This window comes from Equus przewalskii, chromosome X (assembly GCF_037783145.1).
Source record: "Equus przewalskii isolate Varuska chromosome X, EquPr2, whole genome shotgun sequence".
Classification (NCBI taxonomy): domain Eukaryota; kingdom Metazoa; phylum Chordata; class Mammalia; order Perissodactyla; family Equidae; genus Equus; species Equus przewalskii.
The window spans coordinates 41,036,598-41,324,955 of NC_091863.1; the positions used below are offsets into that span (position 1 = coordinate 41,036,598).

A 288,358-nucleotide genomic window follows, 5' to 3' on the forward strand; every position below is an offset into this window, starting at 1 on the left:
AAAGAGGTGGAGCATACTAGATTGTTTTAGCATATTTACAGGACGAAGCAGTGGAATGCGAGGTGGAAGATGTTGGAGAAAGGATAATTAGTGGCGAAAGGTTCTTTATATCTTTACCACCTAGTTGTACATCCCTAAACATTACAGTTAATTTTTATCTGTTTTGAAATTTATAGGATGGGAATAGTATACTCTGTTTTCTTTTGTGTCTGGCTTCTCTTGTGCAAGATTATGTTTCTGAGACTTATCCATGTTGTTTCACGTGCTGTAATATCTTTATTTTCACAGTCATATAATAGTTTATTATATGAATACAGAAAAACTTATCCTTCCAAAGTGAAGGAAATTTAGATTGTGTCTAGTTATAGAGTTCTGCAACTATCACCAAATCCAATTTTAGAACATTTCCCACCAGCCCCCAACCCCAATTCCTTGAATCCATTTGTAGTCGAGTGCTGCTCCCATCCCCAATCCCAGGCAACCTGCTTTCTTCTCTAACAATTTGCCTTTTCCTGAATATTTTATATAAGAAGTAGAAGACTGCCTGTACTTCCTGTATTTGGCTACTTGTGGTGATGGGATTCCCCCCTCTCAGTGCTGCCAAGCCTGTCAGTGTCTCTAGGCAGGCAAAGGGAGTCTCCAACCTAGAGAGTACAAAGAATGTTTTCCAAGCTGGGCCTCTTGTTGTTCTGGGATCACCCCTGCTGGTGCCATTGGGGCCAGCGGGCATCTATAGGTGAGGGAAGGAACTCTCTTGCCCACAGAAATGAAGAGCACATCCTCTGGACACTTATTATTATTGAAGCTCCCACTTGATCACTCTTGCCAGTGCCACTGGGCCCAAAGAGAGTTGTTAGCAGGACTCCCATTCGAACTGGGGAAGGCGTGAAGATGCTCAGCTGCTGTGTTTTCCCTCCAGTACTGCGGTTTCCTGCCAGTCCACTTTCTTCTCTCCACCATTCAGAGTTCTCCTATGGTTGCCTATTGTGTTATATTATAGTTGTACTTAGCAGGGAAAAGCGGGGAGAGATCAGTCTATGCCATCCTGTCTGAATTAAAGTACCTAGACCATTAACATTTAATGTAACTATTGATATGTTAGGGCTTAAGTCCTTCATTTTGTTTATGTGTGTGTGTGTGTGTGTGTGTGTGTGTGTGTGTGTGTGTGTGTTTGTGTGTGTTCTCTTTGTTCCCTCTGCTCTTCATATCTTTTCCTGTCCCTGCTTTCCTGCAGGTTACTTCAAGAATTTTTAGAATTTCATTTGGATTTATCTAGTGTTCTTGAGTGTGTCTCTTCATATAGATAGTTTTAGTGGTTGCTGTAGGTATTACATTATACATACACAACTTATTAGAGTCTACATGATGTGTAGACATTTGATTAGTTCAAGAGAGCTATAGAAACCTTATTTCTCCTTAAATTCCTATACCTTCCTCCATTTATAATATAATTTTATCAAATATTTCCTCTATATACATTGAGAATCACATAAGACAATATTATAACTTTTATTTCAACCATCAAACATAATTTAGAAAACTCAAGAGGAGAAGGAAAGTCTATTGCATTTACCCATAATTTTGTTCTTCCATTGTCCTTTCTTCCTTTCTGACATTCCAAGATTCCTTTTTTATCATACCTTTTATGCTTCAAGAACTTCCTTTAGGCACAGCATAGGTCTACTAGTGAAAAATTCTCTTAGTTTTCCTTTGTCTGAGAATGTCTTGATTCCTACTTCATTCCTGAAGGATATGTTCACTGGATATAGAGATTGGCCTGTGATTTTCCTTTCTTGTCATTTCATTGTTCTCATTTTCCTTTGAAGTAGGACTCAAAGTCCTTCCAGGGTTGCAGTTTAGCATAAGCAGAGGTATAATTTTCACTGTATTCGATGTTGTGTTCTAGGACTGCCAGTTGCATGTGAGAGGGTGCCTCTGGAGTTGTGCAAGGTGCTGTTTCTCATCCTGTTGCTGAAAAGAAGAAGGATTGGAAGGGTTTGATGAGCATGGTAGAAATTTGAATAGGCACTGAAGAAATGGGAGAGGAAACTGACAAGTAAAGAGATAGCTGAGTGTTGAGGGCCCAGCTGAGAAAAGAAGCCATCTGTTTGTGGTGGCTTCAGTCTGCATAGCTGTGTGGTTTTCCTTAGCAGCCTGGAATGGAGGGTAGTTGGAAGGAGCAGTGAGAGGATAAGTTTAAGGAAAGCTTTTCAAGTTTTGCTCTTGTATTTCCTTTAATTGCCACGGTATCTACATTATTTCCCCATCACTATAGAAATCAGTGGAAACATCCAAAACCACAGTTACCAGTCACTGTGGATATATCAGGGCAGCAAAAAAGCCTGCTTGGTTAAGCAAGAGGTTGTTGAAACAGATGGGGACTACCTCGTTGGGCAGTCACTCTTCTATCTCTTTCAGATCCCCAAGGCTGGTGGATTACAACCTGGGGACAACAACTCCTCACAGTGCTGTTTCTTTCAAAGTTACAAGACGAAGTCTTCATCAGAGCAGTTGCCTATCGAGTGGCAGCAAATGGGAATGATCAACAGGTTCTGTGGTACCTGGGGCTTTCTTCTCCCTACTCCTCAAATACATTGTAGCTGACACAGACTAGGAGAGATAAGGTAAAACTATATATGTATATGTATGTACTCACACACACACACACACACACACATTATAATGGAATTTAAGAATACCAAAGACTTCTCAAAGCTTCCAGATAGAAAAATAAAATTGTCTACAAAGGAAAGAATTAAATTGATAACAGACTTCTTGTTAGCAAAATTGAATACAAGAAGACAAATAATATTTTTAAAGGACTGGACCTATAATGTTTAAAAAGACTTTGAACCTATAATTTTATATTCAGCCACTTTTCATTCAAATGTAGTAGAGTAATAAAAATATTCCAGGGCATACAATGTCTCAGAAGTTTTGCCACACAAAGATCTTTATTGAAGACAATTTTGGAGGAGGTCTTCAAATGAGAAGAGAAATAAATAGATGCTGCAAGAGATATGTGAAATAAAGATGATTAAATATCTCGGTATAGTTTATTGTTAATATGAAAATTAAAAAACACTGAGCAGAGAAGAAGAAAAAGCATAGCCATAGTAAGCCAGAAGTAAATTTTTAAACCTTCTCAAAATGATAGGGAAGGTATGACAGGACCCAAAGGACAGGAGAACATTTTCAAATATTTGTATTGTTAAGAGGAAAATACAGATACCGATAAATTAATAGGGTAAAATAAACATGGATGTTATGGGAAACCACAATAAAAACAAAAATATAATGTATAACTTTTAAGCAGAAGACGAAAATTCCATCTTTCCTACAGAAAGCAGGAAAGAAGAAAAAGATAAATGAGTCAAAAAAGATTTCCAATGTGGATTTCCTCTAGGTGTTGAAAACATCCACTGTGTGGTCGTGGGTGACAGTGGCTGAAGTGCGATAGAATTGAGGCATTCAACAGAACTGAGAAGCTAAGGTGCTGGGTGACATATCTGCATGGATCCCATTGCCAGAGATGAGAAAATTTTATTCTCCTTTGAGACTTCTCTTTTTGGGCTTTCCCATCCTCTACCTTCTTTGTCAAACCCTATAATTTATGGAGAATAAAATAATTAACAAATTTCACCAGAGAGGGCTGTATGGAAAGTAGACTCTTCAGGAGAGTACCAGGTCTCAGTTAAGGAAGGATCAATAAAGAGCAACATCAATATTTCTATCTATTTCCATGGGCTAAGCTTGCCTTACTGTGCAACAGGAATCCAGAGAGAACTGTGTAAAGATCTTAAAAGAAGGATACCAATGATGGGGAGAGAATTGCGTAAGAAGTTAATGATTAGAGTATGAGTGTAGGAAGAGGGTAGGTGATGGTGTGAGGAGGTGCTTGCCTTTGGGTGGTGTCTGGGTATTAGAAGAATGAAAAGCATAGACAAAATTAGTTGTCCACAAACTCTCCAACATTGGTGCACATTGATTTGTGCACCAAACAGAATGAGCTGAATTGTTAGATGGAAAACAACCTGATACCAGCACCCCCAGCACCACTTCTTCTCCATCACCCCAGCTTACTTGCTGGTGTTCAAAGCAGAGATAAAGCCCCTTCCAGCCCTATTCTTCATCACATCTCTTTCCTTCCTCTCTCATATCCCACTTCTCTCTCACATCCCGATATCACATCACTATTTACTACCTTTTGGATAGTTAGGTGACTAGACCAGATACACTTACTGTAACCATTGGTCAACTCATAGGACTTTAGACAAACGTTGCCACCTTGTGGTTGGAGACCAAAATAACCAAGATAGGACTTGGGTAAAACAGATGTAAAACTTGAATTTGGGGTCTCATACTTGAGCATGGATCAAAAGCACCTGGAGGGCTAGTTAAAACAGAGTGCTGGGTCCCATCCCCACAGATTCTGATTCAGTAGGTTTGGGTTGAGACTGGAAAACTTGCATTTCCAATGTGTTCCCAAGTGCTGCTGCTGTTGCTGACCACAGTTTGAAAATCACTGCTTCAGACAAACTTTATTCAGGATAGGCAGACCTCCATTTGACAATCCAAGATTGGCAGAATTAGAATTTGAACTTAGGTCTGTTCAACTCTAAAGTACGTTACTTTTTTGTTACACTATTATTAGGAAAGGCAGGTGGTACTGCTTGGGCAGAGGTCTTTTTATATCCTGTGTCTCTCGAAAGGGTAACCGCATAATCGAGGAAGGAACATCCAGTCTTCCTGCATGGATTAGATGTATCACGATATAATTAACAATTTCCCTACTGTTGGACATTTAGGTTGCTTCCAAGTTTTCATAATTAGTAAAAATTTTAAAGCGAATTTTCTTATTCATAAACCCCTCTCTTGCTATTTACTGATCACCTCTGATAGAATAACTCTGAAGCATTTTTATGATGCTAACAGTCTTTCTTCCAATGAGGGGTGAAGATAGATAGGGATGTGGGAGCAAGGAACCGTATTCCACCAAAAGTACTACTATGAGCAAAACTGGACACAGGCTCCCGTTTTTCTGGGGATTACAGTCTAGCAAAAGACTCAAATATTAATCAAATAGTCATACAAATAAATGTAAAGTTGTGGCTGTAAAAATGCTATTAAGGAGAGGTGAACATTATGGTAGGCAGTGTGACAGTGCTTGGAAATTTTATTCCCAGATTATAATGATAAATTTTAAAAAACTGACTACTAACATTTTAATAATAAATTTGTTATGATTAATATTTCGATGTAATTTTAAATTTATTGTTGTATACTAGAATATTAATATATAATGAAGATTTTTGGATTTGGCCTTAGCTTTGGCTGAATATTGATTTTGATACCTGGCCAAGCAGCATTTGGCCAAACTGTAGGTTAGGTCAACCTCTACCTCCTACCTGACACTACCATGACTCTTTTTATTTTTTATTGAATAAATTTGATGTGTAACATTGTATAAATTTAAGGTGTACAACATATTACTTTGATATATTTAGATATTGTAATATGATTGCCGATGTAGCAATATTTATCACATTGTATCATTATAGTACAATACTATTGTCTATATTCATTATACTGTGCGTTAGATCTTTATGGCTTATTTACTACTAGTTACAAGTTTGTATCCTTAAGCACCATCACTCTTATCCCCTTGCATTTCCTGGTAGACACCATTTTACTCTCCACTTTTTCCAGGTTTAACTTTTTTAGATTCTACCTATAAGTGATATACCACCATGCCTCTCTACGGTGGACAGATTTTCATGTGGTCCCTTATGATCCCCATCTCCTGGTTTTCACACCTCTCCCCTCCCCTTGAATGTGGGCAGAACCTGTGACTTTCTTCTAACCAATCGAATACAGCAAAAGTGACGGGATGTCACTCTTGTGAATACATGACATTATATAAGACTCTGTCTTGCTAGCCAACTTATTTGGCACTTTCCTCTTTCCATTGCTGGCTTGCAAGAAGCAACCTGCCCTGATCCCTAAGGCCACAAGGAAAGGAACTCTGCCAACAACTGGAGTGAACTTGGAAGTGGACCTTCCCCAGTCGAGCCTCTAGATTAGAGCCCAGTCCTGACTAAGCTCTTGATTGCAGCCTTTCAGAGAATCCAACTAAACTTTGCCAGGATTTTCTACACTTAGAAACTGAGATTAATAAATGTGTGGTGTTTTAAGTGATTAAGTTGTGGTAGCATAGTAAACTACTATGCTTTCCCCGCAGCACTTCAACCCCTCTGACATTCATTCAGCCTTCTCATTCTTTTATATGCCACTCCATCTACCTGGAATCTTTCTCTACCTTTTTCACTCCACTTTTGCCTGGCTGACTCCTTCAGGTTTTAGGTGAATTGTCACTTCCTTTGGAAAGATTTCCTTGACCTCTGCTTTGGAGATTTTTCTTCCTTGAAAAATTTGAGGTGGCAAAGTTGACATACTGGTTTTAAGCCATCCTGATAAGATGTGAAAAATTACAAAATAAGATTTTTTTCTGGAAAGAATAATGAAATTAATAACTAAAAATTAAACACATACTTAAAGGTTATTTTGTTTACTGTTATGAATGCCAATACCTCAAACAAGTCTGCAGTTTAGAATTGTAATATAAGTGGATCTCCGTGATTTAAAATTTTTAAAGACGTATTGGCTCAAAATTTATATAGTATTCTTCCTAAGATTATCTAGTGAGTGCACTCTCTCAAAATTTATATTAGCTATCAATCTACTTTCCTATTTAAATATTTGAAAGCTCTTAAGTTTTATGGAGGTAAAATGAACAGTTCTCACAATTGGCATTAATTTTTGTTGTACTTTGCTTTTGCAATAATAGATATACATTTATCTTTTAACTGATTAATAGAATTAAAACATATAGAACATATGGCATTTTCTCTTCAAGTTACATCTAGAATACTTATCTATGTTTAAAAGTGAATATTAAGATATTAACACTAAGTCCAAATGACTTCCCTTGTTAATACTACTGTCATTATTATGCTAATGAATATGATAGCAGCCAAGGTGATTGCATGATCATTGATCACACATAGGCTTAAGAATGCCAGAAATTAAGGTTTTGGTAGATTGTTTTATATGTTCAAAATTATTCATTCTTTCTCCACCTTGGAGGCAGAATATACCTTACTGTCCCATTGTCCTTGGGATTGGCCAGCCATGTGATTTACTTCTAAAAATCAATAGAATGTAAGTAGATGTGGCATACAGACTCTAGAATGGCCTCCATGGTCCTCACATCTGGGTATTCATGCCCTTGTGTAATCTCTTCCCCTTGAGTGTGGATGGGACTTGTGACATGCTTCTAACTGATAGAATATGGCAAAGGTGATGAAATGTCACTTCCAAGATTATATTACATTATATAAGATTTAGTCTTACTAGCAGATTCACTTTAGAGACTCTTCTTTCTAGCTTCATGAAGTAATCAGCCCTGTTTCCACATTGCAAGGAACTGCAGGGAGGCCTCCAGGAACTACAAGTAGCATTAGAACTGTAGGCAGCCTCTAGGAGCTGACGGCAAACTTTAGGAGACAAGGGCAGCCTTCAGCTGACAGCCAGCAAGTAACTGGTGAAATCCTAAGCAGAGGACCAAGGTAAGCCACGCCCAGACTCCTGACCCACAGAAAATATGAGATAATAAAATATGTATTGATGGAAGCTGCTAAGTTTCTAGTAATTTGTTACATAGCAATAGATAACTAATATAGTGGACATGATACACCCCACATCAGAGCAGAAGTTTTAAATACCCTTTCATTGTTTGACTCTGTCTCCCTTGAGCTTTAACTTCCAAGAGAAGAGTGTACCCAAGAGAGTGACAACTCCTTTAGCTCAGGTCCCTGAATGAGAAGATTTGTGAAGCTACTTGAACCCAGCCAAATCCAGCAAAGCTGTAGCTCACCATTAGCCTTCATGTAAGATGAACGGGAAATGTCTATTGTTGTAAGCCACTGAAATTTGAGAGTGTTTTGTTGCTACAACAAAGCTAAGTAATTCAAAGTTGAAGAAGGCATTTGGCTATTCAGCTTTCAAATATCAAACCCAAAGCTGAGAAGTGATGTCACCAAGATGGCAAAGTAAGAGACCCCACCTCTGTTCTCCCACAGAGATCAACAATTAGACAACTATTCATGAACAAAAACAGCTCTGGGAGACCACAGGAGTCCACTTAAGAAACTTCAGCAATGCAGTGGAACAAAAAACCTGCGAATAACCACACAAAAAGGGAAGGAAGAGCAGCTTAATTTTGCCTCCACCATCCCATCCCCAAAGCTAGCATTGATAAGTGCCAAGAGGGAACTCCCCAGCTACAAAAAATCACATCACAAGGAAAAGGAGAATGGGCTGAGTGACCAGCTTCCCCAGCCATTTTGGGCACCACACAAAGGACCCATTTCAGTTTTACCCTACCCAGAGACCTGAAAAGCTGAGACATATAGAGATGGCAAGGAACAAGACAAAAATCAGGGACTATCAGTATTAGCTATGCAGCGTGAGAGACCATGGTTCCCAGTGGCCTGCTCTGTAGAAGACCCCAGCAGCTTTTGCCACTGAAGACCAATGGCCATCACAGCCTCTGTGGATCCCCAGCAGATTTCACCTGGTTTATGCCCCACAGGTATTCACATTCACAGATGTCAGCTACCTGAGTCCCTCTCTGCTCCCGCCACCCCCTGCTCCTGTTGCAGCCTAGGATGCACACCAGCAGCCAGTCCAGGTCTCTGCTGCTGTGTGAGTGCAAGACAGCAGCCTAGATCCTTGTGGCTGACCCTGAATGCTATGCAAGTGCTTGGGGCTAGCCCCTCCAGCTGTGCACTTGCATGCTGCCAGCCTGCCTTTCATTACTGAACTTTACTGCTTTGTGCATGCCTGTGGCATGATCCTGCAGCCAAGGCCCCTATAATTGTTTATGAGCTGGGTTTGGGCCTATATCCAGTCACTGGCCAGCACCAGTGGGCTCAGCTACACCTAGCCCCTCCAGCTTTGCACCTGCATGACCCAACCTGATTCCCTTCCCCAGTCTCTGCTGCTGTGTGTGCACCCATGGAGAGACCCTGCAGCCACAGGAGTGCATACCAATAGCCAGGGCCCCCACAGCTGCCAGTACATCTGCAGTTGGCTCAGATCTTTACTGCTGGCCCTTCCCCCCTCCACTATTTGTGTGTCTGAGACCAGCCCTTGTCACTATACAGGCACCTGCAGTTGGCCCCCACAGCCAAGTGTGTGCACATCACTGGCTCCAGCTGCCACCACTGGCTGCCCTGGTCCTTAGCTACTGGTGGAGGTGCAGTTGAGAACCCCAACAACCCTTGTAGCCACTGCAACACCCCTGCTGTGCTCACCAAGTACCACAGAGTTGTTGACGATGTGGGCCCCGGCAGCCTGAGCTGACAAGACATCACTTCCCCCCTGCCCTGGATCTGGAGACACCACATGCCTCTGCATTTGTGCCCTGCACCACTCGACCCAGGGTCACCTCATGCTCCAGCATGCCTCTTTTGCATGTGAATGTCTTTACTTATCAAAGTCAGTCCATAAAGTATGGAAGAGGTCACTGCTTTTTCAAATGTGCAGACACCTATGCAATACTACAGGGATCATGAAGAATCAGGGAATCGTGACACCACCAAAGGAACACAGTAAACTTCCAGTAACTGACTCCAAGAAATAGAGATATGTGAATTGCCTAACAAAGAATTCAAAATAATTTTTCTAAAGATGCTCAGAAAGCTACAAGAGAGCACAATAAGCAATTTAATGAAATCAGGAAACAACACAAGAAGAAAATTGTCAAGTCCAACAAAGAGATAGAAAACATAAAGAAGAACCAACAGAAACTTTGTAGCTGAGAATACGATCATTGAACCAAAGAATTCAACATAGAGCTTCATCATCAGACTGGATCAAGCAGAAGAAAGAATCAATAAGCTCAAAGATAGATCACTTGAAATTATCCAGTTATGGGAGTAAAAAGAAAAAATAAAATAAAATAAATGAAAAAGCCTGTAGGACTTATGGAACACCATTAAAAGAAACAATCTATGTATCATTAGATCCCAGAAGAAGAAGGAAAAAGTTTATTTAAAGAAATAATGCTGAGAACTCCCCAAACCTGGGGAAAAATTTGCACATTCAAGTTCCTGAAGCTAATAGGTCATCCTGTAATTTCAATCCAAAACAATCTTCTCTAAGACACATAATAATACACTGTCTAAAATCAAATACAGAAGAGATTTAAAAAGTAGCTAGAGAGAAAACATTTTCTCATACAAGGGAAGCCCCATAAGGCTATCAGTGGATTTCTCAGCAGAAAATTTGCAGGCCAGGAGAGAGTGAGATGATATATTCAAAGTTCTGAAAGAAAAAATTGCCAACCAAGATGAGTTTACCCAGCAACATTGTCCTTTAGAAATGAAGGCAAGATAAAGACTTTCCCAAAAAACAAATGCTGAGGGAGTTCATCACCACTAGACCTGCCTTAAGGAAATGCTAAAAGGAGTTCTTCAATGTGAAATGAAAAGATGCTAATTAGTAACATGAAGACATAAGAAAATATATAACTATATTATATAATACTAACTATATAGTAACAGCAACTATATAGTCAGATTTAGAATAATACTGTAATATGGTGGGTTTTTGATCACTTAGCTCTAGTATAAAGATTAAAGGACAAAAGTATTAAAAAATCTGTAGCTACAATAATTTGTTAATGGCTACACAATATAAAAATATGTAAATTGTGACATCAAGAACACAAAATGGGGGAGGGGAGTTAAAGGGTAGAGTTTTTGTATGCAAACAATGTTAAGTTGTTATCAGCTTAAATAGACTATTACATCAATAAAATGTTTCCAGTAAGCCTCAGGTAACCACAAAACAAAATCCTATAATAGATGAACACAAGATAAAGAGAAGGGAATCAAAGAATACTACTATGGAAAAACATCAATTCACAAAGGAAGACAGTAAGAGAGGAAGAAAGGAACTTCAAAATAGCCAGAAGACAGTTAATACGATGTCAATAGTAAGTCCTTACCTATCAATCATTACTTTAAATGTAAATGGATTAAATTCTCCAACCAAAAGGCATACAATTACTGAATGGATTAAAAAAAAAAAAAAACAAACAAGACCCAACTATATGTTGCCTACAAGAGACACTTCAACTCCAAGGACACAGAAAGGCTCAAAGTAAAGGGATGGGAAAAAATATTCCACACAAATGGAAACCAAAGAGAGCAGGAGTAGCTATACTTATATCAGACAAAACAGACTTTAAATAAAAAATTGTAACAAGAGACAACAAAAGAAGTTCATGATAAATAATAAAGATAGATAATGATAAAGGGGTCAACTCGTCAAGAGGACATAACAATTGTAAATTATATGCACCCACCACTGGAGCCCCTAAATATATTAAGCAAATAATAACAGATGTGAAGTGAGTAATAGGCAACAATACAATAATAGTAGGGACTTCAATAACCCAATTTCACCAATAAATATATCACCCAGACAGAAAATCAATCAGGAAACATTGGGCTTGAACTATTTTAGACCAAATGAACATATACAGAACATTCCATCCAACAGCAGCAGAACACACATTCTTCTCAAGCACACATGGAACATTCTCTAGGATAGATCATATGTCAGGTCACAAAACAAGTCTTAGCAAATTTAAAAAGATTGAAGTCATACCAAGTATGTTTTCTGACCATAATTATATGAAACAAGAAATCAATGAAAGGAAGAAAACTGGAAAACTCACAAATATATGGAAATTAAACAACACACTCCTGAACAACCAATGAGTCAAAGATGAAATCAAAACAGAAATAAAAAAAATCTTGAAACAAACAAAAATGCAACTACAACATACCAAAACTTATGGAATGCAGCAAAAGTAGTGCTAATAGGGAAGTTTGTAGTGACAAATGCCTACATTAAGAGAAAAGAAAGATATCAAATAAACAACCTCAAGGAACTAGAAAAACAAAAACAAACTAAGCCCAAATTTAGCAGAAGTAAGGATATAACTAAGATGAGAGCAGAAATAAATGAAATAGAGGATAGAAAAACAATAGAAAAGATCAACAAAAACTAAGAGTTGTTTTTTGAAAAGATAAACAAACTGACAAAACTTTAGTAAGACTTGCCAAGAAAAAAGGAGAGAGGACTCAAATAAATAAAATTATGAATGGAAGAGGAGACATTACAAAGGATCATAAGAGACTACTATGAACAATTATACGCCAACAAATTGGACAACCTAGAAGAAATGGATGAATTCCTAGAAACATACAACCTACCAAGTCTGAATCATAAATAAATAGAGAATCTGAAGAGACCAAAAACAACTCAGGAGATTGAATCAGTAATAAAAAAAACACCTCCCAACAAAAAAGGCCCAAGACTAAATGGCTTCATGGGTGAAATCTACTAAACATTTAAAGAAGAATTAATGCCAATTCTTCTCAAATTCTTCCAAACACTCCTTTTATGAGGCCAGCATTACCCTGACACCAAAGTCAGATAAGGACACTACAAGAATAGAAAATTACAGACCAATATCCCTGATGAATATAGATGCGAAAATTCTCAACAAAATACTAGTAAACTGAATTCAATAGCACATTAAAAGGATCATACACCATGATCAAGTGATATTTATCCTGGGATGAAAGAATGGTTCAACAAACATAAATTAAAAATTTGGTACACCACACTAATAGACTGAAAGACAAAAATCATATGACCATCTCAACAGATGTAGAAAAAGCATTTGACGAAATTCAACATCCTTTCATGAAAAAACTCTCAACAAATTGAGTATAGAAGCAACATACCTTAACATAATAAAAGGATAAATGACAAACCCACAGCTCACATCATACACAAGGGTGAAAAGTTGAAAGCTTTCTCCTCCAAAATCAGGAACAAGACAAGGGTGCCCACTCTCATCACTCTTATTCAGCATAGTACCAGAAGTCTAAGTCAGAGCAATTAGGCAAGAAAAAGAAACAAAAGACGTTCAATTTAGAAAGGAAGAAGTAAAATTGTCTCTGTTTGCAGATGACATGATTTTGTATATAGAAAATCCTAAAGACTCCACTACAAAACTGTTAGAAACAATGAAACAAATTCAGTAAAGTTTCAGAATACAAAAATCAACATGAAAAAATCAGTTGTGCTTCTATACACTAACAATGAACTATCTGAAAAAGAAATTTTTAAAAATGTCATTTAAAATAGCCTAAAAAACAGTAAAATACTCAGGAATAACTTTAACCAAAGAAGTGAAATATCTATACACCAAAAAATATAAGACATTGATGAAAGAAATTGAAGATGCAGCAAATAAGGGCAATAATAACCCATGTTCATGAATCAGAAGAGTTAATACTGTTAAAATGTTCATACTACTCAAAGCCATCTACAGATTCAATCAATCCCTATCAAAATTCCAATAGTATTTTCACAGAAATAGAAAAAACGGTCCTACAATTCATATGGAACCACAAAAGACCCAGAGAGGCAAAGCAGTCTTGAGAAAGAACAAAGCTGGAGGCATCACACTTCCTGATTTCAAACTATATTGCAAAGCTATAATAATTAAAACAGTATGATATTGGCATAAAAACAGACACTTACACCAATGAAACAGAATCAAGAGCCCAGAAATAAACCTATGCATATATAGTCAACTAATATTTGACAAGGGAGCCAAGAATAATCATTGGGAAAAGTATAGTCTCTTCAATAAGTGGTGCTGGGAAAATTGGATATTCACATGCAAAATGAAATTGGACCACTATCTTACACCACCCACAAAAATGAACTTGAAATGGATTAAGGACTTGAACACAAGAATTGAAACCATAAAACACCCAGAAGAAGATGTAGGCAGTGAGCTCCTTGACCTTGGTCTTGGAGAAGATTTTTTGGATTTGACACCAAAAGCGAAGGCCACCAAAGCAAAAATAAACAAGTGGGACTACGTAAAACTAAAAAGCTTCTGCACAGCAAAGGAAACAATCAGCACAATGAAAAGGCAACCTATGGAATGGGAGAAAATGTTTGCAAACCATATATCTGAGAATGGATTAATATCCAAAATATATAAGGAACTCATACAATTTCATAGCTAAAAAGCAAGCATTCCAATTAAAAAATGGGCAGAGGACTTGAATAGACATTTCTCCAAAGAAGACATACAAATGGCCAGCAAGTACATTTAAAGGTATGCAATGTTACTAATCATGAAGGAAATGCAAATCAAACCCACAAGGAGATATCACCTCACACCTGTTAGAATGGCTATTACCAAAAAGACATGAGATAATGTGGAGGTGAGGATGTGGAGAAAAGGGAACTCTTGCGCACTGTTGATGGGAATGTAAATTGGTGCAGCCCCTATGGAAAACGGTATGGAGAGTTGGGGAAATGAGGAGATGTTGGTCAAAGGGTACAAATTTTCCGTTAGATGAATAAGTTCCAGGGATCTAAGGCACAGTGAGGTGACTACAGTTAATAATATTGCATTGTACACTTGACAGCTGCTATAAGAGTAGAGCTTTCATGTTTTTACTGTAACAACAGCAACAAAATGGTAATTATGAGAAGTGAAGGATGTGTTAACTAACAGTCTTGTGGTAAATATTTCACAATATATACATGTATCAAATCATTACATTGTATTAAACATACACAATGTTATATGTCAGTTACGTGTAAATATCCTGGGGGGGAAAGCCAAAGCTATAGCCGATCCTATAAAGCAGATTTGGCTAGATAATGAGGCTGAAGCTGAAGTGATGCATCCTTAGACATAGGCACTTGCAGACCCTCACAGGCAATGGAAAGGGCTTTGGAATTTATTAAAATGCCTTAAGCAGGAGAAGGGGTGACATAGCCAAATTTAGATTTTTGGTAAGATTGCCCTGGCTACAGCATGAAGAATAGACTATAGAGGGCAAGAGATGATATAGGGAGAATAACTAGCAGGCTAATGCTATAGTTTAGAAGTTGTGGAAATAAAAGTGAATACATTTGAGACATATATTGACAGGACTTGGTGATGAATTCTATACGGAAGGAGTGAGAAAGAGGAGGATGTCCAGGATCACTCTAAGATGTTTGGCTTTCCTAGTTGGTTGGATAGGGGTATCATTCACTGAAACATAAGAACACTGGAGGGAACCAGTTTTGGGAGGGAAAGGTCACATGTTCAGTTTCAAATTCATGGGATTTAAAATGTCATTGAGCCATCCAAATAGATATAAAGCTTTGGAACTAAGAGAAGATCTGAACTGGAGATATAACTTTGGAAGTCAACTTAATACGGGAGGTAAACTGTAACCATGGTAATTTCTGAGAAGAGAGAGAGAGAGAAACTGTGAGAAGAGAAGTGGGGCTAGGGCCAGGCTTGAAGACACTCCAACATTTAATAATTGTGTTGTGGAGGACAAGCCGGCATAAAGTATCTCCAGAATAGGAAGCCCACAGCAAAGGCGTCATGAATGCATTCCTCTCATAAAATGTCACTACCCTGTATTTCTGAAGTGTTTACTGTAAGCTAGGGCCACTGTGCTGGTAGTGGTATAAATTAGTTTCTGCCCTCAAGAAGCCCACAGCCTAAAGGGAGAGACAGAATGCATGAACAATTATCTTATCCAAATATCATACACTGTTATTAGCATAATAAAGGGATATTTCTTAATGAGATGAAGTCTGAGTTGACATCAAAGGGCCAGCAGGAATTGGCTAAATGGGGGAATTCAGGGGAGGGATTTTCAGGCAGAGGAACCTGCTTCTCTGAGAGCACAGAGGGATGAGACTGAGTGATATGTTTGGAGAATTGGCTAGAGCTAAGAATGAGTGTGAGGAGATGTCAGGAGCATAGCTGGAGAAGCACACAGGAGATAGATCACTAAGGGCCTTGAATGAAAGGAGTCAGAACTTAATCCTGTGGGTAGTCGGGCCAATTAGAGAGAGCTGGCCTTGTATGCCATTTTGGGGGCCAGGTCTGGAGAGTGGTGTCATGTGCACCTTATACTCAGAGCCTGGAGCCAGGAAAGGTGTTACTTCTTCACTTTAATAAGCACAAAATTGTCCCGTTCACAGAACTGATGAAGGAACACTAGGTTTCAGGGTGAGAGCAGAGATGGCTGTAGATACAGGGTTTTGAATGCCATTCCATCAAGGTCCAGAAGACACAGGATTTTTCTCATTTTCAGATTGTTTGTGTAACAGATAAGGTTTAGGCTATGTTTTGTCAAAACTGGATTTGTTTATAAAAGGTTTTCGTAACTGTCTGATTCTTAGAACAGGCTTACTTAATAGCTGCCAGGCTGTGGGAAAGTGACCAAAATTATGTTCTAAATGCATAGTATTATCTAATTTATCCACAGTCTCATCACTTTTCTCTATCTGCCTCTCCTCACTCTTACCACTGCCTACTTTTCTAAAATAAAAATAAAGATATTTATAGTCATTTATGAGACTTCTAAACAGTAGCTGTTTAAGCTTAGCCAAAATGAGAGATTTCTCTCAATTAGAAGTTATTTGTTGCATCTACTAATGGGTTTGGTTTGATATTTCACCTTTATTAAACTAAAAAATGTGGACAAATCAGGGTATAAATTGTTAGTTTTTTTCAGCACTTTGACTTATCCTCATTTAACCTAATGCATTTTCAAGTTGGAAAGATTTTTTCACTCATGGCCTTTTCTCAAATTATTTCCTCTGCAAAAAATAAGACCAACTCAGCACCTGAGGAAGTGAGTTTCATTAATTATCCTTTTTGGATAGAAAATCAGTAGCTGGGAGGAAAATGGGAATTCAAAACCATGTTGTTTTATTCAGTTAACAGCAGTGAGTAAATTTGGGATGAAGGGCCATATGTAAGGAACTGAAACAGTTTACAAAACAGAGCATGGGCTCTTGAGGTTCACATTGCCCAGTAGGAGAGAGGCTTTCGCCAGAACCCTTTAGCATGTGGCCATGTTTGAACCGTGCACAAAATGGGCAAGATTTCCATATAAGTTGGTTGTCTTTATCAATAGCGGAATTCAACCTTTCTATCTAAACTATCTTTAAATCTGACTTCTTCAGTGACAGGGGCGTACCATACTTTTGCCAGACATTTTTAAGAATCCTATTACAAGTTCCATTTAGTGAGAAAATAAGAATATCTCTGCTGAAAGTTAATGTAAAAATATTTTAGTTATTGCAGTAGCAAAGAGATTCATGAATTTAGCCTACTGCTAATAGCTGTGGAACCAAGGAAAAATCTGTTTTGCCTTGCTGGACTAGGGGAAAAAAGGACTATGTGTGTATATCTTTACATATAAACTATTATGTAATTGTGTACGTCTCTTTTATTAGGAGGGAAGCCCCATGAAGATGGACACTTTGCCTATTTTGTTCACTTCTGAATCCCCTGAGCACAAAACCAATACCTGATATATTAGTTGAACGAGTGAATGAATGATATTATACAGTTACACCCCTTTTGTTTAATTTACAAACAGCAAAAATGCTGCTACAATTCTGAATTCCTGTTTAATACATGTTTAAAAATCACAGAGCTGTTGTAGAGATTAAATGAGGATTTTGTTAAAAAATTTATATTTAGATAGAAAAAATAGTGGAATTAAAGATAAATGAAAGTGCCTAAGCTAGGGTAGGGAACCCAATAACATTTAAATTGACTCCAGATCTAAAGAGGGGTTTGAGGAAAGTTAAAGGATTTCCCTAAACCATCCTCAAATTGGAGCCCAAGTCGTCCACACACAAAATAGTTCTTTCGCTACTGTTCTGAATGGGGTGTTTTCTTGGAAATATAGGTGGTCATCTTGCAGGCAGCTAATAGATGACATTGTTCCCATCAGATGGTAATGCTAAGACTGCCAGAAAATTCTACCTACTACAGGGGGAACTTGTTTAGTCTGAAATATTTTCTCTTCAAGTCCAAGGAAATCTTGACCTGGTGCACAGAGCAGGGTAGGTGAGGAAGGGAACCAGCTTTTACTGAGGACCTACTACATGTCCAGCTCTGCCAAGGATCCCACTTGTTTCCTACTTTGGCTTTATAATAATAGTTAACATTCATTGAATACTCACTCTATGCTAGGCACTTTACATGGACTAACTCAATAATTCATCACACCAACCCAAGGAAGTATTTTTGTTACCTCCAACTGACGGAAGAGGACACCCAGGCACAGAGATGTTAATATGCTCAAGGTCACACAACTTGTAAGTGGTGGAGCCAATATTCAAAGCCAGGTGATGTAGCTTCCAGTGCCCAGGCTTAAAGCTGCCTCCCCAGAGAAGGATTATTATCCTCATTATTAGAGAGGATCCTAAGGCTCAAGAAATGAAGTGACTTCCCAAGATCACATTAACACAGCTGATTCCAAAGCTGAGGATGCTTTACTTTTCCTTAGACTTTTTTGCTTCAGTCTCACCTCAATAAAAATAACAAATCCAGCAGCTAACATTTATTGAATACTTACTGTATGGCAGGTATTATTTTAAGTCCGTCATATGAATTATCCCACTTAGTCTTCATAATAACACTGTGAGGTGGTGCTTGTATTAGCCTCCTTTTAGAGATGAGGCTGAGAGGGGTCAAGTAACTTACAAAGGTGACATAGTAAGTTAGTGGAGTTAGGATCTAAAATCTGGTTTATTTGCCTAAAGAGGTGAAATTCTTAACCACTCTACCATACCACCTGCCTAGAAAGATTGCCTCTCCTCCCCAATAGGTCCAATCCCTACTCTTCCTGCTGAAGTCATGAGACAGAGCTGAGACTACTCTTAGTCCCTGTGTTGCTAGGTCTGCAAGAGGATGGATGTAGTCATAAGCTCCCACCTCAAATTCAAATGGTGTGAATATTGTACCCTTTGGACTCAGGCATGAAATACATGCTTACCATCGATTTAAATTTTTGCCAATAGGAATGAGACCGATAGAAATAAGCAAAAGTTTTTTCATAAAACAACTTTATTGAGAAATAATTCATATAGCATACAGCTCACCCATTTAAAGTGGACAATTCAATGTTTTATGGTACATTCACAGAGTTGGACAACCATGATGACAATCTAATTTTAGAATATTTTCATCACTCCAGAAAGAAACCCCATGCCCATTAGCAGTCACTTCTCATTCCCCCCAGCTCTTGGCAACCACTTATCTGCTTTCTGCCTCATTGATTTCCCTATTCTAGGAATTTCATATAAACGGAATCATACAAAATATGGTCTTTTGAGACTGGCACTTTACATAATATTTTCAAGGTTCATCCATGTTGTAGCATGTATTAGTATTTCTTTTTTATTGCTGAATAATATCACACTGTATGGATATACCAAGGTTTGTTTATCCACTCTTCAGTTGATGGACATTTAGGTTGTTTTCACCTTTTGGCTATTAGGAATAATGTGGCTTTGAACATTTGTGTACATGCTTTTATTTGAACACCTGTTTTCAATTCTCTTGGGTATATGCCTAGAAGTGGAATTGTTAAGGCATATGGAAACTATGTTTAACATTTTAAGAAACTGCCAAATTGTTTTCCAAAGTGGTTGCATCGCTTTATATTCCCATCGGCAATGTATGAGTGTTTCAATTTCTTCACATCTTCACCAACACTTGTTATTCTTTGTCTTTTTGATTATAGCCTTCATAGTGGATATGAAGTGGTATCTCATTGTGGTTTTGATTTGTATTAATGCTGAGCATCTTTCCCTATGCTTCTTGGCCATTTGCCTATATATTCTCTGGAGAAATGTCTATTCTGATCCTTTGCCCATTTTAAAATTAGTTATTTTTATTATTGAGCTGTGAGAGTTCTTTATATGTTCTGAATAAAAGTCCAATATTAGATGTGATACACAAATATTTTTCCCAGTGTGTGGATTCTTTTCACTTTCTTGATGGTATTTTTTGCAGCACAAAAGTTTTTAATTTTGATGTACAACAATTTATTTATATTTTTTTTGTCATGTGCTTTTGGAGTTCTATCTAAGTAATCATCACTTAAGCCAACGTCAGGAAGATTTACTTCTATGTTTTCCTCAAAGAGTTTTGTAATTTTAACTCTTACATTTAGGTTTATAATCCATCTCAAGTTAATTTTTGTGTGTGGTGTAAGGAAGGGGTCTAACTGTATTCTTTCCCATGTGGATACCCAGTTGTCCCCAGACCAATTGTTGAAAAACAATTCTTTCTCCATTTTATTGTATTGGCACCCTTATTGAAAACTGACAAAAATGTGAGGGTTTATTTCTGTATTCTCAATACTATTCCATTGATCTATATGTCTATCCTTGTGCATCTACCATACTGTCTTGCTTACTGTAGCTTTGTAGTAAGTTTTGCAATTAAGAAATGTGAGTCCTCCGACTTTGTTCTTTTTAAAGATTGTTTTGACTATTCTGAGTCCCTTGCAATTTCGTATGAATTTTAGGTTTGAATTTTCAATTTATGCAAAGAAGTCAGCTAGGATTCTCATAAGGATTGCACTGAATCTGTAGGTCATTTTTGGGGAGTATTGGCATCTAAACAATATTTCTGATCCATGAATGGGGTGTCTTTACATGTATTTAAATTTTTAAAAATTTCTTTCAACAATGTTTTGTAGTGTTCAGTATAAAATTCTTACACTTCTTTTGTTAAATGTATTCCTAAGTATTTCATTCTTTTTGATGCTACTGTAAATGGGATTGTTTTCCTAATTTTGTTTTCAGATTGTTTATTGCTAGTGTATAGAAATACAAGTGATTTTATTTATCAACCTTGTATCCTGTAACCTTATTGAATTCATTTAGGCAGGTAGTTGTGAGCAGTATGAGAAGAGCAAGAATATGTCTGGGATTAGGAAAGAATAAATTGAGTAAGTCAGGACTAGAATAATAGTCACCATGTATTGGGCATATTTGTGATAGGTCAGTCCTTCTCAACTTTTAATATGAATACGAATCTCCTGGGAATCTAGCTAAAACGCAGACTGTTGTCAGTGGGTTTGAAGCAGAGCCCAGGATTTTGCCTAAGAATTTCTCAGTAGATACCTAGTGGCTTTCATTTGTTATTTTTAAGCCACAACGGCCCTGCAAAATACCTATTATTGTTCCCATTTTACAGATAAGAAAATGAACTCAGAAGTTGAGCAAACAACCCAGGTTCATAGAATAAACGGCTGAGCCAGAATTTGGACCCAATTCATTCTAACGCCAAAGCTGGCTCTTTCCACTCTACTGCACTGGATATCTGGAATAGGAGGAGATCAGTTGGGATATGAACAATGCATGGATTGGGGGAAAAAGTAAGCTTTTCAGCATCAGAGGAGGTGCCTGGAGTGCACTTGGGTCCAAACCTTGAGGTTACCTCGGAGAGCTGATCAGCGAGGACCTTGCTTTCCAGGTTGCTAAGAAGGAAGGTGTGAGACTGGACTATCATGTAGAATAAGATGATACTAGTAGACAGAACACAAGATTGGAGGAGATCTAGAAAGTGGCTCACCTCTGATCAGGATGAACTCCAGAACCATACTGTATACTATTGAGGTTTACACATGAGATTGCACCTATTGTTGACTCTTCCTGAATTCTAAATTATTTTACTGGGGATAATGAATAGTATAGCATCAGTGCTATTCCTGAGGGGCCAGGGTAAGGGTTTAGGGATATGGGTAAGGCTCTGGTCATATGGTTACTTATGAAGGACTATAGATAGGTGACCAAATTCCTTTCCAATCCTTTTCAGCAGAATATTGGGAGATTTCCATCACCTCAGTCAAAACACGTGAGATGTATTTTTTTGTCCTTAGCACCTTTTATTGAAGTATGACCCTTGATGACAATCTGGCAGGCATATCAATGTCAGCCAAGAAGGGAGTGGTGGAGGACACAAATGCAGGAACAATAAGATTCAGAAAAATAATAGCTTCACATGGGATAGATGACCCCCAACAGTTGTACAACAAACACTGCTCCTTTATCTATAGAAATTGCCCCCTGCCCCACCCCCCTCTAAAGAGCTACTAATCTTCAAAGAATACAATATGCTGTTACAGAAATATTATTGGCATAGACAACTCCTTTGGCAAAGACAGAGGGAGTCACCAAGCTCCAGACTGGAGAAGTGGCCCAGCTTCTTCCATCTGGGGCCTGCTACTGGCAGAGCAGCACCTTCAGGGAGGCTGGGGTTAAGGTTATGGCTCTGGTGCCCCTAGGCAGCTTTTTGGCACATGAGGTTAAAGGGAAAACAGAACCTGAACTTGGTCTTGAAAGAGACTTTTCATCTTTTCTCCCTCTCTGTTCCTCTGCTTCCAGTCTCTCCCTTTCTAGGGATTTATTTTCAGTGTCTCTGTCTCTTTCTCTTGGATTCCCCTTGAGCATTTTCTGTTCTCGCTGAGTCTGCAGCTGGTGGGACTCAAGGAGACTCAATTACCCAGAGCCCTGGGAGCCAGTGGGAGATGGGGAAAGTAAGGAGGACATATGATAGTAACTCTTGGACTGATTCCTCTCCATATATCAACCACTGAGTTTACCTATCACCCACTGGGGCCTGTTCATGAGTATTTGAAGGGAGAGGGCAGAAGTCAAGACTAATAACTGTCTTTGGGGAAATCCCTTGGCCTGCCTTCCAAATTGCTACTCCCTGGCAGGCCTTAGTGAAGGGCTAAGCCCAGGAAATGAGAATAGAGGAGAGACACTGAATCTCAAGTAATACTGGCAGCTTTGCAGCACTATCACTCACAATGAGACTGCCACATTAGCAGTGCAGGGCATCCATGCCTCTTTAGAAGCTCACCTCTGTCTTTCGAGCTTCACGGTTCAATATAGTTTTGGGGTTATTTTAAGTGCTTTGAAAATTGTCCTTTCATGGGAAAATGAGCATCCTTATACTCTGATTCCAACTCTAGAATAATTTGATGTGAGATAAGGGACACAAATAACAGAGTCAATAGTACTTGTAGTGTGATAAACTTAAGGTACAACCAATCTAACGTTGATAAGAAAAACCCAGATCATGGTCATGGTGTCCAGGTAAGTCACCACTCTTTTTCCCTGGGCCTATATTCCCAAAAAGCTGTTCTAGCAAAAAAAAAAACACCTTAGAATGGTGAACTATATTGCCTTCATCCCCCCAGTACAGGACATCTCAACTTGCTCATTGTTTTGTCCTGGAGCCTATTAAAAAGAACAGATGGCAACCCCAGCCTCTATTCAAAGCACTCCCCAACTTCCTCAACCTTGGTGTGGGTAAGCCTAGCCCTTTACAAACCATTAATCTTCCTGAACAGAGTAGAATCCTCCACTTGAGGGGAGAATAGCAGGTTGACATTTTACCAGCAGCAGTGTACTAAGAGCATACCCAGGGCTCCCCTCAGGATACCCTGCTGGCCAAGATTCTCTCATTGTTTTCAAATACAATGAAGAGGAAACAGAAACTCGAGACCAGTATTTGTAGCAGCAGCAAAGTTTCTTGGCAAATTCTTTGGTTGAATGAGGCACCCCTGCTGCTACAGTTGACCTCCAAGGACCCTGAGGAACTCAGCAGTAACTAGAAGAGATGCCAGGGTTTGCTGGGCAGGGCTGTGCAATACCAAGCATGAGCCCCAGTTAGCAAGGAATAGGGAATTGAGCTGGATAACAAGGGCAGAGTTTGGTCACGACTCCCTTTCTGCCATTGCCCACCTGAGGGCTTTTCCAAGATAGAAACTGGCTATGGGTGTCAGCAGCAGCATTAGTTGTTTATGTGCCTAAAATCCTGGCTGGATTATAATCTGCCCTGGGGGGCCTGGCCCTGGCTGGAGATTTCAGCTACTATGAGTTTTGGTTCCCTGAGCCAGGTCCCAGGCTGGAAAGCAATTGTTAGATAGAGGAGCCCCTCCTGAGCTTACCTCTACCCATTCCTTAGCTTGGAGATGGTAGAGAAATGGGTGAAGCTTTGTCACGTTCAGATTTTTTTGGTTTCAAGAAAAATTGAGTAAGAAAAAATTGAACCCTGTTGGGGAGTGCTAAGCTCACGGTCATCTAGACTTCAAGGGAAGTATAGGACCAGGCCATAGTAGGGAAGCTCTGAGTTCAAAGTGAGAATTCTTTTCTTCGATACTTGTCAGCTATAGTGGGAAGAACTCAAGGCCTCGGCACTCGCTTATTTAGCCATGGTGAATTCAGGCTGATCTGCAGAAACGCTTTCCTTCTGGGCTAACTTTTCCCTCTCTAACTCCCCTCTTCTCACCTTATTAGTTAAAAAAGAAAAAGACAATCAAAACATAAAAATAAATAAAATCAAAAGGCCATTTAAAATACAATAATAACAACTCCCTCCCCTCAATAATGAAACACGTATCCAGAAGTCAGCTTTAGTAGAGCTATTAATGGCCCATAGTGTGAAGCCCTTTGGGTAGGCCACTGTAACCCCTAGCAACGAAAAGGCAAGCTGAAACAGGAAGCAGTAGGCCAAAAGTCTTAGGATAGGAGGAGGGCCACACTAGTCAGGGATGAAAGTAGGCCTCTTCCTCCTCAACTAGATGCTGGGGAAGGTGGGGGTGGAGCTAATTTGTTTAAGCCTAGCTCCTTCCAGCAGGACACCTGGGGATTCCCAACCTTTGCTCACATTCTATTAAGTGTAATTTCTCCTTCTCTGTTTCCCCCTGCAAAGCTTGGGGTGGGGGTGGGGTCCTGAAAATGGTGGTAAGTGAATGCCCTCAAGACAGCCAGCTCTCTGTGGGAAGTGGCTGGGTCATGAGCCTTGGGGGAGAGTGGAGCTACACAGGCAGCTTCTCTCTGAGTCTTGAGAGGCCGAGTGTGGGTGAGTGGTGAGTGTGTGATGTTTTTGGTGTCCTAGTACAAAGAATAATGAAGGCACTTTGTTGGTTCTGTGTGTGGTGAGTGCTTGCCCATGCAAACCATGGGAAGGAGAATGTGGTTGTATGATCACATCTTGCTGCAGCTCCTACTTCTTGCTTCTACTCCCTAGGGTAGAAGCTTGGGGCCTCCCCAGGGTCTCCTGGCTGGTTGGGAACACTGCTAGGTATGGGGCAGTGAGAGACATCCAGGGTAGAGGATATGGAACAAACTGCTAACTAACTGCTATCTACTCGCTAACAAACTGCTAACGAAGATTGAAAGCATTTCCCATTGTGGCTGGGCAGGGATGGTGTGGGCAATCTGCTGGCAGAATTAGAAATTGCTGGGCCCCAGGAGTAGGCTCTCCCTGAGACATTTGAGCTGCTCTTCCCCGAGCTTGATCTTCTCTTCCAGCTCTCGCTGTTCAATGATGAGGGCAGATTTCATCTTTACAAAGTGCTGGTAATCTTGGAGCTGGTCTTGAGGCAGGTAGCGGGAGACCATACCAAACACCAACTTCTCCCGACGGTCCACGTGCTCCTTCAGCTCCTTGGCATCTGCCAACTGCCCTGTCAACTGCTGCTTTTTCTCTATCAGCACCAACTGGGGAAGCAGAAGACCAATTAAGGGCCATCCCAATTACCAGTAATCTGCCTAACCCAGTGATCTACCTGGGATGCTGCCACAAAGCAACTACCCACTCTGCTAATGGATCAGTCCCTAGAATTCCTGCCCTGAAGTCAACCTTCATGCAAAAGCCTTTCTGTCCTATAGCAGACAGGATAAACACGACAGCGATTCTGGACAGGGAGATGTGAAACCACCTCTTTCCATCTCTAAGCTGTCTTTAATCTGTGGACACCACTGAGGTTGGGTGGGGTAAAGCTCAGACAATGCCATCACGTGCCTCTTCCGTTGGGTGAACAATCATCACCGTGACAATGCTTTCAAAATGGTATGTGTCTCTGTCTGGGTGTATGTGTGTGAGTGTATGTATCCATGTGTGTATGCATATGCATATGTGCCTCTTATTGTGGATTCACATTTGTGTCCAAAACCACTTGCATAGGGAAAGATAAAGCAGTTTTGGTTCAGGAATATATGCAGAGTGACCCAACCTGTGAAGCTGACAGGTCTCCCAATCTCCCCTACTTGGTGAGACCTCCTCCTTCAATTCTGAGAGAGTGAGGCTGAATTGCTGCTGCTACTACTGGCAGCTAGGACAGATTCAGTGTTTACCTTGTTTTGGGTCCTGTTTTAACTAATTAACATGGATTATCTAATTTAATTCTCACAACCTCATGAGGCAGGTAGTGTGTTCAACCCATTTTTTAAGAGACCGAGTCAGAGTGAGGTTAAGTAAGTTGCCCACAGTCACAGCTAATTAGTGGTAGAGCCAGAATTTCAAGGCACTTAAAAGCCAGTGACCACACTCTTAACACTATGCTCTCCTGCCACGCAGACTAACCAAACTTGAAAGAGGAAGCCCTGAGGAAAAACAGATGGCATTTCCCTCCATCTAAACCCCAGATACCCCAACTCTACCTTCTCCTGGTTGGCCTCTGAATCGATGCTGTTGAGAGCATTCTCCACCCGGGCCAGTCGTCCAGACAGTGACAGCAACAGGTTGACCACTTTATCTAGGTCCCCGATAAACAAATGATATTTTTCAAACTCATTGGATTTGCAGACGGCTTTCAGGTTGGCTTCCACCTCCTCCCCAAGGGCAGAATTGGCACTGATGTCCTCCAGCAGTCCTCGCTGGGCCTCCCGCAGGACAGAAAGTTTTCTGCCAATGCTTTCAATAAGCTGTATCTAGGAGAAATAAACAGGAGAAGGCAAAGGATAAGAATGGGGACCGACAGAAACTGATCTGTGCCTGTAACCTCTGTGGTGGGACCCAAGTAACAGATGGTGGGCTCTACCCCAGTCACTGGCAACAAAGGAAACCTGAGCAAGTCATGAGCAATTCCAGTTTTCTGGACAGGCAGCTTCTCTCCCATTCTCTTCAGATCTGGTAGGAATCTGTCACTACCAAACTTCTTGGCATTAGATAAGTGGTACCCATGGGCTAATTCTCATTTGTCAAATGTAACTTAACAAATGCTTGCTGAGACTCTTTAATAAACAGGAACTGGAATGCTTGTGAAAGCATAGATTGGAAAAGCATTGTCATGGAGTATTTGCCTATTGCTTCATTCTCCTTCAATCCATTTAAGTACCTCTGATGTTTATAGCACTGTGCTAGATCTTTGCCCTCCCCAGCTTGGCTTCTGAGGCCTTTTAGATAAGAGTGTGAGTTCTGGAGTCACTAATGACTAGGTTTAACTTCTAGCTCTGTGACTTCCTAGTTCTTCTGCTACTTTAGGTGAATTTCTTTATGGAGCTTTACTTTCTTTATCTGTAGAATGTGGGGGGGGGGGGTGGGTAATTGCATTACCCACGTCATTGAACTGTAATAAGAATTCAACGAGATAATGCATGCAAAAGGTTTGGAAGAGACGAGATGCTTACTAAAAGCTGGCTGCTATTATTATTATTCAGTCTGCCCCCCCCCACCATTCTAATCTCATTCCTCAGAACTTTTCAGGATTAGCTTCTCACTCTCTGCGTTCACAACATTTTTTGTGTGTTCATTTTTTTGTCGTTGCTCATTTTTGTGTTCCTGGTTTGTTTATACAGTTCTGCCTTCTCTTAATCTCTTCCTTCACTTTGGCAATTCCAATTCTTTCTTTGGAGCCCAGCTTTGCCCTCTCCCTCCCTGCAGGAAGTCCCTACCCCCATAACTCTTCTTCTCAATGATACTTTTCTGTTCTGAACTCTCCAGTCTTAAAGAATTAGAACTCTGTAGTATAATTTGAGGTTGTTCACTTTCTGTTTCATGTGTGAGTCTGATCCCTCTCTTACTATTGATGGTAAATTTCTCAAGGGAAGCACTGCCTGTGTCTTCTGATTTGTCTCCCCTATAGGTAAAACCAGTTCTGGGACTGCAATCACACGGAGGCAGTGTGCTAGAGTGGAGTTTTGGAGTCAGAGATGCCTGGATTCCAATTCCACCTTCTCCAAACTGTGTGACCCTGGGCAAAATACCCAATCCCATTGAGACTTCTGTTTCCTCATATGTACGTGTGCAAAGCGGAGAAATGCCTCCCCTCCAAGATTGTTGTGAGGGTTAAATGAGATCATAGAAGTAAAATACTCAGTATTGTGCCAGGCACATTAAGTGTTCAATACATGTTTACTGAGGCTGCTATTATTATTATTATTATTATTATTATTATTATTACTACCACCACAAGCAGGCACTCTGAGCTAATGAACACTTGTCTAGCTGCAAGGTCCTGATAAGAATAGACCCATCTCAGGTTGCCCACAGCCTTTGCAGCTAATATAGCATTGTGGTTAAGAGCATGGTCTCTAGCACCAGACTACCTGCGTTTGAACCCCAGCTCTGCCACAAAGAAGTGGTGTGACCTTTAGTAAATTACTCAATTCCTCTGTGCCTAAATTTCCTCATCTAAAAAAAGGATAACAGTAGTACCTATCTCATCATGTTGTTATGAGAATTAAACGAGTTAATGATGTTACATGCTTAGAATAGTATCTTGTATATAGGAAATATGCTTCAGTGTTTGTTTTACTATTATTCCTGCCTAGCCACTCTGGGACCATAGGTTTGTAGTTTTCTAAAGTGTGTTCCTTTCTAGTAGTTAATTTAGAGATGTCCACGGTGACCAAGACTTAGAGAGACTGCTCTGGGTCTAGGGCCTGTTGTCATATGTCAGAACTGGTCAGAAGTCAGGAGATCACCATGGTCTTAGTGTGAAGTGTAACAGACTTACATTTGGGGAAAATCTAAAACCCACTGGGAATTAGAGATCAATGATACGAATGAGGTAACACAATTAGATACCAAGGGGCTCCCAGTTATATCCCTGCCTTCTGCTTTCCCATACAAAACCCAATGCCAGGGACAAGGCATGGCTGGGCGCCAAATGATCAACTTGGAAAATCACCTACCCACCACAGCTCTTAGGTTCCATAGATCTGGAAGGATGAAAGTAGAGAGAGTCCTTGGTTTATTGGAACTTGGGCTTTTCGACCTAACTTCAACTGGTGGAAAGTGTAGTAGACAGAGCTGTGGAATCACTGGAGACGCAGGTAGAGCTGAGCTGCTTTTCTGGGATATTGCAAATCAGTGACCTTCCTCACCTATCTTCCTCAGAGATGAAAACTGTCCTAGCCCACCTACAGTCACTTCGAATCACTATCTGCTCTTCTGTGCTTTGCCATTTATAAACATTTCTCTCTTTTCCTGGTCAGACTTTTATTAGGTTTGCTCTGAATAAAAAGGTCCTGAGTAAGCCAGGAGCAGCCCTGCCCTGCTCAGGAACATGGACTCCAAGGAAGCAGGCATCAGGATCAACAAATCTTTGATACCACTATGCTTCCAATTCTTTCTCTGACATTTGGCTTCAGATTGGAAAGTGGTGAGGGGGGTCTCTTGCAAATAGCCTTGAGCCTTCCTATAGGTCACATCCTGAATGAGAAATATGAGCAGAAGAGCAATTTACCTTGAGTTAAGATGCCCACACAGTGGTAAATTGGGCCTTTGAGGTTGCCATGGAAACCCTATTTGCTTATGAAATAAAATGGGTAAGTGCAAGGACGGCAAAGTGATTCCAGGAATTTGATTAGAAAACCAGGCTAGTGGCACTTAGAGGAAGAAAGGGGAGGCTTCAGAACAACAGTATCATCATCTCCATTTACCTATTTTAGTATTTTTAAAAAAGAGATTACAGACTATCCTTGAAAGTAAATACTAAAGTTTACCAGTCTATAATTTCTCATTTTCTTTCTTAGTCAGTCTGTTCTCTTTTTCAGAAAGTTACAAAGAGAATACAATCAATGACTGCCATTGGTTGGAGCTCACTGGCAAAAACTCGGATGTGCCCTTGGTGGCAAGTTACTTACAAAGCTAGCTTATTTCAGAGGGACAGCATAATAGAATAGAATGCATAGAGCAGAGCAGACAGTCTTGACTTCAAGTCCTGGATCTACCACTTAGCCTGTAACCCTGGGCAACCTAGTCCTCTCAACTGGTCAAAAGGAGATAGTAATGTCTACCTTGTAGAGCTGTTTTAAGGATTAGAGAGACACTGTTATGATGATTATGATTACTACTACTATTATTACTATTATGGATCCGACAAAAAGGAGACTGTAGTTGCATTTGTGAGAAACCCAGAGAGGCTATTTGATTTCCACACTGGAAATACAGAAATGCACCAAGATGTTCTGGAGAGCATAGAGGGCAGGTCAACCTCCAGACATACTCAAGTTAAATGCTGAAAATCTGTAAGGCATATCAAAAAGTTCACCTTTTTTTGAGCCAGTTCATGGTCAACTTCCTCTTCTCCCAGACCAATCTCTACCATCTCGGGCTGGTCTTTCAACTTGTTCAGCAGCTCTGCCTTGGCCACAGAAATATTGTAATAAGCTGAGTAAGAGGTAGGGATCCCTGGGGCCCCCTGAGGAGGCGAGAAGTGCTGAAACTCTTGTCTGTGGAAACAAAGAATGACCATTTGAGCACCTCTGTTGAGAAGCTGTTAACTTTTCTGCTTCTTAATTTCCCCATTTGTAAAATGGGACCCTCCTTCACCAAAGAGTTGTAAAATAAGGAAATAATGCACTGTTCAAATGTAAACAGGCCACATGAAGACTATCTAGAAGCCAAGTCAAGGCCACCTTTAAGAAATTAGAAGGCTACTCATATGCCCCTGATGTCTGCAGCCAGAATGATTTGGTTTGGTCATTAAGACCCTACTAAAATCCAGAAAAACTGGCAGGCCCCTAATGTTCTGGGCTTCTGATCATCAATGATTCCCCTTGGTTCATGGCCCCAGAATACAGATCCCGAGGGAAGGGCTAGGTTGTAGGGACATATCTGAGACCTTAGCTATTTGTCCTCTAAACTGTTGGCCTCCCTCCTACCCATTCTGGATTCCCATCCACTGTGGCTTTATCTAGTCTGCTTGCTTACAAAGGCACCCTGTAGCTTTCCTGGACACTCTCATCATTTCTTCTTTCCTGGTGGTGCCACTCCTGCTTGAAATGGTCCCTCCACTGCAGATCTCCCACAGCAAAGAGGTCACCCACGACCTCAGCAGTGGTCACATGTTGGAGGCTGGGGTTAGCACCCCTGCCAGGGACTTGTCACAGCCTACCACGTCTCTCATGAGCTTTCCTAAGACTGCCAGCAGTGGGGCGGGCCTTCGGCCTGAGAAGGGATAGGATTTCTCCACTTCTGGCATATCCCCAAAGGCCCCAGCCTCCTCCATGGTTGCAGAATGACATGGGGAAGAAATGGAACCAGTGGCACCCAGAGGCTTGAAAAGTGTAGCAGCAGACCCTGTTGTCTTGGGTTCACCGAAGCCCGCGGGGCTGAGGTGTTGCTTCTCAGAGCCCCAGCCCATAAAAGAGAACTGCTCCTCAGGAAAGAAGTAGCTCTGGCTCCATGCTGGCTTGGGTTTGGACTCTTCTGTCATCAAGGCTTCTGGTCTGGCATGAGTAAGAAAATAAAAAGAAATGCTTCAATGTCAGGTGTCAGTGATGGAGGGGCAAATAATTCTACCCATGGTTTATGCAAGGGGGAGGCCCACCCCCACTATATTCTTGTTTCCTACCAGCTACCCCCACCCTCCACCTGTCTGTGTCGCTGCCCCTTTGCTAACCTCTAGCTGTTTGAAAGGAAAAATAGGAAAAAACTCATTAGTCATTTTTGCAGCTATTTGCAGCTCTTAGATAAAGGTCAAAAATAATGGCTAAAAGGCTCCACAGCTATTTACTGATTCATGCTATGCTGTCTCCTAATTCATCACACAAAAGAAATTTGGGCATGCCAATATTCCTCATCCTAGGTACATTTTACATGTAGGTTTTCAAGTGAATAATATTGATAACAGAACAATACTAGCTAACATTCATGCAGTGCTTACTATACCCCAGAAGCTGTCCTAAGATATACATGTGTATGTGCGTGTGTGTATATGTGTGTAGTCACAGATCTAAAATTTAATGCTCATGACAACCATTTTACAGATAAGGAACATGGGGCATTGAGAAGCAGTGACTTTCCCAAGGTCACCAGACAGTAAATGGCAGAACTGTGATTTAGACCTAGTGACCTAACTCCAGAATCTGTGCTTTGAGCCACTATACTATACTGCAGAAGGGAAACCTGACATCATATAAAACCCTGCATGTAAGGAATTTTCTCACTGGACTATATGTTAGCAGAGAAGAGAGAACATTCTGGAGGAAAGATGAAAGTATAAACTTAGGAAATTCCTGTGTATAAGAAAAATATTTAGGGCACGTGTGAGAGTTCTGAGTCAGAAAGTGCTGAAAGTAAGTATGAAATTAAAAAAAAGAAGAGGATGTGGCTGTATGTAAATTATATCTCGATAAAAATGGAAAAAAATTTAAAAAGGATGTGCTAATTGGAGACTCAGTTCCCCAGCAGACACAGCCCTATACCATATTATGGTGTATCATATTAGGCACTATGTTTCTAGGCTCCTTTCCTTATACCCTCCATTAATAAGGCAGGGGTTACAGGAGATCTATGAGAACATAATCTGAATTTAATAATGAACATTGAAGCAAAAATCAGATTCCTTCTACAGAGCACTGAGAGGAAATGCAAAGAGTCCATAAAGCAAGCTATACTTGAACTTGAATCAGAGTTATTAGACTTAACCAAAACTTGATAATCCCAATAACCTGCTTCTACATGTATCCCAGCATTTTGCAACTGAACAGTACACGGGTTATAGAGATACTCTGGTTTAACTTAGATGAAATTAGGATGTCTTTTTTGCATTTTAGATTCAAAATAGTACACATCTACTTGCCACTAACAATATTCTCCCTTACAAAATCTTAAAGCTGCTTCCTTCTAGTTAGAACCTTGTGCTCTCTGAGGGTCTAGAATAGGATCACTTCGACTAGTCTAGAGATCCTGGGATGATGTAGTGGGCACAGTGAGCCAGACTTCCTGGGTTCTGGCTACCTGTGGTCTTCCACAATTACTTTATCTCCCTGTGCCTCACTTTTCTCATCTAAAAAATGGAGACTAATGGTATCTATTTCATAGGTTTGTTGTGAACAGTAAATCAATTGATACACAAAAGTGCTTAGAACAATGCTTGGCACATAGTAAGCAGGCAGAAAATATTAGCTATGTTGGGACTGATGCTGTTCCTTAAATATCCATCAAAGACGTATCTGTAATTGATTTCTTGCAGCTACTAGCCAGGGCTGTGTGCAAACAAATGTTTCCTCTCACATCCTATGGTCATTAAAAAAAAAATCTCTTGAACAAGTTACAAGATCTCTAGTAATAGCAATTTCCTTCTCTCTGGCCAAGGTGCCAAGGTGAATGGAGGTACATAAAGGAGGGAGGACCAGGAAGCTGAAAGCGGTAAGGCTGTGGCCTGTAACTACTACCTCTGGTACACATTGCCTCACAGGAGACAGAAGGGCCTCACGAAGACCTGGTCTACTGTAAGAACGAGATCTCTCTGAGAGAGGCTACCTAGGATGGCAAAATAAGCATGGGTTTTGGAGTCAGACAGATCTGGCTTTGAATCTTTGCTGTGCAATTCAGAGTTAGTTAGTGCCTTACTTTGCTCAGCTTTAGTTTCCTAATCTGTCAAATGAGGATGATAACGGCCCATATGGCTGTTGGGAGGATTAAATGAAATAATCAATATAAAAATACTAGTAGTGTCTGGCACATAGCAAATACTTAATATGTGTTCATTCATTCATTCATTCTTTCTTTCTTTCTTTCTTCTGAAATATTAAGTGCCTACTATGTGCTAGGTCACTTTCCCTTCTCCCTGCTCTGATAGGTTAACAATCACAGTCACTTCGCACAAAATGTTTTGTAATTACAATAAGAATGCTCCCCAGCTAAATGGACAACTTGAGAAGCTCCCACTAGGGATCTGATAAGAGATTCTCACAGCGTCTGGGAGCCTGGTCCTGTAAGTGCTGTGCTTGTGGCACCTTGGGCTGGAAAATTTCTCAACTAGCTCCAGATAGCCAAGTAATGGATTTGCCTGTCAGTGAAAGACACAATAACAAGGTACTTCTAACAGCAACAAGTCTCAGGCAAGTTCCTTCTATAAAAGGACCTAAAGAAAGCACTTAGAGGATAACACCTGCCCCCCTACCCCCACCCCCAGTGGAGAGGGGGTTGAGCTCTCTGCAGGAGGACTGGCAAAGCTGAATGCCAAAGCTCTTTTGCTTTGGGGCAACAAGAACAACCACACACTGTGGGGAATGCAGAGAAGCATTGGCACAGTGAAGGGAGCAGACACCAGCAGTCCTGCCGCCAGACTACACTCCTGCTTAGGCCTCCCTGTCCAGGCAGCTCATCCTGTCAACTACCACCTACTGCACACTGAAGCAAATGCAAAGAGCCACGGGAAACAAGGATGGGGGGATGGAGAAAGTGTAAGAGGAAAAGAATGCCCTTAGCTGTTGTAAGGAATGATCAGTGCATAAAGCACCCAACCCCAGGAACAGCTTTGCTGGCTGGGGTGGGGAGAAGAGTTTAGAAGCCCAAGTAGGTCCTAGAACAGAGGCAGGTCAGGTTGTGAGCTGGCCTCTTGTTCTAGAGAGCAAGCAGAAGAAAAGGTAGAAAAGGGCCTGAGCCAGGCTTCTGGGAAAATTCACAAGGCAACAAGGGTTTAATGCCTTCTGGCTCAGGGGCAAGAAACTGATGTATACCTTAAAGACAAATTGAGAAATAATACACATAGTATTTTGATAGTGATATTTAGGGATAAGAACACCAACAACTACCATTTACTGAGCACTTACTATGTGCTAAGCATGGGGGTATGCCCTTTTACATAGATCATCTTCATATTCACAACCATGTGAAATAGGTATCATCATGTCCATTTTCCAGGTGAGAAAACTGAGGCTGGGAACAGTTTAATTGACCAGCCCAAAGTCACACAGCTGGTAAACGGTGGCAGCGGAATTCAAACTCATGCTGCCTGCCTCTTTAGGGATCAAATGTCTTTTATAAGCACTTACTTGGGGGAATCAGTGGTCTCCTGCTCTGATGTCCTCCAAAGCCCACCAATGCCATAATAGCAAGGGGGCTGAGCCTTCTCAGGTTGAGATCCCAAGTGGCCCCTTATTGAAGGCAGGAAATCATTGGAATGGTGAACAAAAGACTCTTGCTCTGCTGGAAGGCTTTGTGAGCCCTGCCTTGAGGTCTCCAAATGGCCAAAGGCCATGGGTTGTGCCTGCACCAGGACCTCCTCAGGATTGAGAGTACAGGAACTAGTAGTTTCTGAACTGAAATACTGGGGTGGCAGCTCCTCCTCCTCCCCCTCCTCTTCCTCCTCTTCTACTCCCTCTTCCTCTTCTTCCTCCTCTTCCTCCTCCTCTTCTTCCTCCTCCTCTTGCTGCTGCTGTTGCTGTTGCTGCTGTTGCTGTTGCTGTTGCTGCTGTTGCTGTTGCTGCTGTTGCTGCTGTTGCTGCTGCTGCTGCTGCTGCTGCTGCTGCTGCTGCTGCTGGGCTGCACGGAAAAGCCTGTACTTCTCCCAGTTGGGAGGAGGAGGGCGAGGAGGAGGAAAGGCCTTCTTCCTGGCTCCCAGAGGATCCGGCTGGGTCTCATCAACTTTGGTAAAGATCTCCCTCCTATGCTGCCCCCAGGCCCGGGAGCTCTGGGGCTCCAAGCTGATATGGCTCTCTGAGAAGGCACGGCTGCGTAGTGGCCGGGGCACGGAGGCCATGGAGCTCCCCTCCTCATATACTGAAGTTTCCTCTGTTTTTTTCAAGGAGTGTTTGAAGTCTCCCAGGAGGTCAAGAGAAGAGATTGCTCGGTAGCTTGACAAGTCGAGTGCTGGGTTCTCAGTGCAAGGATGGAAGGGGGTTGCCCATGAAAAGCTAGCCTTGGAATGAGCCATTTCCCTGCAAAACAGCAGATGAGGATTGTGTAAAACAAGCAAGTTGCAGATGGTCCCATATTTTGGATGACATCATTTATGTAAAATGTAAAATGGCCACAAAACAATGTAATATACGTAGTAAATGTAATAATAATAATAATAGTAGTAATAAGAATATATAATATATAATATTGATAGCTAACACTCACTGAGTATGTACTAAATGCCAGGCACTGTTTTAGGTGCTTTCCATGTCTTAATTTATTTAATCCTCACAATAACCCTAGGAAGTGGCTATTATTATTGTCCTGACTTTACAGCTGGGGAAACTGAGGCATGGACAGGTTAAGTAACTTGCTCAGGGTCATAAAGCTAGTAAGTGGTAGAGCTAGGATCTGAACCTGGACAGTCTAGCTCCAAAGTCTAAATACATACATGGCCCCTGTCTATTTGTAGCACTCAGACTGAATGTGCTACATTTGAGGGCTTACAAATCTGGTTATCTTGCTTCATCTGTTGTTTTTGTTTGTTTGGTTTTTAATTATGAAAAATTTCAAATATTTATAAACACACAGAGATTGCTATAATAAATACTGATGGTCCCACCTACTGCTCAGAATTAGCACACTTTAATACTTTGCCATTGATGCCTCACAAATTTTTTTTAAGAAATAAGAAATGACACACTTTGTTTCACTCCCCACTTCCACTCCCCTGCTGCCTCTCTAGATGCAAGCTATATCAGGAATTTGACATGTATTCTTTCTGCCCATGTTCTTCTACTTGTAACAAAAAACATCAAGCAGGCCATTCACAAATACCTACTATTTTGGATTTAAAATAACTCCTTCTAATGCAATTCCAGTTAGAATTCTCAACAGGAAGTTTTAAGTATAGAATTTTCTAATTAACTTGCAAAATAAAGCAGGATATAATATTAAAGAGTATTTTGCTACAGAAGAAATGGGGGGGGTGAGTAAGGGATTAAGCATATTATAAAGCAATTATAATTAAAACAGTGTGTTACTGATTAATGGAACTCTGGAAAGTCCAGAAACACAAACTATCAATAAAAACATCCTATATAATTGACCTTCCCTAACAATGAAATAAAGAAAGATTATTTAATAAATTTTTTTGACATAACTGCAGAGCAGTGTTATTTGGAGCTGTACCATATATTGTATATAAAAATAAATTCCAGATTCAAGCGTTAAGGGTGCATGTGTATATATATAAAAATTTAATATATATGTATATATAATATACTTGGAAAAAAGTATCATAAAATTAAAGACGATCACTTGTGAGGTGAAATAAGATTCTCATCTTATAAGCAACAGAAAAAAATATCCAAGGAAAAGAAGTCCAGGTTTGTTTAAAAATGTATAAAAATTGGTGCCGGCCCGCTGGCGCAGCAGTTAAGTTCACACCTTCCGCTTCTTGGCAGCCCGGGGTTTGCTGGTTCGGATCCCGGGTGCGGACATGGCACCGCTTGGCATGCCATGCTGTGGTAGGCGTCCCACATATAAAGTAGAGGAAGATGGGCATGGATGTCAGCTCAGGGCCAGGCTTCCTCAGCAAAAAAAGAGGAGGACTGGCAGTAGTTAGCTCAGGGCTAATCTTCCTTGAAAAAGAAAAGTATAAAATAGGTATAAAAAGTCAAACTTCTGTATAATAAAGAGTGACTAAAGCCAAAGGACATCTCTTTAGTCTCAGAGTATAAAGAGTTAAGCCCTGTAAGCCAGAAAGATCTGGCTTCCTGCTGTAGCCTGAGCAATCAGCATCATACTAAGTACTGCCTAGTAACAGGAAATTCCAGCAGTTCAATTAAATCATCAGACAGAATATCTATTCAATAATCATGCTTAAGACTGAGAATATTTCTTTAAAAAATAATAATACACATAATGGTAGCCAAGCTCAGAGAGAATGGAAAGCAAAATCCCCTTCACTTCCCTCATCTCCAGTCCCCATCCTGGCTAGTTCATCACTCACATGGATCAGAAAGTCATATCTACACATCCCCCACTCTCTTCTCATTTGGGCTTTAGCCCACCTATAGCTACTTAAGATTATAAGAACCCCTTGTGTGCAAACTGTTCCACCTGGCATTTCCGCCTCATTTCCCCCTCAGGAAACAAACAAACAAGATGGTGAGTGAAGAATAAAAGGATGACAAATGCTCTCAGGCAAAGACGCCTTTCCTGACCACCTTATTTAAAACAGAGATGACTTATCCTTAATTATCCTTTTTCTATTTTGTTATTTCTCAGAGCATACATCCCTACCTAATATTATATTACATACCTACTTTTACTTGTTTATTTTGTGTTCCACTCTCTAAAATGTAAGCTCCATGAGAGCAGGGATCCTGTGTGTTTCATTCATCTGGTATGTAGTGCCTGGCACACAGTGGGCATTCAATAAATATTTGTTTAATAAATGAATTAATGCCAAAAGTGAAAAAAATCCCAAGAGTCATGTCATTCATATCATAAAAAAGTTGAATTAAAGGCAAAAAGCAATAAAAAAGACAAAGAAGGGCACTATAATATTCATGATTAGAATACAAGATTCAGATCTAACTACTCTTAATCTTTATGTACCAAATAACATAGCATCAAAATTCATAAACAAAATCTATAGGAAATGCAAAGGTAGTAAAAAGCAAAAACAAAATATGAGACTGTTTCAGCCGATGACAGATATGACAGTCAAAAATTAAGATAACAGAAAAACCTAAATTTCTTCATACACTAAAAACAGACCTTCTTTTCAAGGGCCCATTGAACATTTTTTAAACTGACTATATACTAAGCCAAGAAGTGTGAGTAGTACAGACTACAGTATCTAATCACAATACAATAACACTAGAAATTAATAACAAAAATGAAAAAAGAAAATTTCTAACATATAAAAAACAAAAGGGAAAAAATATCCACTCTAGTCAAAGAAGAGATCTAATCTGAAATTGTAGAGTACCTAGAAAATGACAACAATGAACATATCGGAGGCTAGAGGATATGGTTGATTAAAGCAGTGGTCAAAGGAAAATTTGTAGCCTTAAGTACTTACATAAATACATAAGAACAAATTAAAATAAATGAACTAAGCATTCAGCAAAAGAAGTTAAGAAAAGAGCCACAAAAATAGATGTAAGCAAAACAGAAAGAAAACTAATGACAGAAATTAATAGACTAAAGAAAAAGATAGAACCAATAATTAAAGCCAAAAGCTAATTCTTCAAAAGAAAATATAAAACAATAAAACAGAAAAAGCGCTTGCAAATCTAATTTAAAAACACCAAACGCACAATATTAGAAATGGAGAAATAACCGCAGTTAGAGAGTAAATGAAAAGAGTAAGAGAATACTTGGCTCTACTCTATGGAAATAAATTTGAAAACTTAGAATGGTTTCCTAGGAAAACAAAAATTACCAAAACTGATTGCAGAAGAATGAGAATACATATCTAAACCAACCAATTACCATAGAAAAAAATAGTGGTGAATTTGACAAAGAAAAAAAAATAGCACACTCACATGGTCTTGTGCTAATTCTACCAACCTTCAAGGAATAGACAACCCCAATGCTATTAATACTTTCTAGACTCTGGAATCTAGAGAATAGAGGGAGAAGATAAGAATCCTGTATAATGTCAATACTAAAACCCAACAACTAGAATACACATAAAGAAAAACTAGAAACCATTCTCATCTAAGAATAACTAATGCAAAATTCTCACCATTTTTTTGCTTTTAAAAATATAAATAGTAAGACGTTTATTATATATAAGGAATCTATTAATAAACTGCCAGCATATATTGCAGGTGCATGCTCAAAAAATTCTTTCTGAGAAGGGCGCATGATACAAAAAGCTGGAAACCATTGGTCTGGGACAGTTGTTCCTAATCAAAGTGGCTCCTAATCGGAATTATCTGGAGAGGTTGTTTAAAATGCAAATTAATGGGTCTCCTCACCAGAAATTGGTATTTAGTACCTCTGTGGTGGGGGCCAGGAATCTGTATTTTTAATAATTGCCCCCCAAAGGATTCTACTACAGGTGGTTCAGGGAGCATACTATGGAAACAAAGGTCCAGGGTGAAAAGGATGGGAGTGCTGTGGTTTGGGGGTGGAGGTCTGCGGGCAGAGGTTTGGGGGGCAGAGTTATTTGTTCCAGTTAGGTTGGTTTCCAATCTATACAGTCTGTCCCCCACCCCTCATCACACACATTCCTACCTTCTGTCCCTGCCTCTCTCCTCCTTCCCCACCTTCATCTCCAATTTAGATCTTAGGAAATGCAAGCAGTAACAGCAACATCTCCAAAGGCCTCAGTTGGGCGAACGGCCTGCAGCTGTGGTGAGAAGAACCCTGCTTAATGATGGAAATGAAATTTACCACTCTTTCCTTTTCCCTAGCGAGAACACAGGAAAGGCAATAGAGGAGAGTGGAAAGAACACAGTGTCAGAAAGACTTGGGTCTGAATTCCAGCAAAATTTCAAAATCTGGCTCCATTACCCAAAAGCTGCATGACCTTGAGCAAAGTATTTAATTTATCTCAGTTTTAGTAAAATATCTATCTTACAAAGCTGCTGTGAGAATTAACTATATAAAAAAGGACCCAGCAATGATGCTGGGTACATGCAAAGGTGATTAATAAATGACAGAACTATGTTTATTGTTAACAGTGAAGTCCCTTACCGAGGGCCACTGCATATGGTTGTGCAAGTTATGCAGTGTACAAGCTTCACTGCTGTATGCTTCAGCCCTGCTCCAGGTTCCATCAAGGGAGTTGACTGTGCTGCCCCCTGGTTAATGTTCAGCCCTGCTCAATAGCCAATAAACCAGAAGACCTTGGGTCCCAGCTCAGCCACATGGCTGCCTAGCCAGGAGGCCCTAGCTAACCAAGGATTTTAACCCTAGTCTCATTCACTCACTCTTTCCATCCACTAAAAATGGAGAGGTAATAAAAGGAAAGTTTAGGCTTAAGAGCAGTGTGAAGATCAAAAGGACAAGATATTCTAAGTTTTCTTGTTTAGATACCAATCATTTATGTCAACCTTACAAAATTTACCTTTCAGAAGAAAAAACATGCCCTTTTATAGGGACATTTGGTACTCCAATTCATGGCACTGTGGCCCCATCTAGAGGCACTGGGCTCTAGCAAGGCAACCCGGAAATTTCTATTCTCTGTATCAATCCTAATTTTAAAAGCACTGCCTTCCCACTTACACAGCCTGTGTAGGACCAGCCTGAGCCTTGCAGAGTCATATTTCAGTGAAGCAGAAGGAGGCAGGACGCTAGAAAGGGGAAGGACTGCCCTCAATTAGATCAGCTGGGCCAAAATGTGTACAAGTCATTCCAAGCTCTCATTGAATGTTACACTGTGCGGGGTGATTGGATCAAAGGGGTGCAAAACTGACATAGTCCCTGCCTTCCTGGCACTAACAGCTGAAGCAAACTGGGAATGGGATGCTTGCACTGAAGTGTGTCAGGTTCAAGCCATGGATTTTGGCCTCTAGAGGTCCTATTTTCAAAGGGCTCAAGCCTCCTATATGCACAGAATCTACAACTCTGCTTTGGGACCAGGTAAGGATCCTTCCCTACAGTGGAGGACAAGGAGCTTCATTAAGGGAAAAGAACTGTGGTCTCTTACCTCTTACTATGTGTTAGGCCCTGTTTTAGGCACTTTCATGTATGCATTTCTATTAATTTTCACACTAGCCCATCGAAGTAGGTACTATTATTGCCAGTTTGCAGATGAGGATCCTGAAGCTTGGAAAGGGTAAATCATTTTCTCATCTAGTAAGAAATAGTAGTGTCCAGACTGGAACTTGCCTTATCTGGCTCCAAGGGACAATTTCATTGAAGCAAGGACTCCTGAGGTGGGGCAAAAGATACTTGCACTACTACATTCATCCCCAGGTGTCCATGAAGACTTCAGCTCCTTGTTGAAGAAAGGGGAGGAAGCCTGAAAGCTAAATATGAGAAAGGGCTTTGTTGACACCAGCAAGGAGACTACATCTCAAAAACAAAAGCAAATTGCCTGCCAAGTCCTGGGCTGTTCTTCTCTTTTCCTCTTGGCACAGGTTGTCTTTTCTTCTGGTGAAAAGATTTTCCTCTTTTGTTAAAATCTTTTTTTTAACCTAATAATAATTGAAAATGAAAACCAATATTTTCAGAGACTGAAAAAATCTCCTCCTGCCTCCTCCCCAGCCCTTGTGAAGTTTTCTTGTTTGGAAATTTTATTTTTAAACTCACCACAATAGCTTGGCATTCCAGGATTTCAGCAGCAACAGTGCACAAGTCCAGCCCCTCTCCCCTTTCCTTTTCCTCGGCAGCCAAAAGATAAGACTGCTCCAAGAGAAACAGCCACTCCCAGGTTATTGCTGAGGGAAATATTTGCAAGATCCAGGAAGTGAGACACAAGGAGGCTGCACAGGGAGGGGAGAAGGGCCCAGAGAGCTTGTTGTTGCCACCTTTCTTTGCCTCTGGGTCTACAGAACTTCAAGTAAGGAACAATTATTCTGGCAATAACAAATGCAAGTGGTAGGACTTGCCCTGAGCTTTCTACAGCCTCCAGGAGGCTGATGCAAAGTGTCCTTTGGAGAGATCAGAGAAGTCCTTGATTTATTGGGGCTGTCCTGGGAGAGGCTTAGCTCCCCCTCTCCAATGACTCCTACTTGGAATTTCCAAGAAGGTCTTCCCATTAGTCCTCTGGACCCTACATAGTGTCATAGACATGGTTCTAAGGGATGGCAATGATCGCTCTTGTTTACTGAGAGTTCATCATGTGTCAGGCACAGAGTTGGACACTTGACAGACCTGATCTCATTTAACCTTTGAGACAATCTTCTGGCACAGGTATTCTCTTCCTCATGTTAGAAATGAGGCTCATAGAGGTTAAACAACTGAGAGAACACAAAGGGTTAGTGGCCAGGAGAAGTTACAACTAAGGTCCATCTGACTCCAAAGCCCATGCTTTTGCCAGCACAACACGCTGCCTCTCCAGTGTTCTCATAACCTTCCCAAGATATTGAATAAAAGACACTTTTGCAATACATAACACGTTGCCAAGGGACCCGGAGGGTTTGATATCCACAAGAACAACTTAGCTGAGGATCAGGCTGGCCAAGGTTATTAAGGTTCTATTCTCTAATATCCAGTGCTTCTGAAACTTGAGCATGCATCAGAATCACCTGGAGGGCTTATTAAAAGACAAGCTGCTGGATTTTACCCCCTAAATTTCTGATTTAGTAGGTCTAGGGCAGGGTGGAGAATTTTCATTTTTAACAATTTCCCAGATGATGATGGTAATGCTGGTCTGGGATCACACTTTGAGATCCACTTCTTTAATCAGTCATTATCTCCAAGGTTCTCAACTCACCAGGGTATTTTAAGAGATATAAATCCATTAAAAAACCTCTGAAAACAAAATGCCTTTTACTTAACTATATACATACCACCCATGTGACAAGTGGGATGAAAATTTATAGAATAAAATAATAGGCACTCTGGAGCTCCAAAAAGCTCTGAGAATCCCAATGCTATTTAAGGACATTTGGTTCCCCACCATGGTTAAGCAATGGGCGGACTGGGGGAGAGAGCAAGTTTTGTCTGTTTGAGTCCTTATGTACACCAGACATTAATGTACTGAATTTCAAAGAGCCAGAACACAATGGAATAAACAATATCAAAGTTACAAAGAACACAATCCTACGTCGGATAGTTTAAAAAGCATTCTGGGTGCTCAATTATGAATGACAATTATTATAGAGTAGCTCTTTGGCACACATGTATTTAACATTTGAGGTTTTAACTCTTTGAGAGTAACCCTAAAGATCCATGAAATGTAATAACTGGTCATTTTGCAAAGGGTATGGATTTGACTTGCAAGGCATCACAATACTGGTTTGTAGGGCAAGTCACCTAGCAAAGGCTGGAGCCTACTTAATGGCTTGGCACTCCCATCTCAATGTGGCTTGATGGGTCTCTATTTGTTGTCAAGGTATACATGTTCTGTTCAGTAGCCATGGTAGAGAGAAAATGTGCTTCTTTGTGAATAATGGCACTAAAATGCAAACTATCTGCAAACTAATGCTGGTGACGGAAGTGAAGAGAAATGGAAAGGTCTTAAGAAAGTGATGGTTCTGAGCCAGATAATAAAATATCTATAGCTGGGTGTGTGTATGTGGGTTCTTTCTTGTAGTAGTGGTGACAAATTTGGGGACCCACAAAGGTCTGGTGATATAAAAGTGTCAAAGTTCTCACAGATTTAGATAAGCAGAAGTGCTGGCTGATGCAGAATTCTAGCAAACCAAATTCTAGCTAACAGTGAGATGAAGCTTGTCTGGTAAGTAACACTGTCTGTAATTGGTATGGGGATTTTTCCAAATCTCTTGATTTTTAACTTCCCAGACCCAAATCAAACCAATGTGGGTTGACGCCTCTTCAGATTTTCTTTTTTATTATAAATTCCAGCAACTTGACATGTACCCAAAGAACACCATGTGCATCCAACTCCAGCTATTTACATTTTACCAGATGTCTTTCTGAATTTTCTTTGTGTATGACCACTATCAAATTCAACATGTGATTTAGGATTTTTCCTTTTCTTGTTAATAGTATTACAAATACCTATTTCTGTGCAAGATCCAGTATTTGTATACCTGTCACTGTTAATGGCTATATTCTGTTCCATCACGATGATATAATTGATTGGTAAATCTTTTCCATGATTGTAAATAGCACTACTACAAACATCTTTAAACAAATTATTTTTCCTTTTCAGGTTATTTCCTTGGGGGTATGCTGGGTCAAAGAGTATGAACAAACAGTTTTGTAACTCTAGTCACATATTTCTAGATTGCCCTTTAGGAAAGCTGAACCAATTTATACCACTCACAGAAACACATACTGTCTCCCCACAGCCTTGCCAAGATAGGGTTGATAGGGTTTTTTAATTTCTGTTTATCATTTCCATTAATTGTTGACAGATTAATATGCTGGTTGCGGTACCTTGAAGTTGTTTTTATTTGCATTTCTTCAATTGCTAGAGAGGTTGTACGTTTCCATGCAGTGATTTTAGTGCCTTTATTTCCTCATGTGTAAATTGCCTGTTCATTTTCCTTGCCCTTTTATGAAGCTGAATCTGAATGCTGACCTTCTATATCTGTATCCATTCTTCATATTTTTTGGACAGTCAACTGATATCAGTGATGCTGACCCCAGACACTTTCCTCATTCTGTTGTTTAGTTTTTTATTACATTCTGTTGTACAAAGGATTTTTTCCCCCATCTTTTATATATTTAAAACCATCTATCTTGTCTCTGATGATATCCTCCATTTAACAGACACAAATTTATCTTCCATCCATAGCTGGAATAAATATGCTATTCTACTGGTCGGCTTTCTGGAATTTACTACAGAGTATTGTATGTGCTGTGGACCTAAGTTAATTATTCTCCATATTGATACCTAAAATTCCTAACATTTTTTAAAGAAAGAGTGATTGCTTTTCACAGTTCAGGGTTGCTTTCAGTGTGCACCATATTCTTAGAATAGCTTGAATCTGTTCTCAGAATTTTTTAATTTCACTGTTTGACTTTTTTTCAACCCACTATCATATGGTTTTGATAATTGTCACTTTATGACAGGCTTTAAAATCTGATAGGGTAGGTCTAAATAAATGTATTCTTTTTAAGTAAATGTATTCCTGCCCACTTATTCTTCCAGATAAATTTCACAAGTTCTATAAAGTATCCCACAGTGACTCTAATCGGTAGTGCATTACATCTATATATTAACTTAGGGAATATTGTAATCATTCTTATATGTAGTCTTCCCAAATTGAAGCAAAGTATAGCTATGTATTTATTCATGTCTTTATTTCTCCCATTAGAGTTTTATAAATTTCCTTGAATAAGTTTTGTGTGCCCAGGTTTAAATTAATACCCAAGTATTTAAATTTACTTTGTCATGCTTTTGAAAAATCCTTCTATGCCTCTGAAGGTTGCATTCTTCTTAGGTGGTAAAGCCTTCCTGAAAAGTGTACTCTTCCTAATGAAATGAGATTCAACTCTGAATTATTCATTTTATTTCACTCAATCAGCAAATAGGAAACATGTACTGGATATTCCACACTCTGCTCATGTGGTAGTATGACAAAGGGAAGGATGAGAGCCCTAGGTTGAGAATTGAAAAACCTGGGTAGTAGTCTAGTTTTGTCATGTTCTTGCTATATAATCCAAGAAGTAATGGGTTATGGAGTCAGAAGCCTAGTTAACCTTGGGCAAATGACTTTAATCTATCTGTGAGTAAGTTTCCTCATCTGTAAAATTGGGTCAATAAAAGGCAACTATCTCATGGGGTCATGATAAATAATAAATAAAACAATTCACGTGAAATGCTTACAGCAGTGCCTGACACATAATAAATGTTAGCTATTATACCTTTTGTTGTTGTTAATACCAGTATAATAACACCTTTCCTGAGTTTCAGCTTCCTTATCAGACAAACAGGAAAAATAAGGCTTAACAGCACAGGTTGTTGCGAGGATTAACTGTGGCCACGTATATAAAAACACACTACACATTCTAAAGGTCTGTGCAAAATGGAGAAATGGAAAGGATCACAGGAGGCAATCACAGGTACAAAAAAGCAAAAGAGATAATCCAGAAAATACTTTCTTTTGGCTTTTACATACATCATTCTTATGCAGCTTTTCCTCCCTGCAGATCTACTCACCGATTTCTTCCCTCCCACTAATATTAAAATGCATTTGCACATCTTGCACACAAACCAAATAACAGTGGAGGGAGACAACCAACAGTGTAACTACCTGGAATTAAAATTCTTTGCAGGCTTCCAGACAAAGAGAGCAGCTCAACAATATACACTTGATTTTCCCACCTACACCCATCATTCCAGTTGTGACAGAAATGACATAAGAAATGGTAAAAATGCATGTTTTGGGGGAGGGGGACGTGAATGGAAACTCCATCAGGATTTCTCCTCTTAAATGTCATCTCTGCCCTAACCTTTCCTAAGGCCTTCTCACCTTTCCTGAGATCATAAACTGTGATCTTCTTCCTCCATCCGCAGCATCAATAGTCTTTCCCTTTCCAACGACCTCTCCTTTCCGCTTTTACATTTAAAACAGTTCCCCAAATCCCACCGAACCTTCACTTAAACCAGTGGTTCTCACATTTAGCCTTCATCAGAACCGCCTGGAGGGCTTATTAAAACAAAAATCACTGGGGGCTGGCCCCGTGGCCGAGTGGTTTGGTTCACGCGCTCCGCTGCAGGCGGCCCAGTGTTTCGTTGGTTCGAATCCTGGGTGCGGACATGGCACTGCTCATCAAACCACGCTGAGGCAGAGTCCCACATACCACAACTAGAAGGACCCACAACGAAGAATATGCAACTATGTACCGGGGAGCTTTGGGGAGAAAAAGGAAAAAATAAAATAAAAATCTTTAAAAAAAAAAAAACAAAGATCACTGGGTCACGTCCCAGTTTCTGATTCAGCAGGTCCGAGTGGAGCCTGAGAACTTGCATTTTTAACAAGTTCTTAGGTGATGCTGAGATTGCTGGTCCTAGACCACATTCTGAGAACCACTAACTTAAACCCTACTGCCCCTTCTGACTACCACTCCATTTCTCTCCTTCATTTCCCTAGCCAAGTTCTTCTTTTAAAACATTTTTTAATGTGTAAATGTCTTTTTAAACATTCTTTTAAAATATTTTCCAAATCACACAGTAACACTATCACATAATCATTATATTAAAATAACTGAAAAGAAACTGAAACTCTCCTATGTTACTGGTGGAAATCTAAAATGGCACAACTGCTTTGGAAAACAGGCAGTTCCTTAAAAAATTAATAGAATTACCACATGGCCCAGAAATTCCACTCCTAAGTATATACCCAAGAGAACTGAAAACAGATGTTCACACAGAAATCTGTACGTGAATTGTCACAGCAGCATTATTCACAATAGCTAAAAAGTGGAAACAATCCAAATGTCCACTAATGGATGAATGGATAAATAAAATGTGGTATATCCATACAGTGGAACATTATTTGGCAAAAAAATAAATGAAATAATGATACATGCTACAATACGATGAACTGCTAACGTATGCTAAGTAAAAGAAGCCAGACATAAACGCCTACATATTGTATGATGCCATTTACATGAAAAGTACAGAAGAGAGACAGAAATCCATAGAGACAGAAAGTACATTAGTGGTTGCTTGAGGTTGAGGGTGGGAATGGGGAGAGACTGCAAATGGGCACAAGGGATCTTTTTAGGGAGATGGACCTGTCTTAAAATTGAACTATGGTGATGATTGCACAGCATTGTAAATTTACCAAAACTCATTGAATTGTACACTTAAAATAGGTGAATTTATGATGTGTAAAGCTGTGTGCATTTCTTCTCTATGCATCCCCCCTACAGACCATCATGCTTTCTACGCCTGCCACTTTCTATAGACCACCTACTTTCTACACCTACCTCTTTATTAAGTTTGCTTTCTCAAAGGTCAGCTGTGATTCCAAACTGTCAAAGTCAGTAGCAGTCCTTTCCTTGTCTTGTGTAATGGTGTGCTGGCATACTTCTACCACTCAGCTGCTCACCTCTTCAATTTCCTTTGCTGGTTCTTCTTCCTCATCCTATCCCCTAGTTGGGTGATCGACAAGCCTCCTTGACAGAATCCACTTGTCTCCCTCACTAACTTCAAATTCAACATATCTCAACTCAAACTTACCACCTCCATCAAATCGGCTCCCCTTCTCACCTGCCCCAGCTATGTCGATAACTTTCTCCAAGTCACTGGGACTCGGAGTTATGTTTTTTTCTTCTTCTTCTCCTCCACAAAGCCCCCTAGTACATAGTTGTGTATTCTAGCCATGAGTGCCTCTTGTGGCATGTGAGATGCCGCCTCAGTGTGGCCTGATGAGCGGTGCCATGTCCGCGCCCAGGATCGGACCAGCGAAACCCTGGGCCGCCGAAGCGGAGCATGAGAACTTAACCACTCGGCCATGGGGCTGGCTGTCAGAATTATTTTTGACTTATCTCCTTTCATTCTCAAATTCCAATCACCAAGTGCTCTTTACTTTTCTTTTTCCCTCAAAAGGGGTCATGTACTTGTGAGCAAATAATCTGAACAGACAATTCACATGCGAAGCAACGCAAATATTAAATAACGACATGAAAAATTCTCAGACTAGAATAATCAAAGTAAGCAAATTAAAATTTACACCTATTGCATTAGAAAAAGAAAATTTTCCATGAAGGCAAGACTTTGGGGAAATTGGTATCCTCATATATTGATAATGGAAGTGTAAAATGCCTCCTGGGAAAGCAGTTTTGTGAAATCTATCAAGAACAATAAGAATGTTCATATTCTTTCAATTAATAATCCCAACTCTGGATAATTTTTTTTATAGATTGGCACCTGAGCTAACATCTGTTGCCAATCTTCTTTTTTTTTTCCTTCCTCTCCCCAGAGCCCCCCAGTACAGAGTTGTATATTCCACTTGCAGGTCATCTGGTTGTAGGATGCTGCCTCAGCATGGCTTGATGAGCAGTGCCATGTCCACGCCCAGGATCGGAATGGGCTAAACCCTGGGCCCACGAAGCAGAGTGCGCGAACTTAACCACTCGGCCACAGGGCCGGCCCCTCTGGATAATTGTTTTTAATGAGATAATTCAAAATGAGACAAAGGTTACAGCTACTCAAAATTTTTCTGCAGCATTACTTTATAATAGCAAGAAATTGGAAACAACCTATTATACAACAATTTGGGAATGATTAAACAAACTAGAGCACATTAAGCCAGTGAAATATTATGCAGCCATTAAAAATTATAATTATTGAGGAACCTTATATAGCAACATTAAAAACTGTTTATCAAGTAATGCTTAGTGGGGAAAATAGAAATAGGACACACAAAATCATATCTACATAGCTATTATAATCATGCCAAAAAAAATCTCTACACCTATAGATAAAAGCTGGCAGAGAAATGAAAACAATCAGGGTGTTAAGGTAGTAGGAATAAGGCTACTTTTTCTTCTGTTTTTAATTTCCTGTAATATTGTTTTCATAATAAATAAACATTTTCGCCCCCAAATGTCACACATATTTATCTATCCCTTCTGCTCCATTCCTATTGTACCCCTACCTTCCCAATCCAGGGCCACACTCCTTCATGCCTGGATCACTGCCCCTATTTGGTCTCCTTTCAACCCATCTAGGCTGCAAATGATGCCAAGATGCCTAAAATGCCACATTTACCATGTCACTTACCGGACTGACAACCTTCAATTGCTTCCATATTTACGATCCTATCTAGTTTTCAAGGCCTATCTGTCCTGGCCCAGTACTTTACTCTTTTTCTCTACTGTTGCTGTTACTGCTGCTGCTGCTCCTCTTCCTCCTCCTCCTTATTATCACAACTAATATTTACTGAGGGTTTATGGTGCTCGGTTTTGTTCTAAATGCTTTACATATAGTAACTCATTTAATCCCCACAAAAATCACATGAGGTAGGTATTCTTACTTACCTCATTTGGCAAATGAGAAAACTAATGGGGTGAGGTGGGAGTGAGAACCACTTGCCAAGCTCACACAGCTAGAGAATAGAAGAATCTGAATTTGAATCCAGGCAGACTGACTCCAAGGCCAGAACTCTTAACCGGAGGGGTTTATTCCTCTAACACATTCTGGCCCTTTCCTCCTGTAGGTCCCAACCTTCAGTTTTCTTATTCTCCAATGAACTTAAATAGGGCCTAATAATACTTATCATGTATTAGCCCCTTACCATGTGTTTGACACTTTTCATCTTACAGCAACTTGTCTGAGTAAGCAAAAGCTGGGTTTAAGTCCTGGCTTGTCCCCTTAATAGCTGTGAGACCTTGAGTAAATTACTTAGCTTCTCTGAACCTCAGATTCTTTATCTGAGTCACTAGTTCTCAAAGTCTCATCCCAGGAGCGGATGCATCATCACCCTGTATCAGCATCACCTGGGGAGCTTGTTAGAAATGCAAATTTTGAGCCTCACTCTACACATACTGAATCATACTCTGGGAAATGGAATCTACATATCTATGGTTTAACAAGCCCTCCAGGTATTTCTTTTTTGTAAAAGATTGGCACCTGAGCTAACATCTGTTGCCGATCTTTTTTTTCCTCCTTCTCCCCGAAGCCCCTCAGTACATAGTTGTATATTCTAGCTGTAGGTCCTTCTAGTTGTGCTATGTGGGATGCCACCTCAGCATAGCCTGATGAGCGGTGCCATGTCCATGCCCAGGATCCGAACTAGCGAAACCCTGGGCCCCCAAAGCAGAGTGCAGGAACTTAACCACTTGGCCACAGGGCCGGCCCCTCCTCCAGGTGTTTCTAATGCACACCCAAGTTTGAGAACCACTGACCTAGTTATAATAATACCTACTCGACAGAGTTTTGGGGAAGATAAAACATAACAAAATATGTGTAACTTAGCTTGTGGCACATAGGTTGTGACACAAATGGTAATTTATTATTACTGCTACTTAACTTTATGTGGGTTAGTCTTCCTTGCTCAAGCTGTGGGTGGGCAGGCATTATGCTTTCTGATGTTCTTTCTCTAATATTTCCCTGCTTGCCTAGAAAAAGGCAGTACATACACTAGGTTTTGAATAAAGTCCCTTTACTTCACTGGCTGATTGGTAAGAGAACCATTTTGGAAAAGCACTGTAGTGTAGTATAGTGTCTCTGAAGTTAGACTGCCTGGGTCTAGTCAACTTACTGGCTGTGGGACTTGAGGCAAATGAATTTATCTGTGCGTGCTTCAGTTTCTTCTCTGAGTCAAATGGAGAGACTAAGGGTACCTACACCTTAAGGTTATTGTGATAAATAAATATTAGTAAAGTGCTTTGAATGGGGCCTAGAATAGAGCACCATGCTCAAGAAATGTTAGTTAGCATTATTACTTTTGTGTCATTTCACTCATTCAATGGTGGCGAAGGCTCTGTTTCTTCACTTGGCAAGCAGATGACAAATACCTCTTGAGCAACTTCTTGGTGTCAGGCATTGTGCTAAACACAGAGAATAAGTCTATGACCAAAGTGTGGTCACCTCTCTCAAAGATCTCAGTCTAGGGGCTGGCCCCGTGGCCGAGTGGTTAAGTTCGCGCGCTCCGCTGCAGGCATCCCAGTGTTTTGTTGGTTTGAATCCTGGGCGTGGACATGGCACTGCTCATCAGACCACGCTGAGGCAGCGTCCCACATGCCACAACTAGAAGAACCCACAACGAAGAATATACAACTATGTACCGGGGGGCTTTGGGGAGAAAAAGGAAATAATAAAATCTTTAAAAAAAAAAAAAAAAAGATCTCAGTCTAATATGGGAAACTCAGCAGACCCACTAGACTGAAACAATTTCTCCAAGGACACAGTACAAGTCAGTCCACAGCAGGGAATCAAGACCAGCCATAGTATCCCCACCCAGGCCTTAGACTCCCGAGACAAGATGCTAAGGATCTGTTTGAAAGGTCTCCTTAGGGATCCTAATTGAAGCAGTTATAATGGAAAAACATGAACTTCGGGGCCAGACAAACCTCGGTCCGAATCCTGGCTCCATCACTTACTTCTGGTGTGACCTTAGCTAAGCTACACAATCTCTCGGGACCTCATCTATAAAATAAGGATCAAAATGAACTATTGTGGAGAATAAATGAGATTATGTGTGTAAATGAGATTTATGGAGTAAAAAGATCCAGCCTAGTGACTGACACTTAGTAGATGATCCACAAATGTTGAGTTCCTCCCTTTTTCTATTGCCAACCAGAGAACCGACAGTTTTCCCAGACTTTGGAGCCAAAATAAAACCAAAATTATTCCTGACTACACCACCAAATCACAGGGGATAATGTAGACCCCCAGAAAGGACCCTGGACTCTTCAGGGGTCAAGAGACTCAGATTCTAGTCCTCTCCCTTGATGCCCCCTCCCTAGTGTCCTCACAGAGGCACAGCTAAAAGCCTTCTTCCCTGTTCCTCCTGCATTCCTAGAATTTGAGTTTAAAAATCAATATAATTTAGGGGTCTACAATTTGGCCTGGAGAAGAACTCGTTGAAAGGGTATATCAAGGGATTTCACAAAAGAGAAGGTCCGGCCAGGCTGATGGAAAGCAACCCGGAGAAGCTAACTGTCTACTCCTTATGGTCACCTACGGCAGGTGGGCTCATCTTTGGGGAACATGAGTGCCAGGAGCCTTGTTCCCTATATTACAGTAGCAGACTCTCCACTCTGGCCATTTTTTTCCTTAAGGGAAGCAACTCTTTTCCCTCTAGCCCAAGCCATATATGCCATTTGTAAAAATGTCCCTGTCTTCTTTCAGGAATTTTTTTTAAGTATGCTTTTTTTGTGTGTGAGGAAGATTGGCCCTGAGCTAACATCTGTTGCCAATATTCCTCTCCTCTTTTTCTCCCCAAAGCCCCAGTACATAATTGTATATCCTAGTTATAAGTCCTTCTAGTTCTTCTATGTGGGATGCTGCCACAACATGGCTTGGTAAGTGGTGCCAGGCCCATGCCCAGGATCCAAACCTGCGAACCCCAGGCTGCCAAAGTGGAGTGCGTGAACTTAACCACCAATGCCACGGCCAGCCCCAAGGAATTTTAACCCGATGTTAGCATGAACTGCCCCCGGGCTTTTAATGAGCAGACCTTAAGTTCTCAACAAGCCCTGTAAAAAGAAAGGTGGTAGAACCCAAGAAACAAGTACCTGTAACAACTCTGAGGCAACAGCACAGTAGTAGCTGGACAGCCTTAGCTCCTCTCTGCCCCCTCCAACTGCCCAGTGGCTGCCAGGAAGGCAGGCATAGTTTATGCCTTCTGATCTGTTTCAGCACCGTCTGGTCCCACATGTCCTTGTGCCTAAGCAGGCCTGCCTCAGGCCTCCTGAGCTGATGAGCAGAATGTCCCACAATACTGCCTGACTACAACATATTCCAAAATGTCCTAACAATCAGTTTGGTCTGTAGCCCAGCTGTCTGGGGGCAGGCTGGATTACATCTATGGCATCAAGCCCTTGGTATGGACACCTGACCAGGTTCTTCAAAGGAAACAGTGGACAGAAGACCTTACCAATTTCTATAGAAGCTTCAGAGGCACCAACTCACCCCAACTCCCTGAGCGGTCACTTACCTCCCTGACTGGCTGGTCTTCCTGTTTCCTGTTATTGGTTTCCATTTGTCCCCAGGAAATTCCTGCAAAGCAAAATTCCGATAAATTAGGGAGCTCTGAGCAGCCAGGTATCTAGATGGCCTCAAAAATGTGAGGAGGTCAGAAACCTGTCCCCGGCCAGGCCTCCCAGCTGGTTCCTTCTACTCTCCCACGCAGGCGAGAGAAATATGTACCTGGAGGGCTGCCTTTCTGTCAAGAGGCCTGCTCAGCAGCTGGGGGCATGCAGAGATTAGGAGAGCACTCAGGACCCAGACGGTGTGGTCTAGAAACTCTGCATTTCCCTCTTTTTCCACTCCTTCCCAAAACACGTTAGAAACCAGTTTAGCACGTTTGCTGTTTGCTCTGGCTCTTGCAAAGGAGGTCTTTTTGTTTGTTTTGCCAGGTGAACCTGCTCATTCCTCTGGTCTCTTCGAACATAGAAAGCATCTTCTTGGAAGCCCTGGCCCTTGGGGGGGCTTTGAGGCCTATAGCTCCTGCTGCTGCAACCCTCTCCCAGGGTGAGGCAGATGGAAAGCATGCATGCCAGCACATCCCTGTGCTCTTCCTCGTCCTCCCAGACCTGCTGCCAGAGGCTGAGGTGGGCGCATCTCTGGGGAGCATGAGTGGTGGGTGCCACATTCCCAACATTACAGGAGTAGACTCTTCACCCTGGGCATCTTTTCCTTAAGGGCTTTGCCCAAGTAACACTTTTCCTTCTAGCTCAAGCCATGTGTGCCATTTGTAAAAATGTCCCTACCTTTCTATTCTAGCTCCAAATCGAATGCAAATTTGACTTTGACATTCTTCCTGATTTTGCATTCAGTATCCTCTACCTAGTGACTCAGAGCTTAGCCCAATGGGAATGCACAGATTTTCCCTAAACCTCACTGATTATCCAAATCCCCTCTTTCTCCAATGCTATTATTGGTCCCATTCAAAGTGTTATTACCTTTGCCTCAGCAGTCCTCCCTTTTGGTGGTAAGACACCTGATGTCTATCATACTGGCTAAGACACTTAGCTGTGTTATTTGAGGGAAGTTATGCCATCTCCCTGAACCTCAGCTTTCTATCTGACAAATAAGGATTATGCTATCCAGCCTTGCTGGTTCCCCAGTAGTAAGGATAAAATGGGATGTGCATAGCGAATGCCTAGCGTAGCGCTCAGCACAGAGGAGGCTCCGAATGTGAGCAGCCATGGAAAAAATGAGGTTTGTTTCTAGGCTTGGGCTTTCATAGGCCCAGAGCAGTCCCTGCCTGTACCTGTCATGTCAGAGCAGCTCTAACCACTTATGCTTCAGACTCTACCTCCATGCCCTTGTGAGATGTCCCTGCCCTCAAAGACACTATTACTCGCTCAGCCTTAGTGGGAACCAGGATTTCCTGCCATGCCCTGTCTAGCCCTGTGGAAGCACTCAGTAAATAGCAGTGGCCAAAGAAAATAAAGTCCTGTCCAAACTCCCAAACTTCATCTCAGCTCCCAAGTATCACCTTACTTTTTTTCCTGAGCCACTTAAGTTGCTATAAATTGCCTGTGCACTTTGAACCAAAGAGGCAGTTATCCCCGCAGCTTGTTGCAGGTGGGGATTGTGGTGGGAACTTGTTGCCCTGATGGAAGTTATACTCCTAAAAGGCATCCTGCTATACTGGAGAGGGCCTGGGCTTTGCAATCAGCTTATGAAGAGGCAATGTAGCACAATTAGGAGCTTGGCCTCTGAAGCTAGGCTACATACATTCAAATCCCACACCTGCCTTCACTAGCTCTGTGACCTCAGGCAACCTACCCAACTTCTCTATCTCATTTCCCCTAGCTATTTAATAATGAGATCGTAATAATAACAGTACCTATTTCTTGATTGCTTTGAGGACTAAATGAGTTGATGCATGTAGGGCACCTAGAACAGGACCTGGTGCACAGTAGATACTCAAATGTTAGTTATTGTCATGTTGTTCAAATCCTAGCTTTGCCACTTGCTAGATGTGTGACCTCTCTGAGCCTCAACTTCCTCAGCTGTAAAAACGGGGATCCTATTATAACTTATACAATTGTTAAACGAAATAATCTGATAATATATGCAAAACTAACTGCCATGAAGTATTGCCAGGGATGTAAGTGTGTGCTGATTTTAGTTCTCTTAACAGGACTAAACAGGAGCCAGTTAGCTCCCCAGCCTCTTTCAGGGGCCATAAGGAACAGGGTCTCAGCCCTGCTCCAGACAGCCACCATCACAACTACCTTAGTCATCAGGTAAGTCATCAGAGCTAACCCATGCTGCAAGTTTTCCCCGTGTCTGGGCAGGTATGTTCAGGTGGCAGGGGTAGAAATGGGCACAAACTGGCTCCCAGCGGCCATCCACATGTCTGAAAGCCTAGTGTCTAAGCAGATCTGCATAGCTAATCTAACAGGCATTAGGAACTCCATGTGTCCTTCCCTCAGAGTACAAAAGGAGAGGCATGGTATGAGCACAGGCACACTTGCACTGTTGCTACCAATTGCTGCAACCTGCAAATTTCACCTCCTTCCCTTATGGAGTTACTGGCCCTGGGCTGACACTTCTGGAGCCATCATCTCTTCCCCTCTTTTCCTCCCCAACTTCAGGCCCATTTCTCTATAGTCGACTTGCAGGTCCTTCTTTCGGCAAAAGTTTCTCAAGCTAAGCCAAAATCTCTTTTTATTTTCAGAGAGAATTTAAAGATGATTACTATCTGGCAGTCACTGTTCTAAGCGCCTTACACATGTTACAACATTTAAGCCTCACAACCACCTTATGAAGTAGGTACTGTTATTACTTCCTTTTTTTTTTTAGAAGGGAAAGCTTAGGAATTTGAACCCAGGTAGTCTGGTTCCAGCATCAGTGCCCTTAAACCATTATTTTATATTTCCTCTCCTCTTTTTTTCAACTTTTTATTATGACTATTTTCAAACATACAGAAGAGTTGAACAAATTCACAATTGACACCCATGTATCCACCACCTAGATTCTACAATTAATATTTTACTATATTTGCCTTAACACATATCTATCTATTCACTCCTCTATCCATCTACCAATCCATCTTTAATTCTTGATGCATTTCAACGTAAGTTACAAACAACTTTCTCTCCATAAATTTGAAAACTTAAATGACATGGATAAATTCCTTGAAGGACAAATTGCCAAAGCTCACTCAGGAAGAAACAGATGACCTAAATGCCCCTGTATCTATTAAAGAAATTTCATTTGTAGTTAAAAATCTTTCCACAAAGAAAACTCCAGGCCCAGACGGCTTCAATGATGAATTCTAGCAAACATTTGAGGAAGGAATAACAGCAATTCCATACAAACTTCTCCTGAAAATAGAAGAGGAGGGCATACCTCCCAACTCATTTGGTAAGGCCACCCACCTTGATATGAAAACCAGACAAGGTCATTACAAGAAAATTATAGACTAAAATCCATGATAAACATAGACACAAAAATCCTTAATAAAATATTAGCAAATCAAATCTAGTAACATATAAAAGGATAATAGATCATGACCAAGTGGGATTTACCCTGGCAATGCTAGGCTGGCTCTTATTTCAAAAATCAATCAATGTAATTCCCCCTATCAACAGACTAAAAGAGAAAAACTATATGACCATCTCAATAGATACAGAAAAAGCATTTGAAAAAAGTCCAACATCTGCTCCTGATAAAAGCTCTCAGAAAACTAAGGATAAAAGGGAACTTCCTCAACCTATTAAAGGGAATCTACATAGAAACCTACAGCTAATATCAAACTTAGTAGGGAAAGATTGGGAACAAAGCAACACTATCTGCCCTCAGCATTTCTACTAAGCGTTGTATTGGATATCCTAGATAGTGCAATAAGACCTCTCTCTCCCCTAGAAAAGCCATACACAGTAGAAATTAAGATACACAATTATTGGGGCCAGCCTGGTGGCGTAGCAGTTAAGTTCGTGCACTCCGCTTTAGCGGTCCAGGGTTTGCTGGTTCAGATCCTTGGTGCGGACCTATGCATCGCTCATCAAGCCACACTGTGGCTGCATCCCATATATAAAATGGAGAAAGAGGGGCACAGATGTTAGCTCAGCGACAATCTTCCTCAGCAAAAAGAGGAGGATTGGCAGTGGATGTTAGCTCAGGGCTAATATTCCTCAAAAAAAAAGATATAAAATTATTTCTATTTGTAGATGACATGATTGTCTATGTAGAAAATCTTGTAAAAGCTACTAGACCTAATAAGTGAGTTGGGCAAGGTTGTAAGATACAAGGCTGATACACAAAATTAAATTGCATTTCTATATAGTAGTAACAAAGAATTTTAACTTGACGTTAAGGAAACAATACTTTTATAATAGCATCAAAAACATGAAATCTTAGGGATAAATATACAAAATATGTGCAACATTTGTATGCTGAAAACTATAAAATAAGTTGCATACATCAATATATTTCAAAAACTTCAGCATATATATTATTAAAGTTTGATATTTGTTTACCATAAATTTTAGGCAAAATTTACTTCCAGTGAAATGCACAATTTTAGGTGTACATTTGTTGAGTTTTGACGAATGTATACACCTGTGTAATGAAACTGTTATCAAGATAAAGAACACTATCGTCACCCAACAAAGTTTCCTCATGCCACTTCTCATAGGCAACCACTGTTTTGAATTTTTTTCCCCATAGAATAGCTGTTTTAGAACTTCATATAAAAGGAACAGTAAAGTATGTACTCTTTTGTGTCAGGCGTCTTTCACTTCTAAGGTTCCTTTTTTCAAAGAACATGTATTGAGCAATTTCATACCCTAAGTCATTCAGAAGTGTCTGCCTATGCAACAACAGTTCAACACAGGAACTAACTTCAGGTTTGAGTGCACCAGCCACAAGGTGGTACCTCGGAAGCCATGGGGAAAGATCAGGCAGTGAGCCGGCGAGGACATACCGGGTCCTCCCAAAAGTACCTTGGGGGATGGTGGTGCCTTGTGTTAGGGCTGTAGGTCATAAGTAGGGTGCAGCAGCAGCAAGTCTAGACGTGGGTCTCCGACAGAGCGAGACTGGAGAAGGGGGGAAGGATTCGTCCTTTAGAAAACCAGACAAGTCAGATCTCTGAAAACAAAGCCTGGGGGACATTTTCTAATATGGCAGCTCCAAATAGTTTTAAAGCAGGAAATAGAAGGGAATGTGCACTGTTTTCGTCTTAGGCACTGGGCCTGGCACTCTCTGTACACGATCTCATTTGATCCTCACAACTAATCGATGAGGCAGACATTATTTTCCTCCACTACAGAGATGAGATAATAAGACTTTATTTAGTACTGGCCATTTTATGAGGTAAAATTCCTTTTTTTTCCCTTTAAAAATCACATAACTGCAAATTTTGGTGGTTGAATGACTTGCTTGCGGTCACTCAGATACCAATTATATGGTCAGGACATAAATCCCAGTTCTGTCCATTTTGTGAAGCAAAAGTTATTTTGTTCTAAATCTAAAGATGAGGTAATTACAATTTTGGTGGCTGAGTGTCTTACCCAAGGTTAATAAGCTCCTATCTGGTGAAGCCAGCACCATTCAGTTTTGAGGAATGATAATTGTTATATTCTCAAATGATTTACCTCCCTTTCTCCTCACAAAGGGAATAATGAATCTCACCCATCCAAGAACAAGGAGAAGAATGAAGCTCACCCATCCAAGAACTAAGTCCTCACCTGCACTGTCGGCTTCCTGGGTTTCCAAGCGTTGCCAGGTGCCAAGCTGCTGTCCTCGAGGGTACTGTGCTGAGGATTATGATGGCAAGCTGAACACCGGATGCACTGGTGGTGATGGCACCGGCAGTTGTAGCAGTTGGGCATCATATTTCTTTTTCGCAGAGCAGGGCAGATTTCCCCAGAACAATAAATGCAAGGGTCATGGACTACAGCTCCCTGGACATTGCAGGAATAAGAGCAGGTCCTGTGGTAATCGAAATCACCACAGTGCAGTGGCTTACAACACATGGATTGTTCTAGACCCTTGCTCACAAAACATTCGGAGTAAGTGGGAGTTTCTGACTGAAGGGGTGACATGGAATGATATGATTGGTCTGTGGCATGATATGGTTGGTCCATGGGATGGCGCCTCAATTCCCTATAGGTGGAGCTCATTGGCTGGAAGTTTCGGTCTATAGGTTTTGGTCTCTGGGTAAAAGTCTTGTTGCCATGTGTGGTTAAACCTGGCAAATGAGATGTAGATACGGATTTGCTACTCTCTTCAAAGAATTTTCTTCTGTCTGCAAAGGGCAAGAGGATGGTTTCCTCTCCAGCTTGGGAAGTAGAAGCCTTCAATTCTTTGTTGTCACCTGGGTTGGAAGGGCCTTCCATGGCTAGTGCCACATGTGGCTGCAGGTTGTGCTCTGGAGACCATCTCCATTGACCTCCACGGACTCCACAGTGAACATCTGTTTTCTCAGAGTCTGAGGAGGATGGGTCAGATGCTTTCCACCAGGTATTCAGGCCCAAAGAGGCCTGGCCGGGCCTCTGGCCAGGGCTTATTTGTCCCTCCAAGCCTGTCCTAGATTCATGGCTCTCAGGGGCTTGGCTGAGGCACTCTGAAGACCTAGCCCTGAGAATCATGCTCTTGTTGAAGAGCTTGTCTCTGGGGCTAGGTGGTTTTTTATATGAAGATAGAAGAGATGAGTTAGAGGGGGGAAGTGAAGGACTTTCTAGGGGCTCCTCGGTCTCTTCCACTGGCTCCTTAGTGTCACACAGCTGTGACAAGGGATTCTTGCTTTTCTGGAGCTGAGCCTTCCTCCTCTGAATTTCATTACGCAGATTGGTAGCAAAACGCTCACTCTTCCGCCGGTTTTGGATTGAGCGGCCCCGGGTCCCTCCATTTCGCCTACCACCCACCCGGCCACACTCCTTGGGCTCCTTGTCCCCTTCTTCAGTTGCCTCTGTGCTGCCAGGTACTTTAGTGGTTGCAGAACAGTCCCTGGTTTGTTGAATAAGCGAGTCAGAAGCAGAGGGCTGCTGGATGGCCAATTCACTGCCTACTCTGTTTGGGTCCTGGAAACCTCTTTCTGGAGGGTGTCCATCAGCCTCTCCATGTGGAGAACTGCTTGGGCTCTGGTGGCCTGAACCTAAAGGCCTATCATCCACTGGCCTAGTCTTTCTCTCTTTGCTGGGCTGGTCCTGGGTTCCTCCTGCAGACGGACATGGACTTTTCTTCTCTGTGTGGCTGCTATGCAAAGGAGACAGAGTCCACTCATGCCCATCCTGCCCAGTTGGGAGCTCTATTCCCTTGCTGCCCCTGGTATCAAGGTGCACACGCTGTAAGTGGGATGCCAGCAGCTGTTCAGGCGCACTATGGCGATGCCCTGTGAGGTGTAGAGTGCTGCCAAAAGAAGAAGCCTTAGCTAGCTCTGCTGAAGCCTTGTTGAGTGGGCTGGAATCTACGCTGGAAGCTTTGTCATATGCTTTTGGGAATCCAACAGCTTTGGCTGAGGCCTCCATCAGTAGATGCTCAGAGCCCTGCTGGCTGGGTTCAGGAGTTTGGCTGAGTTCACAGTTCTGATGGCCCTCATTTGTCACTTGATCTTGCCCACTGAGGCAGCAGAACCTGTTAGGGTTTCTTGGGAATAGAATGGTTTCTAAGCTTGGTTTCTCCTTCTGTTGCAAGGAGTTCACAGGTTCAGAAGCCCTGCGCTGCTCTCCATTGAGGAGCTGGGCTCTGGAGGCCTGAAGACTGTCTCGCCTCACTGGAGGTTGAGGTGGGCCCCTGGTAGTCTTAGCAGGCCCTGAGTGGTGGACCTCCTGTGGGCAGGATGACATCTGGGAGCTGGAAGTCAGGTGGCCCCCATTGGTGCGCTGGCTACCTCCTGAGGTGTCAGCCACATTAGGCCGGCCATTAGGGGCCTTAGTTGGCCCTGGGCCTTGCACGATGCAGTCAGCAGAGGCTGGCTCCTCTGGCCTGAGGGAAAGGGCACAGTCAGAGGCATTTGAGCTGGCCGAGAAGGAGCTGTAGGCTGAGTCACGCTGGTTGGGGTACATGTTCTGGTCAATGGGCAAGAGGTGGCCCTCATAGGTGGCTTGGCTTGGTTGCTCCAGGCTCTCCATGCTGCCAATGGAGCTGCTTTTCTCAGTGCTACAGTGCCGGGAGAGTGGACACCACTGCACACACACGTCACTGAAAGATACAGGGCACACTGGTTAGTTAGCCAAGCTACCAAATCCCTTTCCCACCTTGGCCAGCCCTGCCATGGGAGAAGGCAGGACAACCCAGAGGCACTCCTGCCACAAAGGAGAGGGAGATAAGGCAAAAAAGGAAGGGAGGAAAACAGGGAAAGAGATGGACACTGGGGCACCACAGCAACCTGATAAAATGGGAGACAAGATGACATTCTGAAGAAGGATGGGGCAAGATCCCAAGGACTAGAAGTGGGAAAACTCCATTGATGATTATACTTGTTTCCCTGCTGTCAGTGAGTCTAGAATTGCTTCTGGCCTGTCACTGTCCCCAGGGAGTCCAGCATGTGGCTCTCTGCCAGGAGAGACAATCAAAGAATATCAGCATTAGAGAGGGGCCCTAAAGGGTTGATTCGATTTCAGCCAGCCCATTATGCAAATTAGTGGTTCTCAAATTTGAGTGTGCATCAGAATCACGTGGAGGGCTTATCAAAACACAGGTTACTGGGCCTCATCCCCAGGGTTTTAGGTCTGGGTGGATCCTGAGAACTTTTACTTCCAACAAGTTCCTGGGTGATGCTGGTGCTGTTGGCCTAGGGACTACACTTTTGAGAACCACTGGTGTAAAGCAAGTCACACAAAGGGAAGTGATTTCGAGGAGGTGATTTTTCTCAAGATCACCCAGCTCTAGCTTAAGGCCCAGACAGAGCTGGAATTTAGTTGCTCCCTGTTCTGGATAATAGTAATCCTGGCCATTTACTGAGGACCTATGATATCCTAGGCATTTTACAATACCTAATTTCAAACTGAAGGGGAGAGATTATTATCTCCACTTTACAACTGAGAAAACTGAAGCTTAGAGTGGTAAACTGATGAGCTCACGAAGCTGCTAAAGAAGCAGAGCTGGAATTCAACACCAGGCTTCCGTGAGTCCAATGTCTTAGCTCTCCTGCTATACCATCTATTAAATGAGAATGATAGTAATATCTACACCAGAGGGTTGCTTTGTGGGTAAAATCAGATAATAAAAGTAAAGCTCTTGTCACAGCTCGGACACCCAGCAAACGTTCAATACCTGGTAGTACCTGCCTTCTGGATTGCTGTTTTCATTGCTATTGTTATCAGCATCTTCTCTACTACTAGGATTGATACTATAGTGCATGCCCTCCCCCCGACTCATGCTACCTTTATCCCCCACAGCAAAGCCAAACTCGGGAGGCCAAGGAAGTGACTAGCATCAGACACAATTTTGAATTTTACATACCATTTCCCACACACAAAGCCAAACTGAGCCAAGTTATGCCAGTAACTCCCTACAACTAGAACCCTAGAGACTGCAGGCTGCTCTCAGAACAGCCAAAGTTCAGAAAGCCAGAGCTGTGCGGTGGCGGGAGCCGACCAGACCCTCAGGTCAGCCTCCTCTAATCTTGCTCCCTGCCTTGCCCCTCAGCCACTCTGCTCGCTTGAACTCTGGGCTAGGAATCCATCAATTCCTTGTTGGCAAGGGGACTTGCTACTCACCACACCACCCTTCCTGCTGAAAACCACCACACTCCCACTCAAATAGTATCCAAGCTCAGAATGCGTTTCTACGTATTCTTCAAGAACAAAACTGCCTCTGCCTCTGCCCTGAGTCCCTAGCTTCCAATGCCAAATAAAGTCACTGAGTGGGGGCAAAGTCAACCCTTAGCTTCCCTGAGCCTCCTCAACAGAAATCCCTTCCTACCGGGAAGATCCTGTTATGGAAGGGAAAAGGCAGCTGAGGCCAGCAGCTTTGCTGGCTCTGAGCTTGCCAAAAAAGTTCTCTGCCTCTTCTGGGCAGCTGTTTCAACAACAGACAATACCAAGCTCCCTGAATTGAGAGATCCTCGCTGCAGGCAGACCCTGTTATTCAGGGAGCTCCCCATTCTGAAGGTTTTGGCTCTGTGACAGAGCTCATGAACACTGGACAAGATCACCAGTGAGTTGTGAGTGCGGAAGTTAGAGAAGAGGACCAGACTGAGCCCTGGGGCCCTCCTACATTAAGAGACCAGGGGGATGAGGAAGAACCAGGGAAAGAGACTGCAAAGGAGCAGCCAGTGAAATAGGATGAAAAGCAGGAGAGTATGGTGTCTTGCAATGCAAGACAAGTGAGGTAAGTTTTTCAAGGAAACATTTCCCAGAAGGAAAGAGACTGTCTCAAAGTCACAGGGAGTTAGCAGCAGACAGGGACTAGAACCCAGGTACTCTGGACTCTCAGTCCATTTTCTGTTATAGCACTCCGGGCTCTATTAACATTCAACAGGGACTAGAGCAGAGGAGGAGGAGTGGCCAGGTTGTCTACCCTCCAGCCCATCTTGAGGGGAGGGTTCTATACTCACCTTGTGTTGCAGCCGGAATGCCAGGACAAGCTGAAGGCTTCAGAAGGGAAATGCATGGTGGTGGCCGCTTCAGGGCATCCCTCCAGCAGCTTGGCCACATGCCATGAGTGCGGCCTACTGACAGGGGCGTTTCTCCTACAGCAAGAAAGGGACAGGAAGTCAGCTTAGGGAACCAGAGCTGAAATCACTTCCCAGGCAGCTTCCGCCCCCACCCCCTCTTTCCCTTAAATGAAGTAGAACATCTTGCAAGGAGCTGGTGTGGGAATCTTAAGTGGCCCTCCTCAGCTCCCACAACTCAAATCTCCTTCATCTCAGGGGGATCCTGGAGATATGGAATGTTAGCTTCACAGAGCTGTTTTGCTCATGGGTGTATCCCAAGCACATATGACAGTGTCAGACACATAGTAGATGCTCGGTACATATTTGTGGAATCAATGAGTGCTGCTGCCCAATGAACAGTGAGCCCACCCTAAATTTTCTTTGAGAAAAAAAAAATCAATTTGGCCAATCTTCCCATTTTTCTTGAAGAAAGGCTTAGGCAAGTGATTGAGAAGTTTGAACAAGTCAATACTGGGCTGCAAATTCTCCAATTCTTGCTCATTGATTTGATAAGCATTTGTTGTTATATGTTTTCTGTGTACCATCTGTGTGTAGCTCTGGGAATACAGAGATGAATCAAACACGGTCTTTGCCCTTAAGAGCTTAAGATTAGTGAGAGAGAAAGAGCTAATTCAAATAAAGTACAGTAAAGGCATTGAGAGAGTGAAGGCTAAGATGGGCATAGAGGTGAGACACCTGAGTTTGTAGGCAAAATGGCGGCAAGGAGCCCCAAGTGCTGTCAGGGAAAACAGAACAACATGGTGAATGGCACAGTGCTAGGCTGACAGAGGAGACTGACTGCTTAGCAGGACAGGGGTGAATAAAGGGAAACAGGTCTGAGGCCAAGGCCTTGGATGTGACCACAGGGTCTGTCTGGTGCTGGAGGCTGCAGCCACACCTCGTGCACTGACTGGCTTATACAGCACCCATCCCTGTCCTCTGGTATATTTCATATGAATAGATGCCACTCTTGCAAGTGGAGAAGAATGGTATGGGGAGGATCACACGTGGGGCATGGGTATGCCAGAAGATAAAGATAAGATTGATGAGAGAGGGAGGAAGAGGAGGAGAGGCAGAGTGAGAAAGGGAGGAGGAAAGGGAGGAGGGAGAGAGGGGGAAGGAGAAGAAAGAGAGAGATAAAGAAAAAGAAAGATAGATGTCAGAAGGGCCAGGTAGATGATAGAGATAAGAAGGAGAGATGATATAGAGAAAAACAAATGACAGAAAGGGAGAAAACTGAGAAAGATTACAGAGAAATACATAGTAGAGAGAAATGGATGAGAGAGAGAGAGACATGAATGACAGAGTAAGAGAGACAGATGATGAATAAGTAGATGACAGAGAGAGATAGATAATAGCTTATTTACTAATTTATTTAGTCATTTACTGTGGCAGACTCCATACTAGATGCTGAGGGCGCAGAGGTGACTAAGATAAGGGTCCCTGTTTTCAACAAGCTTGTTACATAGTAGGATAAATCAGCTGTCTACCTCCTAGGAGCAGTAGTGGACAGACTCAGGCTGGATTCCATCCCAGCTAGGAATGCCCCTCACCCCAGCGGAAACACAGAAAATCCCAGCAGTGCAAGGTTCTAGAGGGCTAAGGCCTAAAAAGGTAGTCCTGAAGAGAACGGCGTTGCTGGGAAAAACCTGGGGTAGAATGGTAACAGGCCAGGCACAGACAAGGAGGTGTAAGAGGAAGAACAGGGGAAGCTGCTTGTCAAAGGTCAGGAACCAGAGCCACAGGTCAGCAGCAGTGGCTAAGATTTATGGGAAGGAAAGCCAGGTGAGGCCCCCACTTCTAACCACATTATTCTGTTATGGATTTCAGAGGGCCCAGCAGGGACGCTGAAGGCATGAGAAAGCCTTGGGGGTGTGTAACTGCTCCAGAGTCTCACACACAAAGCCATGATGTTAGAAATATCTCCAGCTGCTGTTACCCGGTAGTCTTCAACAACTATTTATAAAACCTCTCGCAGAAGTACTATGTACTACTACGCACTGTGCCATGTGTATCTACTATATACTATGCTTCTAGGCACTGAAGATACAGTACAGAACAGGGTATGTTTCTTATTTTGGGCCCTTCTTCTACATCCAGGATTCCTGAAGTTCTCCTGAGCCCAGGGTTTAAAATGTGAGCAGTCAGTGTTGATACCACCTTCTCCCCAACTGTCCAATCCTTCACTGAGTTCTGCTGAGTTTTCTTTTATGATATGTCTCTGGCTTTGCCTCTCTCTCTCCATTCTCAGTGAAACTATTTCACATAATTGCAGTTCTCCTCCACAGAATCCATCACCAACACTTCCTATTCTAGTCCAAGCCCTTAACATTCTATGTCCAAAATACTGCATCAGTATGCCAGCCAGTGTCCCCTTGTTCCACCTCCAGTCACTGCTTTTAGACCATATCATGTCAAACACCAATTGAATTGTGGCACTCTCCTATTCAAGAATATTCACTGGCTCCCTATTTCTTACCCTGTCCTGCATCAAATGTAAGCTGGATTAGACCTTCAAAGCCCTCTATAAGCTATCTTTATCCGCCAGCCCAGTCTCTCACATCTCTGCTCCAATCACACACTGCAACCAGCTTTGTGCCTTTGCTATTAGTTTTCCAGTAGAATCTAGCACAGGCTCTGGAGTTGGCCCACTTTGGTGCGAATCCCAGCTTGACCACTCATTAGCCCTGCTGCTTTAGACAGGTGACTTCTCAGAGCTCTAGTTGCCATAGCAGTAAAATGGGGATAATAGTACCTAATTAATGGGGTTGTAAAGATCAAAAGAGATAATGCATATCAATTGCTTAGAACAGGGTCTGGTAAGTCCTCAACCAATTTTACATATTGCTATGACTGTTTCCTCTGCCTGGAATGCCCCCTGCCATTTCGTTAATCTAAATCCCACCTGTTCTTCAAGGTACTGCTCAAGTACCATCTCCTCCAGGGAGCTTGTCTTTAGTAATCCAGTCCTCACAATTTAGCCCATAATAATATGATGTTTTTTATTGCTCACCATCATTTCATGTATGTTAGTCTCATCCTGTGAACTATACCAAGCCAGTAGGCAATGAGACAAAAACGAGTCAGACAGATCTAGGTTCACATCCTAACTCTACCACTTTGGATGTGTGATTCTAGGCAAGCCACTTAACCCATCCGAGCTTTGGTTTTCTTATCTGAAAAAGGGAACAATAATCCTTACTTGGCTAGGTTATTGTGGGGATTAGAGATAATATTCCCAAAGCACCTGGGCCGCAGCTTGATGCACAACAAGTGGTCAATAAATAGTAGGTACAACAATAGGGGTCATCAGCTCAGACTTGTCCTTCTTGATGGTTCAAGAGTACTCCCACTGGGATTTGTCCATCCATTATCAAGGTTCTGCTACACCACCTCCTTGCCACACTTTGAAAGGTAGCTTACAAAGGCCCCTACTCTCTCTAGGGTTTCTCCAGGAGTAAGAAACAATCCCAAAGGAGACAGAAGCAAGGCAGTAGGGGTTTTGGGACCACTGGGAGAAAACCACAAGCTGGGGGGAGGAAATTCCCAGCAGAAGAACTGCAGCCAGAGCTGGAGCCTTCTCGCCCTAGTTTTGGAAAGGAGAGGAAACTATCTACAGAGTCTAATACTTGGTCTATTATTATTCTGAAGAGCCCTAGACTTGGAGTCAGTCACACTTACATTCCAATTCTAGCTGTGTGACCTTGGGAAAGTCACTTCTCCGGGTTGTAGATTCTTTATCTGTAAAGTGGGGAAGATAACCATCCCTCACTCAAGAATTATAGTCTGGATTAAACACAGTCCCATGTGTGAAATCACTTAGCATAGTGCCTGACATACAATAAATGTTTAAAAAATAACAAGGACCATTCATTGAATACTTAAGATATGCCAGGCACTAAACACTTTGCATGCATTAGCTGATTCAATCCTCACTCTAACCTTTGCTATTATTATCCCCACCTTACAGATGAAGAAACAGAGACACAGAAAGCTGAACTGCTTTGCCAAGAGCATACAGCTAGTAACCAGCAGTTGAGAATGAGGCTCACATCCTCCAGCCCTTTCTAGGATACCACATGACCCCTCCTTCCAAAGAAGGATCTGTCTCAAAAAGCTTGTATATCCAAGGCTTCTCCTAGCCATTCCCTCAAGAAGCAGTCAGAAAAGGAAAGTGTCAGTAGTCCTAGAGTTTACACCATCCCCTCTTTAGGCATTATGGAAATGGGATGAGGAGAAATAAGCAGAGAGGTAAGAAAATACCAACCATCAACCATCAGCTCCAGGCCTAACTGTGGAGATAACTCCAGTGCCTGCCCTTTCTCTTAAGGCTGGCTCCAGTACCATCACTAAACACACATCCTATCATTCATTACCCCAAAATTCCTTTCTTAGGAAGCAAAAAGAAAGTAATATTGAGGAAAGAAAGAAGAAGGGGGAAGAGGGGCAGCGGCCACGGCAGTCATGGCTACCAGTAGTACCTACCATGAAAGTTGCCCAGGGTGAGGAGATAGCTTAGGAGGAAGCTGGGTATTCAGCCAGCTCAGATGCCCATCAACAACCCCTCCAGCCAGCCCCCAGGGCTTCCTCTGCAGGCTGGATCCTCCTTTAGCTGAGACCCATCTGCCTTCCTCTTAAGACTTCCTGAGATGAGGGGCCATCAGCCCAAGCTCCTGAGTGTGATCCAAGGGACTCAGGTACAGTCAGCTCCCGGTTCCAAGAACAGAAAGGAGTAGCACTGAAGGCAAGTTATGGCCATCAACCTAGTTGGGCCTAGATGTGTCCACAGCCTTTGGGAATGAAAACCAGTATCAAGAGCTGGGTAGGAGTGAAGACGCTGCTCCAGAAACCAGTCAGCACCCTGGTGGCAAAGGAAAGGATGAAAGGCAATTCCAGCAGAATAAACAGCCCCCCCTGTGCCCTACTGCAGCCTTCTCTGAGCCCTGGCCCGCCCCCTTCCACAGCTCAGAGGCCAATAAGGAAGCTGGGCCCCCAGCCACTGCTAGAACGCAGGAAAGGAGCAAGGAAATGATGTTTGGGAAAGATAAAGTGGGTGTCTAAAAAGAATTTTTAAAAATACACGTAAGTGAGAGAGAAAAATACCCCAGACACATACACTTAAAAGAATTCCTGTGCTTCCTGGACTGAGTTGACCCCACCCAGCCATCTCCGCAGGTCCTCTGGGCCCCAGAAAAGGAAACTCCAGATCAGCCCGGCCTAGCAGCCTCCAGGTCCAGAAAAGCAAGCAGCACTACAGCTGATTTTACATGGTTGGGGGCAAGTGACCCAGAGATTTTCTAAAGTGAAGATCCTGCTGAGATATAAGAGACTCATAAACCATTCTGGGCTATATTTACAGGGTCAGTGCTTCCTATGGGCACCTGAGTAGACCCAAAGAAAACTCCATCTCACACCAGAGACTCCAACTTCAGAACACTGGTGCTTGGAGTCATCATCACCAGCTCTGCCATGAATACACTCTGACCTCTGGCAACTTACTCCCCTTCTCTGAGCTTCTGTTTCCTCTCTGCAAAATTAAAACATGGGATTTCATTGTGACAAACAGCACTTCCAGCTATAGCAATGTTATGTTGCAAAACTCTTAGGCTCCAGGCTAGGGCTTCAAATGATGTCCTGACTGACCTGTGCAATAGCTAGATCCCAGAGCAGCCCCACATGAACTTTCTGCACACCCTAAGCCCAAGCTCAGGCATCAGAATTTACTTTCTCTTGGGGATTTAGAGCTGGGGTTTTCCCTTCATAACACTCCTGATCCTCACTCTAGTTTCTCTTGGCCTCTGGTCCCAAATCCAACAATTTCTGGCCCCTGAGAGGGCTTATGCGAGCTCCTTCAAGACAAAAAGTATGCTAGAGCCTGTCCTCTTTGGGAAAATCATGCTTGGAGGCCCCTTCCTCTCTCTTCCCTCTGTACCTCCCAGGAAAGTCTGGGTCGACTTTTGTCTATTCCACAAAAGGCAGGTGCCATTCAAAGAAGCCCATAGGCCCTCCTTTGGTAGTTGGAATTACTGTATCGGGAAAGTTTGCGGATTTTGTGGGCACACAGATCTGGCTTGGAGTCTCAGCTTGACTACTCACTAGTTGTTTGGCCTTGGGCATGTCACAGAGCCTCAATTTCCTCAACTGCAGGCATTCAATAAATGGTATCTGTTATTAATGTTATCCTCTACCCAGAATAATAATAGGCAAGGTACCGTTAGCAGCAAGAAAAATAACTTCCTCAATCCAAATGAAGATGAAAGAGAAAGGAGTAGTTAACGAAAGGTTCAAAAGCCAAACCTAGTACTCTAGAGCAGAGCTTCTCAAACGTCAGTGGGCATACTAATCACCTGGTGATCTTGTTAAAATGCAGATTTTGATTCAGTAGGTCTAGAGTGGGCTCCAGATTCTGACTTTCTAACAAGCTGTGAGTGATGCCAATGCCGCTGGTGTAATAACCACACTTTGACAATACACTAGGGAATACAATACTATTAGCAGGACACTAGAGAACAACTCCTGGTCCAAAAAAGCATCAGGATAAACAGTCTCTTTTCATGTCATTATCCAGGCCTGGGTGTCCAGTCTTCCCTAATCTTCTCATTGCCAAGTGCCTTCCTCTTTCCATTCAGTAACCCAGCCCATAAAAGTGCTTTCCTGATGAAGTTTGCTGTTCCCCACTTCTTAACAAAATAAGGAGAAATGAGTCTGATAGCAGTCTGTCCCTGTAAGTGGCCAGGTAAGGCTGAGGAAATTATGACCAGAAGTGCAAGCATGTTCATGGGACTGCCTGGGGTAGGGTGGTGGGGTGGGTATGAGTTGATTAGTCACTAGATGAGGTGATATGATAGGCAAGTGGGCACAGACAGCATTTACTCAAGAAACCCTTGGGCAAAGGAAGATAAGAGAGGAACACGAGCAGTTTGGTCAGTTTGGCATTTCGGAAAGAGGCTGGAAGTAAAGGAGACATTCTCTCACTTAGCAGAGCTGAGTTCCAGATAACATGACCAAGTATAACCTCCTATGTTCGGGGGAAGGTAGAGATGACTGCTTCTGTTCCAAGCACTCAGAGGATAAGAACTTGGCATGGGTGCAGAGGACAGTGGGCACATGCAGGCAGAAGTGGTGGATAAGCCAGAAGATGGCTCCCAGAAGAGTCCTTGTAAAGACTGTTGTGAGAAGCAAGGGAAGGGAGGTGGACCAATTCTGGAAGGAGTCAATCTCTAGCTGCCCTAGTGAACTGTCACCCCAATCTTCTGACAGCACTACCCGTCTCTGAGTCTGGCTCCCAGCAGAGCCCTCGAGATACTTGGAGGGGGGCAGGTAGGGAAGAAGTAGAAAGAGAACCATGGCTCTGCCCCAACCCAGGGCAAGAAGGAAAATATGGCCCCTGTTGCTTGGGGTTGTGCTTACTCTGAGGTCTGGGCCATACCCCACTGCAGGCTCTTTCCTCTTTTGAAAGTGTTTAGATAAGGAGAAACACAAAAGAGTGGGCTTGATTAGGTCTGTTTACTTTCTGTGGCTCTTCCAGCCTCCCCCCAAACAGTACTTTCCACCTGCCCCACATGAACGAGTCCAAGCTCATTCAGCAGGAAGGGAAGCCCGCACACAGGCCGGGGGACAGAACAATGCATAGTTTGTTTATCTGACAGAAGAGGGGAAAAGCTGCTTGATCACCATGGAGGGATACAGAGCTATGAAGGCCCACTCACACCCCACTATTAGCTGGGGGACTTTGTAGCCTGGTGATCTGGAGACTTCCTTATTACAGACCCAACCAAGGGGAAATATGTATGTGTACGTGTATATGTGTGTCCTTGTATGTCTGTGCATGTGTATGTGTGTATATATGTGTGTATGTCTATATGTGTGTGCATCTCCGTGTATGTATGTATTTTTTTTAAAGAGAATTTTTAGGACAATGCTTTCTTGTCAGTCTGGGAAAGTTACAATCTGGGTCATCCAAGATATGGGTACTTGAAGGGCTTTTGGTACCTAGTTCTGCCTCGCCACTTCCCCACCTTTTCCATCTCCCCTCATCTCTCCGAATAGCCAGGTCAAGTTCTTTCATATAAATCTCCTGGATCCCCCACTCCACCTTCCATCTCAGGATCCATTCCTGGCTAAAGGGAGCATCAGGATAGTTAATAAGAAAGGAAGGCAACGTTGGGGTGGAAATAAAGACTCCCCCAAATGCTGTGGTGTGTGTCAGGGGATGCCTTTTGGCTTTCCAAGTAGACAGCTGTAACTTCATCTGGTTAGGCCTTTACATTTGACTTTCTGTTTTCATTTTTCCATTTTCACATTGGAATCTTTAAAACATGGGGACACCTCTTTTTCTAAAGAAGGTCGGAAGAAGGCAACCATATGAATGACACAGGAAAGCTCTGCAAATATTAGGGGCTAGAAAAATGCTTAGTAGTTTAGAAACACAGTACTTGGAATCCTCTTTCAGAGTTGGCTGGGGAGCATATTCTAGTTTTTCTATGTATAGTCTGATAAAACATATCCATCATAAGATTGTTTCTTGTCAATGATCTCAAAGGCAAGGAAATGAATGGTGCATGTTCCACAGCTCCCAAAAGCAAGGGGAGCAAGTCAAGAATCTGAATAATGAAACAGGGCTTTTTTCTCTTTCCTGCATATACAAAAGCTAAGGGTGAGATCCCAGAGGGCTGAGGGAGACTTCAGAGGAGCACACAGGGAAAACGACAAGTTCACAGAGCACCATCCATTGAGTTAGCTTCTGCTATGATTCCCAATTTCCTAAACCAACACCCAGAGTGATAAAGAAGGTGGAGGATGTTTGTCCTCCAGCTCTGGTTTCTATCAGTAATATTTGTAGCATCCCTTAGGGAAGGAGGTTACGGGAATAATACAAGATTTCCGCTCTTGTCTCTTTAAGCCAAATATCTCCTTCAGCTCAAACTCAGTATTGGAGATACTACTTTTCAGGGGAATAATGGAATCCCCAAAGTCAAGTCTCAAAGCCCTTAGAATTACTTCTGGCCACTCCCTGAGTCCTCTCTACTACTAAAGACATAAAGCCCTAGGACAACAGCCAACAATAGCAAGGATCCCAATAGAACCAAGAATACCTATTCACTACTCTGCTTTGAGCAAACATGACAATGAGGAAGGGCCAATGCTCAGAAGAGCTGGAGCACAGCGAGAAAGGTGGACAGTAGCAGGGGATGAGGTTGAGGAAGTACCAAGGCCAGGTTATAGAGTTTTCAAAGGCCAACGTAAGAAGTTTGCATTTTATTCTCAGTGCAGTGGGACGCTACTGGAGGCTGTTAAGCAGGGGACTACCATGATCTAAGTTTTATAAAGATCTCACTTGGCTGATGGATTTAGGCAGGTGAAGAGTAGAAGCCAGGAAATCAGTTTAAAAGGCTCTTATAGGTAGGAGATAATGGTGTTTTGTTCTAGGGAGGAAGCAGTGGGCGTGAAGAAGTAGAGCTCACAGTATTTGTTGATGGACTGAATGTGGAGTGAGGGAAAACGAAGAATAAGCCAGGACTTTTGGTCATCTGGCTTCTGTACCTTCTTAGCACAGAATTCACTCCTGAAACTGAGTCATCAGTAGTTCTAAAAAAAAAAAATGATTGGCAGTCTTCACCATTCTTTTATTCAAGCATTTATGGAGCTCCTATCTACATTTATGGTGCTTGGAGTGGTACTACGGAACATGCCAAAACAAAGAAGATATAATGCCGTGCTCAAGGAATTTACAGTGTGATGGAGGGTGAATAAAAATGCCTAAGTAACCACTAAACAGGGCAGGCTGTCGTGTCATAAAGGAAATGCTAACAAAATGAGAGTTAAAAAAAGGAGAAAGCACAGCTAGGTGAATCAAGGAAGACTTCACAGAGCCTCTGAGCTAGTTTTTGAAGATTCAGTATGATTTCAAGTGGAGGAGACTGGAGGGGAGGCCATGCCAGGTTTTGCATTAACAAGAGTGGGAAAAGCAGGAATATGCTGAAGGAAGGACACACAATTTCTACAAGATACACAGAAAGTAAAATTAGAATGATATAAGAACATGGTGGGCCTTACGTGTCAGGGTAAAGCATTTACTTTACATAATCCAAGAAGCAAGAGAGAGGCTTTGGAGGTTCCAGGACAGGAGAGCGACATGGTAAAAACAGTATGTTAGGAAGGTTATTCTCACAGAGGATGAATTACACGGATAAGTACTGAAAGCACAGAGAAGTGAGTAGGCTAGCACAATAGACACAATAAAAGTTAAAACTAGAGCAATGACTGTGGGGATGGAGCAGAAGGGAAGGATGCGAAAAGGGAAATAAGAGACAGAACCAGCAAGGTACAGCTACTAATTAAACATGAAGGAGAGAGAGGAGTTAAGATGACTGTGAAGCACCTGGGAGAATGGTGGTATCACTAATCTAGATAGGGAAGTCAAGAGCGGGAGCTGGCTTCAGGAGACATGAGTTTGATTTTAGATGTGAGTTTATTTGTTATGCTGTCAAATTATGTAGACAGGCACGCCCAGCAAGTAGCTTGACATCTGGGCTAGGGTGCGAGAAAGAGGTTAGGGCAGGTTATAGACATGTGGTCATTATCCACGGAGAGGAGGCAGCCGAGGCTGTTGCAGTGGATATGACTGCCCACGGTAAATGTGTACTACAGGAAAGAGGGTGGATGACAGATCTCTACAGAATAGTTATTGCTCAGATGGGAGAGGAAAAAGAGCTAATCAAAGAGACAAAACAATAAAATGCCATTTTTAATGATATTGGCAATATATTTTTTTAACTAAGTGTCAGCAAGGTTGCAGGGAAATAGGCATTCTTATACATTGCTAGGTGGGAATGGATATAGGTACACAGTTGCTAGAGGGAAATTTGCCATATGTCATCAAGAGACACAAAAATGTTCCTACTGTGCTTACTTCAGCCAACATATACTAAAATTGGAACAATACAGAGAATTAGCATGGCTCACGCACACAGGTGACAGGCAAATTTGTGAAGTGCTCCATATTTTTTCTGGAATTAGACAGTGGTAACAGTCGCACAACCTTGTGAATATACTAAAAACCACTGAATTACACACTTGAAAGTAACGGATTTTACGGTATATGAATTATATCTGTTTGAAAAAATGTTCCTACCCTTTGATCCAGTCTTTCCACTCCTAGGATTTTATCCTAAGAGAGCAATTAGAGATGCACACATTGCTTTATGTACATGAAGTGTCATCCACTGCAGGGTTATTTATAATGGTAAAATTCGGAATATCCTAACTGTCCTACATTTAGGAAGAGTTAGATGAAGTATAGTGTATCTACATGAAAGAATAATAGTCTGCCATTGAAAACTGTGTTTTTGAAGATGACTTAATGATCCTGGAAAAGGCTCACAATATAACGGTAAATGAAAAAAAGCAGTATACAAACCTCACACAGTACCAGCCCAATTCAAAAAATATATATGCATATACACATATATTCATATACAAGCGTAGACATATTAAAAGGCTGGATGCAAATGCACTAATATCTTACCAGCAGGTATTTATCTCTGTGTGGCAGAATTAAGGGTCATTTTTATTTTTTACACTTTTTAAAAATTTGAAAATTTTCTACACTACACACGTATTACTTTTTTTTTTTGAGGAAGATTAGCTCGGAGCTAACTACTGCCAATCCTCCTCTTTTTGCTGAGGAGGATGGGCCCTGAGCTAACATCCGTGCCCATCTTCCTCTGCTTTATACATGGGATGCCCACCACAGCATGGCCTTTGCCAAGCGGTGCCATGTCCGCACCCGGGATGCGAACCGGCAAACCCCGGGCCGCCAGGAAGTGGAACATGTGAACTTAACCGCTGCACCACTGGGCTGGCCCCACATGTATTACTTTTGAATGAGAAAGTTTCCAAAGAAAAAGGACATCATGCTATATGGACATACCATTTACCCTGGCAACTGTCTAATATAACTATCTGACTCATTCCTCTTAGGAATCTGAAATTATACTTGTAATTCCACTTAACTATTTCAAATAACTGGATTTTACCCTCAGGGAAATCAGCCTAGAGTCCATCAACCTAGCAAAATGCTTTCCCCAACAAATGGTTTGCTGCTTGGCAGTGGGTTCCCCTGTTTATTCCACTAATTAAAAAAAAATACTCCATCTGAGAGTTTTCTACTCCAGTGTTAGCACTGGGAGTTGTTCTTTACTGTGAGAGGTGGCCAGGGCTGGAAGAACAAGGAGCAAGTTGAGGGGAGACCAGGAAGAGGAAAAGGGAGGTCAAGTCATGGTCAGCATCAAGGCCATGCTCAATGGGTTGAAAAAAATTGTTAATCAGGGCCATCTTGGCTTTGTTTTCTTCCCAGGTGCCTGATGGACTTAGTGGGACAAAGATGGGTGGAGAGGTGACAAGGCACAGGAAAATCTGGTGTGTGTGTGTGGGGGGGGTGGCAGCAAGTACCATTTGAGACGCCATCTAACTGCTATTATTTGTATACCATATTTACAGTTCACAAAGCACTTTCATAGACACCATTCCATTTACTCCTTACAACAACCTTATAAACTCCTCTTTAGAAAACAAACTCAGGCTCAGAGAGGTGAAGTAAATCACATAAGGATTGAACCCAAGTTCTTTACTTCTATATTCCTGTGTTTTTTTTTCCCCCAAAACAGTGATTCTCATAGTTTGTTCTACAGATAAGCATCAGCATCACCTGGGAACTTGTTAGAAACTAAATTCTGGGGGCCTACTCCAGAACTTCTGAATCAGAAACTCTGGGAGTGGGGCCCAGCAATCTGAATTGTAATAAGCCCTCCAAGTGATTCTTATACATGCTCAAGTTTAGACCCATCACTCTAAAGAATGTTACCATACATTTTAAAATGGATTTTCAAATGGCTTCTTTAAAATACTGGCTGCTGCTGCTTTGACTTATGTGGTATTGTCTTCCAAGGCAGTCTGGGAGTCTCCCTTCAACTGTCAGTGGCTATGTGCATAATAGAGGGCAGCTGCTTGAATCAAATTTGGGTTCCAGCCACAGGAATATACGACTTCCTGGTCAGGAAGGTCCCGGAATCAAGAGGGCAATTCCCAGGTCACAGCTTCACTTGTTGCGGGCAGATACAAGCTGGTGAGCAGCTGCCATATATCTACCTCCCCTTCTGAAGTTTCTCTTCGTAAAGTCTTTCACATGGTTTCACATGTTCTGCATGAGCCCCCGGGAAATCCCCTGACCTCATGTATTTACATTTACAAACCTCTATTTCATCAAGCTTTTCATTTCTTCAGTTTTCAGTTGGGTTTTTTAAAGCATTTTGAAATAACAATTTAGGAAAACAATACAGCAAGTGAAGTGAAATTATTTTCCTTCTGGAGAACACGGACACCCCTACTCTCGCCTCCCAAACCACTCCCTACCCAATTTCCTCACTGCAGATAACTGTTCTCTCTCTCTCTCTCTCACACACACACACACACACACACACACACACACACACACACTCAATCAAACATATTCCTTCTCCTTGGGATGGAGAACAAACAAATCAGTTATTTTTTTGAAAATTGGACTTGACCTAAATTGGATTTTATATTTTGTCAAGGTGATGTTTGTAAAATGGAAATAAAACCCGTACACGGATATAGATTTAATTTGAAAGTGCTAAAGCCAAAAGACAGAATCACGGAATGAAAATTATAAAGTATTCAAAATTCTAGCAGGGAACGCAATTTGCTGTATTTCTCCTTCTACACAGGTACTAGCATTGAATTCATTTATTTATTTATTCATTGATTGATTCAATCATTCATTAGTTATTGAGAGCCAAGCAAGAACTGTTCAAGGTGCTGGGGACAAAGCAATGAACAAAACAGACAAGACCTCAGTCCTCATGGGGCTCAACTCAATAAATATAATCTGTTGGGCGGTGATAAGTGCTATGAAGACAGAGAAAGCAGGGTAAGGGGTAGACTGACTGACAGGGGTGTGTGGGGCCAATGCTATTTTAGAGAGTGTGGTCAGGGAAGGCTTCTGTTAGGAGGTGATATTTGAGCAGTGACCTAAATGAAGTCAGGGAAGGAGCTAGGCAAATATCTGAGAGGAGAATGTTCTAGGCAGAGAAATCAGCAAGGGCAATGGTCCTGAGACACGATCAGCTTGCCACAGTCCAAGAATAGTATGAAAGCCAATGAAGCTGGAGTGGAATGAGCAAGACAAAGAGGGGTAGGAAATGAGGTTGGGGAAGGAGCCAGGGGCTGAGTAGGTCATTGTAAGGACTCTAGATTTAATTCTAAGAGTGATGGGAGTAAACCCTGTGTCTACCATGTGTCTAACAGGTGCCAAGGAGTCTAAAAAGTCTGCACTATGATCTTTGCCCTCAAGAAGCTTTCAATCTGTCCATTTGGTAAAATAAGCCAGAATTACAGGAGACTTGAGAAGGCCTGGGGATTCTTGCTGTCTCATGTCTACTTGTTCCTAATCTTAATGAGCCACCTTTAGTAGAAAAGAGCTCCTAAGAAGGAAAAGGCTTGCCTCCTATGCCAATTTGAGAAGATTCTCCTGCCTTATATTTTAGGTACTTTTATCTCAAAAACATTTACAATGTTTACTATGTGTTATAAATATTAAAACATTTAATACACATAACAACCCTGTGAGGCAGGTGCCACTATTGTCATCCCCATTTTTCAGAGGGGAAAACCAGAGACTTGGAGAGGTTGAGTAACCTGCCCAAGGTCACAGAACTAAAAAGCCACAGAGATGGTATTCAAACCCAGGCAGCCTGGCTCCAGAGCCTATGTTCTTAACCACTATTCTAATCTGCCTTGCCTACAGATAGAGATAGAAGGATGAGGAGAGGGGCATGATGAATTTAAAATTGAAAATAAAAGGGAAAGTCTCCCAGATGTCCTGGGCAACCAAGAAGAGTGCTGGGGGCATATGGGAGACCTGGGGAAAAGACCCTGAGCTAGTCATGGGGGAGAGCAGGCGAAGCATGCTGCGGATACTGCATCCATGTTGGGGGTCCACAAGGAGTGTGAATGCACAGCATTCAGGCAGGACTGCTTTGATACTGGAGACATTTCCTGTGGAAGGCTGAGAGACCATGGAACTTTAGGGTATCCTGACCTGCCCAGTACAGAATACATAATGACTAATAGCCTGCAGCCAGAGAAATCTGCGTAGAGGAGGTCATGCCTGAGGTCTGGTCTTGAAGGAAGGGTAGGAATTGGCCCAGATGAAAGGTACTACTGCTGAAGGAATAGAACGTAAAAATCATGGAAATGTGAGGAAAAAATGGTGCCCTGAGGGTAGGATGTATGAGAAGGGGTGGTGGGAGATAAGGTTAGAGGGGCAGACTGGGCCAGCACACAGAAGATCTAGGTTGCCATGCTAATGAGTTTGGACTTTTCTCACAGGCACTGGGGAGCCAGTGAAGGATTTTAAGCACAAGAGTAGCATGACCAGATCTGTATTTTGGAAAGGTGTATCTATCGGCATTTTGTAGGTAGAAAAGAGGCAGGTGGACCAGGTAGGAAATGAATGTTATAGTCCGAGTGATCTATGATTCAGGGATAGAGGGGATAGAGTGGAGAGGCAGATTTGAGAATTGTCTTGTCTAGGAGGCAGAACCAATAAGTCTTGGTGCCTGACTAGACAGATGTGAGGGGTAAAGAAGAGGAAGGAGTCCAGAGTGTCTGCTAGATTTCTCACTTCAATAAATGATTCAGCCTGTCACCAATACCAGCAGAAGAAGAGTAGGGAGGGGAATTAGTCTAATTTTGGCCAAGTTGATTTTTAAATATTTCTGATATTTTTTAAAACAATACTTGCAGAAGGTAAACCATTCAAATAGTACAAAGGCACATACAATGAGAAATAAGTCCCCCACACTCCAGGGGAAACCACCAGTAACAGTTTCTTGTTTATCCCTGAGCAGCAGTATGGCATAGTGTTAAGAACATAAACTCTTGGAACAGACTGTCTGGATCTCAATTCACCATTGCTAGCTGTGTGGCTTTGGCTTAGTTATTTAACATCTCTATCTCACTCCTATTACCTGTAAAATGGGAATTATAACAATAGAACACAAAAAAGTGTACTAGAATATGGTTCAGAACCTTGCTGTTTGTGCTTATACATCTTGGAGATAATTTTGCATCTGTGTACTTTTTCACAAAATTTTTTTTTTTGAGGAAGACTGGCCCTGAGCGAACATCTGTGCCCATCTTCCTCTACTTTATATGTGGGACGCCTACCACAGCATGGCTTTTGCCAAGCAGTGCCATGTCCGCACCTGGGATCCGAACCGGCGAACCCCGGGCCGCCGAGAAGCGGAATGTGTGCACCTAACCGCTGCACCACCGGGCCAGCCCCTTTCACAAATTTTTAATAACTGCCTAATATTGCACTGTGTGAATTTTTTCATAGTTTATTTAACCTTTACCCAATTAATGAATACTGAGGTTGATTCTAAGTTTTGCTAACACAAATAAGGCTGGAATGAATATCTTTGTATGTCTTCACACACATACATGATTATATCTGTTAGATAAATTTCTACAGGTGGAATTCTGGTTCACAGAGTATGCGAATGTTTAATTGTGATAAAGTCTCCTGGAATCCAAAGAGATTATGCTAATATGCACTTCTACCAACAATGTATTAGAACAAAGCTTTTCAAACTTTCATGTACAAACAAATCACCTGGAGATCTCATTAAAATGCAGATTCTGATTTAGTAGGTCTGGGTTGGGGCTGCATTTCTAACAAGCTCTGGGTTGATGTAGATATTGCTGGTCCAAGGATCACACTTTCAGTAGCAAAGTATATAGTAAGGTATAAGAGTGTTTCTCCAAGTTTGCCAAAAATAAACGTACATTAAACGCTCTGATTTTTGCCACTATGATAGGTGAAAGCTGTATCTTAAGGTGAGAGTTGTTGCTTAAGTTAATCTATATTTCTTTAATTATGGGTGTTGAGCATCGTATCATTTATTTTCATAAGCCAACTTTCTTTTCCTCTGGACTGCCTGTTTAGGTCCTTTTTTCCTCATTTATAATGGTTTGTTAGTATTTTCCTTAGTGATTCTCAATCTCAAGAATTCTTTATATATAAAGCCACATGCCACATCAGATACAAAATGTTCTCAGTTTTTCGTCTTTGCATTTTGTTTATGTACTGTTGTGGTGCTATAAATTTTAACTTTTGTGTAGTCAAATTTAACAGTTTTCTCCTTTATGGCTTCCTCTGTGTCTTGCTTAGAAAGGCCTTTAATATTTGAAGATAAAATCATATATTAAAAATCATATACTAAACTATGTCTTTGGATCAATTTCTAGACTTAAATATGGTCTATTGATCTGTCTATTCATGTGCTAGTACCAAACTGTTTTAATTACCATAGTTTTATAATATGTTACAACAGGACTGGTCCCTTTCTCCCTTATTACTCTCCTTTTTCAGATGTTTCCTGACTAATCGTACGGATTTATATTTCCATGTGCATTTTAGAATCAGCTTGGGTGTGCTGGATTATGATGTGCCTGGGATACAGCTTGGTGGAGAAGTGTAGCATGCAGTTGAAAATGATAATCTGGAATTCAGAAGTGTAGTCTTCTCTGGATATAGTTATCTATAGATAATTATCAGCAGTACCTGAAACCTCTCAAGAAAAGTTCATGGAATGAGAAAGACAGTCTGAGACACAGCACTAGGTTAGTGGTTCTCAAAGCTCAGTCTTCAGACCAGAAGCACCAGCATTACCTGAGAATGTCTTGGGCCCTGACTGGATCAGAAACTCTAGGGGGAGGAGGGCAGCAATATGTTCTTTAACAAATCCTTCAGGGGATTCTAACGCACACTCAAGTTTGAGGACCACTGTTCTAGGGCATAGCAGTAGTTCAGAGAAAAACTAAGGAAACAGAGCTGAAAATAAGCAGTAGAAAGAAAACCAGGAGAGAAAGATGTTTAATAATCAAAGAGAGGAAATTTCCAGAAATAAGTGTTCAACAGGGCTAATACTTATTAAGCAACAACTATTTCCAAAGAGCTTTATACATATCATTTACTCATATAATTCTATAAGGCAGTTAGCATTATCCCAATCTGACAGATGAGGAAATTGTGATTAAGTACATCGCTAAAAGTCAGCCAGTTGACATGTGATTTGACACTAGTGCTATTATATACCAATGACTACGTTTCTTCTACTGTACTACACTGCTGAAAATATGCTATTGAAAAACTTCCCACTGGAAAAGGAGAAGGAACAAAGCTTCTTGATTCTTTTTCGATCTGGAGGACACTAATTCATCTTGGAACTATACAGAGAAGAGTGTCGTGGAAGTGGCAGAAGCCAGACTGCAGTGAAGAAATGGGAGGGAGAAAATGGAGACAATGAGTGTAAGAATACTTTTCAAGAGCCTAAGAAGTTTGGCTGTGAAGGAAAAGAGATTGGCAGTTGGAGGAGGATGGAAGTTAAGGGCAGATGATGTTTTTAGGATGAAGTGACCACCAGAAGATATTTATGTGTCATTAAGACTAGTTTAGATTAAAAATAACGTTCTATGGGTCTAGGACAATTTCTGGTCCTGATCTCTCTCACCTAAGCACCATATCATTTTTACCTACGCTCTACAACTGCCAGTTGAACTTCTACGTATCCCATCAATCACCTCAAACTAAAGACAAGACAAAAGAAAAACCAAACAAACGTCGACACCAAGCCTAGCTCTCCCTAATTTATCTTTTTGTTTTGTCTTGTTTATTTGTTTGTTTTAAATCATTAAACGTCTGACTGCTTCAAACCTTTAACCATTGTTTACTTCTCCTCTTCTTCAGCCTGTATACTGAATCAGTCACCAATTCCTGGCTTTGGATTATCTCCTCCATTAACTCGTTCTGTCTGTTCTTACTGTCACTACTCAACATAAGCAATCACGTCACATGGCCTCGCCACATCCAGTCTAACTCACACCAACTTCCCACAAACACCGATTTCATTCTTACTCACCTACTTGCAATCCTGCAGTGGCTCCCCATTGCCTACGGGGTAAAGTTTGCTTTTCTAGGCCTTCTATTGATTGTTAAAATTGCCTCTCACTGATCCCCTACTTAAATCCTAAGTTAGATGGACTTCCTTAATGTTCCCAAAACCTACATTTCTCTCCATCCTCTCTTTATGCCTTCCCACACACCATTTAGGAATTGGGCCATGCCCCCCCGCTTTTTTGCAAGCTCCTTGTGATGTTCTTCCTGTTTTCATAATCACTTGCTGATGGTATCACTCATTTTGACAATCATCTACTTCCTTGCTCAAGTGTTTTATCTATACATGTCTTATCTCCGTCCACTAGAGTTCGGGGCTAGAGCATACTCCTGCTGTGATCGCACCACATTGTTTAACATATTGCTATGTATATGCCAAGGACTCAAACTAAACAAATATTTATTAAATCAATGAAATTGTATTCTGAGAACTTGCTATTTAGAGACATTTTGTGAATTAATGTTTAGAAAATGCCTACTTTCTTTTCAACTTTCAAACGCCATATTAAAAACAATACACATTCACTGGCTATATACCCAGCATCAGGTACTGTTCTAGGCACTTTCTCAGGAAGTACCTATTTAATCCTTACCAGATCCCTGTCAGGTGGGAATTACTACCCTGAATTACCCATAAAGACAAGACTATGAGATGGTTAAAGATTTGCCCAGTATTTCTACTGAGTACTCAGACTCTGCAATTAAAAACCCCAAGTCCTTGGGGTCCGGACCCATGGCCGAGTGGTTAAGTTTGCACACTCCGCTTCGGTGGCCAGGGTTTCGCTGGTTCGGATCCTGGGTGCAGACACAGCACTGCTCGTCAGGCCGTGTTGAGGCGGCGTCCCACATACCACAACTAGAAGGACCCACAACTAAAATATACAACTATGTACTGGGGGGACTTGGGGAGAAAAAGCAGGGAAAAAAAAAGAAGATTGGCAACAGTTGTTAGCTCAGGTGCCAATCTTAAAAAAACCCCAAAAAACCCCAAGTCCATTACTCTATCCACCAAAACACAGATTCCTTTCTTTCATTTTTATTTTTTAATAAAATAAAGTCCCATGGTTCTTAGTTGAATTATAAACATTATTTTTCTATGGTCTTGATGTAAGAAAAATTCTGATTAACAAAATAGATAAATAATAAATGTATTTATATCTCAAGTTTAGTGTCTAATTACAGTTATTATGGATAATGAGAGAAAGTACCTTTGTGTTTCTGAAGTAAACTTGTGCCACAATGCAAAGGGAGATGAGCTGCAGCAGGGTGCTGTATTAACATTCATAATTATGCATCTTATGTTCCAAAAATGAATTGTTGTTTGACAGAAAGGAGAAATGACCATAGTAAGAATTATGGCAAAAACACATAAGGTTCATCAACACATAATCGACTTACAAATATGCACATTTTAGATTTTTCTTTTATTGGTGTTTATGATTTATTATTTAGAAATACTGTAAACTAACCTACCAGAATATGTTTCCCTATTAAAGATGCCTTAAATGAAAACACACACACATAAAGTGCATTATTTTTTTATGACATGTAGATATGTCACTTAAGGGAGATTTTGCTCCACAAACGCAATAATCTATACTTAATGAGGTATCACCTTCTTCAGTGATCCTTGGTCTAAAACACAGTCACAGACACAGACACGCACACACACACACACACACACTTTGGGGGCAATTTAAATCTATTGGGAGAAGAAGACTAGATTAAAACTCTTTTCAGTATCTCCTAATGCAGGCTTTATTAAACACAGCACTCCTCAAAGAAACAGGAGGAATGCAGAATACAAATGACAACATTTTCCTGCTGACTGAGACTGGCCCAGCTTCAGATCGGAAAAGATGCCTTCAATCAACAAATGGCTATAGGATGTCTTTTTATTTATTTATTTATTCAATTTTTTTTTAAGATTTTTAAATTTTATTTATTTTTTTTGAGGAAGATTAGCCCTAAGCTAACTGCTGCCAATCCTCCTCCTTTTGCCGAGGAAGACTGGCCCTGAGCTACATCCATGCCCATCTTCCTCTACTTTATATGTGGGACACCTACCACAGCATGGCTTGCCAAGCAGTGCCATGTCTGCACCCGGGATCCGGATCCGAACCGGAGAACCCCGGGCCACTGAAGCGGAAGGTGTGCACTTAACTGCTGCGCTACCGGGCTGGCCCTGCTATTGGATGTCTTAATGTAAGAAGCCAACAACCATCAGTTTAGTTGCAAACAGACTCACACCTAGAACCTTAACTCTCACCCTATCCAAGAGCCAATTAACTCAGTTTATTCTTCTGTTGAGACTAGCAAGCATTCCAGGTCAAGGCAAAGCTAAAGCCTGTGTGACTCAGAAAGACTTAGTTATCCTCTCAGACCAATTTACACTTTTTTTTGCTTTGGGCTTTACTGGGGTGCAAGGTTACTACTGAGGATAACACTCACAGGGTGAGGTAAGGGAGAAAGCACGCACAGCCTAAGGATTTTTAAAGTCATAGAGGGATTTCTTGAAGATCTCAATGAAAATATTCAATTTAATGCCTCTGAAAACATTACTGAAACAGAAGCAAAGTAGGTAGTAGGTAGGAACCAACTGAGGTATTACAGAGAGCAAACTATATATGGAGACAGACAGCCCTGGCTATGACACAGTAGACATGCCAGTTACTGAATTTCTTTGTACCTCAATCTCCTCATCTGAGATATGGGGATATATTTATCCCTATACCTCATAAGAGAGCTGTGATGATTAAATGACATGATACACTTGAGAGCTGCTAGCACTGTGTCTGACCCATAGTAAGTGCTAGAATAGAAGGACAGAACTAACATTTACAGAGTATCTATTAAATCTGAAACTAATCATGCTTCTGGCTGAACCTCTTCAAACATAGGTGGAAAGGCACTTTGGAGGAACCCTCCGGCCTGAATCCAAATCCCTAAGGAGAACTCAGTTCATCCCTTACTGGTCTTAACATTTTCAAACCAACTATTGGGTAGAGGGCTGATACAGCACTATCTCAGTGAGCTGTAGAAGTATGATAGTCCCAATGACAGGAATTCCCCCAAACTTGATTGTAGATACAGGGAAAAAAGATGGGTTATGGAGTCACACACAGAGACTAGATTTGAATCCCAGCTCTGACACTTACTAACTATGTGGCTTTAGACAACTAACATGTCCATTCTGAGTCTTGGTTTCCTCACATAATACATACTTTTTAGAACTGTGGTAAGAATTCAATAGATGTAAGGAGTTATCAATATTATATTCTCATGATCACATGAAATCTCAGGCCAAGGAAGCTACACAGATCCTGGGATAAATACACAGTCAACACAGAGCTACTTTTCCTGTCCAGCTGTGGCAAACCAATGGCCACTGCAAGTGTTTACCCTGATGAGCAATAAGGAGGGAAGAAGAAATTCTTTTTACTGTGGCATGAAAAGGGGCTTCTAGCAATTCTTCCTGTTTTTGGAGATTCATCATAATAGTGATCCTGAATCACATATAAGAGATCAGTCTTATTCCCCATCACTTCACGAGTGCCCTCTCCCACTCATCCTTAAACTTTTCTTTATTAAATCTTAAGCTTCTCCCAAGAAGTATAGAGTAGGAAACAATCACACATGCACACACACACACACACACACACAGAAAAATTTTCTCATCTCACACAAAATTCATGAACCAAAACTAGTTTTTAAGTTTTGTTCAAAATGTCCATTCTGTTGGAAAGGCGACTGGTACTTTAAGAAATCTATTCCTGAAGTGCACAGGGGGACAACCTCAGGTAAGCAACTTCCATTGTGTGTAAATTTCTATCAAACAAATTTTATGAATGAGAGAAAGAAAAGAGTAGGTAATATTCTGCTATTTCCCTTAGAGAGAAAACCTACCCTGTGTAACTTCTCAAAGACTATCCAAAGGCATATATTAACTTTATACTTAACAAAATTGAGGGATATTCTGCACCCTCATCATAGGGAAAGAAAGGAAGAATATATCTTTGCATTAGGAGCCAGAGACACAATCATTTTTAGCTGAACAAGGATGCCAGAACGGCCAACCAATGCTTTCCCTTTGATTAGCTGGAAAGCAATCAATACATTCTTGATAAATTGGAGCTTTCACTCAAAATAGAAACTGACCCGAAGTCCAGAAAGCTGTCAGTTCAGAGATAAATCCCAAGAAGGGAACGTGACACTTGCACTAAGATCCAGGCTGGCATACTCATCAAGACCCAAGTTAAAGACTGGGACTTGAAGAAATTGTTAAGTAATAAGGACTGGTGAGGCATACCGACCATCTTCAGGATTCACATGGTTCTTTCATCAGCTAAAAGAAGCACCTTTGGTGCTTAAGGGTTGTTTAATTTAGCTGTTTTAATAAAGACATTGGGTTTTTAAAAAGACTTTTCTTAGTGCAGTTTTAGATTCACAGCAAAATCGAGAGGAAGGTACAGAGATTTCCCGTATACCCCCTGCCCCCACAGACTCATAGCCTCCACCATTATCTGCACCCCCCACCAAGTGCTACATTTGATGAACCTACATTGACACATCAGAATCACCCACAGTCTATAGTTTACACTAGGGTTCACTCTCGGTGTTGTACATTCTTTGGGTTTGGACAAATGTATAATGACATGTATTCACCATTAGAGTACTATACAGAATAGTTTTACTGCCCTAAAAATCCTCTGTGCTTCACTTTTTCATCCCTCTCTCTCTCCCTCCCTCCTTCCTAATTCTTGGCAACCACTGATCCTTTTACTGTCTCCATACTTTTGCCTTTTCCAGAATGTCATAAAGTTGGAATCATATAGCGTGTAGCCTTTTCAGATCAGCTTCTTTCACTTGCTAATATGCATTTAAGGTTCCTCCATGTCTTTTCATGACTTGATAGCTCATTTCTATTTAATGCTGAATAATACTCCATTGTCTGGATGTATCGGTTTATTTATCCATTCACCTACCAAAGGACATCTTGATTGCTTCCAAGTTGTGGCAATTATGAATAAAGCTGCTATAAACATCTGTGTGCATGTTTTTGTGTGGACATAAGTTTTTAACTCCTTTGGGTAAATACCAAGGAGTGCAATTGCTGGATCATAAGGTAAGAGTATATTTAGTTTTGTATGAAATCGCCAAACTGTCTTCCAAAGTGGCTGTACCATTTTGCATTCCCACCAGCAATGAATGAGAGTTCCTGTTGTTCCACATCCTCTCCAGTATTTGGTATTGTTAGTGTTCCAGATTTTGGCCATTCTAATAGGTGTGTAGTTATTTCTCAATGTTTTAATTTGCATTTCCCTGATGATATACAATATGGAGCATCTTTTTACATGCTTATTTGCTACATGTATATCTTTTTTGGTGAGTTGTCTGTTCAGGTCTTTGGCCCACTTTTTAATGGGGTTGTTTGTTTTTATTGCTGCATTTTCAGAGTTCTTTGCATATTTTGGATAACAGTCCTTTATCATATGTATCTTTTGAAAATATTTTCTCCCAGTCAGTGGTTTATCTTCTCATTGTCTTGACAATGTCTTTTGCAGAGCAGAAGTTTTGCTTTTAATGAAGTCCAGCTTATCAAACACTTCTTTCATGGATAGTGCCTTTGGTGTTGTATCTAAAAAGTCATTGCCATACCCAAGGTCATCTAGGTTTTCTCCTATGTAATCTTCCAGGAGTTTTATAGTTTTACATTTTATATTTAGGTATATGATTCATTTTGAGTAACTTTGTGAAGGGTGGAAGGTTTGTATCTACATTCATTTTTTGCAAGATACTTGATTTTTAGTAAAGATATCTATTTGATTTAGATATTTGTTTAATTTTGAATTTATTAAAGATATGGGGAGGTAAGGCTTATAAATCTCAGGATGAGGGATTAAAACATTATTGAGACTTCTGCTTCTGTGAAAATGGAGTAGATGAACTTTTCCCTATTTCTCCCACTAAGTACAACTAAAAACCTTGGACATTATATCTAAAGTAAACATAAGAAGACTCTCATCCAGTTTCCTCTGATACCACTCATTAGAAGAAAATATTAGCAAAATACATATCTGTCAAAAGAATAGTATCTAGAGTATATAAAGAAATTAAAACTCAAGAGTGAAAAACAGACAATGCAATTAGAAGAATCTTAATGTAATGAAGAAGACTTTTGTTACATTAAGAAGGCAAGCTGGCTAAGGACCTTGGGTTCCAAGGAAAAACACAGTGGTAAGTTCTTTGGGTTTTCTGTTTGCTTATATAGTCCAGATATAGTCCAGGTTTGGAGCTGAGAAGCAACAACCTGGAAATGCTAATGGGCACAGACAAAATAAGTCCTCCAAAAAGCCTGCTCTCCCTATCCAGAGAACCAGGAGACGGTGACCTAGAAAGACAGAAAATTTTTAGACAATAACTGCTTTACTCTAGCCAAATACCACAGAAAAACTGTGACCCCATCCCCACTCAAGCCAACAAAGGCTGAGTGGGGAGCCTACACTTCCACCCTGACCAGGCTGCAATAAGGTCTTTTCTGACATCACCATGGCCAAGGTGGTGACAGAAAAGGCTGAATATGGAGACAGGACTTCCATCCATACTGGATGGAAACATGCCCTCCCCTCCCAACACTGTCAATGGAGATCATGTTGAGAGCATGGGCATGAACTCCTACCTGGCAATAATAAGCAACCCCTCGCCCTCCCTCCTGAGGTGGTGTCAGAGGAGGCCTAATGGAGAGTCAGAACTTCCACCACTGCCCAGCAGTAAGGTCACTCTCCTCTCTGTGGTGTCAGAGGAGGCCACTTGGGGAGCAGAAAGCAGGCACCCTACCCCTCCCAGCAAGGGAGGTATCGGTGGAGGCTTAGCAGGAAAAAAGAGCCTCCCTCTTGAACTATTAATAAATGCCAAGTAGGGAACCTGGACTTCTACCGCCATTTGGCAGTAATGAGGCAGCAACCCCTTTCATCTGCCAGAGTCGTATCAGAGGACGCCAACTAAAACAGAAAGTTTAAAAATGATCCAAAGTTTCATAACATAATACTAAAAATGTCAAAATGTCAAGTGAAAATCACTCATTATACTAAGAACCAGGAAGATCTCAAACTGAATGAAAAAAGATAATCAATAGACACCAACATCAAGATGACAGAAGTGTTAGAATTATATGACAAAGCAGCCATCATAAAAATGCTTCAATCAGCAATTACAGACATGAATGAAACAAATAAAAAATAGAAATTCTCAGCAAAGAAATATCAAGTTTTGGCAAAGAAATAGAGGATATAAAGAAGAACTAAATGAAAAGTTTTGAACTTAAAAATATTCAAAATAAAAAAACTACATGAATAGTCTCAACAACATAATGGAGGTGAGAAAAGAATCAGTGAACTTATAGATAGAACAATAAAAATTATCCAATGTGAACAACAGAAAGAAAATAGACTGAAAAAATAAAGAGAGCCTCAGAGACATGTGGGACCATAATGAAAGGTCTAACATTAATGGTTTTGGAGTCCCAAAAGGAGAGAAGACAGAGAGTAGGGCTAAAAAAGGTACATGAACAAACAATGCCTGAAAACTCCCCCAATTTGGCAAAAGATACAAACCTGAAAACTCAAGAAGCTAAGCAACCTCCAACAGGATAAACCCAAAGAAATTCATACCAAGACACAGACAAAGAAAACATTTTGAATGCAGAGAGAGAAATAATACCTATCTCTATAGGAAAAATAACTTGAAAGACATCTGATTTCTCATCATAAGTCAATGCAGCCAGAAGGAAGTGGCAAAATATTTTTCAACTGCTGGAAGAAAAGAACTGTCAACCTAGAATCCTATATCCAGAGAAAATATCCTTCAGGAATGAAGGGGAAATCAAGACATCCTCAGATGAAGGAAAACTAAGAGAATTCATCACTAGCAGATCTATTCTAAAAGAATGGCTAAAGGAAGTTCTCTAAACAGAAAGGAAATGACAAAAGAAGGAATCCTGGAATATCAGGAAGGAAGAAACAACATGGAAAAAATATGGGTAAAAACAATAGACTTCCTTCTCCTCTGGAGTTTTCTAAACTATGTTTGATGGTAGAAACAAAAATTATAACAATGTCTGACGTGGTTCTAAATGTATGTAGAGTAAACACTGAAGGCAGTTTTATTATAAATGAGGGAGGATAAAGAGATGTAAAGGGAGAAAAATCTTCTATACTTCACTCAAACTGGTAAAATGGCAACACCAATACACTAAGATAAATTATGTATATATAATTTAATGCCTGTAGCAAGCACTAAAAAATCTATATGAAGGGATATACCCAAAAACTAGAGATAAATAAAAAATGGAATTCTAGTAAGTACTTAAGTAATCCACAGTAAGGCAGGAAAAAAGCCCAATAAATGAAAAACAAAGAGAAAACAAAATAAAATGTTAGACATAAGCTCTAACCTATCAATAATCACATTAAGTGTAAATGGGCTAAATACACCAACTAAAAAATAGAGATTGGCAGAGTGCACAAAAACACATGATCTAACTACATACTGTCAAAAAAACCCTCACTTCAATTAAAACAATACCAGCAGGTTGAAAGTAAAGGATGGGAAAATATACCATGTAAATATTAATGAAAACACAGAAGAAATGGCTATATTAATAGCAGATAAAGCCAGTTTCAAACCAAAGAAAATCACTGGAGAAAGAGAGAAACATTGCAAAATAATGAGGGTCAACCCAGCAAGATGACATAACAATCCTAAAGGTGTACGCATCAAACAACAGAACCGCAAAATATGTGAACAAAAACTGATAGAACTGGAAGGAGAAATAGACAAATCCACAATTATACTTGGAGACTTCAACACTCCTCTTTCAACAATTAATAGAACAACTAGACAGAAAATAAGCAGGGATACAGAAGAATTCAACACTACCAACAAGATTCAATCCACATTTATAGACTACCTCACCCAACAACAGTAGGATGCACATTATTTTCAAGTACTCATGGAACACGTCACCAAGATAGACTATATACTGGGCTATAAAACAAATCTGAACACGAATTAAAGTCCTGCACAGTATATTCTCTGACCACAATAAAATTAAACTAGAGATGAATAATAGAAAACAAATGGAAACTAAAAAACATACTCCTAAGTAATCCACAGATCAAAGAGGACCTCTCCAGAGAAACCACAAATTACATTAACTAAATGAAAATGAAAATACAACATATCAAAATTTGTGAGACACAGCTGAAGCAGTGTTAAGAAGAAAATTTATAGCACTAAATGCTTATCTTTGAAAAGAAGAAAAGGCTCAAATCAGTAATCTAAGCTCCAACGTCAATAAGATAGTAAAAGAAGAGCGAAAGAAACTCAAAGCAAGCAGAAGGCAGAAAATTGTAAAGATAAGAGCAAAAATCAAAGAAATTAAAATAAAAATTAGAGAAAATCAATGAGCAAAAAACTTGATTCTTTGAAAAGGCTAATAAAATTGACAAACTTTTAGCAAGACTGACAAAGAAAAAAGGGAGAAGATATAAATTAACAATATCAGGAATGAAACAAGGGCTATCACTATAGACTCTGCAGATATCAAAAAGACAAAAAGGGAATACTATGACCAACTTTATACACATAAATACGACAATTTAGATGAAATGGACCGATTCCAGGAAAACTAAAAACTACCACAACTTATCCAATATGAAATAGATCATTTGAATAGTCCTATAATTATTAAGGAAATTTAATTCATAAATTAAAAATTTTCATAAAAGAAATCCCCAGGCCCAGATGATTTCACTGGAGAATTCTTCCAAATGCTTAAAGAGGAATTAGCATCAATTCTACACAATATCTTCCAGAAAGCCAAAGAGGAGGGAACACTTCCCACTTCATTTTAGGAAGCTAGTATTACACTGATGTAAAAACCAAAGACAGTATAAAAATATAAAATTACAGACCTCATAAATAACAACACGTAATAAAAAGTCCTTAACAAAATATCAGAAAATGGAATTGGCAACATATAAAAAGAATGATATAATGTAGCCAAGTGGGCTTTATTCCCGTGATGTAAAGCTGGTTCAACTTTCAAAAATTAGTCAATGTGATGTACTACATCAACAGGCTAAAGAGGAAAACTCATACAATCATACATTGATGCAGAGAAAGCATTTGACAAAATCCAACATTCATTCATGATAACAACTCTCAGCAAATATGGAATAAGGGGAAACCCCATCAACTTGATAAAGAACATATATAAAAATCCTACTTATTAATGAAAGACTGAATGCTTTCCCCCTAAGATCAGAAATAAGGGAAGGATATCCATTCTCCCCACTCTTATTCAACATAGCACTGGAAATTATAGCCAGCACAATTAGTAAAAGCAATAAAAAGTATTCAGATTAGAAAGGAAAAAATAAAACTGTCCCTATTTGCAGATGACATACATAGAAAATCCCAAGGAACTTAAAAACAAAAACAAATAAACTCCTAAAACTCATAAGTTCAGCAAGTTTGAGGCATACAAGATCAACACACAAAAAGCAATCACATTTCTATACACTAACAAACAAGTGGAAACAAACTTTTAAAAATATCATTTACAATTGCCGCAAAGTAAATGAAATACTGAGGTGTAAATCTAACAGAATATGCATAGGACGTGCATGAGGAAAACTACAACAATGCTGATCTAAGAAATCCAAGAAGATCTAAATAAATAGAGAGACCACTGTGTCCATGGATTGGAAGACTCAACGTAATAAAGATGTCAATTCTCCCCAAATTCATATACAGATTTAATATAGTTTCTATCAAAATCTCATCAAGATTTTTTGTAAGTATAGACACAATTATCTAGAAACGCAGAGAACTAGGAACAAGATAGAAAATCCAGAAACAGATCCACACAGATATACCCAACTTATTTCTCACAAAGTTGCAAAAACAATTCAATGAAGGAAAGATAGCCTTTTTAACAAACGGTGCTGTAACAGTTGGACAACCACAGACCTAAAAATGAACCTTGACATAAGTCTTATACTTACACACAAAAACTCAAAATGGATCATGGATTTAAGATAAACATACAACTATAAATGTTTTAGAAAACAAATAGAAGAAAATCTTTGGAATCTAGGATTATGCAAATAGTTCTTAAATTTGACACCGAAAGCATGATCCATTAAGGGAAAAATTGATAAATTGAAATTAGGTTACCTCATTCATTCTTTATTAATTGCTACCACAGACTATTACACGCTGGGTGCTGGTACTTTAAAGATGATTAAGATGCAGTTCTTGCCTTTAAGGAACTCATAGTTTAGTAGGGAAAAGAGATACCTAAACCGATAGTTACGATGAGATGTGGTAAGTGAACAGAGGAGAGACAGATGAGCTCTCCTGTGGGAATGAGGAATGGCTTGTGATAGATAGTGGGGCTCTTTAACAACAAGTAGGTGTTTACCAAATAAAGAAGGGGTGGGAGACTATTCCAAGCAGAGAGAACAGTATTTGTAAAGGCAGAAAGTCATGAGAGGATACTGTGTGTTCAGCGAATGGTTAAGATGTTCAAGGAGGCTAAAAGCACGAGATGTGAAAGAAGACACATTTGAGGTAGAATCAACAGAATTTGGTAACTGATTAGATAAAAGTGAAATGGGTATCTAAGAGAAAGACGGAATCAAGATGCTCCTCCAAGTCCTACTTTAGAGGACTAGGACTATTAAATGAGATCAAGAGCAGGAAAGGAAGGGGGAATTCTTGTTTTTGTATGGGGGGAATATCAAGACATGTTGAGGTTGAGATACCTGTGTTTCTAGACAAGAATGTCCTTTGGACAACTGGAAATAAGAGGCTGGTATTCAGAAAATAGTTCTGAGCTAGAAATGTAAATGTGAGAGGCATCAGTATTCAGGTAGTGGAAGCCATGGTAGTAAATTATGTTGCATATTGAAAAGACAGACTGAGAAGCTGGGTATGTATGTATATGTGAGAGACAAAAAGACATTGACAGAGCAAAGTCCAATGTTCTTTTCTGACTGCTTGCCATTCAGTCTTCATAAAAGTAGTTTAGATTCCCCTCAATGCATTAACATTTAGAGAACTCTGGCTTGAATAAAATAGAGATGAAAAGGCTGTAATTCATCCATTTCTCAGTCATTGTTGCCAACTCCCTTCTCTTCTGTCTCAGCATGGCATCTCTGGGGAGGTAAGGATCTGTTGAGGTCTGTAAAAAAAATTCCATAGCTTTCTTTGGTAAATTATCACTGACTACAGAAAGTGATTTGGAAGTCCTCTAGAAGACCTAGTTAAAATTCCTCCTACTACAAAGGATACCATTTCTTCTTGTGCTGTCCCTACTGGAAAAAGAAAACAGACACCCTGTTGTATGTATCACAGAATGTGTTCTCTGGTATGGAAAACATGGGAAAGTATATTTTTCAAAAAAAAATAAAGCGGCTGATGGGAAGTCTTAGGGTTGACAGGGAAAAAGGGGTGGAGAGAGGAGACCGTGGGACTCAATTCCTGGTATTCTAGAAAAGTTCATTTTTCTTCTAGAGAATACTTTTCAGTATTTAAAAGTATTTATTAAATTATTCCTGTCTTGCAAAACAAATATATAAAGAATCCAACACACAGCTTATTTACTTTGCAAGGCAAAACTCCTCCATGAACATTAAATTGGTTGTGGAATGAGTTCAGTTGGCATTTTTGTTTTTGTCTTTTAAATGATCCATGGCATGCAGTTATTTCTAAAGTTCTGAAAACTTTATCCTTTCTTGGTTGAATAATCTTGATTCTTTTACCAAGCCTTCACATGAATGACTTTTCTATTCATTAATAAATTTACAGCATTTCCTTGATTGCTCACCAAATTCTATGCGCCCATCTTTAGCTGTTATGATAAGATCACTTTAATTCTCTGATCAAAAACTGTGTTTAAATATTGTTCAAAATGTTCTGTTCTGTGAAAAGGATATAAGCACTTTGAAAAAAAACATTTCAGAGAAACAAAAGTGTCAGGCAGTGTTGCTAAAGGAAGTGAGCTGCCCTGGGATATTAATTAAGTCCAGTGATTGTATCCTAATTTAAACTGATGTCTCCTAACTCCAGCCTAAAAAGCAGCAAGCTAGAAGGAAGAGAAGAAATGCAAAAGAGAAAAGCAGAAAATACCTCCTGCTTAAGAAAAGAGAGAAAAAGGATTTTTATACATTTAGTAGCATCACTTCCTTAATGAAGCTATTATTTTCTCTATAAATTCCATCTGGTGTGGAAGGACAGAAAAATGATAGAAGGAAATGTGGAAGCAAGATTGAAAAGAGGGGGTTGAAAGGCAGGAGGTTGAAAAGATAAATTTGGAGTTTCTCACTGGTTAGCTCCAACAGCCAAGGCTAGGGGAACAACTTATCTGTGGCCAACATAGTGTGAATTACAATTAATCACTGAGAGAGGCAGACCTGGGTGTTCTGGACACTGAGCAAGTCCCAAGGATGAGAACATGTTGCTAGAGAACTTTTTTATTTTGTTTGCATTCAGATTTGGGGTGAGTTGATAAAAGCAAAGTGAAGGAGTATCATACCTGGCAGTGCCCTCACTGTTTATTATTTTTAAAAATTGCTCTAAAATAGCCTGTGTGTTAGTTAATGTTAATGTTGTTTTAGCATCAATATCTAAGACTTTTTAAAGAGAAAAGGCATAGTATTCTCTCTTCCCAATGTGGTAACACATAAACAGAAAGTTTGTCTTGTGTGGAGAGATTGAGTCTGGAAAAATAAAGAGGAATGAGAGCTAATACTTCTTAAGACACTAAATCTCACTTATCTTATCTGCATGCTCTCATTTCATCCTCAGAAGAACCCAGTGAAAAGGAGATGAGAAAACTGACTCACAGATATTCAGGAACATGTTCAACCTATCAGTTCACTGCTTGTATTATATTAGTGTTTCTAAATGTTCTTCCCAAGGTGTCATTCATTCATTCATCAGCTATTTATTCATCAAATATTGTATTCCAGGCTTTGGAGCCATGTCCTGAAATCATAAGATGAACAATATAAGGTCCTAACTTTAGGGAGCTTTAGCCATTACTGACCAACTCTTCAAGTTTTGGAGAAGTTTGAGTCTTCTCTTCCAATCTATTGGCCTCCCATTCCACATTCTTTCATCTGCCTCACCAATGGGCATTCTCTTTGTTATATCCATGTGGTCAACTCGAGTATGAGTCACTCAACAGGAGGAAAACAAAATGATCAACCAGTCTTTTCTCTGACACAATCAACCAAATTAGCGTAGGAAAAAGCTATTAGGTCACATCCAGTCCATCCCTCTGGGAGCAGAGCAAAACCACTCCTTGTATTATGCTACATTATTTCTCAACTACATTGCCCTGCCTAATTGTAAATAATTCTAAATGACTCAGTGGCAGGGTTTCCACTATTTCCTCTCAAAGGTTAGTCCACAATCCAGTAATTTTCATTGTCAATATGGTTACTCAGATAGTCAGCCTAAATAGCTCTTGTTTTGATTTCATCTAATTATGCTCTGATCTACCCTGATCCAATTTTATGCCAATTCCTCATCTGTTGTTGTATTTATACCCTTCAAGTACGGCTATATGGATATCACACCCTATTCTCTCCCCTCTCCAAGAGTCAGTTGGCTGACTCTTAAGCTAACTTTAGTAGAGGAAACTGCAACCCCGCCACAAATTCTAGCCACCTTAGTATTTCCCACCCTATACAGAGAATGCCAAATAATTTCTTGTAGTTTTGGAGTCAGACTTTCTAGGTCTCTGCCTATACACTGGGCAGTGGGAGGGGTATCCAGAGACCACAAATTGCATTTGAACTACCTCCTTTGTCTTCTCCACTCCTCTACTCCCCTAGGGTACAGAAGCATCTCTTTAGCTATTTTTTCCAATCATATGTTTTGAAGGTAATAGAACAGGTCCAATTTCTCTAAAGAACATCTTAGAAGATTCTGTTCACTCTATCTGGGTGCAGGATTCATTCACTTGCTCACATACTCAACTTTTATTGGAAACCAGCAGTGCTATACTCTGTACAAGTCACTAGGTATACCATATGAATCTGACATATTCCTCTTTCTCAAGGAATTTACAGTCTAATAAAGGAGATAAATAGGTCTTTCTCTCCAACTTGTCCCCCACCTCCTTTTCTAAAGAATATTGTTTACATATATATTTTCTTACCTCCAATTACCCTTCACTGAAAATTGGGCCTCTGCCCCCAATGTTTTAATAAAACCTTATCAAATAACGTCAACCAATAACCTAACTAGCAAACCCAATAGGCCCTTTCTGATATTCATACAACTTGAATGCAAGAGCATTTAACACTATTGATCAATGCCCTGCTCCTTCTTGAAATCCTCCCCCTGCCCTTAGTTTCCATGGCACCACTCTCCCATATGTCTTCTCCTACATCTCTGATTGCCCTTTCTTTCTCTCTTTTATACCCCCTTTCTCCTCTCACTCTCAGCTGATGGATTCCCCTTATATTTAGTTAAAAAAGAGAAGCATTTGGGCCACCTGTGGTGTAGTGATTAAGTTCACACCCTCCGCTTTGGTGGCCTGGGGTTCACTGGTTCAGATCCCAGGCAGACCTACACACTGCTCATCAAGTCATGCTGTGGTGGCATCTCACATAAAAAATAGAGGAAGTTTGGCACAGATGTTAGCTCAGGGCCAATCTTCCTCACACACAAAAAAGAGAGAGAAGCATTGAAAAGAGAACATCCTCATCTTTTCATCACCAACTTACTTTGCCTTAGCTCTTCTTAATATAGATTATCCTTATTTTTTATCAAAGTTCGATCCCCCACTTCTGCACTGACCTCCTCAAGGATCTTGCTGCTGCAATTATCCCTTCTTTTCTACACCATCAAGTTCTCCCTCACTACTGTATTATCCCATTAGCAGTCAGATATTTAATATTCATGCTTTAAAAGAAAATCTCCCTTTCTTGATCCCAATTGCCTTACATCTAATACTCCACTTTTCTGAACCCCTTGACAGCTAAAAGCCTAGAGAGACATACTATTTTCACTTCTTCACTTTCCGTTCTTTCATTAAACAATCCATTCAGGCTTTTGTCTCCACCATTCCATCATCAAGGTTGCCAATGACCTCCATGTTGCCAAAATCAATAGTCAATTCTCCAAATCAATGGCTCATCAAACATTTAACACAGTTGACTACTCCCTCTTTCTTGAATCAGTTTCTTCACTTGGGTTGTGGGACACTACTCTCTTTTGGTTTTCCTCCTACCACACTGGCCACTTTTCAGCTTATTTTTTTAGTTGTTCCTCATTTGCCCTATCTCTAAATATTGGAATATCCCAGGGCTCAGTCCAAGGACTTCTCCTCTTTGCTGTCTACACTTAACCCATTAGTGATCTCATCATGTCTCAAAGCTTTAAATATCAGAGGGTGACTCCAAAATTTATATATTTAACATTGACTTATTTTCTGAACTTTAGACTGACCTAATTTCTTTCTAAACATTAGCATGTAGCCGCCCAATGGGCATCTCAAACTTAACAGGTACTAAGCCAAGCTATTTATTTCCTACTTCTTCCCACCATTTATCAAACTTACTCCTCTTCCAGTTTTTCCCACCTCAGTAACTGGCATCATCCAGTTATCCAGGCCAGAACCAAGAAACCTTTTATTCCTTGCTGACACACTTCATATCACAACCCTGCCGAACTCATACCTAATCCATTAACAAGTCCTCCAAAACAAATCCCACATCCAATTACTTTTCACTATCTCAACTACTAAAACCCAAGCCCAACCCATAACTACCTCTTGCCTGAATTATTGCAATTAGCCTCTTAACAAACTTCCCTGCTTCGACTCTGCCCCCTACAGTCTGTTCCCCATATAGCAGCCAGTGTGTTTATTTCCAAGTCCAAAACCAATCATACTGCTGTCCTGCTTAGATCAGCTTCCCTCTGCAATTAGAATATATTTGAACTCCTTACCAGACTTACAAGGCCCTTTGTGATTGTGTCCCTGACTACCTCTTTAACTTCATCTTCTTTCATGCTTCTTTTTGCTTACTACACTCCAGTTTCAGTAGCTCTCTTTCCAATCCTTGAATACATCATGTATTTTCCCATTTAAGGGCCTTTATACTTGATATCCTTCCCCTAGAATACTCTTCCCCTTAGATCTTTATATGGCTGCCTCTCTCTCATCATTTAATTCTTAGTTCAAATATCTTCAGAGAGGCCTTCGTTGAACTAGCTAAAGTCTCCCCTGTTCTCATTGTACCCACTCTACCCACCAATAAAATTCGGTCATTTTACAGATTCTTACACTGCTTTGTTTTTCTTTATAACACTTATCACTAACTGATTTTACATAATATGTTTACTTGTTTGTGATTATTGTCTACTTCCTCTATACCCAGTAGAATATCATCTCCATGAGGGAAAGGACTATTTTCTTCACTGCTATATCATCAGTTCCTACAACAGTACCTGGCACAGAGTATGGTCCTAGTAAGTGTTTGTCTGGTGAATGAATAAAAGAAGGAATAGTTCCTCTCCCTGTGCTTATCCCCCAGGATCTTGTCCCAGTGCTCTTCCCTTCCCCTCTATAATACACTTTTAGGAAGATCCCTCCCACCCACCCCCAATGGCTTCAATTACCATCTACCCAAACAAATCTCAATCTAATTTTTGAGTCCTTCTTTCTTTCCTGTACCCAAGAATTACAGTTACAATTGCTTGCTGGACATTTCTGGTGAAAGGTCTTACAGATGCTTCAAACTTTGCATGTCCAAAACTTAACTCATTATTTTCCTTTCTTCTGATATAATGCACATAAAAAACTTAGTCAAATGCACAGTACCTAGTAGACACTCAATAAATGATAGCTCTTGTAACCCCATCTAGTCTATTAAGCAAGAAATTTTGGACTGACCTTTACTCACATCCATTTCCCTTACTGAACCCATCACCTCAATTTTCAAGTATTTGGAAGTCTGACAAGCCAACACCCCTGGGATTCTCAGCTTTTAATTCTCATTCCAGTAACCCTGATTGCCCCTGCCTGGTATACATTCCTTTAATTCAATTCACTACTCAATGAGTATTGGGCTTGTAATCCTGCTAGGCACTATGATGGCTACACTAAAGATACAGGGATGATAACACATGGACACTGACAAAAATTTATAGGGGAAAACAGATGAGTAAACAGACTATTACAATATAGAATAAGCAGTTCTAGATAGAGGAAATCAGAGGGTGTTGTTTGTAGGAGAAAACTTTAATAGAGTCCAGGGAAAAAAGAGCTAAGGAAAGAGTCTTAGAAGTGCTAAAGCTTTGGCTGAGTCTTGAGTGTTGAGTAAGAGTTAGCTAAGCAAAGAAGAGGAAGGAACAGTCATCATGCCAGGAAGAAGCAGCAGAATGTGAAAAGACACAGAGATGTGGGAGATGATGTTATAGTTGGGAAAGTACACACAGTTGAATATGGCCATAGCATAGAGTGCAAGTTTATGTGGAGATAAACAAAAGTTACACTCTAAAGGGCCTTGTTCAACCACATTAAGGAGTTTGGATTTTATCCTGAACACAATAGGGAAGCTTGAAGGTTTTGGTAAGAAAGGGTTTCAGGACCAGATTTACATTTAAAAAGAAGACTCTGGTTGCAGTGTGGAGAATAAATTAAGGAGGTAGGGAGCATGGTAAGACTGGAGGTAGATAAACTAGTTGAGAGACTATTGCAGTGAACAAACAAGAGAGGAGAAATTTTCAGTAGGTAAAAATTGCCAAGACTTGATCAACTAGACACAGAAATGGGTAGCTAAGAAAACTGAGTTCACTGTGAACTATTTGTTTATACAGAGGTACACGAGGAGAAGCAGATTTTATCAGGTGTTGGATGTGAAGGTTAATGAGTTTCATGTATACATGTGGTGTTTTTGAGATGTCTGTGGGGGCATACAAATGGAGATGTCCAGAAAGAAGTGGAGTATGTGGAAGAGTGGTATGGATGGAATGATATATTTAGAAGTCTTGCTTGCTAAGTAAAATCATGAGAATATATTAAAATCACCCAGATTGTCTAGCGTAAGAAGAGTGGAGACACCTGTACAGAACTGTGGAGAACATAATACTTAAGGGTAAAGTGGAGGAAGAGGAATCATAGAAAAGGAATAGACAAGAGAAATCAAAGAAAAACCAGGAGAAAAATAGTGCCACTGGAGCCTAAGGAAGAGGCAATTTTGAGAAGGAAGGAGCGTTCAACAGTGTTAAGTGCTGAGGAAAGGCTGTGCTGGGTTGAACGATGTTCCCTCAAAATTTATGTCCACTCAGAACCTCAGAATGCAACCTTATCTGGAAATAGGGCTTTTGCAAATATAATTAGTTAAGATGAGGTCATACTAGATTGAGGTAGGTCTTAAATCCAATGACTGATGTCCTTATAAGAAGGCCATGCAGACGCAGAGACACAGCAGAAAATGCTATGTGCAGAAGGAGGCAGAGATTGAAATGATGCATCTACAAGCCAAGGAATGCCAAGCGTTGCTGGCAACCACCAGAAGCTAGGAAGAGGCAAGGAAGGATTCTTCCCTAGAGCCTTCAGAGGGAGAAGGCCTTGCTGTACCTTGATTTCAGACTCCTAGCCCCCAGAACTGTGAGAGAATTTCTGTTGTTTTAAGGTACGCAGTTTGTGGTACTTTGTTATGGCAGCCCTAGCACACTAACACAGAGAGGAAGTAAGATAATAACTGTAAAAAGTTCATTGCTTTAAATAATTAGCAGATCGCTGGAAATGTTAGCCAGAGTCACTTGAGGGATATGGTGAGGGACAGAATTCGATTATTATGGGTTGTGCCTGTGAATGGAAGGTGGTTGAGTAGAAACAGTGAGTGCGAACAACTTTTCAAAGTAGTTTAGCTATGAAAGAAAAAAAGGGAAATATCTAAAGACCAACACAGATCTGAGAAAGATTGTTTTCAAGATGAGAGAGGCCTGAGCTCATTGGTAGACACAGAGGATGGAACCAGGGCAAAGAGAAGGATAACAGGCTGACAATACATGAAAAATTGAGAGTGGGAATAAAAGGAGCAAGGTTGCTTCAGGAAGTGGAGGGGAATGTGGTCCAGGCCCCAAGTGAAAGAATTGGGGTATGTCCAAGTGAGAAGATAAACTCTTTTAATACATATCCCGTTGGGTTTCAAGAAGATAAGTATAGAAAAAAAAGTCATTTAGACCCATCTATGCAGGTCTTCAATGGTGGAATGAAGTGTTTGGACTTAATTCTGGAGGCAATTAGGGCTTTTTTTGAGAAAGGGAATGTCATGACCCAGGCTAAGCACAATGGAGATCTCATAACTCGTGAGGTTTACCCGGAGCACAATTACTGCTGATTGAAATAAATACAGAGATGTACTTTAGGGAGATTCATTTGGCAGAATTGCAGAGAATTGGTTGGAGGGCATCCAGACAGAGGTAATGAGTCCCTGGCAGTAGCAGGAAGAAGGAAAAGGAGACAGATGAGATGAAAATTAGAAACACTGCAGAAGGAGCTCAGAAAGGTCTTGGGGACTGTTGAGGATAAAAGAGGGAACTGAAGAGGATGCAGGGAAGGAATTGAAGAGTTGTGAGCTTGACTAACAGGGGTGGGAAATATGCCATGGACAGAAATAGAACTATCAGTGGGGGGAGGTTAGGTGAGGGGTAATATACACTTTGGAATGGAAGTCTGAAGCTTAGGAAGAAGGTAAAGCTGGGCAGAGGGATCTGGCAGTGTCCTGTATCCAGGACAGAGGTGAAACCTTTGGAAGTGGATCAATTCATAAAAGAAGAGTTGGCAGAAGAAAAATATAAGGTAAAGGATAGAATCATGAACGTACTTTGGGTGTGGGAAGAAGACGTTTCCCTCAAGTGCAGGAAGGCTTCCTAGAGGAGGTAGAAATGTGAGGCATCCCAGAAACAGTGGGAAGAATGCTTGACTGGTAAGCAGAAGCTGCTGGTTTGGTCCTACCTCTGTCACCTCCAAACTGTGTGGCCTTAAGAAAGTCCTTTCTTGTCCTGGGCCTCAGTTTTTTCACCTATAAAATGGGGTTGTTGAGTAGAGTGATTACAGAGACCCCTTTTAGCTCTGACATTACATTTTCCTTTGAGTGCAGCTTGACTTTAGTGTACGGCCCGTCTTTGGCAGAGAGGGGTGGAAGAGTTTCTAGGTCAAGGAACAGCACAGAAAAGGCAAAGAGGCACATTTAAGAAATTAGGAGTAAACCAATTTGCAACTAGTTGTTTTTCACAACTTGAGCTATCCAGTCTAATGATGATTCTAATTGACAATTATTAAGGTACTATACAATTGATAAAAACATCTAGTCTATATTGTCCAGAGTGTTAGCCATTAAAAGGAAATTTGTGTGATGACATTTTAACCAGTACTGTAATCCCTGATAAAAATCAGTACTGAAGGATAAGCACCACCTTCCTTTCATTTACTCAGGAAAAGGAAAAGAACAGTTACCAAGTGCCTACTTTATTTCAGGTACTTTTATATGTTTGACTAAAATGCAATTTCTATGAGGGCAAGATTTTCTTTTTAACTCTGTCATATTAACTGCTGTGTCACCAATACCTGGAATGGTGCCTAGCACATAGTCAAAATTCAATAAATATCCTTTGAATGACTTGGAAAAAATAGATAAAATCATTTAAGTCTTACAACAAGCTTACAAAAAAGGCATTAGTATTCTCATTATACAGGTGAGTAAAGAATGGCTAAAAGAGGTTCTATAAACTTGCTCAAAGTCACACAGCTAATAGGGGTAGTGCCAGGGTCAAACACAACAGATTATAAGCTCCATATGGGTAGGGAATGTGTCTGTCTTATTGTCATGGCATTCCCAGCAGCTAACTCAGTATCTAGATTACAGTAGCACTATATAAAAATTTTTTGAATAGAAGGAAGCAAGCAAGGAAACACATACTTGTGTGAACACAAACACCATTCATTTTGCCCTATACCAACCACATCATCACCCAAACTCAAAAGAACAGTAGAATCTCAAGAATTCATCAGTCTGCCTTGTATGTTTGTTGGTTTAAACATTCTGTAATTTTTGATTCATTCTTATTTGTAGACTCTGATGGTTCTCTTTCGGTCCTTTTAACCATTAGGTAGAGTCTGAAGGTCTTTTTGGAGGATGCTTTATACCATGGAGCCAGCAAACTTTTTCTGTAAAGGGCCAGGTTGTAAATATTTTAGGCTTTGAGGGTCATATGGTCCGTGTGGCAACAGCTCAGCTCTGCCACTGTGGTATAAAAGTAGCCATAGACAACATGTAGATGGATGAGCATGCTTGTGTTCCAATAAAACTTTATTTATAAAAACAAGCGGCGGCCACATTTGTCCACAGACCACAGTTTACCTACCTCTGCTTTATAATATCACTTTGATTCTTCCATGTCTTGCCTTTCCAAGACTTCTCTAACACTGTGTCAACTGTGAAGCTCCTCCTATCCCTGATATATTAATATATGATAGGACAACTACAGTTTTAACCCCTTCCATTTAATTTTAGATGGCAGGGGTATAATAACAACAACAGAGAAAGGTCAGCTAGGGAGATTGGCAGGTAGCCCGGACAAAACCCCAAGATATTGCAGCTCCTTTTCATAATCATGTTTGTCCAAGATCTGGACATCAGGTTTGAAACTAGATTTTTTGTTCGATCAGTATACCTAGAGTTGATCAGTTACTTAAAAAGAGGCTCACAAATAACCATACTCATAAGAGACTGAATGTAATCTCATATGCCAATTTAGGTGACCTTCAAAAATATAACTATCAAGCAGACCAGTTACTCATACTCTCTACTTCCCTATATCAAGATGTGTAAAAAAAAATCCTGAGTCTTTCCTATGGGCCATACTGTGTACTAGGTCCTGGGGACACAACAATGAATATGGATCAGCCCCTTCCCTCATGGTTCTTAAAATCCAGGGATGGGCAAATATTTTTTCTGTAAAGGGCCAAATAATGAATATTGTTAGGCTTTTCAGGTCATACAGTTTCTGTCACAACTACTAAATTGTGCCATTGTAGTGTGAAAGCAGCCATAGACGATACATAAATGTATAGGCTTGGTTCTGTTCCAATAAAACTTTATTTATGGACACTGAAATTTGAGTTTCATATAATTTTCATGTGTCATGAAATACTATTCTTCCCCCCCCCCCAACCATTTAAAAATATACCTTAAGAAAGACACTGTTAGCTAGCAGGCCATATAAAAACAGGTGGAGGGCTGGTTTTAGCCCATGGGCTGCAGTTTGCCAACCCCCAGTCTAGTCTAATGGGGAAGATAAATGTAAAAACAGATTATTTCAATACAGTGTGATAAAGGCTAGAGTTCTATGGGAGCCAGAGAAAGACCACCTAACAACCCAAGGCATCAAAGAAACTATCCTAGAAATCACAACTCCAGAGCTGAGTCTTAAAGAATGTTAATATGAAGGCATTAGCTAAAGAAAGAAAGGGAAAAGTATGCTCCAAGTAGAAAGCAAAGAATGAAGAGAGGCACAGAGTTGATAGCATGAAATTCTTGGAGAATGGTATTGCTCCAGCATAAAAGACAAGTTGAGTGCCAGATGAAGTTGCAGGTATGGGTAGGGATGAAGATATAAAATGTCTTATATACCATGCTTTCAGGCAATGAGGGCCATTGACAAGTTTCCAGCAGGGGACTGATATAATTGAATCTGTATTTTAGATTTATCTCTGTGGCAACATTTTGGCAGACAGATCTGAGACAGCTGAGAGGCTACTGAAATAGTCCAGGGGAGAGAAGATGAGGGCCTGAAATAGGTCAATAGCAGTGGACATAGAGAGCAAAAAGAGGAGGATTGGGAGAGGATAAATTCTGGAAATGTCTAAAAAGTAAAATCAACATGATTTAGTGAGGGAGAGCAAGAAGTCAAAAGTGACTCAGGTTTCTCACTTGGATAGCTAGGTGGATGAGAGTACCACCAACTGCTATTGGAAGGGAAGAGAATTTTATAAGCTGGACAATGAATTCAGATGTATACACATTGCATTTCAATTTTCTATTGGGTTTTCCTGTGGATATTTTTACCTGGCTGCTGTGCATATGAACTTTGGAACTAGAGATACAGTCACGAGCACAGAGGTTGTAGTTAAAATCATGAATGAATGTAGTTGCTCAGATTAAATGAGTAGAGTAAGGAGAGTCATGGTCCATGGTGATTAGAAGGAGACGGACAGAATAAGAGAAAATGATATTTGAGGCTTCGATGATATTGAAGAGCAGCTTTAAAGAGAATGGGGTATGAGAAAGCTAGAGGGAGAAGAGGTTTTTATCAGAGAGTTGAATTTAGTCTTTCTCAACCAATTCCTGAGAATTAAGCCCTAATGCCTCAAGGCAGTGGTTCTCAAACTCTAAGCTTTTCACCTGGAAAACTTGTTAAAACACATTGCTGGGCATCATCCCCAGAGTTTTGATTCAGTAAGTCTATGGTAGTGCCCAACAATTTGCAATTCTAACACGTTCCTAAGTGATGCTCACCAGTGAGAGCCACAGCCCTAAAGCATCCACTGTATGTAATGATTTAACTTCTCTCTTATGTATCTAGAATGCTCCTAGTTATGTGCCATCCTTGGGGAAATTGAGATAATAGTCACTCAACTCATCCTCTTTATTATGTGATTCAGATAACGAACACTGTCAAGAAAGACTGGAAGGTGTCAGGGGTCCATGAGAGCAGGGACCATACCCATGTTATTCCTGTTTGAATCATCAGACGCTAGCATAAATTAGACATTCAATAAATATTTGTTGACTAAAAGGTTGGCAAGGTCCATGATACAGTCGGGGTAGTGAGCTGCAGATATAGAAAGGTTTATCACTGAAGTTAAGATCAAGGATCCATGAGATTAAAGTTTGTGATCCTCTACAAGGACAATGAAATCTTTCAGTACGACAGCAGGAACTGAGGTAGAGAAGATGACAGTGGAGCAGGTGCCAAAGTACAGAACAGAAGTGAGAGAATGACTTGGAGGCTGATAGATGACATTGGTAAGGAAATGAAAATGATAAAGGCTATTTGTTTGAATTTAAAAAGTGAAAGGATTTTGCAGGAGGGTGGAGAAATAATGGTTCAGAAGTTGTCTGTGGAGAGTATGCTGAAACCAGGGCATGTGAACATACTGTCCACTGAATTGTATTTGCTTCTTTATCATTTAACACAGTGCCCTGAGAATTTACTCACACAATAAAAAATTACTTGTAAACATTTCCTGTCCAGTTTTGTAATTTCCACTATATGCATCCTCTTTCTTTCATATATATTTCTTCTTAAGGTAATTCCTCAGAACATAACGTGTTTGGCTGCTATTATGAATGAGACATATTTCTCCTTACAGCTCCTAATTGGTTGTTGTAGCCTATTGTTAGTTTTACATCAAATTTGTGCTTCTTTCACTTATCCTTTGAACTGGTTGTAATACCTTACAATTTCCTCCTTAATTAGTTAAATAAAATCTTTAACATAGGTTCATTTTTATATTATTATAAGAGTTAAGATTTTACCTTTTTAAAAAATTATCTTTTAACATTTGCAATGAATTGTTATTGTCCAATATTACTGAAGTAGATTTGATAAAATTTAATTTAAAGGTTTTGCATCTAAGTTCACAAACTGAATAAAATATTCTTTTTGGAGCAGTCAGGTGTTGGTATCAGAGTGATGCTAGCTTCAAAAACAACGTGAATAACGGCAAGATTTTCAATTCTGTAACAATGTTATAGAATTGAACTTGGCTATTCCTAGAAAGTTTAAAGGAATTCACTGATAAAAACACCCATCTAGGGCCGGCCCGGTGGCGCAGCGGTTAAGTTCACACGTTCTGCTTCTTGGTGGCTCGGGGTTCACTGGTTCGGATCCCGGGTGCAGACATGGCACCGCTTGGCAAAAAGCCATGCTGTGGTAGGTGTCCCACATATAAAGTAGAGGAAGATGGGCATGGATGGTAGCTCAGGGCCAGTCTTCCTCAGCAAAAAGAGGAGGATTGGGAGTAGTTAGCTCAGGGCTAATCTTCCTCAAAAAGAAAAAAAATCCATCTGGTTCTAAAGTATTTTTGGAAGTTTCTCTTTGATAGTTGTTTTCGATGTTTCTACAGTTACAGGTCCATTTAGTTTTTGACTTCTCAAAAATGCTTGGCATTTAACAGTTTATTACATATTTTAATTTCTCTGAGATTTTCAATTTTATTAAGGTACAATTTTAGTATCCTATAATTTAAGAAAGCTTTGTATTTGTTGTTATATTCCATGTATCATTTAAATTTTATTTATAATTCATCTTTGTTTTCTTGATTAAATTTGCTAAAGGCTTATCTACTTAATTTATCCCCACATAAGAAAAACCTACCCCTTGGCTTCAGATTATATTGGATTCTTAGTCATGTAATTTCATTCTTCATTTTTAATAATGAAATATTTAAGGTTATGAATTCACTTCTGAACATTGCTCTCAAAGTTTTGATAAGTCGTGATCTCATTTTTGTTATTTTTTATTAGTCTGCTAGTGTTTCTTTGGTCTAATACTTGCATTTAAAAGTGTTCTGAAATATTCAAGCAGTTGAAGACGTTTAAATTTGTAAAAGTTTTGCATTATCATCAGAGAACAGGGCAAGTGTAAGTTCTACTTGTAGAACTTTGCAAGACTTTGCAAAGGTTTTCTTTGTGGCATACCATATGAGCATTTAAAAAAATGTTCTCTGAATATTTCAAAAGAGGGTGTATTTGCTGCCTATAAAATATAATTTTTGATATTTATTAATTAAATCTGATGTATTATGTTTTTCAAATATTCTAAGTACTTATTTTTTTGGTCTACCTTATCTGTCATACCTAAATTATGTGAAAGTCTCCCATACGGAAGTTTCTATAATTTTTCTTCTCGTATTGCAAACAATTTTTTCTTTACATATTTGGATGCCACTTCTTGTTTTGCAAAAAGACAGTTCATGAATACAATATCCTCGATATAGTTTTGTCTTCTAGCAATATAAAATGAATCTCTTAGGACCAATATGATTGTATGATTATTCTTTTTTTTTTTCCAAATAGCTAAGTGACATGGTCAGATGCCTCATTTGGAGAAGGGATTGACTGGAAGGAGGTGAGACCAAAAGATGAGAAACCTGTGAGAAGGCTCTTAACAATAGTCCAGGTAAGAAATCATGGTGATTGGATTAAGACAAAGGCTACAGACAGGTTTCAGCAAGTAGACTCATCAAGACTTGGAATTACTTGGATTGAAGGGGGCTGAGGCAAGTGAAAAGAATTGAGGGCAACACCTAGATTCCTGACTTAGTTGACCATTATCTGAAAGGCAATATAGGAGGAAAAGGTGGGCTGACTTTTCAGAATAGGCCATTTTGTCAAGTTCCTTCTTTTTATACTCATCCCAAAGACCTAAAGCTCAGTGTTGAATCTTTGTCAGTTGATTGTTTACTCAAACCAAAGTCTTTCTATCTTAGTATAAGACACTAGACTAAATATTAAATTTCAGGGAGATCACATTTCTTTTATGTGCTAGGAGCTCTTTCATAAATTTGAGGAATAATTTGGACAAAACAAGAGGGAATAAACGTCCTATACCATCCCCAGGGCAGTCCATAGGTGAAGGTTAAGTTCTCCACAAGAGGGCAGCATCACCTAATAAATCATATCATTGACTGTCTCCTTTAATAGGGGCTGAGAAGAACCTAGACAATTTGGTTCAGGGAACCATAGCAACTGCCACACCATGAAAACCAAACAGCCCTACTATTTCCAAGGCCATAATTATAGCTACTCCTAAATGACTGGTAGTGGCAGATGTTGCTACAGCAGGGAGAAAGAGGACATGTAGCTCACCGAGGAAGGATGAGTGGGTGACACACCTGAACACTCTCATTTTTATGACTGACTCAGAATCCACCCTGAATGATGTCTAAATTCCCTCTAAGTGCTGGTATGTCTGTATAACCAGTATCTCACAGGGACTTTTATTTCCTGTTCAGACCTTTGTCACCCCTAATGGTTTCCCAGAAAATCATGTTCTCTGAAGGTTAGGTTGCAGAGCACACTACAGTTCTGATGCTCTCCTTATTTAATAATGCTTGGTTACTCCAATTTTGCTGCTTTTATACCCTACAGAAAAGAATGGGACTGAAATTCACTGAGAACTCAATATGTGAAAGGCATTTTACAAAAATTGCCTCATTTAATCATCACGACAATGCCATCATGTAGGAACTATTATTTCCCACGGATCTATCTGATTCCAAAACAAAAACTCTTCCAAATTCACCAAGCTACTCCTCCAAGAAGCCTTATTTAAAACCTAAATCATGATGGCTTCAAGATTGAGTCAGTGACAATTTGTCTATTGTATAAGGCATTACTTAACACGTCACCTCCTATGCAGGTACATGGGCAGGCATGGTGTGATCTTGGGTACCAGCAGGTAATATAACAAATCAGTTGGATCCTATATAACCTCACCCTTACTAACTCAAAACCCTTTCTCCCTAAGTATTCTCTCTTCAGGACAAATCATTTGGATCTAGAGACTGAGAAAAATGGAATAATTAAAGATGGCTTCTGTGTTTCTGGCTTAGCTGACCAAGGGCATGGTGGTCCCAGTCACTGAGATAAGGAGCTTGGGAGGGGAAGATGACATGTTAGGTTTTGAGCATGTCGTGTTTGAAATGCTTCTGAGACATCTAAGTGCCTAGTAGGAAGTTGGCTATACGGGTCTGGGGCACAAGAGATATAGTCATCCACATATAGATGATAACTGAAGCTCTGGAACTGGGTGACGTTTTTCACGGTATATTAATGAAGTTAGAAAGGGTGGAATTATGGGAAACACTAACATTTAAGGGATAGTCAGAGGAAAAACAGGTAGTAAAGGAACCTAGTTCAAACAATGAACAGAGAGGTAGGAAAAGAACAAGGAAATGGGATATCTTGAAAGCAAGAAAGAAGAGTTTCACAAAGGAGGGCATAATCTAGAGCAATAATGTCAAATGCCATATATAAGTCACATATAATGAAGACTGAAAATAATCCACTGACCTTGACAATTAGGAGGTAATATATAGCTTTTGACAGAGTAGTTTCAGTGAAGTTCTTGGGGTTAAATTCAGACTACAGTGGGTAGAAAGCTAAATGGTAGGTGAAGTGGAGACAGTGAGTATAGACTTGCCTTTTGAGAGACTAAGTATGAACAAAAGGAGGAAGAGGGAGAACTGTTTGTGGGAAGATGCTTTCAACTGTTTTTCTAATAAAAATAATTAAGACGGAGAAACTTAGGCGTATGTATAGGATAAAGGAAACAAACTAATAGAAAGGGAGAAGCATGAGCTCCCGTAGTACAGAGCAAAGATGCAGCAGCAAAATAAAAAGGCCATACGGAAAGCTCACCAATAGGCAGATGTTTGGCAGCAGCAGAATGACTCAGCCCAGAGATGTCCTTACCTTCATTCTGCTTATGCCACTCCACTTACCTGGAATGCCTTTCTCCTCTTGATCGTCAAATTCTACCCACCCTTTAGCTCAAATTCCACTTCCTCTATGAAGTCTTACCCTATCAGTCTCTTCTGAAGTGCTCTTTCTCTTGAACTCTAATAGCAATTTCTGTCTGAAAAATTCACTTGGCAATCACCCCTCATCCTGTGAAATCTCCTTAAATAGCTTTCTTAAAAATGTATTGTCACATGGTGTCTTTTCTCCCATGTTAGACTGTACACTCCTCAAGGGCAGGGTTTCTATCTTAGAGTTTGCCACAGCCTCTGGAATGCCTACCACAGCTGTTAGGAGGGTCTCTTTAAATCTACGTGGTTTACCAGTGGCAGCCTGTTATGAAGGAGGAGACAGAAAAAAGACTGGGTTAGGTAGGGCCTTGGTGTGTATTGAGTCATTTAATTCTCTCAATAGCAAATAAGGAAATTGAGTCTTGCAGAGGTAAAATAAATTTATCCAAGGTGACACAGGATGTGGCAGTACCAGGATTTGAACCAAAGGCCCTTTCTTCTATGTCATTCTGCTCAGTTGTCTGCAAAATTCTGTTCATGTGAATACCTCTTTCCTTGATGATACTCATAGAGATATGACTCTATTGAGGGTTTATTACCAACCAAGCGGTTTCAGCAGCCCCTGAACCTCACAACAAATCTCCCTGTACCTTACCTCCTGACAATCAGCTTGAGGATCCGGAAGGAGCCTTTGATGAGAATGAGGGCCTCTTGGCGGGAGCCATACAATGGAGTGCCATTGATATTCACCAGCTCATCACCAGTCCTCATCTTCTGGGACAAGGCTGCCTTGCCCCCATCTTCAATCTGCGTTGCAGAGAACAAAAGAGAAAGCAGGTGGTGAGGTGACCCCTTCCCCAAAATTCTACTTCCTGGCTCCTCCCAAGCTCTGAACAACAAGTAGTACTGGGGGATAGCTCTAGAAGGCTCCAGGGAGCAGCTAAGAAGCCGATCATAGGCCATTATTTACTGAAGGCGAAGCTTGGGCAAGCTCTTGAGGAAGGAGGCAACACAGAAATAATGCAGTCTTTGCCCTGGAGGAATCCACAGTCCATGTAGGGAGCCAAGCACTTCTAAATAAGAAAATGATGCTTGGAAGTAACCCCAGAGTGTGGGCTAAAGTAGCAGCATGGCATAGCACAATGTGCGTACAAATTAGAGCCAGAAGAGCCAGGCTCTAGCAAAATGAGCTTTGGCAAGTCTTTTCCTATCTTTGGGCAGACTTTGAAGTCTGACAAACTTGAGTTTGAGTCTTGGCTCTAGTACTTCCTAGCTGTGTGACTCTGAGCAAGTTACCTAACTTTCTGTGTCTAAATTGCCTCATATGTGAAATACAGATAACAAGAGTACCTACCTCACAGAGTTAGTATATGAAGTGTCTGGGAGCAATGAGACCTCAATAAATGTGAGCTCTGATTATTACAGCAAGTGGGGGTTGACTTTGAAGACTCTGAAGGTAGCTTCCAGCTCAATATTCTGTGAGTGGAATTGCAAATTCAAAAAATACAAAGTATGTACAAAGTAACTGATCATTTATCTATGTCTCTTCAATATGTGCCTAGCACAGTGCTTCTAGTTTCTGGCACATAGCGGGCATTCACCAAAAGCTGGGAACATAGGTGTTCACCGTTGTACCATAGGCTACAGAATTTCTATTGACCAGGGCAATCTTGGCAAGAAGGTGATCAGGCTGGGGGGCACTGAAAGCAAAGGCAGAAATAATAGCTGCTTGGGCAGGCAAAAAGAAAAGCAAAGCAGAATGTCCCCCACAAGCGTCCTTGCCTACAACTACTTTTATATGTAACATTCCTTCTACCACAAAGGTGAGTTTTACCTATTGGAACATCAGTTCCACTCATGCTGGTGGGAGTCCTCTCATTCACCCATTCATTCATTCTGCAAGTTTTTTTGTGACTTTCTAGCATGCACAGGACAACATGCTAAGTGCTAGAGATACAGAAAGGAACAAAGCACACCTAGCTCCGAGCCTCAGGAGTCGGTTACCATCTAAAGCTCACACGTCCACGTAGCCGGTCAGGTAAAAAAAGGTCCAACCCACTGATGGAATCAGGAGGAGATGTTGGGTTTTTTCCCTCCCTGGGGCAAGGGAGGTGAGGATGATTAAACCATACAATCCTTAGGGAAAGGTAGATTCTAACTGGGGCAACTAAGGGCTGGTCTTCAGTGCAGGTGTTTTTGCACTTACTTCTACTCTTGTTCCAATCTTTCCCTCAGTCCTTTATAGTATCCCTCCAGTCTATCCCCACACTATGGTAGTCAGAATATTGTTGAGTGCAGGGAAAAATTTTAATTCAGGATTTTAAAAACCCCATCAAAGAAATCGAAATTCTGAGTTAAATCACAGACTGTTATTAAATTTATTGCTGCCAACCTGATAGTTTTTTTTAAAAAATTAACCTTTGACAAATCATAGGTTAGCCAAATGACATCGAATATATGTACCTTTGTTCCAGTACCTAGGCCACCACTCAAGACAACACGAGTCAAATATTGGTAAATGGGAAACAACTTTCAGCAAATTAATTAGGATCACACTCTTTATTTCCATTGTCATTATCATTATTACTTCATAGTCACTGCTGCCTGCTGCCAAAAAAGCAAAGTGTTGTACTTGAATTTCAGAAGTTCTATTTGAATGACTCATTCCTTTGGCATCCATGGAAGGTCCTCAGCATCAGGCAGGACTTCCAACAGGGATCAGCCATTTGAAAGGGCTTCCTTAGGCTAACAAGGAACCACAAACAGGGGTCTAATTAATGAATGCTAATAGATTTTTCCTGTTGATGTACATTAGTCTTAATTCACTCTACCCATTTTTTCATTCATACAACTCAATTATCCATATTACTGCTACCCACAGCAAGTCTTCCTTTCAATATGCATTGATAGTAAGTTACCACCTCGGGTTAATTAAGCACTTTGTTACATCAACAAGATCTGTTTATTCTAGGCCAGAAAATGAAAGGAAGGAACCTTTTAACTAAAACGCTTAATTATTGCTGCAGCAAAAGCTCAGGCGTTTTGCATGCCCTACTGCCATTTCCACTGCCACTGAGTCCTTTCAGGGACTCCTTGGACTACAGCCTCAGGCTGACTGTTCATGCCTCTTTCTCTGTTCCATGCCCTTTCTCAGTCACCAGCAGCATCCTCCTCAGGACAGATACGTTTAGTGTAATAACGACACTTCTGCACCGGTGTGAGGATTCACAGAAAACAAATAAGCAAATTATGGGCACCCAGCACAATCCCAGAGTCCAGACAGATTCAGATCAGTGAATGAAACTCCATTTGGTGGAAGATCCCTCAGACTAACCCCAAATTAGCCCTTTCCCCGACCCAGGACATTTACTGAGCTATGCAACTGATTCCTTCTTACTCCTCCTGACTTTTTGATGCTTTTAAAAATTACTGTTCATTAGTCTTTCTCCTCCCATCCTCCACCTCTAGATTCCTGGGATCCAGAATTTATTGTTTTGCTTCCTGACAGCCAGTTCTCCAGGTCAATGGCTCAACCACACATTTGTTTATATAAAAGATAAAGCATCTGTTCATTTTTCTAGCAAGGACAAGAAATGAAAAGGAAAGAAAGGAAGGAAGAAAGGAAGGGAGGAATGGAGGAAGGGCGGGAGGGAGAGAGGGAGGGAGGAAAGAAGAATATATATATATATATATATATATATATATATATTCTTCTGTAAAAGGTTTTGTCTTTCCCTTCTCACCACTCCACTCATAACTCTGGCTGGGACCCAGGAAAGGTGTGAATCAACAATCTTGTTGAGAATAACATGCCCTGCTTGAGGGGCTGTATAGCATCCTTTGATGCTGTCCGTTCAGTAAGGCTGGTCAACTTTCCAGCTCTTCCTGAATCAGACCTTCAGAAATTTCATCTGAAGTGTTGTGAATTCCAAGGTTGGACCAAGACACATTGGAAGGTCAGTATAAACACACATCACAAAGCCCAGTATAAACGATGGTTAACTTAGGTATCATTTTGGATTAACCAAGTGATGACTGGGCTAGCAGTGAGAAGTCCAAGTAATTGAAAATTTATAGCATAAAGGTCATATAACCAAAAGCCAGCTGATGTCTGGAAAGTTGGTAGAGCTAATTGACCTTGGAGAAGCCCCTTTCCCATCTTTTGACCTCTTCTACCCTTACTGTAAAATGTAGGGGTCTGACTAGATGACCTCTGAGGGCCCTTGGAGCTCTGACATTCAGTGACCTGTGAACAGTTAGAAAAGTCATGCATTTTCCTTCTGCTGACACAGATAATCCTGGCTTTTCGCTTCATTGTACTTTGCCTTCACCTCTGTTTCTCTCTTTCAATACTGACTAGTTAACATCCATCTCTCATTTCCCCGTGGTCTTTATCCATTGTTTCAGAGTGGTCCATCGAGGTTGGAAGACTTTAAAAAGCAAAGTTGGGACAGTGAGAGAAAGAGATTCCTAAAGTCCCTGTGCTAATAAGCTGGTGATTTGGAAATCTTTGATGGATCTTCAATGAAGTATGAAATGCTCTATTAGCTGTCAGTAAAGTGACAAGTCAGCCCCTTGAGAGCAAAGGCAAAGAAAAATGGACTTAACAGCACTTACTGGCTTTTTAGTAGCTTTTATTTAGTCAGATATAGCAGATACTTGCTTGGGTCTCTTGAATAAACTTAGGAGATATGAGAAAGTGAAAGAAAGAAGAGTTGAATCAGTTTTTTCCTGAAAAAAAAATGCAGTCAGCAGGAGTAACATCATCTGTAACAAGAGCCAAAAGGCAGTGAATGCCTATTACAATGGTGTAAGAGCAGCATTAAAAATCAGTGACATGATTGTGAATACCTCTGCTTGCTACAAGAAATTTATTGGAAAAATAGGCAGACTGAAACTTTCTCGGCCAATTCTGGGAGCTTCTGGCCAAATAACCAGCCCATACTCCTACCTTCATCAGCCTGTCTATAGTCTAAGAAGGGAAACAATATCGTTAATTATTTAAAATGATGTATTTTTTTTTGCAAATAGACAGAAAAGGTCCACCCAGAATACAGTAGTTACATTGCTTAAAAATAAGAGAATATCCTCTGAATGTCTTTTTAGCACCCTTTAAAAGATTTTCAAGTTTCTAGTAACACTCCAGACACCAATTCAGCAATTCAGTTTTTTTCTGGGGAATCAATAGAGAGAAAATGTAGAGATGGAGATAAGTTGGACTTGAGAAGTTTAACTATTAGGAAGTAGGATCATCAAATAATAGATAAAGACTGTGCTTTCTCTGAAACTTAGTTTAAAATCTTGAGCAGATCACAGGTTGGGGGCTACCTGTTTCTGATCTGCCCTCTCTCCCCCTCTTCATATCCCTTAGAGTCTGATCATGCTAGGAGAGATTAATCAGAGTGCCCTGGCCAGGGGAGATACAGGCTTTGAAACCTCTGCAATCTCTTTGCCTGAGCTTTCAATAGTCAGTCTGATTACAGATTGCAGACATACCAGCAGCCCTAACTTGTCTCTCTTAGCAACTCTCTCCCTTCAAAATCTCTCTCAAATTTCCAAAGTAGTGTAGATTAGAAAAATAAGAAACCCTGCTGTTCCTAATTTCATCTTCCCTACCTTATCCTAGCTTCCCAAAAGGCAAAACAGAAAACAAAAACCTCTCTCTTAAACAAAGGAGAATTCAAAAACAAGAGTCAATTAAAAAGAGCTAAGTAGGCCTGGTTCTAAGGAGTAATCCCTGTATGGAGATAGATTGAGGAGGAAGACACCAAGGGAGAAAGATATTCTTTCCCTCTACCAGCTAAGAAGCAGATGCCCAAATCCTACAAGGGGCTGCCCCAGAGTAGAAAGTTCTATGGATCAGGCCCATGGGCTCTCCTGACCTTGGACTGATGGAACTATGCTGTGCCCCACAGCATGACCTATCCCTACAGACAGATCCTTCTTCCACAGCTGCTTAATCACCATCTAGTGTACTAATCCTCACAACAAAGGTCCCCTAAGCTCCAAATCACTAAATTTCCCTGGGGATTAGCCCAAGTCAAATTCTAAATATCTTTGCCAAAAACTCAGTCAGTTCAGAGCCAAACTCAGCTCTAGGAATCTGGTGATGAGGAAAGGGGTAGGGAGTCAAAAGTATTGTACACTACATTAGCAACCAAAAGCGAGTTTGTCTTTGCTCCTACCAAGTCAGATTGTTCTGCTATCTCCGTAAGTCAGGTAAGGGGGAACAAACATCACTGCGCAAGAGTAAACTCACAGTTTCTTACATTATTAGCAAATATGCTCATTAGGGTCCTGTTCACACTTCATCAGCTCTAGCCATTTGTTTACACTGAAGTCTTCTGCTCACATTAATATAATCAGTTTGTCAAAAATGTTAGTCCTTGGTGGTTAGAACAATCTCCAGAGTGGGGTGTAGATACCCCGGGCTATGCACAAAATAATCTACTGGAAGGAGAGATATTGGAACTTCTGTCTATATTTAGGTTTATCTAAAAAAAATTAAAAATCAAGCCAATATTTAATATTGGTGGTAGTAAATTATACCATCTATAAATAAAATTATGCATTTTGGGGACACATGCTCAAAACACTTTTACTGATGTAAATTTTTACTAAAAAAATTTAGCCGGACTATAGACTTAAATAAGAGGGCTAAATCCATAAAAGTTTTAGAGGAAAACATAGGAGAATATCTTTGTGACCCTGAGGTGGGCAAAGATTTCTTGGGCGGTATGCAATAAGTAATAACCATAAAAGAAAGAGTGCTATATTGGAGTTCATAAAAATAAAAAAAGTTCATTAAAATGTCACTAAAAAAGTGAAAAGTCAAGCCACACACCAGGAAAAAATATTCATAATACAGATATCTGACAAAGGACTTATAACCAGAATATTTTTTTAAAAATTCCTACAAATCAATAAGAAAAAGACAATCAATTAACAATTGGCAAAAGACTTGAACAGGCACTTCACTGAAGAAGACAGCCAAATGCCCAGTGGGCCTATGAAAAAGTGCTCAATATAATTTTTCACCAGAGGAATGCAATTTAAAATCATAGTAAAATATCACTACACATCCACTAGAATACCTAAATTAAAAAGACTGAAAATACTAAGTACTGGAAAGAATGTACAGCAATTTGAAGTCACATTGTTGATGGGACTGTAAAATTGTACAACCACTTTAGAAATCTGTACACCTTCTCTCTGACCCAGAAGTTCCACACTTAGGTACACCCAAGAGAAAGAAGTGCATGTGTCCACAAAAAGACTTGACTGTTCATAGCAGCTTTATTCATAATAGATAAAAACTAGGAACAACCCAAAAGTCCATCAAAACACACAAATACACAAAATGGCATACTACATAGCAATAAAAAAGAACAAACTACTGATTTGTGCAACAAAATGGATGGATCTCAAAAATACTACATTGCAGGAAACAGACCACACTACAACAATAAATACTATGTGATTCCATTTTCTATGAAGGTCAAGAACAGACAAAGCTATTCTATGGTGATAAAACCCAGAATAGTGGCTGCCTCTGGAGAGGATATACTGACTGTGAAAGCACATGAGCATAATTTTCAGGCTGCTGAAAATGTTTTACAAATTGATTTGATTGGGGTGCTGAGTACATGGAAAAAATATATATATATATATATACCTAAAAATCCATTGAGATTTGTGCATTTTACTGTATAGATAAGTTATTCCTCAATTTAAGAAAAAAATTAAAAAATAAACACCACTAGACTATACAGACTATATTTCTGAGGGAGGGACCAACAATCAGGCACTATTTTCACATTCTCATAGCTTTAATCAAGGCGAAGCACTTCAGTTAAAGGGTAAGCCTTTACAATAGGGCTATAATTTATTAATTTGCCCATTGTTCCTCTCTGCTTTGAGACAGTATTCATCCGCCCCTCCCCTTCGCCCAAGAAGTGAATGATTTCAGTAGGAAGTGAAAATAAAGACAAACACTTCGTTTTCTTTACCAGACAACTGGTAAAAGTGAAAAGTTTTTTTAAAATCACCAACCACTTTCTATCTTGACATATCATAAAAACGGAATCAATCCCTTACCCAATCTTGGAGTCATCTAGTTCTACTCCTCCTGTCTATCCCAGATATGTCTCTTTCTCATAGTCCCCAGAGTTCCAGATACTCACTCTGAGAAGCAGAACTTCAGGTAAGGCCATTGTCACACAGGCAACTATCTCTTCTTCAGGCATCACTACTGCCTCCTATTGGGTTGCGTACACTTCTTGGCTGTCTAGTAAGCTGTGAATTTCAGTGGTACAAATGAACAAAGAACCTTGCAAAGCTGATGTGGTAGAGAGAGCTCAGGGAGGACTGGGGTGAAAGAAACTGGAGGAAAGGAGATGGTAGCGTGCTAAAGATTTTGTTTCTGACTCCTGGCAACTAGAAGCAGTTGCCAGCAACAGAGTTCACTATATACAACCATGATATAAGCTACCTTGTACAAGATTAGAACAGTTTTCTAGACAAACCAGAAAGTCCTGATGCCCCCTAGCATTAAGAGAGCATAGTGTACAAATCTAGCGGGTGAGTCTAGATGGCTATAAAGACCAACAGTCTTTTTTATACCATCTAATATAAAAACATTGGAAATAAGATTTATTAACCTATTGGTGTTTATGAATTGTGCTTGTAAGAAATGCCCAAATTAAAACAAAAATGGATGTTAAATTCTATCAGATTACTAGAGAGAGATGGAGATAATTCTACTTGGATTAATATAATCTTTATTTCTCTAGTATCAACCCATTTTTGACATTAAAACTGTTCTTCAAGTTGATTAAAAGCATCTTTTTAACTTTCCAACTGAATGTGAACGAGTTAGATAAGCCTTTCAGCCCAGAGGATGTGATTAACTATCCGGAATCTGAACCATCCCAAAGCCAGGTTCACTCAATAAGTCATTGCCTGGTTCCCTGAAGTTATTTATTTATAACCCATTATACAAAAAGCCAAAGACAGTTTCTAAAGAGTGCACATACCTAACATTAGTCATTTCTGACTGGAAAAAGACCAAAGGACTAACACCCTTTAGGGAAGGAACAAAAGGCTGCCTCTGGAAACCACTAGGCCTGCTCTACTGTCTGGTTTCTAGCTTACTAGGCATTCGGGTGCCCTCTGCCAGATGTGGACGAAGGGAGAGGGAGCTTCCTTCCTATTTTCCACAGCTGGGCCCCTGCATTCTGTTCTCAGAACATTGTTTGCCTCTGTCCAGGCCCCCTTTCCCCAGAAGTGATTTTAATCTTTGGTCTTCACTTAGCCTGCTGAACACTGTTAGATGAAGAGGGGAAAAAGAGGCAATGAATTTCTTACCCTCCTTCTGCATAACTGCTATCAAAGTGAACAACTTCCACAGAAACAATCTATCAATGTATATATGTATCTTGAAAAGGAATAACAACAATATTCGTTACTGACCCTAGGATAGATCCAATGTTAAATTAAACTGGCACACTACTGCTGCTTTCACATAGTACTGTAAATCTGGGAACAAGTTCTGTTCCAAGCTACTGTCCTATTCATACAGCGACTGAGAAGTGACATCCCATCTCTTTCCCGCTCAACAGGATGTGTCAAATAACATAAAATTGAGTTTTCACAATTGAAAAAAAAAAAGGAGAGAAATGCCCTCAATTGTTTGTGTGTTAGTGTTGAGTAGGGACTCTGACCTCAGAGCACATTTCCTTTTGCATTGCCAGGATTAGTTTTGGAATAAAATGAAGGAGGAAATGATGGGCATTTGAGTTCAAGATCTGGGGAATCAATAAGAGTAAAGCAGTACAGATTTCTCCTGATAGCAGGCTTGCCTTTCAGGTTAAGGCTGGATGAAAAGAAAGAACCAGATTTTTAGCTCCCGTCCCTGCTCACTCCCACTTCTCTATCTTAAACACAAAGGTAGAGCCCTGCCCCCTCTCCTGTAATGGCTGACCCCTTCTGATAGCAGACTCCACAAACCTTGGCACTAGGGATGTTCCTCATAGCCAAGAGCACTCTGGTGCTTTTCCTCCTCCCTCAAAACTTTCTCCAGCCCTCCCTAACAACCTCTCCTGTCTTCACACTCATTCTTCCACTCCCATCTCTCTCCCCCAGGCATTTGAGCTTGTTTTCTGTCTTAGCCTCCCCCCTACCCCTCACCAGTGCTCCTTCCTGGGTTTCTTATGGGCAAATATCAAGCACCCCTATCATTAACACCTGGCACTTATGTTCACTAATTAAATCAGACAGGGAGACCAAGGAATGATTCTTACAGTGTTAATAGCAGCAGATTAGAAGCCCTACACAATGTGCCCATGCCTGCCTTTTGGGCCTCATTTTTTTACACACACTACAGTCATACTGAACGTTCTGTTCTTCAGAGAGGTCAAGCCCATCCGCACCTCAGGACCTTTGCACTTGCTGTTCTCCTTGTTGAGAGCATTTTTTTCCTAGATCCTTGTGTAGCTCCTTTCAGGCATCAGCTCCAATGCTAGCTCCTCAGAGAAGCATTCTCTGACCCAAATATAAAGTAGGTTCCCTCTCTCTTTCCCCAATCCCAATTCCTGTCATTCTCCAACACATCACCTTGTTTTATTTCCTTCACAGAATTTATCATTTTGTATTATCTCATTTATTTTTATATATGTTTACTTTCTGTCAGGATACTTATAGTGGGAGAGACAGGCAATGTGTTTTTATAGCTCTATCACTGGCACTTAGGAAAACAAATGCTGTATTGAGCACATAGTAGTTGCTCAATAAATATTTGTTGAAATCAGAATTAGAAGGGACCTCAAGATATTACCCCACTCATTTTCCTGATTTTGGACAAGTAACATTATTTTCACTTTGCTGATCATATAACTGAGGTTCAGGGATGTGACGTGACTTGCCCAAGATAATCTATTAGGCTTAAGATATTTTCTTCTGGGTTGGCTGGTGGTGCGGTGGTTAAGTTCGCACGTTCTGCTTTGGCGGCCTGGGGTTCGCCGGTTCGGATCCTGCGTGCAGACATGGCATGGCTTGGCATGCCATGCTGTGGCAGGTGTCCCACATATAAAGTAGAGGAAGGGCCGGCCTGGTGGCACAGCAGTTAAGTTCGCACGTTCTGCTTCTCGGCCGCCGGGGATTGGCTGGTTTGGATCCCAGGTGCGGACATGGCACCACTTGGCAAAAGCCATGCTGTGGTAGGCGTCCCACGTATAAAGTAGAGGAAGATGGGCACGGATGTTAGCTCAGGGCCAGGCTTCCTCAGCAAAAAGGGGAGGATTGGCAGCAGATGTTAGCTCAGGGCTAATCTTCCTCCAAAAAAAAAAAAAAGATATTTTCTTCTGCAAGAATGTGACAAAACACTTTTGTTTTCCATGGGGATACTGCTACTCATGATCCTTAATTAGCAATGTAAAGAGTTCTGGGTAAAGAGGCACTGTAAGTCTCCAAGCCCTTTAAAAAGCATTATTCTTATTGACTCAGAATATTCCAAAATAATTATCCTTTGAGCTAAACATCTCCTGTTTCTGGTGAGTGCCCAGAGGTTACCGTTAGACTCTTAATTTGGTGGGAAGAATGAAGCTTTTAAGTAAATTTAGGTGCACGGAAACAATACCTTGTATCCATATATGATTCTCCTTAGTTTTTAACATTCTCAGCCTTAGGAAGTTAATTTAAAACACATACAAGCCCTCACAAACAGACCATGAACACTGGGAGATTTAACTGCTCCCAGCACCTGGGAATTCAAAGTAACATCTACTCCACCTTCCTGTGTACAGACATTACAACAGGCCCTTTCAGTTTACTATCCTTGAAAATTTTAAGAGCAAATCCAGATGATGGGCATAAACCAGATTCTAACTTGATTTAGTGCTCAGTTAACCAATTCCCTCAGACCCCTAAAAAGGTGTGTGTGGGGGGCCCTCACCAATGTCTGAATGAGAGTGTGCCCTGACCCAATTTCACGTGACCATGGTTCCTTCCTTAAAGGCCATTTGTTCAGCATTTAAGTGCAGTTTAGTGTTTATACCTGTGTGAGGCTTTTCATATAAACAAATCCACAAGTCAGAAAAAATCCTTTGTCAAGCCAGGTTTCCTGATTTGGGTTTTGGAAAAATATGCTCACCAGATATGACTTTAAAAAGCTTAAATATCTGTAGTATGCATTCAGCACTAATGGACAATAAGTGATAGGAAAGGTTTGTCAGGTCTGATTCAGATTACCTGTGGCGGCTGTGAATTATATGGAATTACACAGAGTTTAATGGTTCTCTGGCAATTTGCCTTGGCTCAGCGCCAAGGCAGCTAGTGCTTCAATCAAACTGCTTTTCCCACCCCCACCCCAAGACAATTTCTGTTCCTGTCTACGTCTTGAGTCTATCCACGATGAAGCCCTCAATGACACCCTCATACAAATACCAGCTTTTTTTCCCCTTCTTTTCTGTCGCGTTTTCTTCTTTCTTCTTTATGGCTGGGTACATGAACTGCTCCTGTAGCTTTGTCGAGACAAACTGCCCGGCTAGTGTTTATGAAGAGAAGAGCTTTTAAGGTTTGATTAAAAAGGAGGAGCCAACAGTGAGAAGATGAGAACAGACAAATATCAATTGGCCTTATCCCTTTACTCTGCAGTACCATCGACTAGATCTATTTCACCCTTATCAGCATGGGCCCTGGACCCACCCTGTAGCGTGACCTAAGGTAGCAGCCCTCCCACGCCACACAAACAGTTCAGGAATGCATTCCACCAAAGGCAGGTAACCCACCTGACAAAGAGAATCCCATCACATGGCAAGTTACCCTCCTCTCTTTAGGAAACAAACTGGCTCTGAGGCTGGGGTTCTGCCACAGATTGCTGGCATCACTTTCACAGAGTTGGTACAGTGAACAAAGGCCAAGTACACAAACAAAAGCCAGATGAGTCCACTGCAAACTTTGAAAAAGCCAAGTCCAACTCTGAGGCGCAATCGTCCTGTAGATAGCAAACATTCTGGGTCCAATCTTTCTCATGGATCCCTGTTCACCCCCGTGCCCCTACCCTCTCATAAAATGCACCTGGAGCTTCAGCAACAGTACCTCCTGCTCTTTGGCTGTGATTCCTAGGCCCCTTGCCCAACTGATTCCAAAGTCACATTTACTGGCCATACTAAGGAGAAAGCTCATTTTAAGAGACTAGCTGCCATAGAACCAGCAGGAGGGAAGGGCAGAAACCACAGGATTCCTACTCTGCACTGATTGCCACTAACTCATTTCAGCTGCTAAGGGGAGGCCCTGTTGGGGGAGCCAGCAGAGGAAATGGGTTCCATGTACAGTCCACTTTAAATTGTTCGCAAGTGCGTGCTTGAAAATAGTCTCTACTAAACATTTAGCATGCCCATTAGCACAAATCATGAAGCTTTAGGCTTTGCTGCACTGTTGGCCCAAACTGCCTAAGCTGCTTCCCTATGGCAAAGATGATTAAACGGTTGGCAAGTCAGATACATGCAGGAAGGATAAAGGAGCACAAAGGATGGTTAAACCTGGTCCCAGGAAGGATGGTTTAATGTGACTTTTAAGCACATAAAGAACATAGAGGGTGAGGACCAGCTGTTCTCAATTTTGATTGAAAGCAGAGCAAGGGAAAAGAAACTGAAATTGCAGTGAGAAGGACTGATGTTAGCAAGAAGGAAGAACTTCCTGCCAGAGAAAGCAGGTAAATATTAGACTGAGGGGTCATTCAATGAAGGTTGTGGAATTTCGTTCTTTGGAGTGGCTCTTCTTGTCTGGGTTATTTCTGTGTGGTCCTTCTAGAGAGCAGGGGAAGGAGGAAAGAGAGGCAGCCAGAGGTCCAACTCAGTGCCTCTCACCTCTCAGAATCTTGGTATTTGTAGCATTCAAAGATCCGTAACAGGGATCACTGAGAGATGCTTAAAAAAAGAAGCAACAAGCAGCTTGTTGCTGATCTCAAATATTTAGATTTACCCAAAATCTTTAGCCCTTTCTATGAGCCAAGCTTTTGCCGTGGCCCCCACAATCTCAAGAAAGAAAGACTTGCTTTTGGCTCCCCAGGGCTCCTAAGCCATGCATATGGGAACAATATTTTCTGAACCCAAAAGCAGGACATGGTATGACAATTATATTTATGAGACGAGAGGATAGAATATGTGAAATCAGAGCTGTCCCAGGAAATCTGGGACGTATGGTCTCCAGAGCCACATATTATCTCTTTCTAAGGGTCCCGACACAGGAGGGAGTTAATTAAAACTGTGCCATGTGGTTTGGGGCTTGGCTTCTTTCCTTGTCTGCAGCAAGATCAGTTAGGACTATGAAAAAGTCAGGGTCATAATAAGCCCAGTACAAACTGAAATTCCTGCTGTGCGAGTTGGAGAAACAGCTAGTGTGTATGTCCTCCCTACTATCCCCCCCTCTAAAACTCAGCAGGAGCAAGCACATTCTACACGGGGTGTGCCTGTTCTTGCTCAACTGTAAATAAAGTTATAGAGAGGAAGAAATGTGGTCTTGCACAGGGGATCCTATTCATCCATTCATTCAAGCAGTGGTTCTCAAACTGTGGTACCTGAACCAGCAGCACAGAATCTCCTGGGAGCTTGTCAAATGCAAATTTTTGGGACCCACCCTAGGTCTACTGAATCACAAATTCTGGGGGCAGGCCCAAGAAATCTGTGTTTTAATCCCTCAGGGTGATTCTGATAAACTCTAAAGGGTGAAAATCCCTGGATTAGAACTCCTAGGAGTGATGCTCACATTGCCAACCAGCAACAGTATCATTAACCAAAAGGACTAAAGCCACAGGCATGTTTGGTAGGCGCATCAGTATCTCTGCCAATTCGGTCTATGATGCCTCTCATAATCGTGGGATCATTGAATAACCTGACTCTTACTATACCCCAAATTACTCAAAGCCTGGGTTTCAAGGAGGTAACTCAGTTTATCTGCTCCAATAGACCTTTTTCAAATAAGCCAAAGGCCCTTTGAGTTTCTCCTCTAAATCTTATTCAGACACACACGCTCTTTTGAGTGTTCTTTGCCCTGATCTGAGTTTCAATGAACTGACTAGAGCTCACTTTGAGAACCAAGCCAGGAACACTTTATGTTTGCAGCATTATTTTTACTTTTAAACAAACACAGATGAAAGAGTCCCTGCTGAAAAGAGCAGCCATTAATGCTATCCCTTATACATTACTGACATTAAAGTACAATAAAATAAATTATTCATTTCACCTCAGTTTAAACTGATAAAGTTAATTGCTGTAATCAACAGGCAACCTTTTACAAAAGTTTGCTTGAAAAGAGAAGAAATGCTTCCAAGTGAAATTTATCAAAGTGAAGGGACCGGAGGACCAAATCTTGTTACATGCCACCTGGTTCTCCCCTGAGAGCATCAGTCAATGAAGGAAAAGTGATCTCACGCAGCCTCCCAGTTATAATCATTAACTTCTGGCTGCCAACGGAGCTATGGGTTCAGTTAGGGAAGTTGCACAGCACAGTTAAAAACAACATACATGAGGGGCTGGCCCCGTGGCCGAGTGGCTAAGTTCGCGCTCTCCGCTGCAGGCGGCCCAGTGTTTCATTGGTTCGAATCCTGGGCGCGGACATGGCACTGCTCATCAAACCACGCTGAGGCGGCATCCCACATGCCACAACTAGAGGGACCCACAACGAAGAATACAAAACTATGTACCTGGGGGCTTTGGGGAGAAAAAGGAAAAAAATAAAAGCTTAAAAAAAAAAAAACATACATGAAGGAAATTTCTGGGTTGATGATAATATTCTATATCTTGATTGGGGTTTGGGATACACAGGTGCAGGGTGTGTCAAAACTCACCCAAGGATGCACTAAAGATTTGTACATTTCGTTGTATGTAAATTTTACCTCAAAAGAAAAAAAACTATAAACAAACATAAATGATACGTATGCTGAAATGTTCATAGGGACCTGTACTAATGTCCTCAATTTACTTTGAAATGCATCAGAAAATAATAGGGATTGACGTATGGAGGGAATCAATAAACAAATAGATAGATGATAAAGCAAATATAGTAAATGTTAATAGAATCTAAATGATGGGTATATGAGTGTTCAATATAAAATTCTTTCAACTTTTCTGTATGCTTGAAAAATACTGTTTTAAAATGTCAGAAACACACAAAAAAGGCAAAAAAATGCTACTGGATTTAATAATCAGAAAGACCTTTCATTATTTTCTTCATTCCACAAACAACATACATGAGCTGAGACTCTATTATGTGCTAGGCACTAGTTCAAATCCTAGCTCTGCCATTGAGTAGCAGGATGACCTTGGGCAAGTCACTCCACCTCCTTGAAACTTGCTGCCTTTTTGTTAAATGGGGACAATAATGACACCTTCCTCACAGAGTGGTTATTGTTGGAATTACATTTAAATCGCTGAGCACTTAATGAGAACTACATTGAGTAGGGAAGTCTCAATGAAAGTGCTTCTTTTTCCTCTCCGCTGTGGGATCCACGGCTTCTCAACCTTGGAAATCCTTTTATGCCAGGTTCAACTTAATTGCTGAGCACTTTTTGTTTCTTGGAAATTGTTTGCAGCTTGGGCCAAGACCTTAGATTATGGTGTTCGTATAGGACTCAAATGTTTTAACTGACTCCCATGACATTCAACAATGTTTTGGTTTGCAAACTCCCTTTTGCAAACAAAAACAAAAAAGCTAGAAGGCAACTTTTTTTGAAAGGAGTATAAAACAAAATTTTAGAAAAAGAGTGAAGTTGGAACGTGGTCTAAGATAGTTCTGCCCCATCCCTTTGAACCCACAGTCAAAATACTTGATCATCAGCTCACTCACTCACCCTCCCCACAGCTCTGGCATGATTTCCAACAAAAAGGAGCCCTACCATTTGGAGAACATGCCCACTCCTTCTTGGTTTCCTTTTCCATTCATTTTCTGCAAAGATTCTCTCAGCACTCTTCCCCCATAATGCAGACACTATCATTCACTAATTGACATGAGACTGGTGAAGCATTCCATTTTTCTAGGACAGGTCAATGAAAGTGGTTGCTTCTGGTTTTGTGAGTCCCTAGCTGGTTTGGGGTAACAGAGAGGCTGGCTGTGTCCCCTAGGAAAGCTCTGTCAAACTTGAGGCCTGGGGAAATAACTTGAGAACAGGCAGGTGAGTAGGTACCTCAAGAGGTAATAAAGCACAGAGCCTGCCAAAGAGCAGAAATTCAAGCCTGAGAAGCTGTCCAGGAGGGGTGTTTTATGAGCCTGCTAAACAGTAGAGCTCGCCATATCACAGGAAACCATGCACCAAAAGCACAGCAGACTTTCTAGGGGTCAAATCCAATCAGGCTCTAATTAAGGCATTTTAGGAGGCAGAGAGCCTTAGGCAGCAAAGATTTCTACACAAGAGAGTGGTGATAAGCAAGGCTTTGTCACTGGGACTCAACATATAACCATGAGGTTTGATTCAGGGATTACATTCTATAGACTTTACATACGCTATCCTCATAGCACCACCAGCAGGGCTTACACAGTTTAAGGAACTGATAAGGTTGATGAAAACAGCACTTGAAAAATGTAAAATATTGCTTTATATATTTTTTTCTTTTTTTTTTTTTGAGGAAGATTAGCCCTGTGCTAACTACTGCCAATCCTCCTCTTTTTGCTGAGGAAGACTGGCCCTGAGCTAACATCCATGCCCATCTTCCTCTACTTTATACATGGGATGCCTACCATAGCATGGTGTGCCAAGCGGTGCCATGTCCGCACCTGGGATCCGAACTGGTGAACCCTGGGCCGCTGAGAAGTGGAACACGCCAACTTAACCACTGCACCACCAGGCCGGCCCCTATTTTGTTTTTTTTTGTTCTTTAAGACTGTCCCTGAGCTAACATCTGTTGCCAATCTATTTTTTCCTTCTTCTCCCCAAAGCCTTCTAGTACATAGTTGTAGATTCTAGTTGTGAGTCCTTCTGGTTGCGCTATGTAGGACATCGCCTCAGGCTTGATGAAGGGTGCTAGCTCCACGCGCAGGATCAGAACTGGTGAAACTTAACCACTCGGCCACGGGGCCAGCCCTGATTGCTTTATATTTAAAGAATATCTTGTTGTTTTAAAAATGCACATAAACTCTTTATAAATATAGTTTTCATTTAAGGTATGTTAAAATAGCAACATAGGACAGCGGATTGTAATTTTTAATGATAGGATACATGAGACTCTACAGTCAAATAATCTTTTCTGAAAAAGTTGATACACATGCCCAAACCAGTTATTAGGGAGGGGCCCAATCTGCAATTCCCATGAAGCAACTTCGGAGGATAGTGTTCTGCCAGTGAGGGTCAGTGTTCAATGACATTTTGAGACTGTATTATGCATAGAGATGCTCAGATTTCAGACTGTAGATGTGGGTTAGAAGATGTGTGGGTCAACCACAACATATGGAGAGGAGGGAAAAAAGAATTCATCACTCCATTGTTTACTCATTATTTTCTACAGGCTCTATCCCATAGTTTGTTCCTAAAGTACGAAGTAAGAAAGCTGTTTGGAGGCTTTGCTACACATGTATCTATGTTATATGGTTCTTTTCTTATCTTCTTACTGCTTTATAAGCTCCTGACACTACTCCTATTCCCTCCCTATGAAGCCGAGATTGGTTAGTAACTCCTGCGTATTCCCAGAGCACTCTGCACATCCCTTGACGGCTCCACACACTGACCAAATCGTGTTGAAGTTGTCTGTTTGTAGGTCTGTCTCCTCTACTGGGAACTCCCTGAGGGCAGGGACTTGGTCTTTCTCATATCTGTGTCTCCAGCACCTCTGGGTGCTTAGTAGATGTTTATTGAACTGTTGGAGGGAACTTGAGGTTATTAACTGGGTTTTATTTTAACCTTGTAATCTAACAGTGCCTTGTACACAGTAGGTGTTCCTTGTACATCTTCTCTGATGATAGTAATTTTAAAAGGCCTCAAAGGTATATGGCACTTCATGCGGCTTACCAAATGCTTTCACATTATGTCACATGATCCCCACTGCAAGCCTGTTAGGAGGCAAGTCAGATATTATAACTATTGCCCTCGGACACATAAGGAAACTGGCTCAGAGCAGTTAATTGACTTGCACAGGGCCACACAGCTAATATGAACTCAGTGGGTACTCTGAATCTACCCTATTGTTCTCCAGTGCCTATGTTTCTCTACTATCTATAAAGATGTAATTGAGAATGTTTGACACCAACGTGGTTTCCTGGACTTACTAGTTATAAGATTCTTCTCTCTCCTGCTGGGCGAAAACAGGGTAACAATTTATCCTAGTACCTGCTGACAGTCAATATGAGTAACTGAATTAATCAATCCTGAAGCCTGCCTCTTCCCCGGACTTCCTGGTATGTGAGATAATTTCCAGTTAGAGTTTCAGTCACTTGCAGCCCAAGTCATACCTGATGTATGAGGCCTGCTTCCCAAGGAAGACTAAGTTCTTTGAAGATAAGGCTGAGCCATTCTCCTAGTCTTGTCTTCTCTACAGTACTCACAACTTGTCTGGCTACAGTGGACTATTCTCATGGAGTGGGAAGGATGGATCTCAGAAAAAGGTCATCAGAGACGTGCCTGGAACAAAAGTTAGCTTGTCGTCCAAGGCACCAGCAGTTATGAAGCCATGTTAATGAATCAGAAGTTGGCAACCAAATCAAGAGAGATGTAATGTATTCTCCACTCCAATCCCACAAGCCTGTGTCTCCCCTGGCAGCGCTGGAGGAGAAGGGGCAAGAACATTTACATCACTTCCAACAGACAGTCTTCAGATAGCCCCTTACAGAGACCGTGAGCCAACTCTCCTCCAGAAGGCAGCAGTCTACAATTACTCACATTAGGCCAGCAGCTTTCACCCCCAAATCCCAAAGGACTCTACAGCACTGTGGGTAAGGAAAAGTTCCAGAGACATGACTTTATGTCTCAGTTCTATTAAGCATTCATTGTGTAGTTGAGACACACTCTTGAAATATTAATAAAATGGAAATAGCGCTTGCTCTTTTCCTCCCTTTCAAGGATCCTGGAAATGTGAATAACATTCGTGAGGTCTATATGAAGACCAGAAAAGTGCCTTGCACCAGCTTCAGGTCTGGACCCTGGAGTAGTTTACAGGATTACAAACAGAATGGTCTCATCTACCAGCATTCTCTATGATAAGAAACAAACATGTATTGAGTGTCTACTATGTGCTGGGTCCTGAGCTGGGTTTTGAGATTATATTGATGAGGGAGCCACTGTCTCTGCCCTCAAGGAGTTCCCAGTATAGTGAGAGAGACAGGTGTAGAAATCCAGACACGGAATATGAAAATTTCAGTATTGTTGACATCTGTGGGGAGAACTTGTGAGAGATGAGGCCAGAAAGATGAGCTGGGATGAGATGAAACGTGAATGTGGAGGTAATCCTCGAAATATTTAAAAACCAGAACAGCAGGAGCACTGACCAAGCAGAATGATGCAAGTCAACACATGGAATAGTGTCCTCTAGGCTCCCTGCTGTGCTGGGCACTATCACTTTAGTTGCTGGATCTTGAGGAGGTAATAAAGGGGTCCAGGAGTGGGGAACGGGGAAGCAGGAGTGGTCATGAGGGAACTCAAAAGAGCAGCTGGAATCAAAGTATTCCACAGTTTTACCAAGAGGTGTGGCCATGTCAGTGCCCTGCTTCAATGTCATGTGAATGAGCATGTATGTTACCTTCTGGGCATCCAACAGCCCAAGAATTCCATGTGAGTTGAAAAGAGCACTTTAGCAGCAGTGCGGCAGAAGGACTGGATTGGGGCAACATGAAGTCAGGGAGACAAGTACAGGCTTTGCCATACACCAAGGAAGATATATAAACGGGACTACTGTAGTGACAACAGGGCATGTACTTCTGTAAGCAGGCCCAAAGCTGCTTGCACAAATCCCCATCTCTACATACCACCTTTGTTCCTAAGAGTTCTCCAGGTTTTTGCTGTCATGACTCCAATATCCTAGCCCGATACAGGCTTAGACACACACACACACACACACACACAGGTGTATACTTGTGCGACAGATCCTGTTTAAGTCTGCACACTCAACTAGTGGCTGGCAGGATATAATTATGGCAGGCAAGAGGCTTGCCAAAAAAATTCATTCAAATACTGAGGTCATCCTATTCCCAGCTGCAGGAGACTGGCTACAGTATAAACACCTGCCTTCATAATACCAACCTATGTTATGGATTGTTCTTTCTACTTTTCCAAGCACAGTCACAGGATTCTCATTTGTTCTCTTAACAATGGTCCTAGTTGGTGGGTAACACTGTATTATTTAGTTCCAATGTATAGATGGGGAAACTGAGGTTCAGAGAGAAGGGACATACCCAACGTCACTCACAATGAGTCAGTGGTGACACCAGAACTAAGATGACTTCTGCTTCTTAGTCTCACATTCCTCTCGACCTTCCATATGGTCCTTCAAACATAATTCCAGATCATTCTTGTTTCCACCTCCTGCAAACTAATATTCATTCAATCCATTCTAATGGACACTTCTAAGAGAATAATGTGGATGACTCAGAGTTTCCAATCCTATCCTCCAAGGTCCTACTCAGGTCTCACCATCCCCTCCAGAAAATTTGCCCTGGGACTCCAGTTCAGTAACCTTAACCCCTTCTTCTTTAATATTTAATTTGTATTATTGAATTAGTTCTTGCTTTATTCTCGCCTGTTGTGTTCTGATTATTCCATCTGTGACTTCTGGTTCCCTGGCTTCTTTTCCTCTCCCTGCCTAGCACAAGGCTTGGCACACAAGGGAAACACTTAATAAAGTGTTGTTAATGGATGGCTTGATCCAATAAAGCCTTACTCTGGCATCAGAATGCCTGAAATTCCCAGTTCACAACAAAGCGCTCTGAATATATATGTTTTTTGTGTGTGTGTGTGTTTGTATCCATGCACCACTCACCAAGTGACCCTGAGGATAACTAAATCAGTGCTGTCAAAGTGCAGCATCAGCACATAGTTATTTCACATTCCAGTAGGAATTGAAGCAAGGAAACTTTTTCCCCTAATTTTTAAAAACTAAATATTGCTCTCGCTCCAAGTGGTATATTTTTGACATCTTGTGTACATTTCTGAAATAGAGTCCAGATGAGAAACCAGCTCATCTCTATGTCCATCCCAATCTGAGAACAGGAGATTCCTACTCATGGACAATTTCATTTCTGGAATCCCAATTGCAGAAAAAAGACTAGGGAGCAGGTTGCAGGAAAGAGCAAGGCCAACATGGAGTGATTGCTAGACAATCTCTTTGAGACTTGGGGGCAAGACTAGGGCATGAGGAAGAGAAGAAAGAGGTGCTAAAATTTCATCCCTCCTCTCTCATGCCTACCCATTCAGATTTCTAAGGGACATTTCTAAGAAGGCAGGATACTTGCAAAACACCCTTTAGACATGAGGGTGGCCAAAGGAAAGAAGACAGCTAGGTAAATCAGGTCCCAGAGAACACCACCCACTAGTTTGCTTGGTGAAAAATGCCTCCTTAGAGTCCCAACTGAAGATGAAGGAATCATTTTTCTAGTTCTTTTGCAACACGAAAAATTGCCCAAGTACCTACCATGTACCAGCTACTGTGTTTGGCACTTATCAACATCAACTACTTTGCTCTGTTGGGATTCATATTCCCATTTTACAGATGAGGAAACTGAAGCTCAGAGAGAAATTAACTCATTTACACATTATCACACAGTCTGGCTGACTCCATAAGTTTGGGTTCTTTCCATTGCACCAATCTGCCTTCCCAACGTATATTCAGTGAGCTCTGGCAATAAGAAGAAAGCTGAAAACCACTCCCCAGTAAGCTTAAAGTTTCAAGAGGCACTTGGTCTTAAATGATGAGGGTGATAGACTCTAATGGAGAGAAAGAGGAAAAGGGTATTCATTCCTGGCTGAAGGAATAGCAGCTGCAAAGGGGGCTGATGCAGGAAAGAAAAAAAGCACGTTCAGGAAAATGGTAAATAGTTTTGTGGGGTTACCTGAGGGTGAGGACAGGTGATGGAACATGAGGCTAGAGCAGTTGAAGCCAGTTTATAAATGGTCTCACATATCACGTTAACGAATGTGGGTTTTCTCCTAGAGGAGATGAGAAAAATTAGAAGAGAGGGAGTAGAGATCGGATCTCTGTTTTGGAAAGAGCACTGAGGCAGCCATGTGGGCAGACAGTTCAGAAGGGGCACTGACTGTCTGCAGGAAAACTGAGTCTGGAAAGCGTGGCAATAGTCAAGGCAAGAGTTAGGGTGGTGAAGCAAATGGAGGCCTAGCTCAGAAAATGCTGCCTACAGAATAGTCACTGCAAGTCAGCCTCAGTCTAACTTCAAAGCTGGGGTTCCAGGCTTTGCAGCTCTACCCCCACAGCCCTTAACCACTGCATGTGTTGCTTTGGCCTCAAAACTAGCAACAAGTCTTCTTTGTCCTCTGGGACTTCCCCGTTTGTCTCCATCTTCTAAGCTGGCGGCTTTGTAGCTCCCCTGGGCCTAGCCTAGCCCAGCTGGCTGGGGAGAGTGGAGAGAAGTCAGGTAGGCTCCAAGCAGAAAGGGCCCTGATTAGCACATGTTTCACATTCCCCACATTGCATGGCAATTCAAAACCAAATCCTATGGGATTGTTTTCTTAAAGATTTGGGATGAGTTTGGGGCTTTTTCTCTTTCTTTCTTTCTCTTCTTTTTATTAAGTGTGTTTCTGGACTGCAGCTATTTCCTCTGTCCTTGAGTTAAGTAATAGCAGAGGGGGAGAGAAAATGAAAGTTTGCAGCAATGCAGAAAAGATGTTTCTGGAAAAGTCCAGAAGAGGGAGGGAGATCCAGTGTGGGGGCCCACAGTAAGTTCAGGGAAGGCCAGGGAATGTGGCTGTTAGGGGAATGGGGTGGGGTTTCAGTTGGGCAATGTATAGAAGTCAGGCAAAAGCATACCTAAGAAAAGTGGCCCCTGACAGGCAGGCCAGCTCCAGCCCTTGGCTCCTCCGCAATCAGCTCTCAGATTGATTTTGCTTTTGTCATCAGCAGCTGCTGTAGTGCCAGCACAACCCCAAGGTGTGGACTCTCCCCACTAACCAAGAAAATTAAACCACTAAAACAAACCAAAAGCACTTCACAGGTAAAGGCAGCCAACAATGCACTCCTGAAAAGTCTACACTCCCAAAGAACAGGAGGGTCTTACAAAAAACCTCCCAGGCTTCCCTCTTTATTTATCCCTACAATTCTGAAATAGAGCCCAGATGAGAAACCTGGTCATGTGTATTGTCTATCTCAGTCTGAGAACAGCAGATTCCTACTCATGGACAATTTTATTCCTGAAATCCCAATTGCAGAAAAAAAGACTAGGGGAGCAGATTTTATTTTATCTTCTATCTTGCTCCTTTTCTATCATTTCCCTTGAGATAGATATATATACACGACAAAGTACAACTGAAGTCTTCTGACAATGTGTAGCATTTAGGGAAACAAGTATCATTTTTTAATTAAGAGCTTTATTGAGGTATAATTTATAAACCATAAAATTATCATACCATAAAATCCATTTTAAGTGCAATTCAGTGGTTTTTAGTACATTTATAGAGTTGTGCAACCATCAACACATCTAATTTTGGAATATGTCCATCGCCCTCAAAAAGGAACTTTCAGCTCATATACAGTTTCTTTGACTTAGCATAATGTTTTCAAGGTTCATCAATGTTGTAGCATGTATCAGTACTTCAATTCTCCTTATTGCTGAATAGTATGCCATTGTATGGATGTATCAAATTTTGTCTATCCATTCGTCAGTTGAGGGACGTTTGGGACATTTCCAGATTTTGGCTATTAGGATCGATGCTGCTATGAACATTTGTGAACAAGTTTTTGCATAGACAAATGTTTTCATTTCTTTTGGGTAGATATCTAAGAGTAGAATTGCTGGATCATATGGTAATTGACCATAGATGTATGGGTTTATTGCTGGACTCTCAATTCTATTCCATTTTTCTGTATATGTCTTTCCTTACACCAAAACCACATTGTCTTGATTACTGTAGCGTTGTACTAAGTTTGAACTTAAAAGGTGTGATTCCTCCAACTTTGTTCTTTTTCAAGATGGTTTTGGCTAAACAGGGTACACGCAATTTAATATGGATATTAGAATTGACATTAAATGAATATGAATGAATGAAATTAATATTCATCTTGTCCACTTCAGCAAAAAAAGGTCATTGGGTTTTGATAGGTATTGCACTGAATCTGTAGATTTCTTTGAGGAGTATTGCCATCTTAACAGTGTTAACTGTTTCAATCCACAATCTTTGGGATATCTTTCAATTTATTTAGGTTTTTCCTTAATTCTTTTCAAAAATGTTGTGTAGTTTTCAGTGTACAACTCTTGTACCTCCTTGGTTAACTTTATTCCTAAGTATTCTTTTGGATAGTGTTGGAAACAGAATTTTCTTAATTTCATTTGTGGATTGTTCATTGTGTATAGAAATACAATTCATTTTTTAAATATTGATCTTGTATCCTGCAAATTTGCTGATTTCGTTTACTATCTCTAATAAATATTTTTGATTGCTTAGGATTTTCTATGTATACGATTGTGTCATCTGTGAATGGATGACCTTTATTTCTTTTCCTTGCCTAACTGTCCTGGCTAGAACTTCTAGAATAATGTCAAATAAAAGTGGTGAGACTGGACATCTTAATATATTTCTTGAATAAGGGAATGCTTTCAGTCTTTCACAATTAGGTCTGATGGTACTTGTGGATTTTTCATAGATGCCCTTTATCAGGCTGAGAATGTTCCCTTTTATGCTTAGTTTATTCAGTGTTTTTATCATGAAAATTTGTTGAATTTTATCAAATTATGTTTCTGCATCAATTGAATTAATTGTATGGTTTTTCCTCCTTCATGCATATTCTGGTCAAAAAAATCAATTCGTCATAAATGTAAGAGTTTAATTCTGGAATCTCAAATCCATTCAACTGATCTAAATGTCTGTTCTTATGTGCATACCACAATGTGTTGATTACAGTAGCTTTGTAGTAAGTTTTCAAATCAGTAAGTCCTCTAACTTTCATCTTCTTTGTCAAGATTGTTTTCAGTACTTTGTGTCCTTTTTATTTTCATACAAATTTTGGCATCAGCTTTTCAATTTCTTTTTTAAATTGAGGTAACATTGGTTTATAACATTATATAAATTTCAGGTGTACACCATTATATTTTGACTTCTGTATAGACTAAACTGTTCACCACCAAAAGTCTACTCGTCATCCATCGTTGTACACATGTGCCCCTTTAGCCCTTTTGCCCTCCTCCCAACCCCCTTTCCCTCTGGCAACCACCAATCTGTTCTCCATATCTAAGTCTTTGTTTATCTTCCACATATGAGTGAAATCATATGGTATTTGTCTTTCTCCATCTGACTTACTTTGCTTAGCATAATACCTCAAGGTCTATCCATGTTGTCGCAAATGGCACAATTTCATCTTTTTTATGGCTGAGTAGTATTCCATTGTGTGTGTGTGTATCACACACACACACACACACACCACATCTTCTTTATCCATTCATCTGTCAATTGACACTTAGGTCGTTTCCAAGTCTTGGCTTGTGAATAATGATGAAATGAACATATGGGTGCATATATCTCTTTTAATTAGTGTTTCTGTGTTCTTTGGATAAATACCCAAAAGTGGAATAGCTGGATCATATGGAATTTCTATTTTTAATTTTTTGTGGAAACTCTATACTGTTTTCCATAGTGGCTGCACCAATTTACATTCCAACCAGCATTGTAAAAGGGTTCCCTTTTCTCACATCTTCTCCAACACTTGTTATTTCTTGTCTTTTTAATGATAGCCATTCCGATGGGTGTGAGGTGATCTTATTGTGGTTTTGATTTGCATTTCCCTAATAATTAGTGATGTTGAACATCTTTTCATATGCCTGTTAGCTATCTATATATCTTCTTTGGAAAAATGTCTATTTAGATCCTCTTCCCATTTTTTAATCAGGTTGTTTGTTTTTTTGTTGTTGAGTTGTATGAGTTCTTTATATATTTTAGATATTAACCCCTTATCAGATATATGATTTGCAAATATCTTCTCTCAGTTGGTAGGTTGTCTTTTTGTTTTGTTGATGATTTCCTTTGCTGAGCAGAAACGTTTTAGTCTGCAAATGTAGTCCCATTTGTTTATTTTTGCTTTTATTTTCCTTGCCTGAGGAGCCATATCCCAAAAGATATTGCTAAGATTAATGTCAAAGAGTGTACTGCCTATATTTTCTTCTAGGAGTTTTATAGTTTCAGGTCTTACATTCAAGTCTGTAATCCATTTTGAGTTAATTTTTGTGCATGGTGTAAGATAGTGGTCTACTTTCATTCTTTTGCATGTGGCTGTCCAGTTTTCCCAACACCATTTACTGAAGAGACTTTCCTTTCTTCATTGTATGTTCTTGGCTCCTCTGTCGAAAATTAGCTGTCCATAAATGTGTGGGTTTTTTTCTGGGCTCTCAATTCTGTTCTATTAATATGTGTCTATTTTTTGGGTTTTTTTTTAAAGATTGGCACCTGAGCTAACAACTGTTGCCAATCTTTTTTTTTCTGCTTTTCTCCCCCAAACCCTCTGGTACATAGCTGTATATTTTAGTTGTGGGATGTGGGACGCCACCTCAGCATGGCCTAACGAGCGGTGTCATGTCCGCACCCAGGATCCGAATCAGTGAAACCCGAGGCCACCAAAGCAGAGCACACGAACTTAACCACTCGGCCATGGGGCTGGTCCTCTGTGTCTGTTTTGATTACTATAGCTTTGTAGTATACTTTGAAATCAGGGAGAGATGCCTCCAGCTTTGTTCTTTCTTCTCAGAATTGCTTTGACCATTCAGCGTCTTTTGTTGTTCTATATAAATTTTAGGATTCTTTGTTCTATTTGCATGAAAAATGTCATCGGGATTTTGAAAGATTAAAATGAATCTTTATATTGCTTTGGGTGATATGGACATTTTCATTTTAACTATGTTAATTTTTCCATTCCATGAGCATGGAATATCTTTCCATTTCTTTGTGTCTTCTTTGATTTCTTTCAACAATGTCTTATAGATTTTAGTGTACAGATCTTTCACCTCTTTGGTTAAATTTATTCCTCGGTATTTTATTCTTTTTGCTGCAATTGTAAATGGGGTTTTATTCTTGATTTCTCTTTCTGCTAGTTCATTGTTAGCATATAGAAATGCAACTGATTTTTGCTTTTTTTTTTTTTTTTGCTGAGCAAGATTAGGCCTGAGCTAACATCTGTTGCCAATCTTCCTCTTTTTTTTCTCCCCAAAGCCCCAGCACATAGTTGTATATCCTAGTTGTGAGTCATTCTAGTTCTTCCATCTGGGATGCCACCACAGCATGGCTTGATGAGTGGTGTGTAGTTCTGCACCCAGGATCTGAACCAGCGTATCATGGGCTGCTGAAGCAGAGTGTGCAAACTTAACCACTCAGCCACAGGGTTGGCCTTGCAACTTATTTTTGTATGTTGATTTTGTACCCTGCAACTTTACTGTATTTGTTTATTATTTCTAACAGTTTTTTTGGTAGATTCCTGAGGGTTTTCTATATATAAAATCATGTCATTCACAAATAGCGAGAGTTTTACTTCTTCCTTTCCAATTGGATACCTTTTATTTCTTTTTCTTACCTAATTCTTCTGGCTAGGACTTCCAATACTATGTTGAATAAGAATGGCAAGAGTGGGCATCTTTATCTTGTTCCTGTTCTTACAGGTACAGCTTTCAGTTTTTCACCACTGAGTACGACGTTAGCTGTGTGTTTGTCATATATGGCCTGTATTATGTTGAGGTATGGTTAAGAGTAGGTTAGTTTTGTAAGAAACTGCCAAACTGTCTTCCAAAGTGGCTGTACTATTTTGCATTCCCAACAGCAATGAATGAGAGTTCCTATTGCTCTACATCCTCACCAGCATTTAGTGTTGTCAGTGTTCTAGATTTTGGCCATTCTAATAGGTGTGCAGTGGTATCTCATTTTTGCTTCAATTTGCATTTCCCTGATGACATATGATATGGAGTATCTTTTCATATGCTTCTGTGCCATCTGTATATCTTTCTTTGTGAGGAGTCTGTTAAAATCTTTGACCTTATTTTTAAATCGAGTTGTTTTCTTACCTTTGAGATTTAAGAGTTCTTCGTATATTTTGGATAACAGTCTTTTATCAGATGTATCTTTGCAAATATTTTCTCCAAGTCTGCTGGCTCATCTTCTCATTCTCTTGACAATGTCTTTCACAGAGCAGAAGTTTTTAATTTACGTTACTTTTTAGGAGTTTTATAGTTTTACATTTTACATTTAGGTTTATGATCTATTTTGAATTAATTTTTGTGAAGGGTGTAAAGTCTATGTCTGAACTTATTTTTTTGCATGTGGATGTCCAGTTGTTCTAACACCATTTGATAAAAAGACTATCTTTGCTCCATTGTATTGCCTTTGCTCTTTTGTCAAAGATCATTTGACTATATTTATGTGAGTTTATTTCTGGGTTTTCCATTCTGTCCCACTGATCTATTTATCTATTCTTTTATATTACCAGACTGTTTTGATTACTATAGCTTTATAGTAAGTCTTGAAATCAGGTAGTGTCAGTCCCTCAATTTTGTTCTCCTTCAGTAGTGTGTTGGCTATTCTGTCTCTTTTGGCTCTCCATGTAAACTTTAGAATTAGTTTGTCAATATCCACAAAATAATTTGCTGGGATTTTGATTGGGATGCATTGATCCATAGATCAAGTTGGGAAGAATTGATCTCTTGACAATATTGAGTCTTTCTATCCATGAACATGGAATATCTATCCATTTATTTAATTCTTTTTTGGTTTTGTTCATCAGAGTTTTTGCAGTTTTCCTCATATAGTTCTTGTACATATTTTGTTTGATTTATACCTAAGTATTTCGTTTTGGGGGTGCTAATGTAAATGGTATTGTATTTTTAATTTCAAGTTCCACTTGTTCATTGTTGGTATACGGGAAAGTGATTGACTTCTCTATATTAAACTGCTATCCTACAACCCTGCTATAATTGCTTATTAGTTCCAGGCTTTTTGTTGATTTGTTCAGATTTTCTACATAGACCATCGTGTTATCTGCAAATGAAGACAATTTTCTTTCTTCCATCCCAAACCATATATCTTTCATTGTTTTATTGCATTATCTAGGACTTCCAGTACAATGTTGAAATGGAGTGGTGAGAGGGAACATTCTTGCCTTGTTCCTGATCTTAGTGGGAAAGCTTCTCACCATTAAGCATGATGTTAGTACTATTACTTTTTCAATAAACATTTTAGAATAACTTTAGAATTACAGACAAATTGCAAAGATAATACAGAAATTTCCCATATATCCCTTACACAATGTCCCCTATTATTAATATATTACATTAATATGGTACATTTGTAATAATTAACCAATATTGATACATATTATTAACTAAAGTCCATACTATTCAGATTTCCTTAGTTTTTAATATCCTTAAGTTTTTAATTTCCTTAGTTCCTAATATCCTTTTTCTGTTTCAGAATGCTATCTAGGATACATTACATTCAATTGGTATGTCTCTTTAGGATCATTTTTTCCTTTGACAGTTTTTCAGACTCTCCTTGTTTTTGATGACCTTAACAGTTTTGAGGAGTACTGGTTAGGTATTTTGTAAAATGCTCCTCCATTGGTATTTGTCTGATGTTTTTCTCATGATTAGACTGGGGTTATAGATTTTTGAGGGGAAGATCACAGAATCAAAATGCCCTTTGCCAAGGGACATATGATCAACATGACTTATCACTGTTGATATTAACGTTTATCACCTGGCTAAGGTATTGTTTGTCAGTTTTCTTCACCATAAATTACTCTTTTGTCCCTTTCCATACTATACTTTTTGAAGAAAGTCACTATGCACAGGCCTCACTCAGAGTAGACAGTTAAACTCCAAGTACCTGAAGGAAGAATATCAACATAAATTTTTTTGAATTCTTCTGCATGAGAGAGTTGTCTATTCTCTCCATTTACATCATTCTTCCATCATTTATTGATACTCATAGAGACTCATGAATATTTATTTTATACCTTGGGATATAGTCTATTACTACTTTATTAATTTTTTGGGGGGCTCAAGTTGTTCTAGCTTTGGCCATTGGCATCTCTTTCAGCTGACTCCAGTGTCCCTCTGACATATCCCCTTCATTGTGGGCTTATGTCTTGTTTTGTTGAGAACTTCCTACAAGATTCTCCAGGCTCATCTTGTATATTTTTTGGCCCAGTCCTAGAATCAGCCATTTATCCAAGGATCCCTGGTTCCTTTTATTGGAGAATGGTATTAGAATCTAAGATCTTGGTGCTAGGTGTGCTCATTGATGTCTTAGAATGCTATTATTTTTTAAATAAACTAAGAGAAGAAGGAGAAGGAATATGTAATTACACCGTCTTTTATAGTTATGACATAATTACTTTACTAGCATTCTTTGTTTTTTCATGTGGATTCAAATTACTGTCACTTGTGGCTTTCTTCAAGCCTGAAGGATTTCTTTCAGTTTTCTTGTAAGGCAGGTCTGCTAGCAGCAAATTCTTCCCATCTTTGTTTATCTGGGAACATCTTTATTTCCCCTAGATTTTTGAAAGTTAGTTTTCCTAGATATATATTATTGGTTGATTTTTATCACTTTGAGTATGCCATTCCCTTGTCCCATAATACCCATTGTTTCTGATAAGAAGTCAATTGTCAAACTCACTGGGGTTCCTTTTTTGTGAGGAGTCATTTATCTATTGCTGCTTTCAAGATTATCTCTTTGGCTTTATATTTCAACATTTTGATTATGATATCTCTAGGTGTGAATCTGTTTAGTTTATCCTACTTGGAGTTTGTTGAGCTTCTTGGATGTTTAGATAAGTGTCTTTCATCATATTTGAGAACTCTTTTTTCTTTTTTAAGATTGGCACCTGAGCTAACGCTGTTGCCAGTCTTTTTCTTCTTCTTCTTCTCCCCAAAGCCCCTCAGTACATAGTTGTATACGCTAGTTATAGGTCCTTCTGGTTCTGCTATAAGAGATACCACCTCAGCATAGCCTGATGAGCAGTACTGGGTCTGTGCCCAGGATCCAAACTGGTGAAACTCTGGGCTGCAAAGGCAGACATGTGAACTTAACCACTTGGCCACAGGGCTGGCATATTTGGGAACTTTTAAGCCTTCATTACTATGAATAATTTTTCTGACCCCTCTTCTCTTCTCCTTCTGGTACTCCCGTTATACATATGTCGGTGTACTTAATTGTGTTCCACATGTGTCTACTCATTTTTCTTCATTTTTTAAAATTTCTCTTCTTCAGAATGTATACTTTCTATTGATTTGCCTTTCACTTTAATTCTCTCTTCTGCCATGTCAAATATATTGTTGAGTCTCTCATAAATTTTTCATTTAGGTTATTATACTTTTCAAATCCAGAATTTCCATGTGGTTCTTTTTTTTTAATATGTTCTGTCTTTTAATTGATATTCTTTATTTGGTTGCTCATTCTTGTCATGCTTTCCTTTAAATCATAAAACAAAGCTTTCTTTAGTTCTTTGAATATATTTATGACAGCTGCTTTGAAGTCCTTATCTGACAAGTAATACCTGGGCTCCCTCAAAAGTAATTTCTAGGGGCCGGCCCAGTGGCACAGAAGTTAAGTGCACACATTCTGCTTAAGTGGCCTGGGGTTCGCTGGTTCGGATCCTGGGTGTGGACCTATGCACCACTTGTCAAGCCATGCTGTGGCAGGCATCCCACATATAAAGGAGAGGAAGGTGGGCACGGATGTTAGCACAGGGCCAGTCTTCCTCTGCAAGAAAGAGGGGGATTGGTGGCAGATGTTAGCTCAGGGCTGATCTTCCTCAAAAAAAAAAGTAATTTTTATCACCTTATTTATTTCCTTTCCATGGTCACACATTTCTGTTTTTTTTTTTTTTTTTTTTTTACTAAACTCATAATTTTTATTGCAAACTAGATATTGTAAATAATATATTGTAGTAACTCTGGATTCTGTTTTCCAGCCCACCTTGGGTCTTGCTGCTATTTCTGTTTTGTTTTGTTTTTCTCTATTTGTTTAGTGACATGCCTGGTTTAATTCTCTCTGAAGTCTATTTTCTCTGCAGTGTACAGCCTCTGACATTATGCTCATTTTCCCCCTTGTTTCATTTTTAAGCCTAGATTTCTAGGTGTCACCTCTGCTCAGTGCAGTTAGTGTTTAGCCTCTGATCAAATGGTCAGAGGTTTTTCTTAAGCACCCAGATCCCATGAAGCTTCTACCTTTTGCCAATGTATCTTTGTATGGCTTGTGGAATCCCTTCACAGTTCAGGGAATTTTTGTTTCTACCTTGCATTCAAACAGGGTTTAGTAGTTCACAAATAACATTTCTAACTGCTCCTGCATGGGTTTAGCCTAGTGCGTGTGTACAGCCTTCCAGGCCACTAGGGATAAATTTGATCTTAGCAGGGCCCTGTTTTTTTTTATTAAGGTTATGAAAGTTAACATCCTTGTGAAATTATAGTTGTACATCATTATTAGTCATGTTGTAGGTACACCACTTCACCCCTAGTGCCCTCCCCCCACCACCCTTTCCCCTGGCAACCACCGATCAGTTCTCTTTGTCCATATGTTAACTACCACCTATGAGTGGAGTCATACAGAGTTCGTCTTTCTCTGTCTGGCTTATTTCACTCAACATAATACTCTCAAGGTCTATCCATGTTGTTGTGAATGGGATGACTTTGTCCTTTTTTATGGCTGAGTAGTATTCCATTGTATATATATACCACATCTTCTTTATCCAATCATCAGTTGCTGGGCACTTAGGTTGGTTCCATGACTTGGCTATTGTGAATAATGCTGCGATGAACATAGGGGTGCATGGAACTTTTGGAGTTGCTGATTTCAGGTTCTTAGGGTAGATACCCAGTAGTGGGATGGCTGGGTCATAAGGTATTTCTATTCTTAACTTTTTGAGGAATCTCCATACTGTTTTCCATAGTGGCTGCACCAGTTTGCATTCCCACCAACAGTGTATGAGGGTTCCCTTTTCTCCACAGCCTCTCCAACATTTGTCACTCTTGGTTTTGGATATTTTTGCCATTCTAACAGGTGTAAGGTGATATCTTAGTGTAGTTTTGATTTGCATTTCCCTGATGATTAGTGATGATGAGCATCTTTTCATGTGTCTATTGGCCATCCGTATATCTTCTTTGGAGAAATGTCTGTTCATGTCCCCTGCCCGTTTTGTCATTGGGTTGTTTGATTTTTTATTGTTGAGTTGTGTGAGTTCTTTGTATATTATGGAGATTAACCCTTTGTCAGATAAATAACTTGTGAATATTTTTTCCCAATTAGTGGGCTGTTTTTTTGTTTCAATCCTGTTTTCCCTTGCCTTGAAGAAGCTCTTTAGTCTGATGAAGTCAGCAGGGCCCTTTTTGATGGTTTCTTTTCTTATGTCTCTCTGCAAAATATCTGGCTGGTCTGCTCTTTTCTGTCTGCTACTAATGTATAATTGCTTTTCTAATTTTCACTACTGTGATTTCTATGGTTTTCAACAATACCTCTAGGCATGAGTTTTTTCCTGCTCTGTTCTAAAGAAAGCCTCTATAGCCTGTGCTACTATGCTGGAGTTAGGCAGAGAGTGGGTGATATGGCAGCCTCCTTCTTCTGGAGTGACACCTCTGCCCTATGATCCCTTGAAGTCCTTGTCAGATAAGTACAACATCTGGGCCCAGGCCTTGGACCTGGAAGGGAGGAAATGGGAATCTCTGGTCTTTTCCAACTGCCACTTACAGTTTGCTGTACCTGTATAGGATACATATTCCATCTTAGGAGTGGGAGATAGGCAGGGGATGAGAGTCCTCAGTCTTCTTCGTCATGCCCACCCAGGATAAATCTTCCACAACACAGAACTAGAGCATGGAATGAGAGTCACTACCAGCCTGCCCATCCTGGGGTGAAACTATAGCCCTACAACCAGAAGCTGGTGAAAAAGAGAGCCCCTGTTTTTTTGGCCACACTCACCTGAAATAAATCTTCTGTAAAAAAAGTTAGGAGGAAGAAGAGCAAGTCTTGGCTCAAATGCCACAGATCCAATTGTTCTTCCCAAGATTCCATAAATTTTCTTAAATAAATGCTGCTCAATTTGTTGCATGCCTTTAAACTAATTTCCAGACACTTTAAACAGTTGTTTTTGATAATTTTTTCCAGTTTAATGGTCATTTCACTGGTGAGAGCGTCTGCTGAGCTCCTCACCTAGCCATTCCAGAAGTTGGTCTGTCACAATTATTTATCTTAATTCAACATATATGTAGCAAGCACCTACTATGTGCCAGGTGTTATGTGCACTAGGTTTGTTTTAAGTAACATCTTTATTAAGGTACAGTTGACATACATTAAACTGCACATATTTAAAGTGTACAATTTGATGACCTTTGACATATGTATGCATCAACACCATAATCAAGATTGTGAACATACACATTACCCCCAAAAGTTTCCTTCTGCCCCTTGTACTGCCACTCACCCTTTTCTACCCGTTCCTCAGGCAATCATTGATGATCTTTCTGTCACCATGGATTAGTTTTTGTACCCATTTTTAATTTATAAAGCTGGTGGTGGTGAAGTTTATCCTTCACTAAGGAACCAACCTCAGCCAGATTGTTCTTTTCTTGTGAGCAAAATATTTTAGGGATTTTCTTTTTGTCTCTAGGTCAAGATTCCTCAACAGGAAACAAAGATTCCAGCAACCTCCCTCTCCTCAAAAGGGAGCCTTGGTGACTAGTTCACCAGATTCATGAATGTATGTTTAAAGACATCCAAAAAAGGCAGCAGCATTTCACTCCTGTTTGGGTTGGTAAGCCCAAGTTCTTGCATTTAAAGAACTGTGGGCCAGAGCATAAGCAGTACCTTTCTCCCCAGGTTCTCTGCACTGTCTTTGCTCACATGCCTCCAAGGACTATTAAGCAACCCAGTTTATTCCCATTGCCCTTCAGGTGAATGATTATAAACTTCTAGCAGTATCTGAGGGACCCAGGGTGGCTCAATTTCTACATGAACCCAGGAATTGAATCCCCAAATCATGTACATGATATTGCTCCTTTCACTCTCCAATAGGGAAATGATACTGCAGCTCTAAGGGGCTTAGCTGCTATTAATTGGAATTGATTCTAAGAGCAATGATTTATTGCTTGCCTACCATGTGCCAAGCACTGTGCTAAGTGGTACAGAATTGTCAACCTCATTTATAATACTCACAGTAAGTCCACAAGGTTGGTATAATTGTTTCCCATTTTACACAAGACAAAGCTAAGGTGAGGTAAAAGAACTTGTCCTAGATCATACCGCTAGTGAATGGAAGAGATGGAATTCAAACCCAGATCTGACACCAAGACTACCCTCTGTTCACTGTACTATAATGTCTGAGTGCTGAGCTTAAGGATTTCCCTTCATACCCCAAAATCCTCTCACAAGAATCCCAACAATATGGTCTTTCATCGGTGTGGCACTAAGTAATCACTTGGGTCCCTGTATTTTTATCGCTTTTATGTAAACCTACACCAGAGGAATTAAAAGCACCAATTCATATAAATGTTCTTCCTCAGAAAGAACAGTCATCACATTATCCAGAAAACCTGTGAATTAATTCAGATTCAGGCTGTGATTTTGCTTGTTTACATGACAGTGAAAAATACAAACTAGATTATATTCCAAGCATCCATGACTAGTGCTGTGGGATCTTGTAATTAAAAAGATAAATTCTCACCAATAGCTATCTATCCATGCAATATAGAACTCTAATTCAGTTGTGCTATGTCAGAAATTGCAAAAGATACCTACTGCAATATTTTTACAAGGACTACTTTACAAAATTGAGGCTAGTTCTCCAGTTTGTGTTGTATCTCACACAAGATTGCCATTCTCTAAAGGGCTAAAAAGAGATTAAATGGAACAGAGCTACTTGGCTCAAACCAGAAATTCAAGTTCAAAGCAGTTACTGACTGTCCTCAGTAGAGGGCAGTGGTGGGCAGGGCAAGGCTGGCAGGAAGCGAAGGCAGAGGGACTTTGACTTCTATTGTGTACCCACTAAGTGCTCGCATACAGTACTTAGTGCTTTAGAGACAGTATCTTATAACTTCTGATAATGACCTTATAAAGGAATGATAATTTGCACTATTTGTCTCAAAGAGGTTAAATGAATTGAACACAGATCTGGTGCCCTCCAATTCAACTACACCATGCTGTTTCACGAGAAGTACTATTCCAAGGTCTTATAACTGGGAACGTATACTGACGAACTAAAAGAGTAGGCTCACCCAGGACATAGTAGGTCCCTCATATGATGGGATCTTAAAGATCTGGACTGGCTGGAACAATGGGAAGCATTTAACAAGGATAACACATAACAAGTTAAAACTTTGGAGCCAGGCACAAGATGGAAATTACCTAGAAGAAGTGGTTCAGAGGACTGGAAACGTAACATAGGGGAAACAGTTGAGGGACCTGGAGAAGATTAGACCAGGGTGCGTGGCACTAGGAAGGTACTCATAAATATTGAAAAAACTGAATGTAGAAAGTATGTCACGAGGAATCCAACATTGTCTATAACCATTCAAAGGGCTCTAAAGGCTAGGCCTTGGACTAGGTGGAGGCAGATTTTAGTTTCTCAAAAGGAATAATATTCTAAAAGACACAGACATCTCTAGAAGAGAGAGCAACTCAAAACTGGCATGAGTTGCTTCGTGAGATTAGGTTATAAAGACGACCGGCAGGAACCCTTTCAAATCCAAGATGCTCAGCTTTTGAGCTGGTCAGGATTCCCAGAATGGCTTCTTTACCCCTGTCAAGTGAAGATCTTAACGTTTCCCAAGAAGGAACTGGTTGGTTCACAACACATAGGAGCCAAAGCATTCAGACCATTAAAACAACTCTACTAAGAGTAACTTGTCCACAGATCTCCTAAGAAATTAATTACAGGAGAAATTCTGAGACTGCCACACAAGAGGGAGCCAGTGGTGTTCCATTGGAATCTGGGCATTGGACCAATTCACTTGAGGGCTACATGTACCTTTTGCTCAAAGAAACAAACAAGAAAGGTCAAAAGGTTTAATGATTTCATTAAACGAGAGGTCTGAAACACACATACACAGGGTATGATACCAAATAAAGCCTAATGAAGATGGAATCCAGGAATACGCAACCCCGGCAACATCTGAATAAACAATTACTCAATCAGTATTTACCTGGTTCAGCCTGCTGTATGCCAGTCTCTGTTCTGGCTAATGGAGATAACAGAGATAAGACGACACAATTCCCACCTTTGAAAGGGTAACAGTTTAACAGAGAGATATCCTCACAGATAATTTACTCCCTAGTATGAGCATTGCTAGAATAGAGATCTATACAAAAGGCTGTGGGGCCACAGAGAGGGTAGGGTCAGAATAAGGGAAAGATTTACAGAGAATTTGAGCTAGACCTTAAAGAATTGTGAGAGTTCAATGTGTAGAAAGAAGATGAGGGCATTTTAGCAAAAAGTACAACATGTGCGAAGACAAAGAAGTGAAAAGATCTTGGCATGTTTGAAGATAGTTTGTCAAATATGGATTGGTTAGGGCACAGGATGTACAAAGAAGTAGTGAATAAACTTCTTGGTATTCTTGCTACGGGGAGATTCTTTCTAAAACTAGACTTTCAGCAAGCTTACCAATAACTGATACCCTGAAAAGGCTTCCACTGCTGACCCAAGACTGGGCTGTGCCCTTGCCACTAGAAATCTGGTTGTTAGAAGACCTCCATCATTTATCTCTTGAGGGTTATCAAAGCCACAGTGAACTGGTACTGGACAACAGAGATACTTCTTAGGGACTTCAAGCTGGTCATAAGCCATCAACAAAAGAAGACAGCCATTTCATTATTTCGGCCTCCTCCAGGCAACGCTTCCAGGAATGGAATGATTATTATGGAGGTCTTTGCTGGAATCTATGCCCAGATCTGCCTGTGATAAGACTCTAATACTGAAAGACCAGAAAGGCGTGCCACATGTGCCAGCCCAGCTGGCCAACATCAGCTACTAAAGGCCTATGCTTTTCCAGGGGGAAGTGTCTAAAAGGCTTCAGTCAGGAATCCTTAATGCTATTATTGCAGACTCTTCTTAAAGAGATAAATTTCTGAATTTGTGGGTAGCCTCTTTGTTAAAATAGTTTAACGAGGTCCTGTTTCTACTGCTATGCCTCTTCGGAAGCAGTCAAATCTCTGAATTATTTCTAACTGCATTGATCTCAGTTGATTTTAAGGACTGTATGGGAAGAGACCTTATCTGTAATGTTCATCATCATCCTACATCACCCTCATAAATGATCAAGTTGGAAAATGGCAGACAGTAGTAGTACAGCGCTGGGCATTTAATAAAAGCTCTCTAACCACAGCTTGACTAAGATTATTCTGAAATGGGTTACAGGAAGAGGCTGGCCATTAAGACTTGTCACGCCATTAAGACATCATTTAATATGTCACTCCATATTCAACAGTAAGAGTATGTCTTGCTCAGTGAAAATGGGATGGAATTTTAAGACTTGCCTTCATTATCCTCACCCAAGGTTTCATACAGACATACATACAGAAGAATGCATTTTTAGAAGCACTGTTAATTGAACCTATCTTTACTCATGTATAACAAGACAGTTGGTTTTGTTAAGACTTATGAGGCAATGATAGAATCCTGTCACTCTAATTGAAATCATGGAGTCTATGCTAAACATAGTTCAGAATACAGATGGACCCATGTGGTACCACCACTTAGATCAATTGTGAAATTTTTGCTCCTAGGGTGATATGACAATAGAACAAAAGAATACTGAAACTTTTATGTTTTAGAACTATCAAGCATTGACTCCTCAGCTATATCTCCTGGGGGTACAATAGAGGACTAGTATTTCTCCACCCACCAGTAGAACTCAGACCTATCCTTGCCAAAATGGTGTCTCTCTATCATTATGGCAAAATAATGTTAGCCAAGGAGCTAATGATATTTTGTGTATCAAGAAGACCTAGAGTTCATTGTTAGATTTTGGTTCAGGTTTGTTTCTGCAGTTGTTCAAGGGTGGGGTGACAATAGTCATTTTCTTCAGCAACATTGGGCTATACTACTGACAGCTCCTTGTCCACTTTTCCTATTACCCAACATGACACTGACCAACACCATCAGGGAAATAGAAAATCTGCCCCGACATTAGAACTGTTCCTGATCATGTCAAATACATGCTGTCTCTACTTTACATTATTAGTGTTTAATTATAATTAACATAGTACTTTCTTTTCTCTGATTGTTTCTTGAGAATAGAAGTCATGTCTCCCTAACTAAACAGTAAGATTTAAGACAGCAGTACAGGGTAGTTGGAAGAATGGGCTTTTGAGGAAAGCATATCCAAGTTTGAATCCCCCCATCACTATCTTTAAGTCACATAAGTCCTATGAGTCTTAGCCCCCTAATCTATAAGTGAAGAAGATGCCATCCACCTCACAAGATGGCCTTAAGAATACATAAAGTGCTTGGCACATTTCTGTAAGTGTAAGTTACCTTCCCCTTTCCTCCCCACTATTCCTACATCTGGTAAGATAACCCAGGATGTTCTGATCAAGTGTTCAGTAAATTTTAAGTAAACATAGAGGATAAACATATTACTCCATGATTTTTGTGCCCAATATTGCAAGAATTCCTTGGCCTGATCTCCCTCCACCTTTAAACTCAGGTTTAGTTGCTCCTGGCTGCACATGGTTCTTCAACAGCAGACTAAGCCCTCTGGGAAATGTGGTCTGTAAGCACTTCCTATTATGATAGAACAGACAGGGTAAGTCTCACCCACACCTTAATCCTAAGGAATGTGCCTTTTTTCTTCTCTTTTGACGCACTGGCTTAGAGCCACATCTTCTCCCTGGGGAAAGTAGACAACAGACAATCTGTGATTGTCTGTTTCAGAGCAGCAAGATGGCTACCTTTTCAGATGATTAACCCCATTAGCCACATTGCCTTTACAAGCAGTCTGAGAGAATACCTGATGTAGCTTATGGGCTTCTGGGAAGGGTCCCTCCTGAAAAATACTACTTTCCCATCCTTTCTGCCTCAAAAGGTTAAAAAAAGAAATCTGCCTTCTCCAAGGGGCCTCTTTAAAAACACATTTCTAAGTCTCCAATTGAAGAAGACTATCTAAAACTAAGACAACTCTGAAAGCACTTTATGTGAGAAAATAGATGAAAAATATTGTCTTCTAAAGGAGAAAAACCCAATTCCAGTTTTGAATACTCCCTTTGCCAGACAGCCTCTGCAGCTACAGGGAGAGTCTGTCACTGGAAATTGCCAGGTGAGCTCAGGGCCTAAATTCAGTCTCCATTAATTTGTGTCTCCTTCTGAGAGGACACAAACTGAGAAGAAACTTTTCGCTTGATTATTCCTAGATATTCTTTGGGGGCTATAAACTCACCCATCCATCACTTACATAGCTGAGCCATGATAGCACACACACCGTCATACACCTTCACACAGCCACACACGATTCCACACCCTCATACATACAGTTACACATCCCCCAGAGCATAGAGGAGAGACAGGGAGCCCCTAAGACATGGAATGTCCTGAGAGAAGAGATTGAGCGATGGGAAAGGGTTTAGGATAGGGAAAAGAGATAGAAAATAACAAGGCTAATAGTTATTTGTTGGTCTTTCCCCTGGATCACTTGAAGGGCTTAAATGGCAGGGGCTGCTTCTTTGATGACCCTGAAGTCCCCACCTTAAATCGCTTCCTGCCTCAGTTCACAACCACTCTGCAGAGGTGTCTGACCTCTTTGCCTTGGGAGAATGTTTGCAGAATCAAAACCATGTCCTGCTTTAAGAGACTTGTTCTCCCAAAAGCAGTGAAGCAGACTCTGAAGGAGCTTAAAGGACTGTTAATATTACATGAGATTTTAACCTCATGATTTGCAGCCCATGTTGGTAGTAATTGAAAGAACAGCTTTCTGCTAAACAAATTATTATCAGGCTCATGCCAGCTGATGTTCCTATCCTCATCACTTCACAGAAATGTATCTAACACATTTCAGTATCCCTGAGAGCAAGGCCTAGCCCTGAACTGTCCAGTACAGTAGCTACCCACTAACCATATGTGACTATTGAGCCCTTAAATGTGACTAGTCCAAATTGAGCTGTTTTTGTATGTTTAATATACATACCAGATTTCAAAGATTTAATATGAAAAAAGAATGTAAAATATCTCATTAATAACTTTTTATATTGATTACATGCTGAAACGTTAACATTTTGGATCTACTGGGTTAAATACAACATACTATTAACATTTATCTCACTTGTTTCTTTTTACTTTAATGTGACTACTTGAACATTTACAATATCATATATGTAGCTCTCACCATATTTCTATTGGGCAGCGCCAGCATAGCACCTTGCCTGTCACATAGTGGACATTCTGTAAATGTTTGTTGAAGGAACAAAAGAACCAACAAAAGGACAAGAACCTTAACAAAGGTATCAAGGAATGGTTGGTTCAGCTCTGGGCTTAACCAAATCCCTTTCCACCTCCTTCTGAGTCTCCAAGCCCAAGAGGGGGAACTTGTGTTGCTGGGACTCCTTCTGTGACCCTTTAAAGCCTATTTTACTGGCTTTAAATGGATTTGGCACTTTTGAAAGAACATTCTAGAAAGTAAAGGCTGTATTCATATAGCCCAGACTCATCTGATATAAGGTAAGTGTTTTCTTGGGAGCATCTCAAGTACTGAAAGCAAAAAGAAAACTTTCAGGACTTGGGTATGATGGAGTTTGCTCAACCATTGCTTGGGATTTCCTTCATCCTCTGGAACTAAATAAGATACTCTCACCCCAGGGAAGTTGCTAAAGCATTTGAGAAGAGGAGGGGTTATTTAATGTCCCCTGGTAGCTCCAAATTACCAGGCATCATAGTTATGGGAAACAGGGGGAAATGGTGTTAGAAAATACAAGCATTTTTTATGACATTTCAGCAGAACAAGATTCCCCTTTCCCTTCAGAAGCTTTAAGTGTCTGGCATACAATAGAGCTTGAGACTTAATAAATATTCCCTGAGTCAATAAATTAATAGTAACATAGAAAATGAGACAATGTAGATTAGCGGGACAAGTACAGGATTACTAGTTGGGGAAAACTTGAGTTTGATTAATGGCTCTTCATTATACTAGCTGTGCCACCTTGGGCAACCTACTTAAACCCTCCAGGCCTCAGTTTCCTCATCTATAAAATGGGCCTAATTAAGTGTCTATATCATAAGGTCGTCATGAAAATTTAATGAGCTAATGCATGTAAAGCACTTATCTCTCTACCTGTCACACAGTAAACAATAATTGGTAGCTATTCTACCCAAAGATAGTGAGGAGTGCTTCCCAAAGCAATGTTACACATCTCATCATCTAAGTGACATCATTTGTCTTTACATAATTGCTACTAATTCCTTAGCTGTGAAAAATGTGAGAAGCCTCAGTGTTGGTCTCTTATGGATCTGAGATCTCTGAGGTTTCAAGCATAGCCAGGTCTAGAAAAGAGCTACAGGCCTGGAGGCAAATCATCCATTCATCTATCCAACATAGTGAGTGTCAAGCACTTTTCTAGACAATAGGGATATAGCAATAAACAAAACAAAGACTTCTGCTGTTAGGAAGTTTTGTGTCTAGTAAAAATTAGGCATAGACTCGTTTTCAGAAACTTGCTCCAATCATTTATATTCCCTGACTTGATTTGGAAACCACTACCACCAGGGACAGCACTGACCTGTCAAATAGACAACTCTAGGCCTCTCCTGAGGCCCAAAAAAAATGTGCTGCTCCAGCATCTCTGCCATTCCCCCAGAATGTCAGAGAATAGTCAGGAACTCCTAGACATTCAATTCAGTCCATCCTTAGGCTAAAATCAGTCAAAGGGCTTAGAAGTTCCCTGCTCCACACCATGCATTGGTCTTCACTGCTTTTCCTGCCTGCTGCCCACAGAGATTACCCTAACATCCTCCAGCAAGTTAAATGCACTACAAATGATAAGGTTATACCCAATCCTAAGAAGATGAACAATATCCAGAGCACTAACACTGGAAAACTACATTCTCTCATTATCTCCACTGCTAGGTTTGCCCTAGGAGGTACGGTGGCACAATAAAAGTAGCATGAGATTTGGCATCAACATGATCACGATTCAAATCCTAGCTCTGCAGTGTACTGTGTGGCTTTGGGCAGATCATTTTAACTCTCTGAGCCTCCATCCATCTACTCACTTATGAAATGGGTATCTCTCTCACAGCATTATGACAAGGAGTACCTAAAGGGCACAGTGCCTAGCACAGAACTGGTACTCCAGAAGAATTAGTTCTCTTACCAAAGTCCTTCAGACCAAGGTGGGCAGTAACTCAGGGACAGTATGAAAGCTATTCTTGGTGAGATTAGGACTAAGCAATTGCCTTTTAGTAGAGGGCTCCAATTGGCTAGCTTCCCCACTCTGCATTCAGTATTATCATATTAGCATATGATAAAAGTGGCTATGGTGTGAGTATATCCACTATGGAAATCACAAATACTACAAATCAGGTTTTATTTATTTAATTTTCCCTGGAAAGCCATTTTACCAGCACATCACTGGCTTAAACCTCAAGACACAAGGACAACTCAGGGACAAAGAGAAGGCAATTATATACTTGTCATTTTGAAATAGAGACCTTTCTATAGGTTGAGCAAAAACTGCCATGAAATATAGCTATTCAGCACTTCTACACAGACTATTTTATGTGACACATTAAAAATTCTTGTTGCTCCTCAAATATAAAGATCAGCAACATAAACCACCACAAGTATCATCACAGGGTCAAGTACACAGCAGGTGCTCAGTAAACATCTGTCAAATGCATAAACCCAAGAAAAATTCTCTGCCACTTTTCATCAAAGAAATAGAACCAGCAGTTTGAGAAAAACACTCAGGATTTGGAAATAAAATAAACCTCAGGAGAAAAAGACTTTAGGAGAGAGGTGAAAGCACAAGCCAGAATGCTAGGGAGAAGAAAGTCCTGGAAGGGTAAATAGGCTCAAGGTAAGTGAATAGGCAAAGGAAAAGGTCCATAGTAGGGTATAGAAGAGGTACATGGGGGAAATTAATAAATGGAACAAGGTCTTGAAAGGTAACAGAAACAGAAATTTGAGAGTTATACTTACCTGGGAATGGATTTTATAACAATTTGTTTTAGTGATCTCATTCTTTATAAAATCATTACAATTATTATTTTCTTAAACCACTGCATTTTAACAGCTTTGTTGATATATAATTTACATATAATAAAACCCACCCATTTAAAATGCACAACTTAATGAACTTTATTATATTTATGAAGTTGTGTAACTATCACCCCAATCTAATTTTAGAACATGGCCATCATCCTAAAAAAATCCTCGCACTACTTATAGTCAGTCCCCATTCCCACGTCCAACTCCAGGAAACCACCAATCACTTTGTCTCTATAGATTTGCTTTTTTTTTTTTTTAACATTTCATGTAAATTGAATTATTCAATATTTGGCCTTATGTGTCTGGCTTCTTTCATTGAGCAAAATGTGTAGGGGTTCATTCATATAGTGGCATGTAACAGTGCTTCATTTCTTTTCATTGCTGAACAATATTTCATTGTATGAATATACCACGTTTTATTTATCCATTCTTCACTTGATGGACTTTTGGGATGTTTCTGCTTTTGGGCTAGTGTGAATAATGATGTTATGAACATTAATGTACAAGTGTTGGTGCGGACATATGTTTTCATTTCTCTTGGGTAAATAGGTAACTAGGAATGGACTGGTAATTTTATGTTTAACATTTTGTGGAATTGCCAAACTATTTTCCAAAGTACTGCATCATTTTGCATTCCAAGGAGCAATGTATGAAAGAGTTCCAATTTCTCCACATACTCACCAACACTTGTTATTGTCTTTTTTTTTTTTTCATTATAGCCATTCTAGTGAGTGAGAAATGTTATCTCATTGTGGTTTTCATTATCATTTCCCTAATGACTAATGATGTTGAGTACCTATGCATGTGCTTATTGGCCATTTGTATATATTCTTTGGAAAAATATTCAAATTCTTATCCTGTTTTTTAACGGGTAACTTATCTTTTTAGTATTGAGTTGTGAGAGATCTTTATATATTCTGAATCTAAATACTTTATAAGATATATGATGTTTTAGGTATATTCTCCCAGACTTTGGGGTGACATTTCATTTTCATGAAGCTATCCTTTAAAGTGAAAAATTTTAAATTTTAATTAAGTCTAGTTTATCTTTTTTTCTTTTATCACTTGTGCTTTTAGTGTCATTTCTAAAAATCTTTGTGTAACCCAAGATCATGAAGATTTACTCCTATGTTTTCTTCAAAGAGTTTTATAGTTTAGGCTCTTATACTTAGGCCTACTATACACTTTGAGTTAATTCTTTATGTATAGTGTGAGGTCAAGGACCAACTTCATTGTTTTGTATGTGGATATCCTATTGGCTAAATACCAATTTTAGTCAATACTATTGGTTAAATCCCATTGCCTAACATTGCTTTTCCTTTGAATTTTCTTGGCAATTTTGTCAAAAATCAATTGACCATAAATGTAAGGGTTTCTGGGATCTCAGCTGATCTCCACTTATCTATGTCTATCGTTATGCCAGTAGCATACTAACTTGACTACTGTAGCTTTGTAGTAAATTTTGAAATGGGAAAGTGTAGGTCCTCCAAGTCTGATCTTTTTCAAGGTTGTTTTGCCTATTCTGAGTCCCTTGTATTTCTGTGTGAATTTTAGGATCAGCTTGTCATTTTCCTCAAGAAAAATCATGTGAGATTTTAATAGGGACTGTATTGAATCTGTAGGCCCACTTGGGAAGTATTGCCATCTTAACAATATTAAGTCTTCTAATTTACGAACATGGGATGTCTTTCTATGTATTTGGGTCTTATTTCACTGCTTTCACTAATGTTTTGTAGTTTTCAGTGTACAAGTCTTGTACATTTTGTCAAATGTATTCTTAATTATTTTATTTTTTGGTGCTACTGTGAAAGGAAATTTTTAAAACTTTCATTTTCAGATTGTACATTGTTACTGTCAAGAAATACAATTGCTTTTTAATGTTGACATTGTATTCTGCAAACATGATGAAGTTGTTTATTAGTTCTAGCATTTAGTTCTAACTTGTTTATTAGTTCTGGTTTTTTAGTGAATTCCTTAGGGTTTCCTACATAAAAGGTTATCTTCAAATAAAGACAGATTTACTTTTTCTTATCTAGTTGCCCTGGATAGAACCTCCAGTACAATGTTTAATAAAACGTGAAAGCAGACATCCTTGTCTTGTTCCCATCTTAAGGGGAAAGTATTGTTATTCTCTATTAAATATGATGTTACCTGTAGGGTTTTCACAGATTCCCTTTATCAGCTTGAGGATTTCCTTTCTCTTCCTAATTTGTTGAAGGTTTTTATCATGAATGGGTGTTGGATTTTGCCAAATTCTTTTTCTGCAGCTATCGATTGGATCATGTTCTTTTTGTACTTTATTTTACTAATGCAATGTTTACAATGATAGATTTTTGGATGTTAATCTAGCCTTGAATTCCTAGGATAAATCTCACTCGGTCATGATGTATAATCCTTTCTATATGTAGTGGGATTTGGTTTGCAAGAATTTTGTTCTGGATTTTTATATTTATATTCATAAGGGATATTGGCCTTTAGTTTTCTTGACTTATGATGTCTTTGGCTTTGGTATTAAGGCAATACTTGTAAAATGCATTGGAATTTGTTCCCTCTGCTATTTTCTGGAAGGGTTTGTGAAGGATTGGTATTAACTCTTCTTTAAATGTTTGATAGAATTCACCAGTGAAGCAGTCTGGGCCTGGGCTTTTATTTGTGGGAAGATTTTAAAATACTAATCCAATCCCTTTGTTATATGTCTATTCATATTTTCTATTTCTTCATGAGCAGTTTTGACAATTTTTATTTTTCCAATAATTTGTCCATTACACCTAAGTTACCTAATTTGTTGGCATACCGTTGTTCGTAGTTTTCCCTTACAATTTTTTACTTACTTTTCTGTAAGTTCAGTAGTAGTGTTCCCTCATCATTCTTGACATCAGTAATTTCAGTCTTCTTTTTCTCAATCAGTACATTTAAAGTTTTGTCCATTGTTATGGGCTGAATTCTATCCATTCAAATTCATATGTTGAAGCCCTAACTTCCAGGACCTCAGAATGTGATTGCATTTGAAGATAAGGTCTTTAAAAAGGCAATTAGAGGGACAGTGTCAAGATGGTGGTACCGGCAGACTCTGAACTCACCTCCTGCCATGGACACAACAAATTCACACCTACCCTTAGAACAATTACCCCTGAGAAAGAACTGAAAACTGGATAAAAAGAACCCCTGCAACAAGGGACAGTACTGACTGAGGTGGAAAAGGCAGAAATTCCTTTCTGGAGAGAAAAAAGCCACCTTCTAGTCGTGGCACTTCACAGCTGGCCAGGAGCAACCTTAAGGTATGAAGCCTTCCCTGGATGACTAGGAGATCTGAATGTGGGAGTGTTACTGCTATAAGCAGCTTTTGGACTCAGCACAACCAATATGAGTGTCATAATATCTGGCTTTGCTGTCAATTAACAACAACAGTGAATAACCCCAGAAAAGTTATCAGACATAAGTGAAAAAAAGCCTGCTCTTAAAGGGCCCATGCACAAAATCACCCATTTCGGAAAGCAACCTAAAATCACCAGATAGAAAGGTGAACAGTCCTTTGGTGAAAAGAGACTCACTTGATAGGTTCTGGGTGCATGTCAATGGGAGGTGAGACCTCCCTAGGGTTGGAACACTTTCCCAGGGACTGAGACATTTGCAGCAGTCATAACTGTAACCTAGTACAGGTGTGCTGACACTAACACTGGCAGATTCCATTGGAGTTTTTCCCCGGGCCTGTTAGCACAGGGGTCAGCCCCACCCACTACAGCATCTATAAAATCCAGCTCAGCCAGTGCAGGAAGCCCACCCTAGGGACTGGCCCCACCCAATAGCAAGCCCTCAGGCAACTTGTGGGCCCTCATAGGTGGGGTACCTGGAATCTCTGCACCCAGGTGAGGGGGTCCACCTCTGTGGGGCAGGGCATGTGTGAGAGGCGGGCCTCCACTGGTGGAGTGTGTGGGGCCTCTGCAGTGGAGCGAGTGGGTTCACCTCAGTGAGTTGGGGTGTGCGCAAAAGGGAGGACTGTGTTGATGGGGTACGTAGCCCTGTGAGCAGTGGGACTTGTCAACTGCAGCAAACTTGTGCTTCTCAAATAGCCTTATAGGGGATTGGTCCCACTTTCAAAACTCTGAAACAACTGGGTGCTCCCACGCCTGGGGCCAGCCCCATTTAGCTACAAACCTGAGAGAGTTGACAACAGCATTGCAGGCTGGAGGGCTATAGCAATTTTAGGCCCCTGAGGCTAGCAACCAGCCACACAGGGGGCCTACTCACTTAACAGAAAAATGGCAACAGGAATGTGCTATTAGACCTTACAGCCAACCATGCTGGGACTCCCCATGCCTCATAAAGTGAGTGAAAGGTCCATAGCAGCCATACACAGCTGAGCATTACAACCAGCCAGACACAGGGACAGCCTAGACTCCCTGGGCACCTGCAGCAAGAGCAACCCACCACATCAGAAGGACACATGTAGCCAACACAGGGGATACTCCTGGAACATTTGGAACTGGTGACAAGAGGGAAGCACACTGCTGGGCCTCATAAGGCATCTCAAAAGGCCACCTCTCGGGCCGGCCCGGTGGCACAGCGGTTAAGTTCGCACGTTCCGCTTCTCGGCGGCCCGGGGTTCGCTGGTTCGGATCCCGGGTGCGGACATGGCACTGCTTGGCAGCCATGCTGTGGTAGGCATCCCACGTATAAACTAGAGGAAGATGGGCACGGATGTTAGCTCAGAGCCAGGCTTCCTCAGCAAAAAGAGGAGGACTGGCAGTAGTTAGCTCAGGGCTAATCTTCCTCAAAAAAAAAAAAAAAAAAAGGCCACCTCTCCAACATGGGGAGATGTAGCTGACCTACCTGATACATAGATATAAGCACAGAGAAAGAGGAAAAATGAGGAGACAAAGGAATATGTTCCAAGTAAGGGAACAGGACAAAACCCCAGCAAAAGAACTAAATGAAACAGATAAACAATCTACCTGACAAAGAGTAAAGTCATAAGGATGCTCACTGATCTTGGGAGAAGAATGGATGAACTCAGTGAGAACTTCAACAAAGAATTAGAAAATATAAATAGGGGTCAGCCCTGTGGCAGAGTGGTTAAGTTCACACGCTCTGCTTCAGCGGGCCAGGGTTTCACTGGTTTGGATCCTGGGTGTGAACATGGCACCATTCATCAGGCCACATTGAGGCAGTGTCCCACATGCCACAACAAGAAGGACCCACAACTAAAATATACAACTATGTTCTGGGGAGATTTGGGTAGAAAAGCAGGAAAAAAAAGAATATTGGCACCTTAGCTAACAACTGGCCAATCTTTAAATAAAAAAAGAAAATAGAAATAGAACCAATCAGAAATGAATAATACAATACTGGAAATGACATATTCACTAGAGGGAATCAAAAGCAGAGTAAACGGTACAGAAGAATAGATCAGTGAGCTGGATGACAAACTAGAAGAAATCACCCAAGATGAACAGATAGAAGAAAAAAAGAATTAAAAAGAACAAGGATGGTCTAAGGGACCTCTGGGACAACATCAAGCATACTAACATCCGTATTATAGATATCCCAGAAGGATAAGAGAGAGGCAAAGGGGCAGAGAATCTATTTGAAGAAATAATAGCTGAAAACTTTCCTAACCTAAAGAAGAAAACAGACTTCTAGGTACAGGAAACACAGAGAGCACCAAACAAGAAAAAGCCAGAGGCCCACACAAAGACACATTGTAATTAAAATGGTAAGAATTAAAGAAAAAGAGAGAATCCTAAAGGCTGCAAGAGAAAGACAACAAGTTAGATACAAAGGAAACTCCATAAGATGACCAGCTGACTTCTCAGCAGAAACATTACAGGATAGAAGGGAGTGGCATGATATATTTAAAGTGCTGAAACGAAAAAGCCCACAGCCAAGAATACTCTACCTGTCAAGGTTATCATTCAGAATGGAAGGAGAGATAGTTTCCCAGACAAGCAAAAATTAAAGGAGTTTATCACCAAGAAACCAGCCTTACAAGAAATGCTAAACGGATTTAAGTGGAAAAGAGAAGACCACAAACAGGTATAAGAAAAATATCCAAAAAACCCCAAATATAATCACCGATAAAGGCAAATATACAGTTAAGGTAGCAGATCAACCACCTACGAAGCTAATATGAAGATCAAGGGAGAAAAGTAATAAAATTATCTATTCCCATGATAAAAGGGTAATGGATACATATGTACAAAAAAAGAGATTAGATATGATATCAAAAACATAAAATGGGGTACGAGGGGAGTAAAAGAGTAGAGCCTTTAAAAAGAGGTCAAACTAAAGAGAACATTGGAGACTTTTGCAGGAGCAAAATGGCGGGGTGAGCTGACCTGGGACTCTCTCCCCTCCAAACTACAACAAAGGATTGGAAAAACTGAATTTCAGCCAATAATCCTAATGCCAGACCGTCAGAGAACTACAGAAACAAAACCACAGTGGATGGAGACGCTGAAGCCAGCCTCAGAGAAGCTGGAATGGGGTAAGAGAGAAATTCGCTCCCTCCCCTAGAGACTGAGATCACTGCCATTGGTGAGGGAAGGAGTGGAGGAGGGGCCACGTGACAAGGGATGGTCCAGGACTCCCGCTGCCAGTGCAGTGGAAACCCGCTGACGGGGGAAAGCTTCCATGTGCAGGGACCCCCATAAACCCAGGGCCCCGGGAGACCAGAGAACGACAGCTGATCAGAATCCAGATCAGTGTGGGAGAGAAACTGCCCCTCCGCCCGGCAAACCGCGCTGGGTGCTGCCATCTTGCCTGAAGGCGGAGAGCTCAGAACCCGTGGCTCTCGACCCCCATCTAGTGGCGACAGGCTGTAACTGCAACTGAATACTACCATCGTGCACAAAAACCGCTCCTCTACCATCCAGCAATTTATAAAAGCTCCAGACCAGAAGGAAAACATAAAAACACAGAATTAAGTCCTTAGGACTTGGAAATAGGTAAACTAAGTGAAAATGAGTTCAGAGTAGCTATCATCAAAAAACTCAATAAGCTAGAGGGAAAGATAGAGAAACAAGTCAATGAGTTCTGGAGTTACTTCACAAAAGAGATTGTAACTATAAAGAAGAATCAAACAGAAATACTAGAGAAGAAAAATACAATGGATCAGATAAAACAGAATATGGATTCCCTGAATGCCCATGTAGACAACATAGAGGAGAAAATTAGCATAATCGAAGATAGACAGGCTGAAAGGCTCCAGCCAGAGGAAGAAAGAGAACTAAGGATTAAAAAGAATGTGGAAAATATCATAGAAATAGCGGATTCAATGAGGAGGACGATTTAAAGACCATAGGAATTCCTGAGAACGTGGAAAAGGAAGAGGAAGCAGAAAGTGTGCTTAAGGAAATTATAGAAGAGAACTTCCCAAACCAAGGATTGAGGGAGAAATGTGTGTAGAGGAAGCTTTCAGATCTCCTAGATTTGTCAACGTAAAAAGACCTACTGCAAGGCACATAGTAGTAAAAATGGCAAAAATGAAAGACAAAGAAAGAATACTCAGGGCAGCAAGACAGAAGAAAATATCCTACAAAGGAACTCCTATCACACATTCAGTGGATTTCTCTACAGAAACCTTACAAGCTAGGAGAGAATGGAGTGACATATTCAAAACTTTACAGGATAAAAATCTTCAGCCAAGAATACTCTATCCAGCAAAAATATCCTTCAGATATGAGGGAGAAATTAAATCTTTTCCAGACAAACAAAAGTTTAGGGAATTTGTAACCAAAAGTCCTCCACTACAAGAAATCCTCAAGAAGGCTCTCATACCTGAAAAAAGAAAAAAAGGGAGAAAGGGGTCACAAACCACAGAGTACGGAGGCAGATAGATAGAACCAGAATATGATAGCAAATATTCAACTATAGCATTAGGATAAAGGTAAGGAAACCACCAAAGTAAAGACGATCTTATCACTCTGACTACAAACTCATAAAACGAGTTGGAATAAGAGATGAAAATAATAACTTAGGAGGGGCAGAGCAAAGGGACTAAATCAGTCTAGGACAATAAGTAAGAGACCACCAGAGAATAGACTATATTATACATGAGACTCTAAATACAAAGTTCAGGGTAGCCACTAAATGAAAAAACAGAACAGAGCCACAAAACATAAATAAGGAAAAATCTAAGAAACTCAGCATAAGAAATTGTAGAAGTCAATGGCTAGGCCAAAACACACAGGACGAGAAACAAAGGTAACACAGGAAAACCAGATAACAAGCGACAGAATGACAGCATTAAGCCCACATGTATCAATAATCACTCTCAATGTAAACTGATTGAACTCTCCAATAAAAAGACACAGAGTGGCAAAATGGATTAAAGAACAAGATCCAACAATTTGTTGCCTCCAGGAAACACACCTCAGCCCCAAGGACAAACACAGGCTCAGAGTAAAGGGGTGGAAGACAATACTTCAAGCTAATAGCAAGCAAAAGAAAGCAGGTGTTGCAGTACTTATATCAGAGAAAACAGATTTCAAAATAAGGCAGGTAAAGAGAGACACAGAGGGACAATACATAATGATCAAAGGGACACTGCATCAAGAGGAAATAATGCTTATAAATATCTATGCACCCAACACAGGAGCACCAAAGTTCATAAAGCAAGTATTAACAGACCTAAAGGAAGATGTTAAAAGCAACACAATAATAGTAGGGGACCTCAACACCCCACGCACATCAATGGACAGATCATCCAGACAGAAAATCAACAAGAAAATAGTGGAGCTAAACGAAAAACTAAAACAATTGGACTTATTAGACATATATAGAACACTTCATCCAAAAGCAGCAGAATACACATTCTTCTCAAGTGTGCATGGAACATTCTCAAGGATAGACCTATGTTGGGAAACAAGGCAAGCCTCTACAAATTAAAAAAAAATTGAAATAATAACAAGCGTCTTCTCCGATCATAATGCTATAAGGCTAGAAATTAATCATAAGAAAAAAGCTGAGAAAGGCACAAGGATGTGGAGACTAAACAATACGCTACTGAACAAGCAAGGGATCATTGAAGAAATTAAACAAGAAATAAAAAAATACCAGGAGACACATGAAAAGGATAACATGCCATACCAACTCATATGGGATACAGCAAAAGCTGTATTAAGAGGAAATTTCATCACAATACAGACACACCTTAACAAACAAGAAAAATCCCAAATAAGCAATCTTAAACTACACCTAACTGAATTAGAGAAAGAACAAACAAAGCCCAAAGTCAGCAGAAGGAGAGAAATAATAAAAATCAGAGCGGAAATAAATGCTATTGAAATGAAAAAGGCGGTAGAAAGGATCAATGAAACAAAGAGCTGGTTCTTTGAGAAGATAAATAAAATTGACAAACCCTTAGCTAGACTTACAAAGAAAAAAAGAGACAAAGCTCAAATAAACAAAATCAGAAATGAAAGAGGAGAAATAACAACAGACTCCACAGAAATACAACAGATTATAAGAGAATACTACAAAAAATTATATGCCAACAAAATGGATAAACTAGAGGAAATGGATAAATTCTTGGACTCCTACAATCTCCCAAAGCTCACTCAAGAAGAAGCAAACAATTTGAACAGACCAATCACAAGGAAAAAGATTGAAACAGCCATCAAAAACATCCCAAAGAATAAAACCCCAGGACACGATGGCTTTCCTGGGGAATTCTACCAAACTTTCAGAGAGGATTTAATACCTGTCCTTTTCAAGCTATTCCAAAAAATTAGGGAAGATGGAACACTTCCTAACACATTCTATGAGGCCAACATCACGCTGATACCAAAGCCTGACAAGGACACCGTGAAAAAAGAGAACTACAGGCCAATATCGCTGATGAACATCGAGGCAAAAATCCTAAACAAAATTCTGGCAACCAGAATTCAGTAATTCATCAAAAGGATCATACATCACGGTCAGGTGGGATTCATAACAGGGACACAGGGATGGTTCAACATCCGCAAATCAATCAACGTGACACACCACATCAACACACTGAGGAATAAAAACCACATGCTCATCTCAATAGATGCAGAGAAAGCATTTGACAAGATTCAACAGCCATTTATGATAAAAACTCTGAACAAAATGCACATAGAAGGGAACTACCTCAACATAGTAAAGGCCATATATGACAAACCCATAGCCAACATCATACTCAATGGGCAAAAACTGAACCCCATCCCCCTGAAAACAGGAACTAGACAAGGATGCCCTCTATCACCACTCTTATTTAACACAGTACTGGAGGTCCTGGCCAGAGCAATCAGGCAAGAAAAAGGAATAAGAGGAATCCAAACAGGGAGGGAAGAAGTGAAACTCTCGCTGTTTGCAGACGATATGATCTTATATATAGAAAACCCCAAAGAATCCATTGGAAAACTCTTAGAAGTAATCAATAGCTACAGCAAAGTTGCAGGGTATAAAATTAATTTACATAAATCAGGAGCATTTCTATATTCTAATAATGAACTAACAGAAAAAGAACTCAACAACACAATACCATTCACAATCACTACAAAAAGAATAAAATACCTCAGGGTGAATTTAACCAAGGAAGTGAAAGACCTATACAATGAAAATTACAATGCCTTTCTGAGAGAATTGGATGATGACATAAGGAGATGGAAAGACATTCCGTGTACATGGAGTGGAAGAATAAACATAGTTAAAATGTCCATTCTACCTAAAGCAATTTACAGATTCAACACTATCCCAATCAGAATCCCAATGACATTCTTTACAGAATTAGAACAAAGGATCCTAAAATTCATATGGGGCAACAAAAGACCCCGAATTGCTACAGCAATCCTGAGAAAAAAAGAACAAAACGGGAGGCATCACAATCCCTGACTTCAAAACATACTACAAAGCTACAGTAATCGAAACAGCATGGTACTGGTACAAAAACATGTGCACAGATCAATGGAACAGAATTGAAATCCCAGAAATAAAACCACACATCTTTGGTCAGCTTATCTTTGACAAAGGAGCTGAGGGAATACAATGGAGAAAAGAAAGTCTTTTCAACAAATGGTGCAGGGAAAACTGGAAAGCCATATGTAAAAGAATGAAAATTGACCATTCTTTCTCACCATTCACCAAAATAAACTCAAAATGGATCAAAGACCTAAAGGTGAGACTGAAACCATAAGGCTTCTATAAGAAAACGTAGGCAGTACATTCTTTGACATCACTATTAAAAGGATCTTTTCGGACACCATATCTTCTCAGACAGGGGAAACAATAGAAAGAATAAACAAATGGGACTTCATCAGATTAAAGAGCTTCTTCAAGGCAAGGGAAAACAGGATTGAAACAAAAAAACAACCCACTAACTGGGAAAAAATATTCACAAGTTATTTATCCGACAAAGGGTTAATCTCCATAATAAACAAAGAACTCACACAACTCAACAATAAAAAAATCAAACAACCCAATGACAAAATGGGCAGGGGACATGAACAGACATTTCTCCAAAGAAGATATAGGGATGGCCAATAGGCACATGAAAAGATGTTCATCATCACTGATCATCAGGGAAATGCAAATCAAAACTACACCAAGATATCACCTTACACCCACTAGAATGACAAAAATATCTAAAACTAATAGTAACAAATGTTGGAGAGGTTGTGGAGAAAAAGGAACCCTCATACACTGCTGGTGGGAATGCAAACTGGTGCAGCCACTATGGAAAACAGTATGGAGATTCCTCAAAAAATTAAAAATAGAAATACCATATGACCCAGCCATCCCACTACTGGGTATCTACCCAAAGAGCTTGAAGTCAGCAATTCCAAAAGTCCTATGCACCCCAATGTTTATTGCAGCATTATTTACAATAGCCAAGACATGGAAGCAACCTAAGTGCCCATCAACAGATGATTGGATAAAGAAGATGTGGTATATATATATAAAATGGAATACTACTCAGCCGTAAAACAGAACAAAATCGTCCCATTTGCAACAACATGGATGGACCTTGAGGGAATTACGTTAAGTGAAATAAGCCAGTTAGAGAAGGACAATCTCTGTATGACTCCACTCATAGGAGGAATTTAAAAATGTAGACAAGAGAACAGATTAGTGGCTACCAGGGGAAAGGGGGCATGGGGGGTGGGCACAAAGGGAGGAGTGGTGCACCTACAACACGAATGACAAACAATAATGTACTACTGAAATCTCACAAGATTGTAACCTATCATTAACTCAATAAAAAAAAAAACTAAAGAGAACATCAACTTAATATAGATTGCTATATATATAGGTTATCATATATGAACCTCATGGTAATCACAAACCAGAAGCCTATAATAAATACACAAAAAATTAAGAGAAGGGACCCCAAACATAATACTACTGAAAGTCATCAAACCACAAGGGAAGAGAGCAAGACAAGAAGAAAAGAACAGTGAAGAACTACTATAAAACCCAGAAAATAAGTAACAAAATGGCAATAAGTACATTCTTATTAATAGCTACTTTAAATGTCAATGGACTAAATGCTCCAATCAAAAGGCACAGGGTGTTGGGGCCACAAGGTGGCGCAGCGGTTAAGTGCACACATTCTGCTTTGGCTGCTCGGGGTTCACCAGTTTGGATCCTGGGTGCGGACATGGCACCCCTTGGCAAGCCACACTGTGGTAGGCATCCCACATATAAAGTAGAGGAAGATGGGCACGGATGTTAGCTCAGGGCCAGTCTTCCTCAGCAAAAAGAGGAGGATTGGCAGCAGTTAGCTCAGGGCTAATCTTCCTCAAAAAAAAAAAAGCACAGGATGACCGATTGGATAAAAAAACAAGATCCATATATGCTGCCTACAAGAGACAATCTTCAGACCTAAAGACACTGAAAATCTGAAAGTGAAGGGATGGAAAAGGATACTCCATGAAGATGACGATGAAAAGAAAGCTGGGCTAGCAATACACATATCAGACAAAATATACTTTAACACAAAAACTGTAGCAAGAGACACGGAAAACACTATATAATGATAAAGGGAACAATCCAACAAGAGGATATAACACTTGTAAATATCTACGCATGCAACATAGGAACATGTAAATATATAAAGCAATTATTAACAGACATAAAAGGAGAAATAGACAGTAACACAGTAATTGTAGGAGACTTTAACTCTCTACTTAGACCAATAGATACATCATCCAAACAGAAGTTCAATAATGACACATTGGCCTTAAATGACACATTAGACCAATGGACTTAATAGATACATATGGAACATTCCATCCAAAAACCTCAGAATACACATTCTTTTCAAATATACATGGAGCATTCTCCAGGATATATGACATATTAGGCCACAAAACAAGTCTCAATAAATTTAAGAAGTTTGAAATAATACCACTCATCTTTTCTGAACACAATGGTACGAAACTAGAAATCATCTATAGGAAGAAAATTGGAAAGGCCACAAATATGTGGAGATTAAATAAAATGCTAGTGAACAACAATTGGGTCAATGAAGAAATCAAAGGAGGAATAAAAAAACACTTGGAAAGAAATGAAATACAACATGCCAAAATTTATGGGATACAGCAAAAGTGATTCTAAGAGGGAAGTTTACAGCAATAGAGGCCTACCTCAACAAAAAAGAAAAATCTCAAATAAAGAATCTAACAGTGAACCTAAATGAACTGGAAAAAGAACAAACAAAGCCCAAAATCAGTAGAAGGAAGGAAATAATAAGAATCGCAGCAGAAATAAACGAAATAGAAACTAAAAAAACAACATAAAAATCAATGAAACTAAGAGCTGGTTCTTTGAAAAGAAATAAAATTGACAAAATTTTAGCTAGACTTACCAAGAAAAAGCGAAGGCTCAAATAAATAAAATCAGAAATGAAAGGGGAGAAATTACAACAGACACCTCAGAAATACAAAAGACAATAAGACAATACTATGAATAGCTATGTGCCAACAAACTGAATAATCTAGAAGAAATGGATAAACTCTTAGAATCATACAACCTTCCAAAACTGAATCAAGAACAGAGAATTTGAATAGCCCAATCACTGGTAAGGAGATTGAAACAGTAATCAAAAACCACGCAAAAAGTCCAGGACCAGATGGCTTCCTGGTGAATTCTACCAAACATTCAAAGACTTAATACCTATCCTTCTCAAAATATTCCAAAAAAATTAAAGAGGAGGGGACTCCTCCTAACTCATCCTATGAAGTCAACATTACTCTGACAACATAACCAGACAAGGACATCATAAAAAAAATAAAAGAAAATTACAGTCCAATATCAATGATGAACATTGATGCAAACATCCTCAACAAAATACTAGCAAATTGAATACAACAATACATTAATAAGATCATACAACATGATCAAGTGGGATTTACTCCAGGGATGTAGGGATGGTTCAACATCTGCAAATCAATCAACATGATACATCACATTAATAAAATGAATAAAAATCACCTGATCATCTCAATAGATGCAGAGAAAGCATTTGATAAGATACAGCATCTATTTATGATAAAAACTCTCAATAAAATGGGTATAGAACCAAAGTACCTGAACATAATAAAGGCCATATATGACAAACCCACAGCTAATATCATTCTCAATGGAGAAAAACTGAAAGCTACCCCTTTAAGAATAAGAACCAGGGGCTGGCCCCATGGCCCAGTGGTTAAGCCACGTGTGCTCTGCTTCAGCAGCCCAGGGCTTCACCAGTTCGGATCCTGGGTGAGGACATGGCACCACTCATCAGGCCATGCTGAGACAGTGTCCCCACATGCCACAACTACAAGGACCCACAACTAAAATATGCAACTACATACTGGGAGGATTTAGGGAGAAACAGCAGGGGAAAAAAAAAAAGAAGATTGGCAACAGTTGCTAGCTCAGGTTCCAGTTTCTAAAAATAAAAGGAACAGGAACCAGACAAGGATGCCCGCTTTCACCACTTCCACTTAACATTGTATTGGAAGTTCTAGCCAGAGCAATCAGGCAAGAAAATGAAATAAAATGGATCCAAATTGGAAAGGAAGTGAAACTGCCAAAATTTGCAGATGACATGATTTTATGTGTAGAACACCCTAACAGATCAACCAAAAAACTTCTAGAAATACTAAATGAAAATGGTGAAGTTGCAGGATATAAAATCAAAATAGAAAAATCAGTTGTGTCTCTTTACACTAACAATGAAGTAGCAGAAAGAGAAATTAAGAATACAATCCCATTTACAATTGCAACAAAAAGAATAAAATACCTAGGAATAACCTTAACCAAAGAGGTGAAAGATCTGTACACCGAAAACTATAAACATTGTTGAAAGAAACTGAAGAAGACAAAAAGAAATGGAAAGATATTCTATGCTCTTGGACTGGAAGAATTAACATAGTTAAAATGTTCATGCTTCCTAAAGGAATCTACAGATTCAATGCAATCCCTATCAGAGTTCCAATGACATTTTTCACAGAAATAGAACAAAGAACACTAAAATTTATATGGAACATAAGGCCCAAATAACCAAAGGAATTCTGAGAAAAAAGAACAAAGCTGGAGGTATCACACTCCCTGATTTCAAAATATACTACAAAGCCATAGTAAACAAAACAGCATGGTACTGGCACAAAAAAAGACACACAGATCAATGGAACAGAATCGAGAGCCCAGAAATAAACCCACACATCTATGGACAGCTAGTTTTCAACAAGGGGGCCAAGAACATACAATGGAGAAAGGAAAGTCTCTTCAATAAATGGTGCTGGGAAAACTGGACAGCCACGTGCAAAACAATGAAAGTAGATCATTATCTTACAGCATATACAAAAATTAACTCAAAATGGATTAAATACTTGAATGTAGGACCTGAAACAATTAAACTTCTAGAAGAAAACATAGGTAGTATGCTCTTGAACATTGGTCTTAGCAGCATATTTTCAAGTACCATGTCTGACTGGGCAAGGGAAACAATAGAAAAAATAAACAAATGGGACTACATAAAATTAAAAAGCTTCAGCACAGCAAAGGAAACCATCAACAAAATGAAAAAAGAACCTAACAATTGGGAGAAGATATTTGTAAGCCATATACGTGATAAGGGGTTAGTATGCAAAATATATAAAGAACTCATACGTCTCAACAACAACAAAGCTAACAACCCAATTAAAAATGGGCAAAAGATCTGAACAGACATTTCTCCAAAGAAGATATACCAATGGCCAACAGGCACATGAAAAGATGTTCAACATCACTAACTATCAGGGAAATGTAAATCAAAACTTTAATGAGATATCACCTCACTCTCATCAGAATGGCTATAATTAACAAGACAGGAAATAACAAGTGTTGGAGATGACGTGGAGCAAAGGGAACTCTCATACACTCTTGGTGGGAGTGCAACTGGTACAGCCACTATGGAAAAAAGTATAGAGAGTCCTCAAAAAAATCAGAATAGAACTATCATATGATTCAGCTATTCTACTGCTGGCTATTTATCCAAAGAACATGAAAACATGAATGCATAAAGACACATGCACCCCTCTGTTCATTGCAGCATTATTCACAATAGCCAAGACTTGGAAGCAACCTAGATGCCCACGAAGGGATGAATGGCTAAGGAAGATGTGGTATACATACACAACGGAATACTGCTCAGGCATAAAAAATGATGAAATCTGGCCATTTGTGACAAAATGGATGGACCTTGTGGGTATTATGCTAAGTGAAATAAGTCAGAGGGAGAAAATCAAATACTGTATGATCTCACTCATAAATAGAAAATAAAAACAACAATAAACAAATACATAGAGACAGAGACTGGACTGATTGTTACCATAGGGGAAGTGGGGAGGGAGGAGGGCAAAAAGGGTGATTAGGCACATGTTTGTGGCAATGGATTGTCTTTGGGTGGTGAACACGATTTAATCTACACAGAAACAGAATATAATGATGTACACCTGAAATTTATATAATGTTATGAACCAATGTTACTGCAATAAAAAAAAGAAAAATAGGGGCTGGCCTGATGGGATAGTGGTTAAATTCACGTGCTCCACTTCAGCAGCCCAGGATTTGCCAGTTCAGATCCTGGGCACAGACCTACACACCACTCATCGAGCCATGCTGTGGCAGCATCCCACATAGAAGAACTAGAGGGACTTACGACTAGGATATACAACTATGTACTGGGGCTTTGGGGAGAAAAAAAGTGTTTAAAAAATAAAATAAAATAAAAAATATAAAAAGGCAACTAAATTAAAATCATACCATTATGGTGGGCTCTAATCTAATCTGACTGGTATCCTTATAAGAATAGGAAATTTGGGGGGGCCAGTGTGGTGGCAAAGTGGTTAAGTTCACGCACTCCTCTTCGGCGGCCTGGGGTTCACAGGTTTGGATCCTTGGCATGGACCTACACATTGCTCATCAAGCCATGGTGTGGCGGCATCCCACATACAAAATAGAGGAAGACTGGCATAGATGTTAGCTCAGCAACAATCTTCCTCAAGCAAAAAGAGGAAGACTGGCAACAGATGTTAGCTCAGGGCCAATCTTCCTCAGCCAAAAAAAAAAAAAGACTAGGAAATTTAGACACAAAAGAGACACTAGACACATGCATGTGCACAGAGAAAGGACCATGTGAAGACACAACCAGGAGGCCATCTAAAAGCCAAAGAAAGAAGTCTCAGGAGAAACCAAACCTGTTGACACCTTGATCTTTGACTTCTAGCTTTCAGAACTGGGAGATAATAAGTTTCTGTTGTTTATGCCATCTAGACTGTGGTATTTTGTCATGGTAGCCCTAGCAAATACATCAATTTTCTTAAATCTTCTCTAAGAACCAACTATCAGTCTTGTTGATTTTCTGTTGTTTTTCTGCGTTCTATTTCATTAATTTCCACTCTAATCTTTATTGTTTCTTTCCTTCTGCTTTCTTTGCATTTACTTTACTCTTAGTTTCCTATTTTCTAATGGTAGACAGTTAGGTTATTGATTTTTAGATTTTTCTTCTTTTTAATATAGGCATATATAGCTCTAAATTTCCTTGTAATTACAGTTCTAGCTGCATCCCATAAGTTTTGATATACTGTGCTTTCATTTTCACTCATCTCAAAGTCTTTTCCAATTTCTCCTATGACTTATTCTTTGACCCATTGGTTATTCAGGAGAGTGTTGTTTAATTTACACATATTTTTGAATTTCCCAAATTTTCATCTGTTGTTGACTTCTAATTTAATTCCATTGTGGTCTGTGAATGTACTTTGTATGATCTCTATTCTTTTAAGTTTGTTGAGCCTTGTTTTATGACTGAGCATATAATCTATTCTGGAGAATGTTCCATACACACTTGAGAAGAATGTATCTTCTCCTGTTGGGTGGAGTGGTCTGCAAATGTCTTTTAGGTCTATTTGGTTTATCTAGTTATTGAAGTCTTCCATTTCCTTGTTGATTTACTGTTTAATTATTTTATCCATCATTGAAAGTGAGATATTGAAGTCCTCAACTATTATTGTTGAATTGTCCACTTCTCCCTTTAATTATGTTAGTTTTTGCATCATTATTTTTGAGCCCTGTTGCTAAGTGCATATATCTCTCTTATAGTTGTTATATCTTCCTGATGAATTGCCCTTTTATCATTATAAAATATTTCTTTCTATCTCTAGTGACTTTTGTTGTCTTAATGTCAATATTGTCTGATATTAGTATAGTTACTCGTGCTCTGTTCTGGTTGAAGTTTGGATGATATATTTTTTCCATTGTTTTACCTTCAACCTATTTATATTTTTGAATTGAATGTGTATCCCTTTTAGACAGCATATAGTTAGATCTCAGTTTTTTTATCCAGTTTGAGAATCTCTGCCTTTTCATTGGATTATTCAGTTCATTCAAATTTAACATTATTACTATAGTTGAATTGACATCTACCATTTTGCTATTTGTTTTCCATATGTCACGTCTTTCTACTTCTCTGCTCTTTCTTTACTGCCTTATTTTGTATTAAATGGATATTTTCTAATGTACCATTTTACTTCCTTGATTTAATTTTTAACTCTATTTTTAAGTTATTTTCTTATTTGTTGCTCTAGGGATTACAATATATGCCATACATTATCATACTCTACTTCAGTTTTATACTAACTCAATTCTAGTAAGATATAACAAATTTGCTCCACTATAGCTCCATTCCCTCCTTCCTCCTTTGTATTATTAATGTCATATATCTTATGTCTATATACATTACAAACCTAACAGTACAGTGTTATAATTGTTGCTTAACATAATCATATGCTGTTTGAATGAACTAGAAAAAGAAAGGAAACAACTATGTAAAGTTTTTTTTATATTGAGCTTATTTATCATTTTTGATACTCTGTTTCTCCCTGTGGACTTGAGGTACTATTTGATGTCACCTCCTTGCTCCACTATTGCTTCTTTCCCTCCCCCTACTTTGTGCTGTCATTGTTGAGTATATCTTCATATGCTACAGGCTCCCAAATTCAATTACATATATACTTTTTATGCTATTGTTTTTTAAATCAATTAAGGGAAGATGAGAAGAAATATGTAATTACACTGTCTTTTATAGTTACTACATAATTGCCTTTACCAGCACTGTTTTTCTCATGTCAATTTTAATTACTGTGTGATGTCACTTCTTTTCTGCCTGAAGAACTTCCTTCAATATTTCTTGTAAGGCAAGTCTGTTATCAATGAATTCTCTCCATCTTTGTTTATCAGGGAATGATCTCTCTTTTACCTACATTTTCGAAAGGTAGTTTTGCTATATATAGGATTCTTGCTTGATTTTTTTTCCCTTTAAGCACTTTGAAAATGTTATCCCTCTGCCTTCTGGTATCCATTTTTTCTGACAAGAAGTCAGCTATTGATCTTACTGGGGTTCACATACATGTGATGAGTCATTTTTTTCTCTTGCTGCTACCATGATTTTCCCTTTGGCTTTCAACATTTTAACTATGATATGATGTCTTGGAGATTTTGCAGGTATAGGTTAACATTTTTTATCACGTTTTAGAAGTTTTCACCCATTAATCTTTATTTTTTTTCTACCTCATTCACTTTCTCCTCTCCTTCTGATAATCCCATCATGTATATGTTGGTGCACTTAATAATGCCCCACAGGTTTTTGGGGCTCTGTTCATTTTCTTCATTTTTTTCTTCTGTTCTTCAAATTGTATAATCTATAATTATTTATCTTCAAGTTCAGTCATTCTTTCTTCTTCCAGCCTAATTCTAGTGCCAAGACCTTCTAGTGAATTTTTCATTTCAGTTATTGTACTTTTCAACTTTGAATTTTCATTTCATTGTTTTTTACATGTAATTTCTTTCCATTTACTGATATTCTTTCTTTGATGATTCATGAGTTATCATATCTTCCTTTCATCATTTTTTTTTGAGGAAGATTAGCCCTGAGCTAACATCTGCTGCCAATCCTCCTCTTTTTGCTGAGGAAGACTGGCCCTGAGCTAACATCTGTGCCCATCTTCCTCCACTTTATATGTGGGACACCTGCCACAGCATGGCTTGACAAGTGGTGTGTAGGTCTCTACCCAGGATCTGAACTGGCAAACCCCGGGCTGCCGAAGCAGAACGTGTGAATTTAACCACTCTGCCATGAAGCCAGTCCCTTCCTTACATCATTTTTTAACTGACTTCTTTAGTTCTCTGAAAATATTTATAATAGCTATTTTGAAGTGTTTGTCTGCTAAGTACATCATGTGGCCCCCCCTCAAAGGGAATCTCCATTGCCTGCTTTTTTCCTGTACAATGGTCACACTGTTCTATTTCTTTGCATCTGTAATTTTTGTTGAAAACTGGGTATTTTAAATAATATATTGTAGGAACTCTAGATTATGATTAGTCTCACCACCACCATGGGTCTTGTCTGGTGGCTTGCTTGAATCAAGTTTGTGAAGTCTAACTCCTCTGAATTATGCATCCTCTGTTAATGCTCAGTTTTTTCTCCTTGTTCATTCATCTGGCTTTTCAACTACCTCAGAGTTGCTCCTGGGTCAGCATAACTTAATATTCAGCCAGGGATTGGTCAGAGGGTGTGCTTCTGCCCCTTGAGCCAGTAAGGCTTCAGAACTTGATGATGGATCTCAGTGTTGCTTGGGAAATGCTTTTAAGTCAGCTTCATTTTCAAGAAGTGACTGGTAGCTCTCAAGTGCCCACTCTGGGTTTTTTTGAGTGATTCCAATATAGCATACATGCATAGTCTTCCTGACCCCCAGGAATAAGTGTGATCTTAACAGGGCTCTTTTTAGCGGTCTCTCTCTCCAGTTCTGTTACACTTCTGGCTGGTCTGCCATTTTATTTGTTGCTCCTAGTTTCATGGAACTATTAGCCTTCTACTAGTTTCTTAACACAAAGATTTCTATTGTTCTTGACAACACTTTCAGGAATGAGTTCTTCCATTCCCTGTTCCAAATAAAGTCAATCCCTCAACAAAGCTGCTGAGCTGCTGATCTTCCAGTCTTACCTAAGCTCTGAGAAGAATTTCTGCACTACTTCATTGCAGTGAGGGTGTGGTGGCAGGCTGATTCTCCCTGAATGATACTTCTATCCTACAAGCAGAAGCTGGAAGGTGGGGATGGTAGCTGCCATCTTTTTGGTATGCCACTCCTGGTATGGAACCTCCACCCTACAAGTAGGACCTGGGGAAGTGGGTAGCCTGTAGTCTTCTAAACTTGCCTCTTCTGGAATGGAACCTCTGCCCTGAACATGGGAACAGGGGCGGGGTGGGGGGGGGGAGGAATCCCAGTCTTCTTGTCCATGCCAACCCAAAATAGAGCTCCTAAATATGAAGCCGAGAGTATGGGAAGAGAGCTGCTGGCTGCTTGTGCTTCCCAGGGTGAAACCACAGGCCTATGACTTGGAGGTGGGGATAAAAGCAGCCCTATGTTCTTGGCTACACCTGCCCAGAGTAAACTATCCATAGCATGAAACTGGGTGGGGGAGAGGTGACAACTAGACTTGCATTGTTCTTACTGAGACTTAGTAGATTTGCTTGAATAAATGCTTCTCAATATATTGAACTCCTCTAGGTCAGTTTCTGGAGACTTTAAATGGTTGTTTAACTTTGCACCAGTTAAGTGCTTGTTTCACTGGGAAGAGGGTCTATCAAGCTCCTCACACAGCCCTTCTGGAAGTCCTGCTCTCAAACCACTCATTTTTAAGCCTCTAATTAAGCTTTTCTTGGCCTCTGGAAAACAATCCATTTTCAAATTTGCAGAAGGCTTGGGTCCACTTACCCATGGTTTAATTTCTACACTGTAGTCTCCATGCCCACAACAAGAAAGAAAACATTTCACAAATTCATTAGGTGTATGTTCATGTGAACAGCCACAATAAAGTTAATTTTGTGTCTCATGCATACTGGCCTTTCATTTTTCCAGCAGAAGGTGGGAATGAGCTGTTTTCCCATAACCGAATCTTCTTGATACCTAAACTTTATTCCTTCAAGCACCAGGCACTTTATTTTAGCCATCTTGATATACTCACTCTAAAATGTCTCCTAAATAACTTAGGCAAAAGGCAGATAATCCTACCTACTTGAAACAGAGAATGGATAGCTAAAAAGGAACCAGCTGCAATATATGAAAGATCACAAACCCTGTCACAGTTATAGAGAGGTATCAGTCATATTGATAGACACTGTAAAGGGTAGACTTGATACTGCCAAGAAGCCCAAATATCAAAGCAGTACACATATTTAACTCACTTACATTTTAGAAAACAGTCCGGCAAACAGATAGCAGCCTTCCAAATAAAATGAACTGGCCTAGAAATCCGCTCTGATCATGGCACTGTCATATCCCTTACCCCTCTCCATGTCAAAACAAAGGAAAAATCACTGCCTCCTCTTGACATTTAAGGCCCATCCAAAACAGGCCCCAATCTTCCTTTCCAGTCTCAATCTCTACTGTTCTCCAACTTGTAACTTTCTCCAACCAAATCCATTTCCCTTTCTATTACCTCTTCCTGGTATGTTTCCTTTATCAGCACCCTGACTTGCTAGTCTGAGAGCAACTTGGGGTCAGGGATTATGTCTTGTTCACTTCTATCCCTAGCACCAAGCACAAGCCCTGGCATAACAGATATTTGGCACGTGTTTTTTGAATAAATAAAATCCTGCCATCTAGGCCCTTCTTAAATGTTACCTCTATCTTGAGGCCTTTCCTTGCCTCAGGTGGAATCTCTCACTCCTTTAAATTTCCACAGCTTCTTGCTTTTAACCCCTTTAATGATACCTACCATAGTCTTCCTTGTGCTTTGTTAATAATTATTGCCACTGCCACCCTACCCCTCTTCAGAGAAAGAGGGAGAGTGAAAGACAGAGAAACAGACACAGGATCACACACTTGGAGAGCATGGACTTTGCCTCGTTTTTAAAAAAACTTTCTCGTGACACTTAGCACAATGTTTAGCACATAGGAAGAGTTCAAGAAATATTTGCCAAATTGAATTGCTAAAACATTTGGATATCAGTATGGAGAATTTACTTTAGATCCATACCTCATACCATACACTTCAATAAATTCCAGATGGGTCCAAGAATTAAACACGAAAAAGAAAAAACACCCTGGGGTAGTGGGGAGGACAGAATCACATATTTGTCCCAGCTGTGGAGGAGTGGTAAATTTCTGAATATTGAAAAATGAAAGAAACATCAGAGACAGGACAGACGGATCTGAATATATAAATGTGAAAAAGAACATGTTTGCATAGTGAAATATAATAAAGCACACATAAAAATGAAAGCAATAAAATTGGAAAAATATGTGACAAATATAAATGATAAAGCTGGACTATCCAAAATATAAGGAATGGATAAAAATATAGAAGGTCAATAGATTTTACTTGATAAGTGCTCAAAGAAAATGAATAAGGAAACAGATGGCAAATGTTGACATTAAGAAACGTAAAGCCTCATTAAACAAATAAAAATTAAAACAAATGGATAGTATACTTACATACCTACTAAACTAGCAAAGATATTAAAAATGATAACATTCAGTGTTGCAGGACTATGAGAAAATAGGTGTATTTACATAGTTTAATCTTTTGGGAATACAATCTGGCAACATGTAACAACAGCTACAAAATAGCTCATACCTTTTGACCTGGTTACTATACTTTTGGTAAGATACCAGAAAGCAATAACTCTAAAGAGAAGAAATACAATTTGTACAGAAACTATTCATTGCATCACTTTTTATGAGTGAAAACTTTTAAATAACTTAAATCCCCAATAATAGAATGGCTAAGCAAAATCTGGCATATCAACACTACAGAATATCACAATCTTATATTTTTGTGTGGAAGACTATCTACCTGTTTCATTTTGTCAGGTCTCTCCTTTTGTGGTCTCTCCATCCTGGTTATCTAGTAGTCAACTATCACTGTGCCTATTTCTTGGGTAAACTACCTGCTGAAACTCATGCAACTTGCCACTCCCAATTCTAATTTGCTGCTTGTATTCTGCTATAACTGAGGGAATAACAAGCTTCCATTAAGGATCAGTGGGTCTCTCTGAGGTCAAAGCATGAGGGCCTCTTTCCCTGCACCATGGGCTTTGTGACAGCTGTTTCAAGATCTCAAAGCCACATTTTTTTAAAGTTATTCCTGGGGTCCAGGATATGTTCTGAGCTTCAGAGTAAGTGAGGCCTTACTGAAAATAGTTTTGCCTTAATTATAGACCCTTAGTAAAACTGTTTGCATTTCATGAACACTATGTTTTTGAACAAAACTACTCTAGTTCATACTAGAAATATTTTCACATGGAAATATCTCTGATGAGGAAGGATGGCCTTAAACTCTATAAATTATAAGTCTTGAGAATACATGTGGCCATGCTATGATTAAAGAGAAACCTGGGGACAAGTAATAGCAAATTCGTTTACTAGAGGCATGCTCATATGCCTATTAGCAACTGAAATACATTTATTTAAACTTAGGTTTCTTTGGTTTATTACAGCTTACTACTGCTTTGTAATAATAGATAATGTGCTTGAATTTCACAAATATGTGAAAATCACAGTCTTACATTTCTCATCAAGGGCCCAATCTTAAACTTATTTTTTAAAACAAAATGTCAATTCTCTGTAAGTTATATTTTACTTAAGGCCATACATGATTAGCTTTCAAATGTGAAATCAATGCAAGGCCCAAATACAGACCTTATCATAAACATGTTAGAGCCTTTTTGTGAAAGGCCTGGACACCAACCCTATCAAAGAAGTCAGGAGACACATTAAAGGCAATTCAAAATAAACAGAAATAACTTTTGGGGTGAGAAAAGCGATTGCTGGCAATGTTAAAAGAGAATGATATCTTCATTTGAGCAGCACAACCAACAACAACAAAAAACACTCAAAAGAAATTTAAGCTGTGAAAACTTGGCTGTGATGACAAGAAGATTAAAAAAAAAGTAAGGCCGGCTGAGTGGCACAGCGGTTAAGTGCGCATGTTCCGCTTTGGCATCCCAGGGTTCATCGGTTCAGATCCCGGGTACGGACATGGCACCGCGTGGCAAGCCATGCTGTGGTAGGCGTCCCACATATAAAGTAGAGGAAGATGGGCACGGATGTTAGCTCAGGGCCAGTCTTCCTCAGAAAAAAGAGGAAGATTGGCAGGTGTTAGCTCAGGGCTAATCTTCCTCAAAAAAAAAAGGAAAGTAAAGAATTTCCCACCTTTGGTCCCGTTCCCTGGATGGGGCTAGGGGTGTTAATCCTGCTTGTGTGATATTGGAAACAATTATCCTAATAGCTCTGAAAGGAATCCCTGAATGGGAGCCATTCTTTGATTTTGATCATTCTATAAATTGTTTTATTTCTTATATGTAAAAATAATATTAGTGAATCAGTAGATCTCTTTCTCTACCTATGAACATGAGCTGCTTAGTGCTTTGGTCAGCAACAGATACTGTGTACACTCTTAATTCATCTTTGATGAGTCCAAAGATTACCATATGTTGAGCACCTGAAATAAAAATGCAACTCAGGTTGAGGTTGATGGGCAGGAAAGAAAAGAAGAGCTCATGGAACCACAGAATCAAAACCCACTTTCAGAATCCAGATCTGCCAATGTCTGGCATCAACATTCTGGTACACATTTATATGAATTAGGTTGGCAGGTTGACAGATTTCTCATTACCCAAGTTGGGTTTCTTGAACTCTTAGGACACTGGAAGAGAATATTTGGACAACAATCATACCAGCAGTAGGCCAGGAGGGTGAGACCTACAGGAGACAGTGGCTGAGCCATTTCCTGAGCATATAAGAAAGGAATGATTTCAATTATTGTCACACAATGGGCCAGATGCTTTGTCTTGCCCTAGCCTCACTATGCTCCCCCAGCCAAAACAAAGAGGAAGGAAGGAAAGAGAGAGAGGGAAGGAGAGAGGGGAGGAGAGAGAAAGAGAGGAGCAGTTACAATTAAGTCAAAGCAAGGATTAACAACTGTAAGAAATAAAGGTTACTTTTACATAAAATGAAAATATAAAAGGACAGTATTCAGGAAATGTTAACACACTAGCTCAGATACTCACAGTTCATAGGCTGAGTCATTAGGCTTAGCAGGCCCAGGGAATAGTACCATAGCTTTGTCGCTTGCACTTTTATGAGGCATATCTGTGCTGGTGGCAGCTAGCAGACTGGCAGGGCTACAAACTGGCATGCCCTCAGGTCATAAACTAATTATGGCACAATCATTTACTTGTTCTAGCCATTCTGCCAATTATGTCATAAGTAGGGAGGGCCGGACCCTTGTCTAAGGCCAGCTCTGGAAACAAGACCTCCTGGGCTTAAGCCTTCCTTCCTGGGGAGTTATGTGGGACTCTGTAGGGCCATCGACAGTCTCAGTAAGCCTAGCAGTCTATCCTTCTGCCTTAATAATCCATTCACTACTTTTTAAGTGTCTGTGTCATACAAGACCCAGAAAGGAAATGCAAAAATAAGGAAGAATGTTGGGGCTGGCCCCGTGGCCGAGTGGTTAAGTTCGCGCGCTCCGCTGCAGGCGGCCCAGTGTTTCGTTGGTTCGAATCCTGGGCGCGGACATGGCACTGCTCATCAAACCACGCTGAGGCAGCGTCCCATATGCCACAACTAGAAGGACCCACAACGAAGAATATACAACTGTGTACTGGGGGGCTTTGGGGAGAAAAAGGAAAAAATAAAATCTTAAAAAAAAAAAAATAAGGAAGAATGTACCTTCAAAGGGCTTAGAGTCTAGAGGGGGTGGGGAACATAAGAACCATTCAAAACCTTTGCTTGTCTTAAGCTCACCTGTACATCTCAAATCCCACATTTTCCTGAACAGAAGAGGCCTTTTGAATCTAGACCCTGCATTAGTCATCTGAGTCTACCCCACATGCTTTGGAAAAAAAATGAAGACATTTTCTTCCAGAGTCAGTGTAATATTCCATCTTTTCCCCAACAATGGAGGATAAGCTTCCCTGTTCTCCAGACTCATAATTCAATTAAGGGCTCATCAAAGCCTGCTTGTCCAAGAGAAAGGTCAATCACATGCCTCCAGCATAATACCCCTCCTGCCCACAGGCCTGCCTCCACTGCATGCAGAATCAAGGTTCCTGATGAGGTACACACAGATGGGACATATCCCTTTACACACAAGAAGGCTTACCCACATACCTGCAGACTTACAAATAGCCTCAGGGAGCCAAGCATGCATACCCAGAAATGCATGTGAACACATGAAAAGGTATGTACACAGATTTGCTTAGAGAGTCAGGAGAAAAAAGTGAACAGTGAAAAAGTGATTGGGGAGAGGTGGTGAAAGTTCACAGTTCAGAGAGCTGGAGACCTGGGTAGAAAGGAGGATGAATGAGTCCAAAATACTCACAGGGTGCTGCTTTTTAAGAGAGCAGCATACACACAGCCGGCAGTAACAACTGATTTACTGGGATTAGAGAGAAGGGATTTATAGAGAGAACTCAGGGAACAGTTTGGCGATCAATAGGCCCCATCAGTATGCCAGTGATTTAATAGTAATATAATCAAGGCCCCAGGATAAATCATTTCCATGCTCATTTCTGCTTATGGCAAGCATCACCCAATTCGGACTTAGAGGTTCAAAGAGCCCAAGCTCTCTGACAGCCATCATTGAAAACATTCCTGCAAGGAGCACCCTTTTTAACGTGGAGCCTGGCCAAGCACACAGGCATCTGTTCCCCTCCATAGTCACATATTCTCCTGCTGCCTTCCACCCTTGTACAGGCCCCCATAGTCTGTTTGTATTCCTACACCTGGCCCCCCCTTCTAGCAGGGGCCAAGAGCATCATTCCTGGACGAGTGCCCAGTCTTTGAAGTCAGAGAGAATTCAGGCTGTTAGATGAGGAGATCCAGATTCAAGACTTCTCAATACACACTTCCCCCTACTCAACAATGCTTACAATAAAGTTATACTCAAGAGGCACTCTGGCTGCTAGAAAAACAGGAAGCCAGGGGAGTGGGTGGCTAAGTTAGTCTCCCTAGGCTGGCCTGAACTCTGTGGAATGTCAAGCTTGCTGGAAAGGTGAGTCCCTCCACTGAAGGTGTGACCAAGGTATCCGTAAGATGGGCACTGACCAACGAGCCTTGCCTTAAAAAACTATTTCTCCCCAACACCCCCTCTACTCACACACACACACACACACAAATAAAGTAGCCAGGCCCTCAAGTTTTGTTCTCAAGACTATAGCAGAACAACTCAGAGCAGCTTGGGAGATCTTCTGCTTCTTTATTCAAGTGCTTTCCTAAAATTTGAGGTTGGGAAAGAATAGGTCTGAACATTTGGCTGGAAGCAACCATATTTAAAAGCAATTGTTTCACTTCAAGAGTCCCAGAGTCTTTCTTCATCTTCGCAGTTTGGGGGAGGGAGTGAAGACATAGATCCTTTAGAATAAACAGTAACCACCCACTTATGCATGCATGTTCATATAGGTGTATTTCATGAGAACCAGAGAGAAATCAAGCCTTCTCTCCTCTCCTAGTCCTTAAGGTCATCAGTCTGCCACGCCTCCAACAATAACAATTCCAATGCAATAATGCATGCTTATACAGCATTTGACAGTTTTCAAAGCTTCCTCCCATTCATAATCCCATTTAATAAAGATTAATCCAGTATGTGTTGTAATTAATGAAGGGGATGATTTTTAACACATATTCCCTTTGACCTAGCAATTCTGCTTCTTTTATGAATCTCTCTTAATATAATAACTAGACAAGTGTGTGAAGATGTATGTATACAAATGGTCACTGTAGCACTGTTTATAATAGCAAAATATTAGAAGAAAATTAAATTAATATGGTACTGGTTAAAATATTTATAGTATTCATATAGTCATAAAGCGTGATACTGTGAATCCATTAAAATGATTACATACATCTGAAAAGATTTCTACAACGTAATGCTAGGTATAAAAAAGTGGGCTACCACTCTCACCACTCCTATGCAACATAGTACTGGAGGTTTTCACCAGAGCAATTAGGCAATAAAAAGAAATAAAAGGGATCAAAATTGGAAAGAAAGAAGTGAAACTCACTGTTTGCAGACGACATGATTCTTTATATAGAAAATGCTAAAGAATCCATCAGAAAACTATTAGGAATAATCAACAACTACAGCAAAGTTGCAAGGTATAAGATCAACTTATAAAAACCCGTTGCATTTCTATACATTAACAATGAACTAACAGAAAGAGAAATCAAGAATACAAACAATCCCATTTACAATCGCAACAAAAAGAATAAAATATCTAGGAATAAAATTAACCAAAGAGGTGAAAGACCTATACACTGAAAACTGTAAGACATTACTGAAAGAAATTGAAGAAGACGTAAAGAAATAGAAAGATATTCCATTCTCATGGATTGGAAGAATCAACATAGTTAAAATGTCCATACTATCTAAAGCAATCTACAGAGTCAATGCAATGCCAATTAGAATCTCAATGACATTCTTCACGGAAAGAGACAAAAGAATCCTAAAATTCATGTGGAACAACAAAAGACTGTGAACAGCCAAAGCAATCCTGAGAAAAAAGAACAAAGCTGGAGGCATCACAATCCCTGACTTCAAAATATACTACAAAGATATAGTAATCAAAACAGCATGGTACCGGCACAAAAATAGACACACAGATCAATGGAACAGAACTGAAAGCCCAGAAATAAAACTATACATCTATGGACAGTCAATCTTCAATAAAGGAGCCAGGAACATACAGTGGAGAAAGGAAAGTCTCTTCAATAAATGGTGTTTGGAAAACTGGACAGCCACATGCAAAAGAATGAAAGTAGACCATTATCTTCACCACACACAAAAATCAACTCAAAATGGATTAAAGACTTGAATGTCAGACCTGAAACCATACAACTCCTAGAAGAAAATATAGGCAGTACACTATTTGACATTAGTCTTAGCAGCATCTTTTCAAATACCATGTCTACTTGGGCAAGGGAAACAAAAGAAAAAGGCTAACAAATGGGACTGCATCAGACTAAAACCCTTCTGCAAAGCAAAGGAAACCACAAACAAAACGAAAAGACAACCCACAAACTAGGACAAAATATTTGCAAATCATTTATCTAACAAGGGGTAGATCTCCAAAATATATAAAGAACTCATATAACTCAACAAAAAAAACAAACAACTTGATCAAAAGATGGGCAGAAGAAATGAACATCTTTCCAAAAAAGATGGAACAACATGGCCAACAGGCACATGAAATGATGTTCAATGTCACTAATTATTAGGGAAATGCAAATCAAAACTACAACGAGACATCACCTTACACTGGTCAGAATGGTTATAATTACCATGACAAAAAACAACAAATGTCGGAGAGGATGTGGAGAGAAGGGAACCCTTGTTCACTGCTGGTGGGAGTGCAAACTGGTGCAACCACTATGGAAAGCAGTATGAAGTATCCTCAGAAAATTAAGGATAGATCTACCATATGATCCAGCTATCCCACTGCTGGGTATTTATCCAAAGAACTTGAAAACACAAAGGCATAAAGATACTTGCACCCCTATGTTCATTGCAGCATTATACACAATAGCCAAGACTTGGAAGCAACCTAGGTGCCCATCAATGGATGAATGGATAAAGAAGATGTGGTATTTATACATGATGGACTACTACTCAGCCATAAGAAATGATGAAATCCGGCCATTTAAGACAACATGGTTGGATCTTGAGGGTATTATGCTGAGTGAAATAAGTCAGAGGGAGAAAGTCAAATACCATATGATCTCACTCATAAGTAGAAGATAAAAACGACAAAAAAACCCCAAAAACATAGCATTGGAGATTGGACTGGTGGTTACCATTGGGGAAGGGGGGGGGAGGGCAAAAGGGGTGATTAGGCTCACATGTGAGGGTAAGCACTATAATTACTGTTCGGGTGGTGAAAATGACGTAATGTATACAGAATTAAAATATGATGTACATCTGAAAAAAATAAAAATTAAAAAAAAACTTTTATCACTTAAAAAAAAAAAGAAATACCATATGATCCAGCTATCCCACTACTGGGTATTTATCCAAAGAACTTGAAATTAATGATCCAAAGAGATTTATGTACCCCTATGTTCACTGCAGCATTATTCACAATAGCCAAGACATGGAAGCAACCCGAGTGCCCTTCTACAGATGAATAGATAAAGAAGATGGGGCATATATACACAATGGAATACTACTCAGCCATAAAAATGACAGAATTGTCCCATTTGCAACAACATGGATGGACCTTGCGAGTAAGATGTTAAGCAAAATAAGCCAGACAGAGAAAGACAAATACTGCATGATTTCACTCATATGTAGAAGATAACAAATACATGGATAAAGAAAACAGTTTAGTGATTACCAGGGGGAAGGGGGTTGAGGGGTGGGCAAAAAGGGTAAAGGGGCACATATCTACAGTGATGGCCAAAAATTAGACTACTGGTGGTGAGTATGATGAAGTCTATTCAGAAATCAATAAATAATCATGTACACCTGAAATTAGAACATGTTATAAACCATTATGATCTCAATAACACTACTACCAAAAAAAGTGGGCTACAAAACAATGCATATCATATGAACTCATTTTAATGTGTGTATATATAAACATAGCAAAATAAAGTGTGAGATATACATACACCTAATTATCAATACTGGTTATCTCTAGGTGATAGGAATATACGTAATTTTCACTTTCTTCTTTAAACTTTTATGTATTTTCTAAGTTAATATTAAAACAATAGTATGGCTTTTGATGACAAGGAAAACAATAAAGCTATCTTCATTTTGAAAAGGAGAGGAGATATGGTATTCAACAACAATAGTAGCTAACATTTATTAAGCAATTATTATGTATCATAGCTTTAAGCACACTTACATTGCAATCCTAACAAAGCCAAGAGGTATGTATGTCCCCCATCTTACAGAAGAGGAGAGGAGACTGAGGCTCAGAAAGTTTAAGAAACTTCCCAAGGATACATAGCTAGAAGTGACAAAACTAGAATTTGAACTAAGGTTCCTCTTGACTCGAAATCTCATGCTCTTATTTGCTGCTCTATCACCCTCCTTCTCACAGGCCATTTCTCCCTGGAAGCGCTCAATGTACCAAAGCCAGCTTTTATACTTTTGAGTACTTATGCCAGAAAGGCCACATTAAGAATACACCTGTTTCCAGCTTAGAACAAGGTTTCAAGGAATATGCAGAACCATGAAGGCCTGATGTCAAAAGCCCAGAAAAAGCAGCAACAGCCCAAATTGAAGCCTCACCCCTAAAATCTCACAAAGGCAAGGAGACTCCTTGTTTGCTTCAAACCTTTGCTTCCTCCATCTATCTATTCCTTCACTCAGTACCTATCACATGCCAGGAACTGTGAGGGTACAAAGATGAATAAGGCAGACTCCCTGTCTTCAGACTTACTGGAGAACATACTCCAGGTTGAAATGTCACCAATGGCCAAGAGGCCACAGCAGGAAACTTGGAAAGACAGGAAGCAGGTGGCCAAATCCTTCTTTACTATACCTTAAAAGAACAGTATGTATATGGATCCAATTCCAGCAAACATTATTGAGCAAGGACTATGTACCAGGCGCTACGTTAGGTGCTATCACATATCTTACTAGTAGTACTATTATTACTTCTAGTAAGAAAATAGCAGCTAACATTTTATTAAGTCCTTACTGGTAGTGGCAAAAACTGGGCTAAGTGCTTTACATACAATATAAATTTTCACAACCAGAATTCTATTAAGTTGGATTAAGGTAGAGGTTTAATATGAAAACAAAATAGAACAAATCCAATAAAGAAAGCCTCTAGAATTTCCACAGATCCCCTACTCACCACTAGAAACGTGATGGTCATCTTAGAGGTAGATGGTTTGAATACCCAGACAACTGAATAAATACTTTCCATTTGTTCCTTTCTTTTTTTTCCTTTTGGCTTGACACAACACACACTTATTATCTCTCAGTTTCCATGGGTCAGGAGTCCAGGCAGGGCTTCTCTGGGTTGTTCGCAAGGCTACAGTCCAGGTGTTGATCAGGGCTGTGGTCTCATCTGAGGTTTACTGGGGAAGGATCTACTTCCAAGCTCACAGGACTATCAACGGGATTCAGTTCCTTGACAGCTCTTGGACTCTAGCTGGTTTTCAGCTAGAGGCTGCCCTCACTGGCTTGCCACATGGTCTTCTTCATGGGTAACACATTTATGGCAGCTTGCTTATTCAAAGCTAGTAAGGGAGAGAAGATCCTATTTCTTTCTGTAGTCCAGCTCAGAGGTTTACAAACAAAAAATTACTGTATTCGATTCTATACATAGATGTAATGCTTTATTGCATACAAGGTATTTGCAGGGGGAATTTCCAATAATTCAAGATTTTTGTGTTCTGTGCTAATTTTAGTACCTGACTTAAAGAGTGTATGAGATAATAATGATAATATGAAAAGTATATGCCCAATAAATGATAGATCTCATCTTAATATACTAAGCTTCACAATAACCCTATCAGAGAAGTACCCTTGACCCCATTTTACAGGTGAGGAAACAGGATTCAGAAATGGTCAGCCCCTACTACTACAATGTGACAAAGCCAAAGTGAAACCCAGGTCTGACTGACACCAAAACTCCTCACACAGCCTCATGAGAGGTACTTCCTTTCCGATAAACAAATTATGTTTTAGCTAAAAGCAATGACCAGGGCACAATGAACAAGATGGATCACAGGGGATGAGCATGAAGGCAGATCCAAGGAAGAGGGGTGAGGAGAAAAGGGACATTATCAATGTTGGGCTTTAGGAAAATTAACCTGATGGTGGTGACGCCTGTCCCCTTAGGCAACACTGTCTTTCATTTGAGGTAGAACACAGGCAAGAGACCCTAGTCTACAGAACAAGCCCCCGTTTCTGGTGGAGGTCTCCAAGGTACTAAGGTATCCAACTGAAGATCACCTGTCTCCTTGAATTCCCAAACTGAGGACTCACAACCTCAGTTTGTTGGAGGTGATACAGGAGACTAGCACCTTGGTTCCCTGTTATTGCATGTTACAAAGTTCACATGAAGAAGACACCTCAGTCTCCCTAGTATCTTAGAATGATATCAGGTAGCAAAAGCACTCTTGTTGAAATGTCTAAAATGTGGTATTTTTCACCTGACACCATCTGCATCTAATTTCAGAAAAGACCAGCTTGGGACTGGAGAATAGAGCTCCTGCAAAGCAAAATGCCAAAGACTATGCACAGCTCCCTCTCCCCACCTAAGCTAAGCTTACAGGGGTACTTCTCCCTGCAAAGTCTGTTGTTCTGACCAAAGCAGATTGAGTTTCTCTTATACTTTTGCCTACTTCCCAGGATAGCCAAAAATCAAGGATCACAATCCTCATGCACCAGGTGCCCTACTTATATCCCAAAAGATTTGAAGTACCTCACAAAAAAATTCTTCTATCACAGGGTCATATAATTAGAAGAAAGTCTTTAAAAAACCAGAGGGTGAGATGTTTTTATTTAAAAAGAAGAGGGGACGGCCCTGTGGCCAAGTGGTTAAGTTCGAGCACTCTGCTTTGGTGGCCCAGGGTTTTGCTGGTTCAGATCCTGGGCGTGGACCTAGCACTGCTCATCAAGCCACGCTGAGGCAGTGTCTCACATAGTAGAACTAGAAGGACCTACAACTAGAATATACAACTATGTACTGGGGGCTTTGGGGAGAAGAAGAGGAAAAAAGATTGGCAACAGATGTTAGCTCAAGGCCAATCTTTTTTTAAAAAAATAGGTCAACTGTCTGAGTCCAAATTTGGTCTCTGCCATCTACTGGACACTTGAGTAAAAAGAAGGAAGAGGAGGAGGGGATGGGGAGAGGAGGGGGAAGGGGAGGAGGGGGAGGAGAAGAAGAAGAAACCCCTTTGTTAATATATGCTTCAGTTGAAAATTTAAATTTGCTCTGAGCTTCCTAGTAGCCAAGGCATAAAAGCAAACACTACAGGTTCTAAAGCCTCCATCTGATAAAAGAAAACAAGCTAACTTGTGAGGAGGCAAACTATTGGTTGGCCTTGGAGTCTACATACAAATTATACAAGGAGCGATTTAAAAAAATGCAAAGGCTGATCTCTTCAACATCATTTTGGCAGAATGTACCTTTGTCATATAAACATTTCTTAAATTGACCCTCACATCTTAAATAACCCTCCCTATATGAACAATCTTTTTCTTTTTCCTCACATGCTTCCTAGTATTCCTGCTGAGGTGCCTGCAAATAAACAGTGCCAACACCCTCCTGAAGCTGCAGCTTTGGATCTGCTCCAAGCTCCTGGATAGTTGGTTGGGACCTCAAAAAGGCTAGGCCCAAAGAGCAGAGACCAGTTTGGGCCTAGAACATGTTTAGGGCTATGAAGTGTCAACTGCCTTACCTAGCAGCTTAGTTCCTTAGGAATGGCTGATACTAGGGCTCTGAGTAGGAGAGTCAGCGGTATCTAAGGGGCTCTGTCCACTATAGCTCATGCACCTGACGGATCAGAGGCACACACACACACACATGCAAATCAGCACCAAGCAAGCCAGGCCAGAGGCAGGCCCAGTTGGGATTAAAGATCATACTCAGGAGAGAAGACTTCTAGGTGCGAATAGAAAGAAGGGGAGCGGGAAGGTGGGTTAACCAGTAGACAGTCCAGTTTCCAGGAGCAGTCCAGAGCAAGAATTCCAAAGCTGGATAGAATGTTTGGCTTTGATAATGGGAGGACCCCCAACCTCCACCCCAACTGACCTGGAGGTGGGGCAACTTTGAGACAAGAGAAAGAAATGGCATGCTCACAAGGGAAGGTAAAAGTGAAGTTGAAGGAACAGAGTCTGGGAAGCGAAATTCTGAATAGCTAGGAAAAAGGACATTTTTACTTACTCAAGTTAAGAAGACAACACCTGACTTGGGTGACAAATAAAAGGAGATATTGTTAGGAGCCAAAGTCTCTTCAAGGTACAAGATGTGAGGGAACTAGTCCCTAGTACAGGGTAGCAGAAGCAGTGGAGGGTGTGGTATTACAAAAGCCAGGCAAAAAATTCAGTGAGAAAATAAAGGAAAATAATTTGTACTCAACCACAGACCAAATACAATCATATTGACATTATTTAATTTCATTCTCCTTAGAACAATCCTGCGACCTAAGTATGATTGCCATTTGACAAATGAGGAAACTGAGACACAGGGAGTTGCTTCACAGAAATTGCTCAGGGGCACCTGGCTAGGAAAGAGAACTGCCAGGCTTTGAGCCCAGAAGTCTGTGGCTCCACAACTTGCCGTCTTTCAACTTAACCTGCTGCTAAACAGTGCTAGCCCTGCACAGCTAAGGCACCAAGCCCCCAACATTGGTGATGGTGGGAGGGGAAGGAAGTAGCAACTTTCCTTTGGCAGCCTAGTGCCAGAGAAAAGCTTTTTCCCTAAAGTAAGGCCAATCAAAACTGGATTTGTAGGCTTCTTTAGATTCTTACCTACTCTTTCTTCCTAAATATAACTATAAATATGTGTGTACATGCATGTATGTGTGTGTGTGTGTGTATAGTTATATTTAGAAATAGCAGAATAGGTAGGAATATATATACACACACATACCCAAACATACATATTTAACTACATATATAGTTTAACCTTTTATTTAAATAATGTCTAATAATATTAATAATAATACTAGTTAGTACTTATTACCTAGTGATAAGCATTACTGTGTGCCAGGCACAGGACTCTTAGTGTCCTGTGTCTGCTTAGCCCTGCTTAGTGTCCTGCTTAGTGTCTTAGATCACTTCTTCACATCAGAAAATCTACATATAAATAATATTATCCATAATTCACAGATGAAAACTTAGGCTCAGAAAGGTTTAATAACTTGCCCAAGGTCACACAAGAAATAAAAGACAGAATTTCAGTTCAATTCTGCCTCCAGATCCATACTGTACCGCTTTCCTACCTCTTCCATATATACACCACAGAATATATAGATTAGCAACAAGATGACAAAATCACCCATAATATTAACATATCTGCTTTTCCCTACAGACTTTCAAGCTACTTAAGCTGTTGTTTTGATTCGATTCTTTCCTTAATTATCCCACATGTGTCTGGCCTCTTTCCCCAAAGAGCTGATAAGCCCCGTGCAGGCAGGAATTAGGCCTTCTATTTCATTTCTCCCCACCTTCTCACCCCAACCCCAGTCCCGAACCCAACAGGTAGTCATACCTGTTGCTGATGGACTAGCATGAGAAGATTCAAGACCAATGATGATACCAGAATGCAGAATTTTCCAAGACATGACTTCCTGAACCTGGGGGCCCAGCAAGAGTTCACTATGTAACCTGAGACAATGAGAGATGCTTAGGTAACCTCTCAAGCCCTAGGCCGACCCAGTCTTTTATCAAGCATTACATCAGCCAGTTGTAAATCAGTAAGGAGACTTCTTAAAGAGTTGATATGTCTTTAATAGATTATCAGATGCTTGGACAAAGATGTATGTACAAAGATGTTCTCCACAATGTTATTTATAATAGCAAAAAACTGGAAACCTAAATGGTCAATTACATAAAAAAACTAAATTAAATTATAAAGCATTCATATGGGGCTATCATTATGCAGCAATTTAAAATTAAGTTTTCAAAAAATTTCTAATGACAAGGAAAAAGCCATAATAAGTTAAGTGGAAGGATTTGAGGGAAAGATACAGGCAATACAGCCATGTAGTATGATCTCTAACATATATTACTTTTATAATCAAAATATATTACTCTGTTAATGAGAAAAAAATCAATTTATAAGAACAAGATGAATAATTGTGACCCTTTTCACAATGTCTTTTCTCTTGCAATTAGCTTTGCCTTTTCTCAGACATAGTTTAAGTTGCTGCTACGTTATCTCAGTTTCATTTGTAAAACAGGTGAAAGTAACTACTAATCTCCCATAGTTGCTGTGTTGATGAAATGAGATCACGGATATGGAAGTGATTTTTTAAGATTTCCATTCACTTCTGAGCTATTACTGAGGAGATCCTAACTGCTGAATTTTTGGTGGTTTGCAGAAATCAATCTCCCTTGGAGCCAGGCCTTCCTGCATATTTCCACTGCCATAATCACACTCCAGGCCTTTACCCTCTCATGGCCTGAATTTCTACACCAATCTCTGAGCTGGACCTCCTCTAGTCATTAGCCCCCTCTCTCCACCCTCCACAGAGCACAAAAAATCACCTTTCTGATCATATTAATCCTTTGCTCAAACTCCCACAGAGATTCCTGAGTACCTCCCACATATCACACCAATTTTTAAACCAATTGTTTTATTACATCCTGCAACTATCACCCCAGTCCCCATCGAGTCAGCTTAAAAGTCTTCAACACGTCTTTGCTTAACTAGAAAGCATTGTAGACCCTCGATGTGTCATACCTCTCTATTCAAAGTGTGGTCTCAACCAGTATCATCAGCCTTGAATAGAGTTTGTTAGATGGGCAGAATCTCTGTCTCCACCCAGACCTATTAAATCTAAGTCTGCATTTAAGAGTGTTTCCCAGGTGATTTGTATGCATAGTAATGCTTGAAAAGCACTGGTCTAGAATGCCCTAATGCTGTCAAGGTAAAGCAAAGTGTTGACAGCTGTAATTAACTGACAAATTTATTTACCCTTTCCAAGCTGTTCTTATGCCTCTCTCAGGCATTTATGTCCATCTCCTCTCTTAAGATGGCTAAAAAGTAGTCACTTACATTTTTCTCTTTCTTTGTCTTAACTCCTGTCATCCAGGAGGCCCTCAGTAAATGCTCATCAATTAAAAATAGTTTTAAAGGCCATATTTAAAAGTAACCATAATCAAATTCATTTAATATAGCATAGTGGTTAAGAACGTGGAATATGGAGCCTGCCAGCCTGAGATCACAAACCTGGATCCACCACTTTTCAGCTGAGTGACCCTCGGCACTTTACTTAATCTCTATGTACCTCAATTTCCTCATCTGTGAAATGGAGATACTAACAGCTATTCAAAAATTGTTGTGAGAATTAAATGAGTGAAACGATTGGAAGCTCTTAAACAGCATCTCCCACAGTTACCACTACATAAGTTTTAGGTATTATAAACATTTCCTTAGAAGATAATTATGACAAGTATTTCAAAATTTAGGCCATTAACAATCATAACTACAGAACTGTTTCCACGATGGACTGTGTGCTGGGAATTAACAAGCATAGTCTTACCGAATTCTCACAACTCTTCAATGCGATTGATGGTAGTCTTATTTTACAGAAGGCAAAGCTTACACAGCTGGACTTGAATTCAGGTCTGAAATACTTCAGAGTCCATGTTCTCTAATGATGATAAGCAGGGGGCTTTATAGGCAATAGAGAAAAGAAACAGTTGATGATTTTAAAAGATAATATAGAATAAAGTTAAAATTGATGGTTTGACTATTTTGAGTACCTAGATTTTAGAAAAGTAGGCTCTAGCTTTGTAAGAGCTCACAAGCTCACTGATACAAATAATTAAAATAGTATTGTGGCTATTGCATTCAGTGGCCTAAACATAAAGCGAATAGTTTGAGGAGGGTAAGCCAAAGGTAATCATCTGGGCTTCTGGGATCTTCTTCAGTATTCTAGATGAAGAAGTGGTTAACGGAAACTTGTCTGCATCCCCAGCTACCTAGACTGCTCCTGGACAGGAATTAGGCACAGGTATTTCTATGCTGGAATCAGGGAGTCTAGAACACACAGGAAGAAGAGAAAGGCCCACAATATGCCTCCAACATGCCTCTCCTGGACTTTGCTACCTCTGGTTCTTCTTTCCTGCCCTAAGGACTCACCTAGGTACCAACATCACCACCACCAGCAGTTAAGGCAAACCTCTTAAGAGAAGTCAGAGGGAGATAATGCCTGGGATTACAGCCAGATCTAGGAAGTAGTATAACCTTCCCTCCCTGCTGAAAAGACAGGAAAAGGAGATGGGGCAAGTGGTGGCCTTTGAAAGTCTTTCAAACTCATAGCAAGTAGTGGCAGCCATCTTATGAAGAGAAAAGGCCCTAGGGCCAGAGGCATAGCTGTGGTGCTCCCAGTATGACGTTTGACACATGGGTGAGAACCTCTTTGTATAGCTGTTAAGTAACAAATCCCTTGGGTAAGGAAGTATGCAGAAGAGTCATGAGTCAGCCACATGCATACCAAGGGCAGGAAAATAGACACTGAATTCACAGGAATACAGAGGAGAGACTTATTAGCCACCTAAAAGAATAAGATAATTTTAAAAAGCCAACCAAAAAGTAGGCAGAGATAATGGGACCTAGAATCAACAATATGGAATACCAAGCAAAAGGTATGAAGTGAGGAAGAAGAAACAAAGATTGTGTTGCAACTTCAGAGGATGCTGCAGCTGAAAATGAGTCATTGATGGCAGTGATCAGATCCGATTGGAAAACTCAAATTTAAGGAGTTAAAAAAACAAGCAATATTAAGTGCTATCTGAAAAGGACATTATGAAAAGCACTATTAATGAAATCACATAGCATCCAAGCACTGCATAAGGTCCCCAGGCTGAGGGAGTAAATGGGAACCTGGGCTCCACTTGCCAAGCCTGGTGCCTTTACACAGGGCTGAGTGCACCTGAAGAAAGGAGAGTCTCTTTGTAATTGGTGTAAACGTACCATATGAGCTAGTGGCAGTTCAGGGGTCTGTGTCATCGGGGGGTTTCATATTGATAAAAACCATGACTATATAGACAAATATTAAAGTGTTGACCCCAAATAAATCAAGCTATTTTATCTCTAACTCATTAATCTTTTTTCAAGAACATATAGTGGATATCGTAAGAGTTTTACTTGATTGCTTGAAAAGCCAAAACTCCCAACAGAGTTAAGACTCAAATCGTACATTTTTTTTAAAAAAATCTGAAAATAAACCATCATCATCACCATTTAAAATAATTTTTTTGTGCCCCATATTGTACTTACAAAGGGAAAACAAAGGTTGAGATCAGAATTTTTAAGGCTGAAAGGGTCCTTAGTTTAAACTCTTCACTGTACAGATGGGGGAAAGGAGGCCTAGAGAATGGTAGTAACTTGCTCAAGGTAACAGATCACAGAAGTAACAATCTCAACTGTAGAGTAGGGTATTTTGCCTTACATGAATTAAAAATCTGGTGAAGGTGGGATAAAGTTTCCTGAAGTCAGGAACCATACATGTTGTCTATTTCCAATTCTATACTTGAGATGAATTTGATAATCATCACAAATAGTCACTTTGACAAGCCTCCCCCCCGCCCCCAAAAAAAAAAACAAGCAGAGAAGGAAATAACCTAGGTTTCAGAAATGGGAGTCTTACACATAACAGATACCCAACTACGTCTACTGAATGCATACATAGTTTAGGGGAAAGTAAGTTAGGAGACAGACAGGGGCCTACCTGTGTATGTGCAGAATCACTGGAGGCAATTGAAATAGTCAGGCTACTGGGATTCCTCTTGCTCTCCCCACAGTGAAGTCTCAAATTGAACTTATGCCTGGGAACAATCCTCCTTCCCTTATCTCCACCCTCCCCATCCCTGCAACTCTCAGAGCTAATTTGAGATCACCCGGGTACATTCTCTTCCTGGCACGAGGGTCATCAAACTATACCAAGTTAAACTGCAAAATTTCCTTCATTCTACATCTTTAGGTTCTAAGATGGACTACGATGATAATAGAAGGCTAACATGAAAGGACAATCTATTACAGGCATCTTATCTTCATTTTTCTAAACCAAAATTCTTATTTTGTTCCATACTGGTCACGTAAATAGAGCTAAGGCCCACTGCAGATTAAGGATGGGCAGGGAGGATTGGCAGGCAGCTCTATAAATATGCACACATTTCCAGTGAGTGCTCTGAGTTAGAGGAGTAGAGATGAGGGTGCAATAGGTGGGTGCGGTTGGACACTTCCAAGGAGGCTTTTGTCTGACTGGCTACTTATACTTCAAGAGACCTCTCAGCTACTCCACACACAGTCTCAACAGGGACAAGTGTAAGGTAATTAATGCTTTTTTTTTAGTATAGGCTTCTGCCTCTGGGAATATGGGCTCCAAGTTATCAGCTTTGAACAAGGAAAGGGATATGGAAATCACTGTGGACTGCCTTCTGAAGACACCAGCCTAATTTGCTGTTTCAGCCAAAATAATTATTAGTCTAGGCATGTGAGGAACAAAAAAAAAAATGAGATTCTCCCTCACCTCACCATGCCCCTAATTCCTTCTTCATAGTTTCCCCTCACCTGGGATATTGTGTGCAGGTCTGGTCACCACACCTCAGGGACAATAGCATCAAGCTGGAGAAAGTCTAGAAAAAGGCTTAAAATGGTAAATTTACAACAAATAAAATGAAGTCCAAATTCATACAATTAGTATACTTAGAAAACACATCAGGGGCCGGCCCCTTGGCTGAGTAGTTAAGTTTGCGCCCTCCGCTTCGGTGGTCCAGGGTTTTGTTGATTCGAATCCTGGGCGTGGACATGGCACCGCTCATCAAGCCATGCTGAGGCAGCATCCCACATGGCACACCCAGAGGCACTCACAACCAGAATATACAACTACGTACTGGGGATTTTGGGGAGAAGAAGAAAGAAAAAAAGGAAGCTTGGCAACAGAGGTTAGCTCAAGTGCCAATCTTAAAAAAAAAAAAAAGAAATTAAAAAAAAGGAAAACACATCACTCCCAAAGTTTAGAATAGCCAGACAATATAAATCACTTTTTTTAGGTTTGTATAAATTCATTGATAACAGATGTTAAAAAGGAAATAATGACTGGAGGACATCCCTTACTATGAATGTTGACTTTGTAAAGTAGGAGGAGAGCCCAAAAGATGAACATTTAAGAGCAATATATTCTGCCAGGTCCTGTACTAGTAACATCATCTATGTTATCTCATTTAATTCTCACAATATCCCTATGAGTAGGTACTATTATAATCCTCACATTACTGATGAGGAAACCAAGGTTTAAGAGAAGTTATATAACACATCTCACTTGCACACTACTGGTTAAAACCAGGTTTGGATATGGATTGGAAAGGAAGTAAAATCATCTTTATTCGTAGATCATATGATTGGCTAGGTAGGAAATTCTAAGAAATCTACAAAAAGGCTACTAGAACTAATAAGTGAATTAGTATGGTTGCAGGACATAAAATCAATAGACATAAATCAATCATATTTGTATACACTAGCAATCAACAATCAGAAAGTAAAATTTTAAAAATATAAACCATTTATAATAGCATAAAAAATATGAAATACTTAGGGATAAATCTGACAAAAGATGTCCAAGAGCTGCAGACTGAAACTACAAAACATGGCTGAGATAAACCAAAGAAGATCTAAATAAATAGAGAGACATACCTAGATGTTATTCCAATCTTGTTCCTAGATTGGAAGAGTCAGTATTGTTAAGGTGTTAATTCTCCCAAAATTGATCTATAGATACAGCATAATCCCAATCAAAATCCCAGCAGGCTTTTTGAAAACAAATTGATTCTAAACTTTATATGAAAATTGAAACAACTGGGAGTAGCCAAAACACTTTTGAAAAAGATCAAAGTTGGAGGGCTTATGCTACTTGATTTCAAGACATTATAAAGATACAATAATCAAAACAATGTGGTGTTGGCAGAAAAATAAACATAGAGGTCAATGGTACATAACAGAATGTCCAAAAATAGACCCAAGTGTATAGGGTCAATTGATTTTTGACAAAGGTGCCAAAGCAATTAAATGGAAAAGGGATAATCTTTTCAACAAATGGTGCTGGAACAATTGGATATTCATATATAAAACAAACAAAATAAAAAGAAAACCAAAAATCTCAGCCCTTACCTCACACAACATATAAAAATTAACCCAAAAAACGGGGCTGGCCTGGTGGCTGAGTGGTTAAGTTTGCGCACTCCACTGCAGGTGGCCCAGTGTTTCATTGGTTCGAATCCTGGGCGTGGACATGGCACCGCTCATCAAACCACGCTGAGGCAGCGTCCCACATGCCACAACTAGAAGAACCCACAACAAAGAATATACAACTATGTACCGGGGGGCTTTGGGGAGAAAAAAGAAAAAAAAATAAAAATCTTAAAAAAAAATTAATCCAAAATAGATCCTAGACCCAAGTGCAAGAGGTAAAACTATATAAGTTCTAGAAGAAAATATAGGGAAAAATCATAGTTACCTTAAATAGGACACAGCTGAAATTATAAAATATAAAAAATTATTAAACTGGACTTCATCTAAATTAAAAGCTTTTACTTTCAAAAGACATTGTTAAAAAATGGAAGGGCAAGGGCCAGCCCTGTGGCCTAGTGATTATGTTCCATGCTCCGCTTCAGTGGCCCAGTTTTGGTTCCCATCAAGGACCTACACCACTTGACAGAGGTCATGCTGTGATAAGCAACCCAATTACAAAATGTAGGAAGACTGGCACAGATATTAGCTCAGAGAATCTTCCTCAGTAAAAAAAAAAAAAGGAAAGAGAAGCCACAGACTGGTAGAAAATATGTGCAAATCACATATATTCAACAAAGGACTTATATGTAGAATATATAAAGAACTCTTACAACTCAATATTAGAAAAGCCAATAAAAATGGGCAAAAGATTTACACAGACACTTCACTAAAGAAGCTATACATATGGCAAATAAGCATATGAAAAGATTCTCAATATAACTAGTCATTAGAAAAATATAAATTAAAACTATAAAGAAATATCAATACATACCTACTAGAATGGCTAAAATTTAAAAAAAGACTAACCGCAATAAGTGTTGGTGAGGATGTGGAGGAATGTAACTCTCTTACACTGCTGGTGTAAGATATTTACAACCACTATGGGAAATAATTTGGCAGCTTTTTAAAAATGACAAATATACACCTACCATATGACCCAGTTATTTCACTTGTAGATTTAACCAATAAAAATGAAAGTATATGTTCACACAAAAACTTATACATGAATGTTCATAGCAGCTTTATTCATAATAACCAAAATTATTCAATGATAGCCAGAAATATCCAAATGTTCAACAATGAAGGGATAAGTAAACTGTGGTATGTCCATGCAATGGAATACTACTCAGCAATGAAAAGGAACAAACTGTTGATACGTGCAAGAATATGGACCAATGTAAAAACATTTATGCCGAGTGAAAGAAGGCAGACAAAAGGTACATACTATATGATTCTATTGATATAAAATTCTAGAAAATGCAACCTAATCTATAGTGATAGAAAGAAGATCAGTGGTTACCGGGGGGTGGTGGGGGTGGATTACAAAGGGATACAAAGAAACTTTTGCAGGTGATGAATATGTTTATTATCTTTATCATGGTGATGGTTTTACTGGCATTGTCAAAACTCGTCAAATTTATTATATATCAATTATACTTAAATAAAGCTATAAAATATAAAACCATGTCAACGTTGCCTTAACACCATAGTGAATACACTTGTAAAATAGTGACTGACTTCCCAAACAAACAAAAATCAGTATCCTTATTTTGTAGTCAAACTTTACATGGTATGCACAATTCATTCTGGAAAAAGAGACTAAACAATGACTCCAAGATCCTACTAATGCAGAAGACGGTTAGTAAAAGATAAGGGATCATAACAGCTGCATACTAATATATATTGCAGTAACTAGTATTACCCTCCTGCAGAACAGATTTCAGGTGTTAGCTGAAAGAAAAGAAAAAAAAATGGATTATTAACATTGGCTTTATTAGCTTATGAAATTCAGGCAGGGCTACTTGGTAAAAAGCATTTCAATAGTTAAAAACTAGTCTTGTTTTTTTAAAATTCATTTAAGAAGACATAACCACTATTCAAGAAAGTAGAAAAAGATAAGACGTGTGGTTCCCATATGGTTCAGTAATAATCACAACCAGTCTATGACTCCCTTAAAGAGTCTGATGAAATATACAAAGGGAAAAGAAAAGGGGGCCCTAGAAAAGGTGTACAGGATAGGGTGGGAGCTGACAAAAATATTATGGGGCCAGAGAGAGAGAGATCAAGAGCACATTTTTACTTTGCAAAACCAACTTAGAGACTCTTAGGTAGGTGGCTTATACTCATGTAAAATGCCAGCCAATCCATCAACATATTTTTTTAAAGTACCCGCTAGTGATTTATAGTTAATGCTTAGTGAACTGGAATTACTTAAATTTTTCTGACTTCTGAAATGTAATTAAATTGGCACACACGGGGAATTAGCAACAGTATCATGATCCTTTAGAGAACGACGTGTTACCCATTGAATTAGTCTGTCTGTCTGGGTAGTAAATCATGTTCTTGTCTAACATGCTAGATAAGCATATCTCCCTCAGTCAGAGAACTTGGAAACTTCAGATGGAAATCATTTACAAAATACAAATGGGAAACCACAATCACTAATGATAGAGGGGAGGAAATAGAGAAGAGGGGAGAAAGAAGAGAGCAGGGGAGAAGGAGGAAGAAGTTCTATAGAATGTAGCATTTTAAAGGGGCTTTCTTAGCACAGAAGACAAGAAATCTTTCTATTCCAAAAGAACCAACCCCCCACCAACAACCTCTGTCTCTCTCTCTCTCTCTCTCTCTCTCTCTCTCTCTCTCTCTCACACACACACACACACACACACTTACATACACACACACACTAAAATTCACAATCTCTAGGTTGAGTGGTGAAGTATCTATCTATCCATCCATCTATGTGAAAAAGCACAATGCACACCAGTTGGTAGATAGTTTAGCAATTAATGTTAAGGGCAAGGGAGGGGGAATATGAGAAGTAGTAAATATTAAGCTAAAAACTTTTCTTCTAAGATCAAGAACATGAGAGGGAACACTCTCAACACTTCTATTCAACATTGTACTGGCAGTCCTAGCCAGAGCAATTGGGCAAGAAAAAGAAACAAAAGGCATCCAAATTGGACAGGAAGAAGTAAAATTTTTTCTGTTTGCAGGTGACATGATCTTACACATAGAAAACCATAAAGACCTACAAAAAACTGTTGAACTAATAAACGAATTCAGTAAAGCACACTTCAGTAAAGCATACAAAATCACCATACAAAAGTCAGCTGCATTTCTATACACTAACAATGAACTATCTGAAAAAGAATTTAAGAAAGCAATTCCAGTTACAATAGTATCAAAAACAATAAAATACTTGGGAATAAATGTAACCAAGGAAATCAAAGACCCGTACACTGAAAACTGTAAGACATTGATAAAAGAAATTGAAGATACAGATAAATGGAAAGATATCCCATGATATCAGATTGTAAGAATTACTATTGTTAAAATGTCCATACTACCCAAAGCAATCTACATATTCAATGCAATCCCTATCAAAATCGCAATGGCATTTTTCACAGAAATAGAAAAAAATCCTAAAATTAATATGGAACCACAAAAGACCATGAATAGCCAAAGCAATTTTGAGAGAGAAGAACAAAGCTGGAGGCAGTGCACTTCCTGATTTCAAACTTTATTACAAAGCTATAGTAATCAAAACAGTATGGTAGTGGCATAAAAACATACATCAATAGAACAGAATAGAGAGACCAGAAATAAACCAAAGCATATACAGTCAACTAATCTTTGACAACGGCACCAAAAGCACACAACGGGGAAAGAATAGTCTCTTCAATAAATGCTGTTGGGAAAAACTGGATACTCACATGCAAAAGGATGAAACTACACCACTCAGAAAAATAAACTAGAAATGAATTAAAGACTTAAATGTAAGACCTGAAACCATAAAACTCCTAGAAGAAAACATAGAGGAAAAACTTCATGACATTGGTCTTGGCAATGAGTTTTTGGATATGACACAAAAGCACAAGCAACAAAAGGAAAACTAAACAAGTGGGACTATACCAAACTAAAAAGCTTCTGCACAGCAAAGAAAACCATCAACAGGGTGAAAAGCAACCTACAGAACAGAAGAAAATATTTGCAAACCGTTTATTTGATAAGGGGTTATTATCCAAAATATACAAGGAACTCATAAAACCCAATAGTTTGCTAAAACAAATAACCCAATTAAAGATGGGCAAAGGACTTGAATATACAAATGACCAACAGGTACATGAAAAGGTGTTAAAAATCTAGTCATTGGGGAAATGAAAATCAAAACCACAATGAGATATCACCTCACACCTGTTAGGATGGCTATTATCAAAAAGACAAGAGGTAACAAATGTGGGCAAGGATGTGGAGAAGAGGGAACCCTTGTATACTGTTGGTGGGAATGTAAATTGGTGCAGCCATTACGGAAAACAGTATGGGGGTTCCTCAAAAATAGTAAAAACAGAACTACCATATGATCTAAGAATCCCACTTCTATGAATATATCTGGAGGAAGTGAAATCAGTATCTCATAGAGATAGCTGCACTCCCATGTTCACTGCAGCATTATTCATAATAGCCAAGACATGGAAACAACCTAAGTGTCCATTGATGAATGAATGGATAAAGAAAATGTGTGTGTGTGTGTATATATGTGTGCATATATATATATATATATAATATTTCAATCAGACACACACAATGGAATATTATTCAGCCATAAAAAGAAGGATATCCTGCCATTTGTGACAACATGGATGAACCTGGAGGGCATTATGCTAAGTGAAATAAGCCAGACACAGAAAGACAAATACTGTATGATCTCACTTATATGTGGAATGTAAGAAAAAGAAAAGTCGAACTCATAGAAACAGAAAGTAGAATGGTAGTTGACAAGGGCTGAGGGGTGAGAAAAATGGGGAGATGTTGGTTGAAGGATTCAAACTTTCAGTTATAAGATGAATGAGTTCTGAGGATCTAATATACAGCATGGCGACTATAGTTAATAATACTGTATCATATACTTGAAATTTGCTAAGAGAGAAGATCTTAAGGGTTCTCATGAAAAGTGTACATATGTATCAAATCATCACACTGTACACTTTAAATATATACAATTTTACTTGCCAATTATACCTCTATAAAGCTGGGCAAAAAAATAAAGGACTTTTTCTTAGCACAGAAGACAAGGAACTTTTCCCTTCCCAAAGAACCACCTACCTCCAACCACCCAACCACCACCACCCACCACCTACTCCCCCAACACACACAGAAATTCACAATCTCTAGATCAAGTGGTGAAGTAGCTATCTATCTATCCATCCATCTGTCCATCAATGTAATAAAACAAAATTTATAATAGTTTGTAGATAGCATAACAACAAATGTTAAGGGCAAGGGAGAGGGAAGTAATAAATATTAAGGCAGTCAGATTGGGGATAGAGACACTAATAAAACGTTTCCTTCATTTTTAGGTTGTTTCTCATTCAGCTCCCAGTATATAGATTTATTTAATAAATATAACATATAAATTTATACTATATTTTATAGATGTAATATAAACAATAAATAAGTATATAATATACAATTTATACTATTATGGATGGCAACACTTGAACAGCTTGGTTTTTGTCCCTGTCACTGATGGTGCCTGGGAATAAACGTGCAAACCCCAGGGTAATGACAGAAATGAAATTTAGAGCCTAAGAAAGAAACAAGATTCAGAAAGAAAAGTTCCATAGAAACAAAATATGAAAAGAAATAATCTCTATGAGGGATATAAAATGAGTTCACACTGCTCATTAGGAAGAACATCGTGAGCTCTAGAAGAGAGGTGGAGAAACCTGTAAGGATTTTGCGGGGGGAGGTGTAGAAGAAGAATGGAGGGATGGAAGATGGGGTAGAACAGGACCAGAAGGAAGTACAATTTGTGATGGGCCTCAAAGAATAGGCAGGATTTAGTCAGGCAGATACGACTAGAAAGGTGTGGAGAGAAGCTGATGAACAAAGCATTGGGCATGTTTGGGAAACTGTGATTTGTCACATTTGGGGCTGACAGTGTATGGCAGGAATTATGGACATAGGCTTTCAAGACAGCCTTTCTGAATTAAAATCCTAGCTCTATCATTTACTAGCTGTGAGACTCTGGGTAAATCATTTGGATTTCCATATGCTTCACTATTCTCCTCTGCAAAATGGAGAAGAATAATAGAAACTTATATGGTTGCTGTATGGATTAAATAAGATAATATACGTAAAATGACTTAACAGTGTCTGACATCCAGTAAGTGCTCAATAAATGTTAGTCATTTTTTTATTGAGGTAACGTTAGTTTACAACATTATTTCAGGTGTACAACATTATATCTTATCTTTTGTATAGACTACATTGTGTTCACCACCTAGTGGTGTTCACCACCTAGATGGAAAAGTCTAGTTTCCATCCATCACTGTACACATGTTCCCTTTTATCCCTTTCACCCTCCCCCTACTCCCTTCCCCTCTGGTAATTATCAATCTGTTCTCTGTATCTATGTGTATGTTTATTTTCCACATATGAGTGAAATCATACAGTATTCATGTTTTTCCATTTGACTTATTTCATTTAGCATAACACCCTCAAGGTCCATCCATGTTATCAGAAGCCATTTTTTTTATTTGGATGAAATGCAAAGAAGGTATCCAGGATTTAAGGCTGGAAGAGAAAGTAGGAGCCATATTATGGAGAACTTGAGATGCCAGACTTGAGGGGTTGGTACTTAAATCATAAATGAAGGAAGTTTTGAAAAATAGAGTGTCATAAAGGCAGACCAATTGGTGTCAGTTTATGGTAGGTAATTTATAACAACTCTAGCTACCTAACAATGCAAAGGGCTGGCTTGTGAGAGAGTGGTACCATCAATGGAAGGGTTCAAGCATAGCCTAGTCAACCAAATTTAAGGGTGTTATACATTTTAGGCAGGCAGTGGGTCAGTGTTGGCCAACCTGAATGGTCTCTAAGATTCCTTTCAACTGTAACCTGATTGAGGATAAAAAAAAACTGGGAACATTATGGAGGAAAGATTTGTGCAAGGCACTGCTAGGGGTATGGAGCCATAGCAACTATTCAAGTGAGAGAGGGCAGTACAGGGAGTGGCAATGGTGGGAGGTGGTAATATACTGTTTAGGAAGATTGCTGGTCTAGAATGTCAGAGCTGGAAAGGACAGCAGAGATCAACCAGTCAGTCCGGCTTCCTCGTTGTACAGACAGGAAAACGAAAATTCTCAAATAGGGAAAGTGACTTAAAAGGAGTGAGCCTAGAGGCAGGGAAGCCAGCCAGGAATCCAGAAATCTAGAAGTAAAGTAATAAGGGATTGGAAGAGGGTGGGAGTAGCAGGAATCGAAAGGAAGGGAGTAGATACGACGGCTATTTTGAAGGAAGGAAGAAACACTGACAGCATGTGGTGATTGATCGGATATAGGAGATGAATAAGCAGTGACTCCAAGATTCCAGTGCTAGCTGAGTGGGAGGCAGGAGGCCAAGGACAGATCCTGTTTGGCAAGGGGAAGATAACAAGTTCCGTTTTATACATTTTTGGGTTTGAGATAAAAAAAAGAAAAAATTATTCAAGTAGATATTGTCCATCAGACAGCTGAAGAGCCTAGAGCTTTGGTGAAAAGGTTAACGGCAAGAGATTTGGGAGTCATGAGATCTCATCATTGCTCTTTCTTGAGGGAAAAAGGAGAGAGAGGGAGGAAGAGAGGGAGAGAGAAAGAGATTGGAGAGAGGCAAAGAGAGCAAGCAGGAGGCTGAGCTCTGAGCCTCAAGGGATATCCACAGGATGGGGATGGAAGAGACGGTTGATTCACAAAGTAGAATGGAGAAATAGTGAGAGAGGGTGGAGAAAAAGGGTAGGTCAGTGTCACAGAAGCCATGCTGGCCAGCGAGGCTTTGAGAACATCAGAATGGTACATGGGAAACAATGCCAATGACTGGCAATACTAAGAATTGGTTAAATAATTAAATATAATATGACTTAAAAAAAGAAGTAGCCCTGTACATACTGATAGAGAAAGATTTCTGGTAAATGTGAGTGAAAAAAGCAAGATGCAGAAGATTATTTTAGTATGCATAAAAGGTAAGATAAAAAATTTAAGTTCACATTTGCCTATGTATGTATAGAGACACTCTGGAAAGATACATTTAAAAGAAAATCTAAGCACAGTGGGGAGTGGTGAACCTGGGTAGATAAGGGACAAGGATGAGCAGGACACTATTCTACGTCCACCTTTTCATACTAACTGGCTTTTGGACTATGTGGATATGTTGCCTATTCAACAAATAACTTAAAATATAAAATAACTGTGTAGAGAAGACAAGGAGGATGACGACAGTGAAAAGGCCAGTCCGTTTGGCCCTCAGGAAGACCTCAGTAGAAGCCAGATTGGAGAGGATCAGGCATACATAGGCTGTCAGGAAATAGAGACACTGAGCATGCATATATACAAGCATATGCTACACATCTATATATAATGCATACACTATCTTTGTAAGGGTAGACAGTGATTGTCTCTGGGAAAAGAAACTAGGAATAAAGAAACACTTGCCCATTTATATAATTTTAGTTTTGATCCATGAACATTTATGACCTATCCCCAAAATAACAATTTAAACAAATGAATTGTGTTAGGAAGGAAGGAAAAAAGGAAGGAAGGAAGGAAGAAGGAAGGAAGGAAGGAAGGAAGACCACTCTTCACTTAACAAAAATTGGCAGCAAAGAGGGTAAGTGAGACGGGTAGGTTTGTAGGGGCCAAGAGGGTCAAGTCAGGGTTTTTTGTTTATTGCGTCCCCCCATCCAAGTTTGAGAGGCAACGAGGGCATTGGGAAGAACAGGCACTCTAAAATCCAATAAGCTGAAATTTGAATACCAGCTCTGCCACTTACTGGTTCAATGAATTTTGGAAATTTCTGCATCTTAGAATAGGGACACTACTAAGTACCTCTCATACATTATATTATTTAATCCTGAGAGTTTAATCTATGTATTTAACAAGCTTCCCAGGAAAGCTTGGGAATGAGTGGTCTGTGTGATCCACTTTTCTCCAATGCTATGGTGCACAGAACCTGGTCACAGGAATGGTTAATAATGGTACAATAAAGAGAACATGAGGCACAGAAAAAGGGTTTTGAAATAAAACTCCAAAGTATAGTGGGACAAGCATAGGATTTGGGGTCAGGCAGAGCTGGATTCAAATCCCAGCTCTACCACTTACTGGCTTTGTTACTTTAAGAATATTGTTTGACTTCTCTGAGCCTCATAGTTTTACATCTGTAAAATAGGAATACTACCACTTAATTTACAGTAGCGATGAGAAGATTAGAGATTATGCATATAAAATTCCAAGAACATAACTGACATTTAATTAATGGTAGCTTTGATCATTCCCGCCCAGAGTTAAGGCTCCCAAGCACATGAAAACAGCAATGCCAATTTCCTACTGTGCGCTTTCATTCCCTCACCTCTTAGAACCAGCGCTCAAAAAATAAAAGCACATTAGCTATCCCTTTGATTTTTCAAGCACCTATGAGGTCACCCAAAGAATTCTCTCCTGCCCTTTGAACTTTTAATTCATTCTCAAATGATTTACTGGCTGCCTGGCCTCCAAATGACCATGCTAACAGTTATGTCCTTCCTCTCTGAGGCTCTGTCCCTTTGATATCAAGAGTGCCCCTGATGGAGTTTACCATTCCCACACTCTAGCAGCATGCTTCCAAGACAAAATTTTCAACTTTTATGGACCTTAATGGGAACAGCAGTAAGGAGAAAGCTGACATTCTCTGCTTCTCCCCAAAATGCCTGCAAAGGCTGAAACATCTCCTCTAAGACTTTCTCAGATTGTTCGTATTCCTTTCAAACTTACTATGTGATCCTGATAAGGACAAATACTTCCTGGGGTCCCTTTCGAGGCCTGTTCCTAAAGTTTGCTCCAGTGTGTCAAACTCTCCAGCAGGAGTCTGGGCAAGAACAAACTAAAAGAAGCCCCCACAGTGTGTCTTTTAAACCGTCATAGTACTGCCACTGTAAGTTTCAGTCTGCTCTCTTTAGAGCCTTGACATAACCTAAGTGACTTCTGCAGGGACAGTTAGCCACCAATTAGATTAGACTCCAATAGGAAGGAGGACACAGACAGTTCTTTCTGGCCCTTTTCAGCATTCCCAGCTTTGAGTAAAATAGTGAGAAAAGGAATGTCATGGTCAAATAATGAGGACACTTAAGGCACTGGGTATAAATACCAGACGGTGACTCACATCCAAGGCTAGTCAGACAGAACACGTTAGGGCTTGCTTAAGCAAAAGTGAAAACACACACACACAGACACACACACACATACAGTATGTTCACATAAAGCTATCTCCTTTCAGCTGAAGCAGTGAAAACATCTGAGTCAGGCAGAAGACTCACACTATACCCTCCCCAACACATAGCAACAAGAGGGGTGGCTGCTGTTTTAAGAGTTTTACAGTAACACTTCCGAACAGCATGGGGAATGCTGTAATCATCAGCCAGCAGGCCTCTCCCACATGCAAGCCTCAGTAACACAGCTTACACACAGGAGCTGCAGCAGCAAGAAACCCAACTGTTGCAAACCAAACTCCAGGCAGCTCTGGGACAAGCAGGTAAACATCCCCACCCTCCACTGCTGCCATCTCCCCTCTCATCCAGGGTTGCCTTTCACCTGCACCACTATTTCCTTGTAAGTGTTCCCCCTGTCCCTAGCTCACATGTGTGTGTCATTCAAGGCTCACCCCACTTACTAGGTGTCACAGAAAGACTAGAAAACTTGGTTAGTATATCCAGCTCTTCAAGTCATGTCCTCTTTCTAATTTGGGATTGGGAGTGGAAAGGGGAAAATTACCAATTATCGAGTACAAAATTTTTGCTTGACTCCTCCAGCAAACCACTATGAAGAGTCTATTCTGTGCTCTGTGTTAAGGATGGTAAAGATAGAGAAGATATACCTATTGTCCTCTAGACAATTTTGGTCCCACAAGCCACACATAAGGCAGCCAAAGTATCCAAAGATTTCCACTGAAAAATCAGAACCCCAGCATTCCACAAAGTGAGAAATTACTTCTACCAGGAACAGACTGAGATGATGCCCTTGAGGCTTAGAGTTTGGGCTTGAAGGTTAGGCCTAACTGGGAGGGGCAGAGAAGAGAGAAGGCCTTCCAAGTACGCATTGTGAAGCTGAGCCCCTCAAGGAACATCAGGATGGAAAATTTGGAGGCCAGAACTTCCCAGGTGTGTTTGGTGTTTAGAGAGGAAGTCAGTCTGCCTGAAAACCTGGGTCCTGGAAGGAGTGCTAGAAAGTAAGACTAGAGCCAGATGGAGAATGGTCTATAACCAGGCTAAAGTAGTTTGGGCTCTATTTTATAGGTAGCAAGGAACCATTAAATAATTTGAAGTGGAAGGGAGGGCATGATTAAAGGGAGGGAACCATTGAGGAAGCCACTACAAGACTGTAGTTGTTCCAGAAAGAGGCTTCTTCTGCTTGTCCCAGCTCTTGCAAGATCCTCCTTCAAAGCTGCCCTCTCTCTCTGAGCTATTTCAGGGCTCATTACTATGCATCTCTTTTAAGTTGGGTGAGATATCAATGACATTTCTTATTGTGAATGAAACTCCTAATGTTGGACTGATGTTGATTCAGGAACTTAAAAAAAAAAAAATAGTACAAGTTTCATCCAAATCTTCCAGTTTAGAAAAAAGGAACTATAATACATCATTTCTGTTTCTTTCTTCTTTTTTTTTTTTTTGAGGAAGATTAGCCCTGAGCTAACATCCGCTGCCAATCCTCCTCTTTTTGCTGAGGGAGACTGGCCCTGAGCTGACATCCATGCCCATCTTCCTCTGCTTTATATGTGGGACGCCTGCCACACCATGGCTTGACAAGTGGTGAGTAGGTCCACACCCAGGATCCAAACCAGTCAACCCTGGGCTGCCGAAGTGGAACGTGTGAACTTAACCAATGTGCCACCGGGGCTGGTCCCCATCATTTCTATTTCTGTAATAGCATTGGTTGGCTTGGCCCCTGGGGTCACTGGTCTCTCCTAAGATCCCAACAGAGGAGCAAGAGGAGAGAGAGAGAGAAAAAGAGAGAGAGGAGGAGAACTGCCAGCATAGGGCAAAACCTGATTGTCAAGTGTTTTTCTGGGGCCTGTTCCAGATCACTGTCACTTACAGACTTAGACTAGAGCTCAGCCCTAAATTAGGGCTTCAACTTAGAAGCCAGGATGGGAGGTGGAAGGGCCCCACCTGGGTCTTAGCAGTGGGAATTAACTCTCCCTGATCCTTAATTCTTTTCGCTTTCATTAGTGGCTAGAAGGGGAAAGGGATGTAACCCGAACCCTAATGCGGCTGAGAAGGGCTAAGAGCCAAAACCTTCCTTAAGTAGATACAGTATGTGCAGGGTCTGGGCAGGTTTCAGAACACTGCACATTTCTCCAGCCAAAGGCATGGGAAAACATGAAAATTACATATTTAACCCTTTACATCCAGAGGGGGAGAGTATCATCCTTCCACCAGCGCTCACATAGCAGAGAAGTTAGCAAGCTGGCTCCTATAGAAACCAGAGCACTCGGGTAGTCTTTTTCACAAAAATACCCCCAACAGCTAGATATTCAAATCAATTTCAAATATAACTTACAAGCTATTTCACCTTGTCAGAGAGAAGAGTTAGGTAAATGAACTCATGTACCCATTAGTCTTTTGGCAAGAAGTGAGTTTTGTCTACAAGGAAGTAGGGAGAGAGTGAATAGCCCAACTTCCATAGCACAAGCATCTTTATGACATTCTGAATTAGAGTTCTTCACCATGCGGAAAAACGGGTGATGCTGCACAAAGAAGTAAGAGATCTAGAAAGCAAATCTAAGGACAGCAGTAGGAGAGGGATTAGCAGACCCGTCTGCACACAAAGCTAACCTTTCCTGAAGATTTCATGTAAGTGTAAAGGGCATCAGGGCTCAGGTTTAGCGCAAATAATCACTCCAAATTTGCAAAACACTCTTAATAATAAAGTGATGTTTTCCAGCCAGATTTGGAGCAAATAAATTTGTGAAATAAATCCCTATTTCCTCCTTGTTTTAATCTAAAAATCACGATGAATGTATGGTAAAAACACCACTGAAGGCATTCAAATCATGCTTTCAAGTTTAACAATGCTTTTTCATAGGTCACATTTAAGAACCAATACTATTGTAGAAATATTGACAATTAATATTACTACACTATGAAGAGTGTAAAACTGCTAAGAAAAATGCAATACAGACTTGAAACTTCAGTGGTTTGAGGTTTACCAAGCCTCCACATTTTGATTTTCATATAGAGAAAACAATCCTTAAACATCTTGGCAAGTCAACTGATGTTTTTTAGCAGTCTCGAACCTTTTAACATTTCAAGCTTTATGTCTGAAGTTTGGTGTTTTGACAGTTTCTTCTGTTTTTCGTTTGTTTGATTTTTGGACTTTCCCATCACTTAAAAGTACTAACTTAGACAGAAAGAACTTCAGCCAGTAGCACCTCAGGTGACTAAGCATCCCTCAGATTGGAAGAGATGGCAAGACAAAGCTATGACCAGAAAAGTACACTAAATAACAATACAGGCCTGTTCCAAAGTCTGGTGGGGCATGAGATTGTCTGGCAATTAACTCATTTCCACAACAATAAGCAGATTTAGTAAACTGTCTGTGTTAACCATTATGTTACTAAAATAATGATTTGTGGTTTTAACTGATCAGTGGCCTTAAGTAAACAGATCCTTTTTTCAAACGGGCTATGGGACTTCTTAACTTGACTGTCCTACAGACACCTCGGTTTCAGAAGATCCAAAACTGAACTAAAACTGGCTAGCCCTCCCAATCCCCATCACCACTTAGAGACTTCTAAATTAGAAATATTGGATTCATCTCTAACTCCTACCTCTCCTTCATTTCCTCAGATCCAAATGGTATGTATTACCACTAACCTCTGGCAACTTGCTAGTATATAACAACAGTCAGCACATTGCCAAGATGACTGATTCCCTCAAAACGCCCCTTCCTATTGATCAGTTCAGGTCTTTCCTCATGGAATCACTTATGTGGCTGGTACTGTACTGTGATAGGTGCTGTATTTTTAATACATTAACTCTAATCCTCCAAAACAATGAAATGGCTACCTACTTCCAACCTGAATCCATTCTATAGCCCAGTTTTCTTGGTTCTTCAGAATAACTGGCTCAAATCCATTCACCTTTATATCCCATTACTCTGCAACAATCTCCACTGACTCATTTATCCAGACACACAAGCAGTATGACACTGGGCAAGTTACCTAACCTCTCTATGCCTCAATTTCCTCAGCTGTAAAATGGGGTTAATAAATGAGTTAATATCTAAGTTAGAAAACCAGTGCCTGGCCCAGGATATGCACTATGGAAGTATTTGTTTGAAAACAAAAGTGACATTTGTGGCGCTCTATGCTGGTTTCATAGGCCATAGGAAGAATATCTCTGCTCCTAGAACAGGTACAATTTAATGAATGAATTAATAAGTGAATAAATGAACAAACAACATATACCCTGCTATTGGGGAGCTCATGCTGTTACTCAGTTCATCGTGGAGTGAACCAACTAGCCTCAGTCTCCTGTCTGCGTCTTTAGGACATGCACCACTTGCACTAACTGGAATGGATGCCTTTCTTGTTCCGCAACCCACCTAAGTCCTATATATCCCTCAAGGCCTAGCTCCAAATTCTTCTTTTTTCCACAAAGCTCACCAACCCTATCAGCCCACAATGAAATCTCTTCCTGCCGAATAAATGTTGCTCTTAAATCCTATCCCATGGCTTCAGCACTTAAAGGTTTTTGTTTCCTGGGCTTGCAGTAGTCCCTCTCTTCAACAGAACTGTCATTTCCAGGGAACAGGTCTTCTATGGTGGCTATCTCTTGAAGTCTCTAGTTTAGGGTTAGGCACTTTACAAAGTGCTCAACAAATATGTGTTGACTGGTTGGTTGATTGATTGATTGGTTGGTTGGAGGCTGAAATGAGAGCTCATAGGTAGGAACCAAACAAGGTTTACCATAGCCTTTCAAATTGCCTGCTGTTCAGACACTAGCCAGAAGTCATCCTTCCAACAGCATCAGACATCACATTAAAGGTGTTCTGCCATTTCAAACAACTCTCAAAGATTCGGTAACTGCATACACTTCATTTTTAATAAGGAACACCTGTGGAATGCTTTTTATTTCTTTCTTAAATCACATACATATCTACTATTTATATGAGATAAAGGATAAAATCAATCTCCCTCTCTACTAAAAAAAAGGGCAAGTTTATTTTCATTTTGCAAAAGAGGAAATTGAGATACAGAGAGGGAAACGACTTGCTCAAGGACATACAAATAACGAGTGGCAAAGCAAAGACTGAACTTCATGTCTTCTCAATCTAAGTTCATACTCCTTACCCTGATTTGAGATTTAAAACAAAACAAAACAAAGACCTTCCTTTGACCTTGATCCCTGAGGGGCATGTATTAGTAATATTACCAGTTTTTGTACTAAATTACATTTCTCTCATTTCTTTCTCTCTCTATCGTTCTCTTTCATTTTTCCTCATTTCTCTTATTTCTCTATCTCATTTCTCCCCTCCCCCACATTCTTATCCAGTTCTTTTTCTTTCTCCTTCTTTCTTTCACCTATCTAAACAAGGTATTGTAGAAACCATCTGGGACTTGGAGTCAGAGAGAAGTAAATTTGAATGCTAGCTCTTCTATTTATTGTGTGACTTAGAGTTTGTTATTTAACTTCTCCTGAGCCTCAGTCCCCTCATCTGCACAAAGGGGACATCAATACCAACCTCAAAGAGTTACTGTAAAAATTAAATAAGAATATATGAAAAACACCTAGAAGCAGCAGTATTTGCCAAACAGCAGGTCCACTACCTCCTCTATCCGACCATATCTAGGTCTTGACCACCCTTCGGGTTCAAGACACTGCTAAGATGCAAGCAGTCTACACTGCCTCCAACCAGTGAGGCACATCCACACAAGTGGAGTATACAGGGACCTGCCTGGTCTACTTTTCAGCCTGTTGTCTTGATACTCTCTAATTGCAAATGTAAATTAACTCAGAGCTCCAAACTCTCAGTGAAGTCCTCCAAAGAACATAAGAGTCAAGACCTGATGCTTACTCAGCCCCGAGGCTTCAATATGTCATCGCTTATGCTCTCAGTCAGATAACATGCCATCAAAAGCTGCCTACATGCAGAAGTTTTCACAGGAGCTTTTACTTACATCAAACACAAACAAAAAGAAATAAAAAACAGCAAGGCAGCCAGACAAAGACAAGGCTTTAGCTTGTCATCTTCTCATAAGCAAAGATAGGGTTGCAGCCATGAGACTCTACTCCTTTTCCAGAATAACTAGTTGAACCAGCTTTACTCCCAGCTCTACCTATCTCAGCCCCAACCCCTCCCCCAAAGGAAAAATCAATTTCTGATGGACCATAACAGGCAGTATAGGAGACCCATTCAAAACTTCCCTGCCAGAGGCTCAGGAAGAGAGATGACCATACAGCTGGGAATCTGCCAAGTGGCATTAGGGTGGGGGCCAGAAGACACCACAAAGGGTCTGTCTGTCACTGAACTTAACCCTTGATCCTGTCAAATTAGTCCCACCTCTTGCATTCCTCTCAGATGTAACATTAAAAGACTTGAGTGAAAGTTAACAGACCATGCCGCATGCCGTCCCTGAGAACATACCAGGAAACAGCCACTTCTGGAAAGATAGGAAGTAGTAGTGTGGAGAAAAGCAATGCACTGTAAGAACTCCCTGCTGTCAGTTAGCCTTCACACTTCCTCAGCCTAGACCAAGCAAGGATCTTGGAGCTCTTAGCAACCCTTCAATAAAGCAGAAGCTTGCCCCATGAAGAGTCTGAAAAGAAACAGAATGGTACAGAGAGGTGAAGTAACATGCCAAGATTACTCAGCAAGTTGATAAGAGAGTATCAGAAATGTGACAAAGGTCCTATCCTCCACTAAAACAGGCTAGAGAGAGAAAGAGTGTGAGAAAACTTCACCCTGATTTGGTTATCAATTTGATGAGTGTTTGCAAACTTTATCAACCTTAACTCTGTGAGCTTCTCTCACCCCCCACCGGAAGCATGGCTTAGCCAAGAGGGACAAAGATGGTATGGCAGACTAGAAGGGCCCACCGTGACCAAAGACGAACAAAAGTTGGGTTTTGGACAGAAGGCAGGGCAGCCAACGAATGAACAACGAGGCAATGGCACTTGAATGAGACAGTCTAAAATGTAGGCCTCAAGCAACTGGCGGTGACGGGTAGGGGCTAGGAACCAAAGACTAGATATGAAGAAAGGGCAGCCTGGATGCATGGAAAATGTGTCTCTGTTGCTACTAGGCAGTGCTCACTCTGTGACATGGCATAGTCACAGACTTGCACTAAAAGAAGAGGGAGTGGAGGTGAAGTCAAAGAGGAGGGGTTAGCTTGCTGAGAAACCAAGTCATCTTGATCTTTGCAACTTCACTTCCCAGCCAGGATGGCTATGTGCCCAAGTAAACATGTCAGTGTGATGTGAGGAAGAAAGGTTCATCCCTTGTAAAACTAATGCCTAAGACGATCTTTCCACTTGGCCTATTTACCCCGGAGAGGGCAAAGGGGTGTAATAAAACAAATCTCTACCCCATCCCAGTCCTTGGAACACAATCTTTAGCCAGGAAAAACAAAATCTCAACTTCTTCATGAATGACTTAGTTGAAGTCTGCCTGAAGGGCGTATTTCAGGGGGGCATCAGGAGACAAAATATTGGCTCCAGAAAAGCTGAATGAAAGTGATCTAGGTACCAACATAAGCAAAATAAAAGGGTCACTTGCTGATTACAAGATAACTCAGGTAAATCTAAAGTTCAGTTTTGGACAGAAATTTAACTGTGCATACACTATGCACACACACACACACACACACTTCTGGTCCTAGCATCAAGGATATAAGCACCTGGAGCACTGATATTAGTAAAACTCCAAGCCCACCCAGATCTATTTAGCAGAGATGTCTAGAGCACATTGTGTTAGTGAGGTATGTTTCCTGGACTTCCGCTCTCTATTTCATTCTCTCTTTTCTTCCTTCTTCTCTCTATTCTCCTCTCACCCTTCAGCAATAAGGAGGATTACGCTCCACTCCAATGCACTCCCTGATCAGGGCTTTGGTAGGAAGAAAAGGGATTTGCCCAGCTCAGGTGACAAACTGGTGGATGTGAGGGCATGAGAAGATGAGGCTGGGGTACAAGACCTTCAGCAGGAGTGAGTCTTGCAGATATTGCAGGTATAGACAGAAGACCTCAGAACCCAGGGATGGCAGCAACAGGAGGGGCTTTTGCAGTCAGTGCCAGAGGCAATGTGCAAGGAGATGAATATCTGACAGGGGTTGGGGATGGGGACGGCTGTATCTAAATTCCTTCATAGGGGTTCTATAACTTGGAGACTGTTTGTACGTTACATATGGTCAACATCTTCAATCTTGGAGACACTTATTTTTCCCAGAAGGAGAAAATTAAGTTTAGAGAGGTTACTTTCACAAATTCCAAGCCAGCACTTGGTAAAAAATAAAATAAATCTGACGTTCTGGAGTTCTGACTTCCATTATTCACTATTCATTAATGCTGCCTCCTTCTTCTATTATACAAATTCCTTCTCTGTAACTCTTTGTGTAAACATATATGCTCCTTGAAGCTGGGGCTTATGTTTTCTCTCTCATCTCCTTTAGAACACTTTTCCCAAGGCTGGCCTTGGCTAAGGGCAATTCTAAATAAATAGTAAAAGATAAAATGTATCCCTCTGAAATCTATTATGTGGCTATCCCAGATGCCTACCTAGAGGCCTTGAGCAGGTATGACTTAGCAGCAGCACAGGTACTTCCACTAAAAGATTTTGCTTGACAATCTACAGATTCAATGCCATCCCAAGCAGAATCCCAATGACATTCTTTACAGAAATAGAACAAAGAATCCTAAAATTCATATGGGGCAACAGAAGACCCCGAATTGCTAAAGCAATCCTGAGGAAAAAGAACAAAGCTGGAGGCATCAAAATCCCTGTCTTCAAAACATACTAGAAAGCTACAGTAATCGAAACAGCATGGTACTGGTACAAAAACAGGTGCACAGATCAATGGAACAGAATTGAAAGCCCAGAAATAAAACCACACATCTATGGACAGCTAATCTTCAACAAAGGAGCTGAGGGCCTACAATGGAGAAAAGAAAGTCTCTTCAACAAATGGTGCTGGGACAACTGGACAGCCACATGTAAAAGAATGAAAATTGACCATTCTTTTTCACCATTTACTAAAATAAACTCAAAATGGATCAAAGACCTGAAACCATAAGGCTTCTGGAAGAAAATATAGGCAGTACATTCTTTAACATTGGTATCAAAAGGACCTTTTCGGACACCATATCTTCTCAGACAAGGGAAACAATAGAAAGAATAAACAAATGGGACTTCATCAGACTAAAGAGCTTCTTCAAGGCAAAGGAAAACAGGATTGAAACAAAAAAACAACCCACCAAGTGGGAAAAAATATTTGCAAGTCATATATCCGACAAAGGGTTAATCTCCATACTATATAAAGAACTCACACAACTCAACAACAAAAAATGAAACAACCCGATCAAAAAATGGGCAGGGGACATAACCAGACATTTCTCCAAAGAAGGTATATAGACGGCCAATAGGCACATGAAAAGATGCTCATCATCGCTGATCATCAGGGAAATGCAAATCAAAACTACACTAAGATATCACCTTACAGACGTTAGAAAGGCTAAAATAACCAAAACAAAAAATAACAAATGTTGGAGAGGTTGTGGAGAAAAAGGAACCCTCATACACTGCTGGTGGGAATGCAAACTGGTGCAGTCACTATGGAAAACAGTATGGAGATTTCTCAAAAAATTAAAAATAGAAATACCATATGACCCAGCCATCCCACTACTGGGTATCTATCCAAAGAACTTGAAATCAGCAATTCCAAAAGTCCCATGCACCCCTATGTTCATTGCAGCATTATTTACAATAGCCAAGATGTGGAAGCAACCTAAGTGCCCATCAACTGACGATTGGATAAAGAAGATATGGTATATATATATATATATTTATATATATATAATGGAATACTACTCAGCCATAAAAAAGGATAAAATCGTCCCATTCACAACAACATGGATGGACCTTGAGGGTATTATGTTAAGTGAAATAAGCCAGATAGAGAAAGACAATCTCTGTATGACTCCACTCATATGTGGAAGTTAAACATGTAGACAAAGAGAACAGATTAGTGGTTACCAGGGGAAAGGGGGAGTGGGGGTGGGCACAAAGGGTGAAGTGGTGCACCTACAACATGACTAACAAACAATAATGTACAACTGAAATTTCACAAGGTTGTAAACTATCATAATCTGAATAAAAAGTTAAAAAAAAAAAAGACTTTGCTTGACATAGGGTCTTTGTATGGCATGGACTTCATAAAGAGCCAAAGTGCTCTTCAGCTCTATTTTTTTTAATGGTCCTACTCAATTCTGGCCAGACTTTCCTCAGTTATTGTATTAAGCTGTGGGCTCCAGAACTCAAGAGGAACGTGGACAGGCTAGAGTGTGCCCAAAGTGGGAGGAGGAAACAGGAGCGGAGGCTGGATCTCAGATCTCGTAAGAAACAGCTGAAAGAGTTAGGGCTCTTCAGCCTAGAAAAGCGAGATAAGGGGATATAGTCTTCGTCTTTGGACCTCCCAAAGGTTGTCCTAAGACAGAGAAAGCATTCTTCTTCTGCATGATCCCAGGAGGTAGATCTAGGACCCATGGATGGCAGGTAGAGGGAGAATGATTGCAGCTCAACTTAAGAAAAAGGTGTCCACAGTCAAAACTCCAACAATGAAATGGATTGGCTAAGAAGGGAGTGAGCACCCCCACGACCAAAGGAAAACAAGCTCAGGAATAGTGCACGAGAGGCTCATGGACTGGTTAAGATTAAGACCGAGTGACTTCCAAAAGGCCCTCCTCACTGTGAGAGTCTGATTCTAGGTTTCCTCCAAGAACAGCATTAGGTTAGCAGCCCTGAGTTGTCTGCCCTTTGGTGCTTGGTGAGGGACAGGGGGTATGGGGCGGGAGGCAGGTAGTAAGAGAAGCCCTTTACATAATCTCTGCTGTTCTTCATTAACTTTTCTCAGATGGGTCAGCATCTTTTTACCCCCTGGTTCTGAAGAAGCCTAACTATAAAAACTGTGATGTTCCCTCCAGACAATCACTCCATAAACACCAGTCTCAAGTCTGAGTCTCTCTTTTCTCTTTAGAAAAATTCCCAGGAGGGAATTAGGCAGAGTAAGGGGGGAAATCATTTTAATCTTTTTAAGGGACAATGTTCAAGTGTCTTCCAGTTGGAGTTGAACTATTTTCTTTGTCTGAGTTTTGGGAGAGGAAAAAACCCCTAACAGGTTTGGCCTTTTTCACTTCAGGGAGCACATGTGTGAATCTCAGTAGGGTGCCAGGTGTATTATGACAGCCCAGCAGGCCCAAAAGTAGTGTGTACCCAAAGCTCAGCCAAGGGTTACCGGACACATACCACCCGCCCTTCTTGCTCTACCTCCCTCCAACCTTCTTTGTATCTCTCTTGGATGGATTCCTAACCCATGTCCTCCAATACCTTCTACTTTCTGGAAGAAGGTAGTAGTTGGGGAACTGAGGCCATAGACTTCTTTTCTGATTCTAGAGGCAGAGATGAGAAGGAGATTCATGTAAGTAACCAGGCTGGACTAAGTTCCCAAGAAGTATACCCCATGAAGTTCCCTTCGTAATGCCAAGCCCTGGTCTGGGGGTGGGTTCAGCCTGTAACACAGCTAAGAAAGTTTCACAGGAAGTATTGTTTCTTGTATGACACTACCTCTGCACCCAACAAGAACTCAAAATCACAGCCAAATTTACTGCCTGCCAGATGACAGCCTCAATCTGACTTTAGTCTCGAAATCTCAACTGCCTCTCTGTGTGCTTCTAGAAATAAGGTCACAGTGGGGATGGGGGAGGGGCTAAAAACAACTTAAAGAGCATGCCCTACCATCTACCTAGGCTAAGGACAATAAACAGTATTAGTCTACCCAATTCACTCTTACATCATCTGTGATAATAAAGATGCGGCAGGTAGGCCCTCATTTTGCAAATAGAGATTGGATCTAGAAAGAGTAAAATGACATAGCAACATCAGTGCACACTAAATGGAGGAAGTGAAGCTTCTTTTTCTTCCAGGCTACTATGCCACCAACTCTACTTTGTTCCAGGGTGGCAACTAGCCCCCACTGTGCCAGATGGAGACTGCCACAAAAAACAGGCCAGGAAAAGGGCAAATATGTAAAAGGACAAAAAAAACCCTGTCTTGTCCTCCTCCCCAATTTTACTCCTTCTCCTTTTCCTGCATCCCCACACTGGTCTCCACCCTTTCTTTTCTCCACCCTCAGCCAACCTCAGGGCATATTTCCAAGAACTCAAAATGAGTATAGGAACCTTATGCTACAGCTCAGCAACTCTCTCTCTCACGTGTGCGTGCGTACACACACATGCACGCTCACATACGCACACAGACCCTACAGGAGGATACAGTTTGAATCCCTGAGGCCTGTGAGAGGCCATATTCAATGAAGAATCATTGGTGCCAAAACCTTGGAAAGATCACCCATCCCCAAAGAGGATCTCATCCATCATGGGGAGTCAACTTCACGGATGACTGTCTACACTGTAGTGGGGGACCCAGAATCTGATTAGAAGACAGTCCCCACTTCATCCAGACAGGCCCCCTGGGTCAACAAGGTAGTATAAGACACTAGCCAAAGGAATTAATAACACCAAAGTCATGAGCCAAATTCCCTTGAGGGTCATGCTTCTTTGAGAATACCACAATGTATGGAGAAATCATAAACCATCCCTTAACACTTGAGATAATCAATAGCAGGGGTTTTTTTTTTTAACATTTCCTCTTTCTTTGTCACTTGGTTATCAGAAGACTATACCAGTCTCCATAACTTGGGCAGCTGAATTCTCCACATTCAACGAAATCACAGGAGCCAGTAGGAATTGATGTTTCCTCAACCTGATCATTTCCTGGTTCTTCCATGACAAATATGAAGTAGACTTTCACACTCCACGCATTCTTTTCCCACTAATCACCTTTTCTCAAATTCCTCTACTCCTAAGATGTCTCCACCTTTCCACAAGCTATCTCCATATCACCCAGACCCAAATCACTTTTGGGTTTTTTTCCCATGACACCAAAGAAGGTTCTCCAACATTCCCCACTATGATTCTTGCACCTTACCTCTGTCTCTGCCTGACCTGAGATCATCACAAGTGATCTAGAGTTATCAAAACAGTTCTCTCCTACTCCCTGAGCCCAGATTCCATCAGAGAGTGTCTGCACCCCAGTCCTCATCTACTGTGGAACCACAGGTTGGCATGGAAAGGATCACTGGGGTGGGAAGCTGCCAAGACTGGATACGTCCCTGAAAGGTGTTGCTCCATGCCCCTTCACAAACTGCAGAGCTACCAGAAGAATCAAGAAACACTCTAAGCAGTAAAAAATACAATAGACTGGGATCCTACCTCTGACTCAGGAGGCAAGATGCTCAATGCATCACAACCTCAGTTTTTTCATCAGTTTCTCTACAACCTTCAATGACTTCCTCACAGAGTGGCTGTAAGAGGCTAATGAAATAAGGGATACAGAAACACACTATAACCAATAACATTGTATGCAAACAGAACAAAGCCTCACCTTCCTTAGTCCAAACCTTCCCAGGACAAAAGGGCCAGAGCTAGCATAAAGGATTGGCTACTAGACTGTCCTAGTTTTATTTAAAGGCCACCCACTTGAACCTCATTGTAGACAAGGGGACACCTTAAACCCAGGAAGGGCAAGTGATATACCTAGGATCCCAGAGGTAGCGAGTAGCAGAGCAAGGATTAGAACCCAAGTTTTCAATCTGCCAGTCCAATTCTTTCTACGCCCTTCTATCCCATTCTCACCAGTGTGTGCAGACCAAGACTATTTTCAAGAAGAAAGCTGTGTTGTTCTGAAGCATAAGGAGAAATAAAACTAAGGCAGAAAAATGAAAAGGGGATTAATGAAATATGCCACAGAGTGTCTTGGCAAGAAAGAAAAAATTACAGGCAACCACTGTACTGAAGAAAATACTATGGTCCCTTTATACAATGTTGGGGATAACCAAGTTATATATAGCTGACTTTTACTGTAAGGAGCCAGGCTATCTGGGAGGGATGGGGGAAAGGCTTTTACCCCCTGCATATGCAAATGCATGTAATAATGAGCCTTCATATAGTAGGGGTCAACTGTACATCCAGTGGAAAGGGAATCATTAAAAGGCACCCTGCCTCTCAACACACAAGTCACTTCCTCAACAGCTTGGCCAAGGAAACCCTCATCTACCCTCAAATAATCCCCCAGCCAGACCACAAATTGCTGGCTGCCCCATACTTAGTAACACCCCCTGCCATGCTCTCACTGGCTCACAAAACAATCCAGGGCCACGGCAGCAAGCCCTCTCTGCGGCGCCTCTCAGGATGGGTCAGACCTGGGCAGAGGTAAAAAAGTGCCCTAAAGCAGGTTGTCTAGGCAGACTGTGTTGATTCTGTGGGTGGTGTAAGGAGAAAAAGAAAGGGAGGAACTGCCAGACCATGGAGGGCTGCATAGCCAGCTGTGACCTTGGTGGAAAGAGTGGGGAGAGGAAGAGTTTGATTAGAAGAAATTCCCGAAGGCCAGTATTCTCCTCCCCAAAGAGGTTGTTTGAAAGTGTTTTTGTTTAAAAAAAAAAAGAAGCTTATTACTCTCTCCAGAGAATACTGGAGGGAGAGTATCTTAGGAGGGGGTGTGACAGTGGGTGACAAAGGCATCTCAGGATGATTAGAAATACATGACTAGTACAGAGGAAAAGGATGCGGGATGAAGATGTGGGCTGCTAATTGGTGCTTGGGGAAACTAAAGATCCGGGCTCTTTCTGATAGCCCCACAAAATTTAGCCTCAGTACACCTCAGACTGCTCAGGCTGCTTGGTACACCTCACAGCAACACGGCAGGGTTACTAAGAGTGTGGGCCCTAAGGCCTGAAGAACCCCTACGCTCAGCAGCTCCAGTGGAAAGCCAAAGCAGGACAGGCTGGGGGCGGGGGCATTCGCAGCCCCCTGCTGAGATGTGACCAACGTTAAAAAACCAAAAAAATAAAGTGACATTTGTTCCCCGCTAAGAAGCCACATTTTTCTATCTCAAGCCCAAACTCACATCTACAACCTCAACTGCCATTTGAGGAGGTTGGAAGAAGAGCTTTTCAGATTTGAGCATTAAACAGAAACAAAAACAAAAACAAAAAAAATGGCATAAAGCTAGTGAAGTTCGATCACTTGGCAATCTGGCGCCTCAAGGTGAGTCGTCCTACAAATCTCTCTTCCCAGTAACAGCCCCAGCGGCCCCCACCCCCCACCCTCAGCCCCAGCGGAGACGGCTCGCTTTGGGGGTTCTGGAGCACTCTGAGAGCTACTCTCCCCTGTCCTCAGCCGCAACTGGCTTCCAGCAGATCACAGCCTCCTAAAACAAACAAACCCTGGCGGCGGCGGCAGCAGCTCCAGCACAGCTGCGCTCCATGGCGCAAAAGTTTCCTCCACCGTTCTCAACGTGCAGGAAATCTCGCCGGCGCTGAGGCAGGACTCCGGAGAGAGGGAAAGGCCGAGCTGAACTGGCAGCAGCAACGCCCCGCCGGCTGAATGGATGTGCGCGCGTCCGGCCGTGGGAAGTGAGGCTGACGAAAGCCACCAATGCCTCATCTCCGTTCCCACACCAGACCCTCGCCCTGCAACCTGCCCCGGCGGGACGGCCCGCCGGTCGACGCAGGGCCAACGCTGCTAAGAAAGGTGCCAAGCCGCGTTGCCTGTCCCATAGGGGCGCGGGGACTTCCAAGGTGAAACCCCCAAAAGCCACCACTTCCTCCAGCTCAAACTGAGGGGAGCGGCGCCCCGACGTCGGGGGAAGCTGCCCCAGAGCCCTCCCAAATGTGTCTGCCCGGAGGGCTCTAGCCAGAGGCTAGCCGTGCTCTCATCCTGTGCTCCCGCCACCCTTAAGGGGTGTCTGCGCATGGGCTGGCGGCAAGACCTCTCCCTGCTACTAATGCTCCACAGGGGGGCTTTCACCCCCAGCCCTGGCCAAGTTTCAAAGTTGGTCTGAGGGCCCCGTCCCGCGGCAGCCTGCGCACCCGCTTGCCCATTCAAAGTTGGGCACCGCTGGCACAGAGCCTCCAGTTCTTACCTTAGACACTGTGAGCGGTTCGCAGTGTTCCAGACCCCCCTTAAGGGTGAAACCCCAGGGCGCCCCCCCTTGCAGCTGCACAGGGACGTACTGGAAGGACCCAGGCCGGTTCTCCATCCTCCGCTCGGCTCAGGCGCCGCGGGGCTCCTTTTCCGCGGGGGCTATGTTGCCTCCGCCCCCAGCAGCTCCGCCACCATCGCCCTCCAGCGCTACGCCACCCTGCACCGCCCTGCTCCGCCTACTCTCCCGGCTGGAGACGCTCGGGCAGTGAGCGAGCGCAAGGAGGAAATGACACGGAGCTGGAGAAAGGGGGAGAGAGGGGGAAAAAGGAGAAGGAAAAAAAAGAAAAGGAAAGAAAGAAGGAGAGGCGGAGGGATAGCGCGTAATGGACATGAAAACGGAGCAATGGGGAGGGGCAGTTACTGGGACCTCGCCTATAGGATCGCTGGGGAGTGGGAGCGAGGCGAGGCCTCACATCAATTGTTACATTGTTTCATTCAAGCAGGCCCCCCTCTTTGGTCCTCCTCCTTACTGCCGGGTTCCCCGCCCCTCCAGCCAGCACAGGCGAGGGGAGGTGAAAGTCGTTAGTGTGGATGGCCCGCGTGGCTGAGTGGGCTGAAATGCTGTTTTCCCCTGTTAGCGCATTCGTGTTTCTCTGACTGCCTTTTTCTTCTGAAGGTCCCAAGAACGGGGTCCTGGGAGGGTTACAAGGCTGCTAATTTGTGGACCTTGCCTAGAGGGTTGGAAAATAAAGCAAGCAGGCCAGCGAACACAGTGGGGCTGTGTGTGTAGACTGCTCTGTGTGTATGCGCTAGGTGTGTGGGGTCATTATGAAACATTGCCCCGGAGCATAGTTTAAATAAAGAAGCACTTTGAGGATGCCCCCTGCCCGGGCTCAACCGCACCCTGGCTCAGCGCTGGCATCTATGAGTAGCACTGTGCTTGTGTATGTCCAAGTCATCTGGAGTTCCTGGCACGGCCTTGCACTTGCCCCTCTGAGATGACCAAGCCGGGAATCAGCAAACTCCTAGCAGACTAGCAGCATTGTTTCCACTCCTCAACAAATCTACAGGAAAGAGCATCCATTGATAAGCTCGCCAATTGACAGTGTTGTGCCTTTTGGAAGAATCAGCTTTTAGACAGGGTCCAGAACATCTCTGCTCATCTGTTCATGCTTAAGGCTGTAGTTTCTGAGCTGGGCTTTTAGAACAGACCGAAAAAAACACACCCACAAATACCCACGGTAATAGTCTTGAAAAGTGAATCTGTTACTGAAACTTACACTGATCTTTCAGTCTTGACCTGGGCTACCTTCTCTCTCGGAGGTGTTGTCTCTGGAGCCACATGCAGGCAGTGAGTTTTTAAAGGACCTCACACTAACAGGAAAAGTTTGAACAACTCATTTGTGACTCAAAAGGATCTTCCCATTCCCTCTTGCCTGCTTAGTTTCTTGCTCTCTTCTTGTGCAGCTTCTTCCTCATTGCCAAGGAACACACTGTGGCACCCTTCCTTCCACAGTCAGCTTTCTGCAGACAAGGTGTCCACTCTCTGCTTCCATTTCCTCACCTGTCACTGCCTCTTGAACCCACTTCAGCCTGCTGTGTGTCCCAGCAGGCCACTGAAACTTCTCTCATGGGCTTCCCTCCCTCCCCCAATCCTTTCTTCTCAGCCTGCTGGACAACATTATATGATGCTGATCTGACTTTTCTTTAATAAAACTGCAGTTTGGGTGTTTATAGCCCACCTTTTTAAAGTCCTTAGAGATGATTCACATGAGAAACGTTCAATCTTTTAGACTTTTAGACCTGCAAAAATCATTTTGATCATGTTCATTGTTTTGCATTTCCCCTACGAGAAAATTTGAGGAAATGGCATCTCAATTTATTGATTCTTAATTGTGTATCAACCCATGATATAACATTTATTTACTCTGTCCCACCTTGAAACTGGGCATCTTTTTTTCTTTTTGGGGTAAAACTCATATCTCTACGACTGTCACTGGTAGTACTCAGGATGTTTCACTCTCAGCATATTGAAATCTGTAAAGTTCAGTTCACAGGATATGTAGTCATCACTCAAGGTCTACTAGAATTCTGTGTCTAGACTAGAGGAAAGAGACTTGGAAGCAAGGGACACACATCTGAGCCCCGGCCTTGTCACTAACTAAATGGGTGACCTTGGGCGCATCACTGAACTAACAGTTTTCAGTCTCATTCTCTTCATCTGTACACTTCAGCTAATAAGCCCTGAACTACCTACCTCCCAGAACTGTTGAAGACTAAAATGAAATAATACATATGAAAACACTTTGATAAAAAAAAGGTCAAAATCCCCACAACCTTATTATGAAAGCAAGCACTGAGCTAGATTTTAACCAATCTATTTTCATTCTAAGACACTCTCCATGCTGCTGTCTTGTTGCACTCTCCAGTTTATACTTTTCTTCATTACAGAAGAACATAAATTACCTCGCCCATGGTGCAAATAGCACGTAAGCAGATATTTTGAACATTGGATAGCTAGATAATCTTACTAGCTAGATAATCTAGTAAAGAACTGATAAAAATCACTGCTAGTAGCAGGAATCTCATTCTTCCTTGGAAGTACAGTTAGTGGGAGCATGATTACGTAGTGGAAAGGGTACAAGGTAGAACTTGAGATGCCTGAATTCTAAGCTGGCTCTGTATTAAATTGCTGTGTGATATTAAGCAGGTCACTCCCCCTCTTTGTAAATTGAAGGGATTGAGCTACTTGATTTCTTATGTTCCTCTCCAGTTTGTAAAATCTGTGATTACTCCCTGGCAGGTGGCTAAACGTTGTATGTGTGCAAACAAAGACTTGATGATGGAGATAAACCAGGTGAAAATAAAGCAATGGAGAAGAGTCCAGGGGTGTATTTCTGTGTGTGTGTGTGTGTGTATGTGGCCAATGGACAGATAATGAATTTAAAGTATGTTAAGTTGCCTGTGGGAGAAAGGTGGAGGGTCCAATAAGCAGGTATAAATAAGAAACTGCATATCAAGAGAGGGTTGCTGTTTGAAGACACACACTTGCATTGTAGCTGACGCTATCTGGAGTGGATAATCTCACCCAGGGATATCAGAATGATTAGAAAAGGGGGATTTAGATGGAATCTTGGATTATGCTAATATCTAAAATATTATGCTAGTATTTCAAAGTCAAGAAGGATCACAAAGGATCTCAAAAGGAGCAGACAGAGGAGGTGAGCAAAAGGCCAATCAGCAGAAACAGGGAGAGAGAAATTAAAAAGTTGTTTACTTCTACCTCATTAACAAAATCCTCTCAAGAGTCTTTTCTCCATTAGAAATCTATTGACTAGCTTACGTTTTTGGAAGGAAGAAGACTGAAATAGCAATCCTTCTCTGAACTTCTTTTGAACTTCCCTGGCTGGACCTTTTGTAAACTCAAATTTGAATACAATTTTCCTCATAGCAGTGCCTCTAGCTCCTTTCTCAATTAAAGACTCTTTTGAGATTCAAGTGAAAGCTATGCACTCTCTCCTCTAGAAAGGTATACATGATCACCCAATGTTATATTCATTCTGGGCTGAGGCTTATAGACTCTAGCTTCAGAATCCTTGCTCTAGTAAGAGATGAGGCTTATTTTTTTTATTGTGATAAAAACCACATTACATGAAATCTACTCTCTTATCAATTTTTAAGTGTACAGTACAGTATCGTTAACTATATGCACGGTGTGATACAATGGATCTCTAGGACTTTTTTATGTTGCATGACTGAAACTTTATACCCATTGAACAGCAACAGCCATTTCCACCTCTCTCCAGCCCCTCTCAACCGCCTTCTACTTTCTGCTTCTATAAATTTGACTACTTTAGATACCTCATATAAGTGAATTCATGGAGTATTTGTCCTTCCGTGACTGGCTTATTTCACTTAGCATAAAGTTCTCAAGGTTCATTCATGTTGTAACATATGACAGTATTTCCTTCTTTTTTAAGGCTGAATAATATTCCATTGTATGTATATAGCACATTTTCTTTATCCATTCATTGATCAATATGCGTTTAGGTTGATTCCACCTCTTGGCTGTTATGCATAATGTTGCAATGAACATGGGAGTACGAATATCTCATCAAGATCTTGATTTAAATTCTTTTGGATAAATACCCAAATGTGGGATTGCTGGATCATATGGTAGTTCTATTTTTAATTTTTTGAAGAACCTCCATACTGTTTTCCATACTGGCTGCATCACTTTACACTCCCACCAACAGCGCACAAGGATTCCAAATTTTCAGCTTCCTTGCCAACACTTGTTAATATGGATTTCTGGGTTTTTTTATAAAGGCCATCCTAACAGGTGTGATGTGATATGCGTTGCATTTTCCTGATGATTAGTGATTTTGAGCATCTTTTCCTACTGTATATGTTGGACACTTGTATGTGTTCTTTGGCAAAACGTCTATTCAAATCCTTTGCCCATTTTGAATCGACTTATTTGCTTTTTTTTTTTTTTTTGCTATTAAGTTACAGGAGTTCCTTATATATTTTGTATGTTAACCCCATATCAGATATACTGTTTGCAGATATCCCCCCCCCCATTTCAGAGTTTGCCTTACCATTTTGTTGATGGTTTGTGGGTTTTTTGGTTTTTTTTTTTTTTTTTTTCGCTGTGCAGAAGTTTTAGTTTGATGTGGTCCCATTTATTTATTTTTGCTTTTGTTGCCTGTGCTTTTGGTGTTGTATCCAAGAAATCATTGCCAAGACCAATGTCACGAAGCTTTTCTTCTATATTTTCTTCTAGGAGTTTTACCATTTCAGGTCTTATATTTAAGTTTTTAGTCCATTTCAAGTTAATTTTTGTGAGTACTGTAAGATAGGGGTCTAGTTTCATTCTTTTGCATGTGGATATCCAGTTTTCCCAGCATCATTTATCAAAAAGACTATCCTTTCCCTACTGTGTATTCTTGGGGCTCTTGTCAAGTATTAGTTGACTGTATATGTGTAGGTTTATTTCTGGGCTCTGTTCTGTTCTATTGGTCTATGTGCCTGTTTTTATGCCACTATACTGTTTTGATTACTATAGCTTTGTAATATAATTTGAAATCAGGAAGTGTAAAGCTTCCAGCTTTGTTCTTCGTTCTTAGGATTGTGTTGGCTGTTTGGCATCTTCTGTGGTTCCATACAAATTTTAGGATTGTTTTTGCTATTTCTGTGAAAAATATCATTGGAATTTTGATAGGGATTGCATTGAATCTGTAGATCAGTTTGGGTAGTATGGACATAACATTTATTCTTTTAAAGAGCTTACATAATTGCTGAAACAATATTTCAACAGAAAACTTAACAGTATTCATTAAGTGAGTTTAATGTGCCCTAGACTGAGAGAACCATTGCTAAATGTTAGGCACTGTGCAAGGCACTTTCCGTACATTATTGGCAATTATTACAATGACCCTGCAAAGTAGGTATTATTAACTGTTTTCCAAGTGAAGAGACTGAGCCGGGAAGTGGTAAAACCAGGATTTCAAGGCAGGGAGGCTGGAGAAACATCCTGTGATAACTTTATTAATCACTTCTCTGTCATATTCTCCTCTTTGGGAGGGGAGGGAAGGGATTGGAGTCTTCCATTCTGCTCTCCTCATGTTTCTATTTAGGAACACTTCTGTTAGAATAATTCTCTTGACCTCTTTCTCCACTGCTGGGTGAGTTGGCACTTCTGTCTAGCTAAGTGGGGAGAGTATTAGGAAGCCTATTATGGCTGTCTATATATGCCCTGTCCTTCGATCCAGCTTTTAACAGTAATTAACAGATATTTTAAATCTCTGCCTCTCTGCTTCCTGTGTCTCTCAATTGGTTCTGAACTTGGGAGTGAATGAGAGGGGTTTTATTATTCACCACTACTCTCCAAATATATCTACCCAACCGATTTCTATGTAGTTTGTGTGTCCTCTGTTCACTTTTCTATTCCATATTGTCTCCTGAATATCTATATGGGCCTGTTTCTGGATGCAGTTCTGATTGCCTGGGTGTCTCTATGTGTGTACGTCTGTACAACAGGAAGTGTGCATGGGTGTTAGGCCCAAGACCCATGTGGTCCTCAAGGGGGACTCATCTGAGTATGTACAAGAGAGAGAGGGAGAGAGAATAAAGATGAGTTCCTTGAACTTGGCTTTGAGAGATACCTTGCCATAGCTTTCATAATGATTTTTGCCCTTCTCCCCTAGAAGCAGGCTCTACTTCAAAAGACTGCTTAAACTCATTTCTTTCCCTTTTCTTCCATTGTGGATCCACAGACTTCCCACTTCCTGTCTTTGTGCTAGCAGTCACTATTTCAGAAACTCTTTCTGTGCTGGCTCAAAGATTGTTTGCAGATTGTTTACAGACTAGGAAAGTTCTCATTTGTCATAGGCAAATTATCATATTACAGAAATCTAACTATGCTTTATGATTGTTGTCTAATGTTCTATGGCACATACTTCTAAGATACTCGGTAAATTTTGTTGTCATCTTCTTAATTTCATCACTCCTTTAGGAAAAATAAGGCAAGAGTCAGAATTAAGAGTCACCATTTTACAGGTGAAACTAAAGAGAATAGATTCATTACTTTACTGATCATCACTCCATGCTTCCTTAGAAAATCATGTTGGTTGGCCTGGAATATTCCTGGGCCAGTAGACTCATAGGCAAAAGGGGATCCAGAGCACCTTTAAAAATGAAACAGATTTTGTCATAAATAATATCAAGAGGTGTTCATTTTTGATCTCATCAATTGGATCTATTGGTCTATTTTACTTGGATTCTAGGGCCCCTGTTTCTCTTCTTCCCCATTTATTTCCACCCTGCCCGACAGTTACCCTGGCTCTTCTGGATGTTTCTCACAGAGGAGAGATCTGAGGCAATAATAATTATCCGTGGAGAGGGAAAAAAGTCTAGTGTTCCAGGTATTATTCATATACAGATGACATGAAATAGCAAATATCTCCTTCCCAGCTAGCTATACATCTAAGGGTGTGTGTGTTGAGGGGGTGGTGTACAGCAAAGGACAATTCTAAGTTGACTATCCTACTAAAGAGTCTGATTCCTGGGGAATTTTGCCTAGGACTGGGGAAAGACATTATGGTCAAAGCCTGTTTCTTTTGAGTTAAAGCTAGTAAAACATTAGTAGACAAAATACTATAGCTGGGACACTATTTTTGTTAAATAAATCTTTGTAAGTACATGCTGCTGGAGAAATATAGAGTTTCGGTTTCTCCTTGGGTAACTTTATAAAGAATTCTTCTATTGCCAAGGTATACCATTTGGGTCATCCTGTGCTTTTATCCACTCAGAAAAATACCAGTTGTCTCATGGAATCTCAGGATCATAGCTTGGTATTGTGTTTGAGACTGAGGACTTAGAGCTTCTTCATCCTTCTTGAGCTGGCAAATCTAGACAGTTTTCGTGTGTGTGTGTGTAAGAGGCTGCCATCTATGATGGTTGGTGCTCTCAGGGAAGGCTTGTTGGAGCAGGAGTTGGTTTGTTTGTGTTCTAAGCTCATGCTAATGTTAGCCCAATTGGAAACCCTCAATTTGCCCTTGGGGAAATCAGTCATCTGATACAGGTTCAGCTGGGCTGTGATGAATGTTTGACATTGCTGCAGAGGAGTTTCAGTCAAGGGTTGACTCCTTCATATCAAGGATGTGAAAATCAGATGAACTGCTCAGATCCAATATGTGAGCTTGGAGATGGCCTCTTCTTGGTATCCAGTTTGGAAAGGGCCACCCCTTGCTTTCAGCTGGTGTTAGCCAATCTGTTCTACGTCTCACATGTTCTTTTCTGTGAGCTATTCATTACTCCTTGGTCATTAATAAAATAAATTTTTGGTGCTTATTAAGCTCTTACCTCTGCTCCTCCAGCCATGGAAAGAAAAAAAAAAATCACACCTGCACACACACACAAAATCTAGCCCTTTTACTTTCACAAACTTTCCATCATTTTGCCCTCTTATAGTGGCAGAGAAGGTACACTAATTCAATGGGGATTTAAGTAAAACAAAGCTCCCACTGCAGTTTTGATGAAGCTCTGGAAAAGTACATAGCTGACAGTCAAAATATAGATATAAATATCCTTCTTTTCTTTCTTTGGTCGTTTATTTTTACTATAGACTGAGTAGAAATGAATCCCATCTATAAAATATTGGCTAGGGCCAGCCCTGGTTGCCCAGTGGTTAAGTTTGGCATGCTCCCTTTCAGCAGCCAGGGTTCTGTTCCTGGGCGTGGGCCTACATCACTTGTCTGTCAGTGGCCATGCTGTGGCAGCGGCTCACATACAAAAAAGAGGAAGATTAACAATGGATGTTAGCTCAGGGTGAAACTTCCTCAGAAAAGAAACGAACAAACAAATTAATAAATAAACAATAAAATAAAATATTGGCTAAAGATGAAACCGCTTTGCTTTGGCTTGAATCTAGAATGACCTAGCCCAAAGAGGAAAAAATAACCAGCTGCCTTTGTCCAGGAGTGTCAGATGGACTTCTGAAAAGGTTTACTTTCTCCAAATATTTTCTTTGGGGGAGGTGGTCCCGGGCATGTGTACATACACCTAGATGTAGACACATACGCTCCTCCACCAATATAGATACATGAACAAAGTCACACGTGAGGACTCATGTTCAAATTTGGGAATGACTGGCTCCTTTCTCTGAGAGTCTGGCAGCTCAAATTGTAAAGAAAGAGATTTCTCTCTGGCACAACTATCAGGAACCTGACAACTACTTGATGTTCTAATATATAGGGCACTTTCAGTGTTTTTTCTTTCACTGGTTTAGATTAAACTTCAGAAACCTGGATATCATACTTAACTCCTCCCCTTTTTTCCCCCACTTAACTGACATCCACTCAGTCACCAAACTCTGTCATTTCTAGTCCTAAAATAGCTCTCAGTCCATCCACTTCTCTCCATGCCCACTGCCACTCCATCATCATCTCACACTTAGACCATTGGAACAGCTTCCTAACCAGGCTCCCTGATGCCTGCTGTTCTGCCCAGATGCCTCTGATCCATTCTCCACTTTGCAGCACTTTGCAGCCAAGGTACTCTTTCTAAAGCACAAACTATATGTGACTTCTTTGTTCAATTTTTTTCAATGCTTCCTTATTGTTTACCACATAAAATCTAAATCCCTTGACTAAGATCCTTGTTATGTGGCTCCTGCCTACATAGCCAGAACTTTTCCCCCATGCCACCCCAAACCGTGTCCCAATCTCCCCCCTACACACACTTGGATATCAAGAACTACCAAATTATGGGCACTTACCCCAAGCACAACCTGTTCTCTTGTACCTCTAGGCCTTTTCACAAACTTTTCTTCCTGCCTGGAATGCCCTCCACTTCATCCTTGTCCATCTGGTAAATCCCTGATCCTTCTTCAAGTCAGTTCAAAAGTCCCATTTGTAGAAGAAACCTTCATTGATACCTCCAAGCTATTCTTTCTTGATGTTCCCATTGCTCCTTTTATATCCCTCCACTGTGGCCCTGATCATATTTTATTGTAGTTGTCTCCGCCCCTGGACTGGATGCTCCTTGAGGGCAGGAACTACGTCTGATTCTTCAACTTGCTCCCCAGTATCTAGCACAGGGCATGGGCATAGTTGATGCTCAGTCATCACTGAACACATGACCTGGGGCCTGGAAAACCAAAGGCATTTTTGATCATATGAGAAGGAACTTTCAGGTTGGTGTCTTGGTATACCTCTTAATCATGGAATGGAGGATAAGGATTGTCTCACCCAGAACAGCCAGAAAATAGGACATCACAAAGAGGCTCCTCTAGTGATTCAGAACCCCAAAAGGATCCTGAGATTGACCAAACTCCAAGCCTAGAAAGCTTTCTACTTCAATTCTGTTTGTTGGTATATGTTACTGGAGCACTAATAACAAAAAGAGGAAAAAATGTAAAAATTTGGCTGGGCTGTAGAAAAGGAATATAAGGAATACAAATTGCCATCTTATTAACATGGCATTCCTGGTGCCCCACTTAGTGGCCCCTGCCCTGCTCTCCAGCTTTGTCTCTCCTTCCTCTGACTCTCACTTTACCCTCCCACCACACCAAACCGCTTACAGTATCCCTACTCCTGTCTTTTCGTGGTGTATCCTACCTCCATACTTATATCCATGCTGTCTTTCTGCCCTGTGTACATTTCCCTTTGCTTTAGGTAACTCCTATCAACACTTTAAGATTTAGTTCAGGCCTCACTTCTTCCAGGAAGCCTTCCCTAACTAACCAACATACCAGCATATGTCTGTGCATATGTATGCACATGCGCACACACACACACACAGAGTCTAGATAGATGTCTATATAAAGGACTCTTTTGCTGGCAAGTGACAGAACTACAAGACAAATAAGCTTAAGCCAAAAGAAACTGGTTGTTCTACTGGTTGTTGATACCAGTAGAAAGGCACAGGGGTAATTTTAGGCATAGCTAGATGCAGGTGCTCAAATGACGTCATCAGCAATCTGTTTCTATCCCTTGGCCCTGATCTCCTCTATGTTGACTCAGTTCTCAAGCAGGCTCTCCCTGCATGGTGGCCAAGAAAGCCACGAAGAGCTACAGATTTGCATCTTACCACTTAGCAACCCTGGTAGAAACACAGAGCCACTTTCTCAATAGTCTCAGCAAAAGCTCCAGAATTGAATCTATCCCTGAACTAACAACAGGGCCAGAGGGCCTGAGAAACGGAATTCTCTGATTATCCAGATATATTAGTCAGGCTTCTCCAGCAAGACAGAGCCAATTGTTTGTTTGTTTATTTGTTATAGAAATCACGCGATTATGGAGGCCTAGAAGTCCCACAATCTGCTGCCTGCAAGCTGAACAACCAGGAAAGCAGGTGGTATAATTCAGTCTAAGTCCAAAGGTCTGAGAACCAACTGTGCCAACATCCAAGGACAGGAGTAGATAGATATCCCAGCTGAAGCAAACAGCAAGTTTGCCCTTCCTCTGCCTTTTTGTGCTATTCAAGCTCTCAGAGATTGGATGATACCCATCCACACTGGTGAGGGCAGTCTTCTTTATTAAGTCTACTGATTCAAATGTTAATCTCTTCCAGAGACACCCTCACAGACACATCCAGAAATAATGTTTTACCAGCTATCTGGGCATCCCTTAGCCTAGTCAAGTTGACATGACATGTAAAATTAGTCATCACACCAGAGTTGGGTGATGTATCCATCTAGGTGGGATGAGATATGTTACCAGAAGAAGACATTTTGGGCAGCAGAAGTACTATATGTTCATAGTTTTTCTCTTCTGCTCTCCCATATTCCTCCCTCTTTCAATGCCTCTGATCAGTCTAATTTATATTTGTATATATGTCTCCTCCACTAGACTGTGAATATCTACGTCTATTTATCTCTATATCCTTAGAGATAGTATGGGGGCTTGGTTTCTAGTAGGTATTCTCAATTAATGAAGGATGAGTGAATGACTTTGGTGTGCATTTTGAACAGATGATTAAATTACATGGAGCCATACTGAAGGTTAATGCAGGCAAGCAGTTTAATTTGATAATTAGACAAATTAATAACATGACTCTAATTTATTTGATTAAATGCACAATTATTACTGGGTTGCATGGTAAAGATGCATAAGTAGCGAATGGTTCATTCAATATTCCAAAATTATGTGATAAATGCCTTCTGTGTGTCAGGCACCAGCTAGAGACTAAGATTAGCCTTTGCCTATTAATTAACCTTTTACCATTAATGAGAGTCAGTAGTGTATAGCAGTTGTATGTGTGGGCTTTAGGGCTCTGGATTAAATCCTAGCACTTGCATTAACTAGTTAAGTGACCTTTGGCCTGTTACTTAACCACTGTGCCTAGTTTCTTCTTCTGTCAAATGGGAATAGTACCTACTATAGAGGGTTGTTGTGAGGATTAAATGCAAAATAGAAGTGAAGAATTGACAATAGCACCCAGAACATTTTAAAGTGCTTAATAAGCATTATAATCTTATGATTAGCTATTAACAGAAGCTCCTCTCTACCTAAATATCACTTTACCCATTATCTGAGGCAAGGTCCTGGGTTAGGAATTTTTAAAATTGAGCCTAAATACAACTTCTGGTCTTCAAGAAAAGAAAATAGAACAGAATGGAAACTTATCTCAACCCTGGCAGAATTATAGTATTTGGACATAGAACCTGGGATCTTGGCTCTCTAAGTGTGAAATTACCATTTCCCAGTGAGCCACTAGTCCAAGCCTCATGGATACAGAGAAAGTGATCTTTTCCCTTGGGGAAGAGTTGGTGTTCCACAAGAGCTGGGAGATGACTCTTAAATCCCTGCATTGCCACTGTCTGTGGCTTGCTAGGAAAATCAGAGTATGAGAAAATAGTTGGGGTGGCTAAACAGGGTTTGCTAAAAAAATATACTAGTTCTAAGTGGGCTCTTTGATTTAATGAAGAGAGGGTGATGTTTGGAGGCCAGCAAACCTGGGCCAGAATCCAAGCTCTCCTCTTTACTGATTGTGTCATCTTGGCTAATAATAATGACCACAGCTCAGATCTTTTGACCTTACATGCCCATCACTGTTCAAAGCACTTTGCATATATTGTTTCCTTCAATCCTTGCAAACTATTTTATAAGGCAGGTTCTTCTGTTATCTTCTTTTACAAGTAGAAGAAGCTGAAGGGCAGAGAAGTTAAATAACTTTCCTAAGATCACATAACTAGTAAATGGGGAAGAAGACAGGTTTCCAATCCAGGCACTCTAGCTCTAGAACTCACGCTATTAACTACCAGTTTATGCTGCCTGCCAACTTAACCTCTTTGAGCCTCAGATTCCTCATCTGTAAAATCAGCTTAATTGTTCCCATCTCATAAGGTCGCTGTGAGGATTAGAGACAAGCTGGAGGAAGCATTTTGTACAATACTGGACACATGGGAGAGTTGTTATTCTGTCTCTCCATTATTCTTAGGAGCAGCAGGTCTGGACTTTCCTTCCTTGTTGCCAGTGCTATTTCTTAATTCTAATTCTTGATTCTAATTAATCTGACCACAAATTATTTCTGTATGAAGGAGGTACTACTGGGTTAATTATAGAATGGAGGACACTTTGATGCCAATGATCTTTTTTTAGTTCATCCTCCAGTTGTGATTCTGCCTTCTGTGTCTTGGTTACATGTGCCACTCAGCAAGTCCCCCCAAACTGGCTAATATCCCTCCCCACTCTTCACTAACCTTTCCAAGTGGGGCTCCTGCAGGGCTGGCCTTATTTCCACCTGTCATCTAATTATGGAAAAATGGATCTAAAAAGGACTGAAACACCAGCCTGTTGGGAGACCCTCACGGACACAAATATGCCTGAAAGAGATTTTAAATTGTGGCCAGTTATCTCATTCCTTACTGGAATTTCATTCTTTATTTTCCTGCCACTTTCACACTATTTTGAATATATGCCTAATCACGAAAATAATAAAGATTAAGGCTAAACTAAAAACATGGAAAGAAAATAGCAACTAACACAACCATATGCCATTGACGAGCTTGCACTCTCACAACTGCAGTGCAAATAGGTCTGATCCTTTGGGAAAGCAATTTGATAATTTTCATCAAGAGCCATAATTATGTTCCTGCCCTTTGACACTGCAGTTCCTCTCTGGGGATTCTGTCGTAAGGACAGACTTCAGCAGAAGGAACACAAATCTCTAAGCACCAAAGATTGTCAAAGTAGTATTACTTTTAGTAATGAGAAACTAGAAATAATCTTAACATAGATCAACTTAATGTATATTATGGCCTGTCAGTAAATGAAATAGGAAGGATAAAAGGTTCGCCTTATAATGTTAAATGAATAAAGCAAAATACAAAATAGTTACAACTGGGTAAAATTGTCTTTATGTGGACACACCTAGAAAGGACTATAAAAAATGAAAATTCTTGCATTAGGACAGTGGATTGAATTATCGTCTCTTCCTCCTCACTTCAATGTCTTTGATTATTGACTTTATAAGTTTTAATGCATGTTTGGGAAGAGGGCAAGGAGTAGGAAGTTGTTGGAGAAGGAATTTCAAATACCAGATCCCTTAACTCTATTTCATGATCATCATGTTACAAGTAAAGCCAACTAAGAAATCAACTTAATTTTGTCTTTCAATACAGAGAGACAATAGCTACACCTACCCATCCTATCAGATATACATACTCAGCCAGGCTCCCACTCCCCAGCCATTCTTTTTCTTTTCCTATTGTGGCATGTAGCAGGGCACAGGAGCAAACACAATAATATTTCCAGTCCCAGTCTGCCAATATCAACTGTGTGACCTTAAGCATGCTACTTTAACTTGTCTAAGACTTAATTTGTTCATTTAAATAATGGGTGCTTACATTTGGGGATGGTATGGGAATTAAATAAATTAATGTATGCAAAGTGCTTAACACAGTACCTGATATCACATAAATGCTCAATAAATGTTAGTTTCTGGCTACAAAATTGGGATAATAGTAGCACCTACCTCCCTCAGAAGGTTTATAGGGATAAAATGGGAGCATAAATGTCAAGTCCCTGGCCTAATAGCTGCTAAATGTATGGTAGCTGTCATCATCAAAATTGTTGCACTGGACAGTCTCATCCAGTAACAAAATTATCAGATGGTAGAGGGGGCATTTAATGTTTGTGCTGATACCAAGTAGATTGGTGCCCGAAGAGACATACCTGTTAAAAATTCCTTCTACAAGCAGTATGAATCATGGTGATCTGAAGGTCAAGGGGAGCCTGAGATAGTGTCTCAGCAGGGAAATCATGTGCAGAATAAAGCCGAAGTTCTTTTCAAGACCATGAAGAAACTAGAAAGTAAGCAGGATGATTAACGCAGATTGTAGAAATTCATGGGGCAGCTCCCAAAGGAGTATGCTAGGGAGACAGAAGCAAGTCAGCTAGAAAACCTTAGAAGCGAACTTGGAGGAGTTGAGCAGAAGTGGGAGGTGTGATCTGAGCATAGAAAAAGGCTAATAATAATAGCTAATACCCAATCTATACTTAGAATTCACTATGTGTCGAGCATTGTGCTAAGCAATTCCTGTGCATTATATCATTTTATCTTTACCATCCCATGGGGTAAATTTTTATTATTACCCCCAAATTATAATCTAGACCCAACTACACCTGACTGCAAAACCTTAAAGTATACCAAATCCCAAAAGAGTCTCTTCTGGAAATAATCCATTGAATCTGATTTAGAGTGTCCGAAACCGAACTCAACATTTTTCCCAGGGAATCCATCCTTTGTTGTCTACTTCCCATTGTAGCACTACCATCCACCCGAGCCAGAAACTTGGGAATCACTCTTGATTTTGCATTCTTAATTAAATCAACCACTATGGCCTTCCAATTTTACTTCCCAAATATTCCTCAAATCCATCTTTTCCTTTCCATCTCTGCAATCCAAGCTCTCATACTCTCCTGCATGCACTATTCTGGTAGTGTCCTATCTGAATTCTCTGCCTCTAATTTCAACTTCCTTATAGTCTATCCTACCAACTGCAGCCAGCATGATCTCTTTTCTTTTACTTTCTTTTTTTCTACAAAGTAATCTTTCTAAAATGCAAATCTGACCATGTAATTTCCTTACCTGAGGACTTCTCGTTGTTCCATAATTGTCCTCTAAGTGATGTCCATGATCTGACTCCCCGTGTCCTCCTGACTTGTGCCTACTTTTCTGACTTCATCTCCTGCTGCTTTCCATGCCCTGAACATCATGTAGTTCTTTTTCACTCACCTCACTAGTCCATGGTCTTGTGACTTTGCTTGTATAATTTCTTCTGCCAAGTTCACCCTTTCCAATAGCTTTCCTCTCAGCCTTTGAGCCTCCACTTAGACAACAGCACCTCCAGAAAGCCTTTCCTGACCCTTGATCATGCTAAGTGACTCTCCTCTATCTTCTTCCCTCCTCACCCTAGGTCTGATTACTTACTACAGGGTATTGAAATGATCCTTGTGGCTATGAATCATGTCTTGTTCATCTTTACACCCCCAAAATCTAGCAAGTCCCTGATCCATAGTTAGGTTTTGATATATGTTTTTTGAACTACTGCAAGCACTTGGGATCTATATCCAAGTAATGCTTGAGGTATAGAGACCGAAGATACCTAACAGAAGTAGCTACCATATATGAAGCACCTATTGTGTGGTGATCTCCAACTCTGACTGGCACTCACTATTCCCCTATCCTGTCTTATTTTTCTCTACAGCTTTTATAACCATCTGTCATATTATACATTTTACTTATTTAGTTGTTTGTCAGACTTTCTTCACCATAGTATCAACTCCACAAGGGTAGTAATATTTGTCTTTGTTCATTGCTGCATCCTCAATGCGTGTAGCAGTGTCTGGCATATAGTATGTTCTCAGTAAATATTTTTTGAACGAATGCGGAGGGTATGTACTTTCAGTGTATAATCTCATTTAGTCCTCACAACAGCTCTGCAAGTAACTATTAATATTTCTATTTTACAGGTGAGGAAAGTGAAGCTCCTTATCACCCACACAGAGAATGACAGAGATTTTGAGAAACTGGTATATTTATTGGGCCTATAGATTCAAAGATGACTGATTCAAAGATCAGGGTCATAAAATCTGAGGATGCAACAAAAATGCCAGCCCAATAAAATACCAATTAATAAGTGAATCTCTGACAAGCTGAACTGAATAGAAAGACTGTATACTCCCTCCCTGGGGAGGGACTGTGTACTCCCACATTCTACAAATAAAGTCAGTTTTGCAACCTGAATAGCTAATTCTCTATCTGCTCTTCTAAAAGAACCCAGGGGCTTGTGAGGACATTCATGGGAAAATTATGAGGCAAGGCCATTGAAGCAAGGGTGCATTTTTTACAGGCAAGCCCCTAAGGATTTGCAGACAGAAGTTAGTTTGTGGTACAGAGAATTAGGATGCCTGTTGTGTGGCCTCTGTGGTTACAAACCAACTCCATAAGGATAGGAGAGAACCAAGCACTTTGCAAAAGGCCTGGCAAAGCGGCCTCTAGTCAGGGACTGGAATTTAACCATTGTGTCTAGAAGTTAGCCAAATCTCAATAAAGATGACATACCCCTAGAACTTTTAAATTCTACCTCACGTTTTGGCCTCTGTAGTCCCTAATTTCAGCTTTGGCTCCTTCTAGCCCATTGAAGACTTATTTTCAAGTTTCTGATCTGACTATTTTTATTCTAGATAAAATAGAAGGGGAGAAAAACACAGTCTTAGGACAGGCAGGGCTGTTTCTATGTATTCTTGAAACACTTTTTATGGCCCCAGAGGGGAAAGTTTCCTAAAAGATGATCTAAGAAGTGAGATTTTTTTTCTCTGTGTCAGCTCTCCCCAAAAGAAAAATATCTGGCATTTGTATCATACTTTATACTTTATTGACTGCTTTTTGCTTACACTGGGGCATTTTAATCATCACAATCATTTTATAATGGAAGAAATGGAGGCTCAGCAAAGGCATACTGCTAGTTGGAGGCCACACAGGTAGAAAATGGTAGAATTTGCTTTGTGAGTCTTAAGAGATAGTGAATCCCGGCCTTGTATATCCTACCTTTTATTAGACATCTCTACTTGGATGTCCCACAGGCCCTTCAAGCTTACTATGGAGAAACTCAACTCATCATCTCTGTCCCCCACCTCCAAAACCTTGCTCTTTCTCTGTTCCCTATCTCAGAGGATGGAGCCTTTATCCATCTTGGTGTTCAAGTCAGGCATCTGGGAGTTAAACTTGACTTGTACTCCCATGATATCTCTTGACTATGTTCCCTCTTCAAGAACACTCTGCCTCACGATCCTATCTCAGATTCTCATCTCCTCTCATCCAAACTGATACAATGACCTCTTCACTGGCTTTTCTGCCTCTGTTCTTACCCTGCTTCATTCTTCAAGCCAGAAGGACCTTTCTAAAGCACAAATTTGGTCAAGTCATTAAAACTCTTCAATAACTTCCCATTGCTCTTAGGCTAAAGTATGAATTCCTTAGCTTGGTATCACATCCTCCCACCTTTCTCCCTACATTCCCTGACATGAGCCCTGCACTCTACTAACTGAAACTTTTAGTTTCTTGAAAGAGACATGAACTGAACTCATATTTATTTGGCACATATATGTGCCAGGTTGTGGTCGAAACGCATCATCTTTTATAATTTAATCATCAACAATAATCCTATGTGGTAGGTAATGTCATCATGCCCATGTGACAGATGAGGAAACTGAGACAGAGAGGGTAACTAACTTACCCAAGGTCATGCAGTTCATAAGTGGCATATTTGGGATTTGAGCCAAGGCAGTCTGGTTCCAGAATCTGTCTTCTGAACTACTACCCTACCTGTTTCATTTCTTTCTATCTGCCAAGAATGTCCTTCCTCCATTCTCATTGTCTACCAGCTAACCCTTTTACTGCTTAACTCAAGAATCTTCTCTGGGAAATGTTCCCTGACCTCTCTGCATTCTTTTCTTATTTCTGATCCCCTCTCTTGGCTGAATAAGATAACTGTCTTCTGGCTTTTTCTAGAACCTGTGCATTCCTATAGCAATAGCACTTGACACATAGCTTATATGTCTATTCATGAAATTTTTGAGAGCAAGAAGCTTGCTTTAGTCACCTTTTGTGCCAGCATGTATGTAACACAGTGCCTGGCACACAATAAATGTTTGTTGAGTAATTATTCTTCTGGAAGATCTCCCACAAATAATTGGGATGTGTTCATTTTTGCCAAAACATGCAAATACATGAGTGACATCCTTCACTATTCTGTAGCCCTGAGAGCCTCCACAAAACTAAGTAGGGAAGGCTTCTAAACAGGATGGGATGGATCATGAGCTGTATTTTTAAAAATGTTTTATTTGGATATAGTTTCAAAGTTATAGAAAAGTTGTAAGAATAAGAATTGTACAAAGAAGACTCATATGCCCTTCTTTCAGATTCACCTATTGCTAGCATTTTCCCCGTTTACTTTATCATCTGCTTGCTTACTCTTGATCTCTCTCTCATATATCTATCTATCTAGTATCCATCTATCATCTATCTATCTATCCATATATTGTAGTTGATTTTTCCTGAACCATTTGAGAGTATGTTGCATACATCATGGCCCTCTTACTCATAAATACTTCAGTGTTCTCTCACATAACCACAGTACAGATATCAACATCATTAACTTTAACATTGATCTGATACTTTAATTTCATCTACTTTCTGTATTTTATATATGGAATATTCTGTATTCCAATTGTGGCAATTGGCAATTTTTTGTGCTATGCTGTTTGCTTCTTTCTGCCAGTACAGGATCCAGTCTAGGACCAGGTATTAAATTTACTTGTCATGTATCTTTATTCTCTTTCGATTAGAATATTTCTACAGTATTTCTTTATATTTTATGACATTTGCATTTTTGAAGAATACAGTCTTCTCCACTCTACATTTTTTTAAAAATATAGTGTCTCTCATTGTACTTGCCTGATATTTCCTCATGGTTAGATTCAGGTTATATACTCTAGGCTGGAGTACCACATAGGTGATGCTATGTCCTTCTCAGAGAATCATATGTGAAGGCATATAATGTCCATCTGCCCCTTCATTTGGTCATATTACTTTTGATCACCCGGTCAAGATATTGCCCAATCATTTCACTGTGTAGTTACTATTTTACCTCTTGCAATCTGTGGGAAGACACACTAAGAGGCTGCAAATAAACTGCTCTTCATTCAAATGTCACTAAATTTAGTATCCATTGATCCCTGCTTGAACCGATCTTTACCATCATGGTTGAAAAATGATGATTTTTCCAACTCTAGCACTCCCTCCACATTTACCAGTCAGTCCTCAGTATTCTACTATAAACATGAGCCCTCCCTTCACCTTTATTTATCTTTCTATTATCACTATGAACTCTTGGATTCCTATTTTTCCTCAGTGGTTTATAATTCATTATTGTCCTTAATTACTTTGGTGTTCAAATTGTTCTATATTTGGACAGTGGGAACCCCCTCAATCTGGTCCCTGTGTCCTTGTGATATGACCCCATTAGTTTCTTGAGCACTTCCTTACTTTCTGACATAATAAGATGTTCCAGGCTCATCTTGTGCCTACCCTGCTCCAACTCTGGAATCATCCACTTCTCCAAGAAGCTCTGACTTCTTTTAGTGGGAAATGGTAGTAGAGACCAAGACCTGGGCTAGGTATGTTGAATTGAATGATAGAAAGTTCCTATGGGAGCTGACCAGATAGATGAGGGTGGTCCTGCCATGGGAGACAGAAAGGAGAACAGGAGTTAGAAGATGTTCTCAAGAGTATGCTCAGCTCCTATGGCAAACCTTGTAGCTTGCTCACACGACAACCTCACATGCTCCTCCTTATGCTAAAAGACTTGCTCTTTGCCCAGCCCTGGGAGATGAATCATTATTGGTTTAAGCCAATCTCGGTAATCCCATTTCCATTTGCCTAGTGAGGCCTACTGGTGAGCATGTGACCAGTTCTGGTCAATGACACCTTAGGAAAAGTCTGCTGTGGGGTTTCTGAGAAATATTGTGCTCTCTGATAAAAGTTGCAAGCCTTGGGAGAAAATAGCCTCTTTGTCTCATGCCTCTTTTATGCTGGTTAGAATGTTGTTTTTTGAGGATATGATGTTAAGTGCTGTAGCAGTCATCTTGTGGACAGTAATTAATTCAATAAATATTTATTGAGTGCATCCTATGTGCCAGGAAATGTTCTAGGTTCTGGGTACACAAGAGTAAATAAAACAGACTTAAGTCTCTGCCTTCACAGAGCTTACATTCTAATGCGGGAGAAAGAAAATAAATAAAATATATGGTATCCCTGATGGTGATAAGTGATATAGAGAAAAATGAAGCAGGGGAGGAAGAGAGGGAACGTAGAGATAGGGTTGTAATTTTTAATAGGGTTATCGAGGACAGCCCAATTAAAAAGGAGTTATTTGAGAAAAAAAAACTGCATGCTTCATGAATTCAGGTATCTTCACAGGGGCCGTGGTAATCTTCTCTATATTTTTTCACTTTTAGGGAATATGTGCTATTGAATAAAGGGGAGATGTTGCTACACATTAGGATGGTAGAACATAAAGATGGAAAGAGCCTGTGTCTTTGAAGACATCATTGAACTGCTGAATTAAGCAATCCTGGAATTGACTTGGTTCCATACTTCTTGTTATGTGAGATCATGAAGTGTCTTTATTGCCTAAGTGAGAATTAGTCATATATCTGGAGTCACAGCCTAAGTACTGTAACTGATCCAGTGGTTATTCAGTAAGTTCACTTGACCGGCTCAGGAAGCAGATATAGGGACAGCTTCCTGATTTCAGTTGTGCAGGATTTGGAAGATGGGAGCGCTAGAGCTGGAAAAATCATCATTTTGCAACTATTTTGTTAAAGATTAGTTTAGGAAAAGTTCAATGGACACTAAATCTGGGGGACATTTTAATGAAGAGCAAGTTACAGACTGGTCAGAGGGGCAATGTTAAAGGCTGAATGTTACCAGGGATCCCAGGAAGGGAATTACCAATCTGGAAGATTGAAGATGACCATAAAAGAACATAAAGATGAGGAAGAATAAAGGTACTAGAAGAAGGGAAATTATTTGGGAGATGGGAAAGCATGTGAAGCAGGAAAGCACAGCCTTTGGCATGAAAGATTTGGGTTAGAGCTGCAGTTCTGATGGTTATTGGCTGAGTGACCTTGGATGAGTAGCTTCATCTCTGAGCCTCAGTTTCCTTGTCTGTAAAATGACAGTGATGATACCTGCCTTAAGGTAGATGTTGGAGGATTAAATGAAGTAATTTATAGGAAAGTTCCCTGGCATATAGCAGGTTTTCAATAGTAGTAGAGTTTGGTCGACTGTGTCAGTATAGCATAGTGGGTAGACATGTAGGCTCTGAAATCAGACTGCCTCAGTTCAAAACCTTGCTCAGCCACTTACCAGCCAAGTGACTTGGTCAAGTTAAATAATCCCTGGTTTCAGTTTTTTCAACATCAAATAGTAATGACAGTGATGTCTACCTGAATATTTGTATTAAATTAGACGCTAAATGTAAAGTGCTTAGAATAGTGTCTGGTTGAGTAAGTGCTCAGTAAATTTTAGTTGATATTATTAAATGTGACAGATATTTCAAGGAGGATCACCGCATTATAAAAAAAATGGTGTACTCCACTGTACTCAAAACTATCAGAGGAATAATAACAGTAATCAACGAATCTCAATTTATAGATTTAAAGAAAACCTTTCTTGTCCTTCCTCAGAAGCTCTTGGAACGTATTATGAAGCTTTATAACACTAAATCTACTTTCTTACAAAGAGCTTAAGTGTCTTGCTTCAGGTCATGATGTTGGGAATTAGAACCCAGCCCTTCACTGAATCTTCTTCCTGAACTAAATTGCTCTTTATTTCCTCTTTACATATAGTACCTAAAATTCTTCCAAGTTTGGCTTCTCGCCACTGAAGTACTTGACCCGAAGTCTCATGTCCCCTCTCCCAGACAAAAGACTTGAGACTTAATAAGAGATAATACTCAAAACCTTTAAAACACCTTTTGTCTCAGTAGGAGCTGGGTCTGGAAGGTCCCCTCTGCGTCAGTCATTTCCCTGTAGTTGTTGGATCATAGGAAGGCATGGCAGGAGCCTGGGGAGAGGGAGGTTGGAGTGGCCAGGGCCAAAGGAGTACTTGAGAGGCTTTACGCAGTGGCTATTTACAAACCAGTACAGAAGTATGTTAATATTTTAACCCCAGAATTTTAATCACAATGCATACCAGCTGTATATCAGTCCTGGGCCTAGGAGAACATTCTTAGCCACCCCAAACACTGCCATAGAGAGTTCTTGAATTCCTTGAGATCCTCCTGCCAGCTATAATTAGACATACAGCTAATACTATAACATTGCAAATAGGGGGTTTAAATAAGTCTCTAAAATTCTACCGTTGACCTTGGAAAAGTGTGCCTGTTCTGCTGCTGCTGCATTTATACTTAAATCCAAGGTGAGGTTTATTAGATATGAAGATTACAACTTGCCCATGTGGTGGAGTTAAGCTAGAGGGTCTCCAACTATATTTTTCAAGTAGAAGGCATCCTGTGGTTTGAGAATGACCAAAGGTTAAGGTGAGTCCTATTAGCTGTTCACATTTCACCAGCATTGGCTGCCAAGTGCAGACAGTGCAGCGAGTCCCTTCTGTTCTCTTGCTCCCAAGATTAAACTTTAGATTCAGGGAGCTGAGCAGGGGAAGGGACCCCAGTGTGGACTTGGGACCTTGACTGCTGCAGGAGAAACAGCCATATGTCTTTCAGAGGCAGAGGTTTCAGTCTCCCATCCTGAACCTCACAGGCTCCTTTTGGCCACCCAGGAAACAGGCAACGCTGAAGCTGGGCAGGCAGGAGACAGACAGACCCGACCCAAGGCACCAGAGTGTCAGGTACACAAGGGGCCTAGAGTCCATCTGTCCCACTTCGTCAATCCTTCTCCCTCCGGGCCATTATCAGACTCAGGCTAGAAAAATTTTTCAGATTGCCTGCTCCCACCCTCTCTAGCGGGTGTAGGACTCCCCTCCTCACCCTTTGTGCCATGCTCTCCCCACCCAGTTTCTAAGTGAACTGGGACAGACCTGGAAGCTCCCTGCCTCAGCAGGCACAGGATTCCACTTGATAGAATGTTCTTCCTGCTGGTGAGCCAAACTTGCTCCCCTGTAACTTCCTCCTACACACCCATGTTCTGCCCTCAGGACAACCAACCAGACAGGACTGCCCCTTATTCTCAGGAATGTCCATCACATATTTGAACACAGCTTCCTCTGCCATTCTTGCTCCCTAGCCAGATTTCTCTTTCCCAATCTAAATATCCTCACCTCTTTCAGTCACTCCTTATCAATGCCAAAGGAGATGATGCTTATCTTGGTGCCTAAGTGAGGCAACTAATTGCCCAACCAGGGCAACTTGGGTTTGATTCACATTTGTGAAACTTTGGGTAAGTCACTTTGCCTCTGTAAGACTCAGTTTCCCCATGTGTATAATGGTCTCCTTTCTGGTAATGGAATGTACTTCCATTCTATGGCAGAAGCTTGTGGGACATAATGACAGGGTTACACCTGACTAATCATGATTTTTTTCCCTAAAATTCTCAATGTGGTGTTAATAGGTGAGGCTGTGCATGTACTACAAGAAATGCAGTGATTGGTTCATCTTGGCTAACGTTTAGCTAACAAGCTGTTGTTTGTGCCACGTTATTTGCTCTTGTCATGGGTTATGTTCTTAATTTTGCATGTTTCATGGTTACTATATTTTTGCATTTTATCTCTAATTCCTAAAATGTATTAATGGCTCAAAAGTGGTTCATCCAAGTACAAAAGTAGTGATGAAAAACAATAGCGACTCAAGGTAACATTAAAAACGTAAATAGTGAGCTTGACTTTGGGTTAAATATAGAATGTGAAGATACATGCATTAGGACAAGTAAATCCGACAATATATGAGGCAATAAAGCTTTTAATTTACATTGCTACTTTTTCATGATTAATACACGGCTTTTCTATAATAAAAAACAATTTCTGCTAATGTAGATGCAGAAATTAGTAAAGAGGAATTAAAACAATGAATATCTGAACTCTGATTTTTATTGTGTGGAAACTGTAGTCTGTTATGAAACTTTATCCAGTGATGCCACTGTAGCTTTCATAACCTTTTCATAGAAAGTACACACCAGCACCCTCTGGTAACCACTCGAATGTCACCAGGAAAAGCAGCAAATAATGCTTTTCAGTACTAAACTGATGAATGTCATTACTAATGAGAGATAAGAGGCCCAAACTACAATGGCATCAACAAAATTGCACTGCTTAGAGTATATGCACTACTTCTAACACAATTTCTAAGAAACTTATAACACTAACCACAAAGTTTGTGGCAACTATTATATTCACAAAAAATTCATAATGAATTTTTGGCACAATTCCTTTATCATCATTATATGTTTCATAATATCATTGGGTTACACAGTGGAAGAACAATTTCTAATATGTGAACATGCTATGGAATATTTTCAGTTGGCATATTGATATGTTCAAGAAAAGTGCTAGTAAACTTTTGTTCCATTTATCACTGAAAAACCAGCATTCAAGAGAAGATAATATTCATTTATTTAAAGATCATTTTGTGATGTGTGCTAAAGATTGAAAAAGTTGAGATAAAATCAATACTGACAAAGCAGCAGCTATACATGCAGCAAGGAAGGATGCTGCAGCCACAAGAATAAAAGAAGCATCTGAATGTCAATTCATACTTAGATATATTCAAAGAAATATGAGTGGTCAACAGTATACCTCTTGATTTGATTCAGTGTTGAAGAAAAGGGTCAAGATTTGGATTATGATAACATGTCTCCCATTGAGTGTTCATCTTTCCATGATGTTAAGTGAAGACATGGGCAGTAAGTATGAGTCTATCTTTCCACACTGATTTATGAGGGCTATCGAGGGGAACGATATTCTCCCAAGTTTTTTGAGGGATGAAACCTAAAGCTTTTCTTCATGACAGTGATAACACCATAGACCAAGTGTATCATTTAAATTGAATTTTTCAAGTGGTGTGTCTTAGCAATATATTTCATATTTTGAACAGACTCAACTTATCACTTCAGGGCTTAAGCATTACCATTTTATGACATCAGGATTTCTTTAGGTGACTTAAATGTGGTACAAATGGTTAATTTACCAGGAATTTGACTTCATGATTTTTCTTTGTTTTGCTCGTCATAGAAAAAAATTTGGCATATTTAAAAACCACATCCATGGGCCGGCCCTGTGGCTGAGTGGTTAAGTTTGTGCGCTCTGCTTTGGTGGCCCAGGGTTTTGCCAGTTCGGATCCTGGGCATGGACATGGTACCGCTCATCGGGCCATGCTGAGGTGGCGTCCCACATGCCACAACTAGAAGGACCCAAAACTAAAAATGTACAACCATGTACCTGGGGGCTTTGGGGAGAAAAAGGAAAACAAAATAAAAAAATAAAAAGCACATCCACATATTGTAAGGAAGCATGAAAAAATTCCTTTCACAGCAGAATGCAACCAAAGAAAAGATTAGATCCATTTCCTACTGTCTTCCAAGTTGAAACATCCACCCTTCCAGTTTTTAAGTGTGAAAGCTTATCATCTTCCTGTCTGATGGAGTGTTGAATGCAGTCTTTAGTGAGAAATCATTCCATAATTTCTAGGTTAATGTGCTATCCAATTATGTATATCCAAAACTATCTGCAAGAGCCACCAAATACTTGTGGCCATTCCCAACAACTTTAATTTGTGAATTGAGGCTTTTCTTTTGCTGAAAATAAAGATAAGAAAAGAAATCAAAGGGATATCAAGCCTGACCTATAACTCCAGTTATTATTTAACTAGATATAGGGGTCTTGGTGAAATATTGCAAATAAATTCTTGTTATTCTCACTATAGTAAAATATTATTTTCTTTGATTTTTAAAATTCAGTTTCCTTGTTTTTAGTTAAAGTTTATAATGGATATTTGCGTGTGTATATCAAAAACATGGAAAACACTAACTTATATGATATGACTTGGGAGCTAAGCAACTTTTCCAACCCAAATATCTCCCCCATGCCTGAATTTATGCCACCAGAGCTTTTTCTCTTTTCTTTTTTTCATAATCAAAATGGAAAAGCCCACTAATGGCTAGCACATTAAGCTTCTTACTAGTTATCAATGCCTTATTGTAGATGAATTTATTAAATCTTTTCCCAAGTAATTGATAGATGAGAACAAATGTTGATAGGGAAAAAGATTAGGCAGGGAAGACAGGCCCAGAGAACAGGGTTAGAATCATCATCTAAGAAGCCACGAAGCAATTCTGGTGCCCAAGCTCCAACCTAGACAATTTTTTAAAAATAGTTTACTATTGGGGCTGGCCCCGTGGCCGAGTGGTTGGGTTCGCGCGCTCTGCTGCAGGCGGCCCAGTGTTTCGTTGGTTCGAATCCTGGGCGCAGACATGGCACTGCTCATTGGACCACGCTGAGGCAGCGTCCCACATGCCACAACTAGAAGAACCCACAACTAAGAATACACAACTATGTACCAGGGGGCGTTGGGGAGAAAAAGGAAAAAATAAAAAATCTTTAAAAAAAAAATAGTTTACTATTTATTTATTTATTTTTTTTGAGGAAGATTAGCCCTGAGCTAACTAACATCTGCTGCCAATCCTCCTCTTTCCATCCTCCTTCTTTTCCAATCCTCCTTCTTTCCAGGAAGATCCGTGCCCATCTTCCTCTACTTTATATGTGGGACACCGACCCCAGCATGGCTTGCCAATTGGTGCCACGTCCCCACCTGGGATCCGAACCCTCAAAGCCCCGGTCACTGAAGTGGAACGTGCAAACTTAACAGCTGCGCCACCAGCTGGCCCCTAACCTAGACACTTGAATAAAAACAAAAATTTCCCGGGTGATTCCATCATTCAACCAGGGTTGAGAACCACTGGTCTCTATGCTTCCAGCTAGTTTTGTTTCATTGGTGGCTGTGGCTGTTGCAGAGGGAGCAGATCCTGGGCTTCTGATGACTGCAGAAGGGAAGGACGCTAGGTAGCAGAGAAGGGAAGATGCTGGCTAGAGAAGAGTACATTAATAAAAGGGAAGATAGGAGGGGCCCAGCAATAAAACTGGTTTAATTTTTAGGTCAAATTTTATTCAAATTATCTAGTTAAGACAGACTACATATGGTCTCTTTCAATGTTCTGGAGCACTTGATAAATATGTCCATTGTGAAGGGGTTTCTAGGGGGAACTAGCTGAGAAATTTGGCAGTAACCTTAGCAATGTACATAAGCAACTCTCTGCTTGAGGCACTCTTGTAGAAGGATGGAATGTGGAGTGAACTCTAATAAGGAAAGAGGAAAAAAACACACACACACAAGAAAAACTGCCCACACAAAATGGCTATAAAACTTTGTATGACTGGGGTTAATCTAGTAAGTGGAGCATTTGGTCTTATTCATGGAAAGGAAGAAAGGAGAAATTTTATTTATTTATTTATTTACTTATTTACTGAGGAAGATTAGCCCTGAGCTAACATCTGCCAGCAATCCTCCTCTTTTTGCTGAGGAAGACTGGCCCTGAGCTAACATCCGCGCCCATCTTCCTCTACTTTATATGTGGGATGCTACCACAGCATTGCTTGCCAAGCGGTGCCATGTCCCCACCCGGGATCCGAACCCACGAAGCCCCGGCCAGCAAAGCAGAACATGTGAACTTAACCGCTGCGCCTCCAGGCTGACACCAAAAGGAGAAATTTTAGAGGAGAGAGATTACCACTAGTCTTTCTCTCTCTAGCCCTTGCCTCCACTTAAGGTGTTCTTTCAGGCTGAGAGAGGGAGAGACAAAATAGGAAGGGAAGTTGATCTGACAGCTGAGATGAAGACTGAAGAGATTTTTATGCCAAACAAGAGGTGCAGGCTTAACTGCCAGGAAAAGTTTTCCTTTCCAAACTATGGCAAGGAAAAGGAATTAAGAACAAGAGAAAGGGAACAAAGATGTCTAATTTTGTCTAATAACTTTCTTTAAAAGCTGCCCTAAAGTATCAGCTTTTAAAAGGAAATATTTGTTTAAAGTTGTTTTAAGATTAGTCATATGTTTGATACAAGGAGGTAAGGTTAATTATTTGTGCTTTTAAATCTTTTGGGCCTGAGTTCAGAATTCCCGTGTGACTCTCCGGAAAGACAAATGCCTTTCTACTTATCCTTTGACACTGCACAGATCATCTTCTCTCCTAGACTATCCTCTCTAAGTGGAGAGACAGCATGGTATAGTGGAAAGCCTATGAGACTTGGGTATCAGACACACCTGGCTTCAAACACCAGGTCTGCTCTTGTGAGCTATGTGAACTTGGGCAAAGAACTTTGCCTTACTGATGTGAAATTTCCTCACTTGTAAAATGGGAAAATAATAGTGCCTACCTCTTGGGTTTTTCTGGAGGATTAAATGAGATGATGTATACAGGGTAGCAAGCACGTAGTGGGTGCTTTTATAATTACAATACTAGATGTTAAGCTGTATTTCCTCCTTGTTCTTTTCAAAGGTACTGAAAATGTCCTGTAAAGGTGAAACCCGAGATTAAAGAAGACCAAAAATAAAATGTTGAAATGAGGAACCACAATATGCCCAATTCACTGCAAAGAGACAACTCAAGTTTGTGAAGGTGAGACTTTCTTGGCAGACTATAATCAATACCACATTTTTCTTGCATGCATGAAATCTGAACTAGTGTCTAGGCATCCTAAATGCATTTTCCTTATTTGAGTAAAAGAGGAGTCTTTTTTAACTGGACACTTTAGAAAGAAGGCCAAACTATTGATTGCACAAATTTCAGAGAGCATAGCTCTCAACATAGCTCTATAATTACCATCTCAGTCCAGGGATATTCAGTGGGTGGTCTCAACAGAACAAGTTGTTTTGCTCACTGACTCAATCTCAACTATAAAGACAATTTTCAGCAATAAGGCAGATTATACATGAATTGGAGGTATTCTGTTTTGGAGCTATCTAGTATTTGGAGCTACCAAGCATAGTTTCTTCCTTGGGTACCGGGAAACCACAGTGTTTATCTATTTGCTGCATCAGTGTTCAGCACTCGCCTTTGTACTTATTTATTTATTCATCTTTTGAGGAAGATTAGTCCTGGGCTAACATCTGCCACCAATCCTCCTATTTTTGCTGAGGAAGACTGGCCCTGAGCTAACATCTGTGCCCCTCTTCCTCTACTTTATATGTGGGATGCCTGCCACAGTGTGACTTAACAAGTACTGCCTAGGTCAGCACCTGGGATCCGAACCAGTGAACCCCAGGCTGCCAAAGCAGAATGTGCCAACCTAACCGCTGCACCACCGGGCCAGCCCCATCATCTTTTTAGACCTGGTAGGCTGGATCCTCTCGATCACACTACAGTGACAGTTGACCAACAGTCCTTATTTCACTTTGGTATACTTCTGTCTACTGGGGCTTCTCTGAGTCCCCAGGTAGCCCAGGGATAGGGTTACCCACAGTGGTGTGCTACTGGCTTACATCTGCTCATGAGAGCTGATAGTTAGATTTTCAAGAAGTTTTCAAGGAAGTTGTTAAACACAGCTATAATTAAAAATTAAATTATATAAACTTACATTTGAATAAAGATAAATATTCACCATTAGCAATTATTTTACTACATTTTATTATTATCTATGAAGCTGAAGTTATTTATATCTGTTTTATCTATATGGCGGAAATACTATATAATGGTGAGTTTCCAAACCTCTCTTCTTAACTCTGCATTCAATGATGCCACATTGATAGCTTGAAATTGGCCATGGTAGGAATATTTACAAGAGGGAAATTGGAAAATGCTACAAATTAAGGTCTTTTTCCCCCAAGAGAGCTAGTGGTTAAATATTTACCATCATACCTTTGTACTTACCTCCCTTAAGTCTCTAGGGAACCTAATGGTCATCATCTCAAGTGGAACACTAAGTGGATCTCTGAGCCCAAAGCAGTATTTCCTTGTACAGCCTTGTAATTGGCTGTTATTCCTCACTGCCCTCTTCTCATTCTTATTCTCTCTCTCTCTTCTGTCTCCTGTCTTTATAAAAGTATCTCTTTATATCTCTTCTTATTGGGAGCATATATTGGACTAATTTCTCTCCTTTAAGCCTTTGAGGCCATGAGCTCCAAACCCTTTTAAATGCGAAGAAGGAAAGAACTCTGGTTTCCACTGTAGCTGAATGGAGATGTGCTGGCAACATTATCCGTTCAGTTATTTATGCATTCATGAAGCTTTTATTAAGCATTTGCTATGTGCCAAGCAGCTAGGTACTGAGAATCCTGAGATAAAATAAGACATGGCTCTGCTCTCAAGAACCTCATAGTCTAGAAGGGAGACAGACAAGTAAACATAGAATAATCAGACAATATGATAAGTGCTGAAACAGAGATATGTATAGACTGTTATGGGAAACTGGAAGACTAAACAACTAAAATTTTCCAGAGAGAGTGGGGACTGGGGAAGTTTTCATAGAAGTAACATTTGGATTCAGTATTGAAGCATGAGTAGACATTCTTAAGACCAAGGAGGCATGGAAGGGCATTCTGAGGATTAGAAACAAGGCGTTGTCTTGGGGAATGGCAAGCATCATAGTTAAAAATTGTCAGACTTAAGAAAACTTGAACAAATAAATGAGTTTAATGGAAGAATTGATAAAGGCTTTGGCAGAAAAATAAAACAAAATACTAATTAGAGTGTCTCTGGGAATTTAGATAAATAGGAATGAATGTATGGTCTTTTCAAGTACCACCATATGGCTGAAACAGTTCCAACTATTTTCCGTCCTTATGCTCAAGATTAAAATTTTTGAGAGAGGATATGTTTGGTATACTACGTATCACATGCCCACTCACGCCCTGACTAGGGTTGGGCAGAGAATCATGCATTACAGCATCACCAAGACTGCACCAAACAGGAGAGGAACAGTTCCCTGGAAGGAAAAATCATAGTGTAAATATCAGAAGAAATGGAAATGGATGGTGGTTTAGCAACAACAAAAGGTGTGCAGCATAGTGTTCTCTAATTCAAGCAGCATCTCTGGCCATAGCTGGGTCTCCTCTTAAGTTCTAATTTCTGCTGAGGAGCCTTCCCTCAATTGTTAAAACTTCTACCTGGCAGCCTCTACAATGAGCTTGACACCTGGGCTATAGTAACACTAACTCCTCCCTGTCCTCTTGCAGTCCTGGGGATGGTAGGGAGGTTTCTACATTGCTAATCTCTGGGTCGCCTCACTTTCTCCTGCTTGGCCTCTCAGCTCTCCCACTTTGTTTCTCCTACTATATTTCATCTATTGAACACTTCATATAGGCACTGTTTTCCTGACTAGACTCTCACTGGTGTAATTCCTGCTCCCTTTGCCGGGGCAAAAACTGACAAAAATCAACACAGAGGGCCACTGGGCTCAGAAGAGCCCACATATCAAGGCTGCAAATGGGGCTATTTAATTTGCATACCTGGACTTTAATCTTCAGATCACTAGTGCTGAGCAAGATTGGCAGAGGAAGCTGAAAAATCACAGCAGTGTATCAAGGGCAAAAGAAGTAGCTAGCAACCGTAACCAAACATTCACTAAGCTGTTGTTTTGTCCTAACTCTCCATGGGGGGTATTTGAAAAATGAGTTTTCCATTGACTTAGTTAATTATTATAGGCCTTTTCTTGTGACCTTGTCCCTTTTTTGGAAATAAATGCTTTGCTGTTGTTGTTTTAGAGTAGAATCGTGCTGGGTCTTGGCTCATGGCATGTGTCAAGTGTATGGTATGTGGACTCAGGGGAGCACGTGAGTGCAGGGGACTGGGTGTGCATGCCTTCAAGTCTGGTGACTCCAGTTTAGGCTTTTTATCTCTACTCTTATATAGGAGGACTGTGACCCTTAGACAGTGAGGCTGGCAATTTTTGCTGTCTCATCGGACTGGTCCTTTCTTCCACCCTCTTATGTCCATTTATACAGATGATTAGTCATTACTGGTCAAGAGAACTCAGGGCCAGCCAGAAGAGAGACACTTGGCTTGGCATCAGAACAGGGGTAGGGCTTTAAACTCCTCATAATCTCCACTAGTCCCACCTAAAGCCCCCAGAAAAATATACAATCTAATTCAAAATACTCTGCAAATGTAGTTTCAGAACAAATTCCCTAGTTTGCCCTCACCCTGCCCATTTACAAACAGAGCAATTTACCGAGACCCTCCTACATGGAAATTCAGAAGCCTCCACTGCCCCCAGAACATCATTTATTTGAGATTCACTTGAATTTCCTTCAGTCTATGAATTTTGGGTCTATGGCCTTTTACATGGCTGTTAAGACAGTGGTAACCTTGCCTGTGTAGAGTGGGATTAAGCCAAGATCAAGCCCTAGATTTCATGTGTCCAGCCATAGCTGGTCTGGCTTTACTCAGACTTTGATTCACCTAGATAAAAGTCCACTAATATAAGGGCTGCACAACTAATGTTGAGTGGCTATCACTCTGTCTTATTTGGGAGCAGTAGGAAAGGGAGACATGAATGGAGGTCAACTCACCACTGGACTCTTGTTCTGGATTTCTCAAAGAATCTTGACATAGAGGTGCCAGAGAGTGCCACAAAGGCTCCAGGTATGCCCCCAAGAAATTGAGCCACATCTTATAGGCCACATGATAATTTCTCGAACTTGAGCTTGCATCAGAATCACCTAGTGGGCTTGTAGGACCTCTGTGCTCCCACAGAAACATCAAAAAGCAAGTAAAAACTGTCAGAACCAACTTTGTCAGAACTCTGGTAAACAGCCAAGGGTTTACAGCAACTAATTGAATACTTAATCAAGAAAAATGCAACTTGAAAATGGTAGGAAAGCTTTATGGCACTTTTACTTGCCTTTCTCCCATCTCCTCCCTAGAGCAGCAGCAGTTTTAGCCTAAGCTCCCAGTGTGAGATCCTGATCTCTGGTTCAAGAAAAGAAAGAAGAGATCTTATTTGTAAATTATTGGGTGTGTCTATTCTAACCTGTCTGGGGCTCCCTGAAAGACTGACACAAGACACTCATCTTTGTTTCACCTAACTTGGAACTCAGGCTGGAAAAGCATCAGGCATTGCTTGAAAACACTGCAAGCTGAACTAACAACCCACAGATGCCTGGGCCAAAAGATTACTTTCAAAATATATAATAGTTTGGTCTAGAGCCTGGGAACATAAGCTGGGGAGAGTTTCTTTGGGAAATTGGGACATTCAAAAGCTCCATGCATACAGGGGAATTTAGAAAGCCACATCCATGCCTAGGGCAAGACATGCTCAGAAAAGACTTGAGAAGACCCTAAGTTTTCACCTTGGGCTGATCCACAGGCTCTGTGAAAGCTTGCCAAAGAGTCAATCTGCCAAGACTCAAAGAGGTGTTTGTTTGTCTTAAGCTGTGGGCATTCAAAGAAACCTCTGTCAAAATACTAGCTGAACACAAGCTAAGGAACAGATACTTCAGTGAATATACACAACATACCAAAACTTATGTGATGCAGTGCTTAGGGGAAAATTTATAGCTATAAATGCCTATATTAAAAATGTTCTTTTAAATGTCAAATCAATCACCTAACTTTACACCTTGAGGAACTAGAAAAAGAAGAGCAAACTAAACCCAAAGCTAGCAGAAGGAAGGAAATAATAAAGACTAGAGTGGAGAAAAGTAAAATAGAGAATAGAAAAACAATAGAATCTATGAAACTAAAAGTTGGCTTTTTGAAAAGACCAACAAAATTAATAAATCTTTAGCTATTCTGGCAAATGAAAAAAGAGAGAAATAACTAAAATAAAAAAATGAAAGTGGGGGCATTACTACCAACATTATAGAAATAAAAAGAATTGCAAAAGAGTACTATGAACAATTGTATGTCAAAATATTAGATAACCTAGATAAAATAGACAAATTCCTCAAAATACACACACTACCTAAACTTTTTCAAGAAGAATTGGAAAATATCAACAGACCTATAAAAGAGAGATTGATTCAGTAATCAAAACCCTCCCAACAAAGAAAAGTGCAGGATCAGACAGCTTCAATAGTGAATTCTCACAAATATTTAAAGAAGAATAAACACAGATCCTTCTCAAATTCTTCATAAATAGAACAGAAGAGGGGCCAGCCCGGTGGCGCAGCGGTTAACTTCGCACGTTCTGCTTCGGTGGCCTGGGGTTCGCCGGTTCAGATCCCAGGTGCAGACATGGCACCACTTGGCAAGCCATGCTGTGGTAGGCGTCCCACGTATAAAGTAGAGGAAGATGGGCACAGATGTTAGCTCAGGGCCAGTCTTCCTCAGCAAAAAGAGGAGGATTGGCAGCAGATGTTAGCTCAGGGCTAGTCTTCCTCAAAAAAAAAGAAAAAAACAAACCAAAAACCAAACAAACAAAACCCCCAAAAAAAGAACAGAAGGGAACACTTGCTAGCTCATTCTATGAGGCCAGCATTACCTTGATATCAAAGTCAGACAAGACATCACAAGAAAATAACAGATGAATGTCTCTTATAAATATAGAAGTATCCTCAACAAATTCTAGCAAACTAAATCCAACAGCATGGTGAAAAGATTATACACCATGACCAGGTAGGAATACAACAGTGGTTCAACATAAGAAAATCAATCAATGTAATACATCACATAAATAGATGGAAGGAAAAATCCATGTGGTCATCTCCATTGATGGAGAAAGAGCGTTTGACAAAATCCAACACCATTTCATGATAAAGGCATTCAGAAAACCAAGAACAGAAGAGAACTTCCTCAACATGGTGCAGGGAATTTATGAAAAATACACAGTTAATACCGTACTCAATGGTGAAAGACTGAAAGCTTTCCTCTTCAGGAAACACTTACCACTCTTACCACTGTTATACATTGTCCTGAAAGTTCTAGCTGGAGCAATTAGACAAGAAAAAAACCAAAACATGCAAATTTAAAAGGAAGAGGTAAAACTATCTCTACTTACAGATGACATAATCCTGTACATACAAAATGTCAAAGAATTCAGAAGAAAGCTACTAGAGCTAATAAAAGAATTGTGTTTCTATATACCTGCAATGAACAATCTAAAAAAAATTAAGCAAACAATTCCATTTACAATAGTATCTAAAAGAATAAAATACCTGAGTGCATTTAACCAAGGAAATGAAAGACTTGTACACTGAAAACTACAAACACTGCTGAAAGAAATAAAAGAAGACCTAAATAAATGGAAGGCCATCTCATATTCATGGGTAGTAAGACAATGTTGTTAAAATGTCAATATTACCCAAAATGATCTACAGATTCAACACAATCTCTATCAAAATTCCAACAGCTTTATTTTCAGAAATGGAAAAGCAGATCATCAAATTCATAGGGAATTGCAAGGAGATTCAAATAGCCAAAACAATCTTAAAAAAGAAAAAAATATTTGGAGGATTCACATTTCCAGATTTCAAATCTTACTAAAGCCCACAGTAATCAAAACAGTGTGGTGCTGGTGTAAGGATAGATATGTAGAGCAATGGAATAGAATTGAGAATCCAGAAATAAACCCATACATCTATGCCCAATTGACTTTTGACAAAGGCACCAAACCCATTCCCATTCAATTGAGAAAGAACAGTCTCTTCAACAAATGATGCTGGGACAACTGGATTTCTACATGCAAAAGAGTGAATTTAACCCCTACCTCACACAATTTACAAAAATTAACTCAAAATTCATCAACAACCTAAATATAAGAGTTAAAACCATAAAACTCTTAAAAGAGAACATGGGGGTAATCTTCATGACCTTGAATTTGGCAATGGATTCTTAGCTATGACACTAAAAGTATGAGCACCAAAAGAAATATAGCTAAATTGAACTTCATAAAAATTCAAAATTTTCATGCATCATTTAGAATGTGAAAATACAACCTACAGAATTGGGAGAAAATATTTGAAAATCATATATGTGATAAGGGTTTAATATTTAGAACAAATAAAGAACTCTTACAACTTAACAACATATAAAGACGAACAACCCAATTGAAAAATGTGAAAAGAACTTGAGTAGACATTTCTAAAAAGAAGATATACAAATAGCAATAAGCACATGAAATGATGCTCAACATCATTAGTCATTAGGGAAATGCAAATAAAAAACACGAGTTACCTCTTCATACCAGGATGGGTATAATTTTTAAAGATGGAGAATATTAAGTTTTGGCAGGGATGTGGTGAAATTGAAACCCACAAACATTGCTGGTGGGAATGTAAAATGGTTCAGTTGCTGTGAAAAACAGTTTGACACAAAAAGCTAAACAAAGAATTACCATATGACTCAGTAATTCTATTCCCAGATATATATCCAAAAGAATTGAAAACAAGTTTCAAACAGATAGTTGTATGCAAATGTTTATTACAGCATTATTCGCAATAGTCAAAAGGTGGAAGCAACCCTAGTGTCCATCAACAGACTAATGTATAAACAAAATGTGGTACATCCATGCAATGAAACATTATTCAGTCTTTTTTTTTTAAAGATTGGCACCTGAGCTAACAACTGTTGCCAATCTTTTTTTTTTCGTGCTTTTTCTCCCCAACCCCCCCCAGTACATAGTTGTATATATATATTTTTAATTGTGGGTCCTTATAGTTGTGGCATGTGGGACACCACCTCAGCATGGCCTGACAAGCAGTGCCATGTCCGTGCCCAGGATCCGAACCAGCGAGACCCTGGGACACCAAAGTGGAATGTGTGAACTTAACCATTTGGCCACGGGGCAGGCCCCATCAGTCTTTTTTTTTTTTTTTTTTGAGGAAGATTAGCCCTGAGCTAAGATCTGCTGCCAATCCTCCTCTTTTTGCTGAGGAAGACTGGCCCTGAGCTAACATCTTCCTCTACTTTATATGTGGGATGCCACCACAGCATGGCTTGAGAAGCCACGTGTAAGTCCACACCCAGGAGCTGAACTGGTGAACCCCGGGCCACCAAAGCAGAACGTGTGAACTTAACCGCTGTGCCTTTGGGTCGGCCCCATATTCAGTCTTGAAAAGGGATGAAGTTCTGACCCATGCTACAACATGGATGCACATTGAAAACATTATGCTAAGTGAAATAAGACAGACACAAAGAACAAATATTTTATGGTTCCACTTATATGAACGTCTAGAAGAGGCACATTCATAGGGACAAAAGTAGATTAATAGTTACCAGAGTCTGGGGAGAAGAGAGAATGAAAGTTATTGCTCAATGTTTATAGAATTTCCATTTGGAGTGATGAAAAAGTTTTGGAAATAGATAGTAGTAATGGTTGCATTACATTGTGAATATAAGTAACGCCACTTAAAAATGGTTAAAATGACAAATTTTATGCTATATAATTTTTACCACAATAAAAAAGAGGGTGGAGGAGGTGTTGGAATTGAATGAGAAAAAAGTGAGTAAAAATAACTCCCAAGTTGCAAAAAATAAAAAATATAAACTTGAAAATGCAAACTAATCTATTGTGTCAGAAATTAGGTCTGTGATTGCCAGAAGAGGGAGAGATTACAAAGGGGCGGGAGGAAATTTTGGAGGTGATAGATATAAAAGTATTATAATGATTGCAGTGATGGTTTCATTTTATATACATATATATATATATACATCAGAATTCATTAAATTGCACATTTTTAATATGTGCAGTTTAACGTATACCAATTATACCTTAACAAAGCAGTTTCTAAGAAATGAAAACTTATTAAGTAACCAGTTTTGTTAAAGATGAGGTTTACATAATCAACAAGACAAGCCCAGTCTCTGTGGTCATGGAGCTTACACCCTAGTAAGGAGGATAGACTTTAATCAAACAATCATACAAACCACTGCTTAATTAGAAACTGGGACATGACCTGGGAAGGGAAATTATGGGGAACTTTGAAAACGTATTAATGTGGGGCCTATTCTAGACTGGGAATAATTAGGAAAAGTTTTCCAAAGCAAATGGCCTTTGAGTTAAGGGTTGGTGGATGAATAGGCATTAACTATGCACGGATTAATGGAAATGGAGGGATAGGAAGGAGACAGATTTTTCAGTACAAGGAACTGCTTGTGCAAAGGTCCTGAGGTATAAAAGAGCTTAGTGTGTTTGAAGAACTAAAAGAAGGCCAGTGTGGCTAAGGCATAGTGACTGGGGAGAGAGCAGTAGGAGAAAAGACTGGAAAAGATAGGCAGGATCAGATTATGTAGCGTATTATAAGCCACATTATTAAGGATTTGGATCTTTATCTTAAGAAAAGTGTAAATCTATTGAATGGTTTTAAGTAGAAGAGTAACATGATCAGATGTGAATTTTGAAAGAAACAGTCTGGCTGCTGTATGAAGAATGGACTATAGGAGGACAAGAGTGGAATCAGAGAAACCAATCAGGAGGCTCTTGTAATGAGTGGTCCAGGCAGTAGATGACAGTGGTTTGGTCCAGGGTGGAGATGGTGGAGTTGGCAAGAAGGGAACAGATTTGAGATAATTTTTCATGAATTGGATAAGAGGATGGGTTTTAAGGGAAAAGGAATGCTCTGCAATAATTATTATCAAACTACAGCCTGCAGGCCAAACTGGCTCACTGCCTGTGTTTGCAAATAACGTTTTATTGGAACACAGTCACATTCATTGGTTTAGGTATTGTCTATGGCTGCTTTTGTACGACGATGGCAGAATTGAGTAGGTGTGACAGAGATTATTTGTGGCCCTCAAAGCCTAAAACATTAATTAACTGGCTCTTTACAGAAAAAGTTTGCTGACCTCTGATTTTGGATGACAACTCTTAGGTATCCGGCTTGTGTGATAAGATGGATGGATGGTGAGTACAGGTAGAGGGAGAAGAAGGCAGAGAGGAAAGGAGGAAAGGTAGAAGGAGCAGCTTCCTAGGGGAAGAAGTCTGTGGAAATATAGGGCAATAGAGAATGTGAGGAGTGGTCCCAGAACAGTGCAGCAAGGGTGAGAAGTGAGGCCACAGTAACAACAGGATGTATACATGTATGTTCCAGAAGTGTTCAGATAGGTTAGAGAACTGAATAGGAGGCTGGTAGCAAGGGAAGAGAAAATTCCTTTTTGTGCCAACATCATTTTTTCAGTGGCTTAGTTAGGGACATTTACAGAAGACACAAAGCAGGAAGGGCTATGCCTAAATTGGATAGTGAGTCAGAATCTAAATCATAACATTTATTGAATTATTAGTACATGCTAAGCTCTGTTCTAAGCATGTGACCTACAGTACGATTCCTCACAATAACTCTAAGAAGCAGATTCTCTTATTACAACCATGCTACAGATGAGGAAACTGAGTCACAGAGAGGTGAAGTTAACAGTTAGTAAGTGGCAGGGCTAGAATTTGAGCCTAGGCAGAGGCTCTGCTCTTAATCACATTATGAAACAAAATGAAATGGAAGAGAGACCTAGCCTTGCCTTCTAGAGAAAAAGATCCAATTTACACTTGGGAGTTTCACTTCAGAAAGATACCCTTGCCTTGCTAGACACTTCAGGGTTTTCATTAGTATTTCATATTTTTCATTAGTGTTCATAGCATAGTGTTGAAGATAGATTTTGTGAATAGGCATTAGCATCAGTGAGCATCAGCTCTAAGGCCTGTACAGAGCATCTTATGGTCTCTTGAATACCTGCTCCCCACCCCGTTGAGCAAGAAGTGGATCTGCAATTTTACCCACTTCCTTCTCCTTCTGAGCTTCTCCACTGCCTTCTGAGGAGATACTTTTTTATCCTCAAGTCCCCAAGTACCAGTTGTCCTCCTCAGCACACCAGCTGCCTACCTTGAAAGAGCCTCTGCCTTCCTTAGTAGACAGGCTGCCCTCATCACCACACTAGCTCCTCAGATTATCTGACCTCAGCCCAGATAGAGCCACGTCCCAGCTGTTTGCAGCAGTTGCCCTCTTTCTCCCCACTTTCAGCACCAATGAGCGGCCAGCCAGATAAATAGCAAAAAATCCAACCCGCCGAATAGCAACATTGGATATACCTTGCTAGTCTGGGTCCCAGGGAAGAAGTTCCAGATATCACCTTCACCCCGTTTACCTGTCCCTGTCCCCTACTACCTCACACACTACCATTGGATCAGAAGCCCATTTGCTGTCCTCATTTTAGCGTCATTTTTCTATTTGCCTTCCTCTTCTCAGATTTCCTGGAACGTCTCTACTTGGCCTGAGGCTCTTTGTGCCTGCGCTTCTGAAGCTTCCTTCCTGGCTGCTGTTCCCAGATCAGCCTCCACCTGGAGAACTGCTTGGAACTAGAATTGGTCTGGCTTTGCCAGATGTCTTTTCAGGTTGGAGGTTTGATTCTTTTCACAGTCTTTCCATCTCCTTCTCTTTCTTGAGGCCATCTCTTCTCTCAATGTGTAGAATATTCTAATTTCATGGTCAAGGGCAAGGCTAAACAGAACCCCTTTTACTTCTGAGGAGCCAAAGAATAAATGTGGGGCCAGGCGTCATTGCTGCCATTGCCAGCCCTGCCCACCTGGTCTCCTTGAAGCCCCTTTAGAAGGTCTGGTATGAAGTACATACCCTAATTCAAGGAGCTTAACAATCAACACAAATTGCTTTTGTGAATCTAAGATTCTGAACTTACGTCCAAAACACAACCTAGTATAGGTTATTAAGAGATGAAGGAGCTTAGCAGCAGGCTGAATAGAAAAGGCTTGAGGGCTTCAATCTCAGTCCTCAGTGCAGTGTGGTGTGGCTGCCAAAAAGCAGTGAGAATGTAGTCTGCATAACCAGAAGTGTGGTGTCCATAGCAAGGAAGATGATGGTCCTGCCCAGGTCCGACCTCCAGCCAGTACACAATGGTATGGCCATAATGGTTGTTAAAATATTGAAGTCTTTCCATACTAATTGGCAAATAGCAGTAGCTCAGAAGCCCCAAGTGCCTCTTCTGTTACCTTAATGATAGCCTGGATCCTTAACCTCTCCAGTTTAGAAATTAGTGAGTAAGTAGTGCCCAGCCCAAGAGAGAGCATATAAGATCTGCTTCAGTGCTGAGGCCATTCTGATAGGTCACGTCTATGCTTTACTGGGATGCTAGATATGTTGAACATCACCTAGATACTCACATTATCACACCCGGTCCTGCTCTGCTCCATTCCAATGAGAACGTAGCAGTTTAAGGTGAGAGCACTGATCAAGAAAATCACTTTATGAAAAGCATTAATAAGAGCAAAACTTCTACTAAGAGTTTTATATGCATCAGCCCATTTAAGCTTCATTATTACCTTATGAAATAGAAACGAATATTATAATTTTTATGTTGGGGAAACTGAGTCATAGAGAGGTCAAGCAACTTGCCCAAAGTTCCACAAAGTGTGAATCGAACTCATGTCGCCAACTCCATTTATATGAAATTTCAAGAACAGAAAAATTGGTAGAGACATGAAGCAGATAAATGGTTGCCTTGGCCTCAGGTGCTGGGGAGGAGTGGGTTAATAGTTGGTACAAGCTTTCTTTTCGAGGTGACAAAAATTTTCTATAATTGATTGTGGTGATGGCTGCCCAACTCTGAATAAATGAAAAAGTATTGAATTTTATACTTTAATGGATGAATAATTGTATGGTATGTGAATTATATGTCAATAAAGTGGAGAGAGAGAGAGAGAGAGAAGAGTCTGGCTAGGGAGCAAGAATGGCAGAGGAAGCTGTGTTCAAATATGTGAAGGACATTCCTGAGAATAAGGGGCAGTCCTGTCTGCTTGGTTGTCCTGAGGGCAGAACGTGGGTGTGTAGGAGGAAGTTACAGGGGAGCAAGTTTGGCTCACCAGCAGGAAGAACATTCTATCAAGTGGAATCCTGTGCCTGCTGAGGCAGGGAGCTTCCAGGTCTGTCCCAGTTCACTTAGAAACTGGGTGGGGAGAGCTTGGCACGAAGGGTGAGGCGGGGAGTCCTACACCCGCTAGAGAGGGTGGGAGCAGGCAATCTGAAAAATTTTCTAGCCTGAGTCTGATAATGGCCCGGAGGGAGAAGGATTGACGAAGTGGGACAGATGGACTCTAGGCCCCTTGTGTACCTGACACTCTGGTGCCTTGGGTCGGCTCTGTCTGTCTCCTGCCTGCCCAGCTTCAGCATCACCTGTTTCCTGGGTGGCCAAAAGAAGCCTGTGAGGTTCAGGACGGGAGACTGAAACCTCTGCCTCTCAAAGACACACGGGCTGTTTCTCCTGCAGCAGTCAAGGTCCCAAGTCCACACTGGGGTCCCTTCCTCTGCTCAGCTCCCTAAAGTTTAATCTTGGGAGCAAGAGAACAAAAGGGACTCAGACTGTCGTGGGTCTTAGTGTCATTGCCTCTGATTAGATCTGGGAAACACTGTTAACAGAGTTATTCTCTGGGTTCCTTGAAGTGTGCGGCATTGTAGAATGTGTGGGTGAGGGAGAGGCCAGGAAGAAGGTGAAACTCCTTCAGGTTAAGAGTCTGGGTGCCTGCCCCCATTTTGTGGCAGGTGGGAAAGCAGAGGCCACAGAGAGTAAATGACCTGTGCAAGGTCATAGTGGATTATTGAATTAGTAGATAGTGAATTAATGACAAACCCAGAATAGTTAAACATGGCTCTGTTTCTTGCCCCAGGACTCCTTTATCTATCTATCTGTCTGTCTATCTATCTATGTATCTATCTATCTATGTATCTATCTATGTATCTATCTATCTATCTATCTATCCATCTATCTACATAGCCAAACCTGTGTTTGATCAAAGAATGGAGTAATTGTCTTGAATAAGGGTCATGTGTTATATCGCATGACAATCATGTATCTGGAACAGACTATACTCATCCTAACCCCCAAGTCTTTACTCAAGTTGTCCCCTTACCTGGAGTATTCTCTCTTCCCTTCATTCCCTGCCTTTTGTCTTTCCCACCTTCACAAATCTTAACCATTCTTCAAGGTCCAGCAGCTCAGTCCACTTTTGCCTTCCTAAGGTCTCTGAGCCTACTCATTTGGCCCTTTAGTAGATTTTGTAATGGCACACAAGGGTTTCTTTTACCTTCCCAATTAGATAGCAAAGACTAGGTCTCAGCCTCTTTGTATCTATTATAATCCCCTTCCCCTGAGGCTAGGACCCAATTAAGTGCTTAGGAAATCCAGTGCTTAAAATTCAGTTGATGAGGAGTGGATGTAGTACAGGCCAGTCAAACAGCTGTAGCTGTATATTGTTGATGAAATCACGTTAAAATTACATAAGATATATAACATAGCTCTCACATCCAGTCTGAGGTCTCCTATGCTTTCCAAACCTCACTAAAGCCTCTCCCAGCCACCGCTCTGCTATTAAATGGTCAGTGGGCTATTTGTGTGCCCATCCCTATACTAGTCACTGTGGGCATTACAAAACAAGAAGAAAATACTACAAGTTCTGCTCCAGCATTCACATAGGAAAAATGTCCTCAACCTCCACTTCCTGTTGTCTCTCTGGTTCCGGTCCCGGCATTGTACTTTCTTATACTCAACCCAGCCCCGTTTAGATGGGTCTTTCAGTTCAGTTCTGTTGATCAATCTCTCCCTCCCTTCGCTCTCCTTCGTAGCCCCCAACTCAAACCTTAGTCAGCAGCTGCCAGAAGTAAGGGGCTCCGAGAAGCCAAATGGAGATTTTTCAGACACTTCACATTATTTTCACTGTTAAAACGTGTGTTTTGCTCACTTGAAGTGACTGGATTCCTCTTGCCTCAGTGTGGCTGGGTGAACGAGGTACTTTTCCTAAGCAGACCAAAAAGTGTCACAGCCTGAGCAAAATCTAGCCACCCTTGTCTCCGGAAATCCTAGCATGTTTAAACTATAATCATCTTCTCAGGCCCTTCCTACATACTAGCCCTGGACATGTTAGAGCAATGTGTGGTTTTCTCTCTCCCTACTCCCTTTTTCTTGGGAACCAGGGTTGCTGGACCACTGCTTGACTATTTGTCCTCCTCCCCAGTTGTTTCTCACTCCTGGTGTCTAAGGTAGACGATTTGTAGCCTGGACAGGGACACATTGATCTAATCCAAGTCCCTCATTTGCTCTGTGCCTTGGTCACTCCCTTTCTCAAGGGGACCTACTGTGCATAGGGTGGAACCTTTTCCTAAGGCTTCACAGGTCTTTTCTCTTTGTCACGTTGTTTGATCTAATCTGTTTCTTTCTGTACCCAGGGACTCTTGATGCCAAATTATGACCACCTCCTGGCCTCTAATAGGGTTGAATGCCAGATATTCAGCAGACTTTGTAGCCACAGCCTACATAAGGGCTATTTACATGTCTATTTATATAACAATATGCTCACACATGATCTAGGAGTTGTGGGCCTCTTAGCACTGTCAGGGCCAACTCTAGTGTCTTTATTTAAACTTTTAGGGGGTTGCTGCTCACCTGTGAGTGTGAAGCTAAGCTACGTGGAGTCTGAGCTTCAGGGCCTGAACAAATGATTTGGGATATTTTCCAAGTTTAGCATCTACACTGTGCTGTTAAGACGACAGGGCATTTCCACATCTTTTGTCTCATTTGATTCTAACAACATGTAGAGATAAACTTTTTTTTTTTTTGAGGAAGACTAGCCCTGAGCTAACATCTGCTGTCAATCCTCCTCTTTTTGCTGAGGAAGACTGGCCCTGAGCTAACATCCGTGCCCATCTTCCTCTACTTTATATGTGGGACGCCTACCACAGCATGGCTTGCCAAGCGGTGCCATGTCCACACCTGGGATCCGAACCAGCGAGCCCCGGGCCACTGAAGCAGAATGTGTGCACCTAACTGCTGCACCACCAGGCCAGCCCCTGAGATAAATATTCTTATCCTCATTTTTGCATGTGAAAATATTAAAGCATAATAATAACATTCATCAAGCACTTGTTATGTCCCAGATAGTGCTTTAAGTGCTATGTATGTATTTCCCTCATAACCACCTCGTGACTTACTTATTACAATTATCCTAATTTTAAAGATTAGGAAACTGAGGCCTAGAAAGGATAAGGGGCTTGCTCAAGGTCACATAGCTGGTAAGTGGCGGTGCCTTATTTTGAACACAGGTTGCCTGGCTCCAGAGCCCACATGTGTAAACACTATGCTGTTTGGACTTAGAAAGGTTGAAAGGTTAACTTACTTACTCAAAGCCACAAAAATTGTTAGATGATGGATTCTAGGCTGAACACTGTGCTTTCTGACTCCAAATTCTGTGCTCTTTTCACTGTGCATTCGTTTATTCACTCATCAAATAAACATTTATTAAGCACTACAATGTGCCAAACACTGCACTAGGTGCTGGGCATAAAATTGCTGCTCATAAGGAACATATAGTCTGGTTGGAGAGATAGACAAGTAAACAAAAAGCAAAGCATAGCATGGTGATTAAGAGCATAGCTTTCAAGCTCAATGTATCTGGGTTCAAATCACAACACCACTACATATTAGCAGTAGAACCTGAACCTTGATATCCTCATCCATAAAATAGAGATGATAATATCAGTACACTCCTAATAGGATTGTCATGGTGATGAGTGAATGGATTAATATATGCAATAAGCTTAGAAAAGTGCCCAGCACATAACAAGTGGTAGATGCTGTTATTATTATCATTGTTATTGGTTTCTCTGTTCTATGACAGAGTGATGGTGGCTAAGAGAAGGCCCTAAACCAATTTGAGGAAAAGAGGGAGGATGCATGGATGGAGGACTGAGAAGAGGTAGGCAGGGGCCAGACCATGCAGAGCCTTGAATGCTGTGCATTATGCCAAGCTATGTAGCTAAACAGGATTGGAGTAAAGTCTCTGAAGAGATGGTTGACCAACACCTACATTTCTGCTATTTCAAGGATGTGCAGGCTGGGTGATGAACCTGTACATGTGGTCTAGTGCTCCCAGCATGCAGCAAACCATTTTTCCCTATCTCACGTTCACAGGATTGAATATCTGTGAGCGACCATATGAACTGCTGGTCTGTTTTGAAAGAAACTCAACTCTCCCTCAGTTGTCAGCAGCCTTCTGCTCCACCTGGCAAGAGCTGCAGGTCATCATGTCCTCATATAACCCCCATGGCCTCAGGCCGTGACCCAGGAGTAATGAGATTATTGGACAATAGCTTTTGGAGCTGACTTCGGTAAAGTGAGCATTTGGGAGCAGGGTGAGTGGAGAGAAAAAGGATGTGAGATTGCACCTGGCTGCTGGGGAATCTGAGGCCAAAGGAGCCAGACACCTTAAGGATCTAGCTAGGATGGCTTCCAAACAGCTTGAGATATTTCAATCCGTCCACAGGGATTGTTTTTCATAAAATCATATATTGCAATTTGGGCCAGACAAGCCAGTGTGTGTTTTAAGGCCACCGTAGTTGTTTGGTTATTTGTTTCTTTCCCATATTCTCTTTTTTTAAGTTCACCTGCTTGAGCTGCTAGGCCCTGGGAAGTCTGGGAAGAAAACTAACAATCACTCCTCACATTTGTACACTGCTTTATGATTTACAGAGAACTCTCACATTCACTGGATTCTAGAGTACCCCTGGAAGGGAGGCAGGGCAAGCATTTGCATGGTCATCATTTCCTATTTTACAGATGAACAAATTGAGGCAAAGAGAAGGGAAGGCATGGGCCCAGACTCACACAGCTAGTGAGTGGTAGAGCTAGGACTGTATATTAGTTTCCTGAGTGGCATAAAAAATTACCACAAACAGCAGCTTAAAACACCACCGATTTATTATCTCACAATTTGTTTTGTCAGAAGTCTGGGCATGGCTTAGATGAGTCCTCTGCTTAGGGTCCTGAAAGGCTGCAGTCAAGGTGTTGGCCAGAGCTGGGTTCTCATCTGGAGGCTCAGCTAAGGAACAACCTGCTTCCCCACTCAGGTGGTTGTTGGCAGCATTGTTTCTTGCAGTTGTAGGATTCATGGCAGCTTGTTCTTCAAAGCTAGCAAGGGAAAAGAGAATGAGTCTGCTAGCAAGATGGTGTCATATATAACACAACGTAATCGTGAGAGTGACATTCCCTCACCTTTGCCATATTCTATTGGCTAGGAGCAAATCATAGGTACTCACTCAAGGGGAGGGGATTACACAGGGGCATGGATGCCAGGAAGTGGAGATTATGATTGCCAGCTTAAAGTCTGTTTTCCATAGAATCCAACCCAGCTTTGTCTGACTCCAAATCCAGTGATCTCTCCGCTGGATCACACTGTTGCCACTAGGGATGCATGACATCTATTCCTACCAGTCTTAAGTGTATGTACACCTATTCAAAGGTACATTTGCTAAGCACATCATAGAATCAATCTAAGAAGCTTGCTCTACCAATAAAACTATGCCCTGGGTCACACAGCCTAGGGTCCTAAACAACTGACATATGGACACACCCCCACTTTCTTAGAAAAAACAATTCATCACTTCTAAAGATGGAATGTTGTTTTGGGACAATTTTGTGCAAACCCTGAGCTTGTTATCTTCAGAAAAGGATGCACATCTTTTCATTTTAGGAGACTTCAGCTCTTATCCTGACAACTTCCAAATTACTTACAAAGGCAAAGGGAGTCATGCTGTGTTTTGCTTCTTTTGCCTTTGTGGCTAAGTCCCATTAGTTTGATCCCATTAAAGACTGTCAGAGAAGACGTGGCCTTGGAGGAAAGGGGTTAAATAGAGCTCTTTAAATCTCCCAGCCAGGACCAGAAAGCTCTCTGTGGATAGTTTCTAAAGTTTAGGTTTGCCTGCAAAGAAGCCCTGTGGCTCTCTCCAGAGGCCAGTTCTTAATTGACAATAGGGGCTACCTCAACTATTCATTTCATTTCATTCATTCATTCGGTCATTCAATAAGGGTTTTTTGAGCACTTCTTTGTATAAAGCACCATTCTAGGTACTAGCAATACTGAGATCACCATTCCCTTACTCAAGAGGCTCACGGTGGAGTGAGGACAGACAAGAAAACAATCAGAAAGCTGTAGAACTGCTTTAATGGAAGTATGCGCTGAACCTGTGGGATTCTGTCTGAGGGGGTCAGAAAAGAGATGTGCTTACTCAAGATTGCAAACCCAAAGCTTCCGGGACCAGACAAATGAATCAAACAGGTAGAGACAGGGAGTGGTGGAGTTTGTACTAAACTGGAGGGCATTGTAATAAAAAAAATATAAACACCATATGGTCCTAATAAAACATAGCCTGCAAGCTGCCCATTTGTGACCCCATCTTAGACAAAAGAGGTAGTGTTTGTGCTAAGATTTAAAAAGAGCAAACACTTATATAGATGTTACTGTGTACCAGGTATGCTTATAAACAATTTAAATGTATTAACTCATTTAATCTCCCTAACAAGCCTACTAGGTAGGTACTTTTTATTAGCCCTACTTTATAGATGGGGAAAAAGCAATCCAGAGAAATTAGATAATTTGCCTGAGATCACACAGCTAATAATAAGAGCTGGAATTTGAATTCAGGCAGCCTGTCTTCTGAGCCCATGCTCCAAACTACAATGTCCTCAGCTTCTGCTAAAAGATGATTGTTTGAAAGGTGGCGAGAAAGCATGCTGTGCTGAGGAAGCAGCATATGCAAAGATGGAGGCCTGGAGATTCCGAGGGATTCCAGGGTCTATAAACAGTGTATTATCTCTGGAATAGTAAGTGTGTGTTTTGAGTTGCTGGTGGGGGGAACAGGTGGAGCAGGGTAAGGAATTGGATAGAAAGAAATGAGGCTAGACAGAAAAATCAACAGGGCACTTGTATGCCATGCAATGATCTTATTCATTCCTTAGATAGATGTTTATTAAGCACTCGCTGTATTCCAAACACTTACAAGGCATTGTGCTAAGTGCTGAGATAGACCTAGGTACAAGGTGTTTGGGGGGCTTAGAGAAGGGGCATCAAACTCAACATAAAAGAGTCTGGGAGCACATCCCAGAAAAATGATTGGATTGACCTAAGTCTTGAAGGATAAGTAGGGGTTTACTGGACAAAGGAGAGGACGTTGTAAAGAGAGGGAACAGGGTATGCAAAGGCATTTCTGGACCCATGGTAAAAATGACCTTCCTTCTTGTCTCAACTTTTCCTTTTTCTTTCTATCCTCTCATCTATTTACGTATTGCAGTGGGAAATAGAAAGCCAGAAAATAATCGGACTAAGAGTTGTTCCACAGGATTTCCATGTTCTAGCATATGTAGCAGAGGCAAGGGGGATAAATTTGGGGAAAGAATAACTGAGTTTGGGCTCAGGTGCTTTATCCACATTAACTCCAATTAACTCCAATCATCAATTAACCCTGCAAGTTTTTCTTTTTAATCCTTCATCCTCATTTTACAGATGAGGAAATGGAGGCTCAGAGTGATGTCACCTGCTTGAAGTACTCAGTAAGTGGCACAATTTGGAGTTTGAACAGACTGTCTGGCTCCAAAGTCTGTATTCTAAAATTCTCAACCTCTGAGAACCTTCTTTTAACTGAAAGCATACTGTCTCTTAGTAACAATAGCCAAAAGTTATTTATTACAAGCTTGGTTCACAATTCCAAACTTCTTCCCTCAACATGTCATTCCTGAGTCTTGGATTTCTCGGCTGTAAAATGAGGCTGTAGTGGAAATTACTACCACTATTCAGTTCCTTTCTACTTTCAGTAATACTGGGGTATTACACTTCTTTGCCAGCTTGAAGTTAAATATGGCCACTGACTTGTTCTCACCAATGAAATATGAGCAGAAGTGATGTGTGTCACTTTAGGGTGGAAACATTTAAGAGATCACATGATTCTCTGTCTTCTCTTCCCACTACTATTGAACAACATTACAAATGGTAATGCTTCCATTGCCCTGGGTTTCTGTGTGAAGATGACGTACACCAGAGTCCTCCACTGACCAGCAATAAACATGAAGAATGAGTGAAAAAATATACTTTTATTGGTTTAAGCTACTGAAATTTTAGGGTTATTTGTTACTTCAGCATAATCTATTGTATTATGATCAATACAGAGGAGAATGCTCTCTATCTCTTAGATTTGTGGTGAAGATCGATGAAATAATGGGAGTGAAAGTGCCTAAACTCTGAGGCTGTATGCCTGTGTGCCATGTATTATTTACTTGCTGAGTGGTATATCTAAGCGCATGTCCTATTGAGGTGTGTTCTAATGGAATTTCACTGTACAAATAGGACTTTTGTAGATACTTACATTGTATCTTTTTACATTATAGGGAGATATTTACTTGTTTGCATAGCGCTCTTGTGTGGGAGGCTTCCCTTTCATCAATAGGGAGGGAACCAACTCTGAGACCTGAAGTTGATTTCTCAAAGACTATGAATAGCTGATAACCAATCACTCTGAGCAAAACAGTTACTACTAGTTCCATTTTTTTTTTTTCTATCTAGGCTCAAAGAAACAATTGGTGGCGGGGCAACCTGGCTCCTCCCAGCAACTCTGGATTCTACCTCTCCTAGAGCAGAGGAAAGGGTGGTGATCCTAGGCTTGATGGTTCCAAGCCAGTTACCCCACCAGATGCTGACTTGTAAATATTAGCCTGAAAAGGCTAATCATGATACTGTCGTGTAGTGTGGCTTGGATGATTTATGATCATGGGAAAAAGCCAACTCTTCCCCAGGACTTTCCTCACTCAAGCCCAGCAAAGTTTCCATCAAAGGAGAAGCTCATGACTAGGGAGACTGTAGACCAAAGAGGAACCTACCAGTCTCTCCCTTGTCCATGAGACTCGAACCAAAATAGCCAACTTTTTCTTCCTTGAACATAGTTTATTCCTGACTAAGAACATTTACGGTTACTATTCCCTCTGATTAGAATGCTCTTCCCACAGGTGTTCTGGTGTCTACCTCTTCTCATCTTTTAAGTCTTAGCTCAAAGGCACCTCTTCAGAGAAACCTTCTTTATCACTTCTAATGTTACCCTTATTCCAGTTGGTCCCTATGTCATCATCCTGATTTATTTCACTTTAAAACATCTATATCAACCTGTTATTTTTTATATTTATTATTTATTTTATATAGTTATTTGTTTATTTTTTATATTTTATAGTTATTCCATGCTTTATTTATTTTTCTATATGTATTTATTTACTTACATGGTTTATATAATATATTCATTGTTTATTTTACTTGTCTCTTTTGTTCATTTGCTCTATCCTCAGTACCTAGAACAAAGTTTGGAATAGAGTAGGTACTCAACAAATATTTGTTGAATGCACAAGCAAACAACAATCCTCCAAGAGCAGAGTAGGATTTCTCAGATACACATCCAAGATTGTCCTGACGCTTTTGGAAGTGTCAGGAGTTTGGGGAAGCAGGTATAAACTTGCTTTTACCTTGGCATTTCTCAGCAATCAAACATGATGCTGTATACTTTCTTTCCTCTTTTATTCATTCCATGCATGTTTATTGAGCATCTAGAGGAAGAAGAATACAGAAGAAAACACTGGGACCATGTTCCAGTTTTTATTCTCCTGGATGACTAATAAAATATTACTGAGAAAATAGGCAATAATATCAAAGAAAGTTCTGAAAAGGCAGGGCAATAATGGGGAGAGGTAGGCTCCCCACAAGATATTAAAACCTTTTATAAAGTAACAATAATAGAAATATGGTGGTGCTTATCCAAATATAGATCAATAGAACATAAATATATCTAATTATTAAAGTAATTGTCTATATGATGAAGTAAGAAATCCATATCAATGGAGTGTGAAAAGGATATTTAATTATTGGTATTAGAATAATTATTTAGCAATCAGGGAAGGAAAGTTTATATTCACACCTTATGGTGTACACAAAAGTAAACTGGCCGGCCCTGGGGCTGAGTGGTTAAGTTCGCACGCTCCACTTCGGTGGCCCAGGGTTTCACCAGTTCAGATCCTGGGTGCCGACATGGCACCGCTCATCAGGCCATGTTGAGGCGGCGTCCCACATGCCAGAACTAGAAGGACCCACAACTAAAATATGTAACTATATACTGGGGGGATTTGGGGAGAAAAAAAAGCAGAAACAAAAGAGAGAGTAAAGAAAAGCTACAAAAACTCAATCATAAGAAACTTTGAAAAAAAGGGATCAGAATATTTTAGATGTTCTTGGGGATAATTTTAACTTTCTCTTATTCGGTTTTTAAAAATTACAAAGATAGAGCTCAATAGAATTTACTATATATTTAAAATCTTCTGGATAGACAAAAGGAACTAAACTAAAACGTAAGGAAGAAATAGTTAAGGAAATATGTACATGAAATATGATATAAAAAGATTAATACCTACATGTATGGGGTATCAAAAATGCTCTAGATAAATAGACAAAAAATGTGAAATAATTCACGGAAGAAGAAATATAAAAAGTAAATAAACATGGGGGAAAGTTCAAGGTCACTAATAACAAAGGAAATATAAAGTGAAATAATAAATAGGAAGCATTTGACATCTATCAAATCAGTCCGTAATGGTTTGGTCCTTTTGGAAAGCAGTTTGGTGACATGGATCACCAGCAATCAGAATACTTATATTCTTTGATCTAGTAATTCTACTACTGAGAGTCAATCCTAATGGAAAAAATTCAATAGAAGAAAAAGCTGTGGAGCCGGCCTGGTGGTGCAGCGGTTAAGTGTGCACGTTCTGTTTTGGCGGCCTGGGGTTCGCTGGTTTGGATCCCGCGTGTGGACATGGCACCACTTGGCAAGCCATGCCATGGTAGGCGTCCCACATATAAAGTAGAGGAAGATGGGCATGGATGTTAGCTCAGGGCCAGTCTTCCTCAGCAAAAAAGAAAAGAAAAGAAAAGAAAAAGCTGTATGTATGAATATGTTTTATAATAGTAAGAACACAGAAAACACCTAAAACTCAACAACAGGGTAGTAAACGCTATGCAAATTTAAAATGATAGTTGTGAAAACTGTGCAGAAACATGGAACTATATGTTAGAGGTGAGGAAACTAAGGCATAGGAAAGCCAAGTCGGCTAAGTTGACCTAGTCAATATGTGGTAAAGCTTGGACTTGAACCCAAGCAATGCAGCAATCAGGTTCCATGGGCATCTTAATCAGCTCAGTCTGCCATAACAAAATACCATAGACAGGGTGGCTTAAAAAACAAAAATTTGCTTTCTCTCAGTTCTGGAGGCTGGAAAGTCAGAGATCAAGGTTCTGGTAGAGTTCACTTTTTGGTGAGAGCTCTCCTCCTGACTTTCAGACAGTTACTTTCTTGCTATGTCCTCACATAGTGGAAAGAGAGATTACTGCTGGCTGTTTCTCTTTTTGAAGGACACCAGTTCTATCAGATCAGGGCTCCACCCTTATGACCTTATTTAGTTTTAATCACCTCCTTAAAGATCCTATCTCCGATTCAGTCATATGGAGGATTAGCGCTTCCACATATGAATTTTGGACAATTAAGTCCATAGCATTCGGCCCCTGGCCCCCCAAAATTCATGTCCTTATTGCATGCAAAATACATTAATTCCATCCCAACAGTCCCCAAAGTCTTAATTCCTTCTGGCATCACTCTAAAATCTAAGTCCATAGTCTCATCTAAATAGCATCTAAATCAGACATGGGTGAGACTCAAGGTACAATTCATCCTGAGGCAAAATTCCGCTCTGGCTGTGAACCCAGATAAATTATGTGCTTCCAAAGTACAGTGGTGGGAGTGGCATGCAATAGACATTCCCATTCCAATAGGGGGAAATAGGAAAAAAGGAAGGAGTGAAGAGTCCAAAGCAAGTCCAAGACCTAGCAAGGCAAATTCCAATAGATGGTAAGGCTCAAGAATAATCTTCTTTGGCTTGATGCCCCAACTTCTGGACCCACAGGGGTGGCGGTCCCATCCCTGAGGCTCTGGGCAGCCCAGTCCCCACAGCTCTCTAGTCAAGGGCCATCTGGCTTGTTAAAACTGAGGGGACAGCCCCACTCTTTGAAATCGAGGAGGCAGTCCTGATGATCTCTGAATCACCTTCAGGGTTGTTCTTCCCTTTTGTCTTTTTCATTTATTTGTTTATTTTCGGATGTACGTCATAATATATTTCGAATTCTGTGTAGATTACATCATGTTCACCACCCGAAAACTAACTATAGTCCATCCCCTCACATGTGAGCTTAATCACCCCTTTTTCCCTCCCTCCTCCTCTCTTCCCATATGGTAACCACCAATGCAATCTCCAATGCTATGTGTTTGTTTGTCGTTGTTTTTATCTTCTACTTATGAGTTAGATCATATGGTATTTGACTTTCTCCCTCTGACTTATTTCACTCAGCATTCCCTTTTCTTAAAGAATAGTGCATGTTCGCAGCTGAAGAGGTCTATGGTTGGTTCCTATGGAATCTGAGAAGTCTGACAGCCTCCCTTCAATTTGTCTCCTTTTTTCTATCCTCTTTAGTTCCAGCTGGCAGTGATTCTGTTGGTATAATCCTATCTCAATTCCTAGCTTCTGCTGAGATGGTTGATCAAGTTTATGAGTCACACCCTTGATCCTCTTATCAAATGATTGTTCAGCCACACCCTTGGTGCTCTCCTCAGTACAAGCTTTCTCATTTTTTGCAATATGGATATGATCCGGGCTCGGTGAGCTGAGGCTCGAAAGAAAGATTTCTTGGACTGTCAAGGTCAGGTAGTAATGCTCTTTTATCCAAGGATAGCATGGAGTAGCATGGGGACAGGACCCATGGGCAGTGAAGAGCTGCAATGGGTTGAGGGCAGGGCTAAATTTATAAGGCATGAGTATGTGAGTTATTTCTTTACAAGACAAAGGAAAGATCATGTAAAAAAGTCATTAAAATGGTATCAGTGCAGGTGGGGTCTGGTTATCAGGTGGTCCTATAACTTTGGATACAAATCAGGTGGGATCATATAGATCGGTATGTAGGCCAGGGCACCTTGGGCTTCTCTCCCTGGGGCAGCCTTGATCCTCATGAGATAGATTGAGAATTTTCCCAATCTCCAAGTTCTGGCTCCTTTTTGCCTAACAATTCATTCTCAAATTCATCTCTCTTCTCTCACTTTTTTGGGGGGGGGGGGAGGGGAAGGAAGATTCATTCTCAGCTAACATCTGTTGCCAATCTTTCTCTTTTTTTACTTGAGGAAGATTAGCCCTGAGCTAACATCTGTGCCAATCTTCCTCCATTTTATTTGTGGGTTGCTGCCACAGCATGACTTGACAGCGGTGTATGTCCACGTCTGGGATCCTAACCCATGAACCTGGGCCACTGAAGCGGAATATGCCAGACTTAACCACTACGCCATGGGGCTGTCCCCTTCTCCTCTCACATTTTACCATAAAAAGTAAGGAGGACCCAAGCTGCATCTTCAATACTTTGCTTAGAAATCTCCTCTGCTAAATATCCAATTTCATCACTCTCAAATTCTACCTTCCACTAAACACTAGAACACAATTCAACCAAGTTCATTGCCACTTTATAACAAAGATTGCCTTTTCTCCAATTTCCAATAACTTGTTCCTCATTTCTGTCTAAGATCTCACCAGAATGGCCTTTAATGTCCATATTTCTAGCATGCACCTCAACACTCTTCTAGCCTCTACCAATTACTCAATTCCAAAGCCACTTCCACATTTTTAGGTGTTTGTTACATCAGCACCCTGCTTCTAGCTCACAAAATCTGTATTAATGAAGATTCTCCAGAGAAACAGAACCAAGAGGAGATATAATATATAAATTATATATATTATATATTATAATTATATATATTTTATATATTATATTGTAATATATAATTTTATATATGCTATATTATATACTATATAATATAATATAATATGATTTATTATAAGGAATTGGCTCGCATGATTATGGAGTCTGAGAAGTCCCAAGATCTGCAGTAGGCGAGCTGGAGACCCAGGAGAGCCTATGGTGTAGTTCCAATGCTAATCTGAAGTCCTGAGACCCAGGAGAGACAATGGTATACATTCCATTCTGAGAGCCAGCAGGCTCAAGACCTAAAAAGAACTGATTTTTCAGTTCAAGTCCGAAGGCAGGAGAAGACCTATGTCCCAGCTCAAGCAGTCAAGCAGGGGGAGTTCCCTGTTATTCACAGGGGGAGGCAAACTTTTTGTTCTATTCAGGCCTTCAAAGGATTGGATGAGGCCCACCCACATTAGGGAGAACAATCTGCTTTACTCAGTCTACCAATTTAAATGTTAATCTCATCCAGAAACATTCTCACAAACACACCCAGAATAATGTTTGACCAAATGTCTGGGCACCCTGTCACCTAGTCAAGTTGATACAAAATTAACCATCACAGTGGGTTTAACCATAGAGTTATTTTACTAGTGCCTGCCCTCCTTGACCCTTAATAATTTGCCCTTTGTAAACCTTTATTAATTATTTTTACTGTTTACTTTTCCAAATGTATTTTTCTAGATCGTAAAAATTATTATTAGGATTTGCATTAGAATTGCCTTCATCCAATTCAGTCTCCACATTACTGCCAGGGCAAACTTCTTCAAGTACAAATCAGATGCTTGTTCCTCTCTTGATTAAAATATTTTGATAGTTTCCCAAGCTCTCTAAATTCCTCAGAAGAGATACTAGACCTTTCATGATCCGACCCCTGCTAATCAATCTAGCCTCCTGCCCCACCTTTCTCACTGCACTCTAATCATCTCTAATAACTTGCATTTCCCAAAAGAGTGTGCTTTCTATTTCTCCCATGCTTTTGCTCATGGTTATCCCTCTGTTTGGAATATTCTATTGATCCTCCTCTGCCAGATAAACTCCTATATTTATTCATGTCATCTTCTCTGTGAAGCTTTCCTTAACCCTGAATTCTGGGTTAAGGGCTGTCCTTCTATGTCCCACAGTTTCCTGTATTTACTTCTATTCTGACACATCTCTGTATGGTTATTTCCTTTTTAGCTGTCTGCCTTCCCTACTGGACTGCATGTTCCTTGAGATCAGATACACAGTTGTATACCTAATGCCCAGCACACTGTAATTAACTCAGTATATGTTTGTGGAAGAAATGAATTGTAGCAATAATGAAATGTACAAAGAGGTTGTTGCAATTGTTCAGGGGAGGAGGTAATGACAACCAGGCTTAGAGTGGTGGCAATGGGAATGGCAAAGAGGGAACAGGTTTAAGATGATGTCTTTGAGAGGTAGAATCAATAAGATCTGGGGACCAAATATAAAGGCCGAAAGAGGGAGAGGAGTCAAGGATGACTGGGTTTCTCAGCAGAGAAAGGGGTAGTGGCAATAGTAGAAGGGAATACATGATGGAGAACTGGCTAGGGAAAGTAGATATATGTTGTTAGGACAAGAGTAGGAGGTGACAGTAGGAAATCCAGGTTATGTTCAGCTGGCAATTAAAATACCAACTGGAGCTTGAGATTGAGATAAGGAGACCAAAATCATTCAGAGAGGATACCTGATGTGGGAATGTGATGGCAAAGAGTCTGCAGAAACGAAAGAGATTTGGGGAGGGAATCATGAGAAAAACCTGCTCTGAGTGGGCCAGAGTGAAAATGGAGCCTTGAGAGGCAAAGAACGAACTGTCAGAAAGGTAGTAATAGAACCTGACATGTGCTGGCTCATGGAAGCCTAGGGGGAGAAAAAGAGTTTCAAAGAGGAAGAAATCAGCAATGTTAGAGGATCATGAAAGAGAAGGGCAGAGATTTAGACTATGTGAAGGTTGTTGAAACATCTGAGATAACAGTATAGGTTGAATGGCAAGACCAGAAGTCAGTGTATAATTATGAATTAGAAAGCCAGAATTTTGATGGTGAAAGGAAGGAAAGAGAGAAATATATCTCCAGGGAGTGGGAAGATTGAGAGAAAAGCATGTTTAATATGGCTACTTGTAGAGTTCCTTACATAAGTGATTGAACAATTTAAAAATCACCCAATTGACCATATGGCAAATATTATTTTCCAAGCCTCTTCAATTCTACTCACACCACAAAACCCTTACCAATCCTGTAAAAATGTCCATGTCATACAATATAAACTCATGTCCTCAATCTCTATCTTAGGTGGTTCAGAGCAAGGCCCTCCAGTTGGGCCAATCAACCAAATTCCACTCCTGACAAAGACAGTTATGAATTCTTGTTTCAAATTCTACAAGTTAAATGCCAAACCATACCCCTTCTTGTGCAAAATATCTTTCCAGAGCACCTCTCTAGACCTCCTTCTCCTGCTGATGACACCCTGCTTCTCTCTCTCTCAGTTTTCACCCTCCTTTGCCCTTCTCCACAGAACATCCAGAGCTTCATAGTTTGTGCATAGTAATTCCTCTGTATAACATCTTGATTTGATGGTGGGAGTGGGGGCAGGAGGGGAGGAAAAGTGATTAGAATTGGGAAAACAGTGGCTTATTCAAGACAACACAAGTGCAAAGCTGAGCCAGACAGGGTAAGAAGCCCAGATTTTATGATATCACAGGTCCTGTTACATTACCCACTTACATGTT

General features: G+C 40.4%; 1 protein-coding gene, 1 non-coding gene and 1 pseudogene across 5 annotated transcripts; 1 reads left to right on the forward strand and 2 right to left on the reverse strand.

Annotated features, from left to right (window-relative positions):
* Positions 1-21,861: 21,861 nt before the first annotated feature.
* SHROOM4 (shroom family member 4) lies at positions 21,862-229,886 on the reverse strand. Of its 4 annotated transcripts, none has more exons than XR_011536267.1 (10): positions 229,483-229,818; positions 114,046-114,197; positions 64,615-64,749; positions 59,801-62,255; positions 54,091-54,152; positions 35,026-35,910; positions 30,953-31,470; positions 30,291-30,471; positions 26,455-26,724; positions 21,862-25,512 (listed from the first exon to the last, which is right to left on the reverse strand). XR_011536267.1 is itself a non-coding variant. In XM_070606348.1 (10 exons), the coding sequence occupies exons 1-10, from the start codon at positions 229,597-229,599 to the stop codon at positions 25,243-25,245; spliced, it is 4,677 nt and encodes a 1,558-aa protein (XP_070462449.1). In that variant the 5' UTR covers positions 229,600-229,886; the 3' UTR covers positions 21,862-25,242. The 4 variants fall into 4 exon arrangements, 2 of the variants coding, with proteins under 2 accessions (XP_070462449.1, XP_070462450.1); XM_070606348.1 differs by having other exon boundaries at positions 31,321-31,470; positions 229,483-229,886; XR_011536268.1 differs by lacking the exons at positions 114,046-114,197; positions 229,483-229,818 and adding an exon at positions 69,199-69,619.
* On the forward strand, positions 75,620-75,721 carry LOC139081232 (U6 spliceosomal RNA). Its single transcript, XR_011536355.1, has one exon. It is a non-coding gene; the product is annotated as a U6 spliceosomal RNA (small nuclear RNA).
* A 20,549-nt stretch (positions 229,887-250,435) lies between the features above and the next one.
* Positions 250,436-250,534, reverse strand: LOC139081235 (U6 spliceosomal RNA; annotated as a pseudogene).
* Between the last annotated feature and the right edge of the window lie 37,824 nt (positions 250,535-288,358).

Bases quoted from the DNA above. Each gene is read 5' to 3' on its own strand.
- SHROOM4 (XM_070606348.1), bottom strand. From the start codon at position 229,599: ATGGAGAACCGGCCTGGGTCCTTCCAGTACGTCCCTGTGCAGCTGCAA. The intron at 31,471-35,025 runs GTAAGTGCTTAT...TACTCATGCCAG, and splicing joins GAGACCACTGATTCCCCCAA to ACCAGAAGCCTTGATGACAG. The intron at 30,472-31,320 runs GTCTGCTGCTAC...TTGTTTCCACAG, and splicing joins GGTGAACCCAAGACAACAGG to ACAAGAGTTTCAGCACTTCT.